Raw genomic sequence first — 242,020 nt, 5'->3', positions numbered from 1 at the left:
GGTGTGTGACATAACATGTTATGGACAGATAGACCTACTTATTATTCTTTAATGGCTCTTACCTCATCTAAACTTTTAGGCCTACTTAGTAGTAAGTGATAGGCCTACTAAAATAGGCCTATTGATAATATAATATACCGTAATCATATATTAGACACAGTTGAACAATATTAATAAGTCCGTCAGGAATTGCCAACCTGATACTGCGAAAGACTAAGCCATTAGAAGGTGTATCAAACCCTACTGAAATTATATGGGCCTCATATTAGACCAGTTTTGATTTAGCAGCCTAAATGGCACAAACTCTTGTAGGGCCATGCTTGCGCGTAGGGTTTACCAGTAGGCCTGTCATACTTACATATGTGACAGTACACAAATGTAACTATGCAGGGTAGCCTAATAGCCTGCACTCAGAATCTGATGCTCGACCGGCAAATCACTTCAACCGGAAACACCTGCGATGCGGAGAAGCAGAACAAACCTACTAAAATGTTATCAATGCAGTTCAATGCTGGTGTATACCACTCCCGGTAGTGTATCACAGGATGATCACAACAGAATGATAACCTACTTCATTTTTTTATTCTATTGAATAGCTTCACCTGAAATGTCAAAAGAAGACAACCGCGTAGCCTATGTTTGCTGTACCCTACTATAGAAGCTTTGGATAACTTAATACAAATGTTTGGCAAGTTATGTAGAGCGTACATGAAATCGAATTAATTAAAAGCGAAACGAAGATGGTGTGAACACTATTCATCGACATAATCTGTGGATACGCTCGTCTCAAATATTAAAAGGCTTGAACGAATTTGAACGTTACCTTACCGTGAGCGTGTCTTTCTTTAAAGGTTGAAGTTACTGCGATAACAAAATAACAGGGACATTTTGCCAGGAGAATCCTAGCAAAATCCGTTCTCCATGTGATCCCCAATTGTTTGATGAAAAATAACTTGATGAAAAATGTTAAACGCTTAACCTTCTTCTTACGCAAAACAAGCAGGTAATGAGTTTCTTTTCCACAGACGTTCACAGCACAAATAGCAATCCAATCCCTGCCAAAGAGGATTGAGCACTTTCTTTCATACCTGTGGTAAGGGGCGGGCCTAGCTAAATACTAGACCAACTCTATTTTTCAAAGGATGGGCCATCATGGAAATATAAGATGTCACACAACAAAGACGGTGTTTGGATTTATACAATAATTCCAACATATTGTCGCGTCGTTCAACTTTTCCCCAAGGATGAAGACAGCGGAGGCTGGAGGTAGATGTTTTGAAGGTGTATTGCCTATTAAATTATAGCCTAGAAGGTTTCTCTACTGTCAAACAACAAACCCCTGAATAAACTCTACAATAAATACATAAGTTTAATAAATACACTTGGCTCCAAGTTCAACACACTCTCAACTCTTCTCAGCTCTGACAAAAATTAAACAGACGTCTTAGAACTCACTACCGTGACCCACCCCTTATCAATGACTGATATATCTAATTCCCTGATCATTCCCTCCCGGACACCTTTCCCCAATCAAAAACCAAAAATCATTACTGCTGACACATTCCAAGATACGTCTGTGAATTGTCGAACTGAAAGACACTTAAGATTTGATATAGGCCTACCCATTTGCGCAGTATTTCACACTTTCACACTGATTGGCGTATTTATGTCAAACCAACTGTGATACAAGCACTAGCCATATGTCACAAGGCCTACTATACATTTCTAAATAATTTCATCCCTTGATTGATAATTTCAACCAGACCCAGTTCGAATGTTTGTGACGATGACGAAATATAATCTTGTGCTTGTATAACTTTATTCAAGGCTGGAAGTTGTAAAGGTATGGAGTAGCTAACATGGTATAGATATAGCCGCAACATTGATCATCTTACGCAGAATAACAGTGGAAATCGCTCGCCATAAGGGAAAAACGCAACGTTAAATCGTCGATAACTTGTTCTTGGCTGTCTTTTGTACCTAGGTTTTGGGATCCGTTTAGTTAGAAAACTTTCAATATTAAAGTTCATTGTTATATGCGTAATTAATCTATTATTATGATATCAAAATAATGGCTGTTGTTGTTGTGTTACTGTATGCTAGGTTATCTAAGAGTATTTAAATAGCTACAACTGAAAATGGCAACCCCCGTCACCCGCGTCGTCAACCCAGATGCCCCTGCAAATCAACAGACTGTGCTGGTGGCGACCAAAGAGGCCCATTACTATCGGGTAAAAAAGGATGGTCTTCCCCAACCCTCCACAGGACATGCTGAACCAGACCCCTGCTCTACTTCAGGATCTCCTTGGAGCAGAGTGTATCCCCGCGCCGTAGCGTCAGATGTGCCTGGGAAAGCTGGTGATGCCATTTGGCCAGTATGAGAATGCACCATTCCACTGTCTTGTGGCAAACGATGTGGGCTGCATGAAGTAGTGAGCATATTATATTTAGTACCATTGTAAGCTAATCATTTTAAATACAATTGTGATGAACATGCTTGAAATAAATTACCTGTATATCTGTTTGCACAAAACTATGACTATTATCAGAGTTTTTTTTTATTCATCTGCAATGTTTCTTTACTCATCATCACAATCACAGTGATAGTAATGATGACAGTACTAAGTTGATGTATATGGTTCTAGCATACTTGACAAGCACAGATCGGAGGTGACAAGCCCACATAGAAAGGTAGTGGGTGAAAAGACTACCTCACAGAATTCCCACAAGCCTCTATTCTCCTTGAGGCCAACATCGACAGGAGTGTCTACGGTCAGAGAAGGTTTGAGGATCACACCTTTCAGGAGATGTGGGAACTCTACTGATGGAGATAATTTCCAAACAATGTTAATGACTTAAGAATATATGAATCAAGTGCCTTGTATTAATATATTCCTTGGATGAATCATGTGCTTTGTGAAAGCAGGAACATGGCTTTTTTGTGTGTGTGTGTAACTTAGATTATTAGGTGCCACTTAGTCAGCATATGTACAAGAGCATATGTGATAAGAGACCAGAGGTGATAAGAAGGGTTGAACTGTGCTTCTTCCGACCTTGCAAAACTTCCATCCTTGCCTCGGACGTCAGAAATCCACCACGTGGTTATCCCTGCTGAACGCTCAACTTCTGTCTATATAAACCTTGTGCAATGTGTTCACTTTCAGCCTTGTGCTGGGAGGGAGCCCGGTTGCAATTGTTGCTATTTGTCTAATAAATATACTTATATGCAGCTCCGGAGTCCTGAGGTAACTAGGGTGAATTTTCACCTATCATCTACAGTCAGTACCCCACCCAAAAGGACAGGCCAGAGCAATCCAGTGATGAGCAGAGGGAGATAATACAAAAGGCACACAGTTCTGTGAGGAGGTGGTTGAACACACCAGTGACTCACATCACAAGCATGCAGATGAAGAGGTTCAGGAAATATAATAATGGCAAGTGAGTTCATATGAAACAGGAGGAGCAGAACAGCATTGTAAATGAAAATTGTTCAAATCTGTGAAATTTGAATCCCTTTGGCTAAATATGTTTATTTGCTTTCTGTAATTCAAAACTGCTATGTTATAAGATCTAGATAGTCAAATTACATTTGTCATCCAACCGCAGACAAGCACCTCCAAGTGTGATCCCTCATTATGGCCATGTGGTGACACTGAACTGTTAGCTGCAAGCCAGTCTGTGGAAGGTGAGGATGCTGTTTTCAAAAGAAATATTCATAATAGATAACTAGTCGGTCAAGCAGTCTAGCAGTCAGTCTCTGACGTCCCAGTCCCAGGGCTCCCGGCCCACAGACAAGAAGCAGGCTGAGTCCCCATCCACAACCCAGGGCCGTGATTATCCCATGGAATCACCTCAGACAGACCCTGTAAGTGAGATTCACATTATATGCAAAGAATGTAAATGAGAACACTGTTTTACATGTTTTTCGTCAACTTCAGTACATTACTTTGTACACAATAACAACCAAATGTTGTTTTGTATGTGTTATATGTGTGTTCCAGGTGGAGCTAGTGGGTTGGGTGCGTCTGTGGGAAAACCCCAATGGCATCCCACCGACATTTCCTGGCTCAAAAAGGACACAGAAAGAGGGCATTTCACCCCTGTTCAAATCTACAAGAAAAACACTGGTCTGTTCAAAAGGCAACAGGCGATGAATCAAATCAAATCAAATCAAATCAAACTTTATTTATACGGCACATTTCATAACCGGAGGTAACACAATGAGCTTCACAGAAGGATACAATGCGCTTCACAGAACGAATGAAATCAGCCCGCATGTGGTTTTACCCACCAGAACCTCCCAGCTATGTCAGGGGTGCTCTGCCAACGCCACAGCTCTTCTTTCTGAGCCGCGTCTTTGTGTGAAACTCTGTCTGAGTGTGGAGGTACTCCCTGAAGTGTCCTCGAGGTGATGAGTATGTGGGTACAGGACGTAATGTCCACCTCTACAAGTCGGGCTACCACCACCGGGTATAACTCACTTCACCTGTGTTAGAGTTATTACATTACAGTTGAATATGTATTACTATGTATGTAAACATGCAAGCAAAAAATGCATAGAAAGTCATATGCTGCTATTGGCCTTTATTTGATTTTGATATGTACTTCAGGTAAGTCACATCTGTGATGTGTCCAACTGGTACACAATGCTCACTGAGGTGCTGTGCTGTGGACCATGTCCAACGGAAGCCAGGAGCGGAGAGGATGGCACAATGGGTCGGTGTCTTGCATGGGAACCCACGAGGCTCATCAAGCTATGTTCTCTGTCATCCTCACCAGCAAATGAGTATACTGAGTTTAACAACAAACTTTTAGAATAGTTGTATACTTGTAACAAATCAAACATGTGAGCCTGTCATTATTCTAATACCTTTTATTGTGATGATCAGATCACCACTGTGCGGCATGAACCTATCAGGCTTACCTGATCTATGGCATTGCATGAACGAACTCAGACAGGAGCTAGGATGCTGTCGGACATCCGCTGTCGGAGCTGTTAGGGGAGACTGTGGAGGAGAATCTCCGGTGACCTGCTGATGTCCCTTCTGACAAGCTGTTTGGGTTTGAGTACTTGTTCAGCCAGAACACGGGTGAATCTGGGACCTACTCACTTCAGGACGTTGTCAACAATGGACCTGGTCCAGAGGAGGAGGTGGTTCGGTCTGGGCAGCCTGATCTAGATGAGGCTGACGAGGCATACCAGGGCAACGAGGAAGCACATGATGATGTGCTGGATGCCGTCCAGACCCCCACTGTTCACCCTCCGGCCTGTGAGTAGCTATATGTCTGCTAGAATGAAATACAGTGCAATGGTTGCTGCAATGTCTTGTATGTCATTCAAATGGCTTTTTTTTTACAGGAAGATGCCTGCAGTACAAACCCTCTTACTGGCTTTCAAAAGCTGGAAAAGTTCTGCTCTGTGCTGGTGGATATTGGTCTGACAGGGGACAAGCTGGGTCTGGCACCTGAGCAGAGGTAACGGGCAGGGACGTGCACAGGAATTTTGAAAAAAAGGGGCAACACGTTCATTTTTGTAACCGCCGCCGCCACGCCCCTTCCCCCTGGACGCATATTCTGCCTATATCACTTGAAACTGTGAAATTGTCAGGATCGATCACTAACCGCCGGAGTATGTGCCCACACCCAGCACAACAGGGACAAAGGTGTTAAAGGTAAGGACCGGCATAATGGCACCGCTCTCCTGGCCTCAACCACGGCTGCCACCGGTGAGAAAAACCTCTACCATGAGATTGCTGCCCCCTTCACATGGCCCATGATGCCTGCCAGTCAGGCAATCCCTGGGTTTATGCCCTGTAAACAGTGCCCCCATCAAAAGGTGTGGACAACAGAATGTACCACAGCTTTGAACACTTCACCTGTGTTGTTGACAGAGGAACGGATGACTGACCTTTAAATATGCTGTGATGAATCTATAAATATGGTATAGTTGCATTGCAGGGACGTGCACAGGAATTTTGAAGGGCCATTGCTCTGCCCTGGAAAAAAGGGGCAACACGTTATTTTTTGTAACCACCGCCGCCACGCCCCCTCCCCCTGGACGCATATTCTGCCTATATCACTTGAAACTCTGAAATTGTCAGGGTCGATTACTAACCGTCACCGCTACGCCCCCTCCCCCCGCGCACATATTCCGCAATTATTTTATTTAGGCCTACATGAAGTTCTGCAGCCGTAATACTATTTAAAAAAAATATATATTTCCTTCGGAGGGGCAACTTCAGTCGAGGAGGGCAAACGAGCAGTTGCCCGAGCAACCTTAGCCCCCTCCTGTGCACGTCCCTGGTACACATTGTAGGTAGTTTTCACTTTCAGTTCACTTTCAGAATATTCTTAATCATATTCAATGATACTTTATTGTCAAGAAATAATTTCCCCTTAGTGTTCCCCATTTCATGCATTCATGTATTCAATGAAGTGGTCAGTGCTACAGTAACAGTGAGTTGTGGAATGTCAATTAATAGCAACAATGGGAGTATATTTGTCTATCAAAAGATAGGCACTAAATGCTAGATTACTTGCAGGTAAGGACATGTGTCTATACAGTACTATGACATCAGATACTTTCGCACATAATACAAATATAAAAGTAACTTTTATCAGCCTTAAATGAGCTTCCCAACACTGATAAGAGACCTCATAAAGATAGAAGTGACACATTCCTGGTGCCTCCACGGTTGAACAAATGTTGCTAGTGCCTTCTGGAGTGTCAAAAAACAAGAGCAAAAGCCCTATTGGCTTTCCTTCACAAGGGAAAAAATGATTGAGTGCCTCCAAGGGAGCCCCATCATGCAATAAAATATGAAGATGTGCACTGTGTACAGCAAGAACATGTGATAATGTGTCTTCTAGTGGAGAAAACCTGACGTGGAGAAAACCCTAGACAATGTGTAGACAATGGCGTAAACTATGATCTAAACTGCGATACGAAGGGTGCCCTTCCATTGGAGAGGGTGAGGGTGGGTGGAGGGGGCCCCCTGATATAGTGGTGGAGGGAGTGACAGGTGCAGGTAATCAGACATTTACGTAATTGGAAAGGTGACTGAGGCATGTGTGCTGAATAAGGAGGGGGCGTGGTAGGAGCAGGGCTCAGCGCTGGCGTGACAAAAGGTTTTTCTCTCCCTCTCTCTCTCTCAGCTCAACTAGACTTCCTTTATTGACATGACCATAAAACTTGGGGATCAAAACACATACATATAGGCAATATATTGTGGAACATTTTGAAAAGTTGAAATGTTGATTAGGGAGCAAAAGAAAGAATCCCTCACTGGCTTCATTATGAAACGACTGCTTCATATGAAAAGATTAGTGATGTGGCAGAGGGGTGTTACCTACAGGACTGGGTGCTGTTAAGAAAATACAAGCCACCTAGGCATCCCACCCCGGAGGACTGGGGTGTCAGATTGTGCTCACTGCATGATTCCATGGGCAAGTATTGAGGTTGGCCCATGAGATGACAATAACAGGAGAAGGTTTTAACGCATTTTTACTGACGGATGTGGTAGAGTTCTGTCGGACATGCCATGCATGTCAATTGGTTGGGAAACCAAACCAACCCATCCCTCAATTCAAATATCTTCCTGTTGTAGAGGAGCCATTTTCACCGGTGTTGGTGGATAGGTCATGGCACACCTCTCTGGTTGTGCATGATGTGGAGGCCGGGGATGCTCCTTCCATTAAGCCGCATCCATATAGGATGCATCCAGCTAGACCGGATCTTGTTCAGAGAAGATTTGAAATATATGATGGAAATCGGAGCAGTGGAACCAGCTCATAGTGAGTGGAGATCTCCCACTGTGTCCAAGATGGTTTGGCACACTTTTGCTGTGATTATCATTAAGTGTCAATGCTTTCACAATCCCCAGGCTGGAAGACTGCATTGATCAGATAGGGTAAGCCCAGCTTGTGTCCAAGTTTGACATGTTGAAAGGTTATTGGCAGGTTCCCTTGACTGATCATGCAAAGGAGGTGTCTGCTGTTGCCACCCCAGAGGGGCTATATCATTGTCTTGTCTTACCCTTTGGGGCAAAGAATGTTTCTGCCAATTTTAAAGGCTTATGGACCAGGTTACAGCTGGTTTGCAGAATGTAATGTAGTCACATACGTTGACAATGTGGTCACGTATAGAGCTTCGTTGATAGAGCACATGGGTTACATTAGACAGCTATTTGATAGACTTGAAAAGGTTAGCCTGGTGGTTAGTCTGCCCAGATGTGAGCTGGGGAAAGGGCAGGTCACATACCTTGGACACCAGGTGGGCTAGGGGCCCCGTGAGGCTGAGGGCTGCTGAGTTTCAGGGCATTGTTGATGTCCCAGTTCCACAGACTTACAGGCAGTTGATGTGAGTGCTTGGGATGTGTGGGTTCTATAGGAAGCTTGTCCCCAACTTCGGGTCAGGTTTCTCTAGATGGAGAGATGTCTACTCTAAAGCTATTATGTCTTGTGAGCCTGTACTCAGTAATCTGGATTTTTAAGTACCTTTTAAACTGTCCGTATTCGCGTGTGATGTAAGAGTAGGGGCAGTACTGCTTTAGGCTGATTGTTCTGGGGTTGACAAACCTGTGGCATACTTCTCTAAGAAGCTGAACAGACATCAGAGAGTTTATTCCACTGGAAACACAGGCACTTTTGCTTGCTCTTCAGCACTTTGAGGCATGTCTATCTGGAGGAGGTGGAGATATGCCTCAACAGCTGATTTTTTACACTGGATAGTAATAACACTGCTAATTCTGCATCTGATAATTACCAACATAGCAATTAATCCAGTAGATGGCTGAAGCACTGTAGTTTGGGGCTAGCTCTAATCATTTGTTCTATCTGTTCTATCTGTTACGGTCCTGGCCTTGATGATGAATAATAGGGACTCGTGACTTTGCCAGACAAACAGGCGAACAGCACCAGACGAACAGCAGCTTTTTTTCAGGTGAACCCAAACGGTCAGGTGCAAATGCGTACAGGTGTGTAATTACAAACGTTTTATTTAATTATAAGAGACTGTTTCACTGTCGCCACAAAAGCGATTGTATGTAGTTTAAGGGTCGAAGCCTAGGATCTGTCTCTCCTCGTGAATCCTGAAGGAGAAGGTTGACACTGAGGTACCAATGAAATACCTGGGGAAGAAAAAGGAATTGCATAATAAATAAAACAAGCATACAACATTAACACGATTACACAACAGAACGAGAAATAGCCCTTGGTTCAGGAGTGGGCCATGTCATCACTGTGTAGGAGGACAGTGAAAAGATTTGGTATGGTGTGGCAATCGGAAGCATGTGAACCTTGGCATGATTTTTTTCTAGTGGAAAGAATGTTCTGTCACGTGAACTAAATCTTCATACCTGTAAAGTGGAAATTTACAACTAGACACTTTAAATTGGAAATCCAAATTAATAGTCACCTTTGTTAATTGTCTTTGTTTGTGTCTTTATCTTTTAAAAGTTTTTCAAATTAATTAGAACAACAAGGAGAAACATACACTTGAACAAAATGTCGCTGCCTTCTTTTTTCTCTGGAGTCTGTCTGTAATCATAAATGAACCCTATTCCATTACCAACTGAAGGTTGCAGTATGTGTGTGTATCTTTCACACACTTGTTGAACATTGCTCATCATCTTTGTATCTGTGATCACCATATACTTCATTCTCAGCCTCTGAGTCAGTTCTAATATAATCTAGCTTCCATCAAGATTGGCAAACCAGATATTCTAAAAGATAACTCCAGTAGGTACGTATATCAAGCCCCAGCATTATTAAGCCTGTGGCCATAGGGTGTGGGCTCTTGAGATGTGTTTGGTCAGAAACTTAGCATAATCTCAAAGTGACTTATCAGAGCTTTGTTTCTGCTGCTAGTAATGTGAGTAGCAGTGAGACTCATATTCAAAAGTAGCGGCATACAGCACAAATGTGTCAAATTGCTCCTCATAGTCTTCTATCTGTCTGTTCAGTGTGTGCACTCACAAACACTCAGGCGTTTGTACACAATCCTGGCTCTGTAAATGGGACACATATACAATTCCAGGCAACCAACACATTGCTTCAGGACCATAGAAGGGAGGAGTGTAATTGAATTGGCTGTGGAGCTAAAATATCAACAACCTTTCTCCAGAATCATGGACAGTACCTTTAACAACTAAAGGTTTACACTGGACAGCAATAACACTGCTAATTCTGCATCTGATAATTACCAACATAATAAATCAATCTTGACCTCAGAATATTAAACCAGGTCAGACCTGAATGTGTCAGACAGTTCATCCAGTAGATGGCTGAGGCACTGTAGTTTGGGGCTAGCTCTAATCATTTGTTCTATCTGTTCTATCTGTTAAGGTCCTGGTCTTGATGCTGAATAATAAGGACTCGTGACTTTGCCAGACAAACAGGTCGAACAGCAGCTTCTTTGAACCCAAACGGTCAGGTACAAATGCGTACACGTGTGTAATTCCAAAAGTTTTATTTAATTATAAGAGACAACAAGACTGTAATATTGCAATGTATTTACAAAAGTAATGAAATTCAAACACTGTTTGGCACTCCTTGTCCACTGTCATAAAATACAGTTAGTATACTATTTTCCAGTGTGTCGGCTGTTCACATTCTGTTTCACTGTCGCCACAAAAGCGATTGTATGTAGTTTTCGGGTCAAAGCCCAGGATCTCTCTCTCCTCGTGGATCCTGAAGGAGAAGGTTGACACTGAGGTACCAATGAAATACCTGGGGAAGAAAAAGGAATTGCATGATAAATAAAACAAGCATACAACATTAACACGATTACACAACAGAACGAGAAATAGCCGTTATTTCAGGAATTGGCCATGTCATCACTGTGTAGGAGGACAGTGAAAAGATTTGGTATGGTGTGGCAATCGGAAGCATGTGAACCTTGGTGGTTAGTCTGCCCAGATGTGAGCTGGGGAAAGGGCAGGTCACATACCTTGGACACCAGGTGGGCTAGGGGCCCCGTGAGGCTGAGGGCTGCTGAGTTTCAGGGCATTGTTGATGTCCCAGTTCCACAGACTTACAGGCAGTTGATGTGAGTGCTTGGGATGTGTGGGTTCTATAGGAAGCTTGTCCCCAACTTCGGGTCAGGTTTCTCTAGATGGAGAGATGTCTACTCTAAAGCTATTATGTCTTGTGAGCCTGTACTCAGTAATCTGGATTTTTAAGTACCTTTTAAACTGTCCGTATACGCGTGTGATGTAAGAGTAGGGGCAGTACTGCTTTAGGCTGATTGTTCTGGGGTTGACAAACCTGTGGCATACTTCTCTAAGAAGCTGAACAGACATCAGAGAGTTTATTCCACTGGAAACACAGGCACTTTTGCTTGCTCTTCAGCACTTTGAGGCATGTCTATCTGGAGGAGGTGGAGATATGCCTCAACAGCTGATTTTTTACACTGGATAGTAATAACACTGCTAATTCTGCATCTGATAATTACCAACATAGCAATTAATCCAGTAGATGGCTGAAGCACTGTAGTTTGGGGCTAGCTCTAATCATTTGTTCTATCTGTTCTATCTGTTACGGTCCTGGCCTTGATGATGAATAATAGGGACTCGTGACTTTGCCAGACAAACAGGCGAACAGCACCAGACGAACAGCAGCTTTTTTTCAGGTGAACCCAAACGGTCAGGTGCAAATGCGTACAGGTGTGTAATTACAAACGTTTTATTTAATTATAAGAGACTGTTTCACTGTCGCCACAAAAGCGATTGTATGTAGTTTAAGGGTCGAAGCCTAGGATCTGTCTCTCCTCGTGAATCCTGAAGGAGAAGGTTGACACTGAGGTACCAATGAAATACCTGGGGAAGAAAAAGGAATTGCATAATAAATAAAACAAGCATACAACATTAACACGATTACACAACAGAACGAGAAATAGCCCTTGGTTCAGGAGTGGGCCATGTCATCACTGTGTAGGAGGACAGTGAAAAGATTTGGTATGGTGTGGCAATCGGAAGCATGTGAACCTTGGCATGATTTTTTTCTAGTGGAAAGAATGTTCTGTCACGTGAACTGAATCTTCATACCTGTAAAGTGGAAATTTACAACTAGACACTTTAAATTGGAAATCCAAATTAATAGTCACCTTTGTTAATTGTCTTTGTTTGTGTCTTTATCTTTTAAAAGTTTTTCAAATTAATTAGAACAACAAGGAGAAACATACACTTGAACAAAATGTCGCTGCCTTCTTTTTTCTCTGGAGTCTGTCTGTAATCATAAATGAACCCTATTCCATTACCAACTGAAGGTTGCAGTATGTGTGTGTATCTTTCACACACTTGTTGAACATTGCTCATCATCTTTGTATCTGTGATCACCATATACTTCATTCTCAGCCTCTGAGTCAGTTCTAATATAATCTAGCTTCCATCAAGATTGGCAAACCAGATATTCTAAAAGATAACTCCAGTAGGTACGTATATCAAGCCCCAGCATTATTAAGCCTGTGGCCATAGGGTGTGGGCTCTTGAGATGTGTTTGGTCAGAAACTTAGCATAATCTCAAAGTGACTTATCAGAGCTTTGTTTCTGCTGCTAGTAATGTGAGTAGCAGTGAGACTCATATTCAAAAGTAGCGGCATACAGCACAAATGTGTCAAATTGCTCCTCATAGTCTTCTATCTGTCTGTTCAGTGTGTGCACTCACAAACACTCAGGCGTTTGTACACAATCCTGGCTCTGTAAATGGGACACATATACAATTCCAGGCAACCAACACATTGCTTCAGGACCATAGAAGGGAGGAGTGTAATTGAATTGGCTGTGGAGCTAAAATATCAACAACCTTTCTCCAGAATCATGGACAGTACCTTTAACAACTAAAGGTTTACACTGGACAGCAATAACACTGCTAATTCTGCATCTGATAATTACCAACATAATAAATCAATCTTAACCTCAGAATATTAAACCAGGTCAGACCTGAATGTGTCAGACAGTTCATCCAGTAGATGGCTGAGGCACTGTAGTTTGGGGCTAGCTCTAATCATTTGTTCTATCTGTTCTATCTGTTAAGGTCCTGGTCTTGATGCTGAATAATAAGGACTCGTGACTTTGCCAGACAAACAGGTCGAACAGCAGCTTCTTTGAACCCAAACGGTCAGGTACAAATGCGTACACGTGTGTAATTACAAAAGTTTTATTTAATTATAAGAGACAACAAGACTGTAATATTGCAATGTATTTACAAAAGTAATGAAATTCAAACACTGTTTGGCACTCCTTGTCCACTGTCATAAAATACAGTTAGTATACTATTTTCCAGTGTGTCGGCTGTTCACATTCTGTTTCACTGTCGCCACAAAAGCGATTGTATGTAGTTTTCGGGTCAAAGCCCAGGATCTCTCTCTCCTCGTGGATCCTGAAGGAGAAGGTTGACACTGAGGTACCAATGAAATACCTGGGGAAGAAAAAGGAATTGCATGATAAATAAAACAAGCATACAACATTAACACGATTACACAACAGAACGAGAAATAGCCGTTATTTCAGGAATTGGCCATGTCATCACTGTGTAGGAGGACAGTGAATAGGTTGGCATGGTGTGGCAATCGGAAGCATGTGAACCTTGGCATGATTTTTTTCTAGTGGAAAGAATGTTCGGTCATGTGAATGAAATCTTTATACCTGTAAAGTGGAAATGTACAACTAGTCCCTTTAGAATGGAGGATGAAGTCTGATGAAAAACACGAGTCACATTCTACACCACATGTGTGAGAACCAAAAGTATACTTGGAGACACACCCTTAATGAATAAAGAAACTATGAAAACAGAAAAACTTCATGACCAAGAAATGTAATAGTTAAAATCAAGAGTGTTTCAGTAGTCCTGTATAATAAGGACTGTAATAGTTAAAATCAAGGGTGTTTCAGTAGTACTGTAAAATAAGGACTGTAATAGTTACAATCAAGGGTGATTCAGTAGTCCTGTATAATAAGGACTGGTAGCCATGGTAGCCAGGACTGTTGCCTCTGCTACTACTTCTGACTGTAACCTTTGCCATACCTCACCCCCCACACCCTCCAGGCAAATGTCGATCATGCATGCAACATTACCTAACATTTCGTTTGACTGGTCTGTAACTGCAGGTAGTATGACTTAACCTGCCCCATACCCAAGATGAATTGTCTAACTCATATGACCTACTACTTCATCTGGACTGGTAGCCAGGATTGTTGCCTCTGCTTCTACTTCTGACTGTAACCTCTGCCATACCTCACCCCCCACACCCTCCAGGCAAATGTCAATCATGCATGCAACATTACCTAACATTTAGTTTGACTGATCTGTCACCTGCCCCATACCCAAGATGAATTGTCTAATTCATATGACCTACTGCTTCTCCTACAAATAATTAAGTTTAATAACAACTCATACAATATAAGTTGTAAATAAACTGAAATCCTGGGAATGTCACAAAACGAGAACAAATACTGGATGTACCACATAGCCGCGTATAATATGACCACTCCATGAAGTGAGAATGGGCAAGAATTAAGATTTAAGTGAAATCAGATATTGTCCGTTCCAAGAAAAGTGTCATCTTGAATGATTATATTTGTGGCAACCGTAGACTAAAACGTTTTTTTTGTAATTCTTATTATGATTAAAATTTTAAGGAACTATAGTTTGTGGATGCGGCGGTTGCATATTGATGTGGGGTGTGTAGCGGTAGCTATAAGTTGCATTCTGTGATTTAGTGCTTCTTCACCAAGTTTTATTTAGATTGGTGAGGTCTAAGTATATATCATCCCCAAACTAATTTTTGAAAAAAGAAAACTTTGACAAACACCATATGACCGCCTGCCTGCGTGCAGCGGCAGTTATAAATACCAACAATAAAAACTTCATTAAGTAAAGATGCTGAACATGGTAAAACATCGCACCTGGCATGGGCACAAATCCACTGGTCAATGATGGCAACCCCACCATCTTTGAGGAGCTCCAGGTCCTCCCAGGTAGGCTCAAAGCGCACCATCTCTGGCAACATCTGCTTCAGCTTGGCCAAATCTGCCAAAACCAAAATGAGGTAAAATAATCCATTATTCAAATAACATCCATACCATAAAAAGAGAAATGCTTTTAAATACGTCCCTAACTAACAAGCTACATATACAGTAGAGTGTATAGTTCCTATTCACATGCATACATATAGCAACAAACAACTTTTATTCAAATTTGGAGAAACAAACTGGATTGACCTCTGAAGGGACCGGCATAGGTCATAAGAATATGCCATAGTCAATAATTCAATGATATTATACCTAGTTATAATTGTTACTTTTATTTGGATTTAACTAGCATGTTTACAGTTCCTGGGTGAATATACTCTTGGGCTGACCTGGGGAGTGAGGTGTGATATTAGACTCACCTTCCCCCCCCAGGTCGAGACAAAGAGCCCTTGCACCCATGGCCCATTTGAATAGACGGTAACACCCCTAAACTCAGCTTTTAAGAGCAAATCCTACAAGGAATAAATCAGATATGCTGAGGTGAAGTCCTGTGAGGGAGGATGGATCTGAAAGTCTCTGTCTCACAAGTGGTCGGCCGCCATTCTTCAAGAATAAACCTGGAGCTTGACTGACTAAAACCTAAGACTGAATCTTCAATATATGGTATAAATTATATTCCATCAATTGGAGGTCCTACCGAGATATTACTTCTTGGAATTTTGCTGAGATTTCAGTTCTGCTGTAAAGATCCTCTTTACCCCGTTTGACACAACACTTTGGTAAGTAAACTTACTTAATCTTGGGAAAATATGTGCCGTAGATCGTAGTAACAGTCTTGAGATTGGAATTCTCAGACGGAATTGAGTCTTTGCACTAGCAAGTTCATCGTGGGCAAGCTAAAGCTTAATTCGAGTGTGTGAGCCTTCAGCTCCATATTCACATCAGAGTGTTGAGTAATTCTCCCTTGGGAGAAACTACACTCTTGAGCCTGCTCTGTTTAGAGAGTAGCAGACATCTGATTCAACACAGTCTGAGCTGTGGGTTGGATCATTTGTGAAAATCTAGTTTCTGCCACGCTCAGATATTGTTCCCAAGAGGATAGAAAGTGTTGTGGTCATAAATGGGTGTTTGAAAAGGGATCTACAGCATTTTTAATATTTGAATTTAGAAATTGTTCTAGGTCAATTTGTAAATTATTTACATTAGATTGTGGAGATTCAGTTCTTGGATTTGACCAGTCATGATTCAAGACATAAGATGCTTTTAAGTCCAGATTTCACAATGCTTTTGATAAAGTCAGATGATAGACTGCTAAAATGTTTGTGTCTGTTCACACAATAGTTACAGTCAGCTCTCACGCATACCACTTAATTCACACTTCAGGTACAGCCGCGCCTGTAACCTTGATGGCCCATTAAGCTGAAGTGAGCCACACCAAAGCCACATAGCAAGACAGACTTTAAGCATTTGTTTTGCCTACACATTGATTTTCTTAACCCATGTTAAAATCATTGTATGAAGTGTTACAATTATGAATAATTGTAAGCATATTTTTAACGGAACAAAGTCTTCATCCTTAGTGTATGGGTTTAAGGTACATGGAAAATAAGATGTTTTTTTTTTTTTTTTTTTTCGGAAACCGTACGTGATCTCACAGCAGCAGACGACTGCTGTTAGATCAAAAGGGGGAGGAGTTGAGCTTCAGAGAGAATTGACCTTAATAAGATGATAACTGCAGAATGTGTTTTTCTCAAAACAGGTTTAGCTGCTGAATTTCTGACTTCATCAAATGATCCAGGAGCAATGAATGAATTAAGGAATGCCTTAAATGGTTTGGCATTCAAGTGCCATTGGAATCTGGATAAAAATGGATTTTATGAGATCATTTTGTAACTAACTAACTAACTGTAACTATGTAAGCAGATTGATTCCTTTCTCTTAGGAATGGACACATCTGTCTCCTGAACAAGCGAATGAATGTGTGTGTGTATGCCTGTAGGCTGGCCAGCCGTCGTATGAATGAATGAATGAACTTACAGGACTGTTTTTAACCTACATGTGACCACTGTCTTTATCTTCAGGTGAAATGGTTTTAATTTCTTTCAAATCCCTACTCTCCTTTTCTTTAGTTGGTTAGTATGCGTCTGTGGTTTTTACTGACATTTGCCTCTTCTTGAACACATGTTCAAACCTGCTTTCACACTCATTAGCATCCAAATGGCTAATCTGGGCGCAGACCTAGCTTTCTGCAGTCTTTCACACCCAATACCAAATGTCTATTGTCTGATGTGTTGAGTATGCTAACAGGCTTCCTGCCTCATGGAGATGTTGTCCAGTATTATCTTTTTCTGAGATCTCGTTGCAGACAGTTTTAGGAATATGGAGAATAGCGATGACAAAAAGGAAGCAGCATCTCGCCAAGGTGTCGAAAGGGGGACAATTCCAAAAAATCAACAGATGAAGGAACAGCAGAATCGTTTGAACTTCAAACAAACGCCATGCAGCATCTGGCCAGGACGTCGAAAGGGGGACAAACTCAGACCACAGCCAACACCCTCAGCCATCAACCCAGATCAACACCTCTGGAATCCACAGGACCACGGCAACACCTGAACCGATGACCACCACTCCCCAAGAAGAGATGACGGGGACACCTCAAAGAAATGGCAATCTCCTGATATGCTAAGAGATGCATAGGTGGAATGACCCCATAAGGAGCAAAGACCACAGGAGGGGAACAACTGAGACAAGCCAAGCGTCACAGACACACACACACACACTAACACAATAAAGTACGTCATGTACACCTCAGTAACCAGAGAGGAAATGTTTTAAGATGTTGTAACAATGTAATGTATCTCCCATAATCCGTTATCTTCTTTTTAATCTTAACATTTTCATTTTTGTTTAGTTCATTTTAGCTAGTTATCATGTGTCCTTAAGTTTTTCTTTGTTGTCATTGTTTTGATTTAATTTCCCTGCTGGTTACAATGTACGTGTACTTATTACTTCTGAGAGAATGCCACATTTATGAGACAGAGACTGAACAAAGCCACTCACTCAAGAAAAGGAAATAGTTAAATGATCTGATGTTTAAGACATACAGTCTTAAAAAGGGGGAATGAAGGGACCGGCATAGGTCATAAGAATATGCCATAGTCAATAATTCAATGATATTATACCTAGTTATAATTGTTACTTTTATTTGGATTTAACTAGCATGTTTACAGTTCCTGGGTGAATATACTCTTGGGCTGACCTGGGGAGTGAGGTGTGATATTAGACTCACCTTCCCCCCCCAGGTCGAGACAAAGAGCCCTTGCACCCATGGCCCATTTGAATAGACGGTAACACCCCTAAACTCAGCTTTTAAGAGCAAATCCTACAAGGAATAAATCAGATATGCTGAGGTGAAGTCCTGTGAGGGAGGATGGATCTGAAAGTCTCTGTCTCACAAGTGGTCGGCCGCCATTCTTCAAGAATAAACCTGGAGCTTGACTGACTAAAACCTAAGACTGAATCTTCAATATATGGTATAAATTATATTCCATCACCTCCAAAATGCAAACAGGAACTAAAACAATAGAATACCTTCTTCATCAGCATCCGTGGCAACAAAGAGCTTCTCTAGCGTGTGCTTCTTCATGAGACTACGGATTCTCTTCACAGCCCCTTTGAGGCTGGGGACATCTTCTCTGTGTCCCCAGATGAAATCTTTCCTTCGGAGATGGACAGCTAGATATGGCCCCCCCGTGGCACTGCCCTGCTTGGCCTGCATAGATTGTATGAAAGGTTTGTAAAAAGAAAAAAACGTGTTAATATTCTTCTTAAACTCTTAACAATGAAAACAACATCATTCTATTTATTGTAAATTATTTATTTAAATATTTCAAGTTATTGTATCTTATATAATTGTATAAAAGACCCTAGGTGCCTGTCACCTTAATACACAAGTTGCATGCTTGTAGGAGATGATGTATGTACCTTGCTAGTTTTTTGTGGAAAACAATAAATGCTCCGGTTCAGTGCCCACCACATCCTAGTCTAGATTAGATATGAACTGTGAACTGATAGAACTGTGATGATTCACATTCCTTCATTTCTCCTGTGTGATCCAGTTTCTGATATTCCAAATATTGAGTCAATGACGGAAAGCAGCTGTTGTTATGTTAACTGTTGTTATGTCTATATCCGTAGGTTTAACCCCACATCCGTATGTGTCCAGCATGATAGCCACAATGCTCATGCTGTAATTCACTAGAGGAAGTATTAAGTTACTAAGTTCAGCTATTGAACAGACTGTATCCTGATATCATCCACATGTTTACGTTGGTACCGTTTACACCACTATGAAGAGATAAAGAGGTACTGTACACTGAAATCTTTTTGAGCTGTAACCTAAATGATATGACTGTACTGTTATGTACTGTGAAACACATCAATGCTCATGTTCACAATATTGACAAAAACACTGTTTAAAAGCATCCAAGGCCAATGCTGACATGGAGACAACTGGTTGGTACATTTCTACATCATGAAATTTATATTTAAAAAAGCTAACGCCCCCTAATCATCCACTCTGATGTTTGGAATGTTAACGCCCCCCTCTCAGTCCCCTTGCTCAGTTTTTAGCATTTTTCAAATGTATGCAATGGGTGGCGTTAGGCTTAGAGCTGGGGGTACAGTTACACTTGCAGCTAATAGGGTCGGCATGTTAGCAGGAAATGTCCACTTTATATGGTTGCCATTATGTAGTTACTTCATCTAACCATAGGGTGTCGCCATTGTTCTTTATGTAACCTGATCACAATACCATATGTAAAGTTTGCTGCTGCTGCTGCTGCTGCTACAACAACAACAACAACAACAACAACAGCTCACAAGCCACCAATACTGAACATGCACAAAATGCACGTCAAACACAGCACAACCATAGGATAACATGAAATCAATAATGATAAAATGGCCACCTTCATAAGTCTCCAGTCCTCACTGTACACAGTATGATCTTTTTCATCTCTAGAGTTCAGGTACTTGGCTCTGAAATCATCTCCAATGATTCGAAGGTGTTTTGCAAACACCATACTTCGTCTTGTCTAGAGGAGAGGGTAAAAAAAGAAGAGCAGGGGCATGGATTAGACAACATTTGGGGGGATTTACAAATCTATTTAGGTGCATTTAAAGGTATTAAGAGGATTTGGAGAAGGTACCAATGGCAAAAATGTCTCAACAGATAAAACTACAGACAACCTGCAAGAATTAATATTAGAAAAGGAAACAGGCTAAGTAGTGATGATCTGAGAAGCTGTAAAAATTGTTGGATAACAATATATAGATAACAAGATAACATCCAGAATGTTAAATCCAGTCTTTTAGAAATATGGATATACTCAGAAGTATGCTTCTAAATTAACTTACATCCCAATAATCTTTTCCAGCATAGTGGTCATGGAGGACTGTTTCTGCTCTGTCCAGCATCACTGATCTGAAGTCAAATGAGAGAATCATTCCAACTTTTAACTCTTTACACACGGAACTGAAAAAAAAAAGATCTTAAAAAAATGCAGATGAAGTGAATGGTCAGTGTGTAAGCGACATAACAACCAATCTATAATGACATGTCAATGTCAGGTAACAACTTACGTTGCTGTAACATTCTTTTGCAGAAATGGGGCCAAGACGGACGCATGGCCCTGTGCAGACAAACAGGTGACGTTTATTCCTCGAGTCTCCTCATAGCCCCAAAACCAACCCCTATGGCACAGACCACAGAAGAAATCTCAAAGGACAAAGAGGCAGTAATTCTTTGAAGATGGAGAGGAAATATAACCATTTAAAATATCCATACCATTAACCTAGCAACATGAATGCTCAATCTCACAAACACTCTTGAATGACTTGGTCTTTCTGATTTCAAGTTTTGTACAGATATGGAAAGCTGACAGTTTAACACAAATGTGTTACAGAGAGAACCCATATTTGATTGGAGCTCTCATCAATATTCTTCCCAACTTCCCAACACACACTCTAGACACTTTCTTGTCTGTGCATTTTGATAGAAAAGTATTGCCATGCCACTATCAAAATGTGTCTGTGCAGTGGGCATGCTACATACATTGTAGTTCCAAGACGCATTTAGACATTCTCGTTGGAATTAGCAGATGATGGTATTGGAGGGTGGGTGTTACCTGTAGTACCCCTGCTTGTCTTTGGAGTACATGAAGCGCTCAATGCAGGGCCGCTCATCCACCTTCTCATCCCATTTCCCATCTGTCCATCCCTCTGCATAGTTCTGCAGTACAAACACCTGGTCTACGAAGGGCCCTCCTGACTCTGGGAATATGGAAAGACGGATCTCATCAATCTGACAAAAGTGTTGACAGAAAGAAACAACGTCACATATAGATTTTCTTGATTACAGGTAATTGTACTTATTTATCTATGCATATATTAACCGTATACAACTGCTACGACTTTCATTAGTTCACCCATCAGGATGCTTGATTTAGAACACTGATAATAAGCACGTTTGGCTTGGTAACTGCCTGTGGTCCTGGGATGCCTATAGTGGAGATCGCATGAGCGATGCCCACTGGCACTGGGATGCCTATAGTGGAGATTGCATGAGCGATGCCCACTGACACCCCCTGTGGATAAGGGGTGATGTGAGCTTAGAGCTACTGCTGAAATGGAGGAAAAATGGTTGGAGGTGAGATGCTTAGCTACGCCGGAGCACATGATGTAGGGAGAGGTAAGGCGGGTTCAAATCTCCTGAAATGTGGGACTGGGTTGAGTGATAGCTGTCAATCATTTGTTTAGGTAATTAGTTTAGAGAATAAAAACGAATAAAATAAAATAATATATAAACTAATGTTTAGTTAACTAGTTAGCTTAAAAAATATAATTAGACTGATGTAGATATTATAATTGTTTTAACCTGAAGATGTTGTGTGGTTGTTAGCTTTATTGCATATACGCAATGTTCCTCGATCCAGGAGAGAGGTTGTTGATATTTGAGCTCAACAGCCAATCAAACACACCCCTCCCTTCTGTGCTCCTGAAGCATCAATGGAGGATGAGCGCCCCTTGTTGGTGATTGGCTGGAACAGTGTATAGCTCATTTACAGAGCCAGGACTGTGCATGAACACCAGAGGTTTTTTGAGAGCACACACTGGACGGACAGACAGCCAGAGGAACTTGAGAACTTTGCTGAATTCAACAAAAAGTGGAATGGATAACAATCAAAGAGTGCACATTGAAGTAGCATCATGGCTTCTGTACTTATGCTTGTAAAGAAATATTAACTTGCTGTTGCAATAGCAGACTTGGTTGTACATAAGAGCAGTAAAAGTCCATAAAAATGGCGAAAACAGAGAGATGTGATCTCCGAGATGTAATTTGTGTATCACTCATATACCCCTAAAATGCCTTACACTGGATGCACACATTTGTCTACATTTGGCAGTGAGATCTGATACGAGGGGCTACTTTCTGAGCTAAAGTCTTGAGAATAAAATCATTTAGTTAAGCCATTACACATTTTTCACTCTCTATTTTCATTTCAGCATGGTCCATCCTGACAAAAAAGCGATTTCATTATTATCTCTGCTCTGTCGTGTTTGTACATGTTAGTGCATTACATTTAGCAGACGCTTTTGTCCAAAGCAACGTACAAGGGAGAGAACAGTCAAGCTACGAGCAATAGAGACCTAGTGTAACAATAAATACTATTTTACATAAGAAATAGAAAAAAAGTGCAGGAATGTAACTGCTGTAAGTGCAAGTGGTACTAGTAGAAGTGCAAGATGCAAATTGAGATTAAACTAATATCTCACCAGCGATGAACTCTTCATATTCTATGACAGGGACGTTGTCCTGAAGGCTGGTTACGCTGAAGAACTCTCCCCAGGGAATGCGCACTTGATGTATGTCAGGACTCTGCCAGTGGTAGAGGCGCCCCCAGGGTGGCAACACCAACACCCAGTCACCTTCTTTCCTGAGTGTTTTCACCAAAGATGCCATACGGATGTATACATCCCGTCGTAGGTTGAAACCCTCAGGGGGATTAACATCATATAGCAAATACCTAACAGTAATGAGAGAAGAGGATTTTGAGCGTAAAAGTACCACTAAAATGCTCCACCCAGGCACAGACTGGTATCACAGTTATGAGCCTCTGACTTTAATTTTCTACCAGATAATACATTACTTGAAATTACAACAATCCTGTACAGAGGATATTATATGTTGCCTACAGAATTGCTATAATATTTGAGTCAATACTAATATCTGAATTGAACGAGAGTTAATTAATTGGTTTTTGGGCTAATGCAGAATCTTGGACATCTTGTTGAAGTGCTACATAACGATAAAGCGATTTAATTTACAACGCTATGGGTGTATGTAATATTAGGCCTAATTTACGTAGGAGATGCTCGGGTAGGAATCTACAATGTACAATTAGCGTCCGAATGTTAAGAACAGCTGTACAGTGCAGCTGTAACTTACCGCAGATCTTTTGCAGTTGTCGATTGGCTAACAGAATTTCCGGCACGAAAAGCAAAATCCTCAGTTTCGGATGCAGCGATTGACACGACTGAAAACGACAATAAGGCGAGCCTAAAAACGTTACAATACACTATGCACAACCATAATAAGGCAAATGTAGGTCCTCCGCCGTCCGCCATTTCTTTCTAAGCCACGTACTTCCGGGAAAAGTAACACATGTTCAGATCAGACAAGCGTTAGTGGTTGCATGGCAACTTCAACAACTTGGTACAGGTCCACCATCCAATGTAATAGGCTTTTCAAAAAATAGAAAGGGTAGGCCTAGTGCATGGGCACGATGCTTAAGTTGATAGTCTTGCACGCGTCTTCAATTAGGCCACTTTCAAATACTGTATCACAAAAGCATATTACCTTGACATTTGACGGCATGGAAACCAACCTGGGCTACGTTAACTGGGGCTTGTTAAACAAAGCCTGGACATATTCTAGGTTTAAATTTTACATCGTGGCAAAAATGTGATAGTCTTATTAACATTTGGTAATGTTCACGAAAGCTTCCAGCGTTCTGCAGTATCGTTTAAAAACGCACGGGGGAGACGTGCGCTCACATGTTTGAGTAAAGCAGTATCATCTTGGAGAGCATCATGGGCGTGCTTAGTGTGTCTCTGTGTGAGAGAAGGTGAGTAACATTGATGGCCATTTAGGAGTGGAATCAGTACTGTAGCCACTCCCTGAGCCGTGGACCCCGCTGTCGCGACCGCTCCACTGCTTCACTGAGTGCCTGGAGAGCTGGGCGGGAGACGCGTCCTGGTTCATTCTAAGTGGAGAAATAGCCTTCAGTTTACGCCGGGGAAGGGATAAAGGAATCAAAACCCTAACTTTTTTTTCGAAGTGACATCTGGATCCTACATTTATTTTCAAGTGTGGATTGAAAGAAGGGGTCCTTTGTGCATACAATTAAGGTAAGTAACTTTATATTTTAAAGTTTGGTGTTGTCAGTCAATAGATGTTAAACATCAGTCTAGCCTGACATTTAAGTTGTAAGTTTGTAAGATCCAGTTTTCTAAAATGTTGCTTTTGTGCAGGCTGAATTGATAACTAACTAGGAGAGTAAAAAGCCCAGTGAAGCCAATTTTCAACATTAGGCAGGTAACACACTGTGCTGGCTGCTTAGAACCAGAATTTTGGAGAAAATAGTTTCGCCTAGTATCAAATAAGGCTATTCAATTGTGGAAATACCTCAGTTAGGTAGGGTACAGTAAATAAACAGGGACTTTATACCGATCTGTGCTACATCTGGATCACATAGCCTAACAGAGAAACTTCTTTGTCTGAGGCAAGCGTTTCTAAACAATTCAGTGGAAACTTTACTAAATCCACGCGGTGACAAGCGTATGGCTTTCTGCAGTAGGCTACATCGATGCCTACAATCAGGCAACACTTAATCTCTGATTATCAATAGCCTACTAGCCTGCACGACCTTTATACACAAGTGTAACAAAGGTAGCCTATCTACTGCAATTCCCTTTATACAACTAAGTTAGTTGGCTACCCTACCGTTGTTTCGAAGAGAACGGACAATCGTGTCCTATCTTGTATGATATTGCTGACCATACGTGTCGTTTTATGAGTGTTGAGCAAGACATAAACTGACAAATCAACAGACGAACAAGCAAGATGCACATGTGCTTTCATTGTGTATAACCATAACGGAATACGTAGGAGGACACACAAGTGGAAATACCCAACCTAAAGTTGGTATAGGCTACTGCTATGTTGTTGCAGTTTTATCAACAGTCAGACTTCAAAGTTACAACAAAAATGTATTAATGTGTAACGTTATGTCTCCGAGTGCCATCCGAGATGCCAGTTAGTCTAACATGCTCTTTAACGGGCTCGGACTGTAGACTTCTGTTTGGAAAGAGCTGTAGCCTGATAAAGATGTAGCAGTCACTGGGACGAGGCAACTCGCCTCACTTTTGCCGTTACCGGGAAAACGCATTGTTAAACTTAAGTACTCATGAAGACAGGAAAGACATTACTAAAATGTTACTGGATAAGAAATATTTAATTCGAAATGTACTACAGATTAGTCTACTTTTCCCAACTTAGGCGCCCGTGTGTCAGTCATGGGAAAAGATACGGGTAGCATTTGAATATTTTTCTCCAGGGAAATATGACCCAATTTGCATCCAACATAGAACTGCGGCTAATGTGGTTTAAATGGAAAGGGCTTGTTTATGTAGAATGCATTTGAATTTCGCCGCACCTCAATAGCCTTGCTCGCTTTTGGAAGCACATTTTGCGTACCCTAGGTCAGGAGCGACTGGCTTGATTGCCGTGTAGCCCATCCTTTCCCAGGAGAGTATGGGTTGTTCAGGCAAGAACATGTCTGCTTTTCCTTGCCACAGGGACTTTGATGCAAGGGAAACTCTACTCAGTAAAGTACACGCACAAGAAACACACAAATTGGGTTAGGCATGCATATTTAATGATTTTCTCTTCCCATATATTTCTCTGCATTTATCTGAATGACAAGGCATGTACTGAATTGCATGGGTGTTATCAAGTGTGCTCAAAGCAAAGCATAGGGGTGATGTTGATTTTTTGGAAACATTGTCTGTCTCAGCTTGCCCAATAGGCTGGGGAAAGTCCACCTGTGCAACCGCCTGAGTGTTTGCATAGTTTCAAAGGTAGCCACTCCACTATAGTGCCACACTGTCATTAAGCCACAGTCTATGGCAGGCATTGAAAGGGTACAATGTTAATACTGAAGTAAAATTAATGTTTTTATTTTTATGAAATATCTGATCTCCAACATCAGCAGATAACAGATTTTTGACTTGAGAAGGAATCTTTTTCTCAATTGCTTTTCACTTACATTTGCACTTTCACACAAAAGTATGGAAGGGGTAGTAGTACAAACATTCAAACATTCAGACATTCAAAGCGACAGTTTTGGTCTCAGTAGTGCAGTAGGAATTGTCTAAATGTATGGCTGATTTAATTTCACAAAATATGCTTGGCGAGACTGCTGTTCACAGTTTTGTTCTGTAGGCTGAGGAGGAAGATGAGTCAGAAGTGATTTTCAGCATTTTAAAATCACAGCCTAGGATGTCAAGAAGTTGCATATGGTATTATCATCAGTCAGCTTATGAACGAGCTCTGCTCACATGCTGAGTGGGGGTGACAAGGTTGGCTCTTTGTGGACTGAACTAGGATCTGTTTGAGGAAAGTATTTTGTTGTTTCTATGACCGTATCAAATATTTTTTGGCATTTCTAAATACGTTAGCTCTTACCCTGAGCAATGAAGAATATGTTTATCCTCTCTTTCACACCTCCATTTCTGGATGTGAAATTAGAAGTAAACATGACCGACATTCTTCTTCCAGTAATAGAACTCCACAAATCTAGTATTAGACGTCTTTGCCTTGCCCGACCTTTCTGAGTATCAAAACATTGTGAAGTCCTATCCCCTCCCATGTTGTGTCAAACTGCACAACAACCATCTCCTCAAATGTATCTTGTGCTGTGGGTATGGAACTGTTAGATGTGTTCGTGATCAAAAGTGTTCCCCATTAGAGAAGCCATTCATTGTGAGGAGGTAGAAGAACACAGGAGCGCATAGGGCATTGTGTTTCTAGTGGAGTGCTCTGCATAGGCAACGTGGGCCAGTGTGGGTTGCATCACGCTCTGGGCACATCCATCAGTGTGCCCACCCAACGCCCACTACAGGCTGCACACGAGGATGGCTCGCTCTGTGCAAAAGCACTTATAAAGCCCACGATGCACGTACATCCAGAAGGTACACACAGATGTAGTCAGTATTCTTTGAAATTTTCTCCTTTTCCAATTTGGACGCTCCATTGCCTATGGCACACTTAATTGGGTAACTCCATAGTTGCTACATCAGGTACATTCTGTGGTAATATCTGGCTGAATTGTTCGTCCAACCAGTTGGGCTTATTTTTGCCACCACAAAATTGCAAGTGTGCACATTTTCTTTCATTATATTTCCCATTTCAACACTGACACAGCTTGTATTCACTCTAGAAGCACAAAGGAACCTTTACATGAAAACATGACACAATAAAAAAATTAAAAAAAAGTCTTCCATGTCATATCTCCCAAGTGGTTACCGTGCACGATCATGTTCACAAGCACAGCCTATCACAGCACACCCACCAACTCTCCCCTTATGCATTCAAAATGCACATCTGCCTCCAGGAATGGTCACTAAGGTCCCAAGACGTCTGGCAAAACAGCCTGGCAATGCTAAGTGAGACGGCCCTCCTGGTGAGCTTGTCACGGAGAGTAGTGCACACCACACATCATTGCTCTCGTCCGACACCGGGAGGGGCCGGGAGTGTGTCTGTGGGGGCTGGGCTGGGCTGGGCTGGGCTGGGCTGGGCTGGGGGGGGGGGGGGGGGGGATTTAGCTCCATAGGGGTGAGTAATGGGTAAGCCCATGGATGGCCAACAGTCACTGTAAACATAGGCCCTGTACCAGGAGGAGCAAGGGGTGTGCAGGGATTAACCCAGTGCCCCCAAAATGTGCTCAAGTGTGGAGTTTTTAGTCTGATATGTCAGGTTGTGTCTTGCATTTTTGTGGCTGTGTACTGTCTCCTGCATTCTTGGGACTGACATATTGTCAAGTACGTTAACAAGAGCAAGCCTTTCAAAGCAAACTGTAAATCTTCTAAATATGTGGAGGTGAACAGCGAATCCCAAACTGATCCATCTTTGTACTGTACCTCCAGGCAGACAGGCAATCCAGGTGAGATCCGTTTATCACAATGATGTTGGACAGATGTCAGGCTACAAATGCAAAAGCTGTCATCCTAACTCTTAAGTGACCATATGATTACACTAGTCTGTGATGTTAAAACTGAGGTGGGCAGACTGCCTGTGCCCTTTTAAATGTCAATGTGTTTGACCTGGTGTACACACAGCCTTTAAGATTGTATCGCTGTGAAGGAATGCAGGAGTTAGTGTCTGACTTTTTGCCATTAGAATTTTTCACATATTATGGGGACAGTTTGGTGAACTTCAGTTCAGTTTTTGCCTGGTATAAACGACAAGGAATGTGTCTGCAGTCAAACAAAGTGAATGCTCTGCTTTTCAATGTTTTGAGATTTGGCAAATACAATACATTTGTATTATGTATATTTATTCCCACAATTTCTAATCACAGATGAAAGGTGCCAAAAGCACGTGAGGTGAGCCCCCTCCAACCCCCGTAGCTTTGCTCCTGTCCCATTGTCTTCCTCACTTACATGACTAGAGCAATGTGAGTTTAGTGGCAAGGGATTTTTCCAAGGTCCAAGGTCCATAAGTCAAGCCAAGCTGAGCTCACACTGTGCTGTGGAAAAGTCCATCTCCCAGGGGTTTACCTTGGCACTCAGACATGCAGTGTCTCAGCGCTTCAGGCTGAGCCAAGCCCCAAGATCCTGAAAAAAAAAAACTGGGCTGTAACTGTCTGAAGCCCCTGTCCTGCTACTCTATCCAGACTCCTCTTAATGCCCACGAGTTGTGGTGTTGTCATTTAGCCATGTGCAGCCAGCTTGGCTCTGCGCATGGGGATTTGCACATAATTACATCCTATAATGGACTTTAATGTCATTATTTTTTCACTGTCATGCACAGCAAAGGCAGAATGTTGCGTGCTTTATAACCCTGCTTTGCACGTGAGGCAGCAGTTATGGGTTACTGTTGTGTATTTGTATTTGTTGCATTTAGACTTTAATACCAAAACATTATCCTGAAGCTAAATCCATTCTCTGGTGTAAGGCAGAAACGGAAATCATTTGGATCAGATTGTTCTGTGAACTCTGACCCCACACCATTACATACAGTGCTATACAGTGTGTTTTATTCCTACACGGCCCTGGAGTAAGAGGCCACTCTTGTGTTTTGGAGTGTGTCCTGCCTTAGAACTCTCTTTTACGAGTGTGATGGAAAATCATACGTGGCACCATTCCAGGAAATCTAAATTATACATTTCTTTAGCTGCCTGTGCACCAAAGTCGAGGGGCAGTGGCAGGCTCTGAAGGTGAAAAAGTTCCATATTGTAATGCTGTCACGTAATGCTGTGTGACGTGACCACGGGGCATGCCCGCTATGTGTTCATCATTAATCTTCTCTGTGCGTGGGGAGAAGTCATTTGTTTTCAAATTTAAAAAAATGGCTCTGTAGTGATAATCAGGGGAATTATTATTTAGGCATACCTGTCTATGTTACTACACTTTAATGTTGTACATTTAATTAATAGAAGAGAACAAGATGTGAACTGTTGCCAATAACATCATGAATGTCAGCTGCTCATAGGCACAACCCATAGGCAAGAGTCATCATATGGTCTGTTCTTATGTGCTGAACTTATAGTGTCAAGTAAGATGAGAAACTCATTCTGTTAGCATGTGATCATCTAGGTCCTCAGTGCAATGATTGAGGTGAGCATGTACCAGATTACAGTAGTTAGATTGATATCAGCATGTATCATTCAGTTTCATTTTTCACCCATGTTGGCACATCCAGTGTTAGATTATTATTTATATGCATGTGGTGATCAATGGTAAATTACCCCAGTGTTGCTGAGGTTGTCTACCCTGGGTTGGAGGTGCCAGTGAAGCCAGTTCCAGCAGCTGAAGGCATAATGTTGGTTGAACTGTTTGGGGGTTGCGCTCCTGCTTTGAGTAACTTAGGGTTAGAGTTAGGGTTGGACACAGCGCTTACACTTGTTTATCCTGAGTAATGCGGAATCATTTCTTTTTCTATGGTCCACTCCCCTTAATCATATGGAGGACTTTATCCAGTTATTTTAACTCTTTCTCCCTGGTGTGTTTGAGACAAGGGTGCTGGAAGATTGGTCACACTTTCTGATGCTGCTGCAGCCTTTGCTGTCATCCAACCAGCTCTTCCTCACACGGATCAGGGCCGCATACTCTGAGTTCTTTGCATAAGCGTGGAGTTGGATACAACGCCAACATGACTTGGTATCCAGCTTTGCTGTTAAAAGGCAAATTAGTATATTAGTATAATTAGTATATTTGCAATCTGCCTGCTAGTTGTAAAACCAACTTGTGAATAGATGTGTATTGGTCCAAACCTGAACATGATTCTGGATTTTTTTTCTCTGATTGTCCTCACTTGGCTGAGTTGAAAGAACCACTGAAACAGAAGCAGATTAGTGAAAAGGAGCTGTCAAAGCCTAGGCCACATTTAGTTGAGGGCTTCATCTTTAAGCAGTGGTTCTCTGGTGCAGGGAATCATGAAATGGAGCTGGACAGTGAAAACTGTGCACTACCTCCAGCCAACTGGATTGATCTGCACATTATGTAGAATCCTCCAGGACAGCTGAGCTGAAGAACCGCTGGGAAAGGGATAGAGAGGAATTTGCCTCTTGACAGCACTCTGAAGGTTGCCATGCACCATAGAAAACAGGCCTTGGAATTGTTTCCTCGACATGGGAGGTGGACTTAGGAGCCAGTGTTTTCCCCTGTCACATTTGGAATTTGTAGAGCGGGGGGGGGGGGCTTATTTGAGGGTTTTTACAGCATGGGAGCACCATGAAATTAAATCCTCCTCACACTGTCTAGTACAGTAGCGCTATAGAGAGGAGCCAGGAGCACGGGTCAGGTTCTTGCTAACATCGCTGAGAGAAGTGGCAAGGCATTAGTTAACATTGCAAAACATCAGTGATGACGGATAAATCTCTTCAAATCATACTCAAGGACATAATGGTAGAAGGATTAGTCCTTCAACAGATTAATAATGAACAAATAATTAATTGTAGACTCATTTGAAAACTGACATGCAGATCTGCAGGTGGTGCACTGTCTTGCATTGGACATCTGAGTTAATTTGTGACATGCCATCTTTAGCAATGTAATCGAAGTACATTAAAGGCAGTGGTTCAGGATTCAGTGTAGAAGGATAGACGATACAAATAGAGCAGACTTCTAAGTTATCGATTACATAACAGCTTTGGTCAAATCACTCTGGGAGAGGTTTCTTCTTCTGTTTGAGTGATATCATGTTGCTGCTTGTTCAGGATTAAGATGAGCCATGTTATCTTTTGTTGGGGGTAATCAGCATTCTGATGTCATGGGCTGGAGGCATCTCAGCACCTTAGTGGTACAGCTGGGTGCTGTCATGGACTGTTGTGTCAGTGACTCTGCTCTGAACCCCATACACCAGGATTCCAACCTCCTCCCCTACTGATCTTGTGGTGTAATCCTTGAATCTCAGCCAAGTTGTGATGGCTTTGTGTGTAAATGCTTGTCTGTTGGGAACTTTGTTGTTTTGCACAGCTTCGGTAGGGGAGCTTTGTCTGAGATGTTTGTCTATTATATAGCCAGTTTGTTTACAAGTTGGCCTGATGTCATTCCACCAGTGGAGAGTACAGCGGTCTGTTCTGGTGGTTTTCTGCTGATGTACTGTAGAAGGGGAGGATAGGGAGGTAGAGGTTGACAATAGGGATTGAACATGTCACATCGGGCTGGCCCCACTGTTTTAACAGTGCACAAGAGCTTTGGGGTTCAGTAAAGCCCTGTATCAGGGCTGTGAATGTGGCCGAGGCCTCCTTTTATCTGTGAGGCTATAGCTCCTGGATTAGTGCCCAACGGAGACGTGCGAAGTGGGGGAAAATGTGCCACCACCAGCAGTGTCTTTGTGTCCTGCCCGCTGTCCTTTAACCATACCCTTTTAGGTCTCAGTCTCTTGCACAAACAAATTCAAATTTAAGTAGAGGGTATCAGATGTCATGGCAAACATCAGCAATTGAATCAAATACAAAAGCTTTATGTATTTTCAGTCGACTGACTGAAGTGGGTAAAGAAAAGTTCACATTGAGGAGTGAACTCGTGGAAGCCAAGGAAGTAAGCCAAGGTCAAGAGCAGGCTTCTTCCATTACGTAATGCCTTAAGGAATTTCTTATGTCCGTGGTGCTCTGAGCAGATTTGACAAGGCCGATCCAAACCGTTCCCTTTGCTCAGAACCAGCACTGAGCAAATACAGCCACCAGAGTTTATTTGAGTTGCCTATGTTTAGAGCTGTACGCTTTTGGTTGATCAGAGTTCTTCTGGGAATGAAACCTCAAGGATGAATGCACTGTTGCTTATGGGTTTCAGTTTGCTGGAATAAAGGTATGGATGTCTAGGAGTAAATGAGTGTCAGGCTAGCCATACCAGAGAACACAAGTAGCTGATCTTGGTATTTTGTTCTTCTCTCTGCAGGGGGGGGATTATGTCCAAGATGGAGGTGAAGACGTCACTTCTCGACAACATGATAGGGGTGGGGGACAGCGTCCTCCTGGAACCCCTCACAGAAGACTCCTTCTTGGAGAACTTGCGGAAGCGCTTCGACCACAATGAGATCTATGTAAGTCACACAGACCTTTTCACAATGCCTCAGTGCCAATGAACTACCTTGTGTATCCAGGCTTCAAGTTTCACTGTTTGCTGTGAACCTGACACCCTTCACTCACCCTTCATGTATTCAGTTTATGTTGGTGTCTCTGTGATTGTTGGAATAGCATCAGAAAGGCCTGAAACAACCACTCCCCATAGTTCACTGAAAGTCTGAAAGATTGATCTAGTCTAAGTTGAGCGTTTCCAGACTAGAACCCCAGTGAAAACTGACCTGTAATATAGTGTTGCAACCAACATAAACCTGTCTTTGAGAAATATGCCCAAGACAGATTATTGAAGATTTTAGATTTGACTTTAAACAGCAAAGTATTCATCCATCATTTGTTTCCTTGTCTGGTCTGTCTCATGCAGTCGTCCACTAGGTCTTGTCCCACTAAATTTAGAACCCCTTTGTCTAGTCATGTTTACAGAACATTCTTGTTCGCAAAAGAGAGTCATCAGTCAGTCAAAAAATAAAAGCATAATTCCCTGACGTTTCATTGTCCCTCGCTGTTTTCTTACGCTCATTCAAGTCCTCTCGCGGGGCTGTGGCATGCGAAGCGGACCGCGCAGAAAACCGTTCAATAAATCAGGTCACCCAGGAATGTGCATGATGTTTCAAATGAGGTGGAAGATCCAGCGTTGCTCTGGAGGATGAGGCAGTGACTCGGCCCGCGACCAGCTCTCCACCCCGCTCTGCCTCCGCCCTTTCCGCAGGGAGAAAATGATCGCCCTCAGTCTGTCCTCAGGCGCTCGTGTGCTCCCAGACTCCACTCTGCTCGGTCGGTCCGTTGCCCAGGCCTCATCTTTGGAGAGCGCACTTTCCTCTGAGCTTAATAAGGCAGACGCCTGGGGATGATGTCATTTGCGGTAGCCTGTGGATCGCCCCCTCCACTTGGCCCTTATAGAATCCAGAACTCACGACTCGTCTGGTTATTTAGTGCAGTACCCGGCTCTGTCTAACTCGTGTCATATATCTTCATTGCCATGACATCATAAGTGGTAGTGGCAGTTTGAAAAAAATGATCATGCAGCAGACAGTTTTTTTTTTTCTTGTTTACAGTTACATTTTGTAACAGCTTAGAGCTATTCAGAAAGTTCTTTCCATTCAGTATGTTACTAAGATAACAGCAATGGCATGGTAGCAGTAAAGATAGTTGCCTCAAAATAGAGTTTGAAATAATTTAGCGTCTTACTCCCATCCATAATTCTGGGCCATACTCCCAGAATTGCAGCATGTTAAAAATAGTTCCAGGGCAATGTAATAATACGTCAGAGTGATGAAGCAGGACTTGTCCTGTCCTTTACTGGAAAGTGTAGACTTGTCCCTTAACATATTGTTAAACCAGAGACCTTGTAAAAACTGATGATATCTCACTCACACAAATAAGAGTTGTAGTTAAATAAGGCTTTAGCCATCCCAACCCATAATTTGTGTTAGGTGTGGAGGAGTTCCCTTGACTTGTCTGGAAAACTATTTAGTTTCTGCAGACCAGCTTGTGTGGTGTGTGTGTGTGATAGCAGCTCATACCTGGGCGGTCCCTAGCAGACAGGTGAAATACAGGCTTGCTCTCTAATTAAAGCATGCTGGGAGGAGCACACCACCATAGTTATCCACAGCTGTGTGCTTTTCCTTCAATCTGCCAGAACCAGCAATTTAATGCTAATCTTTGATCTTATTTTAGCACCAAGATGCTCTGTAGACCTCATGTAGACCTTTTTATACACAGCAGATGACGAATACATTTGGTTGTCAGCTAAATGTCCTCTGACTACTTCTGGACTTCACACAGTAACTTAATAATGGTTCTAGACCATAGGGTATTCACACAGTAACTTAATAATGGTTCTAGACCATAGGGTATTCACATAATTACTTAATAATGGTTCTAGACCACAGAGTATTCACACAGTAACTTAATAATGGTTCTAGACCATAGGGTATTCACACAGTAACTTAATAAGGGTTTTTTTGACTGTAGGGAATTGCATGTATTGTAAACTATGAACTCTCATCTAATCAGTTCACCAAATCCAATGCCAGTGACATGACGGTGAGATTGTTCATATCAACTTTACAAAAGGAAGCCGCTTTAATTAGTGCTCATTCAAAAGATGCGTCACAACTGCACTCATTGGTTGTGATTATACCCTCCAAAACTTCCACAAAGTGACGGTCTTTTGCCCCCTGGCAGATCTGCACTTTGGTTCTGTGTAGTTAATGGGCACATCATAAAAGAGCCCCAGCCTACTGATGAACTGATATCATGTTTACACAAGCCTGCCTCTTTCTCTGTTGTCCAGATGGGATGTGTTCCTCACTTCACTGCTTGTTTCACACAATTGTGACCACTACTATCTGACACGGTCAGGTTTAGGAGGGGGTAATCACTTGGCCATTATGGAGTGTGTGTGTGTGTGTGTGTGTGTGTGTGTGTGTATGTGTATGTGTGTGGTTTTGTTGTTTCCCTCAGGATATGGCCAAACAAGAGGAAATCGCTTTCAACTGCGTAATGCCCTGAGAACATGCAGGGAGCCGGCCGTACAGTTGGCAACCTGTCTCTTTGTTTGTTTTTCGTTCTCTGCATTTAAACAGGTTCCATTATACCTCCCATATACTTTGGACAATGGGCAGTGGGCCAGGCCCTGTTACCATGGAGAAGGCCTGGTCCTCCAGTTGAGAGGTTTATGCAACAGTCAAACACAATGAGAGACGGATGGGGTCAAAGATTGCTTTTGTGAAGCAGCTTGAAATGGTGGCAATGCCTTCTCATATTGCTTTCAAGGCATGGTCATTGTCTCAGATGTAAAAAACCAACAGAGATGGCTTTTGGCACTTCAAGAGAGAAAGCGTGGACTATTATAAAAAAACAGTATAAAAAATGTATCTTTACTCAATAAAGCTTTTCACAGCTCAGGCCCAACACATGCCCAGAGTAGCCTCTAACACTGGAGTCATACTCCCGCATCGGCTCTGAAGCTTTGGAAGCAAAGGTAGTGGTCGCGGTGCACAGGTTGAGTTCTGGCTGACCTCCATGGTCCAAATGCAGGGACAGCCTTCCATAGCTATAGCTTTCCGGTCGGAATTCCTCACATTTTTCCTTTGTTTTTGCGTCTCCTCATGCACTCTGGCCCCCGCATGCCTGAACAATGCCCCCGGAATTCCCAGCTGGAAAGTGCCGACTAAGGCAGGGTTGAGCTCACCTCAGCACGCAGCTGTTGCCCCATGGGTGGGGTGTGGAGGCTGGGGGGGCTGTCGTGTGATTGTTTGTGGAACTTGTGGTGATTCTCTGTGGCTACAGATTGCAAACGGGGGGATTGTCAGATCAATTTATGTCACACCACCATGACCGCATGTTTCAGAGAATGCATTAGAAGCAGGTGCACTTTATATTGTTGCCAGCCGAGTAGGTGTGGAAAGATGTCTATTTATGCACTGTATTCACTGTAAACTTTTCTCATTCCTTTTCTCCCTGTCTCTCTCTCTCTCTCTCTGCAGACCTATATTGGCAGTGTGGTTATCTCCCTGAACCCCTACAAGCACCTCCCCATCTACACAGCAGAGAAGGTGGAGGAGTACCGCAACAGGAATTTCTATGAGCTCAGCCCCCACATGTAAGTCTCAGGCCACTGCCACTGAGAGGGATGGGTGTACAGCTTTGAGTCCTGGAGAACAATGTCTTTGATGCACCAATCATCCTTTAGTAGAAATGTCAGAGCCAATCACAGTCTGCATTACTGGTTACCATCTGCAGAGAATTTGAGGACACAGTTTTATAAACATGACAGGCATGACATCAACAGACAAAATAAAGCATGATTTATTTTTCTTTAACATTGCACAACCCTGCACATGACTTATGTTGACACTAAATGTAACATCTGGACATGTCTAGCTAAGACCACCCAACCCCCAATACACGTCTGTGTCCTGAAAGAAGGCAGAGTTATGAAATGCTGCACTATGTAGATGCCAAAATGGCATCTGATACAAATGCTCAAATGCTGTAGTCATGCTTTTACATCTGTTTACTTACTGTCTGTGCCACGTAAGCCCCTCTACTCTGGCTTGGGCAGTGAAGTAATCACCAGTAATGGGCCCCACGGTCTGAGAGGATCCAACCACAGACCCCCTCCTCCCTCAGAGACCGCATGCAGCACGGGGGGAGGGGCAGGACTTTTGGCCTCTGTCCGTCCCCTGCCACACGGGAGTAAGTGGCCATCTGTCTCCAGACAGCACTGCCAGCCGGCTGGCCAGTCTGCCTGTGTCAAACAAAGGAATCTGCTTTGTTCAATTAGCCAGCACTCGCTGTGGCAATCAAGTGGACACACCAGCATTGTGGGACACCAGTAGCCTGGTCCCGGCCAGTCCTACAGAGACACGAGCAGAGCATTTTGTGAAGCGCCGGGCCAGAATTCCACAGTCTGCTACCTGGCCAAGGCCTCCATGCAGCTCTACAGTCCAGTTCACTCCCCACCCTTTCCATCTGTCCAGGCAGATATATTCAGACAGCGCTTTTCCCCTTTCTTTTGGAACACGTTTGAGGAAGATTTTATTTTTATTTTCTGCTTTCCATTCTTTTTGCCTGGATATTCCCGATCCCACGATATATTCAGTTGGTCTCCTTCAAAGGGGTGTCCCTCAAGCTGTTGCCATCCCCATCTTGTTGTGTTCAGACATTTCTACTTTTTTGGCTAATGTTCATCATCATCCCTCCCCCCCCCCCCCCCTCCCTCACACACACACAAAATGTATGATCTGAAGCCAGTGGGGGCCCTTCCAGGGCAGCTGCTTTGGCCATAATGTCTGAGAAGCTGAACATTCAGCTGCGGATGGAATGATAACCAGGGATCTGGACTTACAGACCCACTGGGACCTCACATTCCTCTGGCCAGGGACAGAGTGCAGTATTTAAGCCAACAGCCAACTAATATAAAGTTATTCCATATTGCAGTCATCACCTCCGTAAACACTCCAAAGGCAACATGTTGGAAAACTGTAAATGCTCAAGGCCGTTAAAATTAAAGGGACACTTTCTCAGCAGGTTTCAGTATGTGCTGTTATTGGCCCGTGTCTTACTCACTGTATCTGAATGAAATATGCTTGGTAGGGATTGGATGGATTTAGACTGAAATTGAAAAATGTGGCATTGAAGCCTGTGCTTCAGTTCATAGTGTGTGCTGTGTACCATTGTGTTTAGAGGAAAGTGTCTTGACTAGTTATGTAAGGAAAATAACTAATCAGTCCTTTTAAAAATAACTTATTACAATCTGAATTATGAACCTGAACAGTAAATCCAATAGGACTGTTCATTTATAGAGGAAGGTGTATGTGTTGTGTAATAATGTCCCAGGTCAATGCATAATGAGGTGTCTGCATTTCAGTGTCATATTCCCATGTTAAATGTATAAACTACATTGTGATGGCAAAGAATGGAAAACCCTGCACTTAATTTAGTTCCAAAGTTAAACAGTGATGCAAACCATGGCTCCCAAACTGAACCATCTATCGAATGAACCATTACATCACCATTGCTCTCTGCGTGTGGTGTAAAACCACTTGTCTCCATGCTCCACTGTTTGTTACAGGGCAGAAACTGAGCAGATTTGAGCTCTATGTAATCATCTTCTCAGAATGGTTCCAAAGATGCCAAGCTGGATCAACAGACAACGATGATCTGTTCAGGCCCACTGCTGAGCTGGCTCAGCAAGTATTAGCGACTCAAGCAAAACGGGAGAGGGAAAGAGAGAGAGAGAGAGAGAGAGAGAGAAAACGAGAGAGAGCTAGACGTCTTCCCTTCAAAATCACTCATCCATGCCCACCCATTCATTCTCATGTGTTCAGCTGACTTTGGTTAACTTTTAGAACATTCTAAGATGAGGGAATAGCACTGAGGCTGGCCTGAATGGAGCCTTGGCCGCCTCTCGGTATCCCGTCTCTCGGTAAGCGAGAACCTCAGAGATTAAGGTCCCTTTTTAATTGGGTCCTCTTTGAGAGTTCATGAAGTGCCTGTCAGTGCTAGCTTTTTTCAGAACTCTTCATGAGTTGATCTTAATCCCCCCCCCCCCCCCCCCCCCCAGTTCGACCATCTGGTTGTGCCTTTGCGTGTGGAGTGGCTCTCATGTAAGATAATACCGCCCAAATGGATCAGCTGTATCTGAGATGTCATAATTTGTAAATGTTTCATCACTTGCATGAAATAGACTGCAGACTGACTCTTTAGGTACTTGTCTTATTACAAGCAGTGATTTGCCTCAACGCCTTCACTGGAAATGGAGAAGTATCGCTATCCTCAGATGCATGTCAATTCAGATTTATGAAACCGTGCGCCCCTTTCCTTTGTACATCCTGAGCAATGAGAAACGGAGCGCACATGCACAAGCACAAGCACAAGCACACACCCTCTCCCCTGCCCCAATTAGTCATTTTAATATGCTAATGAGTATGAATAGACCTCTTGGGTACTCCCGTGTTCAAATTGCCAGTTTGTTTCAAAAGCAAGCATTATATCAACCAAAAGGGACATTTTAGTGAAGTGCTATTATCCAATCTAAAGGCAAGAAACCAATTTTTATTTTGCAGTTGGTCTTGACGTTGTCTTGATGGGCAGTTGAACAATATATCAAAATAACTGCACCCATAAAATAATACAATATCCGATATCAAATGAATTCTGTCCCAAGAAGCCAGCTATCGTGCACCTGGTCACCTTAGGATAAATTAACCATGTGGCCAGCTTGCCACTGTATTAGTCAGTCGCATTTTTGCAACATAGATAGTTTGCACGATGATGGATTGAGAATGTTTTCTATTAAGTCATATTCTTCCTCTGACGATGCCTTTATGTGTACAGTCAATCGCTCCGCTTATATTGCCCATAACAGATCTCGCTTCAACTTGCGCCTCAATGTTCGCCTCCCAAAAGCAGAATGTCATCAGGATCTCTCATAACGATAGTGCAGGCTCACGCCAAATCCAGCGTATGTGTAAGAGAGGGGGGTGAGAGTATCTAAACAGGAAAAGCGGAGGGTTGTTATTATGGCTCGTAGGAGCTGTGAGGGGAAGGAAATGTGCTGTCTTCAGGACTCATCGGGAATTAGGCCGTCCTCCACATGGGCCTGTTTATTTTACCACACCAAACTGTGCTTTCAAAGGTCACCCAGGCAGTAAAACAACCAGATTAAATGAAAGATAAACATTTACTTAGCTTAGTAAGATCTCTGCACATGCAGTTGCGCTGAGCCAAGGGCCTCTTAGCTCTGGTCAAGGCAACTGTGGGCATTTAAATAAATCGTGTTTTTTGTTGTTGTTTTTTTTACACAAATGTGATCTATCTTGGAAGCACTTTAGATGATGCTAAGGACAATCACAGTGCTTGATGTGCACTTAGGTCGTATTTGAATCATCCAACTGAACTAATCCTCCATTGGTCTTGATCAGGCGGCATCATAGATCAGTATGCAACCTTCAGTTCAAACCAGTTGCAGATTTTCAGGCTAGATTATTTGTCATGTTTGGTGAATTTTTTTTTTAATATTGATGTAATTTCTACCTAATTATGATAAACTGCTGAATGTCATTTTTGTGCGTGTTCTATGACGTGCTCTACCTTTCCAGAAGGAATTTGCAATGACTTTGCAGTGCTTGAGCTGCTCTCTAGCCTAGCTGGGATTTCCGTGTAGTCCCCCTGATTGGGCTCACCCTAAGGGGATCTGCATTGAGCAGTAATTAAAGTAACACCAGGAGTCCGCTGACCCTCCCCAGTCCCTGAGCCTCATAAAAGACTTAACACCCTAAAGCCATCAGGAAAATACAGGCCTGGCTTAACAGGGCTGCTGTCTCTGTGCTGCCTGCTGCTCACAAGGGAGAAGCGCTGTGGCAGGGACGGGGGTGAGGTCTCTATGCCATCAGTCCCAGCGGCCCAGGAGCCAGCGGGGAAGCACCACAGTCATAAACAATTTTATTGTATGCTCTGGAGTTCTATCTTTATAGGCATTGAACGTGCAAAGTGTCAAAGTGTGTTTTTCCTTCAGAGTTTTAAAACCGGGGTCAAATCTCAGGTGTCTACACAGCTTAGGCTTGAGCTAACTGGTTGTCTCGGTCTAAACAGCATTGTCTCAATGTCTAAACTCTGAAAAGGCCACACACTGTGCCTCTGGAGGTGAGCTGGCACCTGAGAGTCAGCCATCAGTCTCTAAGGAGGGGGGTTGTCAGGAGCAGAGCCCAGCTCTGAGTCAGACCACCTCAGCAGAATCACACCTTGTTCTAACAAGTCGTCCAATAAGCATGTGGCAGGAGCTTAGGATAGGCAGTGAGAGTCACACAGGTGCCAGGATCACTCATGGGTGGTCTGCTGACCCACACAGTATATCTGCATGCCCCCAGAGAAGACTGGGGATGAAGTGGGTTCAATGGAGTGTTACTCTGATATGAGGAGATGTTATCTTCTGCTGTAACAGTTCATGCAGAAGTTAAAGTAGCCGCATAATTCCTCCAAATATTTGACGTGCGCCGCTCTTGGTTTACTCTGGCTCAGTCTGACCACACTGTAAGTGGTGAGGTGCCTTATTTCAGTTTTTTTGCACTGCCTGAGGTTTAAGATGATAAGCAAGATGAAGTTGGACTTCTTGAACTTCACAGTGTTTTGTCTAATGTTTGCTCCGATTGGCTGTTTGGGGACCTGGTGTCTTGTTTGCCTGGGGCTCCAAAGACGACAGCCTGTTTGGGCTCTTTATTACTGCCATCCCAGTGGCCTGTAATTTCAGGAGCCTCTTGCCAAAGTAAAGTGAATGATGTCGGTGTATAATTAAAAATGGAAGCAGATCTCGGTCGTCATCAACTGGAACCTTTTTTATTTCTGTTCATCTCACACACTTTTTCCCCGGTTTCCTAAGCATCAGAGCGTTTTTCCACTCTCTTCGCTAACTGAACCACAGAAATTCAATCTCAGGCCTGGGTGTCGCACTCATTTTATTTAATGGTCCAGCATAAAAACTCGTTGGAGAATTTCAGTCCGGGCATGTGCACAGAAAGCATAGGTTGTGCCTCACTGGAGCAGTTTCCACTGGCAGGGAAGCGGTGGCATAGACTGGGCAGCTCGGTCTCAGTCTCGGTGAGGTGAGCGGAGCCTGGGGCAGAGCTTTGCTGACTGTGGGATCCAGTGGCATACGTGCAGGATGAGGTCACTATAGCAGCACGGTGTGAATGCGGACGCTCCCCCTGCCTGTGGTGAGGTGCTGATGGGTACAGACAGAAGCACAGGCAATGATGAGGGCTTGGCACGGAGGCTCAGAGTAACACTAGACTGTTAGCGGGCAGCACCCATCTAACACTGGGCCAATGGTCGTCTATCATAAAAGATGGTCTCCACAGAGAACAAAACACTTGGAAGGGCCCAATGTCATTCTTCTGTGCTTACTTGATTTAACCCAGATTAGATTTCCCCTGATTTTAAACTGCTGTAATTGCATGACTTCCCCCCCCCCCCTCCATGGAGTATACATGCATACAGCGTATTTTACTTTACTGTTGCTTTAAATTAAAAGAAAATCTGAAATTGTGGTTACCTTAAGGGTCTGTCTAACGACCAAAAAAAACTACTTGTGGCTTTTAATAAAAATACTTTCAATACACTTGGTGTGTTTAAAGTTGTAAGTAACAGTAAAGCTAAAAATGTAAGCAAATGCTTAAAGCAAACTTCCATCGTTCTCATTTTCAGATTGAATATGACTGATGTTGGTCTTCTGTCTGAGTGAGCAGACAAACACACTTAGTTAATTATCTTCTTCCTTTATGAAATTGACCCAGCCCCACTCCTCCGTCTCTCTACTGTGTTTACTAGGGTCTTATGGGCCTGGCCACACCTGCTACCCAATACACTAGGGCCCAGAGAGAGTATTGTGAAGCACTGCAGCTGGGCCTATAGCTATTAAGTCTAATTATGCCTGATGGCAATTGGATGCAATCAGAGGCCCATAGTGAATGTACTTGTGGATGTCGTCATCATTGCTCCCGACCAGGGTTCAACATTAGCCCCACCCTCTCTTTTTCTTTTTTCTCTCAGTCTTTTTCTTCCTTCATTTTCACTGATTCACTTTTGAATCTATAAAACAAGGGCAGGTGTGGCCCTTGACTCTATTTTAGTTTTTTTCTATATTGGTATCCTTCCTGCTGAGGTCCAGTAGCCTTACAGATGGTGAGGCCTGTCCTTTGTCTGACTGTGTGTGTGTGTGTGTGTGTGTGTGTGTGTGTGTGTGTGTGTGTGTGTGTGTGTGTGTGTGTGTGTGTGTGTGTGTGTGTGTGTGTGTGTGTGTGTGTGTGTGTGTGTGTGTGTGTGTGTGTGTGTGTGTGTGTGTGTGTGTGTGTGTGTGGCAAGCCCAGCCCGGGCTGCACTGGTACAGCGGTGAGGGGGGCTGCTGGTTCTCTGGGGAGGGATCAGGTTGCGCCTGTGTGTAATGAGACTCTGGTTCAGTCTCAGCTCTCCACTCTCTCCAGACTGGTGTAGCTGCAGCCACAGGGGCATTGTTCACAATGGGGAGATACAAAATGGCTGCTCAGGGGTGGGGTGAGATTTTATGTTCTGGTTAGAGCTCAGTATTTCTCCCTGTGAGGAGTGCACTATTGACTGTATATGGAAAATTAGGTGGGGCGTTAGTGGTAAATTCTCATACTAAGCCAAAACGTCATCGCCAGCATCAAATCATGTGTGCTTAGCCTGAGTTTATCCCCCTGCCAAGCCCTCAGATGGAGCATATGTCTGCTGTTTTAGAAGAGTAGAAAATCCATCTCTGGATCAAAGCTTGATCACAGGCTCCAAGCCCCGGTGTCATCGCTCTTATAGTTTCGTCTTTGACTAGTCTATGGCCGGACGGATGCTGTGACCATGGGAACTTGTCTTTCCAGTGGAAATTATACATTTCAAACGCTTGAGAGTTTCTCTGAAAAAGAAAAATCTCCTTAGCTCTGGCCCTATGATGGCCCACTTTTCCCTCTTCACAGAGAGCATCCTAAGCCAAGTGGTTCATCCTTGGGATTTACTAGGGATTCTGCGTTTCGGTCAACTGAGAAATTGCTCGGTCATCATGGATTTAGTGTGTTTAATTTCTTTAGGGAACATTTTCAGTAGATGTAGCTTAAGGGCTCAGACATTCCCAGGTACTCTTTACATTTCAGGGAGGACATCATGGGCATATTTGCAGGTCTTGTACATGTACCAGGATTGCCTTAAGGTGAGAGGACCCTGCTGAGTGAAGTCTTAATCACCATCAATTGCTTTTTCATATTATCTTTTCTGGTTCTTTGTCCTCATGAGTTCCTGGTTATTAGAAGGAAAATTGGATTTGGAGCTTTCAACCTGCGTTATTTTTTTTCGTTATTTTTGGGTCCAAACCTTCCAAACTAAGGACAACGCATCGAAATCGGTCCAGTATTGAGTTAGAACACTGAAACCAGCAACCACAATCAAATGTAATCCCATTGAGCATGTATCCGTGTCTTTTCCGCCACTGACAGTCATAAAGCCCTGTTTTTGACGAGTCACCTGGGCAAGCAATGTTATGTTTGAAAGTCTGTGTTTGGAAGTCATCTATTTGACTTGGTCTCTGAGCGCAAGAACTCGCACGCCTGTGGTCAAGCCAGCAGCCTTTTGTTTTTTTCCCCATTTAAGGCTGTTGGCCAGATGTCTGGATCCATTATCAGTAGCAACAGTAGGCTTCTGTTATCACCGCACCTTTACTTTATTGTCCTGGCACAACTCACACGGAGGCATGACCTTGTGATGATGTCCTATCATGACTACGTAACCATCATTCATGTTTGTTTGCATAATCACTAGTTCAGTTCAAAGGACGCAGAAGTCGTAAGTAATAAGGAAGCTACAACCTGCTATAAGCTCTTGTGATGACATCACTCTAATGTTAACCCTTTGGTTCTAGAAGTTTCCACTGTTCTTGTATTCTCAATGGTCATATTGCATGAAATGTCTGTAATCAGTAACGCATAATGTTCAACTAATCATTTTTAAAACGTAGCCTACATCAGTTTCCCTTTTAGATGGATGATGGTTTATCAGATGGTGACTTGTGTCAATATGGCCCTCTCCTCACATGACTTTAAAGTGCAGATCAGTGCAGTTTTAACTATAACATATCATGCAGGTCAAGCTATACAGAAATATATTTTTTAGAAGTGCACACATCACAGCTAAAGCCATGCTGTTTCGTGTTGTTTGTTTTGATTAGTTATTGTTTTCACTGCCATGGTAGAAGCCTACGAGCCTGTTATTCCACTCTGGTGAAATTCTGATTCTGAAGTCTTCTAGCTTGCGTCACCATCAAACTAATGGGTTGTGTGGGCAGCTTTTAAAAGGCCAGGTAGATCGGGGAGGGTGAAGCGGAGCCTCTGTCGTTGTTGCGTTGGCAAATGTGTGGATATGGATGGTCAGTCGAACACGGCCGCCCACCTGCAGCTGTACGAATCTCATGCAAATCTGATTGTTGCTATTCCTATAGCAACGGCCCATAGTCAGCAGCTGTTGCCTATGCACGCAGGGAAACCTTAGAAGCGGAGAAAAGCCACCCTGATGTATTTTTACGAGTTTCTGGAAGGAGAGCTCAAGGAAAAAGTTTCTCGTCTTGACGGGAAAGTCCCTTTTACAGGTTCTAGAGGTTTTCTTTTTTTTTAACTATAGGCTGATTTGATTCATGTTTGAGTACTGCATGCGTGGCGGCACGACACAGTAACCAGAGAGTTCACCTATTCCATCATGTATTGATGTCAGTGCTCTCTGTCCTTTTGTGAAACAAACGACTTGTTCACCATTAACTCAAGTGTGTGTTTGTCATGCATAACTCACTACACAGCATGTCAGTCATCTACGTACCCTGAAGTGCTCAATGTTGGGAAAAAAAGGGTATTTTTCAAACCCATAACAAAAGTGGCAGATTATGTAAGGTGTCAAGGATTTGCCCCGTTGCATTGTCTGCCAGTGTGTGCACAGCCCACTCTACTGAGTGAAAGGGCAGTTTCGTAATACTTGTGATTCTGATTAGACAGGCCAAGCCACCCAGATGTTTGCCAAACCTTGCACAAATTGATCACTCATAATCTTTATGTATTGTCCAAGGTACTGTCCTCCCATTCAGACCCTTATCACCATTTTTATCTTTTTCCACCACACACACACACACTCATACACACATTCATACACATGTACAGCATATGCTTTTGAACAATGCACCATGGCTCTTTCTATCCAGACAAAATGACTGCTAGGTTTAACTCTGCCAGAATACTACAATGAACATTTAAAACGAGTTTGTTGTGATTTGAAATATACATGGATTAGATGGGATTAGTCTTTTTTTTTTTTATCAGATTATGAGTGAGATTCATATTTTGTAAGTGCTCCCGCGGGCCAGAAGTTAATGTGCGGTAGCTGACGATCGCGCTCTGCACCAGAGACCATTGTTCACTGCCCTTGCATCAAAACCTTGCACCTGAGTATTTCATGTTTCCACAGTCATGCTCCTCCACGGCACGTCTTAAAGCACAACCGTACTATTGAAGGAGAGGCTCACACTGAAGGGGTTTTGCCCAGAGAAATGTAGCCCCCTCACACCAAACACGTCTGGCCACCCCATCTCCCGCCCTCATTTCCTGGAGCAGGGCTTTATAAACAGTCTTTGCCCAGTGCATATGGTGGCTCCCCTGCCTCCGCTGCCAGCTCCAGCCACAATGGCCCTGTCTGTAGTCTGCTCGGGTGCAGTTGCATTGGAACCTGTGTCGTGTGCAAGGGTCAAGCCGAGGCCAGAGACAGGTCAAGTGATCTGCCATTCGGAGGCAAGATGTTTGTCTGTACTTTTATTATTTATTTTTTCTCTGATTATTTCATTTGCATAGTTGTATTCGATTGCTTCTACTTCCCCCTCCTCATTTTTCTCTCTCTCTCTCGCACTCTCTTTCTCCCTCTCTCTTTTTCTCTCCGCGTTTCCTTCGTTTTCTTTCTTTCACCGACATGGGATGTGTGAATTTAGGGCTGCTTTAATTCACTAATTTTACGAACACTGAGTATCTGTTCCAGCTCTACTCCCGTGTTTAAATCTGAGTCCTGATTTCCTGTCAGGAGTAGCTCCAAATGTATGGAGGATGTGCTCACCGCAGGACATCAGGAGAGCAACACACAGGGACCTGTGTTACAGCCGCCGCAGGGGTTATCTGTGTGGTGAAAAAGGTTTTTTGTGGTGGTCAAATGCCATGATGACCGCATGACTGCCAGCAGGCCCTTAAGTGATGGTGGTAACATGTAGTCTTTGTATGTGCTCCACTAAAATGAATTTTCGCCTATCATATTGCTGCTGGAGATTGTAGAATTGATGGTGTCAATAAAAACAATGACAAGCCAGCAGGCTGTGTCCCCCATGCTGAAATGACCAGGGTAGAGCTGAATGGGAAGGGGGCAGGGGGAGAGCAAGGAACGAGGGGGAAAAGAACACACTCCCATACCTCAAAGACCTGGACTTGAACATTCTCATTCACGGTCCCCACCTGTAATGAATCTGGGCCTCCAGCGGTGTCCTGGAAGTGGCTCAGCAGGCCCCCCCCCCCCAGAGTGTCTGATCTGAGGCGGGTGGCCCCGCGCTACTTCTGGCCTCCTGCAGGACGGACTCCACGCGGCCTGGGCAGAAACGCTGAGTCAGAGCTCAGACGGGAGGAAACGGTAAAGGCATCCGTTCCAGAGGGGCTAAAAACAGCCTGAGTCGCTCCTCTGTTCCCATCTTCCTCAGGATGTGTGTGTGTGTGTGTGTGTGTGTGTGTGTGTGTGTGTGTGTGTGTGTGTGTGTGTGTGTGTGTGTGTGTGTGTGTGTGTGTGTGTGTGTGTGTGTGTGTGTGTGTGTGTGTGTGTGTGTGTGTGTGTGTGTGTGTGTGTGTGTGTGTGTGTGTGTGTGTGTGTGTGTGTGTTCTGGTAGACCAGGAGTAACTCTAACACAGATGGCCCCTTGGGCTACTGTGAAACAGTTATTCAATTGTCTTAGAGCCTTGCACACAAGAAAATGATCTGTTTTTTTGTAAGTGCTTAATATAAATTTCGTGATGGGAATTAAGAATCATGCGATTCTCATTTTGTTTATTTTACCCCATATATCAGGTTCTCTCATACTGTCGCGGTTTCAGGGGGGGTATTTCCATCATTCTAAGGGTTCAGCTAAAGAGTTCAGCTAGAATTTCCAATATAATCTTGGGGTAGAATGAATGTTCAGAGTTGATTTTTAATAGTAGCAATGTGGACTGTTTTAAAAGAACGCAATCATTTTATGGGGGAGTTTTCTGTACAATTGACACTTTTGTCAATAATGCTTTGAGAGGATAATCTCTAAAGATAATCTAGATACCTCTGTGAAAAGGTCCACAATCCAGTCTGATAAGAATTAAGATTGTTAACCTCTCACTAGCGTGCGCAATTAGTTTGTCGACACCTTGAAAACCTCAGCTGGAGGATGGGAGCGTCGCCCAAATGGCCATTTGTGAGCTCTCTCCAAATGTACTCAGGAGTGACTGCGCACACAAATCCAATCCGCTGTGTTTAATTGTTGATAACTGCTCTAAGTGCTCTCTGTATGAGCCCTCAGCAGTCTGTCTGTTGCATTTTCAATCTTGTGACTTCTTCCCTGAGGTCTTATGACCGCCTACATCCCCTTGGACATATTTAGATGCAACGAAATGGGATGGCTCATACTTTTTCCATTCCGTGTGACCTGGCGTTTGGGCAAAACCAACCCTGGCTGCTCCGCGGCCACTAGGAGTGGTAAAGCAGACTGCTCTGTCTCTACGCTCCATCGGGTGGACCTGGCAGTCTACACCTGTCTTCGGGGAACTCCTTCCTGTGAGTCAGCCCAGGCACCATTGTGCTCCAGCACAGACGCTGGTCACAATGCCACCTGGGCCTCACGGACAGGAAAGACTCGTTTCCTCTGCGGCTCAATTAGCACGACCTACGGATGTCCTGGAGCTTACCGTACAGCAGGCTGGGTGAGATCAGAATGCTCCCAGAACGGAACATCGGCCTGACGTCCACACAATGGCTCCATTATTTTCTTATGAAACAATTGGACCTCTTTATTGCCTGTGTTTATTTTGCTGCCATTCTGGTTCTGCTCACAAACATCTGATTTCTTCCGACTGCAGAGCTTTGCCTGTCTCGCTGCTTCATAATATGAAAGGCAGTGCCTTCTAAGGCTTCAGGGTGGGTACTCAGTCTGCCACCACACCAGCGTAAAGCTTCAGCACGAAACCACTCAACAGAGGTTATGTGCTTGCACTGAAAGAACTGAAAGAACTTCTCTTGCCCTCAAGTTTGAGTGTAGGCCAGGAGGTCAATTGGCCCTTATTCCGCTGGTTTCCTCGGGTTGACCAGAAGAAGGACGCTGGCTATTTTCTCCTGCTTGCCTGATGCGGTGGCTGGCTGCCCTCACCACTGCCACGAGGATGCTGTAAATTTCAGCCGGTGGGGCCCCACGACTCGTGTGATCATGGTGTCTGAGGCGGGGCCCCTCCCCCACCTCACCACACCCCTCTCTCTCGGTCTGATGTGGAGGCTCTGGGTGCCTTTGATGTCCCCTGGTGGCCCCTTTTTGATTTCAGTTTGCCACACTCCTATCAGCGGCTAGGGGTTGGGTAATTGCATATGGTTTTGGTGTTCTTTTGTGCAAATAGTCAGCTTCTCTCCTCTTGGTGCTGTGGTTATATGAAGCTTTTTGCCTTAGCAGCTGTTCTCACTGTAGGCTAGTTTGAGATTTCCCTCTGTCAGTGTAATCAAAAAGAGGAACTTTACAATGAGTTTGTGGCCTTTGCATCTCGACCTGCGTTTAGTTTTCAGCAAAGTGAAAGCCACAGACAGACAGCACACGCGTGTCGCTGGACTCTTTGTTGCCAGTGGAGTGTCAGTGTTCTCTGTCTTCCTGGGGCCCCTTGCTTTTACCCCACAAAGCCCCGCAGCTCCCCGGTGCGCCAGCTTGCAAGGGCTATTCATATTGTGATTTTTAGCCATTCATATTCATGCGCCCCGCTCACCCCACCCACAGTAATTTAGGGGTGTCCTGGCAGCGCCTGATGCGTCATGTTGGATCAGCAGAGCTAATTTGGCAGATTTCCCTTCAGCAGACCACCCTCTCCCCCTCCTCCCCCCGCCCCCCCTCCTGAGGGCGGGGGTAATTGGGTGATGCTTGTCTTTTGTCAAGCTCATGTCGAGCGGCTCGACTGTTTTCCCTAAAGCCCAGACATCTGTTCCCTGGGCCTTGCACATTTCAGCTGTGATGTAATGTCCCATGCTCTCTGTGTCTGTCTCTTGCTCCGACCACCGCCCTGTTCCCAAAGCCCCTCAGACCGGCTACACCTTGGGTTCAACCCCACCAGTTAAAACTATCTACAGGGCGTGTGTAGCTCCCCACTGCCCCTCAGATAGCCTCCTCAGATATACAGAGCTTTTGGTTCAAATATATTTTTATGTACATTTATATTTACTTACCCATTTGGCATAGTGATTCCTTGACTGATAATTAAACTGCTCATAGAAGTAGTAGAATTGTTACCCAGAGAACAAAGCACAACAATAAACTGTATTCAATCGAACACTGACTTGCTTTGATGGTTGAATTTGGAAGCACTTACATGATAAGTCAGGCATGTTTGTTGCAGATTGTTGCAACATTTGAATGAGTAGTATTATTCCTCAGTCATACTACCCTTTTGGGAGTGATATAGGTCAGGGTGTTCAGTTCCAAACCGGGAAACTCCACTCTAATGAATTCCTCAAATTCCATGATGAACTTAGAACTTGTCCCAAATTTGTCCCAGGTTTCTGCAGGCATGTTTAACAAAGACCAGACATTTAGTTGATTCTTTTTAAACAAAAAATGTCTCACATTTTGCAACATTAGGCTTCAATCTGACTCCTCCAGCAGTCCTCCCTAGCACACACTCAAAGACAGCCACCGTTGCTGTTTGGATCGAGCCATTTATGAATTTGGGGGATTTTAGGAGGGGGTGGGGGGGGATCTACCATGCAACATTTCCTCCACAATCACAGCTATTATTAGTGGTGGTTCTGGAAAATTCCTGAGTAATGAGTGTTGAAATGTACAGACAGAGTGAAAAAAGGGCAACCTAAATGGCAAATTTTGAGTCTCGTGTCGGAGTAGTACTGCAAAGGGAGCTGCGTTGTGTGGGAACGGCTTTTAATCCCTTTGTGATCTTGAACGGGGGCGCACCTTTGGTGTCCTACCTTCTCAAAACAATGCATGATAAATAAAGAAGCTTACTCTCCAACCCATGACATGCAAGGCAGTATGAGCATGGTCCATATCCTTCATGGGGGTCTCTTTATCTGGTGGTCTATAGCAAATCAATTACAATTATAATGTTGTTGAGTTCAGTGGGTCTGCCCTATCACAGGAGCATATGACCCACTTTTCTATTGTGTCACTGTGCTGGAATTTGTGTACAATGAGATTCATCTTAAAATGTTGACACAGAAATCGGTGAACCATGTCCTTGCATTTATGGCAAACTGCATCGGGACAGTAGAGTTCTCATGGGAAATTAATGGCACCTCCTCTGTTTACCTCGGTTAAATGATAGTAGTCAATGCTTGAATGCACACCGGAATGTACTTCTTTTTTTTTTTCTTTTTTTTTTTTTTTTAAATTAACTAGCATAATTCAATAGTCACAACCAGCGCCATTGATGGAGGGTCAGACAAGCTCCTTTTGAATAACCTACAGCTGTTTTATTACTTATCCAGTTAGCTATAATGGTGGCAATCTTGCAGTAAAAATGTTCCGACCAAATTCACGCATGAACCCCTAGCAGCGATAAATGCAGACTCATAATGTTGAAGTGCAGCAGCCAAAGCAGATTGCCCCACAGACGCGACCCACTTTCTGCCTGGTATTACGAATGCTGTTGATTAGTCAACATGTGGCCTCCACTGGCAGTCCCACTCTGCCAGCTACCAACTCCCCCCTCTGCAGATCCATCCAGCCAAAAGCTAGAACCAAAAACACATACACAGTCCCAATGGAAAAATCATGATCAAAAGGATGAGTTTGTTTGGATTGAGACATGTGCATAGACTAATTAACATCTAGTTTATATTTAGAGTGTGCTTTTGATTCTATGATGTTACTAGCTAATGTTTTTCATGTTTTTATGCCATGAAACATTTCACTTTCTTTGATATTTACGTTTGGACATGACTAAAAGCGAACGCCCCATGTCTGTCTGTCCCACAGTTATGCCCTGGCTGACGAGGCTTACCGATCTCTGCGAGACCAGGACAAAGACCAGTGCATCCTCATCACAGGAGAGAGTGGAGCCGGCAAGACAGGTGGGTGAACACGTCCAAGAACAACACCTTCCCCAAGCCACCAGGGTTTAGGGGGCTCTCCAGGACCCCGGCGGCGTCTGTTTATTGTGCTTTACCAGAGGATCTTGTGGATCATCAGTGACGATCAAGTTGCGAACAGGTTTATCCTGACAGGAGGTCCCGCTTGTTCATTTTCTCACAAGATAAAGACTCAGCAAGAATAGTCTGTTTTGGGAGTTATTTTGGGGCCAGTTCTGTTTTGGGAGTTATTTTTGGGTAAGGGTCGGCACCTGAAACAATGTTTTTGTGTACACAAACGTCTGTGCAAACACACGCGTGCACATCTGACCACACAGACACAAAGGAAAGGCAGAGTAAGTGGTTTCTTGCTGTGCCGATGTTCCTGTGTTGTTGTTTCATCCACCGCGGGGGAAGAGCGCGCCGCCAGAAAAATGCACGGATGAGATACATGAACGATGCGTGTTGCCTGCTTAAGATATTCTTTCGGTAGAAGACGTAGACCCCAGGTGATCGTGGCCACCTGGATTTTTACTGAGAAAAAGAGTTTCCTAGTTGGGTTTTTCTGGAAAAATCTCCCCTGATTCTTTCTTCAGTAGTTCACTTCCTTGTTAACCTTTTCCCTCCGCCCCCTCTTCCTCACGAGGCCTCTAAAGTTACAGTTTTAACAAAGCAATTTCAGAGGCATATGAACAGCTCTGTATAGTATTGCACTTTTACCACTTTCCTCTGGTGTAGTATTCCCAGTTTAATCTGTGCACAGTGAGGTATACACAGTGATGTGGACAATAAAGTGAATCTGCCTGATTACTCACCAACACTTTTATTGCACAGATTCAGGTTTATTGTGTAACTAGGGTGACTAGAGCCAAGTAAGTGACTTTAGGCCTTTATTAAGTGCCTTTGGTCTGTTCTCTTTTCTATTTGAAACTGAAACAGTTATTTTGTGGATATTTAAAAGGAAAATGGTAACTCATGCAGATCCCTTATAATTGAGATTTTGCTTCAAATTTATGAACCCTTATCTTCTTTAATCTGTGATGTAACCATTTAGTCTGCACTGTGCTCCTCAGGGGAGATCTCCATTTTAAAAGCCTATACTTATACCTTAGCGGTGGGCTCGTAATAGTTTAAGCATGCTAGCCGAAAATCCCCTCACTGAATATTCAGTAGTAAACAGCTGGTCTGAACTGCCTGCTGCCAATTCTGTTCGAATGAACCCTTCTCCTGAGGTCTGGAAGACCGGAGCTCGTCCTCTGTGCCTGTTCTGTCTCTGTCGGTCAGCCACCCTCAGCCCATCCAACCTGACTATGATGTTTAGCTCAGAGCTGGCTAATCAATGTGTGCCCATGAGTGTGTGGAGAACCAGACCCCAGCAGTAGCCCAGCAGTAGTTCACTCACTGGGGCATAGGAGGTTATGGCTGCCGATGCAGGGCACAATGTTCCGTTTCTAAAGCCTGTCAGGTGTTAGGATCGACTTCAGCCCAATTCAGTTCAGTTATTTTTTTTTTAAGTCCTTTTGTATTTTAGGCCTGCCTTTTCCCTGCCCAGTTGTTCACAAACCTTCAATCCTTCATCAGTTTTTGTTTGTTCGTGGTGTGCCAACCAATGATTTTTATTATACAGGAAGAGAAGCAGGCAGCTGCTGAATTTGAGATCATATTCTTTTTTTTATTTAAAGCCTTGCCTTTGATGGAAGCGTCTGGTGTGTTTTGCAAAACATTAACTGCAGCATTTGACTTAATCGAGTAAACTGGTTCTGAATACTTGCCATGAATGATGCCTTCTGGTGAAATTTGTGGTGCGTCTGACCGCAACTGAGAATCAAAACAAGAGGGCTCACTGAACAGTGTCAGGTGTTGTTTGCTGTTAAAGAATTAAAGACTCTTGTTCCACAGCAATTCTACTGAAGTCCTTTGACCGTGCCCTGTCCGGTATGGAAATGTGTGTGTGTGGCGCTGACCCTCAGAGACACAATGAATGGGTGTTCTACCCAGGGCAGTGGGTTTGTGCCGATGTCATTCTTCGGCTCGTATTAAATGTCACTTCAGTGTGCATTAGCGCTGTGGCTGAGACTGCCCTAGTTTCGCCCTTGGAATGCACCCTTGCCTTTCTCTGCCCGTTTCCGTCTCACATATCTCGCCTTTTCCTCCCCTTTAAAGCTAGCCGTGTCTTTTCTCAGTGTGATTCCTCACTGCATTCGTTTTCAATCAGCATCCACCTTCCCTGATGGTCTTGGTGACGTGAGCTTGTAGTTTTGTACTGCGTTCCACTCACAGCAGCCGGAAGCAGCTGCCACTGGCATCAAGATCACTCCCTCATCTAAACCTAATAAAAACTTTCAGTGTGTAACGGGGTGACCTTAAATGTCCCTCGGTTGAAATCGCCCCGTGCTGATTTTAAACCACTACAACACAACCTCTCGCTGAAGACTGCAGGCCAGCCCAAGCTCCTGGTCCAACTGATTTTGTTGGAAAGAAACCTTGTCGCGGCAGAGCCCGTGCAGTGATTTCGCTGTAGTGTCACAGATGCATAAGCCTTCCCCAGTCCAGACATGGAAAAGTAATTGTAGATCAATCCGGGATTATTGCAGATGGCCTGTTCTTTTGAAAGCTGCTTCTGGGCAACAGTTCACTCCAGTACTCCCCAATGCCTCGAGTGCACACTTAAGTTCCCACAATGAATAATGACAACTCAGTAGAGTAATGGCTACCATCTAATAAAACACATGATGTCAGTGCAGGAGGACGTCTGTAGATTTCCTGTGGGGGTGTCAGGGAGTTTAGGGTGTGGTGGGAAAGACGGGCGCCACCCAAAAAGAGAGACCGATGCTGATGGGAAGGGGAGTTTTTTTTGGGGTGCGTGTGTGTATGGGTACGTGTTTACTCTGGATACATGTTCATGGGTGTGTGTTTAGTCTAGTCTGAAGGAGTGTGACCTTTGACTCTCCCTCCTTCGATGTTCCAGAGGCCAGCAAGCTGGTGATGTCATACGTGGCGGCCGTGTGCGGCAAGGGCCAGGAGGTGAACAAGGTGAAGGAGCAGCTGCTGCAGTCCAACCCAGTGCTGGAGGGTGAGTATGCACTCAAACTCTGTGTGTGTGTGTGTGTGTGTGTGTGTGTGTGTGTGTGTGTGTGTGTGTGTGTGTGTGTGTGTTTTCTCTTCACCTATCATACCTTATGCATGTCTGTACCTGATTACATACTTATGTTAATCACTTTCCAACATTGCGCACACCTCAAACACTTTTTGATGAAATGAAATGACCCTTGCACATGCAGTTATTTCAGTCCACTTTCAACTAGCGCTCCAAGACTTCATGTGCAGATTGAGTTTGCAGAGCTCCACCCTTTGTTTCCCCCCCCCCCTGCATTAAATAGTCCTCTCCTCCTTAATGGGGCTCCCAGCTCACTCCTCCCCACTGGCATGGCAACAGTGGCGTTTTTAATGTGGGGCCTTGGACAGGAAATGCCCATGAGCGATGAGCTAAGGCAGTGCCCAGTACTGCTGCAGAGCCGAGCGGAGCGGAGCGCTACGCCCCACATCTGTAAGAGTTTAGCTGCTGGCAGTAATGACCCGTACGCCAGAGGCACTGCACACACACTTCCTGCTCCCCACTCTTCTCCTGCAGGCACCCGGAGGGCTCATAGGCATTGAGAAGTTCTTCTCCTGCAAGGATATTAATTACCAGTGCTGTTTGACCTGTTACATTGGACAGATAGAGATGGGTATCCTACAGCGCTACACTAGACTGTTACTCAGAGCGGTGATGAGCCCATTTGCATTCATATATTTTTCTCACATAAAACAGGAACAAATAGTACAGGATGTATAGCCTTATAATGCACTGTTGAAAAACATCTAAATTTAGCCCAAGTCATTTGACATCAATAGCATTTGAGTTGATAATCTTAGGCTTCGGTGTGCTCCCACACTTTGCCCCACACATTGAAACATTTACCCCTTTAATGTTTAGACTCTCTGATGTCAATGCATCGGAAAGCTCTCTTTAATCCTGTGCCTTTTGTAGAGTAATTTGTTGAAATCACCAGTGCAATCATCCCCAAAAGCCATTACAGGAAAGGTGTGGCATATTTGGACAGCTTAGATATATTTGGTACTCTTTTCGAATCACCCCCTCAAAAGGGCTTAGATGTTGGCAATCAGGTTAAGCGGTGCATGAGTGTGTTTGACAGCACAGGGATATGACGAGACGCTCCAGACGGTAATTATTTTTCAGCGCAGAGATGTCAGCCAGTATGAAAACCCAGTCTGCCTGACACACATAACCTGACATGCTTTATCCCTTGCAGCCTTTGGGAATGCCAAGACTGTCCGGAATGACAACTCCTCTCGATTTGTGAGTATCTCTCTCTCTCTCTCTCTCTCTCTCTCTTCCTGGCAGTGAGGTTTTATAGCCGGTTTGATCTCCACTCTGGCCTCGGCCTGGCTGTATTTGCTTAAGATTATGTGCATCTGAACCTTTGATCCAAGCGCCAACTCAGACAAAGGCAAATACAAGCTTCAGTTGGACCTACAGCTCACAGTTATACAACGCTGAAAAAAAGGAAGATGGTAGAATGGCAAGGTAGTGTGCAGCCCTGTTAGGCCTCACTCCCCTTTTCAGTGCACTGTCATCTGGTTGTCATCTCCCCATCTCTCCTTTGTCTTTTGTTGTGCGCCTTTGCCTTTATCGAGCCTCTGTTGACCAGCATCTGGACACATTTGGCTGTGCTCGGTTGAGCTTGACACGAAGGCAAAGCAATTACTGTTTCAGTACAGAGGCGGATTCAAATGAAACTCTAGGCAGCGTAACCTCTCTGGCAACTATCTCCAGATGTCTGCCCGGTCGTCCTGCCAAAGGCATCTTGTTTTGTGAGCTGCACTTTCCCCCAAAAAGAGCTTCTGCTCCCGGAGAGAGGCCCTCGCGCTGCACCGCTAGCCTCGGCCCGGGGTGCCACCTGAGCCGTCAGACAGTGCTGCCTTGTGCAGCTGCAGTTGGCAGCGACCGCACAGTGGCACATGTTTGCTCTAGTGTGGATGGAGCCTCAGTACATAGCAGGGGGGGGGGGGGGGGGGGGGACGGCGACGGCCATATTGGAATGCTGCAGAACTGACCTTTGGTTCCTAGACCAGTGTAAACTTCCCCTCTGCCTCCTTTCCCACTCTGTGTAAACATACAGTGCATTATAGGCTATATGCTGAGGTAGCATAGGTTAGGTTAGGTCAGGTCAGCAGCAGTGTCTCTCTTGCGCCTGCTCTTGTAAGACAACAATGCAGGTTTGCAACAAAAGCATTTGAATTTATTTCGGATATCTACCCTCCCAGGCTGTTTTGTGCTGCAAGAGGGGTTCACGGGTGTAGGGGAACACATGTGAAGATATGAAACAAGATGTTTGTGCGCCAGCCTTGTCTGGGTTTTCTCACGCTCAGTGCATTGGTTTCTTTTTTTTTTTCTCTCTCTTTTCACGAGAACACTGAAGGCCATTGGCAGCCTCGTCTGTTTCAGATTCCTCCCTGATGTCATCACGTCGCTACAGGCTTCTTGAATTAGGCCGGAGACGTTATGTACTCAGCCCCAGAGACTAAGCCCACTGCGCACACCCATCATGCACTGGGGCTCCAGATTGCCTCAAGATTGCCATAGTCTGACGATAATCTGCCGTGTGAATATTTTTTTTTGCCATCTGTGCTTTTTGCCATTTTGCCATTTTCAAGGGGGCTTTTGGTAAACTGCAGTCCCTGACTCTGATACAATTGAGTTGTAAACCAGCACCACTAGGCAAGCATAAATGTGTTGATCAGTTGCTTCCTTTAGCAGAAAAAAAGTGTTGTTGAATTTGGCAGCAGTTATGCGTTTTGCAGGCCTGGCTTTTGATGAGCTGTTAGCCATAAATAACACACATATGCACACGCACGCACACGCGCACACACTGTGGAAGAAAATCAAACGGCTCTTGAGACACTAGGCTTACTGTTTCTGTCCTAAACTTAAAACGGGAGATTATAAGAGAACGGTTTGTTTTACCACTGTAGTCAAAGATGAAGAGAGAAAAAAAAAAAGTCATCATTTTTTTTTTCATCATCATCATTTCCTCCACAGTAGTCCATTACTCCATGGCAAATCTATGTGTGATTGGCAGCCAGCGTTATGAATAGGCCTGGGCTCCAAGATGAAATGGGTTTGGAATAGAACCAACCCCCCCACCCCCTCCAGTCCTTTGCTCTCGTGTATGGTTCGTGTTTCAGCCAGATTTGCAGCAGCTTTTGCCTCTGTAGGCTTCCTCCTGCCATTAAAAGCCGCAACCAGAGCCACATCGAGCAACAAAGCGAGCCTTTTGCAGTATTACAGGCCTTTGGTTCAATGTCATCACTGGGGTGGAACAGCCATTAAAGGCTTGGCGTTTGCTCGCTTTATCTTATTTTGACTGCATTAGCAGAAAGTAGCAATGTTAAAATAGGATTTCCCAAAGAAATGAATTGCAGTCTATTAAAAAAAGCCAATGACCTCAGTGTGTGGATTTTGCCTTGACTGTTTTCTGTTTTCTTTGCAGGGGAAATATATGGACATCGAGTTTGACTTCAAAGGGGACCCTATAGGAGGAGTCATCAGTAACTGTGAGTTTTATGAGACTGCTGTATTTGGTTTCATCAATGGGGTCCTGTTGAGTAGCTTTCCCAGCTGAGCCGTTTGGAAGATGACAGGACCTCTGTGGGTCAACCTGCAGCCCTATAGTTGCAGTTATATAGTATCGAGGGCCATCCACACAACAACGGAAAGTTTTGAAAATGACGTTTTGCCTTTGCGTTTTCAAAAGGCTTTGCATCCATACGACAACATTGGGAGAACTTCTACTCGTCCACATGGATTGGCAAGGACTAGTGAAACGCTGTAGTAGCCTATCTATCAGGGTTTCCGCTAGGATTTGTTGTTGCTGACCTGGTGTCCATAGAGAATTAATTTTATCGGCCAAATTCAAAACTTACCGGTGCATGTTGCAATAACAATCTATGTTATAAATGTAAATATAATGTCGCCTACGCTCTCGAACTACTCTAACCACTGACGTTTACCTGAATGTCATCCTGGGGTGGGTAGGCTATTTGTTGGGTGGGCAAATAAATTCAACATGAATAGATAATATCCAATTCCTTTCCTGAGCTAAAATTTACTCAGTGAAGTGAATTTCTTGCCCTACTCAAGGTTGCTTTTATTTAGCGTCATGTTATATCTCATAAATGGATCAAATTGTCTGATCAGCATGATGTGCCTGACAATCAAAAGTAGATGTTCTCTTCATTACTGCTGAGGATTCGGTGAAGACTTTGGAGGACAGACTTCAGACTGAAGCTTAATGAAGAATGAAACGTGATTGGATAAAGATGAGGTCTTACGAAAGGCCAAAATACAATAAAACTTCCATCTTTGCAAAATCACTATTTTCACCGTTGTGTGAATGGCGCCTCAGTCTTATATACTGTTTTGGTATCTTTACCCGGACTACAACCTCTGCATGTTTATACTCCACGTCCCCATGTTTGTGTACATAACATGTTCCAAGTGCCTTGGGTGGGTATTTTCAAAACATGCACCAACAACAAGCAACTGTGGTGTGTTACAGGTCGTGTAGGTCACGTGTAGTTCATTCTACTGTCACAGTCTCTTTAATCCAAGCCTGGCAGCTACTTTGTTGCTTGCTAGCAGCAACTCTGTGGAGTGAGGCCGGTCGATCAGCCCGCTTTCCACCTCACACGTGAGGCCTGCCAGTCCACTAAAGAGCCGCTCTGATCAATATGACTGTTTGTGCTCCCTCTAATAGTGTCCACTGGCGCACTAGTGAGTAGTGAGAATATCAGCTCGTCCCCCCATATCTGTTTTTCTCTCTCCCTCAGCACTCTACCCTTCCCTCAGGTTCTAATGTTGCCTGCATTAACATACCAACTGAAGGTCACAGGATGGGAGAGAAACATGGCATCTGTCAGAGACCTATTGTATGGGTATGCTGTGGAGCTTCGTCAAAGGGGTTGGCTGTACCACGGATAGTAAACTCAGCCGGAGGTTAATTTTGAATACTTAAAGCTCACACAGTTCACCCCATACAATGATGGGCTCTGTCAATGCTCCATCACAATAGGGGCACCATGTCCAACACATTCAAAGCAGAGGCATCCTGTCATGAAGAGGACTAATGTTGCTCTCCCATAGGAGTGCACCAGGCCTCAGGGTTGTTGTCAGGCGTCAGTGGCATTAGAGCCTTCTGTTGTCTCGGCTATGCCTCAGGAAGAATCAGCTGACTTGTTAGAAACGATTCTGGATGATGAATTAGAGACCTTTTTATGTTCTTCTGTGTGTTCATTTATGTCATGGGTTTCAACATGCACCCAACATCCCCAGCACTATAGGGGTCGTGACTCTCTAAGAACATACTTCTTCACTGTTAATGAATGTTGGAGGAAAATGTCACATAGTTGTAAAAGATGGCCTGAGGAATGAACGAAAGACTCATCAGAAGGGTGAGACATGACAGGACATGCGGTTTAGCCGAGGGTGGTTTTGTGGTTTCAGAGGTTAAGTGGTTCGGATTGCATTTGTAAGACCCCTTGGTATAAGAAAACATACCAGGCTTATCTCTGTCAAACCAAACTCAGAAGACCATCTCAGATTCCTCAGACACAAACCTGGAATGTTTACTCTCCTAAAAAGTAATAAACATTCTGCCTTTTTCTGCTGGAAATCTCAATATCCTGGTCGGTCGTCTTCAGCGAAAAACACTACTACATATCACACATAGTTAATGAAAGTCCAAGCTGGGGAGAAGCCGAGGAGTTATGAAACAGCAATAACAGTGCGTGTGTCCTTCAGTGTACAAAGGGTGAAGGGTCAGTGGCAAGTCCCCTCAGGGAGACTTCTGAGCACTGTAGAGCCCAGCGTCATGTTCTATCAGTCACAGGGTGACCACTCCAGTCAAGAAGCTCCCAGAAAGATAGCAGGAGGGGAGGCAGAGAGAGAAGGAGATGAGGGGGAGGCAGAGAGAAAGAGATGGATTGAAGGGAGAGGTAGAGTTTGAGGGAGGGAGGGGAGTAAGAGGGCACTCTCTGTGGTTTGTCTGTAATCCTTGATTACAGCTCAGTTGCAGTGCTCCACAGGAGAGCTTTCCAATAGCCCATGAAGTATTGATGAGATCTTTGCTCTGAGCCATTCAGCCTGGAACTAGAGAGAGTAGTGTGATTGCTCTGATGGGCGGCACAGAAATCGTAGCCACCTACCTGCTAACTATTGAGCTGCTCATTGCCCACATGATGAAAAACCTAATCTGTTTAGCGGGCTCTCCAAGCGCATGTAATAGTTTAGGGTGCACAGTGGAGGATGGTACTTCATTGAACTCTAATTGTATTTCTCTTTTGTATTTTGTATTATACTAAATCATGGAAGTCCCTTCTCCTCCAATTTAAATACAAACTATTAAGTTTCTTTGGAGAAAAGTCCGTCATCCTCATGACTGTTCTTTGGAATGTTCTGGTAGCAATGCCAACCTTATATAGATTTCTATTAAACATTACTACCCATAAAGTTTGCCTGACTTCCTCCAGGTTATTATTGACTGAAGCCTGAGACTGTGTGCTCTCCTTACCGTTTGATCTCTTCATATGGATTGGTGCTGTGAGACTTCCTGTCCCGGCTCAAGCACAATGAACAATGAGAGGAGCCTTGATCATGCCATCTCCATGGTGACAAACATTTAGTTGTAATGTGGAATACATTCCTGTTTTAAGAGGGAAGGAGGAAAGGTGGACTGACCTCTGACACCGTGTCCGTATTATGGAGCAGGACTTGGAAATATGCCATTATTGTCAAAGGAATAGATTATGTTCTGATTACCTATACAAACATGTTGTTTACCACAGGCCTAAGAATACATGTTGAAAGTTATGATTGGAGATCATACTGATGTTTATTAGCTTTGTAACCCTTACTTATTTTTAACTCTCTTTCTAGATCTTCTGGAGAAATCTCGAGTGGTTAAGCAGCCTCGTGGGGAGCGCAACTTTCACGTTTTCTACCAGCTCTTGTCCGGAGCGTCAGAAGACACACTCAGTAAGAACCCATTTCACGCTCTCAAGCAGTCCTCATCGTGCTCTGTCCTCATCTCACCCACTCAGACTGATTTAACTGCTGTAGTTTTTTTGTAGTGTCTTTGTTGGCATGGTTACATTTTGTACGGGTTTTATCTACACTATGTAATTTATTTGTCTTTTATGTTTGTTCTGTCATTCAGACTTCTAGTTCACATGAGCTTTTCTTCCTTGATACTGAAAATAAGCAGTTGAGTGGTATCTGCTCTCTCTCTCTCTGTTGTGTATGACGCAAACTCCCATGTTTGTTTTGGTTGGAGCATGTCTGTTTTATGTAATGCTCAGCAGCACCTTTGTTGATGGAATGTGGGTGTAGTAGAGCTTCTGTGCTGGCTGACTCCATTGACCACTATGGCACCGGTGCCCGATCTTTCATCTCTAACGCTTCAATTGAGCTTCACTGGACTGGAGCCATTGTTTGACACACACACTGTGAAGGAGAACAATGCAGACATCAGGGTGGGAATAGGCACCAGTCTGGGTGACTTGTAACCCGATCGGACAATTCAGTTCAGCGAAAGGCACTTAAACTAAGAGTAGATGTGGTCATGTTCACAGTCTAATCACAAACTCCTTTGGGTCAGTGTTAACTGCATCACCTAGACATGCCTTCCACGATTAGCTGATGCGTTTTATGTGAACCTGTTTTAAAGTGATCCTATTTAAAGTGATCCTGTTTATGTGATCCTATTTAAAGTGATCCTGTTTATGTGATACTGTTTAAAGTTGTGTGTCTTCACCCCACAGAAAAACTGAAGCTGGACAGAGACTTCAGCCAATACAACTATTTGAGTCTGGACTCGGCAACAGTCAATGGACTGGATGATGCAGCGAACTTCAGAACAGTCAGGGTAAGATATGCCTCCTCATAAACTGTGCATGGTTCTATCCAGACCATGGTAGAGCATGTGAAATGACATGAGCTCTTTATTTGCTAAATAATACATTTATGGGGTTTGTTATTTATTTAAAAAGACGGTGGGTTTCTCGATTTTAGTTTTGCTCATTCTCTCTCTCTCTCTCTCTCTCTCTCTCTCTCTCTCTCTCTCTCTCTCTCTCTCTCTCTCTCTCCCTCTATTTCTCTCCCCCTCCCTCCTTCTTTCTGCCTCTCCTGACCTTCCTCCCACTCCGTACTGCTACCTATGAGAGGTTGTTTGCAGGTCTACATGATTGCGTCAGAGCTTTCATTCTCCCACTCTTCATGAATCTATTATCTGGTTGTCTGCCTACAAACACATTAACTGCAGAGACCTGTATCATTACAGTGGGGTTTTCCATTGCTAATGTCTTTGCAACATGTTTTATTTTCCAACTGCTAATTCCATGTAATTTCATGGAGAGCTAAAATATTAAATGTCTCTTATCTACCCGATTGGTCATCGTTTCGTAACTTTTCATAGTCTTTGATATCTAATGAGCCATCCGTGGGCTTCTTCTGTGCTATAAAAATGAGTTAGTGTATCCTTCGCTGAGTCAGCTTTGTGTCTGTGGATGTTGTAACTACTTGTCCTGGCCTCCAGAATCAATCGGCACCCATTGCTTCCCTTTATGTGACATCCAAACATCCACAGTCAGGAATCAGTCAGATAGCTGTATGTATTTCATCTCTTCACATCTCTTCTCTTGAATTTCCCTATGAATGCAGTTAGGGCACTTAGTGTAGTGCAGTGCTGGGAACGATGTGGGTCTGTCAGCTGTATGAAAACATCTAGGCTCCTTAAGAGTCTGTGCTGCTTTATGAGACGTAGTATTTTGTAAGCTGCCATAAGGACCTCCACATCCATCTTCTGTAAAGACATATATTGCAAAGACTCTGTAGATGCAAATTTTGCCTGTCCAACCAATGTGTTCCGATGTGGCCGTATGTTTTGTCCCAGGGTCTACGTCATTAGTTAGTTTTTGGAATTGACTTTCCGTTTCTCATGTAGGCCATCAGGCTGTTTTCTTTTCCCGCACTCCAGCATCTCCAGCTGCTTTGAGTGCCAGAATTGGTGCCCTGCAGTCTCTCCGTCCTGACCTGAGTGCTGATTGCGTTTGTCTGTCTGATCGTGGCTCAGTTTTTGCTGTGTATTTACACTATAACTCCAGTCACCAGAGATGAGGCTCGACTCAGGGGCCCCAGCACTCTTCACCCAGGGACTGCAGTGCTCGCCCTCAGTCGTCACAGCCGCGTTGACTGATTGTATGTTTGTTGTTTTTTTTTCTCCCCCTCCCCACGCTGCCTCCAGAACGCCATGCAAATTGTGGGCTTCATGGAGGACGAGGTGCAGTCTGTGCTGGAGCTGGTGGCCGCCGTGCTGAAGTTGGGCAACATCGAGTTCAAGCCTGAGTCGAGGGTCAACGGCTTCGACGAGAGCAGAGTCAAAGACAAGAATGGTAAAGGCCCAGGCTACATGTGCTGCTAGTAAAGGCCCAGGCTACATGTGCTGCTAGTAAAGGCCCAGGCTACATGTGCTGCTAGTAAAGGCCCAGGCTACATGTGCTGCTAGTAAAGGCCCAGGCTACATGTGCTGCTAGTAAAGGCCCAGGCTACATGTGCTGCTAGTTAAGAGGGGCTCTCACTGCCCCTTTGTTTTCATTGTGTGCGAAAAATCCACAAATGTGTCACCTTTATGAAATGTGAAATAAACATCCCCATGACATTTTACCGGAGACCAGCAACAGTTGGAACAAGTAAACCTTCTAGTCTGAACCACGTAACTTCACGTATGAATGGCTCGTTTCGCCTAGTTGACCTCTACTGCCACCTATTGGTGCAGTGCTTACTCCAGACAGCTCAGACCCAGACAATATAATTGCTGGCTTACTGTAATTGTAGACAGCCTCATTCATCACTGTTGACAAAATGGATCTTGGGAATGAAAAAAAAATAACATGATCACAAATTCACCTAGACCCCAACATTCATAAGGTTAAAATAAGTATGTCAGTATTTCCTAGCAATTTCGCAAAAATGTGGCCAGTGCTAAGAGCAGAGGCTGACGTGCTCTGTAGATATCTTTGCTGTCATTTAAAGTGAGCCAGTCACCAGACTCAAAATCATGGTCTGCATGAACACATAGTACTATAGAATATTATACTCTCACAGCTCGTTAATGATGGCAGCAAATGATTTAGGTCCTGATGGTATGGGAAAAAGCAATATCAGCATTTGGATCAGGATTTTGGCCTTTTTAAAAGGCCATAGTGTTAGTTTCTTCTCTATTTTTGCTTGTTAAATATGTATTGTTTGCAGTGGAGGAAAAAAACTAAGTACATTTACTGAAGTACCGTCTTAAATACTTGTACATTTATTTGACCACTTTGGTAACTAGTTACGTATAAGATGAATAATATAACAAGCTTTTAAAATACAACACATTGGTGAAGATTAAACCAGTCTTGCAAAAAGCAGTGTGAGGTTTGGGTCACATTTTTAAACGTGTGTGTTGTTAACAGCTCCACCAAATAATGATTTTTTTCCCCCCCTCTAAACTGCACATGGTTTCAACTTCAGTAAATGTCCAAATGATTCAATATCTCGCCAAACATCCAAAAACTGAAAACCAGATGTATCTGCTGTCCCTGTATATAAAACTGTATATAAAGTAATTCAAACTAGCTCCACCTCCAGCAGCTACTTTGCTATGTCCTATGCCATGTATTCAATTCTGATGTGTGATTTATATAGTCCTTGTGTAGGCCTAAATACACTGACTAACCACCCAATCAGCACATAATTGCTGGGTGTTTTGCCTACTGTTGAGTGCTATTTAGCACTGTACGTGACCCAACTCCCATGGTGTCCTCCACCCAGATCTGAAGGAGATGTGTGAGCTGCTGGGGATAGAGCAGTCTGTGCTGGAGAGGGCCTTCAGCTACCGCACCGTGGAGGCAAAGATGGAGAAGGTGTCCACCACCCTCAACGTTGCTCAGGTGAGGCACTCCTACTGACATTTGCCTTATGATTTTGTGAGGGGTTTTGAATTCTCTAATTTATCAATCTCCATTGGTACCATTATATAAAATACATATTTATATATAAAATAATAGAATAGAATATTTGGTGTGTTGCCTCCCTGAGCGTCCAGTCCTGTGTTTGTATGGTGACTGTAGAGAAGGCTGTCTGGTTCAGGTACGTGAGTAAAAGGTTTTGGGACAATGTCTCATTCCCCCAAATCGAGTGACCTCTTTTCTGCGTCTCCTCAACATGAAAACATATCAATTATAAATGCTGCACTCTCTCCTGGAATTGAGAAAGTGGGTCAAATTGAGGACGTCTGTGGTGCCAGAAGCTGTGGACCTCAAATGACATCGATGTGGCAGTTGGGAGTCTCCTAGCTCCAAAAACAGATTATGGGTAAAATAAAGGACAAAAAAGAAGGGAAAAAAAGGATGAGTTCAGTTCCACACAGATGCAGTTTTGAAGCGGACTGAAGCACAGATTTGGTTTCACAAGGAGCCATTCTAGGGAGCCACGGCGTCACTCTGGGGCCAGATCGTCCCGTCACAAACATCCGGCCTGATAAAACAAACAAAATGAAGAGGAGGAGAAAGGGAAAATATAAATCATCAACATGTCTGAAGCCTAAAACAGTCCCTCATCTCAGCATGTTTGTAATGCCCATTGCATATCCCTGTACATTTGATTGGGATTGGTGTGCATTTCTCTCTATGTTTTGGTGGTTTGTGCGATGACCCTGGCATGGAGATGCCCTAGCTATAGCTCAAAGTCACCCAGAGTTCAGCCTCTTCTGCTGACTGCTTTGGTCTGCCAAGATGTTGTGATGGATGACAGGCACTCCTCACCACTGGCTCCCTGCCAGAGGATGAGCTTGCTTAGACTGTTGGGATCCTATTTCACTCAGGGTTCCGTCCTTACACACAGCGCAATGAAGGTTTTTTTTTTTTTTTGTAATGGTAGTTTCTACTGAGGGGGAAAAACATGTGGCTACAAGAATTTGTTAGAGGAATGAATGTTCATGGATATCCCTGACCCTGTGGTGAAATGCACTTTCAGCCTTCTAACTGCCTTGACCATTCAACATGGCAGCTTCATGCACAGCAGAGGCTCACAAGCTTTGTTTATTATTATTTATTGACAGGCCTACTATGCCCGAGATGCCCTCGCCAAAAATCTCTACAGCCGACTCTTCAGCTGGCTGGTTAACCGCATCAATGAAAGCATTAAGGTACAACATGTCCGCCCTGACCTCTACACTTTCAGTCTAGTTATGTGGTCCCCATTATAATTCTCTAGATACATTTAGCTCCATTCAATTTCTCTTCTCTTCCAGGCACAAACTAAACATCGCAAGAAAGTAATGGGTGTGCTGGATATCTATGGCTTTGAAATATTTGAGGTAAGGTGCCTTTGCCCTGCCATGAATTGCTTTCAGTTAACCTTTTTCTCTGCTGTGAAACACTCCCCCTCTGTGTGCAGGTGTGCCGTTTAATTACATTACATGAGGAAGCAGGGTTTTTAATCCCTAATCCTGCACCAGTGTTAATGAAATATGAGTGGAAATATAATGGCTTCCCTGTAGCTGGCAAGCTCCCAAGTAGAGTCAAGGGTTGAATGTTTGAATTGTAGTTCCGGACAAAGGATCCGATGGAGAGCGGTCCCATCAGTGCAATCTTGGAATCATAGAGTAGTCTGGACTTGTTTCTGTCCAGAGTCCAAGAGTAACTGGTAGGACCTGTGACTCAGAGTGAGTTTGGAGCTTGGTGATTTGTGTTTTGTAAAGCACAGAGAATCGCCAGAGGCTTGTTCTGTTGTTATGCTCTCCGACTTTTCTCATGCCATAAATTGGCGAGAGAAACACGAAGAGGAGCAGTTGAGACAGAAATGTAGATTTACACCTTAGTCAGTAGAGACTTAAGTCTGGTTTTGACATTTTCAGTGTTTGACTCTCTATTAGTCATATACCCCATCAGCTGCCTTGTATAAAATACTGCTCAAGAAATGCCATCAGTGCTTCATGTGTTTAAGAGTAACTCCTGTGGCTGTCCAAGTTTTCCTCCCTCCTCATCCGGCAGAAACTGTCCCTCTCTTGTAGTGTAATGGAACACAGACAGTATTTGAGGACACCAGGTCCATTATGACTGGCTCCACTGTGTCTCCTCACAGCTGCCTCTGTGACTTGAGGGTTCTAGCAGTCCGGGTCAGCTATTAAAACAGTGTATGAAGCCAGTATTTTACCACTCAAACACCCTAAAACCAGGTTTACCCACACTTTCACACCAAACGCTGTTTGCAGGATGTGCATGTAACACAATAATCATCAACTATTGATTGGATACTACATGGAGTTTAACATGCATTTTTTGCCATGCCTTTTGGTTTCATGGTCTCAGATCTGGCGTGCGTGAGAGGTAAGTGTGGAACGGAAAGTAGAGCAGAATCGACAGACTTTCACCAGTGCAGTGTTGAAGTGCTTTATTTTAGAAATGCTTGTGTGCTCCTGTCTGATGCTCTCCCTCTCTCCTGAATGTTGTTGTTGTTTTGTCATTGTTGTGTCTGTGACACCAGGACGGAGTAAGTACACCTGCCGGGATTGTGATTTGGCAGTGTGCATGTTGCGATTCTAGCCTTTAATCTTAGTCCTAATTCAGCTCCTTAATTTTTTTTTATCTCAACAACTCTGTAAGCCACCAACTGTGCGGCATGCCTGCCTGCCACAATGCTACCCCACTGCTGACCGCCCACTGTAGGGGCAGTGTTGCAGTGCTGGTGTTGGTAACATTGTGGGTTTTAAAGGCAGGCTCCCTGGCCTCGCTGAAATGTTAGCCTGACAAGCAAGACGCTTTTAGGCTGTTGAGGGACAGTGAGCAGCCAGTGAGATCCGCTGACTGGACACAAGGTCGGACCTGCTTTAAGGTTTATGGGTATCCCTCCATCTCCCAATGGTCTCCACACACCACAGCTGTTTATGCCAGGCTGGCGGCTTCTTGGGTTATAGTTCCAGAGGGGAACCGGCAGGACCAAAGCAGACTAGGGAGAGTAAATCAGGCAGACTATATTTCAGCAATGGCTTATGCTGCCCATTGGAAGATTTTTTGTTTTTTTTAAACTGGCGTTTGCAGTGGCTTACTTGTAAAGGACTCTGATGCACTGGGTTTTCTCTATAAAGAAGGGAAGGATGTTAAGTTCAAAAGACTATTAATAATAGAATGTCTGCTTTGTGTTATATTATGCATCCTTCTCCTTCTTTTTAGGGAGGCACGGCATGTGTCTTTGATCCCGCTCTATCAGTAGGCATACAATCCTAACCCCTGTATCTTAAGCCAATGAGTGTTCTAACCTAACCAACTCAGCAAACATTCTGTCCTTATTGCGTGAATATGCGATGACTGTACTTTACTGCAGTTAGTAAAAGGTTAATGATCCCTGTCGCTGCCGGGAACGGAACATATCTACTTCTAACATATAAGTGACTCAACGATACAGGGAGCCTGGAGGGGCTGATTGGGGGGTTTGTGAGGTATAATGTACCATATCTGTGATTTGACAGGATAAGGACAGATAAGGTTTTATAACCAAGCTGTCCGTCATCTAGTAGAGTATGTTCTGTGTTTGTTTAGTGATGGCAGTAAGATTTGTATCCCAGGGAATATGTGTTTTATAGTTAGTGACTGTAACCCACCCCCCTCTCATAGCCACAAGCAGGAAACAATTTAATTATTTTCACAGTTGTCAAAACCCTTTTCTGTTAATGTGAGTGTGACTTTACTGTGCATAATTCACAGACTTGAATGAAAGGCTGTTGTTGCAACAGGACAAAGGAACACAGAGTGTGGATAGAGTGAAACAGTGACTAACCAAAAGAGAGACAGAGAGAGAGGAAAGATGGCTGGGTATGATTCATGTCTCCTCACGGGGGGCCGTGGAGCCAGAGGCAGGAGGCATCGGACAAACCGTTCCAAGTCTGACCCAACCGCGCCGTGCCCGACTAATGGTTTGCAGTGCCATGGCGTGTCTTGCAGTGCAGTGTTCTGATGCATGTCACTGCAGGATCTGAGTCTGAACCACGTTTGCCGTCATTTCGTCTTTCCTGCAGGACAACAGTTTTGAGCAGTTCATCATCAACTATTGCAACGAGAAGCTGCAGCAGATCTTCATCGAGCTGACGCTCCGCGAGGAGCAGGAGGAGTATATCCGTGAGGTGAGAGAACTGCTGCTCCCCCTGCAGGGCAAAACGGCACATTGCATCTGTTGCCTATTCAAATTTGAGTGACACTTGTGATTAGACCCCTCCCTCCCCATCATCATCATCAAACCAGATGGCCCTCACTTAAATGGTCGTCACGGCGGCTTCATTATGAAAAAGGCGTGTTGTGGTGTATTTTATCCATCCTCTCCCTACAGTTGTTTCCTCCTCTTACACACCCCATTCCTCCCACATCTCCCCCCATCCATCTGTTTAGATTGTTTTTCTATCATTCTTTCTCACTCTCTCTCTCACTCGCTCACGCACACACTCACTCACTCTTCCCTCGCTGTGTGATTCTGGGGACGGAAGTGATCCCTCACTCCAGTGAGGGTAAACACACAGTGGTCTCGGGGGGCTCAGGAGCCCTGTTTGCTTTCAGAGCTCTGAGTATGTGCCCTCTTGCTCCCTTGACCCCCCATCAGTGATATTCCACTCCCTGGCCCCCTTCCAGTAGAGTGCATGGGAAAATACCACGGCTCTGGAGACTATGGCTTGCAGAGGGAGGGGGGGGTCTCTGCAGTGCAGATCCCACATCACAGAGCCCACCCACCCCACTCCATCCCACCTTCTCCCTCCCTCCCGCCTGTCCCATAGTTGAATCAGCCGGCAGCATTTCCCAGACTGTTTCATAAGCGCTAGACCCTCCCTCTGATTGGAGCCCCATTTGTAACTCACGCCTCCATCCTTTAATCCAGCATGGCTTTCATCAGGTGATGCCTTAAGTACTGGTGCAGAGTCAGGGAACCTGACAGTGTCATTATACCCAACAAAGTTCAGGAGGCCGTGTGACTCACGCTTCATAATGACTGGGGTGTTGATGAACAAATGTACTAGCTGCCCAACTACATCTGATGTGACTAAATCAGGATTTAAAAAAAAAAGAAAAACAAACAAATCGAAAATGACAGATAATAGGATGAAGATTAATCATTTCAGTCTATATGTTTTGTTCTCCCTCGTCAGTTGTACATTAGGAAGGAATTAGGAATTGTTGCTATCAGGAAAAAGTGAATTTGTTTTACACCTGAAATGATTTGGTTGGACTGGTCTCAGGAGATGACCCACCACATGATGGCTGGAGGAATACTGTAGTCATCTGATCCTGTCTGGTGTGTGTTACAGGGCATCGAGTGGACCAACATTGAATATTTCAACAATGCCATCATATGTGACCTCATCGAGAATGTGAGTGTAATCATCATTTTCTGGAAAGTTAAAAAAAAAAATAGATTTAATGGCTTGCTGTAAATAGGCATTTAATTACAAGCTCAGCTAAGCTTTGATTTGTCTTTTCCCCCCATGAAGTCATATAGCCTTCACTTGTATACAAGTCAATTTAAAACACATACAGTTCCAATTTAGGTTGATGTGTGGAGCTGATTTGCCCAATTCATCTTTTTGTTTTATTTACATCCCTTTTTCTATTTCTCTTCATCCTCTGCCCATCTCCTCTTTTAGAACCAGAATGGGATCTTGGCCATGTTGGATGAGGAGTGCCTGCGGCCGGGCACCGTGACTGATGAAACCTTCCTGGACAAACTCAACACCATCTGTGCTGAGCACCAGCACTTTGAGAGCCGTCAGAGCAAGAACTCCAAGTTCCTGACGGACCACAGCCTGCCACACAACTGCTTCCGCATCCAGCACTACGCTGGCAAGGTGAATGCCTTGTAGCAGTTCATGGAACACGGGCACTCAAAGTGTTTTCCCTCATTTATTATTTTCTCAGTTCACCAGTTCACTATTTTTGACTCCTTTACAGTTCAGAGGATGGATTGTTGCTCTCATGAATGTCTAAATATCACTAATGAATCGCTATTATTACTAAAGCTGAGAAGTTGACAATGCTTTGAAAAGTGTCAATAACGCCTTTTTTAATCTAGGTGCTGTACCGTGTGGAGGGTTTTGTGGACAAGAATAACGATCTGCTCTACCGAGACCTCTCCCAGGCCATGTACAAGGCCAACCACAGCCTGATGAAACAACTCTTTCCCGAGGGCAACCCAGCCAAGATCAACCTGAAGAGACCACCCACTGCAGGCTTCCAGTTCAGAGTCTCCGTGTCAACACTCATGAAAAACCTCCAGACCAAGAATCCCAACTACATTAGGTGAGCTCACAAACTAGATCGAATCCCTTTTGTTATACTGAGAGTGGTAATGAAAACCATTTTCAAATTTAAAGCCACACACAATTGCTGTACACATCTAACGTGTGATTTCATGTACTCTATCCAGGTGCATCAAGCCCAATGACAAGAAGGCGCCTCACATCTTCACAGACACGCTGGTGTGCCACCAGGTGCACTACCTGGGGCTGATGGAGAACGTACGTGTGAGGAGAGCCGGCTACGCTTTCCGCCAACCCTACGAGCCCTGTCTGGAGCGCTACAAGATGCTCTGCAAGCAGACCTGGCCTCACTGGAGGGGTCCTGCCAGGTGAGACTACAAGCAATGCTGCTTATTATTCTCACGTTTCCAGATTTGAAACAAGAACCCCTAGTTTTAGTTTGGTCTGGAGTCCTCCTATGTGGTGTCTGAACTATTGACATGTGTGTGGCATTCAAAAGCAGCATTGTGTGGTTACTAAAACATAACACTTGGCTCGTAAACCAATATGCTTTACTGTCTGCCATTCAAACGCAAAGAACAGACTGGTTTGTGAATGGACAAGTAGCAGCTTGTCTGAAGGACTCCTCACATGGCGTGCAAGGTTACCTCAGTTACTATCAGATAGAACTACTGTTTGCGCTGATATCGAGCAGTCCTATCAGTCAGGGCAGAATCTGCCCATATCAACAAGCCACGTCAGACATGCCCAGCTGAGTCTTGAGTTTCATCTGGATTAGAGCTACTGTGGCCAGCACTGCTTATCTACCTGCAGTCATCTTCATCTCACATCTTACTATGAGGCAATGCTGGCTGTCTTAAGGCTGAACTATTGTGTTTCTCCATTTCTGAATCAGGCAACTGGCACTGATCTGTAATAGACAATAGCATTGTACATGTTGTATCATGTCTTGCTGTTATATCAGATGTCCTTTTTTACATCTCTTTCTATCTCCTTCATCTGGCCTTTCCCTTATCTTGTTTTTGTCTGCGTGTGTTTTGTGTGTCTCATGGCTGAATATGGTCTGACTTACAGGGAGGGAGTGGAGGTGTTGCTGACAGACTTGCAAGTGGCCCAAGAGGAGTACTCTTACGGTCGCTCAAAGATCTTCATCAGGAACCCCAGAACAGTGAGTGGCCGCCCATTTACAATGACAAGACCCCCAGTACATGTACAGTACCAGTCAAAAGCTTGGACACAAGTGTTTTCTTTACTTTTACTATTTTCTACATTGTAGATTAATACTGAAGACATTTAAACTACAAAAGAACACATATGGAATGATGTACTAAACAAAAAAAGTGTTATCTACCATAAATAATATAATAAAAGTAAAGAAAAAAACTTCTCAAAAAATGAGAAGGTGTGTCCAAACTTTTGACTGGTACTGTATGCCCTGTACTTATGCCCCATTTCACTTAGCAGAGCTAATGTCTGAAAAATGATCTTCAGCACAAAAATGCCACAATATTACTGTGTAGCACACATTTGACCAAATGGGCCTGAATAGTTTTCTATGGTTAGAAATATTTGCATGTCTAATGTATACATGATTTTTACAGAGCTTTTTCAAACAGGAAGTTGTGCTCCTCTGAGGGACTCTGATAATTAGCAGCAATGGCCAAAAAAACAAGCTAAACGGCACGACACATGGTTTTACTTATCTGCTTCCCCAGTTGGTGCGTTTACATGGGAAATTGGGCCTGCGCTGAGAAATTCCAGAGCCGGCGAGGAGTGCGTTTAATGGGCCTCTTCTCTGTCCCAGAGCCCAAACAACATCCCTGGCCTGTAAAAGCCCACAGTGTTTCATCCTGTGCGTGCGCATTCCTCCCACTTACTCGAGGTGCCCAGCTGTGCAGTCAGAGCTGTATCAGCGTGGGATCTCACTCTGTCTGCTCAAGTGAAGTCATCGCCCCAGTCTCCAATCCCTGAAAAGCCCACTGTCTGATTTTTTTTTTTTGGAGATGGTGGATTGATAGGGGCAGACACAGCAAGGGGGGTCAACCTCAAGAGTGCCTGTCAGAGTTGCGATCTCTGGATATGTTCTTAAGAAACCAGGCTAGTCATGGAATGAGGGACATGTGGGTTGTTAATGTTGCTTTTAGCTAGCCACTATCATTTGTGTCTCACCTCTCCCTCTCGTGTTGGGCGGAAACCGTTTTTGAGGGAGTTCCCTGTATCACACATTCTCAGCACTTCTATTTGTTCCTGAAGTGCTTCTGTTTCTGTGCTAAATATATTTCCACCCTCGATCCTGTAGCTATTCTTTCTGGAGGAGAAGAGGAGGCAGTGTCTACAGGACCTGGCAACACTCATCCAGAAGATCTACCGGGGCTGGAAGTCCCGCACCCATTTCCTGCTACTGAAGAAGAGTCAGGTGGTGGTGGCTGCCTGGTATCGGCGTTATGCGGTAAGAATTCCCTAAACATTGATGAAGGGCTTAGGCCTGCTCTTCATTTCTTATCGCTTTCTCTGCAGTCGGTCAGAATATCTCACATCTGCCTTTTTGGTTTTGTAGCAACAAAGGAAGTACCAGAAGATTAAGAGCTCCACCGTAGTGATTCAGTCCTTCATCAGAGGATGGAAGGTGAGGTTGATATAATACCGACAGGCCTTAAGGGCTGTAACAGTGTGCTATGATTTTTGGCCATAATTTGGATAAGGATCCTTCAGTGACTTGATAAACTCTTGCGACCACAGGCACGAAAGATCCTGCGTGAGCTGAAATACCAGAAGCGCTGTGAAGAGGCTGTGACTACCATTGCAGCTTACTGGCACGGAACTCAGGTAATGGTCCTTAGCTGTCATTAGACATTGGTCCATGGGGGGAATGAAGGTGTGGTGAGGATAATCATCGGTAAGACAACTGAGGTGCTGTTTCCCACTGACAGGGTGATCCATCCAGGTAGTTTTGTGTTTGGTAGTTTTTCACCGAGCCCACAAGCGAACAAGTTCACCTGCTTTTTTCTATCTTCTGTTGCCACCTACTCACTGCAGCTTTTTCTTCAGCAGCTCTCACTCGTCTTCTCACTACTTTTTTTCCATTTGGATCCTTTTCACTCACCTTTTAATATGCCTTGGCTAACCCCCTCAGGCTCGGACAGAACTGCGGCGTCTTAAGGAGGAGGCCAGGAATAAGCACGCTGTCACTGTCATTTGGGCAGCCTGGTTGGGAACTAAGGTATTTGACCAGCCTGCCACCGTGGTTGCGCCCTTCCAGCAATCCATCCCCCCCAATCCCCCCCCACAGCATCAGACCAGTGAATGAACCGACCCTTTCCTCTGTTGTCCAGTGGTCAACTAACCCATCCCACCCCACCCTGTAGTTGAGTCTGTAACCAAGTTTGTTTCACTGTTTCATAGGTGACATTTTTTTGGGTGTAGTCATCTGGGCGACTACCATACTAACCACCCCTTTGTCCTTCACCATCTAATTTTATACCATTTTGTGTTTGCTTTTGCCTTTGCTTTTGAATTATAATTACATACACTTATGTTTTCTTCTGTAGGAGACATTTCCATGAATAAGTTCAGTTTTTAATCCATTTTAATTGTCCATGAGTCTGAATCATGAATATATACAGCATCCTAAGCCACTAACGCCATTGTGTGCATGTTTCCTGTCATTCATCGTACTTGAAGGAGCAAACCAGTGCTGAGATCAAAAACACAAAATGTGCCATAGCCCAGTTCTGTTCATGTGCATCTAAGTAATAACATTTGGACAAGAAAGTGATTGTATTTACTACATACATTGGAGGTCAAAGCAGATGGTCATGGTCATCAGTCTAAACGCATCCTAGGAAGTCATGGAATGTCCATACTGTTGCCTCTGTACAATACAGAGAGGTTATTAAGTCAATAAAAACAACCCACTCAGTTTCACCAAGATCACAGCAAGCCATTTAGCTTTAGCGGATATTGCAGTCTGGCCAAATCCCCTGCTGTCATAGGCTTTATCCTAATCTTTATCATGTTTTTGAAGATGCCCTTTGGTCCTCCTCTTCAGCAACATTTTATCATGACTGATTTGACTGTTGATAAGCATGAAATACCATTTATGACCAGCTATCTCGACAGCAGAGTCGTCCTGCGTGTTTGTGTTGCATGTGGCAAGAGCAGTCGAGTAAAGCCTCTTATCACGCTGGGGTCATTTCGATTGGAATATTTGGCTTTAGGGGTCAAATCAGATGATATTGGCTTTGACTCCACTTGTGGATGGGAGGGGTTTGCTGGGGTTCTTGGTGCATTATTGATGCCCCCTTGCCAACGAATGGTAATAAGCTCTACAGATCGAGCTACTGGCAAACATTTTTAAACATGAAAAGATTGATGGATTTATGAAAACATCACGCCACAGTAGTGCACAAATACAGACTGGGAAGTGGCACATTTGGTGATTTTTGCTCCAGGTGTTCTTTTCATTTGCCTGATCACTTGTTCTCGTGATTTTCTGATTTTAATTTTTCATTCACTCTTGAATGGATGATTCTTCTAATTGCTCCCTGTTTTCTAATGCTTCTTTACCTCCCACTATCCCAACCCCCATGAACACAATTGAATGAAACAGGCTCGGAGGGAACTGCGACGTTTAAAGCATGCGGCACGGAGTAAGCAGGCCGTGTCCATCATATGGGCTGGCTGGCAAGGGACAAAGGTACACAGGATACTCGTACTCATATTATCTTCCCATCACACCCACCTGGCACCTCAGATCTTTCCATGGGTGTAGAAACCAAAGCATCCCACCCCCCCCCCCCCCTCCTCCAGAACCAACCCTTTGCCATTGCCATCCATCCTCTGTTCTACAGCTGATGCCCAAGCATGCATTACAGAGTCCCTTTGCATGAGAACCAGAACCATACTTAACATATGTAAGTTACCCTTCAGCTAAGAGTCAGTCCATTCAGCTGAGGGTCAGTGAGAACCTGTCTTAGAAAAAGATGAATGAAGTAATGATGAAGTTGACCTCATAGCATTAGACTTCGATGTGGAGCAGAGGCAGAGGCAAAGGTAAGGGTGGGGGTGGTGTGCAAGGATCCCCTCCCATAAGCCTCTTTGCTCCCATAGCACAGAGATTAAAGCTCATCCAGACAGGCGCCAGGGGGAGGCTGGCTCATTCCGAGGCACACAGTTGGCACTTCCTGCCGCTGTGCCACATGGCCCACTTTACAAACCATGCTTCCCATGTAGGGGTCCTGGTCATAGCCATAGCTTCATGTCTCCTCTAGTCCTGGTCAAGGACCATTTTCATTTCCTCAATCCTTCCTCACACTGGACTGGAAAGAAGGAGGTCCATTTCCTGTACCATCTTTAATCCTACCTGCATGATTCACTCTTTAGATCCGTCTCTTGCTGCATCTGAGATGTTCTCCTTTCTTGCTGTGCTGTGTGTCTTTTATAGAGTGCAATGCAGTGTAGTGTGTGTTTATTTATTTATTTGTTTGTTTGTTTGTTTGCATGCACAGTTACTCTCTAGGGTTTGATGTGGATTACAGTGTTTCTGTGTGCAAATGACTGGATCTTCAACTACCAGAGAAGCCCCCTGCCTGAGTTATACTGTGATTTCCTTTTTATCCATGTTTTGACAGTGTGACCTGGTGGTTCATAAATAACAAAGAATGACAAAACTTAATTTGATAATATCAGTAAAAAAAAAAAAAAAAAGGAAAAAAAGTGAATATTCCAGCTTGGAACCTGATGATTTCTGCAAAGGGAACTGCACCCTCAAATAATGCCACCTTTCTCTGCGGACCAGTGCATTCAGTCAGGGGTGCTAACCAGTGTGCCGTATCCATCCGCCATCCTGCAGGGCAGGTCTGCGTGCCGTCTCCCCCTTCCCCCACGATTTTCATCTCACTCACCTGCTCTCCACTCTCTCCTTCTCCCTCGCTCTTTCTCTCTGTCTCTTTTCTTCTCCTCCTCCCTCACAGGCCCGCAGAGAGCTGAAGAGACTGAAGGAGGTGGCCAGGCGTAAGCACGCTGTCGCAGTCATTTGGGCCTACTGGTTGGGACTTAAGGTACTTGCCAACCACCGCTCCCAGCCTCCCGACCCCTAACCCTGCCATAGCACGGCCTGTGGTGTGCAGCGTGCAGTCAGCCTCACTGTGCCACAGCTGGGGACTAAAGCAGCGTGCTGATTGGGAGGGCAAGGCTGAGTGCCATACATTAGTATTTATAACCTATAGACCTTGTTTTTGAAAGGGTTGTGTCATAGCACTGGCCTATCTGTTATGCTCTATAAAGCAGTATCAAATCTGCACATATAATCCAGGGCTTTAGATAAGCTGACTCTGGATAATTGAGCGACAGATGCTTTTCTCCCTGCCCATTCCCAAAGACTGTCATTTTTCAATGGAAAGGTCAAAGACAACGACCCTGACTGACACGGCAATGGCTGTCTGAATGTCTGTCTCCCTCTTATTTCTATCTGTCTGTCTGTCTGCCTGTCTGCCTGCTGTCTTTTCTCTGTCAATCTACCCTGCTTGTCTGTTGGCTCTAGTCTATGACTTTGTTTGCACTTTTTTGTCAATGTAGCTTTTCTAGTGAGATGTTCTTTTGAATGTGTGTGTGTTCACAAGGGCCTTATTCAGGTTTATTGTTGTCAGATTGGTGTTTTTGGGATATGTCTTCAAATATCCCTTTCTTCCCCCATGTCTTTTTCCACCAACATTTTTAATGGCTCCTGAAATGGCAAAGTATCCTGCTTTTTGTCTGAAACCCACAGTACTGTATATATTTCATTTTCATCCGTGTTTTTCACCCATTTTCAATCTTTTCCAGGTTAGGTGTAACTAACTGTCACTAACTGTATGTGTGCTTTTGTAGTGTGTGTGCTTTACCATCATCATCATCAAGTCCCATGCAGTCCAAAGTACAAAGAGCACCAAAGATCGAACACCCTCTCTCTTCTGCTTCCAGGTTCGTCGGGAGTACAGGAAGTTCTTCCGGGCCAACGCTGGCAGAAAGATCTATGACTTCACCATCCAGAGGCTTGTAAGTGGCTCATGACAGTTGTGGTCTCCCATAATCTAAAAAGGGAATTATAAAATAGCTCAATCAAGGCGAGTTTATTTCTATAGCACATTTCATACACAGAGGCAATTCAGTGTGCTTTACATAAATAAGAGCTAAAGCAATGTCCATGGGAAAAATAAAAACAAACACAGCATGAAAAACCATAAAAGATTAAAAAAAAAATGTTAACAAAAATAATGAAAAGGAAGTACAAATTCCATAATGTAGTAATTTAAAGAGAATTTAAATGATCAAAGTACAAATATAAATAAAACTTGCCGTGCCTTAATTGAGTTATTTTATAATTCTCTTTTAGATTATGGGAGACCACAACGGTCAACTGTCAATGATCTGGTCTATACTGTATATACATTATCATGCTGTCAATCTAAAGTGTGTTATAATCAGGCATGGCATAAGGCATCTGCCTTCACCATCAAGTTGACATTGTGAAGTGTAACAAACATTTTTACAATCTCATTTCCATCACAAAAGATTTAGATAATTTCTCATGATTCTCCTAACGCTAAAATCCTACTTTGTTATGTGTCTTTCAGATGCAGAAATACTTCCTGGGGCTTAAGAACACCGTCCCTTCCATGTCCCCCATTGATAAAACATGGTCTAACAGACCCTACCAGTTCCTGGATGGAGCTCACACGGAGCTCAGGAGGATGTTTCACCTGTGGAGAGTCAGTCCCCATTTCATATACACACTTACAGTGGCTTGTGGTACTGAAGTGCTTTGCATTTTCAACTGGTTGTTCATTAATGCCGTTTAACATAATGAACATTTGCATTTGTACTTTCTTCCTTCAGTGCAAAAAATACAGGAGCCAGTTCACAGAGGAGAAGAAAGCCATCTACGAGGAGAAACTCGAGGCCAGTGAGATTTTCAAAGACAAGAAGGCCCTGTACCCAAGCAGGTGAGGACATGTGTCTTAATAATATGTTCATCATTAACAGTTATAAATACCAAACTTCAAAGGCAAATGCTGTATAATCATTACACATCTTATCAGATCACCTTTTAATATCACCTAATATGATAATTTATCTTTGATGTTTCTTCCCCTCTAGCGTGAGTCAGTCTTTCAAAGGTGACTACCTGGAGATCAATAAGAACCCTAAGTACCAGAAACTGAACAGTGTGGTCGAGGAGAAGATTCTTCTGGCTGATTTCGTCAACAAGATTAACAGGGCCAATGGCAAGGTTAGTTATTCAGCGAACGAGAGCTATTTTTGTGAAAATCATGTATCGTTTCTTTACACCATATCTCTTAACAAACAGATAAATACTACCTGCTATGTTCACTACTTAGGGTGCACCTAGGATCTTCTTGCTGACGAAGAACAATTTTGTCCTGGCCGACCAGAAGACAGGCCAGATAAAGGCCTGCGTGCCACTGCCCGATCTCAGCAGTGTGTCTGTCAGCACACAGGTCGATGGCTTCTTCGCCCTCAAACTCAAAGAGGTGAGCTCATGACCTTCAACTGTCCTGCTGCAGTCGAGGTGTAGGAGGGGTGGCACTTAGTAGAAACTGACTGGGTCGATTCAGGGCTGGGCCCAAACCAAGTCCCCTCTCGTAGATGCAGCAGTTAGAGACATGTCGAAATTACTTTTTGGTGGGGTTTTTTTTTGGCGTGTTTCTCCATTTGGCTTGGTAGTAATGCTCTCCTAATTCGACAGGGCACTGCCTCTGCAGCCAAAGGTGATTTTCTGCTCAGCAGCGATCATCTGATTGAGATCATCACCAAACTCCACCGCACAGGAGCACCGGCAGCCAACCGCGATCAGTTAAACATCGACATCTCAGACGAGTGAGTAGCGAGCCCTCATGTTGTCCAGCCATGCATGTCTCTCTGTGTGAGAGCGAGTCTGACCTCAATCCCTCTGTCTTCCAGGTTCCTGGTGCAGTTCAAGCAGGATAAGGTGTGTGTGAAGTTCATCCAGGGCGGCCCAAAGAATGGCAGCAGTGCAGCCTGCAAGCGCAAAAACAACCGTCTCTTAGAAGTTTGTGTGCCATCGCCCTAGAAATGACTCTTCCCAAAGGGGTTCCAACTCTTGGACATTTTACCATCCAACCCTACAAAGCCCCCACCTTGTAATTGTGCAATTCTAATATTTTATTGTGCTTATGTTGTTTTTCTAGTTCAAAGTGATTGGCTCACTGTATTTGTGCTGCAATACCAAGGATAGAGGAGATTGCATGCCATTTGGAAGTACAGTAGGCATGACCCTAAAATAAAATAAGGTCTTTGTTTTACCTGTACTATTTTTAATAGGAGAGTGGGTCTACCAATAAAGAATGTGGTCCTTGCTTTGTCATAGCACAAGAAATTCCTTGTTCAGCAGCAAAGATAATGATTGTGATTATGAGCATCAGATGGCATCAGCAGCAGCTTAAACCAGACGTGATGGGACTGTGTCCAGTCAGGCCAAGCTAAACTCATCCAGCTAAGCTACAACAGGCCACGCAAGCTGTCTGGGTCCCTGCAGGGGTCAGACCTGGCTGGCAAGGCTGTCAGACCAAGTCAATGAGCACTGAAAGAAAGGTTACAAATGGAACAATTGCACTTATTTAAATTTTGGCAAGATATAGACACAAAGAGTGAGAATCTGATGTTTTCTAATTCTCGTTTTGTCTGTTAGTTGGTTGGATGGCTGGTTTGGTGATGCCCACTTAGCATACTGATTCAAGTTTAGCAAAAGGAAGTAGTTCTGTATAGTTTAGAACCACCATTTTTTCTGTTTTTTTTGTAAATAACCTTGTGCCATTTAGCAGTCCCCTCAGCACGGGAATGTCATGTGTCTCACAGCAGTGTGAAATCAGCCTTGATGAGTACAGAGAAGCCAAAGCCCAAACGTTCCCCTCATGCACAGTTGATTACAAACAGTTGACTATAAGATTAGGCAGGCAAGGGGGTTTTGACAGCACACTATGCGTGTGATCTAAATGTTGAGGTTTTTTTTTTGTTTGTTTTTTTCTTCCACAGAAAGTCCCACACACAGTTGCACACTTTTAGTCCAAAATCCCAATGCATACGCAACTTGATTCTGACTTGTTGTTTGTCTGTGGAATGTGCAGATTCTGCCCATATGTAAATCAGACAGGTAGGGAAGAAGACATTTCAAAATGGAAGGAGGAAGTCAAGGGACCCCCTCATACTTCCCATGTTCTCAATAATGGCTTCTCCAGATGCTGCTCAAACGGTAGTTGCAGCAGCCTTCTTCTCTGCCAGTGTGCTTGTTTTTAGAAAGCCCCCTACGGGAAAGGGAACTATTCTTATTGTCGGCACACACAGTCCTCTGTTTGCAAGCCCTCCCTTACTGGTCGGCCCCAGAGAAAAAGAAAAACATGGTAAGGGGGACAACATCCAGGGGTGATTGTTCAACAAGCTATTTTCCCCAACAATGCCGTTTCCCAGATGCTTGTTGAGGGAGGCTGCACCTTCTAGCTAAATCCTTCCCTGCGTCATGCAAGCCAGCTGTAAATATGCAACCCATAGAGCTTGTTTGTGAATGAAGTGTATTGAGGGTTAATTATAGAATCCTAAACTTATCATATTGCTGTGCTGCAAACCCAGTAAATCTATATGTCTTTTTGCCATTGGAATGTGGGCTGTTTTTATTTTTAGCCAGCCCATTGAGGCTAATAATAAATGCAGTGTTTTTCTTGGGGCAGAACCAAACAGATTTAGAGAGCAGACAGCTATACACTCATGCAGAGATTGAAAACATGTTGCTCCTCCTCTTTACAAATCAAGCCTACGCACACAAACACACTCACACAGCATGTTCAGAAAACTAAATAGTGCTTTATTTTGAAGTACATTTAATATGGTGTTGGATGTTTTAGAAGTCTTTTGTACTATTGATTTCAAAGTAAAACAGTGGTGACTGTGCGGAATTTCATATAATTCAGCTCTAATCACATTATTTTGTTCGTATTCTGCTGGTGTTTCACCATTTTAAGAATTTGTATGCTTATTTTTTCCACTGAAAAAATATCTGGTTTTGATCAGAAGGGGTTCATAAACAGTGATTTCTCTCTCTCTCTTCTCAAACGCAACTAAGCAAGTTGAGCTAGTAGGAAGCCATTTCCTTTTGGGATCCTGTACAGTTTTCGAAATCTAATGCAGTATGCTACAGTTAATCTTCTCTCTCTCTCTCTTCTGTGTTAGTAGTTTGAAGTAAAGGAGAGATTAAAAAGAAATGATGTATGCATTCTTGTTTTGTGCCTAATGTAACCTGTACTCAAGGAGAACATGGACATGTTTCAATAGTATAAGTGTAACAAATTTCAATTAATCTTTTTTCTAAATTAAAGGAATAAATACAACTTTTTGTCTATTCTGTGTGTTTTTATTCAGTCTGAAAGTGTGGTGGGTTCATTGGTTTGGCAACTGTTTGAAGATGCAGGTAGACATTACGGACAGCTCTCTAACTGTGAGATCATCTATTTGCCTGGCAACAACTTGTCACCCAGATGGATTCAATCCACAATATGTAACATGGATAGTATGAATGTATGGTATGTTGTCTGATGTTCTGGCAATAGACAGTATTTCCTTCAAGTTTGTGGAATGGGTGCCTCGTTGGTCTTTATCAACACTAATTCAGAGATGGAGGTAGATGGTGAAGGACCAGTGCCTGTGGCAGCCCCGTCCAGATGTTTTCCATCACATCTGGAGAGTTGTCCGGGGTTAAATTCCGCGGCTTGAGGAGGCTGTTGGCGGCAGGCCCCAGGGGAGCAGCCCTTGACAGATTGCGAGCGTCAAGTTAAAAATAGCACCCAATTACAACCCAGCCTGCGCCTAGTTCCCACCATGCAGGCTGGGAAAGCAGGGAGGGACCTAAGCTCCTGTTAAGAGACTGCCTACGGGGGGGAGTGGCGACAGTGAAGCGGGCTCTGCCCTGGCCATTTAAACAGGGTGAGTGAAGGAAAACACCCAGCAGGGAAATGTTTTCACCTTTACTTAAAATAAGTGTGATGATCCCTTGTCAAAGGCAGGGTTGCTACACGTCACACATTGAGCCTGAGATTTACACATTTTGCAGACAAAGATTGTCATCTATTCCACTGAAGCTGATGGTAGTATTCTGGATGAAGCATTCCAGCCCTGAGGATTCTACTCTAAAATCCAAACCAGATATCAGATAGATCAAATCACTGCATTTTATAGATAAAATAATCCATAATCCATCCTAATGATATTACTTAAAGTGTGCTTTGATGACATCTGTAATTATTTCATCAGATCAAATTATTTGTGGTTGTCCATTCATTTATTTTCCGTTATTCTGCATTGCCAATAAGGACTATATGGTTGTATACTGTATAGAAGTACCCCTCATTTCAGGCTGTGCCTGTTAGTTTAGTTTATTATTAAGAGACTGTCGTTCTGAAAAATTTCAGTCAACTGACAATACCCATACTTGGAATTATGATGAAAAGTCCAAGAGGTGCAGTTGCGGCAGTTACAATTGGTCTCCACATTAAGCTATGTCCATTTTTCTACTCTAAATTTAGAGATTCATTTGGCGCCACCTGCAGCTGCATATTATACCGATGTACTTTTTGCGCGTGTATTTGTCCCCATCCAGCGGCGCTTGCATGAAGTCGCTTAGCCTGTGCTTGTCGTGGAGTTGGGCTCCACCAAGTTTTCACGCGTGCGTTTTGGCCAGTGGGATCCTACGAGATGGCAACTCGTTGGGGCATCTGCAGCGCTGGAAAGATCAGTCATGACTTCACGGTGGCACTGAGGACCTTGCCTGCCGGTGAACATCAGGTAGTCTAGTTTAAAACACCTTAGCATCCGCACAGTGACGTTTGTTTCATGGCATTAAGAATTGGGTAAAGGTGATCGTATAGAATGCTGCCTATGTATTGCTTCTCATGCCTGTGTGCAAAGGTCATTGGGTCTTAGGTCTCTTTGGGGAGCAGGCTGTGAAGATAGGTTGGCGGAACTGTTTGAAATGAGTTTTCAAATATTCTATAAGTCTCAGATATTCTTTAACTGAATGAACATGTGACAGTGCTTTGCCTCGGTCAACATTTCCCAAAAGCTGAATGTGAAAAATATTAGTGTTGTAGTCAGTGTTTGATCAAAGACCGTCAAGTGTACAAATGTGTGTAACTAATAACGTGTAAAAATGCTTACACTGCAACTCTTTGTTTCGTAAAGTCTAAACCGTAATGTCTCTGTTATAGGGACTGTCTGATTTTTCATACATTCTACTAGCGACTTTATGGTAGTCCTGCATCATATTTGCATACAGAACGATGGATTTGTGGCCTTCTATCCATCATATTTCATGTGTATACAAAAACGGCAAATGTACTATGTTTGGGTACAATAGCCAGTGTGAAATTAAAATTGCCGTAGTGTTTAAAGCAACAGGTTGATAATCACATTTGATCATATACACTTCAAGGTGGTTGCTGTAGCTGCTCGAGACCTGATCCACGCTCAGGCATTTGCAGCAAAACATGGCATCCCACGAGCCTACGGAAGTTATGAAGAGCTAGCCCAAGATACTGAGATAGGTGAGTGATAGAAGATGAACAAGAAACATACAAAACTAATCTTGGCTCAGACAAATGGACATTTAGGTGAACCCTCTAGGAAGGTTAGCAACACAGTTTACAGTGTTTTAGGTGCATCACAATGCCACATCTGTCATATAGGCTTACTAGACTGCCATATTAATACATACTTGGAGCAGGTTTCTCGGTTATGTTTGGTGTTTTCACTGCAGATGTAGTCTATGTGGGCACTATCCACCCTCATCACCTGGGTGTGGGCAGGATCTTCATGAACGCCCATAAGAATGTGCTGATTGAGAAGCCCCTCGGTATGAATGCAGGAGAGGTGTCAGAGCTTATTTCCACCGCCAAGAAAAACAAAGTCTTCATGATGGAAGTGAGTTACAATAACTGACTTGTGCTCATTTATATAATATAATATATGTATCAATCGATTATTATTGCTTTTACAAGCTTATTGTCTAGATGTTTCGCAAAACAGTTGACATACTTTTAACTGCATGTTTCCTAGTAGACATTTTTTTTTTAATCTTGTTGTGTCTTATATATTTATATCCAATACTAGATCAATACATTGTTATGTCTGTGTATGTTTTTGTAAGCAAAAAAAAGCAGGCTGTAACTGTTTCCCTAATTCATCTATACAGTGCCTGTTTAAACAGCACATTTTTCAGTCTTGGTATTTGGCCTGCAGGAAGCGTTGAAGTTTACAGTTCATACACAGTTCAAAACCATACTGCCTGACAACCTGAACAAACTGTTGTCTGGATCACTGTTGGTCCTATCAGATACCACACTGTTAGGCTGGCACCTATTACTCTCCCTTGAGGTGAAACATATGTTCCCACGTTCTCTTGTTGTTGTTGTTATATACACCACACAGGCCTTTACCAATGTTTTTTATGACGGACTATGATGTTTCATTTCAAGATAAAACTAAAAGTGTCATGGTCAGGGTACACATGGCTTTCGTCATCCCCCTTTAGATGATAGAAGCCATGGTTAAGTTTGACCATTTGTCCAGCTCCTTTCACAGTTCTTGTCTGAGGGGTATAGGAAAATTTAGTGTAGACTATTTTCACATCGTTCTTCAATTATATGAAGCATGTGGAGGGCAAAACCCAATATGCCAGGGTGTTGCTTCTCCCAGCTATAGAACTGTGTACAAACACTGTCTGAAGGGAACCATTTTGGATGAACTTTCTGTCCGTCAGGCCCTGTGGACACGGTTCTTTCCTGTGTCGGTGGAGATCCGGCAGCGTCTGGCCCGGGGGGAGGTGGGGGAGGTGCAGCTAGTGCGAGCTGACCTGGGTGCCCCCCTCACACACATCCCTCGCCTGGCAGAGAGAGAACTGGGTGGAGGGGCCGTTCTGGATTTGGGAGTCTACTGTCTGCAGTTCGTCTTCATGGTGTTCAACGGGGAGAAGCCAGAGTCTGTCTATGCCACTGGATCCTGTCTGGATACAGGTACTGCACACCAAACATAATGTTGATCATGGGATGTTGTAAAGGCAAGCACCGTTAACAGCCCCATATCACTGCTTGGCACTGACCCCTATTACTCAAGGAGTTGCTCTGAAGCTTCCTCTAACATGTTGTGAAATCCATTCACCAAGGTGAAACCTGCCTACCTGTATTTTTCAAATCTATGGAATGATTGTCTTCAGTTTGAGAATGTACACTGCATAGAGATTATCATTTGTAGCTGGCGGTGTCCCTACAGTGTGATTATTTTTCTGAATAAACTTAAATCATTTTTTCTTCCAGGAGTTGATGGAACCTTGGTGATTGTTCTGAAGTTTTCTGGAAAGAGGATGGCTGTGTGTACTTGCTCTATCACCATGATGCTGACCAATGATGCTGTTATAGTCGGCTCTAAGGGTACCATCAAAGTATGATCTCGTCCACATCCTCGTCCTCATCCTCGTCCTCGTCCTACTCTTTGATTGGCCTTTGTTAAGAATTGCTGACAATTTTACATATGCCATGTTGAATTATCCAATTTCGAACACAAAATGCTTTGTCAGAGTATTACATTTTTTGTTAATTTCTGTCGTGTATGTATATTTTATTCTCATACAACCACTTTCAAATGAAATGTAGACTTTAGGCTTAAGAGATTAAGGCTCTCAACCTTTCCTAGGTACCGGACCACATGTGGTGCCCCACTGCACTGGAAGTTAACGGGGTAATAAGCAAGCATCCCCTCCCGGAACCCTCAATGCCTCTTAACTTCATCAACAGCACAGGCCTACGCTACGAGGCCCAAGAAGTACGCCAGTGTCTGCTCCAAGGTGAAGCTTTGTGGAATTTGATTTGGAGAGAAGCAATTATTCGGCTGCAAAAACACTACTTTTTATGTGACGGTACAATATTATTTAGTTGTGTAAAGGGCCCTGGTCATTCAAAAGAAAAGTGTCAATCCTTAATCAAAATACATTTGCATCTTGTGTTAAGCTAATGGACTTTGAGGAGAGTGCAGTGTATAACTGTTGTCTGTATTCCTGCCCTTCAGGCTTTAAAGAGTGCCCTGTGATGTCGTGGTCAGACTCCAGCCTCCTGGCAGAGGTGATGGATGAGGCCAGAAGAGCAGTGACATGACTGACAGGTGGAACGAAGGCCAACGAGCACTAGACACCCTCACCCCATCCACTGTTCAATTAAAATCATTTTTGCTCCATTTTACCTCTGTTCATAGAGCATTGTAGTCTTATTGGTGAAATGTATCATGTTTGATGTTGATGGTAAAATGGTTATTGATCTTAATTGCGTCCCACTGTTATTTCTCAAATACACTGAAAATGTTTAAATTTGAAAGTGACCTGCATCTCATCACAAACCAGTCCCAGCTGCTATGAACTTCCTGAGAAGTTGAGCAATAATACTCAGAATAGTATCCGGGCGCTTCAGGAAGACTCTGCCTATGTTGTATTGGCAAAAGGAGAAAATAGCTCTCAATCTGTTTTTCAAGAACAAGGTAGCACAAACCTTTTAAATCTTTTGTTAAATTATTTTGATTCTTATACGATTTACAGTGGGGAAAATAAGTATTTGAACCCCTGCCGATTTTGCAAGTTTGGCCACTTGCAAAGAAATGTGTGATCTATAATTGTAATAGTAGGTGTATTTTAACAGTGAGAAACAGAATATCAACAAAAAAATCCAGAAAACTGCATTTTATAACATTTATGACTTAATTTGCATTTGATGCAGAAAATAAGTATTTGAACCCCTAGCAAAACATGACTTAGTACTTGGTGGAATAACCCTTGTTGGCAAGCACAGACGTCAGACTTTTCTTGCAGTTGGTCACCAGGTTTACACACATCTCAGGAGGGATTTTGGTCCACTCTTTGCAGATCCTCTCCAAATCCTTAAGGTTGCGTTTTCAATGGGAAGGAATGAGGTTCAAGCCCAATATTCCACATTACATGGCCCCATCCATAGTCCCCTCGATGCAGTGGAGTCGTCCTGTACCCTTGGCAGAGAAACAGCTCCAAAGCATAATGTTTCCTGCTTGACGGTGGGGATGGTGTCATATTCAGCATTCTTACCCCTCTTGGGGCTTGATTTTGGTCTCATCTGACCATATCCTGTCTCCCAATCCTCCTTAGAATCATTCAAGTGTTCATTGGCAAACTTCAGACGGCCCTGTACATGTGCTTCCTTGAGCAGGGGGACCTTGCGAGTTCTGCAGTACTTCAAACCATTACGGCGTAGTGTGTTGCCAATGGTTTTCTTGGTGACTGTGGTCCCAGCTGCCTTGAGATCATTCACAAGATATGTATAGTTCTGGGGTTATTCTGCACCTTTCGGATGATCACCGATACCGCACGAGGGGATATCTTGCATGGAGCCCCAGACCTAGAGCGATGGACAGTTGTTTGGTGTTGCTTCCATTTACGAATAATCGCACCAATAGTTGTCTGCTTCTCACCAAGCTGCTTGCCGATGGTTTTGTAACCCATTCCAGCCTTGTGCAGGTCTACAATCTTATCTCTGACGTTCTTGGTCAACTCTTTGGTCTTGCCCATGGTGGTGAGGTTGAAGGTGTGAAGTATGATTCTTTGGACAGGTTTCTTTTATACGCATCACCAGTTGAGATCAGGTGTACCTTGTTAGGCCTAATGAAGACTAATCTGTGTGCTTCTTGGGCGCATAACTGGTCATTGGGAGCCAGAATTCTTGCTGTTTGCTTGGGGGTTCAAATACTTATTTTCTGCATCAAATACAAATAAAGTCATAAATGTTATAAAATGCAGTTTTCTGGATTTGTTTGTTGATATTCTATTTCTCACTGTTAAAATACACCTACCATTACAATTATAGATCACACATTTATTTGCAAGTGGCCAAACTTGCGAAATCGGCAGGGGTTCAAATACTTATTTTCCCCACTGTATATGCCAAAGCAGCATTTAGCATATATCATACTGCCTAGGGAAAACAGTGGTTTTCCAACCCGCACACATGTTTATGATTTAATGTACCTTGTTCAATGTGCAGATTACCTGAATATCTGACAGCCGATTGTTAAAAATGTCTAACATTATATTTATCCTTGGAGATCGGGTGCATGTTTAATATTTACATATGGCTGTGTTCATTATAGAACCTGCTAACGAATCAGCTTTGCCTTTAATACTAAAGTGAACAATTTGTCCTACTCATCCTACTGCTTCCTTCATGTGTAATCAGATCATCTTCACACATTTATTTATATAGTCAAATCTAGTTTCGGTGTTGTGTAACATTTCCTGGTGATGACGCATCCCCCTCTTCACCTGTGATTCTAATGCCAAACAATGAACAGAGTGCATGAAACGTTTCAGAACATTTCAGAACAAGGTCAAAGAACAAGCTCCATGAAACATTACATTCATCACAATCTGTGTTAATGACACTCCCCACATGTTGTGCAGCTCCTCAGAAGACTCCACTTCTTGTTTCACAGTTCCTATATTATCCTTTAGGCTACCAGCAATGGTGTTCGAGAGGTTCTTCTTTATGAATAAGCATTACCACATTTGCTACATCCTAATGGAAATGAATGCTGCCGTTGATTTTCATTTTAAGGAACATCACAAGTGACCCAGTTTCACCGCAGTAATATTTATAAATGAAACCATCTGATCCATCAGATATAGCATGGTGTATAATGTTAAAAAACAACTATGTTTATTGCATTTTACCAGATGAATAGAAACTACCAATCATAGAAATCAAAGTGCTATAAAACAGCATTTTATTCACTAGGCTGAAATGCCAGATAGCCGAGAAAAGTTGAGATTTTTATTTTATTTTCCAAAAGGGGTAGAGTGACGATCAATGAGTCAATCAGGAAGTCAAATCAGTGCAGAGGTACCATCTTTCAAGATTGACTTGGCATGAGAATGGACAAACAAATAAAAGTGGTGTATTTTTTTGGCGTGAGGTGCATTACAGTCAATTGATTTTTTTTTTCATGCTAGCGTGTCTCACGCCATAATCATGAGAGTTATGATGTACAACCTCAACCTTTCATCATCATCATGACTAAACAGACATGATTACTGCCATCACTATGGCAGTCAGTGTTGATCATTGGCTAAACTTTTCTCAGTTTCTTAAAGGCAACCCTGAGCAAAGGTTTAGGACACTTCCTGTCGCAAACATGACTGCAACACGCTGACAGAAAGGCTGTTTTCACCACACCCATATGAGAAGACTCCCAAAACAATCTCTTGGTATCCTTTTACATGACTTTCATATGGGAGTTCCCCCCTTGTCAGTGTGAAAAAGCATCTAGAATAAATGTGTTCCTTATAACAACTACCTTTTATTCACCTTCAGACAGTTATGTAACACGCATTGTACATTAATGCTGTAGGCAAAACCTGTACCACCTACGCAATCTGGACAAGCAGGAACAACACATTGTTGGGTGTAAAGTAATGTGGGCTGTTTTACGTCAGTATACAAATGCACCATGAATCAAGCTGGAGAGAAGCAGCATGAATCCCTTTTTGCTCCAAGATTTCAGTGATCTAAAGGCTTTGCCATCTAAAAGAGGTTGTGTGTCTGCCACACTAGGAAGGTGCCAAGTGGTCCACAATTCAGACCTCTACCCCTTTTATCTACAGTTCATCTCTTAAATTATTACTTGGAGTTTGACCAAATATATATATATATATGTATAATACTGATATTAATAATTATATCTAAATTAAGTTCTTCTTTCCCTCCGGCAAAATTGTAATGGTTTCAGCTACACGTGTTACACAATATTTTCCCATAACCGTCTTACAAATATAAATAATACCTATTTATCACTGAACACACATAGGAAATATGAAGGTGTTGAGTGCTGTTTATGACATGAGAAAATAAATTATCCAAGTTATTGGGTAATGACATAATACATATGACAGTGTGACTTGGAACAAAAAACAAACTCATGACATTATATCATATTCCTGTCATTGATTACGCAGGGATATACAAGTACATTACAGTTTCTCTCCTTTTTGAACATTATCAAACTCAAATACCCACCAAGCATGTCACCATACAGCATTTCATCCTCAACCTACAACACATCGCAAAGAAATCCATTACAATAGGGCTATTGTTGTGTGACTGCATAATCAAGGTGCCTTTTACAAAAGGGATAGTTAGGCTGTGAATGAGGACTTTATGGCTTGACTTTTCCTTGACCTTGCCCTGCTCAGCATACCCTGCTACTACTACTACTAGACTACCCGAAAGGGAAATTTCACTACTAACTACTACTGTATCACATAAAATAAATAGAACAAAATAGAATTTAACTTTGAGGAATGATTTTGCTGTAAATGTGCACATTAAACGTAAAATGTGCATTACCACTCAGAGGAGGAGTCTCCTCTCCTGGCACAGAGGGGAGTCGTCGATGACTATTGCGTTGGGCAGGCATGACCCCCTGTAACTGTCCTTATTGCAGCAGAGCTGAAGGAACCACCGACTGAAGGTTGGGTAGGGGGTGTGTAGTCTTCGTCAATTTGTTCAGTTTCTAAGAGTTGCTGGCTCTGATGCTGCTACCCTAACAGATGGCTGCAAAGGAAACACTTGCCACAACAGACTGGTATGAGATATGCAACATCTTGCTGCACACATTGAATGACCTAAGCTTCCCCAAAAAGTAGTCTGCTCTGTCCCTCCCTGTAAACAGCCTCGGTATTACATTTCCAGTCCAGTCTATTGCCAAGGTGAACGCCCAGGTATCTGTAGCCCTCCACCACCTCCACTTCTTCTACCAAAATGGAAATAGTGTTTATCTTAGTCCTGGGGGGATTTTAGAAACTGGATTAGTGACAAACCTGGCTAAATTAACTGTAATGTAAGTGGTAAACCTCCTAATAGAAGAGTCCTATGGATTTGTTTTGCTTGGAGAATGAAGCCATTGTGCTCTTCAACTTGGAGGTCTACCAGTTAATACGAGTTAAGTTACCCAGGTTTGTCACTAAACCACATACTTGGAATACCACTTTAGCAAATTATCCATAGAATTCACACGTGTATGCATATATGTAGGCTAAGCGGGGGTTTTTTTTTTGGGGGGGGGGGGGGGGGGGGCAGTGACTAAAAAGATAGAGAAAACCGTTCTCCTAAATTAAAAAAAAGAGTTTCTGACATATATATTTTTTCTGACAATCTATTATCCAGAAAACAAACCATCTGACGTGTTCAAACGTGTTGACGTCAGAAGTGGGACTGTGTCAACTACTAAATGGGGAGTATATTGATGGAATTCCATATAGTTTTGAAGATATTACCAACCACTTGCATATGAAACCCTAACAACGCCATATATTTTTGTTACATATGTCATATAAGTCAAATTACGATTTTGAATCATGAATTTTATTACTTGAGTAGTTTACGCATTTTCTCAAATCCCCCTTCAGAGATGTTATGATCCGGAGTTTAAGAGCCTGGTGGCGCTGCGCACAATTGGGTTGTGTCTGCTATATATTTGGGGGATATTTCAAGGAAGTGAATTTGCTGCAACAGTCTCTCGTGATTCACAACGGTTTTTGATCTGCAATTTCAATTCGGTAAGCATTATGTGTATTCATCTTTGAATATAGTTGACACCGACAGTCAATGAGATACGATTCACACGGTGTGGTGGCACTATAATGATCATTAGTATATCGATAGATAGATAGCTAGCTAACGTAGCAGTTGGACAACGTGCGGTTAGCTTGGTAGCCGCTACCATTTCTGGTCACTAACGTTAACCCTCTTGGCTAAGTTAGCTGAGCAACGCTAGCTTTTAGTAGTGATATAATAGTTAAAAGCAACGTACGGTCGACATCGATTGACAGACAAAGGGTCACCCCCACTTTTTTAACAGTCTGTTTCAAAGGAGATCGTGTATTTGCAACGAAGACGGGTAACCTAACGTTATGGCGGACATCATTGCCACATGTTACGTTAACGTTAGATATTACATCGATGAAGCCAGCGTGCTCGGTACTCCGCTTAATAACGGCTTAAGTAGGTCGAAAGTTAACTCACTTCTTGTAAATTGAAACTGATGCACAGTTAGCTGCTACTACGTTTATAATGCCGTGTCCTTGGTGTACAACCTTTTGTTTCCAACCAGTTGAATTGCCTGTCGCTAGCTAACGGTAGGTCGACAAGCGCAAGTTAGCTTCACTAACGTTGATGTGCAACGTTAACGTGTATTGTACGTGACCCACATGTTAACTCATCCATCGTTTGTGTGACCCAGTGCTAATTTAACATGAACCTTTAATATTATACAGGATCAAAGTATTGCTTCTGCTTAGTTTTGCAGACGTTTAACTTGTCTAATAAGCCAGCCAGTAACGTTCCTGCTTTCACTTCGAACAAAACTATCGTTACACAGTCTTTTGCGTCTGCAGCGAAGTTGTCAGGAAGGATATTCCTTGGTCTCTTTTTAATGTTTGTTACTTGGGTAGGATGGATTGCTTTGTCCTTTCGTTAGTTTGGTTTGGCAAACTTTGCATACCAAACATGGACATGAACTACCGGATGTGTGAGATTCGTTTGACTAACTGACGCAGTTTGCTCTGGAGCCATAATTTAGATTCCTACAAGGCTTGTCCTCACACTTAAATTGATAATGATGTTTGTTATGTCGATGTTGCTACGCCATGGCAATGTCATAGAGGTGGCCAAGTGGCGTCACACTTACATTTTTAACACCGCTAATTATTCAAATAAGCCATATCCTCACATTGGGTCGTGTGTTTGTCCTCAATTTCTTTCTTTTGTCTGACTGCATAGGGCGTCTTTTATGAATAATCAAAAGCAGCAGAAGCCAACGCTTACCGGCCAGCGTTTTAAAACTAGGAAAAGAGGTAAGCGATTTTAAATGAAAATATGTGATTGAGCCTGAACCCATGGCACGTGATCCTACCTAAAGTGTTAATTTCATGTTTCTCAGATGAAAAGGAGAGATTTGACCCTACCCAGTTTCAGGAAAGTATTGTACAAGGCCTAAATCAATCTGGCACTGATTTGGAAGCGGTTGCAAAATTCCTTGATGCCTCTGGTGCCAAACTCGACTACCGTCGTTATGCTGAGACACTCTTTGACATCCTGGTGGCTGGTGGAATGCTTGGTGAGTATTTTATTTACCCTAATATTTTAACAGTTTGTGTTGATTATGCTGAATTATGACAACTGACAATCATCAAATTGGACATCTGTTTCTCCTTTCCAGCCCCAGGAGGAACCTTATCCGATGACATGACCCGCACAGAATTCTGTGTCTTCACTGCACAAGAGGACCTGGAGACCATGCAAGCATATGCCCAGGTGTGTAACTGGGACGCTTGAAACCCTCTGGTGTGAACATTGATTTCAACTTTTGCGAGACCTCCGCCTGACGAAACTTCTCTCATTAGCCTACAATGCCCTGTAACTTGCTCACGTGTTGGAAGTTGCAGTCGCAACATCACTCATGCTGATGTCCCTGAACAGAAGGTTGGATTAAAGGGATTTGGTTAAAACTAGGGAGCTAGCTACCAAAAAGGCATGCAAAAACCTTGTAAAGCCCAACAATAACCCAGTTGCTACTGATAACTTTACTGGCATGTTGTATTTGGTCAATGTTCGAGGGATGGTTTGACAAGAGCCACAGAACTACTCGGTGCATCTCCTGGTTAGTGGAAATGGCTGTGTTTATCTGTCCGTCACATAAATTACCATAGAAATGAACAACTAGTTGCTTATAAAAACATACTGCAGACAGGTGTAAATTACTGAATACTGTTAATTTAACATGGCCAATTAAAGGGTCATTGTAATATTGATATGAAAAATTTGTAAACTAGGAATAATTCAGGGGTCATGACCCTGTTGTAAAATTAAGTGTGGAACCCGTCTAAGGTCCCATTACATGTACGCGGATACATCTGAATTTGAGTTTGTATGCTCTGTTTCCTCTCATGCTCCTCCATTAGATGGTCTATTGCAGTACTAAGAGAGGCTTAACCATGTGATATCATTTCTTGAAGAATCGCGTGCTTCTTCAGTGATGCATGTTTGCAGCATAGATGATATTTTCATAGCGGTCCTCAATGTTTTGTGTTTTCCCAGGTTTTTAACAAGCTGATCCGGCGTTACAAGTACCTGGAGAAAGGGTTCCAAGAGGAGATGAAGAAGGTTGGTGAATTTCATGAGTGAAGATTGCTGTATTTTAGGGTATGAACTAGTCGACTAAAATCGATGGCCAGAATAGTTGCCATGCTGAAGCATTTTAGGAGGAGGCGGCATGTTGGCGCTCTGGATGAAGACTTGCCACATTTAGCTAACTAGCTGTGCTAACAATTATGTTCATGTTAAAAGCCATGTTGCTTCACATTATGAACTGTAACATTTTCTATTTTGAAATACATTTTCTCTTGATTTAATGATTTGTTAATGACATTGAACATGCAGCCTAGCAAATCCTGTTCACATTCCCTGTGTGCCTTAACATTTATAATGCTAAACCAGAGCCTGTCTACTATTTAGAAAATCTCTGATTAAACTTAGCGTCTAAATCACGAAAGCTTTCTACAACTTGTGCATGCCCAATGTTGGTTGCATTTGAATGAATTTGAACAAGTAATGGTTTGTTGAATATCGTAATGCTACCATAGATAGCTTTCGTCAGAGGAACCAGACTTGTGCTCACAAGCAGCTGCCCTCACTGAATTGGTCCTAATCATTCTTTAAAACGCATATTTTTGAATGAAGTACTCACCTTTATTGTGTCTATCGTAAGATGTGCCAATAATGTTGAGCTCTTTTAAAAGCCTTTAGATAAATGAGCAATGAGTTATTCTGAGATTCATAATTCAAATAGTTGATTAATTTCCAATTCAATAGGGTCATTCAAATATCAAAATGGTTGTTAGTTGCATCTCTATTGTGTACTACAGCTCCAGTTTCTTGACACTACTTTTTATTTCTTTTTCAGTTGCTGCTGTTTTTAAAGGGGTTCACAGAGTCTGAGCGCAACAAGCTTGCTATGCTGACTGGTATTCTCTTGGCCAACGGGAACATATCGGGTCTTATTCTAAGCAGCCTCTTCAATGAGAACCTGGTGAAAGAGGGTAAGGTGTAGTTTTCATATGTTTTCATTCAGTGTTGTGCCAGTGCATGGGAGTTCTGCCCCGGCATAGAAACTCATGTCAGAACTTGCATGTTGGAGCATCCTAATGTTCTGGAGTGCAGGACTTGATGTACAGCCAACTGAGCTAGTGTGTTAGCTAACCCATATAGCAGGAGACTGTGACAGTCTGGCATTGGGGTGGATGTGTCAGATTAGACCCGGTTCTGTTCCAGAGGCCACTACCATCTGTCATGGAGTGGTCCTCCCTTTCTCGTCATATGCTGTAATGGCGGACATGCATCTTGGTGGTTTTCTTTTGCTCTGATTTTAATATTGGTGGGACCTTACTTTTTCAGGTGTTTCTGCAACATTTGCTGTGAAACTATTCAAAGCATGGATTAATGAGAGGGACCTAAACTCTGTGGCTGTGGCTCTGAGGAAGGTTGGCATAGACAATCGTCTGATGGTGAGTAGAAAAGATGGCCTTACTGCTAATACATTTCTACTGCTGGCCCCACTAAACTCTGGTAATGGCTGATTTCTCAGCCAGGATCAGGAGAGCCCAGCCTGGTGCAGAGTGTCTCACATGTGCATTTTCTGTCTCAGGAGTTGTTCCCAGCCAACAAGCGGAGCTGTGAGCACTTCTCAAAGTACTTCACGGACGCCGGGTTGAAGGAGCTGGCGGATTTTGCCCGCAACCAGCAGAGCATCGGGGAACGCAAGGAGCTGCAGAAGGAGCTCCAGGAGCAGATGGCGCGTCAAGATCCCGTCAGAGAGGTGAGTGGACCAGCGAGCCCTGGTGCTTGGGGAAATAATGGTTGTCTCCGAGTTTGACTTTGCTACCGGTCTCTGTCGGGGAGGATTTGACTGCAGTCAAGACTGGCCGATTTCTCCTTCCCGTTGTAGTTTACAACAGGCGTGACTCATAGTAGGGTAGTGTTCCTTATTAATGTATCCTGCAAACAGTTAAAATTCCCCTTTTACTTTTCAAACTAACATGATGACCTGATAAATGAACTATAATTTCATCAATCACTGCTGAGATGCATTACAGATCTCGTAATCTCATCACAGCTCCTTTATCTTCAGCCGCCACTGTGGCATACAATAGTGGAGTACTGAAAGGTTTTCAATACCACTGTTGCAGAACTCTCATATGAGATCCGGATTTCTTCATTTTTAGAACTTCACAAATTCTTAAGGAAACGCAGGTCATGGGAGGTTCCCGCCATTGAGGGTGGCGATCTGACATGACGGTGTGTTTTAGCTTTTGCAGCAGATTGAAAGCGACCGTAGAGCCGGTTTAAAAAAATTAAAAAAAACGGCAGCCGCCTTTCTCCTGCGAGGCTTTAATGGCATGGGACACGTTGACGTTCCGCAGCACGGGCTAAAGTCGGACCAAATTTATAACCAACATGCGTTGTTAAATCCAGCTTGCATCACATAATCCAGGAGTGCGCAGCAACTGGACACAACCATTGAGTGAAGGCATTCCAGGGGATACTAGGTGTGGCTTTATGAGTAGGTTGTCACAATTTGTTGGTCAGGAACTAAATCGAAAAATGCCTTGTAACCGGTTATTGGATTGTCTGACTTCACTGATGAAAAAGACAACCTTGTGTCGCTCATTGTTTTGGCAGACTTGAGGGACGCTTTTGGAAGATTTGGATTTTTTTTTTTTTTTTTTTTTTTAAATCTTTAATTTGTACGACGTGTGTTTGGATTTTTATTCATTTCTTTTCCATAGATCATGGCCTATGTTCGTGAGGAAATGAAGAAAGGCAGCATCACTGAGCAGGCGATGATCAGCATCATATGGTCCTGTGTGATGGGCTGTGTGGAGTGGAACAAGAAAGAGGAGCTGGTCACAGAACAAGCCATCAAACACTTGAAGGTGAGAATTAGAGACCGCATAATGCCCTTTTATCTAGAATAGGTTGTGACCTTTTCTCAGGCCCTTACCAAATTCACTAATGTTGATCAAATAGATTCTGCAACACTCAAAATGAGGTACCCAGTTCCTGCTACATGACACCTGGTTATGTCTGTGTCTAAATTTGATTAGGTTAAGTTATGTTCATGACTTGTGTGGATTATAATGCACATGTGTGGGTCACTCCCAACAAATATGGACAGACAATGAAACAATGTAATCTTAAAAGGGTCCCAAAGCTTTCAATCTTGTAATTCGAACATGGCTGTTCTGAGAGCTGGTGTACAAGCTCCAGTGCTATTCCTAGAGATATCTCTAATCTAGTAGATTAAGTCTGGATTCTGATGGTGAATGAAAGAATTAGGGGAATAGTCAGTAAATCCAAGGAAATGCGTGTTAAATTAGGAGGGGGAAAAGTCAGAACACCAACTATGCTTTGTCAGCAAAAATATGAAGTCCAACAAATTAAAATGACACTTTTTCCACATTCTGCAGAAAGAGTCTTCCAAAAAAAAAAAAAAAAACATCCTGATATTCATAACCAGCGAGTAACCTTAGCCCATACTCCAAAAAGAATGCATGTCCCAAACAGCCTTCTGAAAGCTTTGGGAGCCACAGCATACCACAGGAAATGAAACTCACCATCTAGGAGCAGATGCCTTTCACTTATAGTAGAGTGTGTGCGCGCATATTTGAGAAGGAACATTTCTATCTGGTTGAGGCCACCCCCCTCTATTTCTTCTCTTACTTCCCTCATACTACTGTTAGTACTGTTACTACCAAGTTGCAACACTGTTCATCTTCCACTGGGTCAGGCACTTCCTCTTAAGCGTTTCTTGACCTCTTGTATCCACAGCTCTACAGTCCACTGCTGAATGCCTTCACCACCCAGGGCCTGTCTGAGCTGACCCTTCTGTGGAAAATTCAGGAGTACTGCTATGACAATATCCATTTCATGAAGGCCTTCCAGAAGATCGTGGTGCTGCTTTACAAAGGTAGGTTCATTCCCCAGAAGTGTCTGTGAACAGATTTGTGCACTGGTGGTGTTTTTGTATTTATTGCTTTTACTTTTTCACAGCGGATGTTTTAAGTGAGGAGGCCATTCTGAAATGGTACAGCGAGGCTCATGTTGCCAAAGGGAAGAGCGTTTTCCTGGAGCAGATGAAGAAGTTTGTGGAGTGGCTGAAAAATGCAGAGGAAGGTGAGCAATGCACATGTGAAGGTTTTTTTTAAACGGAGGCTATTTTTTTTTTATGTGGGTCATCGGTACTTTTATTTTGGTAATAACAAGGCTGTCTATTTTTCAGAAACCGAGTCTGAAGAGGAGGAAGCCGAAGCAGACTGAACTACAAGCCTTCATACGTTTTAACATCAAGTAGCACCAGAAGCTGTAGAATGTTTTGTTGCATAAGTGCGCGTATTTCTAGTTTTCCTTAGTTTATTATTTTCTTTTTCTTTTTTTTTTATATATATTCTACCTCCTGTACTCTCAAACTGTAATGTCCTAGATGTAATTTAAGGGCTTTGTAACATTGGTCATTATAATTTTTTTTTTCTTTTTTCTAACTAATAAACGTTTATACTTCATACGGCGCAAATCACTTATACATACAGCTTACGATCTTTTTAAATATGGTGACAAATTGACACTTTTTTTTTTCCAAATGTCTTTTTTTATTTTATTGTAAAGTTTCTCTACCATTCAGTTATTTTTGGAGAAATACTAGCTAAATTGTTTGGACATCTTTCCATACCTTATTCAGAAGACAGATGTTTTTTTTTCTATCTCCTGTTGGTGCATTTCATTATGGTTATTGTGGCCAAATTATGCCCAGGTTTGTTTTCTGGTTTGTGTGGCTCATGGTTGAATGCCCTTATGACACAATCACATGAAATCCATCAATGTGCCAGCCTTAAGATTCAATAGTCCCCCACCCCACTCTTGATATCAATTGACTTTAAAAAATAAATAAAAATGAAGACCGTGAAATGTGTTTGTGTAGGGTCTGTGGGTTCTCTGAAGTGGTTTTCTTGTTCAGATGCATCTTCTGGACTATGTAGTCACTGTACTCCACCTCGCATGCTAACACTTCAACACAGAAATAAATTACTCAATAGATGCAACAAGCTTTGCTAATAGCCACAGTGGAATTTAAAACATGCTGTGTCTGCTCCTCGATGATGCCCTGACTTTCTTTGGTACTTGGCTAAAGTTTAAGATTGTATATGCCATTAAGACAACAGTTAATCAAGTATGCAGTACAAAGACTATATGGTGAGGTAGATGTTACTGAACATGGAACAAGCTGTACATCATATTAGCAGAGGTATGAAATTAAGTTTGCGATCATGAACGGTCAGCTAAATGAGTGGTGTTCAGCCCATGAAGTTTAACTCCATGTGACGGTCGAGGTGTAGCCTTCCTGGAAAAAGCTGTAACGCCAACACGAGTGTAAGTCTTACAGATGGGTTAAAAAGCAATGTTTTCCTATATTCAAGAAACATTTAAAAATACTTGAAACCGCAATAATCGAACCTTCAGACTTGCATACTTGTAACTACGGTCAGAAACATCACATGCTATAGTTTGTTAATGGAATCGTCATCTACCATTTAAACTTTTTTAATTTAATTAAATTCCAATGTATCCTCCCTCGGAACTGCAAGCAGTGCTTATGACAGCGTAATAAACAACTTTAATGATCAGTTTCTACAGGGTTCAGACTAATACCCTACTGGGATTGTCCGGATGTACTGTATGGGCTAGTGTCTAGTCTTGCCGTTTTGGTCAGGATGTCAGTATTTTGTTCTCCCAATGGGACACTGCTATCTACTCTAGTAAAGCAGTCTGGTTTGCTATGGAAAGCAACTAAAGAAGCTAAAATAGTTTAAAAGTTTAGTTGTCCAAATAAAAAAAAAAATGTATAAATGAGAACCTGATCAGAAAATATTTTAACAGTTGCCAAGTTATCATGATTGTGAAATTACAACATGAACTAGGACTAGGTAACGCCTTGTTCGTAAAAGTTGCCTTTACTCAATGTGAAATCCTTTACTCCCCTCTAGTGGACAAAGTGTGTCCTTCCCTTTTCGAACCCACCACCAGTGCCTAAATCCTGTTCTCTTAAGTTTTCGTGTGTTGAATGGTAAAAAGTTTATATTTCCACAAGATCTAGCATCTATGCATGTTGAAAGAAACACATCACAACATTTTTTACTATTAAATGATTTTAAACCGACACATTCATACTGTACACACACTATAAAATGTAAAAAGTTAGTGTATTTACAAAACATCCAACATCCTACATTAGATTGATAAAACATTCCTAAACATTACATTCACATTTCCCGTTTCCATTTTTCCCGTTCACTGTTCCTAATCACGTTTCCTTGTTTTCTCTGTCTAAATCTTCCCCTTCCTCTGATTGTTTTAACTTGTGTTGTGGTTGGCTTGCCTCTTCAATAGCTTGCTCTGTCCTGCTTTGCCATGTCATCTTGATGCATCTCCTCACACTTTATTTCCACCTTTTCTCTTCCCTCTTTTTCTGCCTGATAATCATTTCTATTTCCATTCTTCTCTGGGACTACATCCCTTCCATCCTTGTTGTTTTCACATGTGTCACTTTTATTATTTGGTCGTTCCATCTGATGCTTCATTTGATCTTCAAGGGCTTTGCCCTCCACTGATTCCTCTCCATCACTCATTCTTTCCTCTTCGTAATCATCATCATCATCATCATCATGGTTTTCCACTTGTTTCTGCTCGTTCTGTAGTTGACCTGGCACCTCAGTATGATGTTGTTCTCCTTCTGTCCGTCCTTGATGCACCTCAGTGTCCCCTCTTTCTTCTTCCAGAAGTGTCTCCTTGTCACTCTCTCGATTTGGGTTCACCTCATTGTATTTTTTATCCTCCTTTTCCTTATTGTCATCAGGAACACTGTTGTTTTGATCCCCTTTTTCCTTATTGTCATCAGGAACACTGTTGTTTTGATCCTCTTTTTCCTTATTGTCATCAGGAACACTCTTGTTTTGATCCTCTTTTTCCATATTGTCATCAGGAACACTCTTGTTTTGATCCCCTTTTTCCTTATTGTCATCAGGAACACTGTTGTTTTGATCATCCTGCTGTCCATCTTTCTGTGTCCTCTCTTGCTTTCGCTCCACATCCTCTTCCTCTGTTGGGTAAAGTTTTTCAGCCTCCCTAACATCACTCACACTTTCAACAGTTTCATCTTCAGTCACACTGTGTTCCTTTTCATCCATTGCAATGACCTCTTCATTAGATACTGCAGGATGAGCTTCTTCCTGGACCTGGTCTGTATCGGTCTCCCCAGCTTCTCCCTCCTCTTCCAGTTTACTGTCCTCCTTTTTCTGACCTTTACCTTCCTTCTCTCCATCACTGTCACTGATAGTTTTATTATCTTTCCCTTCTTCCAAATTAATGTCAACATGCTGCTCTTCTTTTAATGGTTGGGCCTGCAACTGGGTGTTGTCAGGCTGTCCTATGTCCTCTTCCTTTCCTTGTTCCTCATCCTTATGTTCCAGGTGTTCCTCATCCTTATGTTCCAGGTGTTCCTCATCCTTATGTTCCAGGTGTTCCTCATCCTTATGTTCCAGGTGTTCCTCACTCTGTAGCTGGCCTGATGGTTCCATGTCTCTCTCTCCATCAGACTCAGTTTTCGTCAGCTCACTTGCTTCTTTTTCTTGCTCCTGACTGCTTTCATTTTCTGGTTCAATCTCAGTATTATTCTCTTCATCCTTTTTTTCAGGTTTGCCAGCTTGTTCATGTTCATGCGGGCTGTTTGTGTCATTTTGGTGTTGGTCTTGCTCTGTCTGCTCTTGCTTGAATTCTTCCTCCTTAGCTTGGTCTTGGGTGGCTTGATTGTCAACAGTTTCTGTTTTTCCATCCAGTTCATGATCGTCTTGAGTTTCATTTTCATCGCTGATAACTTCATCAGTTCTTTGATCTTCAGGTAAACAACTATCCTGTTCCTCTACTGCCGCACCTTTAGGTATGCTTTGATCTTCCCCTTGCTTCAGTGGGTTCTGTTTTTCCTGTTTTTTCTCCTCCAATGGCGTATTATATTCTGTCCCTACACTCTCTAACTTCATCTCACTTTCTTCACCATTCACTTCATCTGACACACTGACATCTGGACAGTCTATTTGGTCTTCAGGTAAACAACTACCCTGTTCCTCTAATGAAAAAAGCTCCTCTTTAGGTATGCTGTGATCTTCCCCTTGCTTCAGTGGGTTCGGTTCCTCCTGTTTTTTCTCTTCCACTTGAGTATTACTTTTTGTCCCTTCATTCTCTGACTTATTCTCACTTTCTTCACCATTCATTTCATCAGACACACTGACATCTTGACAATCAATTTGTGGTTCCTTCAAACTGGTATTGCTAGCTTGCTTCAAAAGTTGCTCCTCCAGCTCACTATTTACACCCACTGTCTCTTCATCAGGTTCCTGCCTTTCCTCTCGTCTCAGCTCATCCTGTTGTTGGCCGGCCATCTCACCATCTTGCCCTTCCTCTTCCTCTTCTCTGTGATTTGTGTCAACGTCAACTTCAACACCATCACCCTGCTCATCCTCACCCTTCCTTTCCCTTTCTCCCTCTCTCACATCATGACATGTTCTCTCTGGACCCATCTCTCCATCCTCTACTCCATCATGCTCTCCTGTCCTTCCCTCCTCCAGACCTTCACTAACATGAAGCTCCTGTTCTCCTTCATCCCCTGTCAGATCCTTCTGCACCTCTGGCTCCATCATCTCCTGGGGTTCTGGAATGCTACTGCCTTGTTCATTCTCTCCAAGAGGCTGCTTTTTGGTTGTGATGTCGTCGTCCTCCTCCTCTTCCACCTCCTCCTCTTCCTCCTCAGCAGTCCTTTCTCTTTCATGCACTATACCACTTTCCCCCTCATTTCCTGTTCTCTCTGGCTCAGGGTCCATCGCAGCTTCATCTTGGTCATCCTGTACATTCTTTATTTCATCCTTTGGAGCATCTTCCTTTAGATGCTCCTGAATAGCCTGTTCTACCTCAGGAAGTTCTTCCTTATGTTCACGGTCATTGGCTTCCTCCTCTTCAGTCTGATCCGGAGGAACTCTCTCACCATTCCTTTCTTTATCCACAGAACCCTCTTCCACAACCATCTCGTGGTTCTCTTGATTTTTTAAAAGTGAACCACTATCTTCCTTTTCTTGTTTGCTACTCTCCTCCTCCTGACCATTTTCTGAGGCTGTCTGCTGCTCGTCATTTCCATCTTTCTCCTCTGCTACCCCTCGTTCAGATGTCATATCAGCACCTCTCTCTGTGTCACTCACATTATCTTCTTCTTCACAGCATTCCCTTCGGTCTTTTCCCTCAGTCGTGACAGTGATGTTGTGGGAATGATAAGGTTTCATTTCTTCAGACACACCCTCTGGATTTAAATTAGAACGTCCATCATTCTCAGAATTCCTCCTGCTGCAATTGACAGCATTCAGTTGCATGTCAGGCTCCTCTGCACTAGATGAGGAATGACTAATGACAGCTGATGCAAGGTGTTTACCATGCAACTGTGATCGGACCACCACAGCTTTCTGGTCCAGTGTGACCCTCTCTACAGGCACAGGTTTGGATTCAGCACTTTGATCTTCCTGCTGCAACCCACTGGCTGTAGATCTGTCTGGACTGTTGCGGTCCTTAGCTCCGAAAGAGCCATTTGCCTGTTCATCTCCTGCCCTAGGAGGCCTTAGTTTAGCATGGCTTGGAAGGGTTGCTCGTAATGAGAAAGAAGAACGTTCTTCATTTTCTGCGTCTTCAATAGCGCCACTCTGCCGGTTGAGATGTACAGCTTGAAAGAGCACAATGAATAAATAATAATGAACCCACTCAGGCAAATCCACTTTCTGAATCAAATATCACATCATTTCTGTGTGATTAAGTTATTTTCATCCTCTATGTGTTCACTATTTATTTACATGTGTTTTTGTTGTTGCATTTTCTCTTACCACGATACAGTCCCCTTGATTCCTTCTTTCCTCCTTCATAGGGAAAGACAATTTCATTATTACACTTGTCAGATAAGTCAGAATCATACAGTTCCACTGTAGCAGATGTTTTTATGCAAAGCATCTTACAGTGAAGTACAGATACACATTGTAATCAGTATGTGTGGTCCTTGGGTTATCAAACCCAGGACCTTGATGCTGTCAACACCCTCTCTAGCAATTCGGCTACAGGAACATCCTCTTGTGTATAAACAAATAAATAAAATAAACAAATAATTCTTACAATTGGCTTGAATTGATGCAAGTGATTAGGATGCATGTGTCCCTAATCTAAATATCAAAATGATCACCTGTGTTCTTGTTAGTTGCTTGGCCTGATGACAGCAGGTTTTTGTTTTCTCCTTAAACAGTAAAAACAACAAATATGTGAGTGAGGGAGTGATATAATCATTATAATCACCAATAACTTAATGTCCAACTACCAAATGTCCTCCACAGTCAAACTTCGAAGGATTCGAAACATTTATACTTTATCTGAGTTTTTCCATTTTGAACACGAAAGTCAATTTTAGCCCAAAAGTTAAAAAAAAAATCCATATTTTCAAAAGTTCCAGTTACAGGTTATAGTTGGAATTGGACACACAAGTGTCCAAATGGATGTCACAGAGGCACCTGCACCATGCACCATGCACATGCGATCAACATACATGTTTTATGGAAAAACACTATATAACCTCCTTTGGGAGTGTTAGTAAATATTACACATAGATTCCAAAAATCCGGGCCAAAGTATTCCTGTTGTTTAATTACTTGGTCTGTTTGGTGGTAGTCACTGGTCTGTAGCTCAAATACTTCATATCTCCTCTTTGACAAACATTTAAATTGAGGTTAAACCAGCCCGTGTTTTTGAGTTTTTTTAATTTATGATTCAATAACTCAACTAGTTCAGTATTAGGGGGAATTTAGTCTCACACTAGGTTTAAATCCTGTCTCTCACCTGGGAAGAAAACCAATGTGACCCCATATCTACATACAGTGTCTTGCAACAGTATTCAAACCTGCTTTATTCATTTTTAATGTTAGCAGTGAAGGAATCAGCTGCGTATCATTGTACAAGATTAAACCTGTTTCCTGAAGTGATCATAACTCAGAGAGTCTCAAAATATATGGTATAAAATTAATACTATCAGCAGACAAATAACTTATTTTGCCTAAATTTACACTAGACAAAATTATTTTGCATTGTTGTGCTAGAGCATCACTATTTGCACTAAAATACTGATTGGGGACTTTCCGGTAATGGCTGCCTCGAGCTCCTTTTAGCCAACATTTTAAACTCCGCCTAAACTCGAAAAATAATAATAGAACAGAACTTAATTAAAATAGGAGCGGATAATGAGTACAACTACGAAGCCCAAAACCAAGAGGAACAGGGAAAAGCCAAGGAAAGACGATATTAAAGTCAAGTCTAACTCTAGCACGCTAGCCGAAGATAGCAACCAGGATCCAATCACCTCACTTCAGATTGGCTCGGACGGAATTAGCCAACAGATTTTTACCATGCAGAACGGAGCTGAAGACTTAAAAACGTTCAAAGAAGAAATAACAAGTCATATGAGAAGCGAATTGTCACAGTTCAAGGAAGATATGGACCAGAAACTGGCGATAGTAACTAAAGACTCCCAAGAACAAAACGAAAAGATAGATGCCGTTCTGACACGAACTGAAGAAGTAGAGGCATGGAGCACAGAGGCGAACGATGTTCTACAGCATCGGTTCCCAAACTGGGCAAGTTCACGATAAGGTCAATCAATCTTGACAAGAGCACATGGAAAATGGACAACAGCCGTACACTAAGTGGAGCAGCTAAACGAAAGCTAAGAAAAGAAAAAGAAGCAAGGCAAGCAGATATTGTCAATCAAGTTCCTCGCAAGACTCGAGTTTTGACAAATGAGCAGCTTACATGCAGACTGCCCAATGGCCAAGTGGTTGATAGACAGTGGATAACGTATTCCCCATCCACAGGAAATATTTACTGTTTTGCATGCAAGCTGTTTTCTTCAAAATCTCAAGCATTCGTTACTGGCTACTGCGAATCTGCGAATCTGTGAGCACGAGACAAGTGGAGAACATCTAGAGCCACAGGTGCCACCGTGGATTCCGACCTTATGAAGCAAATCGATGGAGAGAGGCAATATTGGAGAGAGGTGCTTAGGAGAGTGGTCTCTGTCATCAAGTTCCTGGGGGAGAGGGGTCTCGCATTTAGGGGAAATGACGAATTGCTAGGTTCACCACACAATGGCAACTACTTAGGCATCTTGGAATTGTTGTCACAATTTGACCCGTTCTTGGCAGAACATATTAGAAATTTTGGACAGATGGGTAGGGGCAGTGTTTTGTATTTATTTTCAACAATTTGCGAAGAGTTTGTAGAACTTATGGGACAGAAAACCAAACCAGTAATTATAAATGAATTACACAATGCTAAATATTTCTCTGTAATAGTCGACTCGACCCCTGATCTATCCCATGTAGATCAGTTCCCCCTATATTTAGATTTGTTAACAAAACGGCGATGTAGTGGAACGCTTTCTAGGTTCTGAGCCCATCACTAGTCACACTGGGGAAAGTTTAGCAGACTGTGTTGTCTCAATGGTGCACGATCTTGCCCTAGACTTGACAAACTGCCACGGACAATCATATGACAATGCCTCTAATATGTCTGGAAAATACAATGGATTGCAGGCGCATCTAAAGAAGAGGAATCCATTGATTCACTATGTTCCCTGTGCTGCCCATTCTTTAAATCTGGTCGGAGTCAACAGTATTGAAGCCTGTAACAATGTAGTTGGCAAGTATTTTGACTTGTTACAGTCTCTATATACATTCACCTCCGCCTCCACGCATCGCTGGGGCACAGTATTTGGAGATTCAAATGTGCGTATCAATCTCACTCTTAAATCTCTCTCCACTACACGCTGGAGCTGCCGTGCTGACTCAACAAAAGCACTTTGGGAAAATGACCAAAAGATACATGAGAGGCTTAGGACTTTGTCTACAGATGACACAGAAAAAAGGGACACGCGCTCTGAAGGGGCGCTCTGCGCTCTGTGCACAATTGGTGACATTGGAGATGGCGTTCATGGCCAAGTTTTGGGATACTATATTATCAAGATTTCAAGCAACTAGCGCTGTTTTGCAGCGAGGTGATATACGTAGCCCTTGTAACTGCAGTTAGGGCACTCGAATCCTTGCATGATTTTGTGGCTGCACAGAGAGACTTTTTTGACAGTTTTGAGAGGGCCGCTCTGAGTGTACCCGGCGTCCGCCACACTTACAGACATGACAGCCATCGCAGAAGGAGACGCAAGATTTTTGCTGACGAGAGTGGAGAGCAGGATGTTGAGCTTGATGGAAGACGCAAGTTTCAGGTAGAGACCTTCAATGTTGCAATCGACACGCTTACTCAGAGCCTTGGACATCGTCTGGAGGCCTACAGGCACCTGTGCAGTTTGTTCAGTGTGCTTTTCTGTGAAAAGTCTGAGTCCAATGCCTCAGTGATTGAGAAGGCTAAAGTTCTGGCATCTGCATACCCATCTGACCTAGATGACAGTTTAGGCGATGAACTGATTCAGCTCAGTTTATTAAGCCCGAAGATGACACAAGCCCAAAAGGACTGCTCTGAATAACTCTAGATTGTGGCCTGCAATCTATGCTTCTGAATGTTTATGTGGCGCTGCGGTTATTTCTGACTCTGCCCGTCTCTAATTACGAAGGGGAGCGGTCATTCTCCGTCCTGTCCAGGATCAAAAATGAATTGAAGACTAAAATGACACAAAAACGGCTCAAGGCACTTTCCCTCATGGCAATTGAGAGCGAACTGACAAAAACACTGTCAAAAACACTTTGACACGTCCAGGCCCGTGGTTTCTTAATCCGTCCATGACCACAACTAGTACGGGTAGAGCAACCCTAAATGGGTGGACTCACGCTGCTAGGCGGGGGCCCTTTCCCTGCGAAAGGCCTTCTCCCCCAAAACGAAAGAGATGTCAATGTATAATGAGGCAAGTTGACATCTCTTGGAAGTCAACTTTATGTCTTTCAATGGAAAGGATTTTTTTTTGTTTGTTAAATAGTTCTTTGCTGTGTATTGTTAATGTCTGTTCAAATGTTGGCCTAAGGGGAAGTGAAGTTAGAATTTGGATAAATAATAATAATAATGACAATGACATATGAAGAAATGAAGGTTATGTCTTTAAATGTCAATGGTTTAGGAAACCCAGTTAAAATAGCTAAAGTAATGAGTAAAGTGAAAAAAGATAAGATAAAAGATTCCAATGTAGTGCTGGACCATAATCTAGATACAACTAGTAAGAAAAGATGTAAGATGAATATGTCAAGACTGGTAAACAAAACATGGGAGGAAATGGGCTATTTTGATGTATGGAGGGATATTCACCCGCTAGAAAGAGACTACAGTCACTATTCAGCAACACACTCAGTATACTCAAGAAAAGATCATTTTTTTTATGCAAAAAGAAGACAGGCACAAAGTCAAAGAATGTCAAATAGGCGTGAATGATGTGTCAGTTCACAGCGCCATATATTTAACTGTTTACTAAAAAGGCAGAAAGAGAAATGCACTGTGGAGGCTGAATGTAGGTCTTTTAAACAATGAATCAGTAACAGACCAAATCAAAACAGGAATTCATAATTACCTGGAGGAAAATGATAATGGTGAAACAGCTCCAATCTTTTTGTGGGATGCCTTAAAGGCTGTCATGCGTGGCAAACTGATAGCAATTACTAGTGGCCTCAAAAAGGCAAATATTGCACGATATCAGTCTCTTCAAACTGAACTTAAGATGACAGAACATAGACATAAAGAAAGTCCAGAGGATAACACAAAACAACAACTAAAAGAGATACGACACAAAATAAATGTACTGCTGCAGCAAGAAGTTGAAATGAAAACAAGATACCTCAAACAAACGTACTATGAAGTAGGCCCAAAAGCTGAAAAACTGTTGGCACGGAAACTGCGTAAGCAGCAAGTAGAAAGAGCTGTCCATAAAATACAAGACCCAAAATCAAACCGGCTTACATATGACCCAAAGGGAATTGAAAGTGTATTCAGAAATGATTATAAGGAACTCTATACTCAACCATCAGTTATAAACAGAGGAGAGACCAAATCATTTTTTGACTCACTGGATTTACCCTCCATAGGTGATATACAAAATAAACAAATAGCATCAACCATAACTACAAAAGAAATTCAGAAAGCAATTATTGATTAGTCTAGATGCGGAAAAAGCATTTGATATGGTTAATTGGGGTTACCTATACATGACACTGGAAAAATTTGGTCAAGATTCCTTATTAGGTGGAATACAAACACATAACAAAAAACATATAATAAGCCTTTTTGCAGATGTGATGATTTACTTGAAGGATCCAGTGAACTCTTTTGATAGATTAATACTCTTAATTAGACTCTAGAAAAGTTCAGCTGGTACTCTGGGTATAAGTTAAATGTAACAAAGACACAGACCCTCATTTTCAATACCACACCAACACAGAAACTAAAAAAGCACAGACTAAGATGGGAAGCGAAATCACTTAAATATTTGGGAGTAAACATAACCAAAGACCTTTCAGAACAGTAATTCTGAAGAAGTAAACAATATGATAAAAACAGATATAGAGAGGTGGTCTACTTATCCCATGGATCTCACAGACAGGATAAATGCAGTCAAAATGAATATACAACCCAGGTTATTATACCTATTCCAATCACTCCCAGTGGAGGTGCCCCAAGCACAGTTCGCAAAATGGGACAAATTGATATCAAGATTTGTATGGGAAGGAAGACGACCTAGAGTGAGCTTTACCACTCTCCAGTTACCTAAGGATAAAGGAGGTATGGCACTTCTAAATTTGAGGGAATACTTCTATGCAGCACAAATCCATCCACTTCTATGTTGGGGGAATAATACCTCTATAACCCGCTGGGAGGATATAGAGATATGCACTCACAATTACCAGATCCAAACATGCATTGGTGAAAGGCAAACCCCTCTACAGATTGATCCAGTAACATATTTTACGCTAGATACATGGCACTCAGTTGCTAAGCAGTTGAAAATAGGTAGGGAGCTTAGTCTTCTAAAATGGATTGCATTTGGCAGAGAATTTATTCCAGGGAGGATGGATATGACCTATAGAAGATGGGTAAATGTAGGCATAACGGCAATATGTACCATTATCAAGGAAGGTGAAATGCTGAGTTTCCAAGAAATTAAATATATTTGTGGTGTAAGGAACGCAGATTTGTTCAGATATCTACAGATGGGGGACTATTATGAAAAAAAAAAATAAGAAAGAAGGATGGGGAGGTTCATCCTCTGATCAAGATTCTTGTGACGTCATACTAGAGAAATACCTAAGGCAATTTCAATTCTTAACACTCAACATTATATATGAAAGCTAAATGGGAAAAAGAGCTAGATGAGGAAATCTCTACTGAGATTTGGTATGAAATGTGGAAATGTCACCAGACCACCACACAATCTCATAAGTGGAGAGAGTTTGCCTGGAAAAATCAGATCCGTTACTTTATCACCCCCCTAATTACAAGTAAACAGTTGTGAACTCCGCAACCATGCTGGAGACAATGTGGTGATATGTCACCAAATCATACACATATTTTTTGGAGCTGCAAGAAAAATAGAACCTTTTTGGAGAGAGGTACATGAAGTTGTATGCCAGACCCTGGGATATCCAATTCCCTTTACATGTACAGTCTTATACCTAGGACATTTAGAAGAGTGTGTAGCTAGAGATGATCTATATCTGGTGAAAATTCTTCTTACAGCGAGCAGGAAGACAATCACAAAAAATTGGCTGAAAGCAGTTATTTGCTAGGAACTGGGGAAAATGGATACAAAATTAAACATTTGTAGACATGACTGGACAATAAAATATAAACATTATTATAGAATATTAAGAATGATATTATATATTAAAGGACTCATATAAGCATAATATGGCTCCTGTAAAGTCTCCTCCTGTTAAAGGCCAGGTTCACCCTTGTATTTCTTTTTCTTTTTCTTTCTTTTTTTTTATTAATTTGTTTCTGTTAACCTATTTCCCCATGTATGTTTTTAACCATATTCCTGTTACTGTATGTACAATATGTTTGTGTGTCTTACTTCCAATAAAGACAAAGTAAAAAAAAAAAAAAAAAATACTGATTGGGAAAATATGTGTGAGTATCTTTCGTAACTAAGATGTGATGGTGTCTGAGGTGATGACCATCAGGGGGGTAGAATACTTTTGTAAGGCACTGTAATAACCCCCTTTGTCTACATAATGAAAGGTTTGAGGTTCTAGATATGATCATGTTTATGAAGTGTTCATTTAAATCCACAAAAAAGATTTGTAGTAGTACCTCAGGATGAACATAAATAAAAACAATAACAAACAGCAACTTAGCTGTCATCACTTAAGCATTCAAGTACTTAGCACTTAACTTAACTCACATATCCAATTAACTGGCTCTGACTTCCAACCCACAACATGGCATAAATACGACTTTCCAAAGTCGAACCCCAAAACATGTCTTACCATTTTCAACGTCCGCCTGCTTGTGTGCCGGATTCTTTTTGAGGAGTTCTTACAGATGAGAAAAACAGACAGAAAACCTATTATTTCAATACAAATGATGATTGTTCAATACATCATTATATACATTGAGCTTTAGAGACTAGAGGAATGTTGATTTCATGCTTACTTTGCTTTCTTCTGCAGACCAAAAGTGGAATCAGAATCAATAGGCATAAAGCACATATGGCAGACAGGATAACTACAGCAATAATGCCAGGAGAGATACCACCTGTAATACAAATATGAGAATTAGTTTTTGCTCAGGAGTCAATGTCATTGCACAAATAAGTATACATTTGTGGATGAACTTTGAAGATCATCCATAACCTCATATTTTGCATATAGTTAAACTTTTACTGCTTTGATGAACATTAATAGGAGTGAGCTGTGCGGAATAGTATAGAAGGTAAATCCGAGAAGGTCCTGATCAACTTGATCAAATATACATATACACATCAAACTACAACTGTGCAATAAGGGAACAATAAAACAACCATGGTATTCTGATCTATTTGTACACAGAATCACCCTCTGAGGCAAATGTATTAAGACTTCACACCAGCTATTCAAAACCTATTAAAATGTCTGACCTGACTGGCAGTCTCTTAGAGTGAAGGTAGCCTGTTTCTCGCTGATTTCATTCTTCACAATGCAGGTGTAAACGGAGTCCAGGTCCTCCTGTTTGCCAAGCCGCAGCTCTGAGCCTAGATGATCATACACCGTAGGCCCCCTCCACCTGTACCTTACAGGGGTGTCCACCTCTACACCACAGAGGAGCGTTGTCTCTTCTGATTCTGGGTCAGCCTGTTTGCAAGTCACTTTTGGCTGAGGAACACCAGCTACATTTTAAGACACACAAAAAAACACATAAATGATCTGCATGCTGCATAGGATTTTGCTGGAAGTATCATTCTTTTATCTTATCGTTTCTTTTGCACAGTGCACAAGTATTGTAAGTAATCTGCAGTATTGGGTGCGGGATAGGTGTGTCTGAGTCACTGATAAACCGGACTCGTAGGCTGCGAGTGCTCAGCAGAAAGGCAGAAAGGGCGTTTCATTCAGAACATATATGGTTCAATGGTTCTGCTGTATGTGAAACACTGTGACCAAAAACGTGCCATACATACATGCCATATATGTGAATATAAAATGAAATGATGGCAAAACGACACGATTAGAAATGCAGGCATGTCTCAGTCCCAATAAGAAACGTCAGAAAAGGCCTTGATCATTGTCATGCAGTAAGTGTCTTACAATTAGCCACACTGACAAAAATGATCCACATATTAACCTGATAGGCCACGTTTATTCGCACAGTGCTTCACATTCATACAGGTATGCATGGTAGGACCTGAACACAACAGAGGCGTCAAAGGCCAAGGTCCCGAGTTAATGGATTATTAATGGACATTTTGTTCGTGTCTGACACACTAGAAAGACAAGACCTATGTGTAGGCTATAGTGTGTGTTGCAGTTGAGGTGAATTACACACCCGAGTTCTACTTTCAGAAAAGGGGATTTGAGCAGGCTAACCTTATAACAATGCGCGATTAAAAGAAGATAAAGGCGTACTTACCAATTACTTGAAGTTCGTGTTTTGAGTACTGGTTCTTCCCATTCACAATAGCTGTTGACTCATAAACACCGTCGTCTCCGGTAGTTAACCTCTTTACAGTCAATTCTCCAGACTGGAAATCTAAAACAATCCGTTTTTTAAACGGATCAAATATTAAAACTTGTCTCTGGTCGTACTCTACCGCCGTGTTGCCATTATGTGTCCAGGTGACTTTTTCCAACTTTCCCCTTAACTGGGGATTTAGTGTAATAGTACTTCCTCGTTCGCCATTGATAGCGCAAAGGACTTCATCTGAAAAACGAAAAACGAAAAACATTAGTGCATCCAGTTGAAATAAATCACAATCAAGAATACTCCAAAACTACACACCCATAACGTTTCTGTGGTCAATTTTAAACCAAGGCTAATACTTGATTTCAACCATCGATACAACTCTAAATTTCGCGTTTGAATCTTTTATGTTTGAGTAGTTTGGGTTATTCTAAAAGGAGAGTTGGTATAGGCTATTCATAGTCAAGGAAATAGGAGTTTAGTTAAAAAAAAATCGACTTACCCACATAACATTTCATTAATATGAATACCAGCAGATGAAGTAAATGCGTGTTCCTCATCGTTTGGGCATGCTACTGTTCGCTTATAGTTTAGAGATTTACGTCAATTTACCAAGCAGCCTACTAGTTCATATGAAAGAACACAGCGAACGAAGTATGCGCGGAATTATCTGATGAGTCAGGAGATATCCATATACATGTCAAAGAATAGTTGTAATCATACTTCAGGACAAGCACAAAGGTGAATTGGCTGTAGCCCGAGTGGGAGGAGCACGTTTCCACTGCGTAGGCTACCTATAGTGCAAATGGGAGAGCCAGAGAACAGGTGGTACAGTAGAATATCTGTAGCCCACTCAGTGTAGTGAGGTATTTTGGACTGCTTCTATGGCCCCTGAAATGGAAGGATAGAGTTACATATAGAAGCATGCTTTTTTATTGATTATTGTTTTAAGGCTTCTAAGATTTTGTTAGATGGCTAAAATTGGCCACAGCTGCATAGGAGCATAGGATTATTCATATGCCATATTTATTATGTTCAACAAGGTTAAAAACATGCTTGGCTTATTTCCATTATGGTCCATATTATTTCCTATGCCAACACTTACTTAAATCGTCAACAAATGCATAAAACCTCAAACAAAGTATCAACACATACATACAGTATGTCATTCTTGTCATTCTTGTAAATCTTTGGTTATTGCAACCAAGTCTTGGTTGTTGATTTTGAATCCGTAGACCAATGAGGAGCAAAGTACTGCAAACTTGGGAGGGCAGACACACAACAAAATGGAGTTGCTCAGGCCTCTGAGAAGAATATACTGAGTATTCTTTTAGCCATCCTGCTCCCAGCCTCCCTGATGAGTTCACTGAAGTGAGGCCAGAACAGCAGGGGAAATAACAAGAGGGGCCACACAGCTCTCCTCTCCAACTGTAATGTACTGCCCTGGAACTAACATGCTTAGTATATGCCCTTTTCAACAAGGAAAGCATGTTTGTTTTTGGCTCTGATGTTCCTTATGATGTTCAGATCTTAAATATCTGCCGAAAAATACATTTGTAATTGTAGCCAGCTAGAAAGAGTAGTGTAGCCAAATAAAAATGTGTCTGGTGGTAATTCACTGAGTTGCCCTGATAATATGAACTAGTTGCTGTTTGCAATATTGTGGGCAGTGAGGAATGTGGAAATGGTTTTGTGAGTAGGTGAAGAGGAAGCAGGAAGTGAATACGACACTCCTGCTACAGATACCATGATTGCCATTTGTAGTTGTCGCAGGAAAGAGTACTACTTTCCCAATATCTTAAAATACCTTTCCACCAAAATAGCTTATTTGTTATAATAGATGTTGTTGTTCGATCCAATTTTAAGTAATATTCTGCAAATATAACTTTTGGTTTCACAATATTTTGGGTAATAATGATACGTACTGGTCAAACCAGTCATGTGATCAAGTCAACCTGGTGTTAAATTGTAGAGGAAATGCACATATTGACAGAACCATCAGGAGCTACACACGCAGTTCAGTGTTTTCACCAATAAGGAGTATCAGTGCCGCATTAAAAGATTGTAACGACACCCAAATGTCTGGTCAGAAGGCACACATGGAATGTGATTGTTCGTTATTCATTCTACCTTTGTGCTTTTTGTGTTTAACAAGTTTATGTAAATACAAGATTATAATATACTTACAGTTTTTCACAATTGTTAACACACGTTTTTCAAAACAATAACGGCTTTCATAAAACTGCACACACAAAACTGAAAACCTCACACACAAAATGCTAAACCTGACACTCCCTTTGCAAGATGACTCTTTGCCATCAAACCTCTTAACTGTTCACAAAATGGAACTTGTGTTTTCATTTGGTACACACAGCCATATTTTCAAATGACACACACATACCATTCATTGAGTACACACAACTAAGCATTTGCTGCACACTACCAACCATTTACAGCACACTGAAGTGCAAAATTGAAAACACAATCATAGAAATGGAACACACCATAATGAATGACAATGACTCTGGAGAATGAGCCATTTCTCCTTTTGGAAAATGTCTCAGTCTAGGCCTACTTTTTTCATAGTCAAACATTAAACAGCACACAAATATGCAGCAAAAAAAGTTTTATTTCGGTACACACAGAGAACAGTACAGTAGTGTAAACCGTGTGATAGCGTTGTTCTCACAAACCATATTTACAATTTCAGTCTCCTGTTCGGCGGTGAAAGTGTGTGTTCTTCCTCCACGGTGTGGTTCTCTTTCAGTCCTGCAAAATACAAATACTGTGAGCACACTGTATTCTATTGATATGCAGTATTATAGTACACAAGGCAAATAGATTTCGTACCTGTTCTCCATCCTGAAGGTTCTAATGATGGCAGCATTAGAGATGACCATTCTCCTTCTTCTTTATTCTCCTCCTTCTTCTCCTTGTCCTTCTCATCCTCTTCCTCCTCCTTGTCCTCCTCATCTTCCTCCTCCTCTTCCTTCTCTCTGTCCTCCTACTCCTCTACCTCCTACTCCTCCTCCCCCTTGCCCCACCCTTCTTGTCCTCCTCTTCCTCCTCCTCTCACTCTTACCCCTCTCCTTCTCTGGTTGTCGATCGCTTCAAAGTTCTCCATTGTTTACCAAACAAAACAGAGGCTCAAGGCACCTTTATGCTGCAGTCCTCATTGCAAATTGCTCAACAGACCTGAATGTTTAGAGATTTGACTATTTGTGTGTTGTCGGTTGATGCTTTGAGATTATACTTGTTGTGTGTGCAACAATTGAACATTGTGTGTAGTGTTTTGACAACAAGGTGATGTGTAATTGACATCAGAGTGTAAAGAAGGAAAGTCAGAGTGTAATGCAGATAAGGGAGTGTGAAGTAGTGGGGTCAAATTGGGTCAAGCGAATATATGAAGTGAAGGTTGTGCAAATTGTGCCGAATTTTTGTGTGTTAACTGAGAAAAACTGTAACTATACTTTTAATATACAATACTTTTAATATACTTAAGTATCAAATCAAGATGGCGCCACAGAGGGCAACCTCAGCAGACCTCTCTAGTCCTTTCTTCTGTTTTGTTTTCTCTGTGTGTTCTTACTCAAACCCAATTACTATCACTAGAGAAGAACTTTTTAACATCAGGCAGTTCACCCCAGATAGTTTTTCCACCAGTTTTACCAAAGGAAAGGTTTTTGGAGATCTTAATTGGAGGAACAGCAGCTCTCTGTGGGACATGGAGACAGGGGCAGCGTGCCAATGCGCTAGGGAAGCTCTGAGAGTGGGGATTTTGAACTGTGCTTCCATCGATTCACTTGGTGAATCTCCACTCCTTGCCGTACAAAATGGACGGGTTGCTTCTCCTCAATGGGACGAACGAGGACTTTGCAAATCCTGCCGCCCTTTATTTCACTGAAACCTTGCTCAGTGAATCTATCCCCGATAATGGATGACATCTGCCAGGCTTCCATCTACACCAAGCGAGTCGCGTGGAATTTGCTTCTACGATTTACGATCTAAGATTGGTGTACAGATGTCACAGTGCTAATTAACTGCAGCCTGACCTTGGAGACATTGTTCATGAACTTCAAGCCATTTTATTCACCATGGAGTTTTCCTTATTCATCCTGGTTGGTGTTTACATCCCACCCAGGCCAGCGTGAATGATACACTGCAAACCCTGACCGATTAGATGAACAAAAACATACCGACTCACTTTTCATAATACTTGGGGACTTTAACAGACCCCACGAACTACCAAAATATAGACAGCATGTTAAATGTCACAACGTGCTGGACTACTGCTACACAATTCTTAAAGATGCATATCACTCTGTTTCCCAGGCAGCCTTGGGACACTCTGATCACTGCTTGGTTATTCCAACCTACAGGCCGAAACTAAAATCTGCAAAGCCTGTGGTCAAAACAGAGAAGAAAAGGACCAACCAGAAACTCACTGACAAAGGAGATAAGAGTGGCAAAAAGAAGCTACACTGAAAAGCTGAAGAACAGGTCAGTGTGGAGAGGCCTACAAGACATCACACAATACAGGAGACCATCCCCCCTGCTGTGTAGTGCGATCAAAAAGTTCAGAGGCTGCGCCTATAAAAAGCAAAACATTTACCTGATTTAAATTTGGTCGCCATCTCCTCCGAGGTAGTCGCCTTGTGCACCTTGCGCTCCCAGTATTCCTGCCACACTTTGTGTCGCGTTCTTTAAGGGCATCCAACACCATCTGCGGAGCACTTTGGATCTCCTACACTGTGTCAATACGGCAACCCTTCAGTTTGAACTTAAACATCTTGGGGAAGAGGAAGAAGTCGCAGGAAGACAATCTGGTGAGTGGAGGTGGTGGGGAGTTTGTGCGTTTCCCACGGACTGTGATCATACAACACAACTGTGAGTTGTCATGATGGAGCACCCAAAAGCCAGCGTGCCACAGGCCAAGACATTTGCTCCGAATGTTCTCCCTCAGACACCTCAGAATGTAACAGTAGAAGTTGGCATTGACAATCTGATCCTTAGCCTAAAAATGCTTTGTGAATAAGGGCCCTGAACATTAGGTTTCCCTTCCACTGTGTTTGCCATTGTGGTTGAAATTAGTACTTTTTCTTCTTCACTGGTTCAGTCGATCTCTTCCTGCCTGCACCTGCACTCTCTCTGCAGCCTGCACTCTCATCATCATTCGCGTCTGAGTCGGGACCTCTCATTGGCTCTCTTTCCACCAACCTCCTCCTTTCTCTCCTCATTTTGTTTAAAAAAAATGATCCGCTATAGACCACTAGACGCGTGTACATGATAATCCAATTTTCAATGACTCTTTGGTACTTATGAAAGGAGCCGAGTCGCAGGCCTACTTGAGAGCTATCCTTTTTATAATTGAGCCAAAATTTCACTGCCTACAGCCTGCCCCAAATCCACCGCACTCTTCTTTATGTGAAAAGTGAGAATCAGCCAGCCACAAACGACAGACGTTGTTGAGTCGGCAGACTTTTTCTTTGGACTCGGCTGTTCTTAGGTTTATGATGTCCTTTGACTTCAGCTCACTCCATTTCAAGTTATTCTTGCAAATGTGTTTATTTACGTTTATGATACACTGCCACACCTGGAAGATCCATAAACAAAGAATTAACTAAATCTATCGATCTATCGCAGTTTTGAGAAATCTTAGTTGAAAAGTCCGACCCAGTCTGAAGGACATTGAGACAGACATTTTGCTACCTATCTCGATTTTAAACCATAATAAATACTATTATAATACACTACAACACCTGAAAGATCAATACACTTAGAATTAACTAAATCTATCTGCACATTCTAGAGAAATGTTCTTTTAAAACTTTCATAGACAGTGACATTTTGCACCCTCTCTTAAAGGGAAAGCATAATGCATAGGTCTGTCTCCCTATAAATTGAATTACTTAGCCTGTCAAAGACATAATAGTACAACACAAATAACAGTAGGATACTCTTGCCAAGAACCAGTCGTGTGGGGAGGCGAGTCTTTAGTACTCGGCCAATAGATCTGATTCTGATTCTGAAAAAAGAATAGTGAGAGATTAGTGTGGAGAGGGATGGACTCCTCAATACCCTCTTCCACCATAACATTCAGCTGCATGCTTGCTGCTTTCCCACATGTTCCCTTGTTGACTTCTGTCATCCTTCTCAGTATGTCAGCATAAACCCTGCAGATTCAGACCCTTGACCCACTAATACATTTAATTGTTGTGTTGATCAGCTACACAAGCACAAAATGAAAGGAATCATCTCACTTCACACGATACTGCTTCATACCAGCATTCATGCATTGTCGTCTGAGGCAGTGAAGGTGTAACTGAACAGCTACAGTACATCAAATGCAAAGTCCCCAGAAATATAACTGAACATATTATAGAATAGATACAATAGATATAATAGAACATGTGCCAAGGCATGAATTAGACTTATTAGACTTTATTTAGTTTGTCTCAAGATGGAGACAAGGAAGCAAAATAATGGAGGAGAGGGAAAAGTAATGGATCATGGCACAGTCATCGTTTGCTCCCATCTGATCTTGCTCTGAAGGCATGGAATGTCTCTGTAGTTGCCTGACGAGGCTGTTCAGCTAAACTGAGGTTAATGAGGAGAAGTTAGACATCATTAAGTTATCAGGTTTCCTCTATCCTCCAAACTGTCCACCTCTGTGTCCAGATATGAAGCTCACTCTCTGTACCTCCTTTGTCACCTCTGATAGACATCTGGGATGAAGAGGGGCCTGCCTTGGACCGCTTCTTGAGAGTGTAACGTTTAGGGAACTCAGTGTCCATGGATCTACTAAACTAGGTCTCAGTTCACGTGCAGTGCCTGTTTCATAAATCAACACAATGCAATGATTTGCAATCTACCAGTTTTATAAGAGAATCCTAAATTATTCATAGAAATTTCACAAATACACAACATAGCCAGAGTGGGTAGGCACGTAAACTATGTGAATTAAGACTGAGATTTGAAAACCACTTAAAATGAGTTTGTTATTGTTCTTGACTCTACAACCACCTTCAGAGGATAACATTCAGAAAATGAATTTGGCTGTTAGAATGTTTTAAGTAGATAGGTTCATCACTGGTTTAATGTGCTCAAATGCTGTGATATTCACCTCGTCCCCTAGATGGCGGGTTTGAATAAATTGAGTGCATCAACCCAGTTCAGTGAGAACATTAAAAGTAAGACTGTGTTGACTCTTGCCACACACTAAACAATTATAAAAGGATATTATGTCCATAATATACACTACCGTTCAAAAGTTTGGGGTCACTTAGAAATGTCCTTATTTTTCAAAGAAAAGCACTGTTTTTTTTCAATGAAGATAACATTAAATGAATCAGAAATACACTCTATACATTGTTAATGTGGTAAATGACTATTCTAGGTGGAAACGCCTGGTTTTTAATTAAATATCTACATAGGTGTATAGAGGCCCATTTCCAGCAACTATCACTCCAGTGTTGTAATGGTACATTGTGTTTGCTAATCGCCTTAGAAGACTACTGGATGATTAGAAAACCCTTGAAAACCCTTGTGCAATTATGTTAGCACAGCTGAAAACTGTTTTGCTGGTGAGAGAAGCTATAAAACTGGCCTTCCTTTGAGCTAGTTGAGTATCTAGAGCATCACATTTGTGGGTTCGATTATATTCTCAAAATGGCCAGAAAAAGAGAACTTTTATGTGAAACTCGCCAGTCTATTCTTGTTCTTAGAAATGAAGGCTATTCCATGCGAAAAATGGCGAAGAAACTGAAAATGTCCTACAACGGTGTGTACTACTCCCTTCAGAGAACAGCACAAACGGGCTCTAACAGAGTAGAAAGAGAAGTGGGAGGCCCTGGTGCACAACTCAGCAAGAAGACAAGTATATTAGAGTCTCTAGTTTGAGAAATAGACGCCTCACAGGTCCTCAAATGGCAGCTTCTTTAAATGGTACCCGCAAAACGCCAGTGTCAACGTCTTCAGTGAAGAGGCGACTCTGGGATGCTGGCCTGATGAGTGGCAAAGAAAAAGCCATATCTGAGACTGGCCAATAAAAAGAAAAGATTGATATGGGCAAAATAACACAGACAATGGACAGAAGAAGATTGGAAACCTAAACCTAAATTCCTATTAAGGCAACCAGCTAATGTTGAGCACCAACAGAATTGTTTGCTAGCTAGCGTTAGCTAGCTGATTTGACCATAGGGTATGAACATGTTCATTCATCTTGACACTAGGCTAAAGTGTTAGCGAAGTCCCGCTAGCCACAACTAACAGAATATAACAGCATACTGAGTACTAGTATAATCTCAATAATGAACAGGTCGATAGCTAGCTGGTTACACCATATGTTTCCTTTTGACACAACTATACTAGCCAGCGTTAGCGAAATCCTGTTAGCCACGATTAGCTAACTCAACTAAACCATAATGCATGTTGAGTGCTTGCACAACCTAACTTGCAGAGAGCTGGTTAGCTAACATTAATGTACATGATGTGTGCATTGATTCTCTCTCTCAATTGAAAGATTTGTGCAATTGATACATTTAAGTTTGTCTTTCACTTATATTGTTATAATAAAAAATAAATAAGATTATTTTTTTTTCGGCGGGGGGGGGGCGCTCAGAGGGGGTTTCGCCCGGGGCGTAATTCCATGTAGAACCGCCACTGGTGGAGGTAATGTGATGGTCTGGGGCTGCTTTGGTGCTGGTGAAGTGGGAGATTTGTACAAGGTAAAAGGGATTTTAAATAAGGAAGGCTATCACTCCATTTTGCAACACCATGCCATATCATGTGTACAGCGCTTGATTGGAGCCAATTTCCTCCTACAACAGGACAATAACCCAAAGCGCACCTCCAAACTATGCAAAAAATATTTAGGGAAGAAGCAGGCAGCTGGTATGCTGTCTGTAATAGAGTGGCCAGCGCAGTCACCAGATCTCAACCCCATTGAGCTGTTGTGGGAGCAGCTTGACCGTATGGTACGCAAGAAGTGCCCATCAAGCCAATCCAACTTGTGGGAGGTGCTTCAGGAAGCATGGGGTGAAATTTCTACAGATTACCTCAACAAATTAACAGTTAGAATGCCAAAGGTCTGCAATTCTGTAATTGCTGCAAATGGAGCATTCTTTGACGAAAGCAAAGTTTGAAGAACAAAATTAATATTTCAAATAGAAATCATTATTTCTAACCTTGTCAATGTCTTGACTATATTTTCTATTCATTTTGCAACTCATTTGATAAATAAAAGTGTGAGTTTTCATGGAAAACACGAAATGATCTGGGTGACCCCAAACTTTTGAACGGTAGTGTATATAATTTAGTTTTTAACCTGTAGCATTTTGTATCATCTACAGGAGATTTGCTCACATTTCTCTAGGTGGTTAATTGGGGACAGCCAAAGGGAAGCTTCTGGCATGAAGATGGAAGGTCTTAGGTCTTAGTGAGAAGGTCTTAGGTCTTGGTCTTAGACTTACAACCTATATTCACCATACAGAACCTGAGGCACAGTTTGGTTGGCCAGGTTCTAACAACTGAAATCAAATTGGCCAAATTTGTAATTGTGTCACACAATCACAAAATGTGAGAAAATGTATGCATATCCTGTTTTAAAAGGACTGAAACTAATTTTCTGTCACATTCAACTATGCTTTACTAAATGATGTTTAGCCACACACACCAAATTATCCTTCGTTGCAGTTGCCACAGATTACTGTTTAACCTCAATTAGAGTAGTAACAAATCTTCAAAGATGTTTTCCTTGTCCTTAAGTCCTTATGGTCGTAGCAAGTATTCTTCAGTTCTAGTATTTAGGGTTTCATTTACCCATTAGGTTAATCTATATGTATATATCTATCTGTGAATTAAGCACTATAGTCTCTTCAAAATAAACACATTAAAAGAAAAGGATTTAATTTGCAATTTGTGGAAGAAGGGAACAGCTTTATTATGGTGATATGTCTGTGGTCAAATGTATCTTGAATAAACCCATGTATTGTATTGTATTTATTTAAATAAAAATATTATTATTTGATTTGATTCAATTATTTGAATGAAAATGATCATACATTAGAAATGCTCAGTCATTTGTTTACTCTTAACTGATCTTTTTCAACAATGGAACAGACCCATCATGAGTTGCACATGTGATAAAGCCACTGTGCACATACTTGAGTTCCATTGGGATGGCTTTCTCATGGAACCACAATGGTCTAAAGCTGCATGGAAAAGATAACAATTCCCTTATTTTAAGCATGGCAGAATTAAAGTCTGATGACACTTTTTCATATGCTGTTAAAACTGGAACATTGTGATTACAAGTGAGAATGTGATGCCTTCTTGCAAAGGCATACTGCCTTTGTTGTTGAAACACATAATAAATATGATTCTCAGTGGGGTTCTGGGGACATCAGTGAGTCATAATGTTGCCATGCGGAGCAGCCAAAGCTGTTGTTTGGCATGGACCTGTGGCTAATAGTGGGGATTCTGACAGGAAGAGGACTAGTGGTTCTCTTAATCATCCGCAGTGTTTTGTGCTGCCTTTGCAAATGTAAACAGAGGCGAGAGAAAAGTACGTATCTTAAGATGCTTACTGTCACTTCAAGCACTATGCACACATCATACAGGAGGCTCTGGATGGACATTTCAGTGAGAGCTTACTCTGGTTTGTTAGGGCAAAGGGAATGTTTAATCACTGTGTGAGAATTTATACTGGATGAAGCTTTTCCAAATTACCACACCGACTAATTTAAGGCTTGCAGGTCAGGCACACGAGTTGTGCATGTCCACATTATTTGACAGACTGTTTGTAGTGAAGGGGAGAGCATAGTCACCCCACCTGGACTTGAACCCGGCTTTACAGGGTGCCAAACATGCACTCTGACCGCAACGCCAAAGAGCCAGGCTTGTTGGTATGGCAGTCAGAGCACATACTCATGTGTAGTGACGGCACTCCGTCACACTGTTGTTCGCTGCCTAACTGAAATGTTGTCGCTGTGATACTGATTATATTTCTCTGTAGAAGAGTAGCTGAGACTGGCCAACATGACACACCAATCTGACCAGACACTTCTCAGAAAGCTCTGCGGGGACAGAGGGCCCCTCCCTGAAACCCCAAAGCCTTGGGTGAGGCCTGCTCACCTCAACAACAACAACAGGGCCTGATTCCATAAAGGCAGGCTAATACATGCACATGAAATCAACTTTTAATCTATGATTTAATTTACTCTATTCAGTTGTGAGTCAATTGCACCATTCATTTCCTCATTATTTACTAAAGACAGTGATAAGCATTTATCAGATAGAAATATAGATAGGAAACATAAACTGTTAGTTACAGAATAACATAAAAAAAACGTGTTATAATTTTGATGGAAACATTGTTTGGAGACATTGTGACACCTTGTTGTCTCAGATGAACTAAATGTAAGCAAACTAAATTCTCAGTCATTTTTTTTAAGAATACAATCATACATTAGTCTCATAATGAGAAAATAATTTGTTTTATATTACATTTATTTTGTATGATTAAGCAATTGAAGCCCCTTTCTTGTTATTGTATGTGAAGTTATTTTTATCTCCCACCTGCTTCAACCTGTGGCAGTTGCACAACTAAATGGGTTTTTGCTGTTTCCGTTTCAACTGAATCAACTGTGGCCTATGTAACCGGTGTGACTTCTGCGTTGTGTTTTTAATATTTGTGACTCGTGGACAGTTGCTGAGATGTATCTTTATTTCGTATCACTCCTGTGAAATCACACCAACAGACACACAGTTTGGTGAGCTACCGTATCCTAGCTTCACTCTCAATGCTCATTCCCAGCATATGTCAAACAGGCAAAATAAGAACAGACATGTTATATATACATTAAAAAAAGATAAGTAAAAACCGTATCACACCTGTGAAATCACACCAACAGACACACAGTTTGGTGAGCTACCGTATCCTAGCTTCACTCTCAATGCTAGCCCCCACATGTAACAAAAGGGAAAAACATATAAACAATATGTCAGAGGGATATATCATATAAATAGTTCAGATATATAATACATATAATAATAAGTTATAAGAAGATATATAATAACATAGATGCCTATTTTTAAAGGCAATATTTATTAGATTCTTTATCCCCATGAAACTCAACCACCTACCTCATTCCCAGCATATGTCAAACAGGAAAGAGGAAGGGGGGAGAGAGGAACAAAACAGGGGGAGACAGGGGGGCTACCAGAGACCCCCAATACCAGTGTGCTTGTGATATCAAAATAAAAGATTAAAAAGAAACTGAAATACAGGTAACAGATTATCTTGTGCAATTATTTAAACCTGCTTTTCTAACCTGTTACACCTAGGTTTGTGGTTTACACAGCAGCAAGGCATATGAGAGACACCACGTTCACCATGTTATCTGAGAACAATATACCAGCACATGGTTTTCCCCGAGAACCGTTTGCAGCCACTACTTGCATAGTTTATATAATGGCGTAAAACATAGGCATAGTGAAACTTAATTATTAATTTGATTTGCAAAGTTCATAAAACATACCATAAAAAAAGCAAACAAAACAAAACCACCTAACGTCATGATTCATCAGGGTGCATTTGCGTTGTTTATGTATTTCTTATGTTCTCATACATTTTGTGAAAATTGAAAAAGAAAAATGGCACCACCATCAATATCTGTTTAAATTGTGTCTTCATCTGTGCGAGTGAGGCCACGAAAGCATTTTTGCCTGATGAGGTGTTTTCACACTATGGTTAAAAGTTAGCACACTGTGTTTCATGTCTTTTTAAAGCTCAAGAGACTTAAAATTCAAGATAATCATGTTGTAAATGTACATCTATTCCATGCCAGCATAGGATACTTGTTTTAAGAGAGAGTAACAACCAACAAACATGTAACTTCTTCACAATAATGCTATGAATAATTACGTATGCCTACTTACTTTCAATTTGATATGATATGGATGGATTATTGTTGTGCAATAGTAGCTTGTATTTTTTGTTGAAAACTCTTCTACTGTATTAAATTGCAAAATCAGTAACATGATGTACCTTTACAGTAAGCCAGGCTTTAGTGCTCGACTGTGATGAAAATTATGATACAGATTGTGCCTTACATCAGACATCAGAAACATACTTCAACTCCTGTCCTGGCAGGCTCTTTTCATTTGGAACTTAGTCAGTGCACAAATCAACACCTGGAACAGCTGTAATAGGCATGATGGCATGATGCATGGTTATCAGTCAAAGCTAGAGTTGGTTGGCAGTCAGATAACAGGGATTTCACACCAGATGACTTCAATGACAATACAGCTCTTCCATGCAAAAGGTAGGCTTTTCCAGAACATACTAATAAAGATAGCCTGTTAAAAAATAGCCATTTTGAGAGAGGCTATTCATACAAAGGTTAATCCATGTCCATCAAATACAAAAATACTACCACAATATCAAAACATTGAGGTACGTTTACTAACAAAATGTTAAGATTGATTGAAATCAGTATAAAACGACTGACATTTAAAAATGATCTAACACAGTGATCTAGCTAGCATACCTACCTCAGCCAAGCCTACCTCAGAAGAAGAGTGTTTGTCGCAGTGAGTGCACTAGGCCTATGTGACAGCGTCCCCCATAGACATATATACATGTATATATGTCTATGGCGTCCCCTGCTCTCACACTAAATATCAGTTTCTGCCTGATCAGTAGCTATTTGAAAAAGATGCTACATTCCAACAAGTAAAAATATATTCACTGATTTTAGTACAAGTAGGCTATAGTCTACTGAACACACTCAACTGCAATTGTTTGGAGGCAGTATTCTTGAAAAATCTCTCCAACACATTCTACACAAAACACTTATGTATCTCTTTGAGAGATTCAAATTTGAACTATATAGCGTAGCCTGCCACAGAACTTTATATAAAAAATAGCAACGTGTATCTTCATAATAACTTGTCATCCATTTGTGCTACGCGGGTACCCGTAGTATTGCACCTCAACCTCCCGCTGACCAGGAAAAGTTGTTTGTAGCACTAGCACGGTTGCATTACTCTAGCCGAAGGAACACCAGACTAACGTTACTGTCAGGTTAGTTGTTTGTTATCAATATCAAGCACTTATCGTATGATTCTGCGTGTAGAAATGGGCGTCAATGATAAAAGCGAGTTGTGCGTTTATATATGTTTCTGTCCTTAAACCACAGGCTGACGTTAGCCTGACTGGCCAGACTTCATCAGCTAGCATTAATTAGCTAGCCATCTTTTTGCCTTTAGTATGATCATCAAAGTTGTTTTCTCCAGCGGCCATGTACATAAACACATTGTGAAGACGAACTAAGTAATTCCCTCTCATTTCAGTAAGCAACGGTTAGGTAACGTTAAATGAATGGCTGTAGAAACAAGTATGTCTAATGTTATTCCGAAACATGTATGCTAGCTATGATGGCTAGTTAAGTTTAGCTGGCTCTAACTTGGACTTGGAATTGGCCTGTTTAGCTGGCAGGAAAGCTTTGGTCAATGAAGGATGATTTATTAGCCATGCCTCAGGGTACAGCAGTGTGGGTCCTGACAGCATGTATGTGTTGTTCTCGGAATACCAGATAATTGGCTCGTTAGCCGGTTTGCCAGCTAGTCCAGTGCAATACCCTTCAGTAACGTTAGCCTATTATTCACACTTATCGGCAGAAGTGTAAGCTGTGTCAGCTGCTTGCTTCTGACTTCTTTGGGTGTGGCGTCATATGCCAGCTAGAAGGTCTGGGATGGCTAGCTATGTCATCACACACCGAGCAAACATCTTTTTATGCTTGGCTGGCTAATGTTTGAACAATTATGATGGGTGAATTCAGAATGAATTTGCTGTAAATTCTAGACTGCATGGCTTCCGCAATCGTTTCTTGATGCTAGGAAAGGTCCATGATGTGATTTGAGATCAGCAGTGATTACTATCAGAATGTGAAGATATGTGGAGTTTATGGCTTGCTATATCAGACAATATAGATTACAATTAAGAGACGACGAGACCTAGTATCGTAGGCTAGCCAGATCAGGTCAAAATACATAATCTCTACAGATAACATGACCCCTTACACATTGTTGTCACTGAACAATTGTTTTTCTACTTTACATAAAAGTTCTCTCTTTATGTAAGTATCATGAGAGCACTTCTGCCCATTTGTATGTTCTGAAATTATTCTCCTAACCTGACCCATTTTTACTGAAATTGTAAAATAAGAAACAGGCAGTTACTTAATAAAACGTTATTGTTTTCATTAGTATAGATCATTTGACTAAAATGGACCTGTCAAAGTCAGTTTTTATTGGCACAAACGACACACAACAAACACAACAAATTACAAGAAGGGACAAAAAAAGTGTCCGTTCCGGCTGACTTGATACCTTTTTGTTTCATTGTTAGGTGAATGTAGGCAATGTGATTTAACCAAGTACCCAAAAAAAGACTCCAGAAGGAATGATCTGCTCATTAATCCTCAAACACACCCTCAGTTTGACCTGATTTTGACATGAACATAGGCAAAGCTGTTCGTTTATAAAATCACTACATAATGCACCCATAATTAAAATTTCTGATCGCTGGATTAGAATTGGCAGCCACAGCGACAGCAACCAGAAAGAAAATGGGTTCGGAACTGCACAATAATAATTGTGATTGAATAAGGATGGTTTAGGCAGCACTCAGCATCATAATGGCAAACCATGTGAAACCGAGTGATGTGATCTACATAAGAAAATAAATAATTCACACAATAACAGCAAGTGGCTTGGCAGCAGATAGGCTGAGTCAGGGTTAACACCCACCACAGCGGCCTGACATTCAAAAGTAATGAAGGCAGAGGGCTGTTCATAAAGGGCTGTTTTGATAACTCAGTTAAAAAACAAAACAAAATAAAAAAACATATTTTTTATATATATATTTGCCTACTCAGTTATTCACTGATATGGTAGTCTGGACTTTCCCTATTGCTTCTGCAGTCCTTTGTTTTTAGGCCTTCTTCTTCATGGCCGTGACAAATTAAAATATGCTTGTTTGTTTAATGCATTTCTGACCATTCACAAAAGTAAGGTTAATTCTACAATTAACAGGCTGGTCAACAGATCTTCTGGTCTCGCTCATGAAACCTATGACATAACAGATAGGCTATGTCTCTTTGTTGACATTGTTGAGTCAGTTGTGGTGGAACTACCACTAGACCTGTATTCCTAATATGAAAACAACATTTGATTAGTTTAAGTATTCTTTTTATTCTACAGCCTCAGTGTGCTCACCCCCCTCACGTTATTACCCCCCCCCCTTTTCTTTTATAGATACTTGTGTGTTGATCTTTTACAGTCGATCTTTTTGTTACTGACGGTCTCCTTGTTTGTTTAAATGTATTCCTCTATGGTGTGCTCCAACAGTTGAAAGCTCTAAAAGCATTGTGTTAGAAGTGCTCTAAACACAGACTACGCTGAAAAAAGAAAAAATACTTCCCAACTCGCATTCAGGCTGGGGGGGTCGATCCTTAAGTAGTGCAATTAAGACCAATGTCTTGAAGTGGCACCCTTGGGCTGGCTGAAAGGGTCAGGTGCTGTGTGCCAGTGGAGAGCAGATTAATTCTGTATGCGGGCAGACAAAAGTGACTCTTGAAATTATCCACCTAATCTGCTAGAGAGCGCAGCGCAGAGTCAGACACTGAGGCGAGCCAACAAAGGACAGCTGAATGGGGAGTCCTGGCTGGAAAGGGGTGCTCCAGACCAGGTGGTCAGGACTTCTCTGATCGGAGTACCCCACTGCCTCCCCCACCCCACGCCCCCACATGCTTCCTGTCTAAACTGCAGAGTTTCAGTTCCATACAGAGTTGCTAATAGGTCTTTTTTTGTGTTGGTTTTCGAGTGCTGTGAGGTGTTAGCCAGAGCTAAGTTAGAGGCAGTGTACGATGCCAGAGGGACGGCGAAGTTTAGAGAGGTGAAGTTGGAGTGTTCTTTAAGCCGGCGTTTTTTTTGTGTGTTTTCAGCTCAGCGCCATGTCTGACAAGAGTGAGCTGAAGGCCGAGCTGGAGCGGAAGAAGCAGCGGCTGGCCCAGATCAGAGAGGAGAAGAAGAGGAAAGAGGAGGACCGCAAGAAGAAAGAGGTCATCACAAGCTTCATCTCCACACCAACACCTTATCAACACTAACATGGCAGAAACATGGGCACTTTTGTCAGTCAGGCTCTCCACATTCCTTCAGGCTGAGCTCCCTCTCTCTCTCTCTCCCTTCTGGCAGGCCGAGCAGCAGAAGAAGGAAGCAGCTCAACCTCATGATGACTCCGAGCTGGACAGGAAGCGGCGCGAGGCGGATGCTATTCTGCAGAGCATGGGCATCACATCTGAATCGTGCGCCGGTAAGAGCAGCCACACCAGATACTCACGCAAGTGACAGTTTCAAGATCCCATTTTTACAAACAGATATTTACATATTTCCTTAATGTCAGCAAACAGGCTAAAGGCCCCCTGTCAGACAAGAATAAAAGTCATCAAATAAAGTTTATTTTTCTAAGGTGCAGTTTTGCAACCAAACAGAAGGGGGCAGAAGTAGTCTATCTTAGATATGAGCAGTGGCATTGTTTTCATGCTGAAACACAGAACAAGACAACAGATGGGAAGGTAGTGGGCTCTGATGCTCTCCCAATTTTAGTATTTCTTCACAAAATGAGTTACCGCAGTGTTGGGTTACAGTGTTCAAGGCCTCCAGTTTTTGATGAAATTGTACTCAAAGAACTCAAAATACTGCTTTTCACTGTATGAATATGAATACAAATGTTTGCTAATAGGCTGGGTATATTAATGCAAGTGAAAAATGTTCTGAACTGGATAGAATCACTGCTAAAATTCAATTGCTCTGGAGATGCCTCTTTTTTTCTACTGTCAGAATAAACCATAACATTTTTTCCAGGTAATTTTTTCTATGTTTCAATGTATTTAACCCCATATTTCATACATTGTACCATGAAGCAAAATGTAGCTACTTATTATAAGGTGTATATGTGAAATGTGTACCACATTACATTGAGAAATTACCTTTTATTCCTGCTCAATCTCTACTTGGATTGTTGTGCACATAATTGCTGGTGATTTTATTTAGATTGCTTTTCAAGTTTCTTTTTTGTCTTTTTTTCATTCTGCAATTCATTCTTTCTTTCTCTGCCCCCACTGTCCTTCCAGCCCCACGGCTCAATGTGACATGTGTGTTTTGGCATGATGAGGTGACTGTTGCTCTGTGGGCACTGAGAGAGGGATGCTTGTTTGTCTCCATATCTAGTGCCTCCACCCATGTCTCCCACTGCCAAATCCGTGGGCACGCCAAGCGAGGCAGGCAGCCAAGACTCGGGCGACGGCGCCGTGGGACCCAGGTATAATCTCTCCCTCCCTCCCCCGTAATATTTTAATGACAAAATGAAGCTGATTCTCATGAGGAGGCTGAAGGCCTTCATCCTCTGAATGCAAGGCGGCTCTGCAATCATGGGAGTGGGAGGGCCTGGGCTCGGGATTGCATGAAGGTTTTTTTTCTTCTGTTACAAAAGCATTATTTATGTGGCTTTGCCAGTCTGTGGTGCACAGGTTTAAACAAGTCATAAAAAATCATTTTCTCTGAGTTAGTTTAATGAAGACCTCTTAGCTACCATGCTTCACGTAACTGAAGGAAACATTGTGCAGAGAGAAAACTACATTTAAAATGAAGATAGGAGATTTGATCAAGCATTTTGTGATCTCTGATTAAGTAGCTCAAATATTACTTCCAACATTGTTTTGCTGTTAATGGAAAAATTATTATTTACATGTAATCACATTGCCCACCATTTGTGTGGGCAGTGCTGATGACAAACCCACAGCATTTGAATAATTCCATACCTCTTAACAGCAATAGCCGAATACTCCTCTGGATTTGGTGAAAAAAAGTTTATAATGAATATATTAGTAAGACATCATGCTGTGTTTGTGTGTGCATAACTGAGAGTGTGCGTAAGTCTGTGTGTGTATGTGTGTGTGTGTGTATGCATCCGTGCTTGTTTAGCGTGTGTGCCATTTGATTAGGAGAGTCTCTAAATAAATCCCGCAGCAGTAGGGGGTAGGCTGAGCTGCCTGGGGGACTGCTTAACCTCTCATTAGAGTGCCGTGCCTCTGCGGAAACCTCAGCTCGGCCAGAGCCCACAGCAGGCCCCGGCGGGTTGACTCATACCCCCCAGTCACCACTGTGACCATTTCCTACACACATGGAGGTCACGCTGGACCAGCCCCCATCCGTCTCTGGCCCCCATCCGTCTCTGCCTGGTCCTCTTGAGGCTTGGGGAGTGGAGAGGGTGGGGGTGACACGAGGAGGGGGGGGGGGGGGGGGGGACTCATAGTCACCCTGATGGCTTCATTTAAACCAGTTTGACCCTGGCAGGTCCCCACTCCTGCAACCCACTACGTCCAAAGACAGACGGTCACCCGATACCATTCTCTATCAAAATAGCCTTCTTGCCCCAGAGCTTGAAAATTGTTACTTAATATGACCAGCCCATCCATTCGTGTCAAAGATGTCCCTAACAGTGTTTGTAGGCATTTGCTAAAATATGAATAATTCTCACAGATGTGTGAGATGTGTGGTCTTTGTTGATTGTGTGCTGATAGTGAATGTTTACAGTATTGTGCTCTAAGTGTGATAAGGTTTAACCAGTGTCCTCTGTATCTGTGTATCTCTCTCTCTTTCTCTCTGTGTGTGTGTCTGTGTGTGCGTGTGTGTGTGCGCTTGCTCTTTTTCACTAATGCTGCCTTGCCGCTGTGACACTAATCAGGACTCTGCACTGGGACTCTGATCCTTCCACTCTGCTGCTTCACTCTGACTCTGACCTGGGGTACTGCACACTGTCTGTCTGTCCTCTCGCCACCCTCTCTCTTCCTCTCGCCACCCTCTCTCTCTCTCCCTCTCTCTCTCTCTTCCTCTCGCCACCCTCTCTCTCTCTCTCTTCCTCTCGCCACCCTCTCTCTCTCTCGCCACTCTCTCTCTTCCTCTCGCCACCCTCTCTCTCTCTCTCTCTCTCTCTTCCTCTCGCCACCCTCTCTCTCTCTCTCTCCCCTCGCCACCCTCTCTCTTCCTCTCGCCACCCTCTCTCTCTCTCTCTCGCGCCACCCTCTATTTCTCTCTCTCTCTCTCTCTCTCTTCCTCTCGCCACCCTCTCTCTCTTCCTCTCGCCACCCTCTCTCTCTCTCTTCCTCTCGCCACCCTCTCTCTCTCTCTCCCTCTGTCTTCTCCTCAAACATTCTCTCCTCTCTCTCTCTTCCTCTCATCCATTCTACTGTCTCATGTCTACTCTCCTGTCCCCTACTCGTGAATAGCTTGAGATGTCACGTTAGATGTAGTCGTTTATGCCATATAACAGAACTGGTATTGTGCCTTAAAACCTGCAATTTGTCATTTTGTATGCAGTAAAACTTAATTTCTCATTTGATATTTAAAAAAAGTAAAATACATGGGATTCCCTGCCTACTTTAACTACAAACATAACAATGGTTCCTTGTTGTTTAGTATGGGTGAAGGACATGGTTTCCTAAAGGCCATGTTTCCTCTGCCTGAGGCCAGGTGCGTGGTGGTGTGAGCCTCCTGGTTCTTGTCAGTGTATGAAGTGTGTTATGCCCTGCTGTGACCTTAGGCGCGGACCTGTGAAGCTGGGCATGGCCAAGGTCACCCACGTGGACTTCCCACCAAAGGAGATGGTGTCCTACACAAAGGAGACGCAGACGCCTGTGATGACAGAGCAGAAGGAAGGTGAGATTACACATAGATTACTCATAGATTACACATAGATTACACATAGATTACTCATAGTCATGATTCAAGAGGGGGAACTTCAGACCTGGTCATGAGTCTGGAATCTATAGTACAGAATGACATACTCTTAGTGGTGTGAACAGATTTAGTACAATCAACAACTCACAGCAACTCTGTTTACAGACTTGAAAAGGCTTTCTTACGACCGCTATCCCATGAACAACGCTGATATATGATGAATTAGACTGTAGTGTTTTTTTAGCTGGTAATTTATTTAGCGTTCCTGCTACCATAGCTACTGCTTACTCCTTCCACTACTCTACATCTACAAATGCTACTTCTACTCAGAGCTGCCCCCCCCCCCCCCCCCCCCCCCGACTGAGGGGAATTTGGAGCCAATATGAGCCAGTTAACAATGACTCAGGGCATTAGTCCTTTTTTCTTTTCGTCTTTTTTTTCCCTCCCCCTTTCACATTGGTTGCGACCAGCGAGCCTCTATGATCACACGAGTGGAAGCAGGAAGTGGACTCGGATTGGAAATGATCCGGCATCACCGAGCCCCCGAGATGAAAGCCCGGGAAAATTGCAGGGGCCCGGGAAACATAAGAAGGCAAAGCGAGATTAAATTCACAGACGCCGGGCGCACACAGAGGCCTGCACCTCTTAGCCCGCCATTCTCAGACCGGCAGGGTCCTGCAGCCCAATTAGTTTGGAGGATGAGAGGGGAGAGAGAGAGCGCAGCGCGGAGCCAGAGCAGGAGAGGATATGAAAAAGTGTTCTTGATGCATCTGAAGCATGGCGATACAGCCGGAACAGCCATGAGTGGGCTTTCATGTGGTCGTCTTCCATACAGACTCGGGTTGGAATGGTTCGCTTGCTGTGGGATTTGGGGTGTTTATGTGGAGCACATGTAGCATGAGTCGTGATTATGTGCCCTCATTGTCTTAGATCACTTTTAGACCCCCCCCCTCTGATTGGTTCACGGGCTGATAACCACTAGCAGGCTTGCCTTGCTTGTTTAGATGGAGTATTGATTTTGGTGATGTGTTTGTTAGCTTCTCCATTATACCAGCAGGCAGAGTCTCCTGGTTCTTGTTGTTCTTTTAAACATGAGGTCCACTGAGTTACAGGCTGGAATGTGAAGGGAGATCCCTTGTTAGACCTGCTGTGGACACGTTTAGGAACTTTAGGGAGAAGCTCTCATTTTGTGGAGACTGTCCACCCCTGTTTAACAAAAACAGGAGGGAAAGTAGAGAAAAGTGTGTTAAACAAGAGCAGCTTCAGCAGCCTGTTCATCACCAGAACCCCCCCCTCACCCATCCGCTGCTCTCCCGCCACTATGTAATCATTTCATCAACTCGCTCCCTTCCCTGTCTTCTCCACTCGCCTCGCAGCCACATAACAAAACGCATTCAGTGACATTGTGAGCCTTTCACGCCTTCACTCTCCTCGCCACTCGGTGAGTTAGCGACATCGTCCGCCACTCCACCCCACCACCACCACCACCATCACAACCACCTTATCTCACCCCCACCCCCACCCCCGTCTCTCGCCTGCCTGGCATATTTGATATTGGGGTGGACTGTGAGGGGATCTGGCGCGTGCACTGATTGAGCGATTCATCATGTTGTCAAGAGGAAGCTCTGCAGAGCAGGGCCTCTCAAGGTCAGCGGGCGGTGGGGTAGGGGTGGCTGCGGGGGTGCCCGTGGGCCGTCAGTTTCTCCGTCTTGCCCGGGGAGCGAGCTGGCAGAGGCAGAGAGCCGCCCCCGATGCCACGCTTTGGTTGATTATTGGCCTTAATTGGCATGCTGGTGGAGGCAGTGGTTTGCCTTCTCTCATTCATTCCATCAGCGAGAGAAGCAGTGGTCTGTCTCATGAAAACACTGCCTCCCATCTGCCTTAATGCAGGGGGGGGAAGTTGCAAAGGGAATGTGTTTGGTTGATTACGTACAGCCAGTATGATTTTAAAGAAGAGAGAGAGAGAGAGGGAGAAGCTTCAATCCAACCACATCTTCTTAATGGATTTGGGGTTAAATTTATCGTTTATTTACTCCATGTAATGTACCACATATATACTAGCTACGATATGGAGATTTCTGATGCATTTTGTAGGTTCAGACAGCAGGCTTTTGGTATTATGCAATGGCGGTTAGTGGCATGTCACAAGAGGCAGTAATTATGAGGGAAAAGATACAAGGATTGAAAGCCATAGAGAGGCTTGCCTGCATATGCCCTGAAAAGGCTTCAAGAACATTGGAAACCACAAAACGGTTGAGTAAATTTGAAATTTAATTAAATCAGATTGTTTAAATCACGTTCTATTCAAGCAGGGTAAAAAAGACATTACTTTTTTTAATCACTGGATATTTTTAATCACTTGAAGAACTCAACAGCCTCTCGTTTGGAGTGTTTCACTTTTAACACAGGCGCCCCGTATGACCCTGCACTCCAGCACCAGCACCGCTAACGGCACGCATTCTCAAATTAAATCCTTTTGTCTATCTGCTGATTCAACACTGCAGGGAAGGATGCGTTTCCCAGCACAGATTCCTTGCATAAGATATTAGGTACCTGGAGCGGTAAGACGTGCCTTGGAGGTGGCACATTTGCTGAGAATATAACTAAACATTATTGACGAGCCAAGAAAGAGAGGCAAAAAAAGGTTTTCACCAAAGTAGTCACCTTGCTTCATAGTTATGCTGTTGCACTTCTTTCTGCATTATACTTCAAGCATAGGTAAATCTCATGGTAAATACCCTGAAGTGCCCGAAGTAGAGCTTTTATGTAATAGATTAATTAAACTCCCCATACTTAATGTCCATTTTATAAATAAGGAGATGGTCAACATCAAAGGCTTTTTTAATGCCAAAACATTTGCTTTTAAAGATAACAGTGGCCGTTCAAATAGAGCCTCTTAATTAGCGGCAAGTTCCCTGGACAATGGCGTGACCATAAATTCAAACAAACCTTGTAAAGATAACAAAATAACTATATTCCTGTGTAGTTTGGGCTGAAAGGGGGCTTTAGTTAGCCTCTGAATGAGGAAGCGTTTGTTCTGTTGTGCTCGCGGGCGCAGGGAGTGCTCTCCGCACGCTCCTCTTTGTCCACACTTACATTCAAGGAGAACGCAAAAGGCCTCGGAGTTGTCTTGTCCCATCAATACACGAAACGTGGAAGTCCCAAATTCACAAAGGCCGAAACAGTGGAAGCCGAAGGTTTGTTTCATTTGGCCCTGAATAAACTCCCAATAGAAAGAAAGTGGAAGTCAGATTTTGGTGGCCCCATTCGGCGGGGCTATAGCAGGAGGGAATGCACCTGCAGCGGAAAAAGTAAAGGTCATTAGTTTTGTACTCGTACAACACTGGACCCTTGTAGCGCTCGCATTAATACATTGTCCTCTGACAAAGCCCCAGCGATTACCCCCCACCCACCCACCCACCCCCCAGAAAAACAGCAGCACCACCCCACCCCCAAAAAAAGCTTTTATTCCTTAAGTGATACAAAAGCCATAATTGGGCCTGCTTTGAGGGGAGGTGTCAGTGCATGCAGGAGATCGCAGATCTCCCCAAATTCTGTTAAATGTTTCTTTTCCCTCTGTGCGAACCCCCCTCTAAGTTCCCCCTTCCCCCCCAACAGGGTCACCAGGATCACTAGCTTTTCTCCAAATGGCCATTTTTGCTGGCAGGTGCATTATACCCTTTATTTTCAGATTGTCTTCCCTCTCCTAATGCCTGGCAGGTTGATTGCTCCGGCTGCCTTGACAGGGAAAGGGCTGACGAGCCTGGCCAAGCCCGGCTGAAAGACAGTGATTACTGTTTTCCTTTTAAGCCTGATTGAGGCCCTTGAAGGGAAAGATTTTAACCTTCTCCGGGTTTTTTGGTTTCCCCCCTGAGCATGGGCCGCATATTGAGATGGCTTGTGTCATCAACCCGGTTCTGTAAACTCATCAGAACCCCCAGCTTCCTCCTCCTCCTCCTCCCACTGGTCCATAGCACTGGGAGAGAGGGCTGGGGCGTCGCGTGGGAGGATTACTGCTGACATTATCGTTGTGATTGTGGGAAAGGCAATGCCTTCTAGCCTTCATTTCCCTTGCCAGATTTTGTGTTGTCACTTTCGGCGCGACGATCATTTTCCTCCAGCAGTCATTCATCGTCAGTCTTTCACTGTGCATGTTAATCTGCATATTTCACCCTTTCGGTTTCCTGCAGACCTGTATCAGTTTATTTGTTAATGGACTGGAGGAGGGACACGAGGGAAAGGAAACAAGTGATTTGGAAAGAAAGAAAGAAAGAAGGAAGGAAAGAAAGAAGGAAGGAAAGAAAGAAAAAAGGGGGAGAGAAGCCCACAGTGGAGTTGCAGGCTGCAGTGTGTGGCTTTGCCAGCTGGTCAAGGCTGCAAGCTGTATTTTGTTGTGCATCCTCTGAGGTTGAATAGCCATCGTCAAACCCCCCGGCGGGTCTGTAATTGCACAGGCTCGCAGTGCAAGGGGTGGGGACAGAGCGAGGGGGTTGTAGGGGTAGGATGGGGGGGGGGTTGGGGGGGGCTCTGGTGACTTGACTAGGATCAGTCAGGCAGAAACCTCTGTGCCATCCTCATGCCACCTCTGAGCCGCCACAAGACAATCACGGCAGGCGCCATCTGCTAGATACTGTCTTGTCAGCTGGCCCAACCAATGGGAGCGGGCACAGGGCAGCTGCTCCACGCCCTCTCGCCCCAGCACCCCTGCTCCTTTTTTGTTGGGTGGGGTGGGATGGGGTGGGTGGTTTTCGGCGGGGGGGGGCAACCTGTTACTGCGGACGGCAGAGGACGCGGCTACACTAACAAGTGCACTCCCTGTTGAATGGCCGGCCGGTCTCATTAGCGGCGCAAACGAAGACAGGCGACCCCTGCTGTGTCCTCTCTCCCACCGCTCAGGCGAATGACAACCTTTAACGCTCTGCAGACGCAGGTCTTTTCAGCGAGGTGACATTGTGTTGGCAGGCCAAACAAGTGTTCGGCACAGCCACTGAATCATCCCACCTCCATACCCATACAAGCCTCAATGATGGAGCAGGGAGGCCAGGGGGGTGGAGGGGTGGACTGCTTTTATCTGTGCTCAACAAATGGAGAGTGCTGCATCGACTGTCATGTTTGATTGTACGTTTTTTCATTGATTATTTATGTGTTATTTGAAAGAACACATCATGATTGTAAATTGGGTAGAACGGAAGGTCTGTTGCATTACTTTGCGAATGAAGCGAATGTGTTGTGCAATTAGTTTTGCGTCATTTATGTGTTATTAAAACATGTGAGGTATTAAAACGTAAACTTATTTAAAGCTGCAGTTAGCCGTTTTGGACTGAAAGTGACAAACGTACTACTTAAAGCATGCAAAGATTTTGCAAACACCCTAACAAACACACCACTAGAATGCTAACTGGTGTCTTTTGGTGATCTAATTGACAATGCCATGCTCTGAAATTATTCCTTACATATTTGCGGAGTAGTCCATCCTGGACCACAGAAATATCTAGTGGGTACAACAGGTGTGTTTATCTGTCCCTCACATGACCATATACCATTAATTTCAAGATGATTCTAGAATTAGTTGCCTATAAAAACATACCTCAACGAGTAGGTAATGCTGTATACTGTACATACTTACAAATAAATGTGTAAGTATTTGTGTATTTGTGTTGTCTTAGCACTAAGATGCTATTATGCGCCCACTTCAAAAGTAGCCGCTGTATTCTTGTCTTCAAACACGTTTTCATCTTCCTGTGCTACACCTTCTCAGCACTCGTATTCATCCACAAGTTGCAGTGACATGACTATTCTTGTCATCACAATAGACAGGCATTCTTAATCTGCCTCTTGTGTGGAACCCCCTGTATTGTAGTGCTTTGAAACTGAATAGTAAAGTGAAATCTATTGTGGTGCGGTGTTAGGCACCATTGTGCACTTTTGTATCACACTTGTTGGCTAATCAGAGTGTGTTTCTCTTTGCAGAGGAAGAGGAGGAGGAGGAGGAAGAGATGGTTCCATCCGAGCCTGCACAAGAGGTGGAGAAGGAGAAGCCAGCCCAGGGGAATGAGGATGAAGAGGGTGAGTGTCTCTTATCACCTCTCTTTGACACGATCACGCAGCAACTCTGATCGCGACTCACTTGTTAACCACGAGAGCCCGAGTTTGGACAAAGAGCTTTTGTTCAGATAGGAGTTAATTTCCCTTTGTCTAAGTGTACTATGTTTCTGAATATATTCAGACACAATACCAAATAAAACCAGCTGTCAGAGATATAAAAAAAAAGAGAACTTTCCATATCATGTGCTAGCAAGACAGAACATGATGCTGCAGTAGACTTAGTATTTGCAGTGGCCCTCCACCCTTTGCCTCAGCAGACAGGTGTGTGGTCTGTGTGCTGCGGGCGATGAGTTGATGTGTGTGTGACTTGTACCCCACAGCCCCTCCGCACGAGTTGACCGAGGAGGAGAAGCTGCAGATCCTGCACTCTGAGGAGTTCATGACCTTCTTCGACCACAGCACGCGCATCGTGGAGCGTGCCCTCTCCGAGCACATCGACGTCTTCTTCGACTACAGCGGCCGCGACCTAGAGGAGAAAGACGGGTAACTTAAGACATAATCATCCCCCTTCTCTCCCCATGTCTTTCATGAATGGCCCTTCTGAGAGAGACTGTGCCTAATGTCTAATAAATCCAGTCATCTTCAGTTTTATGAACTGTCTGCTAAAGGGTTGTATTCTATTCCTCGCTCCTCATATTTGGACACAGAGACGCGCCTGACTGATTGTGTTGTGTTCTAGAGAGATCCAGGCCGGAGCCAAGCTGGTACTGAACAGGCAGTTTCAAGACGAGCGCTGGTCCAAGCATCGCGTGGTTACCTGTCTGGACTGGTGCCCACAGGTACTCAGTCTGCTTCCTTTTTTCCCCTTGTCTTGATCCTGTATGCAATTCAGGCACAAAGCCTTTAAACGTAGCTCTAAAAAAACTCTACACGATACCAGTGTTTAAAAGATGTTTTGAACTGCGCTTTGAAAAAATGTCCTGTAACCTGCATTTTCCCATGGTGCGGTTACAATACTCCCCCAGGGATGGCGTTTGTCTCACACGGTCTTGTGTCATGATTAAATTGTCACCAGGGTGGAAGCCCTAATGATTTGTTTCTCCTCGTGCCACCTTTAATTCCGACTTCATAGTCCTGAGATGGCTTTTGGCACTGATTGCATGCCAGCTCATTGTTCACCACACTTCTTGCCCCTGAGCGTAATCCATTTCCTTGCGTTAAATTGGGCTCACAGACTGTAAACTTCAGCTTTTACAATATGAGAGGCAGCAGAGGTTAATGGTTTGTTTACGTCTGCTAAACGTTTGGTGACCGATTTGTTCCTCCGCAGCCCCGTCAGAGCTTTTTTTTTTCCTTTTTTCTTTCTCGCTCTCTCTCTCTCTCTCTCCCCCCCCCTTTCTTTCTTTTTTTTTTTTTTGCTGCAAGTGCAGGTTTAAAGCTTGAGTTTCAAAAGGTGTGTGACAACCTGCAGTTCCAACCTTCCACACTGGTGCCCATGCACTGGGCTCACTCACTGAAAGTGCCCTCCTTGAAGTGCTTCCATACACAGGCCTTGCATGCTAACCTTATTTACCAGGGCCTGCTGCCGCTGAGGAAAGTTTCCCTGCAATAAATCTTCTTGAAGCAGGGGCGGGTTACACATTTGGCTTGGCATTCACCAGCACCCGCAGAGGGAAGAGGGATATGTTTTTTCTTTCTTTCTTTCTTTCTTTTCTTTCTTTCTTTCTTTCTTTCTTTCTTTCCCAAGGAGCCATGCCTGGGGGGCGATGTCTACTTCCTCTTTCCATTCATTTGTGCTGATTTGTCTGTCACCAGTATCCTGAGCTGCTGGTTGCCTCATTCAACAACAACGAGGACGCCCCCCACGAGCCAGACGGGGTGGCCCTGGTGTGGAACATGAAGTACAAGAAGCCCACGCCAGAGTACGTCTTCCACTGCCAGGTACTGGAGCTGACGCTCGCACACACACACACACACACACACACACACACACACACACACACACACACACACACACACACACACACAAACTTTGCTTCACGGGTGGTTCTCCTTACTGAGGAGTGTGGCTTGCTGCCAGCAGTCCTTCCAGCTCTGAGATCTCTTTAAACACGGATACACACATGCACACATTAGCACCCACCCCCCCCCACCAAAGTCCCTCGTTTTCCTCTATCAGTAACCCCCCCGCTCCCCCACCTCCTTTCCGCTTCTCTGTGCAGTGATTTCACCGGGCTGGCATGCACGTCCACCACAGCCATCCATAAACATACGCACACATGCTAGCAAGGCGCTGGGGCCGAGCAGGACCCCGACAGCTGAACACACCTCAGGCCAGCATCCATCCTTTGAGGGCCAGGGGGAACAGGAGCACTTATCTGGCATCTCTGTGACCAAGCCCTGTCCAGCAGAGAGCTCGGGGGAGAGAGGGATAGAGAGAGAGGGATAGAGAAAGAGAAAGAGAGAGGGATAGAGAGAGAGAGAGGAAGTCCCAGACAGACTGGCTGGAGACAGAACCAGACAGAGAAAATATGCAAGTTTACATTACCAGCTTCCAAGGAGCTCAACTGCTGGAACATTGCATTAGTAACACCACGGCCAGTAACACAGGTTCATTCCTCTTAGGTAGAGATGATTAGTTGATGTCTGCATGGCTGCTAGGCACAGTGCAGAAAAGCCTGTGATGTCTAGCGGAGGGTATGAGAGAGGGGAGCAGCCCTGGTGTGGAGAGAGACTCCCGGCTGGCCCACTCCTCTGCAGGTTCCCCCATCCCCGCTCTGGGTTGGAGCACATGTGGGGCGGCTGCTTGTTGGGCAGATGGAGCCCGGACCACCCTCCGCAGCTCAGCCTGGCCTGGCCTGGCCTGGCCTAACCCAGTCAGTTCAGCTCTGCAGAGGCGTGAAGTAATTTTTCTCGGCGCCTTTCAAAGCCCGATGGTTGGCGGGTGGGTAGGGGGGCCTGGGGGTGGCGACGCAAGGTTTTCTTCTCCAGCGTGTCAACATTTTGGAAAAATTACACGGCTGAATTCAACCCAACACATGATTAGATGGTGAAGGATTGCTGGGATGTCAAAAAGCTGGTTTGGAGGGCTGACTCCACCAGAGAGGAAAGGACCCCCACACAAACACACACACACACACACACACACACACACACACACACACACACACACACACACACACACACACACACACACACACACACACACTGGAGCGTAATTGGAATTAGTGTGAATAACACTGACATGATCCATGTGTAACGGCTCCGTCCCGGGCGGCTCGAAAGGGGGGTGGGGTGGGGGGGGGGCTCTTGTGGAGGCAGCCGAGCATGAGTCATGGAAAACACAGGATTGTTAAAACCCAAATAAAAATAAGCAGCACGCTGGACGCCGGGATGAAATAACGCGTTCATCTCAGCGGGACGCTCTGTATATTATTCCTCACAGGTCTGAGATCAGCCTGCTTATGGCTGTCGCTGATTGATGCTGACAGAGACTTTCACAGAAACTCAGGAGATGTTATGCTTTCCCAACTGGTTTCTCCTGTAATGCAGCTGATGTGGAGTTTATCAACTAACTTCTGTTTTTTTTTTTTCTCTGTTTCTGTCAGTCGGCTGTCATGTCTGCCACCTTCGCCAAGTTCCATCCCAACCTGGTGGTGGGGGGCACATACTCGGGGCAGATTGTGCTGTGGGACAACCGCAGCAACAAGAGGACGCCCGTGCAGAGAACCCCGCTGTCAGCCGCCGCACACACGGTAGGGCCCAGTACACACACACACACACACACACACACACACACACACACACTCACACACACACTCACACACTCACACTATCTATCTCTCACTTGCTCGCCCGCTCACTCACTCACACTATCCCTCACTCACACACACACACACACACACACGTACACCCACACACTTTGGCAAAGTAAACAAACACCTAGACAGACAAGACTAGTGAACAGAAACAACATTTCCACTGATAAGAAGACCTGATGAATGACGGGGCTCCGTTATCACTCAGGGTTGCGATTAGAGCAGCTGTGATATGCTAATGGCAGAGTCACCCTCACAGCTTTTCATTTAAACGGGTGCTCCTGCTGTGGCAGAATCAAGTGTTACCTCATTACAAACAGCTCAGAGCGGCAAATTAGCGTTGGAACTCATCACTGGCGTAATGGCAGCACACCTAAGTGCACTGGCGACTCACGCACTCACTCACTCTATACGACTACACACGCCGCCCTGCTGAGAATGTTTTGAGGCTCATTTCTGCAAAGGCCTTTTTTTTCTCTTGTGTATACCTGTGACCGATTTGAGACAGGGGCCTGCAGTAAAATGAGGAGCCTAATTCTAGATAAACTGATACGCGAGGAGATGCTTTAGTGCCACAATAAGGACAATCCGTTAATGTGGAATGACTTTGATTTCAAGCAGGATGATGTCGATGAAATTATTTTTATTCGTGAGTTTATAGTATTATAAATTAAATCGTGATTTGTTTATATCTAAAAAATGTTTTTTTTTGCAAAGGGTGATTTTAATTAGCTAGAAAAATACAATCTATGGAGTTGAGAACACAAAATGGCTATTTACTTGCTGTTCTATATATACTTATTTATTATTACTTATATATGTTATTTATTGCAATATTATGACCTGATAATCACAATAATTAAGCATTAGCACATGAAAGGCAGTGAGAATATATCACAGCTATTTGCTTGGGCCGTTGATTTAATAACAATCTTGCCAAGATGGTTTAGCCACGACTAAAAACTTTACTTTCTATTCATGTCCATGATTGCTGAGCTGAAACTCAGGGTGATTGTTCCATTTCAGACACCCTGTTATTAGCCCAGACATTTTATTGTCAATATCTCTAGGATTTAGCAAATTCTTTGACTAAAGCAAGGATGTATTGGTCTGATTTCCATCAAGCCACATTTGATAAAAGCAACCGCTATATGAGTAAACCTAACTGTAAGTGTCCAATTCTCTAATGTGTCTATTTCTGTGTTCCTTTTGTTTTCTCCCCTCCTCTATCCTTTCTTCCTTCTCTTCTCTTCTCTCCAGCACCCAGTGTACTGTGTGAATGTGGTGGGCACCCAGAACGCCCACAATCTGATCAGCATCTCCACCGACGGCAAGATGTGCTCCTGGAGCCTGGACATGCTGTCTCAGCCGCAGGTAACCCCCTGCAGGGTCCCTCTCTCTCCCTCTCTCTCTCTCTCTCTTGTGTCCTCCGGCCCCCAGACACCAGCTCCTGTAGGGCAAGAGCAAACACGCTCACCAGCCTCACACTCACACACCACAGCCCACCACGGCTCAATGCACCAGATGACTGTGCGTGTGTGTGTGAGAGTATTTTTAGCCAGAATGTCATTCAAATTCACTCCCTGACTCCCGCTCTCCTGCCAAAGCACACGAGCAGACAGACACCCCCCCCCGATCCCACCCACCCCCTCTGCTCCCTCCAAACATGTCAAGTGTTAATCATTTAGAAAGTGTCGGCTGAATTTAATCATGCATTAATAATCTGCTGGGATAATTTACTGGCTATGGTTTTATGCAAGTGAACAGAAGTGTGTGCATGTACGTGTGTGTTCAGGTATGAGAACGTGTGTGTGTGTGTGTGAGAACTTGTCAAGAGCTGGCAGTGACTGTTGACGGTCTGGCCCTGACAGGACAGCCTGGAGCTGGTGTATAAGCAGTCCAAGACCGTGGCCGTCACCTCCATGTCCTTCCCTCTTGGAGACGTCAATAACTTTGTGGTGGGGAGCGAGGATGGCTCTGTCTACACAGCCTGCCGTCACGGAAGGTATGACAGTTAGAGACAAACACACACACACACACACAGAGACACACGCACACGCACACGCACACGCACACGCACACGCACACGCACACGCACACGCACACAGACACACACACACAGACACACACAGACACACACAGACACACACAGACACACACAGACACACACAGACACACACAGACACACACAGACACACACAGACACACACAGACACACACAGACACACACAGACACACACGCACACCGTCTGTCCCTCGGTGCCCTCTGAGACGTATGAGGGAAACTAAGGCGGTTTGTTAGCTTTGGCCTAAAGGTGGTGTCGCATAAACACACGCCCCCCCCAGCCCTCTTCCTCGCTTCCCAAAGCTGCATGAATCCAACACTTGATCCCCTGCATGAGGTTTCACTCCAGCCCTCATCGCCAGCCTGTTTTCTCCTTTCACGAGCCGTCACTAATGTTTATCGAAGGGGCGCTGCACGTTAAAAACACTGACACTCGTGGAAATGGAAACGACTCCTGACGTCCGGCCCACCCCCTCTCTCCTGACCGCATCAGGGCGGCCCTCTGCTGAAGTGAGATTATTTGTTTGCGGAGGAGAATATAAATATTAAAGATGTTGTGATGTTTTGGCGTCTCTGCGGCTTGACTGAGCGCCAGCGGGTGAGTCATGATCATCTGAGTGGCGCTGTTGCTGCCACCTTCTCCACCGAGCTCGTTAACGGATGCCGTAATGTTCCGTATCGCTAGGAAAACACACACACACACACACACACACACACACACACACGGGGTGCCCACATGCCCGTTTCAGTGTGCTACGTCTCACTGCTCAGTGGCTAAAGGACGTGTTAATGCCCCGCATCATTCAACACACACACACACACACACACACACACACACACACACACACACACACACACACACACACACACACACACACACACACACACACACACACACACGAGTACACCGTACGCCACAGGGGCTGATGAGGTTCAGCCGTCGGTAATTGAGGAAGACACTTTTTTTTTTTTTAATCTTTCCACTCCATTTGTGGTGGTATGATAGCCTCATCTCCAGCTTAATAAGGCAGAAGCTTCACTCATGCTGGGTATTTGCCTCTCCGGCTAATTAGCAGCGCCACAGTCCACCGGCTGAGGAGGGACGCGTCCGCAGCAGAGTCCTCCATGCTGACTGGGTAGAGAGCCGCCTCTGTCTGCTCTGCTGAAAAAGCCCAGCAGGAAAAACACATTAATGCTTTATTTTACCTGCGGTTGTCCGTTTGGCCTACCTGCAGGACCAGCGTGTTGTGAAATTCACACCTGTTGTGACCCTTCACCCTCCCTGTGTTGCATTTCTGTTTTTGTGTGTGTGTGTGTGTGTGTGTGTGGAGCAGCAAGGCGGGCATCAGCGAAATGTTCGAGGGCCACCACGGACCCATCACAGGCATCCACAGCCACAACTCCGGAGGGCCCGTCGACTTCTCCCACCTCTTCGTCACGTCCTCCTTCGACTGGACCGTCAAACTGTGGAGCACCAAGGTACGGTCCGCACTCTCACTCATCCCAGGAGGCCATGTTCCTCCACCGCAGCTCAGGCTGGTTCCCCCTCAGCAGCAGGCGGATGAGTCGGTTACTCCTGTGAGCTCTGTGTATTCATGGGGAATGAACCCCCCCCCCCTTTACCTGAGCTCTGAAGCCCCATGCTGAGCTGTTGTTACACACTTGACTTGAGTTTGAACATGAAGCTGCTATTTTTACATGCATGCGTGTAACTGACAGGTAGGAAGTATCTTGTCATTTTTTATCTTACCTTGGCAGTTAACCCCATGGTTTTTTATCTTAAGCCATCAAAGCCTTCACAGTGTAGTGTACAAAGATACATTGACTCAGTCCTTTGACAGAATCAGGCCCTTTGAACTTGTATTTGCATATCAAACAGTAATAGCTTTGATTGTTAGGCTTGGAACAGAAATATACAAAGATAATGCAAAGATGAATGCTTGACATCTGTACACGATGCCCCTACTTTTGCAGAACAATAAGCCTTTGTACTCCTTCGAGGACAACTCGGACTATGTGTACGACGTCATGTGGTCCCCCACCCATCCGGCATTGTTTGCCTGCGTTGACGGAGTGGGTCACCTCGACCTGTGGAACCTCAACAACGACACTGAGGTGAACAAGCCACTCACACACATGCATACAGGCTGACTCATTACATCTCATGTGTTCCTTTAGCACACTGTAGCCCAAAGCGACACGCAGCACAGACATACTTATTACTCAGTGGCCTATGTGGGCTCCCTGGGAATGGAACCCTTGGGGTCGTTGGCACCTTGCTCCACCAGTTGAGCCACTGGAACACGTGTGTATGATTTCCTCCACCCGCGGTCACACTCCCACCTTTTTCTGAAAGGTGTTTCTAAATCACACGTTCGCTTACACTCCCTCTCACACAGATCCTCTTCCTCGCAGAATCTCTCTCTGTCTCTCACTTTCTCTCTCTCTCTCTCTCTCTCACCCTCCATCCCACTCCAAGTCTCCCTCTACATGTGGCTCCCTGACTCACACACTGCCCTTTCATCTCTCTGCGTGTCACACACACACACACACACACACACACACACACACACACACACACACACACACACACACACACACACACACACACACACACACACACTCCTCCGTCCCTCCGTCTCTCCCATTCATCCAGGGCTCAGCACACAGTGCTCAGCCTCCATAAGTACAGCTGTGATTATTTCACAGACCCTTGACTTCCATTAGTCTTCTGGCTATGTTCCATCTCTGCACTCCCATTTCAGATTCACAATGTTGTGTGTATGTGCATTTGTATGAGTGTGTGTGTGTGTCTGTGTGTGTTAGGCTCTGACAGAAGTTGTGTTGTTTCAGGTGCCCACGGCCAGCGTGACGGTGGACGGCAGCCCAGCCCTGAACCGGGTGCGGTGGGCCCAGTCTGGCCGCGAGATCGCCGTGGGAGACTCCGACGGACGGGTCCTCGTCTACGATGTCGGAGAGGTACGTCTCATCGAAAACTCAACACATTCTGAACGCATTCTTTATTTTGTTCTGTACCCGATTCCATCAAATTCCGAGGGCCAGCTTTGGCAGGCTTCCCCTCTGTCTGCCGGGGGAGGTTTTTCAAGGGAGCGCTTGAGATGCTAAGAATGCTTTAGCACGTCTGACAATTAGCCCCCTTGTCGGAGCCAGGTCCCCAGGGGACGCTCCCCTCAGGGGGGCTCTCAGCATGCCTGTGTCACTTACACCATTGACAGTTGAGTGGGCTGAGCCAGACAGGGGCCACCACTAGCCCTGGGTGCCGTTGCCTCCCTCCCCTACACACACACACACACACACACATAGAGAGAGAGCCACGCAAGCTACTCAAGAGGTCAAGTCTCTGTGACAGTTACAAAATTACTGTTGATCCCCTGACCTTTCACAAGGGAGCCACTTGCAGGTTTTTAAGTTCCGGGGAGGGAAAGAAAAGAAAAGAAAAGATGCTCGTCTCTGAACAATGTGCGATTATTTCTGCCCCTCTTCCGCCCTCTCTGCAGCAAATCGCTGTTCCGCGCAACGACGAGTGGACCCGCTTTGTGCGCACGCTGGCCGAGATCAATGAGAACCGCGACGACGCGGAGGAGCTGGCCGCCCAGCGCCTGCCTGCCTGATCGCCATGGAAACGTCATTCGTTCGAAAGGGACCAGTTGCAGGTTTCCCGAGCGCCCAGCCCCCATCCCCCCCACTCTGCGCAAAGCTGGTTGCAATTCTGAGAAAATCAAACAGAAAAAAAAGACAGGCATGGTTGCTATACAGCACTAAAACAGAATGGCATTTTCTTTTGGCAGTAGCATAGTACGATTTCTTCAAGTTAAGATACAGATAAGAACTTCTCTATGGGCAAGTAATTTCTCTTCACCAGGGCTATTCACCACAGACAATGACACACGCACACACACACACACACACTGGAATTTAAGTACAACAATGGTCGTACTTACAACAACTCTGTAACCAAAAAGCCTTAAATAGATATTTCTCCCAGAGACCCCACTGGACTTGTGGCTGTATCAACCTTAAATCACTTCTTATTCAGTTCTATCAGTGCTGGGGACTCGCTGGGTTCTCCTGTCTAGTACCCCCAGAAACCTCATAATACAAGGAGGACTGTTCTCTTTAACACCAGTTCTCCAGTAAAAGCATTTATTTATGATGAGCTGTAATGGAGGGATGACATCCAGTGTCTGTATTATGTAAGACAATGTTTTACCACTAGGCTCTTACTCCTTATGGACCCGCAGTCTGTTTGTAAACTGTAAATAGGGGAATAGCTTTTCTTGGACTTCTTTGAATGTCTTTGTAGATCACCTTGAACTCTTTGTTCTGAAGCCATATGCCATTCAAATCTGCTCATGCATTCAATCTTTGATATCAGGGCATCCTACACAATCTCATGCTGTACCAGTGGAAGCTCAGGAAGGCCTTTTAAAAAATCTCTAATGTGTATTCAACTTACCTGAGCGAAACCCACAAAGAATGTTGACAGTGTAATGTATGCTCCACAGAAATCAAATAAAAAAACACAAATCGAAAAAATTAAACCAGTATGATTTAATTTAACAAAATACAGTACAATAATGAAATGCATTTAAATATATTTTGTTTTAATTTCCTATTCTCTGATTTATGATTTCATAAATAAAACATCTGTACAACCATTCACACCACTAAAATATGATTGCAAAGACGCCTCCAACACACAAAGCATGGCCGAGGAAGAACGCTCTGGAGTTTGTCTCTCAACCCCATAATGTCTCTGCACAAAGATGTACAATATGCACAGTAACATTTGTGCAAAGCCACGCACAAAGGGGCGGGTCAGTCCAACAGGGAGCAGGGGAAGAAACCCATAAAGCACTAGTCATGCAAGAGGTTAGGAGGATTAGGAGGGGGTAAAACTGCCTGATTCTTCTGTGTCTGTGTGTGTGTCTGTGTGTGTGTGAGAACAAAGCAGGAGGAGGAGTACTCAGTTTTTTTTTATATATATATTTTGTTTTTCTTTCTTGTGTGGTGGTGTTACTGTACCATTTGGGGATGGGAGAGTTTAGGGGTGGGGTGGGGAGCCAGCCAAGAGGAGCTGGGTCTAGGACCCTCAGCTCATGGAGCATGCAGCCCAGGGGGGGTGGGCGCTCACGAGGCCTGGGTGCCCGCTTGGGCGGGTGGTGGCTTGACCCTGGGCACAGAGACTGGGCTTTTGAATTTGGGCAGGTGCAGGCCGAACTTCTCCTCGACCCCAGCGAAGGTCGCCGCGGCCAAGCGATAGCCACCGACGTGGTCAGGGCTGGTGGGCGGCAGCTGTGAGATGCGGGACTTGGGTGTTGGCTCAGAGCCCGCAGGGCGACTACGGACAAACGAGAAGAGAGGGAGGTGTAAGACACAGGAAAAGAAAACAAACTAAATCAATACTTTATCACCAGACTCCATAGCAACTGGGCACTGATACTTACTGTCCTCCAAAGTCAACGTAGAACCACCTCTGCAGAAGCTCGTAAGTCACCAGGGTGACACCGAACTGGGGCGAGGACCTGAACACGCGGGCTGAGAACCGCAAAAAGGTTTAACGTTAGAAAGTGCGTTCAGTCAACACCCACGACCACACGCAGTGCACAAGCCTGTTTCAAGCGCCCACACGTACCTCCTGCCCCCTTCCATAAGGCCTTGAAGCCCTCCTCCTGCATGATCTTGCGGAAGCAGTCAATGACTCCGGTGTAGGAGGTCTGACCGGCACGGGCGGCCACCTGCAGCCTGGTCTTGATCACATCAGCGGGGGTGACCAGGGAGGCGGCGGGGACACCTGTGGGGGGGGGGGGGGGACAAACGCACACAATGAAGCTGCTCCCATTCAATATGACGGTGGGGAAAAAATCTCCACAGTGTGGTCACATCAGTGACGGGTTTAAAGACGAGGGGACAGAAGATGTATAAACAAAAATGGAATGAAGTGCAAAAGGGAGTTCTCTCCTCACCTGCAATAGCACCAGCGGCCAGCAGCTGCAAAGCCCCCAACCTGCCTTCCTCGTCTGCGAAGCTGGCTTTGGTGTGGGCGTACACGGGGAAGTAGATCGCCGAGAAGGGGATGTCACGCAGAAAGCAGGCCTTGGCTCCCTTTAAATAGACACACACATATGCAAGAAAAATGACTGGCGAGCACTCAGCACAAGGGGGCTGAGTGGTCAAGCGCAGTGCTCCTGCAATGCCAATAAATGCACCCTGCTGTCTGATGGCTGCAAATGGCTTTCAAGAGGCCTGAAATCAACAAAGTTCCGTCGGTTTAAAAAAAAAAAAGAGTAGGCAAGTCCTTTTGAGACACAAATCAAAGAGATGGCGGGGTTAAAACTCAACTGGGTCGGGCGCAGAGGCCTCCCCATCTACTAGAGAAGCACTTTGAGAAGCAAAGGTAGACGGTATTTGCCCCATTCTGTGCCAGGCTGCGTCTCTGGAGCGTCACGTGATTAAGAGACTCCAGGGCTTTGTGCGACTGAGGCGGCACCGTGCGGACAGGCAGGAGGCAGGCAAGCCAGACACAAGGCCCCCCCCCAGCGGCACAGCTGACACAGGGAGCCCCTGAGCCGAGAGCACTACACACGCGCACACACACACGCACACACACACACACACACACAGTCACACACCACACGCACACACACACACACACACACAGTCATACACACCCTTGGCATATTAACACAGACCCCTGGTCTGCAGTGTGCATACACAGAGAGGGGAAATCAGTCTTTTAACAAGCTCCACATTGTCTGCTCCCCATTAAAATATGGAGCATGAACACATTACTCATGACACAAGAAAAGCCACAAGAACTTGGACAGAAACAGTAGCCCAGCAAAATCCTTCCCCCCTAATTTGCTGTTGGTGGTTAGCAGCAGCGCTCTCTGCATGTAAAAGCACTACTTTGGAGAGGCACTGCATAATTGGCACGGTCAGTTAAAAAAAAGAAAAAAAAAACTCCCCATTCCACCTACTGCAGAAAGAGTACATGTCAGCCCACATCTAAAATGAGTTTATATCAGCAGTTCTGCTGCCATGGGCTGTTTTATTATCAGCTCAGAGAATAAAAAAAAGGAAGACGGTTACTTCACTAAGACAGCGGGGGGGCTAGCACACCCCAGTGCTCTGTGCGGTGCTGCTCACCTTGTAGAGGCCGAAGAAGCCGAGGTCTCGCACCACGTTGAGGGCGCTGACCCGCGGGCCCGTGGCAATCTCCCCCGCCACCTGGAGACGGATCTTCACGATCTCCAGCGGGTTGGTGAAGACCACCTGAGAGCCTCCAGCCTTCAGAGAACAGACAGAGGGGGAAATGTGAGTCAAAATCTGTCCATTTCATGTTGTCTAAAACCTGAATAAACATGTTTCATATCTGGAAGTTTTTTTGTGCATGATAGAATGGCTATAGGACATTCCATCAACATTACAATGGATGGTCTTCCCCCAATCAATTTTGATGTGCAAGCAAGTTGTCTTGTCAAATTAACTGTGTAAACCCTAGAGAGAGACACACAAGGCCCCTCTTCACGTCTCAAACCGCCTCAGCCTCGGAGCGGTGCTGCTGTAGAGGAGAAACAAACAGCCATTGAGAGCGAATGGCGGGGTCAGGCTGGGACAGGCCACGGTGTGAGAGGCAGCGGTGACCCTGGCTCGAGCCCTCTTGGCCCTCTTGGCCCTCTTGGCCCTCAACTCTCCCCCTCAGGCACCTCCTGTGGGGGTCGGGCCCAAGTGGCCTTCCCTCAGCCTCGCCCCGCACACTTCCCCAATCTCGCCCTTCCCTCCCGGGGGGAAACCCTGTCCGTAACCTGGCTCAGGGAGAGATGGACAGATGCCCCGGGGGCTTGCCCCTTCCGACTTACACACATTTATCACCCGCCCCTCAATCTAATCAGGACCATCGAGGGCTGCCGGTGACACACACACACACACACACACACACACACACACACACACACACACAGGGCCGGGCCCCTTGCTCTGTAAACATCCGCACCGCATCCTAAAAAAAGCTCCGCCGCATTTAGTCATTTTCAAAGTGGGGTGGGGAGAGATTATGGACAGTGTGTGTGTGTGTGTGTGTGTGGGGGAATGTCCACCACCGCTCTGAACATGAAGTCATTAACCTCAGCACTGCTGCTGCGCTTATCTCCCCTCAGTTATCTGTTCCCATCTCCCAGCCCCGCGCAGCCTCATATATCAGCAGTTCACATGCAGGTCTGCCTAGCCTTCGAAAATCAAAATGATGAATGGGGATAAACGCTAATACGGAGCTCTGGAGATACAGATAGTGCACATGGTGGTTGTGTTTGTTGCTGCTGTGGCCGGTGTAGTAGGGGTCCCAGGCCTCTGCACAGGCCAGCAGCAGAAGACGCCTCAGGTATGCGCGCCGCTGTCAAACTCAATCACACTGAAGCCCGACCAGCTCCATCCAGGGGCCTTCAGGGCTTCTTCCTTCAATTAGAGCCTGACAGGGGTCGCGACCCCGCAGACCCTGCTCGCCATAGTCAACAGACAGCCTCCTCTGTCCGGCCTGCCTGTTTCATTTCACTCGGAGCTATTATAGTGGGAAGGCATTAACGCTCCTTAATCTACCTGATGCTCTCAGCCAGCGTTACTACGATCGGAAATTAGCCCGGGATAAAAATAGTGAGCTCTCAGGTGTCATTTTTCAAAATGGGTCCCAATTAGCAGCTCAGAGACCAAAGAGCACCTTTGTTTCCAGGCCTCCCACTTCTTTTGAGAAAAAAAAAAAAGCCAGTCAATACACCAGCTGGAAATTACCAGTGTTTCAATAATAGGAGTAGAGGGAGTCCAGCATTAATTGAAATTACTACAAAATGTACAACGTAGAACTGTGATTTTGACCCTTTTTAATGCTAGCTGAGTTATTGTTAATTCATTTCTGCCAAGAGAGTTTGCTTAAGCTGAAGGGGATCAAAAAGACCACTGAGCAGGGATTGTTTTGGCTCTTTCTTTCAATAATGTGCACTTTTTTCCCTGGGAAATATTCATTAGAAATGAAAAGGAAAATGGGGTGTAATGTTACAGTAGGAGCACAAATGCTTGCTTCACGTCCCTCACATCAAAATCAATTAGGGACGAACAATGTGAGCGTAGCAGCTGCCAAACTCCTTTCCCTGCTTCCCACTGAGGACCAGAGGCCTGGACGCGTGTTCTGAGCTGTAGCCCCACAGGACACCCCCCACCCCACCCCACCCCACCCCTTGGGTGGAGGCCACTATACTTACACATGCACCAGCCAACACCTCTGCAAAGAGCGGAATGGTATCATCTTTATTGGTGAATTTATCTCTCACGAAGTCATTTACCTGAAATGTGAAAACAATGAAAAAACTGCATGAACACTACATATTCAAAGCCAGTCAAGTCAACAGACGCTAGAACACATGCTAGAAATAAAATCATTTACACAAGGGGTTTTTCTGTTTTTCTGTTACACCAACATCTAAACTGAGAACAATGCAAGTGGAGTGGACGAGTAGACGTTGTTTTGAGATCCTTAAACAGTGATAATGACCCACCGTGAGTTTGATGGCTTTTTCTGGGGCCACACCAATGAGCTGTGGCAAGAGTCCTAGGAAGGGGAGGGGGGAGAGAAAAAAAATCACACGTGGCAGTTGAGATCTTAGACCTAACGGACAGAAACACTCTTGAGGCAGATTACGATGCACTATCAGCGCCAGCGATCGCGAATGTGCGCTTACATCTTAAAAAAGATACTGGGATCAAACCCTAAATATTTACTGCCGACGGCACCGACACATCTGATGCAGCCTGATAATAACACAAGTCACTCAGGGGCGGACAAGGCCGTCAATAACATATAGGAGGGTGTGGGTCGAGTAGTGCAGGGCTTGGTATTGTCTGGGCCGGGCCCCGCTGGGGTGGGGAACAGAGGGAGCAGTGTAGCCCTCGGAGGGGGCGCCTGCTGCTCGAGCGGCGATAAGCGGCGCGCTGTTTCGCCGGCTGTCACTCAGCGAGGCAGATAAACTTCTGAAGGGGCTGGCGAGTGACGGGCTCGCGGTATGCAACCAGGGAACAGCCAAGCGTGTCTGTCTCTCAGTCAGACGCCCCCTCATCAGAGCGCCCAGATGAAGAGAGAGAGAGAGAGAGAGAGAGAGGGGGACATAAACCGGCAGAGGGAGAGAGAGAGACAGAGGAAGAGCAAAGACAAAGGGTTGCAGTAGCAGAGGCAGCAGTAGATGGCAGTCTTGACTTCCTTCACTGTGCAGGTCTGTGTGTGGACTATGGGGGGGGGGCTCTGGAGGAACTGAATTTCCCATAGCTTTTGGCACATTATGGTAACAGCAGATGACTTCTGTGTTAGATGTGTGCTACTACTGCCCTGTTTTCCCTTCGGCTCTGGTTGACATGTGTGGGCTGGGATGTGCACACTGCACAAGTCACACTAACTCATGAAACCAATCACAGTATGCTCCACTTCACCACAAGCACAAGCTGTTCCATATTTTACTCAAATTCAATTCCATTCAATTCAATCTGTTTTTGACCACTTTCGCTGTAAAAAGAAGAACCACGAACTCCACACTGATGACTGGATCTGCTGAGACCGTCGCAGCGTGGCAATGTTTACCTCGGTAGAACCCAGAGAAGCCCTCGTAGCGCAGCACCTTCTTGGCGCAGTCGAAGCTGTTCTTGTACATGAGCTCGCCTACGAAGGAGCCGGTGGAGCGCTGGTTCTGCAGGCGGGTCTTCACCAGGTCGATGGGGTACACCGCAGTTGCCCCGGTAGCTGAAAGAAGGAGAGAGGACAAACGCACATCGGTCTGAGCACAAGCATTCACCGTTAGGCGGCTTTCATTTCAAAGACAAAACACACAGAACATGTTATAGAACCTTTTTAAGATGGCGTATCTATATTTTATATATTTTCCCCTTGCCTAAAAGGGTCTGTGGAGGTTTAGAGAGATAGTGGTGCATGCTGGTGGTAAACAGTGATTACGGCTCAGACACGAGGCTGTGCGTCGCTGCTGGCGGAGGGAGCACTAATGCGCGCCGTGTGTGCCTGAGGCGTCGGGGCGTGTGGCGGGGCCGCCGTAAACGCCGCTCTTAGCCGCCGCGCTAGCTTGTCGTGTCTTGTCTGACATCAAAGGATCTGTAATGACTCCTGCTCTCAAGTATGCTCAGAGCTCTTGTGCTCGGGCCGCGCTCCCTCCGCTAGCTGCCACCGCTCAAAGGGAGCAGAGGTCTCCATGGAGATGCACCTTTCTCACTATCTGGGGGCTTGACAGCTAAAGGTCTGTCTCCAGCCGCTCATTTAGGGCTGAGTAGCTTCCTGCACGGCTCAGAAAGAGCTCTCTCGCTCAACAAAGACAGTGGAGTCCTTTTATTCAAAGGAAGCGCTCTACTTGTTTGTAGCTCTGTATGACCATGGGCATGTATGTATGTGTGTGTGTGTGTGTGTGTGTGTGTGTGTGTAGGGGTATGGATCTGCCCATCTCTCGACTGTTGTGTGTCTTTCCCCCCCCCCCCCCCCTTGTATCACTTCCTTGCGGCACAATTAGAACTACAGATTTCATCGCGGGTTTCCGGGAGATTTGTGTCATTCCGGACCTCGGGGCCGAGAAGACAGCCTGGAGCCGGCGGCGGTGGCGGCAGCACAATGCCGGAGCCTCAGATCAGAGCCGCTGTCCCCCGCAGCACAATGAGCCGCCCCTGGGCCCCGGCGCGCCAGTCTGCCCAGCTCGGGTTACCCCCTCGGCGGGCCGCGGCCCCACTGAGACATGTCACTCACCTCCAGCGACTGCGGCCAGAGAGAACCTGTAAGCAGACTCTGCAGCCTGGAGCCAGACTGGCCGGTGCACATCTCCGTGAGGGTGCTGCAGAGAGAGAAGCCCATAGAGAGAGAGAGAGAAAGAGAGATATCAGAGCTCAAATAAATCAGGAGACAGGAGAAGGGATAGATAACAGCAAAGCAATGTTCAAATGAATGAATGAACTGGCTTCTGTATGAATCTACAGTTAACCAGATACAGTGTGGACAGGCGTACGGTATGGGAATAGGGTTTCACCTGGGTGAAGAGGTTTTGGAATGGACCTGATTTGTTACACTAATCTTGCAGCTCCCACCATTTGTTGACGTGTTTAGCAGTAGGTACCAATAGAGGTTCCTATAAAGTACGCATTATCCGGCCATTATGATAAACATGTGGCTAATAGCTAAAGGTGACAATTTGAACTTTTTCGTCTCTAGAGTTTAGAGGGGCCTGTTTTTCTGAATATCAGGCCAATCTCACGCAGTTTGATCTCGATGTTGAAAGCAGACCCTCCGTTTTGTTTTCTCTGCACTGCAGGCTAACCGACTGGCCTGGGCGAGCATGTTCCCGTGTAGAGATAAGAATCTACATGAATTATTACGCCGCTTGAGAGCGAGTCGGTCCGAGTGCGTTCGGCCTCCTTGGGGGCAGTGAGCAACATCCACAGAACAGGGCCCTTCCTGCACCAACAGCTGCTTTCACTGAAGGCAAAATGCTAACAAGATTGAGGCTGTGATCAAAGGACTTGGGCAATTATGCTGCTTCCACGAGAGCAAGGCCTGAGAATGCCGAAACATTCAGCCGAACCCACCACCACCACCCAACCCCACCCCACACACACACACCCCTCCCAAACAACCCCTCCGCCCGCCTGTCTTTCTCAAAGACCAAAGTTGCATTCCAGACCTCCACACGTCGGTCCCAGGAGGAGTGTGAAAAGCCCCCGGGCCCCAGGAACCACGGCCCGATGCTCGGGAACTGTCTGGAGGTTCACAGGAGAGCGAGAGGGGCAGGTACCCTCTCATCCTCTTCAGCCAGCCAAAGCCCACCTCTCACCGCACCTCTTACACAAAACAGACCTCGCCACGGGCTCTTCACACGAACAAAAAAAAGCTTCTCGTTCTTATTAAAACACCTCAGAACTGTGATTGTGTCTGATGTATGCGACCACATGAAGGTGACAGCCATTTAAAGGCGGAAATTGGGGGGGGTGGGGGGTGGTATTTTCTTATCCTATTCGGATGGCCTCTTATACAGGATACAGGATACAGGATTGCCAGGGAGAGGAAAGGATGTTTCAGAGAGACAAAAAAGGAAGACGCTGCTGATTTAGTTATTAAAGCGCTCGCATAAGTTAACCCTTTTATGGAAAGGAGAAAGATGAACGCATCTGAGTGGGTCTTTGTGTTTGCGTCAGTCACATATCTCATCCCAATCTCCCTCTCCATCCTCCTCAGTTGCCTCATACCTGTCTCTGGACCTCTGCAAGATGGTAGGGCATGGCACCCTCCTCCAACGGTGCTATCCTCTCAATGTCTGCAAAAGTCACCCTCCTGCGGACAAGACAGGGAGCCCCCAAAAAAGACACATTAGACATTTATACCTCCATGACAAGAGAATCAGTCCCTCCTAACCGATTCGTGGTGGAGGGTGATGTAATATTTTCCACAGACATTTTTACTGCCTTATAACTTCCAAGTTACTGCGCCTTTAAAAGGACTTTTTGCACACACAACAGGTAAACAGAGCTGGACGGGCGCCCGCAGCACATGCAGCGACTGACGTGCTCGCTCAGACTGCCAGGGGAAGGCCAGCACATTCCCCCGCGGGCCACAGGCGTTGTTAAGTCAGCCCCATGCATTTGTTTTCCCAGTAAATCAACCCAGTGGAGCCACTGTTGTTAAACTGAATGAGCAATAACGTAGCATTTATAGCCTATAAATGTGGCTGTAATATTTTTTCATCCCATTTATAGATTCGATAGGAAAACTGTTTTGGATAAATGTGTTAAATCCATTGGATGGAGGTGATGGCAATACAATATATTACAGATGAAGGGGAAGAAAAAAAAAAACAGCGCGAAAGCAAGAAAAAAAAAAAGCCAGCGAGTAACCATGCCAAGAAGAGGAGGGGAAGGAAGGGTGTTTGGTTAATGGGGAGGAAGCCGAGAGGTGTGAGGAAATAGGAAAAGCCGATGAGTTGGAGGCTTTACCCAGAATGAGAATGGAGACCGGAGAGCTGGTACAGGATGTCAATCTCCATGGGAGTAATCTGACCAAACTTATTGGCAGCTTGAATAAACTCCCCTGTGTGACAGTGAGGGCCAGAAGAAGCAGAGTTAGGCATGAAGGAGAGAGACAGGGAGGCCTCAGGTGCCACATATTAGTCTTGTGGAGAGGGTGACACTTGGTGACACTCAGAGTACAGACGAGCTTGGGTCAGAGCAGATGAGACTTCTACTGTACTGTCTGAAACACTGACACTCAATCCTACTGCTTTTCATTGTACCCCATCTTAAAATGAAAGTATTCAATAAAGTAGTCAAACCTTAAGAAACTTTTGAATGCAACTGTAGGAGGAATATTATAAATGGTGAGAGATCCCAGGCCATTTTAGCAAAATATCCGGGTTCCTACAGGACTTGCAGATATGCTGAACACACTCAAACATCAAGCACCTTTGGTGACCTCAGTGTTTTTGTTTGTGCCAGACAATGTGCTGTAGATCTTGCGAATGAGCTCCATGTTGTTGAGCAAGGAGGTGAAGGCATTGAAGAAGGAAAAGCTCACCATGTGTGAGGTCCCTCCTCCTGCGACCTACGAGGGGCAATTGTGAGAAAGACATTTCAGGTTATGCTCCATGTGTGTGTGCGTGGGAATGTGTGTGTGTGTGCCTGCATGCGTGAGAGTGTGTGTGTGTCTGTGTATGCGTGAGTGTATATGTATGCAAAAGTGTGTTTCCAAAGAGTCAGGGTCTTACTGAAACAAGATTCTCTTCCACAAACGGAGTAAGCACATGATGGCGGATGGTCGACATTATGTCACTGAAGTCGCAGGCAGAGATGACACCAATCTTCCCCTTGTCCTTCTGTGCAAACGCCTGCCGGGCGTGCTCCAGCTGCAGCTCCTGTGACCAGAGAGAGATAGATAGAGGGAGAGGGAGGGAGAGGGGGAGAGTGGGAGGGAGAGAGAGAGAGAGAGGTGGGGGGGACTGCTGAACATACTGCTGAACATACTGCTGAGGACATGAATAAGGCCTAAGGGCCTGAGCGACTACTTCTTTCATGACAAAGCCCTCCGCAGAGGAGGTGCTGATGTGGAACACGGACCCAAACACATGACATCAGTGTTACGGACGTCCCACATGTCCCGGCTGCAGATGTGCCGATATCTGGCACCGGCTTCTCAAAACCTCCATGAGTTAGGCCTGCCCTGTCAGAGTATCTAATGAGAACCATATCAGGTGAGGTCTGATCCCTGGGCTGGAGGGCAGAGGGGGGAGGAAGCAGGTGTTCCGAGCAGGGGGTGGGGGCAAGGAAGCTGGTGGAGGGGAGAGGGGGGGTGATTCCACAGGACGAGTGTGCAATCAGAGAGGGGGCTGCTGGGGCCTCTACACACCCATCCCCACCGCTGTCAGAGCTGATCAGATACTACCAGTGGACCGCTGTGATCTGCGTAACTCCTCATGCCACGAGAAGCCGGCTGAACCGTCTGCGGTTACGTCTGATCCAGCAGAGGCACAAACCTGACTGTATATTCCACCGGTTTTTAGCCGACACAGGTTACTGGGTCACTGGCTGTCTTTGTGTGTGTTCGGCGGCTTGACTTTGAAGAGATCTGAGCTGTTGCATTTTGTTCGATTATACTGAATAGCTACCACTTAAGTGCTGAGGTCTCAGACCATTGTGTGTAGGGAGTTCATCCACTTCCACAAGGTGGCAGGATAAAATCTCTGAAGGCTTGTCTGATTTAAACTGCTAGGTTTGGACAAATGTTTGAATGCTGATAATGGCATTAGAAATCCTGGGTCTCGCCTATAATATACAGTAAAATAAATTGGCTATAATAAAGTTCAAAACATTCTCATAAACTCACACATAAGACATAAACATCCTATATCCAACAACGTATTTGTCTTCTGACTTTTTGATCCAAACCAGTTCTATTTTAGTTTCTTAGTCAACTCACATGTGCTACTGCAATTCCACTTCATTCCTACCTGCAGGAACTGAGTAAATTCCAGGTAACTGAGGTGCCTCTTTCTGTCATTGCCAAAATGGAGTCGGATGAACTCACAGTTCCAGTTGAAAGGGATGTGATGATGAACCGTGGTCTCGCTGAAGATATCTCTGACATTTTCTGTGACAGAGGACAGGAATAAACACTCATCAACTCCTCAAGAAAACCCAACCCCATAAACAGTACAGAAAATACACAGCTACATCTACACACTCATAGAGTAACAATGCAATCCTCTAGTCTCTAATCTAAATTCTAAGGGGACCACAGTCAGTGCAAAACCAGCTCATGCATAAATAGAAATGCGGTACGGTCTTGGTGGTGACCCCATCACCACATTGTGAAGGTCCCAATGACTCCAAGACCATCTCTAACTAAGCAAGGCATGCAATTTCAGCATCTTTTGGGGCTTTTTGAGCTCAATCAGCTTTGCAAGAGCCGCGTTTCCAGTATCAGGCAAAATGCGGGTGAGCTATGGGGTTTTTCCACTGGTATTTTGGACGTGTCTTTCATTTCCCGTTACAAGTTGAACTGCACCCAACCGAACCGCGCCGCAGCCATTTTGAACCCTCTCCTGAGCAGGGCCAAACCGTGCAGGGTCTGCCTCCAAACGAAGACACCATCTCTTTTGGGACTGGCTCAGTCATCATTCAGCGTCATTCAACTCTAAGGGTTAAGATGTTTCATCTGATAGGTTTGAATAGTAACTATAACCGTGGTAAACTGCCATTTAGGCAACTGTGTTTAGGCAGACATTGAATGATCAAAATAAACGTATTCTCTCATTGTGAAAAGTGGTATGAAATCAATAAAATGACAAATTTCATGGTTGAATTACATTGTTATCTGGAGAGCTGGCAAGCTAGCCCACATAGAAGTAGAAACAGCTAACATTAATGTGAGCAAGGATTTGGGTTTAGAAATAATGGAATATATTTTAATCAAGCATCCTCTGTTATCTTTGACTGAAGAAAGAAGTACTAGCCTGGCAACTAAACTGGTTGGTTTCTTTTTAGACTAATCCAAATGTTTCCTTTGTGAGCTAATGCTTACCTAAATACATGTATGACAACTGGGGTATAAACGTGGAAACTGAATTTACACAGTCATGGAATTTGTGCAATATTTGCAATCTATTTTATTTAACGCAATTTGTTTTTCATTGCTGAAGGGGGGCCTACCATGACAAGTTTGGGAACCACTGGCCTATGCTATTAGCTGTTAAAACCTCGTCTTCAGGATATTGTGATATGGATTGCTAAATTATTACTACATTTATTTGTATTCCAGTATATGACAATTCTAAGCAGTTTGACGAGTCTGTTTAAGACTTAAACTTTAAGTTATGAAGGATACGCTTTATTTGAGCTAAGCGAAGATCAACAACAGCAAACAAACAGTCACTTTGGTTTCCATTATATTCCTTTCCTTAACTTATTCTGCTGTAGGTCGTAGGTGCAGACTTTATCGCAGGATACCTCAACTTGAACTTCCCCCTCGCTTGTGAAATGGGCAGAATGAGTGTCATTTCCACCAAGGCAGCGTTTTATAAGTGGGTTTTTCGGGCAATACTTTGGGGCCATGGGCCAGATAGTAGTGACACAAATGTGTTTTGTTCTCACGGCCGGCTCAACACCCCAGCACATTAGCCCTGGTTGGCTGGAAGATAGCCCTAGCTCACACTGGCCCAGTAGTGGAAGCGCGGCTAATGACTTCTGAGCTTTACCCCCTCAGATTCCCAGCGAGGGTCTGTATGAGACACGTGTCAAGCGCTGAGACCTGCGGCTAAAGCGTCACCTTCAGGTCTGTTGGATTGAGCAGAGTGGCTGAAATGGCACTGAGTGCTGATCCCCCCCATCCAGGAACTATCATCTGAGCCTCAGACCAACCTCAGTCTCTCTCACAAGCCCCGCTTTGAAGAGCCTCCACCTGCCCACGGAAAGTGTGAGCACCCTCTCAGCAGCATTAGACGCCATACCCACACTCAGCAATACTAAAACACCATTCCCACTGCAACGAAATCAGCAACCAGCCAAAGACCAACGTTTGTTTCAGAACATGCTGTGGCATTCACCATTTTCTTCGGCTACAATTAGCTAGGCATGAATGTTAGTGGACTACACATAGTGAGAATTAGTTTCACATGGAAAAATGGGTAATTGCGAACGGTGAGAATTGTTTTCAAATGAAAAATTGGAAATTGCAAAAAATATCTACCAATTAATTCCTAGACAAATCATGCACACACAGCTGGAAGACAGCATAGCTCATCTGTTCTGGGCTCCATATACATACCAAAGGAGATATCCCCTGTGCCAGTCTTGTCAAATAACTGAAACGCAACTATAAAAAGGGCATCCGGGACACACAGAATGGATTCAAAGGCCAGAAACTCCTGAAAAGAGATCAGTCTGTTTGGACGAGAAAGAAAGAGTACTATCTGAAACGACATGTCTTTGTGTAAGGCTCCATTTTATTGCCAAGAACATGGGCGTAAAAACCCTTCCATTACTTTTAACAGTTTTAACAGCTTAACTCAACTGAAACTAGAACCTACAGCAAAGATACAATGGAGAAACTGAGTAATCCTTGAACATTTTCATGAGTTATTAATACACAATTATTGTTCTTTATACTATGGTTGTTAACAGGGATAACTGAATTTACCCCTGATTTTCCACCTCCAAGCAGCAATTATGCCTCATTTTGGTAAATTGACCGACAAGTTTTGCAACAAAACTCCATGAAATCATTCACAACTCCAGCTGTATGGACACAGTCAGATATTTTCAACAGAGACAAACATCCAGAGATAATTTGCTCTAGGGTATCTAGAGGACCGAGCAGCACACAGCGGCCTGAGTAGGCCACCCTGGAGTAGGCTATTCCTGCCTCTTTTCACCAATCCAGCACACACCCTGGCCCCATGACGTACCCATCCTTGGTGGTGTCAGCCACTCCGGCGATCAGCTTCACCGTATCAGGGTTGTGGTTTGGCAGAGTGTGCAGGCCCAAATACTTCTGCACAAAATCACCAGGGGTCATGTACTGCTCCCCATCTGACTCCGTGACACTGGCATGCTGGGGGTGGAAGACAAGAGCAGTCATACAGTATGCATGTAACAGTATGGTTTCACTCAGTATGCATGTAACAGTATGGTTTCACTCAGTATGCATGCAGAAGTGATAATGCTTTATGCGTATACATGAATACTTCAGAGTTCGGTCAGGATTCATCATGTTGACAAGCAAAGGTAGGCTTTTGTCTTGATTATACTCATGTTAAAGAATGGGAGAAATGCTCTGAATACCAATAACTCAACAACTGCATCCTGGATGCTCACATATCCATTATTGTATTGTTATGTCCTTTTATATAGCTTTCTAACAAATCACTGAAAGAAGAACAACATATCTCCCTCCAATGTTAGACAATTTGCATTTCTTCTTCCTAAGTATATTTCTCTTCCATAACTGACATTCTCTACAAACAGGAGAAAATTGTGTGTCAGAAAGGCAAATGCACATTTCATGGTACTCCGGGGTCGAATCAACAGCATTCTGTCTTTTGTGTTAATGCTCCAGTAACTATTACATGAGAACACTACACTTTCTACCGAAAATAATGTCTCCATACAGTCTCTTTACTGTGTTTTTTTATTCCATTTGTGGGAACATCAATAGCATTGATTTTTGTTTCCCTGAAAACATACAAACACAGAATTACTTCTGGATAATGCTATGCTCTTCCCTGAGATTCCACTTTGAAGCAAAAAATGAATGTGTATTCCTAGTTTTGACTGTATCATTTCTGCAAAGCGCAGAGGATCAGATGTATGCGTGACCAACTGTATACTCCATAAACAGAGACAGACTTGCTGAGGGTAGAAAAACAGAAGCAGGTAGAGGACATTTGAAAGACATGGAGTTTATATAAATTATGACATGGATAGCCAGGACTTCTCAAACTTCTCTACTCCACTGGCTGGCCGGACAAACAGTCTCTTAAAGATATGAGTTAATAATAGTGTAGAGTTTAATAGGTTCACCAAAGAGAAACTCTAAAGTTTAACATGGCATACTGTACGCTGCAACTGCACTGGTGCCTGACAGCATAAGCTGGCAGATTTAGCAGAATCATGTTACAGCCTCGAGAGGTGATTGCTACAAACACACACGGCGAAAAAAAAACAAGTGAGGCAGAAAAGCTATTCTGACTACATGTACATAGAGCCCTTCTGGTAAATACCATATATTAACCCATGCATTACAGTCTATGTACACATTTCAATTGATTGATTCTTGTTAAGTTCAGTTTAGCTATAGCATGGGCTAGAACATTTCATCACATAAACAAAGCATGCAGTATGTGTTGTTGCTTGAAACAGGGCTTTATCATCCAGCCTCAGTTATTCAGTGGGCTCTACAGCCATATTGCATTCATAATTCTTTCCATTACAGCTTCTTACAATCACTGTCTGGAGATTAAGAGTCCACTGTCAAGCAGTACCTCTACAGGGCTTGTTTTGAACAGTCTTCAAGATACAAAGCTGCGACACTTCAGGCTGTCACCGCTATAAGGCGGATCATTCCCTATTTCTCTACTCAGGAAGGTGTATCTCATCATTCTCTGCATCACACAACATCTCACTGAGATAATAGAAGACCAAGCAACTGTCAAACTCTAAGGGAAGTCATGCGAGGAGAGATGCCTGGGTAAAGGGTATCCAGAATTAGTTTAAGAATGCATGTGACCTTTTGTGGCGTGCACTGGACACCAGTCTCAGTGTGCACTTGCTTCTAAGGAAAGTGCAAAGGGACACAGTGCTGCTGCACCGTATGCAATGAATCAGTGTCAGGTTACAGGCTTATTTGCTGTAGCTATCAACCACAAAAGTAACATTTCCTACATGTCTTTTGTGTATGAGTGTGTGACCCGTTTTAGACATTCAACACACTTAACCAAGCTAGAAAACACCGGCAGAGCACTCGTGAATCAAAGCATTTCATGCAGGACTATCTTGTGAGACTAGTTCTCAAGAGAGGCACTAGAGAGAGTACGAGCTGTAGGTTACATACTACTACTCACTGCTAAGTTTTCTGCTAGCATTCCTTATGGGACACAGCAATCAGGCAAATAATATTGAAAATGCATCGTAGGACTGCTTACATTTTAATTATCTACAGGGTAGGCACATTGAACTGGGAAATACAGCATTGTTGTCATTGGGTTGTGAAATGTGTAAAACAATAATTGATCGATTACCTTTAAAAATATTTCCTTCAATTCATGAGGGTCGGCTCTTTTAGTGGACTGCACCTGGAAATAAACAGATCAAGTTCAATGTCAATTCCAATTCCTAAAACATAGCCCATTCCATGCTCACATTCGTAAAACAAATTAACGACAAATAGCCTAGCCTATAACTGCATTTTATAATTCGTCCGCGGTGGATAAGTAGTCGCTTAATATCATGACAGCGGGTTACTCTTGCAGAAAATGACTGTAGCCTGTCGGGTTTCTGAATCGATAGGCTACAGAAACAGAACGACACGAGCATCCCTGGTCGAATAGCCTATGCACTTGCAGGTAGTTTACGAAGAGCCTAGGAGATCACGGATTATTTTTTAAGTGAATCGAGTAGTCCACGGTCTGACACTGACAAAATAGACTTTGGTCTCCTTTCCCTCCTCAAGGCCGACCGATAAGCCGGTTGTATGCAAGGATGCTCTGAGGAGCCGGGACAGAGGACGTCATAAATCCAGTTCACTGAAGCCTCACAAAATAACGCCATTCTGTACTACTTCAAACGTGACAAACTGTGTAAATAACGGTTATAGCACTATCAGATAAGCGCAATATTGACAGAGTCACCTTGACCGCCATGCTGGGTGTGACGTCACTTTGACAGTGGCGCAGGCGCTGGGCAATTGAGAACAACTGGTGGGTGCTGCCAACTTCGAGCAACAGTCATAACATTTACACCGTCCAATGCTTGTATTTTTTGGAGATGGGCAGTAAATCTTGTCAGACTTTTGAGCTCTTGTCAAAACTGTTTCAACTGTGATATATGTAAACATATTACTGTTGTAAAAAAGAAAATGTCCCCGTACATTTTATACATTCTGTCAATTTCAGACCATTTCTAACATTTGTTTAGAGTTTTGGCCCTATGAAATCTAATATAAGCAAATACATTATAACCAAAAACAAATAATCAAAGTGCAAGCCATATTGGGAAGAACAGCCTCCCAACAACAGGGGGGAAAAGCTAGACTCATTATTAAGGTCACAGAAGGTCAAGCAATTACTTTTTATTGTTAACAACAAACAACAGATGTCAAACAAGAAAATCTTACAACCATACCAAGAAAATAAGACAATGTATAGTCTAAATGACTGCACTGAAAATAAGAAATGTATTGCTATTTGTGTCTGGTCAGGAAGGCTATCCCTATAGGTCAGAGATCAAACCACATATTCCCTCCATGCCGATGTGCGACCTGCATTTCTCGAGAGGGTGGCCTTGTGTTTGAAAGGGGATAATCTAGTGCTGTCAGAGAAGAGGGGTGAAATTACAGTGACTTAAACATTGCTGTAGGTCACTCTTCCCAGCTTCTAGAGGGTAGAATCATGATGGCAGGGATAATAGCACAGCATTACCACAGTTCAGCGTTCAGCTATGGTACTCTCCATCAGAAAGGTCACTTATCTTCATTGAGCTCTCACTCTACTGTAATCCACAACTTCAAAAAATGGTCCAGTTCAAATGTTTTTATTTATAGCTTCGGTAAATTGGCAACAACACTCTCGTGAAACATTTTTTTGTAATCATACATTAGAAAAAGATTTTTGCTCTGTTATTTGGTGCACATTTTATGTTTTGATAATTCATGGTTTAATCCAAATTCAGCAATCCAGATTTGTCCATGCGATACATTTATCAAATAACTAAAGCACTGTAACAGAAACATCGCCATAAATAACCACATATGAAACATAGTCCTTCCTATTTGGCTATGCCATGACATTTTGAAATGTGTCACTTGAATGGTAATCACATTAGCCTACAAAATAGCAAGATGAGGCTACTGAGCACCCATAGCCACTGTTCATAGAAAAAATAATAATGATGCATGAGGGTTTTAAGACAATTACATTGGGGGTTTTTTTCAGCTGATTTGGGAGTGTAGGCCTATCTGGTCTTTATATTCCCAAGCACTAATTATTTAAACATACATTATTTTCCTCTTAAAAGCGAGTATGTATGATGACTTTTAACATTCAAAGAAACGTCACTGCATTTTACGGTAAAGTTTTTAATAATACATTTTTAAAAATCAGGAAAGACATCGTTAAGTTTACGATTTCTATTGCCGCTGACGTAGACACGACGGAAACACGTGGGTAAACAGGAAGTGTCTTTGCATTTCGCGGGCACCGTGGAACGACGCGCTGTGTTGGTGTTGTGGAAAGAAATGGCGGGTAAGTCTGGGTATTATATCACTGACAGTTATTGGCAATGCCAGTATTGTGTGTGTGTTTGCTCCAACTATTCTAGAAGAGTACGTTACGTTTTATGCTTACAGTAGGTTACTCCCCAGAGTTGTTTAAGCGGGCTGCGTTGTTATTCTTCAAGCTAGCATGATATTGTATGTAGCATAGCCACCACTGTTGCAACTAGCTATTCGCCTTAGTAGCACTTGAATTCGCTGGATTGACCATACATTAGGAACCCTTAACTGAGCTCTGTCAAATTACGCTGTCAGGTTTACCACCTTTTATATGGTCCAGCAAATAATATCTGCTTCGTGAGTGAGATTGCTGATGTTAACATTTGCTATCAGCTAATGTGGCGTTCAGCAGCTGTGTAGTGTTTCGTTATTTAATATTAGCCTTGGCTATATTGCCCTCACATTTAATTTGTCAAGAGAATCCGATGTTAAACACCATTGCGTGCGACTAGAGGTAGGTTAACTTCTTAGCTGTACATAATCGTTTTATTAGTTTGGACTCCATGGACAAGTCGTACTTTCTGACAGCTGTGCTTAAGCAATGTTAGCTGGCAATGTAGCTTACTCGCTAGTTACTGTATTGTCGTAACTGCATGGGTCAGCTCTAGGCTAAACTAGCTAGGTAGCTAACAACACTATTCTGGTTTACGAGTTGAACTGAGTTTGATTTGAACTTGAAGTTTCAGTTCTTTGTTTTTTTAAGGACATGTTAATACCATTCCACAGGTGTGAACGCAATGGAAAAGAAGTTGGCGGAGTACAAGTGTGATACCAACGAGGCAATATGTTTGAAGCTAGGTAACTGGTGATGAATGCCCCCACACAATAATTCAAATGCAACTCTTTGGTCTGTGGATTCGACTAGCTACAATATTAATTTGTTATTTTGTTGTAGAAGTCATATCTGAAGCATGTGATGACATTACTATTCCTCTTCTGATGATTTTAGGTCTGTTAAGTGTTCAATGTTTTGTCATTTAGTTCGGTTTCCAGAGGATGTAGATGACGAAGGCACATCATTCCATCCCGAATACAGCCACCAACTTTATGGAGATGAGTGAGTTCTTGGATAAATATTAGGGTTGCAAAGGGGCGGAACATTTACGGAAACTTTCTGGAAACTTTCCATGGGAAATCAAGTTCAGGAATTTTGACAATTTTGTCATTTTTTTGTTAAAAAGTTAGCCTATAAAAGGGAACTTAAATGTAGTTGAAAACAAGACTAAGCAAGCCTAGCTCAGCTGGACCCTAGATTCAGCTAGTTGGGAACATTGTCGGCCAGAAACGTTAACCTATGACTTTCTGTTATTTTTGAAAGCCTTTGACATTACCTAGCATATTGATTACTTGTTACACTGAAGCCATGGTCATTTTAATACCAAGTTTATTTGTATACAGTAGGCTAACTTTTTACGGCAGTGAGAGTAGGATGTATGTATGTCCACACAAAAGTACACCATCACCTCGATTACTCGAGTGTTGGGGTCCATCAAAAAAAGCGTGAGTTGGCCGACTGCAAATTAAAGGCTGAGCAATAAAAACATCATTCAAAACTCTATTTTAAAGATGTATGGAATGCAGCACACGCTGTAAGGGAGTTTGCAACCCGACATGATCAAATGAAAGTCCGAAGTCCTCTTCGAAATCAATCCATTATCGATTGACAACGCAAACAGGTGACCACAGGAACAAACAAAATTCCCATGGAAAGTTTCAAACTTTGAATATTCCTGAAATTTTGCAACTCTAATAAATATATTGCTGTTCAACAGGCGTTCCTTCAGTGGTTCATGAATCACACTTTTCGTGATTTGTCTGTGTCATCCAAACAAGACAGAGATTTATTAAGCTGGCCTCTAAATATTGGAGGGGTAATGTTTAACATTATTATGCCTTTGGTAAAGATGGCTGCAGGCTCATGGCCTGTGTTAATCCTTAGGATTCTAATGTGTGCTGCCTTTTGTTCTAAACACAATAGTGGAACGTGACTGTTATATAATTGCAAATATAACCAATTGCCTCAAGTAGAATATACAATACAGACGATACAGACCAAGTACTCTTTTTATTTATTTAAATTTTTTCCCCCACAGCGAGGTGGCTTTTGGGTACAAAGGACTTCAGATTCAACTATACTACAGTGCCGGCAGCTTGACAACGCTCTTCAAAGTTAAATACTCCTCAAAGGTCACAGAGAAATTTGAATGTGTTGAGGTAATACGTCTAATCCAAATGCTTTAAATATGGTTTTCCTATGAAGTAGTAGGTTGGGGAATGAGCTGTGTCTGTGAACTGTGTTTTGCCTCATGTAGAACTAACACTAGAGGCACTACTGGTATAGTTAAAAATCCTTTTAGTCATTGCTCCGATCAAGCCCAGTTTCAAAGGTACAGCCATGGCATCCAAAAAACGTAAAAGCTTTGCACTTTTGTATTAAATCCATCCATTGTGGTATCATATCATTATAACTTATATTATAATCTGCACGCTTCTATCACTTTCTTTTCTCACAGTGCGGAGAGATGTAGAAAACACACGAAAGCAGTATATGTGCTGCAGACTGTTTGTATAAATGTGATTGTCCTTAAATAGTTTGTTTAATTACGTGTTTTGTGCTCATTGAAGCCTTCAGTGTCCAGAGTGCTTACCACACAGCACATAGTTACCCGGTGCAAATTCACCTGCAGATCAGTCCTCAAAGTGATGTGTGTATGTGTGAGCAGTCATGTGTGAATATGCATATACATGCAGGTGTGTGTGTGTGTATATGTTGTGTTCATGTTGCCTGGCTGTGGTACAGCTGATGAAATGCGTTTGCTGAAGGGGGGGTTTGGCTGGCCAGAGTTCAATCTGCAGCTGCCTCTGTGAGGGGAGGCTGCAGTCAGAGATCAGCACCACTCAGAGCACCCGGTAAACATGCAGGCAGGACCCAGCCCTGGTGGCCTGGGGTGAACACAGAGGGTTTGCACCCGCCTCCCCCTCCTCTCTACCCTGCTCTCGCCTCCTCCTCCCCCCCCCATACTGAGGGTTCAGATACTCTCATGAAACAGAAGAGGGCATCAGACAGGTGGAGAGAGCGCAACAAAGTAAAGCTGGGGTTTCTCACCGATTTTGTTTTACCATGTTGCTATTTTTATGGTTCCCTGAGTCTTTGAGTTGGAACTTTTGTGTATTAGACATTATTGTCACTGACCATTAGAAATAAAAAAAAAATTATTAACGGTTGCATCCAACATATCACAGTGGTCCAAACAAATATAACAAATTAACTGATGAAAAGTAAATGGCTAGGAGAATGACAGTCAAAATGGCATAATGGTCCAAAACAACGAAACTAGTTAAGACAAGAACGAAATCAAAGCGCTGAATTAGCAGGGCTTAGGCTTTTCCATGAATTTTTAAACAGATCTTTGTTTAAATCAAACAAGCTTTGTGTTCAGCATTTAAAACTGCCATTGTCTGCGCCCCTACTACAGATAATATCCCATTCCAACATGGACACAAAGCCCTCTGAAGGTGCATTGTGAGCTAATATCATCTTGGAATAATGCCCCCCTTTGTGGGAAGATTGTGCAATTTGTACATGGCATATAGGACAGATCTCGAGCAATATGACATGTTTGTCCTTGGCCTTTTATGTACATCCCTTATCCCTCTGCCATGCAGTTGAACAATTACAATGGTGAAGTGGCATTCAGCTGCAGGTGCATCACTTCCAGTTGGATATTAGCTGATGTCTGAAAGGAGGGGAATTAGCGGCGTGTTGCACTAGCCCCTTTTGTGGGGCATTTTGTTCAGGCCTTCTTCATTTCCCTGTTTTGAATGGCGAGCAGCAAGGGTCTGGGCACAAAACTGCTGCCTATCACGCATGTAAATGGTGTGAAAGGGCTGCTTAGCAAGTTAATACAAAGTGTTCTCATGTCAATCCCGCTGGAAATGGATACAATGCAAACATTACAGCTGAACTCACCGCACATTCTGCTGGGTAAAAACATTCAAAGGGTGTGGTGGGGGACGAGGCTCGGGCGGGGGGAGGGTGTCCATTGTCCGCACGTCTCTTTGAATCGCGGGGGCAGATTCATTTGATTGAGTTCACTCCCCAGGATTAGTGGAGAGGAGGCTATTATTGATGCCCGGGGTTTTGTTAAGTTGAGATCAATTCATTAAATTTTATTGCCCAGTGAGAAGTAGAAATGCATTATTGTGGGGGGACTTCATCAAATATTCATGGTTTAAGATAAGTAGTAAATGTATTGAATTAAGTGGTCTTTCAGCAAGGGGAGAAGGGGGAGGGTGGCCTCCGTCTCTCCTCAGCTGACAGTCTTAATTGCCTAATGGCCTTCCTTTCTGCCCCACAAAAATATGTATTCTTTCAGTTTAATTCCACGTGCTCTGTGTCAATCAGGGCCTGAAGTACACCTTAATGACCGAACAATGGTAACATATTCTGTTACGTCTCCTTTGTGATTGCATGTGCGGCCGTGGTTAGTCGTGGTGCAGAAGTTGTGCCGGTCTCTCCCTTCCAGGCGGCCTGATTGCTACATTGATTCTTTGCTCTTTATAAAGATGCTCATGGAACCTTGTGCAGCTTTGAATTTACTGTGTCTGTCTTTTTTTTGGCCCTCTTCTCTTGTTAAACAAGTGCCCATGATTAGCCCTATTGTGTTAATTATCTTTAAGGGTGGTTCTTGGCACCGGGTGCCATGGGATATTCAGCAGAAGGTCTTGGCATAGCCTTAAAGGTTTGTTTAGAATCCTTTATTGCCATCGTTGTGCCTAGGCCATGGGTGCTGATGACCCACTAATACATATTGGTGCTGTCAGAACCCTTCCTTCAAATGATCACCCCAAGTCAAAGTAGTTTTATAGTGTTCTTATTGGAACTGATCTAGCATCTCAAGGGAAGAAACTTTGTAAGAAAAACCTGCTTACGTGAGTCTGTGTTCTTGTGTGTTCCTAGCCGGATGACGTGGAGGGAAAGATCCGTGAAATCATCCCGCAGGGATTCTGCGGTAATACGGACGACTTCATCTCGCTGCTGGAGAAGGAGGCCAACTTTAAGCCATTTGGCAACCTGATCCACACATACAGCATCCACAATGAGGAGGCTGGAGAGGACATCACATATCAGATCCATAAAGTATGAATCACATATCAGATCCATAAAGTATGACTCACCTATCAGATCCATGACGTGTGTCACAAATGTGCTATTCAAATACATCGGAATTGAATAAGGCCTACCAGCCACCTAGTTCAGTGTTAATGTAATAACACAAATGTGTTGGAATGGCTTGTAGCAGTTCTCAACCTTTTCATCTGCTGGGCTGCAATCAGCTAGTAACTAAATCAGTCAAGCCAGACCACATGTTTTTTATAATGTAATAATACAATATAGGTGGTCATTTTATATCATGGAAGCCACATTTGAAAGCGGCTCACTATTTTCATTTGGTTTCCAAAAATTTGGATTCCTTTTGTAATTCTTACCATTTAGACTTTCTTTTTCATTATTGCATTCCCTATCACACTGGAAAGCACAACCACCTGTGCACCATCGCTCATGCCGACATTATTACTTTTCTTTTACTTCTTTGTGGCACATGCAAAAAGTATTCTCAGCCGTATGGATGTAGGATTCGATGGTGTAAGAAACAATGTCTTGTTTTAATGTATGACGGACAGACACAATTATGTCTGTTTTATGATAGACTGCACTCAGTATCTGGACAGTAGGTTGGAGATCCACTGGTTTGCAGAGTAGTACTGGTTGCCTGATGTGTTAAAAAAAAGTCTGAAGTGATATTCACCAGACCCGGCACAGAAGGCTCTTGGCATTGAGTTTTGGTTGCTTCTAAAAGCCTACTGTTGTAGTATATTTCTGTTGGTTATATTGAGGATGGTGTTTCCAGCAACTACATAAGTTAAGTCACAACTCATTTGAAAGGGGCCATCCCATTGTGCTCCCCATTATGTTTCCTGCTAATGTTAATGGACACTGTGTGTCTCCGTGTGTGGCCTTGCCCCTCAGGTGGAACTGGCCAGCTCTGGGTTCCGCGAGTACCACGGGCGGCTGCAGACCTTCCTCATGTGGTTCATCGAGACGGCCAGCTTCATCGACGTGGATGATGACCGCTGGGACTTCTTCCTGGTGTGAGTGTCTCCTCCTGGCCAGTCACCCCCCCACCCCCAATGCCCCCTCCCACTGCCACCCCCCACATTCCCTGGACAGAGCCCAGTGGCTCTCTTTGTGGCGCTAGTGCCCAATTACCAGGTCGCTTTAATTATCCCTCCCCCTCCTCCGCTTAGAGGTGAATTGTTGATCTGCCGAGAGCACCCCCCTTTTGTGCCCGAGCCACTTTTCATTTTTTGCCCCATTTTTGTGGCGGGCCGCGAGCTGAATTGAATACTGTTGTCTTTTGAAACGCTGAATGGAATCTCGAACAGTAAAAAGAGCCTCTGCTAGTGTTTTCTTTTGCTTGGCACCTATTAATCCTGACAATGGACAAATGGACTGAAGTGATTTGGAGAGGCTAGACACCCCCACCCCCTTCCTCCCCTCCTCATCCCCCCCCCCCTCCTCCTACCCTAAGTTGCAGTGCTCCAATTAAGTGCATAATGCATTCAGCCCATAGCAGGTGTACCAATTGGGTCTGCAAGCTTGCAGCATGCTGACACTGGAAACCAGGGGCAGTAGAATGGGAAGGGGGGGTAAAATGGACTCCACATGGGCAGTGTGCCTGTAATTGACCTGCTTTGCTTGTGTGTTTCATCTGCAGATTTGAGAAGTACAATAAGGACGGGGAGACTCTCTTCGCGACTGTTGGCTACATGACAGTTTATAATTACTACGTGTACCCAGACAAAACCCGACCACGTGTAAGGTAATTGCCAGGGAAGCACGTGCCTTTTTTCTTTTGTGCCGTAAAAGGGAGAAAGGCAAGAGTAAATTATACATTTCTGTCTTCCTTGTCCTGAAATGTTCCAAATTACCGTCTTATATGTCCAATAAACCAGGCTCATTTTGTCACGGCAATGATGATAAAGTAATCAACATCTTTTTACAAAAATAATAAAACAAGTAGTATTGTTTTTTTTGTTTTTTTTTTTTTTGCAATGTCTAGGATCCTTTGATAGGCATGCAATTGTAACTTTTCATTAAGTCTGCTCCAGACAAATGAATTGAGTGTGGCCTTTGATGATAATTGAATAGCTTTGCCCCACAGTGTGTCAGCACACAGCCACACACACACTTGGGAGGGATGAAAGCAAACTGGTCATCAGCTTTGCGCTGTGAAAAATATTTCCATCTCTTTCTGCTTGATGTCTATGACTAAGCAGACACTGGGAAATGTGACCTGATGGGCCTCGCTTCTCTTGTCTTCTCCTTTCCTTTGCACCCTGATGTTTAGTGCAGGGCCACTATGAAGCTGTTAGAGTACCCAGCTCAAGAGAAGTGTGTCCCATCAGTGCTGGAGTTAGTGGACCGGTGCTCTGGAGCAGAGGTCAGAAAGGCTGCTCTTTCATGTCTTTGTGTGTGTGTGTGTGTGTGTGTGTGTGTCCTCTCTGAACAGCCAAATGCTGATCCTACCCCCATTCCAAGGAGAGGGCCATGGAGCCCAGCTGCTGGAGACTGTGCACAGGTTTTATTGCAACTCCCCAAAAGTGCAGGACATCACAGGTGGGTGGTGTGTGTGTGTGTGTGTGTGTACGTGTGTGTGTGTGTGTGTGTGTGTGGGTAAAGGGGGAAGTATGCTTCCATGGACGTGGCCACGTTTAGGTCCGTGCGTGATTCAAATAATGTCACTAGGATGGTCCACGCAACATCAAACTTGTGCGCGTTGATTGTGCATGTGCATGCAAGTTTTAAAAGACTGGCTCATAGTCAAGAGAAAACGACCTCTATTTCCGCTTTTTATTCATTTAGCATCTTGCAGTACAGGTGCACAGTGTCATTAGTATGTTGGCTCCCAGGGAATACATCTACTGAGCAACCACTGATAAAAGAGTTTCGTTTCGTTTCGTTTCGTTTCGTTTCATTCATGCTTGAATAGCTGAGTAGATGACCAGCAATGGCATTTTAAGATGGGCAGCCATCACTATTTAGATAGAAGAGTAAACTGTTATGAAGGGCAGAGAAACCTTTGCACTGAGGATGGGGTCACCCGAAACGTTTGCACTTGTACTTTAGGTTTTCTTGTCTGGTGAAGCCAATAAACCACTTTTGGATGAAAAACTCGGTTTTTAAGGTACTTTTTTGAGAGCGAGCTCCGGCCTTGATTTTTGTCTGGGCAGAGAAACCTAAACATGATTTGCTGTAACTTCACATGATGTATAGAGACTATTTCAAATACAGTGATTGAGCTTAAACAGAAGATCGGAAGCTAAAGAGTAGTTTTCCTGTTGTGGATGTCCTGTTCATGATTTGAAAAGCATGATCATTTTTTTATGATTTTAAGAAACACCTCTAACATGATGGTTAAGAAGCAATTGTCAAACTCCAGGTCTCGCTAAGATGTCTGTTCATGTTTTTCTCCCCTCTGGCTGAAACTGGGTGCGGGGTTGGGCTGAAGGTTTCCTGTGGTGGGGGCAGTTGTTGACCGTAGAATTAGGGCCTCCTCGGCCCCGCTGGCCACAGAGCTCTCAGACGTGAGTCAGAGTGGGGGTCGGATGTATGCAAATTGCGAGCTCTTTTCCAGCAGAAATGTGCTTGCCACATGCTGACACAATCACACTCTCAACAATGGGGCAATTATTAATTTTTTTTCCCTCCCTCCGCTCCCTTCTTGCGTCAGGACCCAGCGCAGGCGAAAAAGCCTTCAGCAAGACTGAAGCGCTGAATGGTTTTGCACGTCTTCACTCGTATATCAAAAGAAAGCGTTTCAAAGAAAAACCTTACCTATTTTTTTTTATTCCCTTTGATAACCGTCTCTGTTAAAGATGTGGATGTTCTGCACGGTCTAGGGAGCTCAGCTGTGCTAAATGGTCTGAGTACAGTGAGTGTTTTTCTCTCTCCCCCCCCCTTTAGCGGAGGACCCGTCGGAGAACTACGTGAAGCTGCGAGACTTTGTCCTGGTAAAGCTGTGCCAAGCGCTGCAGTCTTTCTCCGCCGACAAGATCTCCCTGGGCTTCAGCGAGGACATGGCCATCGAGGCGCAGGAGAAGTTAAAGATAAACAAGGTAGTTTACAGCAGGGAACACACACACACACACACACACACACCTAAACAAAGCAAACAAAGCCCTAAAGTTGTTAGGTCTGTAAAAAAAGTAGATTTATTTATTTATTTATTTATTACGGCCTTTTCTCCCTGCCATGTCCCCATCCTCCACTGGGCCATCATACTCCCATGCTTGGGCCTCTCCTGAGGAGCGCTGGCCATTAGAGCAGGAAGCCCACCCCGTGCATTCACCTTTAAGTGGCATCCGCGGGAATTTTCTGCCTCCACACTTAGGGCACTATTTAGCCGTCCCAATTATATCACAGGTCCCCTGGGCCCCTCTTGTTTGTTGGTGATTATCACAGCCTGATGTCCGTAACATGGGAGGATAAAGTGAATGTATTTTGTGTGTGTGTGTGTGTGTGTGTGTGTGTGTGTGTGTGTGTGTGTGGGTGTGTGTGTCTGTCTGTCTTTCTTGTACACCTCAACATGTGCACAGTTAAAAGTGTTGAACTGTGGATCCAGACTGCTGTTACACACACACACACACACACACACGCTCACACACCTTTAGCACTTTATGCTCATAAGCGTTTATGGAGACTGGTTGTAATGTGTGACGGTCTATTTCTTTCTCTTGTCTTTTCTCAATCAGAAACACGCTAGGCGGGTGTACGAGATCTTGCGTTTGCGAGCAACAGACATGAGCAATGAGGAGGTGGCCAGAGCATATCGACTGGAGGTCAAAAAACGGTTATTTGGACCCTACAAGGTATGTAGTGTTTGGTCACAGGAACATTAGTAGCTGAACGCAAACAAGCTGTATTATTAGTGTCATGTCCGTCAAAACCTTGGTACGGAAACATCCACCACTATGTACTGCCTCGAAGATGTTCACAAGGTTTTTGGTTATTGTAGAGTGTTTCTGAAAAGAGCATGTTGGAAACAAATCCTTTTAAACAAACCCTGAGAAAACCCTGATATGTGTATTTTTGACGTACAGAAAGCGCCTATATAAGGTATATAAGCCCATGTAAGGTAATGCCAGATGCGATTTCTATAGTTCAGTTGTGTCAAGGCCCCTGTGTGTGTGGTTTTCCAGATCCGACATCATGCCCCCTGTTTTAAGCTGGCCTCTACATCAGCCGAGCAGCTTCCAAACGTGTACAGCTGCTAAATGCTCTGTGTGGTTTTTATCTCATTAAAAGAAATAAATTATTCATCTTTCCCCTCAAAAGGAGGAAACCTGGTGGAAAGCTGAGGCTCAGTCTATGCTGTACAATGGGTCACACCAGGAGGCAGTGGATGCTACCAAGGGACTTGTTTCCCATTCAAGCCCAGGCCATTATTTAGGATTTGCATCTCATTGCGCTAAGTAATTTACAGAGAGGAATTTGTCTGCCAGCACAGCACAGCGCAGCGCAGCGTAGCGTAGCCCACCCTGTACATGCTGCCAGTGGGGAGAACCTGTGCACAGAGTCCCCAGCCACTCGCCACACTGCTGCCAGTGCACCACTCAACATGGTGTTCCGTTTAGCTTTGGGTGCAGTTGTGCTGGTGGAGTTATTTTCATTTGTTTGTTTGTTTTGTGTTGTGTTTTTATGTTATGCTATTAGATGTCTTGCTGTATGGAGGAAGTTGCAGGTTAAGTTTAGCCTGTATCTATTTGCACAACATAGCATATTTTATCTCTTTTTTTTTTTTTATAAATAGCCCATGTTCCCTCAAACAGTCTTATTATTTTGTTTTAAAGATTTTTTTTACGCAGTCCTGAATTATCTCTGTTTTGTCTGCAGTGCAGCTATTGACCTGATTCGAAAGTCTTCAGTATAAACGGTGCACTCTGCAACATAGTTGTGCTCTTTGAGAAACTTCAATGTTTTAGTTCCAAAAATTCAACATGTGGTCCTTCTCTGACGACTCCTTCAGAGCAACAGATCAGGTCGACACTAACCAGTGGAGAATTGTTGACAGCAGCCTAACCACATTTTGAAAAGCAAGGGGGAAAATCTGGGGTTGAGGGGGATTTTGGGGGGTGGTTGGATGGAGAAGGAATTGCCTGAGAGAGCGGAGCAGAGGATCTGGTGTCCAGATGCAGGTTTTTCTCTGAGGGAGGTTTGGCCAGTAGTTAGATGCTAGAGCTCCCCTTTCTTTGTGAATGTGTTGGCGATTACATGTTTCCGCCTAGCTCTGGGTTTTCTCCCTATTTGGTGTGTGTGTGTGTGTGTGTGTGTGTGTGTGTGTGTGTGTGTGTGTGTGTGTGTGTGTGTGTGTGTGTGTGTGTGTGTGTGTGTGTGTGTGTGTGTGTGTGTGTGTGTGTGTGTGTGTGGCTGTTTTGCATGTACTGCCGTGGGACATACGAGTGAGGAATCTTGGTCTGTAGCCAGAGCCTTTCAGCACTCTTGCCGACTCAATTACAGTGTTCCCCACGTCACCTTTCTTTTTCTTTCTCTCTCCCTTTTTCTCTTTCTCTCTCTCACTTTGTCTTTATCTCTCACACATGCACACTCTCTCTCTCTCACACATGCACTCTCTCTCTCTCTCTCTCTCTCTCTCTCTCTCTCTCTCACACATGCACTCTCTCTCTCTCTCTTTCTCTCTCTCTCTGAGACTGGGACAGCCTAAAGCTGTAATGAAATGCAGGGATGTCTGAATGCTGCAGAAGGAAGGCTTCCATTTGTTGTTTCCCGATGTTAGTAACACGGGTGCATTTATAGATGTTAGTAACGGGTGCATTTATAGATGTTAGTAACGGGTGCATTTATAGATGTTAGTAACGGGTGCATTTATAGATGTTAGTAACGGGTGCATTTATAGATGTTAGTAACGGGTGCATTTATAGATGTTAGTAACGGGTGCATTTATAGATGTTAGTAACGGGTGCATTTATAGATGTTAGTGACACGGGTGCATTTATAGATGTTAGTAACGGGTGCATTTATAGATGTTAGTAACGGGTGCATTTATAGATGTTAGTGACACGGGTGCATTTATAGATGTTAGTAACACGAGTGCATTTATAGGACATATTCTTTGGGTTTCTCCTCTGTGGCCATTGGTGTTTTTTGTTGTACACCCCTGCAGTCCAACATGAATGAATGTTGTGTGTGTGTGTGTGTGTGTGTGTGTGTGTGTGTGTGTGTGTGTGTGCAGAAAAACCAGAGGGAGCTGACCAAAATGAGGAAGTGTCTGCGGCCAGAGGAGCTGGCGTCCCAGGTGAGCCAGATGGACACCCAGCTGCAGCACGAGGAGCTGGAGCGAGGCTACCAGGACGTGCTGGGGGAGTACCGCAGGATCATCGAGCGGCTAGCGCGGGCCTGAGCCTCACACACCCCACCCCACCCCCAGACCTGGAGCACACACACACACACACACACACACACACACACACACACACACACACGGATACGCAACCTTATGTTCTCTACTTATCGATTATGACTGCCGTGTGTGTGTATAGCAGTGGACTTACTCCCTACAGTGGGAGAGGACTTTCCCCATGTCCCCACGTGTCGTCACTTGCTGTGTGACATTTCTGTGATTTGGTACGTCATCTACAGGCCATAGTCACACATCATAGACATCTCAGCCCTCTCAGGATAAATCAAACAAAAGAAACAAACAATGTACTTTTTGTATGTGAGAACCAGAAAGTATTTCTTTTTCAGAGTATATGTGGTAAAGCTCTTTTCCTCTCTTGTGAAGACGAGTAGATTTTGATGCACTTCATATTGAAAATAAAAAAATGTTTTGTACATTGCTCTGTGAAGTATTTTTTTTTTTCACAATACATTTTTAGGGCTATTCTAAAACTCAGTTAAGACAATTTATCTCCTGCATGTGAGCTTACACCAAAGGCCGTGTAAAAGATCTCTGATCCTCCCTGTAACTGCTTTTGAACTCATCCCACCTTCCAGTTCTGCAAAGCTCATGGCAAGACTAATCTTTGACCAGCAGATGCTGCGTAAAGGCCAGTGGGCTGGACCCCAATAACTGCCTCAAAACTTCTCTTGGTATTGGTAGGCATGGGCTGGAAAAACAAGTCTATACCAATGGCAAGAAAATCTGTTCTGTCTGATGAACGATCATTCATTTAGTTTTGTAAGCCATAGTTAGCCAAATCAATTTACATCACAATTTCTTTTTGTGCACCCTCTTGTGGCTAATGTAACTTGTGATTGCGCAGTGTTGAGTGTTTCGCTAATGACCGTTATGCCTATCAATTTAAAACCTCTTTGCCATTGCACAGTCCACTTATACTGATCATTGTGGTGAATAACCATCTCTGCTGGTACTTTTACACATTGTAGTTAAAAAATTAAGGTCTGGGTTAATTTTCATTTTTCCTCCTCTTCAGATGTAGCACATAGAACCCAGAATACTTGACCATGTCTGATATTAATTGAATCCACTTGTGTCCCTCTGGCCTCTTCGCCTTCTTTGGCTTCATGGTGGAACAGCTCTTTAGTAAGTGTGGCATATGAACAGTCATTCCTCCATGGTGGAACAGCTCTTTAGTAAGTGTAACGTATGAACGGTCAATGGAAGGTATCCACTGCTTTTTCTTCATTCCTTATTTTTCTTGAAATTCATTTCATGATAATCTACTGGAACTACCCCCTGTAATGGAAGAGTATTGAGCACTTTTGCTTTTCTGCTCTTTTCCCTTGTAATAGTGTGTGTATTGTGCAGGAGCACAAAAGGTAATGAGAGGTTGGTTTTTTTTAAGAAAAAGTCCAACCGTAGGAGGAAGAACATGGAGTGTTCTTTTGGAGCCAGCCAAAAGGCACAAAGGAGTCCAGGCAGAGGCAGATATTTCTCATCTCATTGGCAGCTGTAGCTATGTTCCAGCACATGTCTGGTGACCGTGGGAGCTGCTCTGCTCATGGGGGAAGAAGTTAGAGGTTGCAATTTATAAACCAAATCAAATTAGCAGGGTTGATTCAAACAGAAGTGTACTGGTGAATGATTCTCTTAACAAGGTGTGAGTGGAGTATTACCACAGAACTATTACTATTACTAACAGAATTTCGAACAATTTGTATGTACTTGGCACAAAGCACTGACGTTTTCCTCCGGCCTAGAGGGACTGAAGCATTTAATCCAATCATTAAGTATTTAAAGGAGGTTCAGGTGCAATCTGGGATTCTAATCTAATACATTGCTCCTGCTCCTCGAGCTGTCCATTTTGAGCACGTGCTAAGAAAAACACTGGTGTTTGTTAACGGTCCAGGTTCTGTAAATAGGAAACAAACGTTGCTCAGACCGGGCCATAAACAATTTTAGCCAATCAACACATTTGGGGCGGGGGGGGGGGTAATTAATTGGCTGTTGAGCTCAAATATCAACAACCTTTCGCTGGAGTCGTGTGATCTACCTTAGAGTTGGAAGACCTGTGCTTACAAATTGGTCCTCAGAGTGCATTTAATTTGTGTGTGTGTGTGTGTTGCTGAATTCTTTGGTTTGTTAACGCTAATAATCTTTTTGGGGGAAAACAGACCACCGTGCATATATATTGGTTGCCCTACATTCAGTACAGTCACGAGAAACTGCTCTGTAATTTCACACTTGGCACAAATTTGTGTCATCAGGCTTGGTCCTGGTAGGAACCTGTTGTTAGCCATGAGTGAAATCCTCCTCGTGGCCGGTTTGTGTATGCTGTGAGGCACAGGTCTGTGGTATTACACGCCAATGGGTGCGGATCTGATCCTCAGTCATGAAGTGTGTTAAAACAGTCTTCAGAAGATGGAAAATAACCGTGTTTAGAGAAGAATCACTCAGACCCTTCTGTAAACTATAATATTGCCCTCCTCTATTGTGGGGTACTCTCTCACTGCAGTCACTCAACCATTCAGACCCTGAGAGAATAGAAATCATACCAGTCCTGTTTTTCTGCTTGTCCTCAGCCATTTACTGGAGACACACCAACAGAACCTTTTGTGTGTGTGTGTGTGTGTGTTTGTGTGTGTGTGTGTGTGTGTGTGTGTGTGTGTGTGTGTTCTTTCTTCCTTAAAGAGGGGACAAATGCCCATCCATCACGTAAAGTTCGGAGCCAAGAAGGAAGGAAGGGAGGTTAAATTACGGGGGTTTCGGCGCTTGGCCTTTCACGGCTTGCCTTCCAGGCTCCTGGCATATTCTTCATCTCTCCATCGCGGGCGCATCTTTTTATAGCTCTTCCAGCGCTTGATTTGATTGTAAATAGCCGTCTTCTCTGCTTATCTGTGCAGGGCCCGCCTGAAACACAGAGGCAGATCGGGGAGAGATTAAAACCAAATTGGGTCTCATCATGGGTGTCTTATAGCCACCGCCGGGTTTTGAAGCTCCGATCCTGGGCTGGGTTCTCCTGTTTCACTCGCTGGCATGGGCATCCTCTGCTACTGTTACCTGATGGCGCCTTTTCATCCCGTGGCTTAGACAGGCAGGGAGCCTGGACCCCGGCCCAGCCGCATGGGAGGAGTTCCACCGGCGTGATACCTGACCCGAGGAATCCCGACGTCTTAGTCTCTGGATTCCCAGGAGAGTTGAAAACCCCCCTCCGCCACCTCCACCCTATTCCATCTCCTCCTCGTCTCCCTCCTCGTCTCCCTCCTCCTCCTCCTCCCCCTCCTCCCCCTCTCCGTTCCTTATCATGTTCCTGGCCCCATTGTTGCCGGCCCTGGTCCCTCGCATACCTTGGGGACACTGGCCCCACTCACCCTCCTTGAAACGGAGCCCTTTTCCCTTTCTCCTCTGAATGAGGCCTCCTTTAGATAATGTTTGACGCGCTGACAAGCTGAACCAAAACACTGTTCAAGAAACTAGGTTTGACATCTTTTAATTGCGCGCGCCAGCGAAAGACTGATTGCTGTTGTTGGACCGGTGGAGATTCTGAAGCTGATATGGCAGTGCACTTAAGCATGGACATGGTGAAAGTGGCAGTGCAGATACCCCCGTCAGGAGATCTCTGGAGACTGCGGCGGTTGTGTAAACTCTGTAAACATCACACTAACTCTCGCCCTTGAGTAACTGTCAACACAGGTGGTTAAGCCCTCTAGTCAGCAAAGGGTTTGGCACCTGTCGGATTCCAAGTAGACCAGAGAGAAATGGGATCAGTTTTTAGTAGTGGAGTTTAATTTGTGTCACACTGATTTATTTAAGATGTAACAATTCTCTTGAAATTGTGTTCTTTGATCCAAAATAAGGCTGGTTAAAAGTAATGATAGGTGTACTAAAGATGTAAGTTAATTAGGTGAAAACAAATGTGGTATTTAATTTGTGGGTTGCACATTTTTTTGGATTATCCTACTTATGAAGAAAATATTTTATATCTGTAGACAAATAACAATCTTAAATAAGGCTTGCAATGGAAGTCCACTGTAATAACAGTTTAAACATGTTGTTTTGAAAGTAGAGTGACATTGCTTTCCAAAGCACTGGTGTGTGCATTGGCTTTGGTTATAGTGATTGACAGTGATTGAACAGTTCCACTGCAAGCTTTGTTATTCTTTGTCACAAGTGATGTATGTAGGTAGTGCTGAAAATGTAAACAAGCCTTTCCTGTATCACAGCTCGATAAAGATCCAGTTTCAGACTCCAAAGACGACTTTGTCTCAGCCCAGCAGCGCAGCGCAGTGAAATATGTACGCTTTTTGTCGTCCTCATCTGCTGTGTTCATTTATAACGTTTTAACGCTCCACTTTTTAAATCGACTTGAACAAATGCTAATGGCCAGACGCTATTAGATTGAGCATGTGTGACCTCTAATGCTTTGAAACTGACTACATTTGGCTTTAATTTACCTTAGGAAGCGCACATCACCATGTGGCCGTATAAACAACTGCGGGAAGTGTGGACTGAAAAATTAGAAATGATATTCAGAGCCTAGGAGGACGTGAAGCGATCCATCAAGACTGACTGGGCCTGAGCGGAGGCATTCATCTTTGAAATGAGCCATGTGGTGGAGGTAGAGAAGCATGGGCAATGTAGTTTTCTAATTAAAACGGCAACATTAGGTCCTAATTTGTGCTGGGCTAACTGGGGTGGGTTGGGGGTGCTGGTTGGAGGGCCTATGGGAAGGGGAGGCTGCGGAGAGTCAGGCCGCGATAGCATCGGCCCAGCGAGACAGGAAGACGCTGGGTAATCTTGTCAGGTGGAAGATCTTTGCTGAGGGGCTGTGCACAGACTACTGTAGGCCCCACACCAAATGGGATAAAGGGATAGTCTACTAGTTAAAGGGGTAGTTTATTGTGTCAGGGTGCTTTGCAACATTTTCGTTTTTTCCTTTAGTAACATGAGATTCAAAGCTTTCATCACTGGTCTGTTAATCTGATTAGGTGCCATTTGCAATAGGCTAGTTCTGAACATTACAGTATATCACAACTGAAATCCTAATCAAGCAGCGGATTTTCTGCTCTGCGTTGCACGTAACTGTAACTGAAGTAGTGTTGTGACATGCCTCGTGTCTGTCGTCCCAAAGTTTGAACAAATTGCTTTTTAAATAGGCTGAGAGAGCCTGATCTCCCGAGACTCTGGTAAATGTGTAAACGTTCATCTGATTGAGTTTGTAAATACGGCCCACTTATAACACAAGATGGCAGTAATATGGCAGTTCTGTCTGTTGACTTCAGATTCTGTTTTTCACATGTCTTGAAGTGCTGATTTTGACTTGGAGCCCGAACCACAAGACGCCATTAAGATATTGGCTTGGGCTGGATGGGGTTGGGGTGGGGGGTGGGGGTGGGGGTGGGGGGGCAAACCAAACTGCAGGCTGACTGAATGTTTTCCATGAAGGGCTGAGTAATATCGAATGTTGGGGGAGACTGGGGGCAGAGCGAGCCAATGAGGACACAGCGCAAAGGCCCACACACACACAAACAAACACACACACACACACACACGAACTCAAACGAACACCTCAGAAAAATCCGAAACACAAGTACACAGTCCTCTCACTAATCCTGAGGCTCGGGGATTCCTTACTCCCGACCTGAAAAATATTGAAAGAGAGATGGCCAATTCCATGTGCCACTCATGACGGGAGAGAAATAGTCGCTCCAGGTTCCCCCCAAAACTACTTTGAAGCTTCCTGAGCTCGTGCTTTGTTTTCAGGGAATATCCAAACTTAGTAAGTAAATAGGAATGCTGCATTTGCCTGTGAGGACACATGCTGAAATTTGCCAGATGCTGTGTGCTAATTAGGGCCAAGTATTCCCCCGGTGCGCAGTGTGTGAGAAACCATAATGCACGGCTGCTCAACCTTGTGGACCTGACGAGTGTGGAAGCCCAGAGTGTTTATATTCCAAACACTCCGATATAACAAACACTTCTTTGTTATTTGCTTTGCAGCCAAGGTTGTTATTTTAAAGCTGAAGTCTGTCCTTTTACCGCTCAGAGACGTGGCTTTCTTTGTCCACACTGCTCCGCGCGGACAGAAGGGGCTGCCTGCTCAGCCTCAGAATGCTTGTGTGGTGGTTATTTTCTATTAACAGAACAGGACTCTTTCTCCCACACAATCTTTTCTATCTCTCTTACATTCTCTCTGTCCCTCTCTCACACACTCTCCTCACCCACACTCTCTCTCTCTCTCTCTCTCTCTCTCTCTCTCTTTCTCTCTTTCTCTCTCTCTCTCTCTCTCTCTCTGTTTTCTGGAGGTCAGATGGTCCAACCCATCCTTGTTCCTATATGTGCCGGCTCTGGCCCTGTGTCTCTCCAAGAGGAGAATGAAAAGGCTTCACATCTAGCGCAGGAGGCCATAAAGGCAGTGCTGCTCTACCACTTTGTGTCTTAGCAGGAAGCCTCCCAACCAGCCATTTTCCCCTCCGCCCCGGCCTGGAGTGGGCAGCCGCATGTGGGCCGGGCTGAGCCGCGGAGCGCCGGTAATTAAGAGTCTGAACCTGCGGACCCCAGGAGGCGAGAGGGGGGAGAGACGCTGCCCCTGCTGCTGGGCTTTTGTGTGCAGATCCGCCGAGATGCAGCCAGCCGGCGGGGGCCTCTCCAACCATGCTTTTAGAGAGCTGGAGTTAGACGAAACCCTCCGATGTCACCGTTCACTCCTACCTACCTTCCTCTCAGATCTTACAGGTTCACGCCATTAGAATGGTCTGAGCATTGAACTCGATGTCTTTTTTCGGCGCTTGTTCAGTTCGTTGCTGGAGCTCCTGTGGAGGTGGACTATGACTTGTTTCTGTTGGCTTCTCTTTAGATCAGGCCTGCAGTGTGCTAGTCTGCTGTGGGGCTCGTGTTCAGTAGGGCTTCGCAGAGTATGATTGATAAGTGATTTGCAGCATATGGACGGACAGAGATGGGCTCAAAAACAGACCCTTCTCAAAATGAAATGAAATGGACAGTTAGTAAAGACACCGTGACTATAAGTACACATAAGAATCTCTTTGAATGACTGAAGGTGGTTTTCTTTCTTCATAATCTGTTACAAAATAAGAAAGGAAACCATATGACAGATAAAGGCAATTAAAACATAAGAAATGATCTCACCTCGGAAAAGTCTCTTTGTAACACCAGCTGCCCTCGCCGCCACCCCAACTCCCAAACTCTGAGCTCCGATGCACTGTTGATATTACCGCCCTCTTAATCATCTGTTTGCTCTCAGTGTGTTCTGGTGTGAAACCCAACGAGAGTGAGATTTGTAATGATTGCATTGATCAGTTCCACATGTTGTCATTGTCAATTACACGACCGTGCACTTGATCTTTATTTATTTTCCTTCCACAGGTGTCCTCGCTGGGAGCGTCTCACACACCACCTCCTTGACCACGCACACCTAACAGTTCAGAGGTGACCCCAGCCGTCAAGCAACTCCGAGGGGCGGGCCTCCTGCGAATGCGCCACAGATCAATCTTAAGCCCTGGGGGTGGGTGGGGGGGGTGGGATGGAGGAAACGGGGCGCAGGGCAGCAGGAAGTGAAAGGGAGACCTCTGAGGGGCTCCGCCACCCACGGACCCCCTTGGATGGCCTCAGCGCGCTGGAGTGGAGTGGAGAGGAGTGGAGTGCGGGGTGGGGCGGGGTGGGGCGGGGTGAGGCGGGTGGGGCAGTGGCCTGGCTCCTGTCCAGGCTCCGGAGCTGTGTGATGGGGAGGGTCACGCCGTGCCTGACCTGAGTCCTGCATGTTGAATGTTGTTATTATTAGAGTGCTGTGCCCCCCGGGCGCTCATCACCCCGGTGCAGGAGGAAGCTCCTGGGATCTGGACTGGCTCTGGAGCTGGGGAACAGCTGTGCAGGTTAGGGGGGCCGTGAGGGCCCCACGCACCCTCCACACCCCCACACCCCCCGTCCCCCCCGTCCCCCCACATCCCCACCCCTCCAGAGGGGAAACCTGCACAAATTCAGACAGGAGGTATGGCTCTGCACCAGCTATTCATGTTCTCCTGCAATCCAGAGGCAACTAGAGTCACCTCACCAGCCCCATCACAGCCGTCACTCTGTGCTACGCAGCCTTGTCCCTGATACACAGAGGACACATGCATGGTTGTGTCTATGTCTGTGCTCTCCTGCAGTACTCACTGTAGAACTTCATATTTATACTGTATACGTGGTCTGTCTGTGCAACATATATATATCTTTTTAAGTATTTTAAATGGTATTTTAAATGATTTCAACTTTTACAAAAAAAAACTATTGAGGAATTATTTATAAATCTAAGATAGGGTGGGCATTTGATGTGGAAACCACCTTGATCACCGTGCAATCTTGATTCTGTCTATTCTTGGCAGGTCTGTAATGGGCGGTTGTGGCTGGGGCTGCTGGTGGGGCTTCTCAACTGTGTAAATAGGCCGGGAAATTGCGCATGGCCTTTGACTGTCCTGGTAATTCCGTGCTTCTCTGAGTATTTTGCTTGGCTGGCGGAGAGGTTAACCCCCACGTGCTGGAGGCTGGGGGCCAGCGGGTCAGGGCTGTCTCCAAGGTCTCCACCTCAAAGCGCCTCTTGTGCCACGGCTTTACTCTCCGGTGCCTGATCCTCCGGAGGGCTGTGGGCCCGGGGCTGAGAGGGTGCGGAGGAGGTTATCACATCCCCACTGCATGCTTCCAGCTCCAGAGGAATGGAGCCATGTACTTTTAACTAACTGGCATGTTACAGCATGGGAAAACTCCTCTCTTCCAGCTTCCCAAAGGTCTGGCCAGAGCGTTGGAGTAGGGGGCCTGTAAGGCCCTCAGTCTAGTGTGCCCCATACACATAGGAGATGCCACTGGTCAGCTGGTTGTTCAAAGAGTTCAGCTACCAGTGGTGTGACTCATTTGTCTTTAACGGAGACCTCCTGCCCTAACTCAGCTGTTGTCCTAATATTCATACATTCATTCCAGAAACAAAATGGAACAATGAGTAAAAGGTCCCTCCAACCTCCCGACCCGCCTCGCTAACCTGAAACATCACGTATCAAACTTGCACACACAGACAAGATAATAACTCATCAAAACTAGATCAGTCATCCAATGTGTGTTAATGAATGTCCATTCAAGGTGTGCATGAGAACAGGTGCAGGATGTCTGTGCATATGAGTTATATATAACAGAAAAGTAAATACATCAACTAAACCAGGAAGTGGCCAGTTACATATGTAAAAGTCTCTCCAATCCTACCTGTTACTATGGCCTCATCTGGACCAATCAGGTCCCTGAGTCACATCTGTTGCCAAACCACAGACCACAAATTCTTCCCGGCACTTAACTGAACCTCATTATGAGAAAATGATGGTATGTGTAGCTTTATGGAGGATGCTATGAATTATTAAGTACATTTACTACTTGAAGGTAGCAATTTTCCAGCTGTGGTAATAAGGTAATGTGTGGGTTTCATCATTATCTTTGGATGACATGTATTTGACCTGGTGAATGCAGGACAATATGCCCTTGTCCGGTATGATAGCACTGATTTCAGAGTCTGACAGGGAAATTCTTTGTAATCCAAAATAGCATATAAGGCACATGAGAGTAGCACAGTCTAAGAAAAATACCGACCACAGCAACTAGAATGAAAATTCTAAAATCCAGTGTTTGCTTGTATTTTTCTTTCAGTCTTTTTTTAGGAATATCCAAGAATTCCTTTTGATTGTGTGCGTCTTCATCTTGTAAGAATTTTCGAGGTCAAACAGACGATGTGAAACAAAGGACTTGGGGAGAAGGTGCAGTCCCGCCTGTCTACAGTGATTGATGATGTTGCTGTGTGAAATGGCCTGTGAAGATGCAGCTTTTTTCTGGAGTCATTGCAGAAATGTTAAAAATGGAGCAATAGAGAGAGAGAGAGGGAGAGAAAGAGAGAGGGAGAGAAAGAGTGAGAGAGAGAGAGGGAGGAAAAGAGGGAGAAAGAGAAAGAGAGAGGTAGAAAGACAAAGAGAGAGAGAGAGAGAGGGAGAGAAAGAGAGAGAGAGAAAGAGAAACAAAGAAACACGCAGTTTCCTCTCTGTATTCCCACATTGTTCTCCCAGGCTCCACTCCCAGGAGCATGAGAGCCACTCTTTAACCCCTGTCCAATGTACACAAAAGAGAGAGAGGACATTTTGGGCCCCCATCTTTTGTGAATGAAAACACAATTTTATTTCATGCTGATTGCCCAAGACAGCCAGAGAAAGCCACGGCGCTATGGTTGGGTGGGTTTAAACAGACACAACACTTTGACTTCACTGAGACTTCACCGGGCCGAACTCGGAGCGTTTGGGAACAGCAACTTGCGCTGACTGGAACCAGTGAGTCAGACTGTTTATGTCCTCGAGCTTTGAACTTGAGGACGCAGACTATACTTGTTTGTGTGCTTGTATGTGTCTGGTGAGTTGTGGATGTTTTGTTTTACTGGTTAGAGCAAGGGTACTTTGGTCTGCTTTGGTTTGGCAAGGTCTGCTACATGAAGAAATTCAAATATTACCGTAAATGTTTTATCTTTTTTGCACATATGTATGTTTTGTACATATTAATTATATTACAGTATGTGCTGCATACACACGTGTGTGTGTGTGGGGGGGGGGGGGGGGGGGGGCAGGCACCCCTTAGAGGAGCAGCCCCGTCCGCTGGTTCAGGCAGCTGTGTAATCAGGCCTGGCCGTCCCCACCCTGGCGGAAGAGGTTCTCCGCTCTCCATCACGACCCTTTGTCAGACGGCCCGAGACGGAGCGGGCCCTGATGAGGCGGTCGCGTGCGAGCCCCACCGAGGGGGCCACACCGGGGCCTGATTTACCGCCGCCACAGGTGCCTGCGCTACTCAGTGCCCGCGGAAAAGATCTACGCGTGTGTTGAGATTGATGCTCTGCTCACACACACACACATACACATGGTCAGGGAAATAGCTTATTCATGGCAATGAGGGATATTATCTATCATGAGAATGTTGCTTTAAAAATAAGTCAGATCTAAAAACCACTTATCTCTTGTTCTCAGTGGAGTGTGTGTGCGTAAGAGAGAGAGTGTGTGTGTCATTGAGTGAATGCACATCACTGAGGACCCTCTCTGCTCTCCCTGCTGTGTGGGGATACGTGCGAGGCAGTGCTCCGGCCTCCCTGCTGCGCGCCGTAAGCTCCATATTTGTACTCATCTTGGCTGAGTGGACGGCTCTCTAGGCCTGTCCTGGGAGAGACACTCCCTGCTGCTGCTTGGTGGCGGCCTGATTGGGCTCTGATGAGGCGCTGAGGGCTGTGTCAGTGCCGGCCAGGCCAGGGCCTGTCCCTCACACACACACACACATGCCTCTTCTTCTTCTGACGGAGGGAGAGAGAGAGAGACCTGCTCTGTGTCCAAGATGTTGAGTGGTGCGGCACAGCAGAGGGGCAGCACTGTTGAACAGGCCGAGGCCCCTGCGGGCTCCACTCCTGGGTCTGATTGGGCCTGTAAGATCACAGACACCCCCCCACACACACACAGCCCCCTCTCACTGACCCCCTGAGGGCTCCTCTCCCCACATCCTCCCCTGCTGATTATCAAGCCTGCCAGCTCCAACCACCACCACCACCACCACCACCGCTGCTGCTGCCTCACGCTCTCCAGCTGCTGTCTGGGAAACAGCCTCCACCGGAGCTGAGTGGGGCCAAGAGGGGCCGGGGCCGGGGCCGGGGCAGGGGCCCACACACAGGGCCAGCACTCTCTCCAGCCCTTAGGGCCTGCAGGCAGAAGACCACAATGAAGCCCCCTCACAGTGCACACTCATGGTGGAGCTCACAGCTGCTGAACAGCATCCAATGGGTTGAAGGTAAACATGCTGGTCTGGGAGCAATGGTTTCAGAATCAGAATCAGAATCAGAATCACGTTTGGTGGTGTTTATTTTGACAGTTGTTTACCATGTTTGGATATGCATTTCTGTTGAAAACTTATAAAGGTTTCAATTCTGTGCATTTAAAGGAACAGTATGCATTCAGGTACAATCCTTGCCTCTGACAAATGGTTGTTAACATTTGTTGTCCTGAAGCAATGTGTTGGCTGGGATAGTGTATGGTTCGGTGAGACACTTTATTTGTTTCCCATTTACAGAGCCAGGACTGTGTATTTTGAGCACGCACACAGGACAGACAGGTATTGTGAGGAGCAGTTTGCTGAATTGGACAAAAAGAGTTTCAGTGAAAGTGGATGTTTCAACCTGCCTCGTGAGCTGCAACATACATTAGAGACAGACATCAGAGTATACAAAAATATGGTTTATTTCTATATAACAAAAATAAGGGCTAAAACAGTGAATGCAAGACACCAGCATGAAACGTATGGTGAGAAAGCAAAGCCCCTTTCTAAGGGGCGAACAGCATGGCTTATTTCCACACCTGCCCAGGTGTGGACAATCGAGCTAATTATCCCATATATCCCCTCTGTTGCACTGCCACTGCAAAACCAGTGGGGGTGTAGAGGGACGTAACAGTGGATTAGAATTAGTCAAATGCAGTAGAATACTGCACCCTTAATACAATGTATTTAATCTGAACACATGGTCCGACTGCACATGGTTGACAGTATGGCCAAAATGTCCATGTGCACATGTAAGAATCCGGGAAGGGAAAATAGAAAAATGGTGCTTACAGTGATGCATTGTATGTTGTGTTGTGTTGTGTTATGTTATGTCGTGTCATGTCATGTCATGTCATGTCATGTTATGTTATGTGAAGTTGTGAAATGAATGTTCTTTGAAAAATGGTACACATTCATTGTACCCTTATATGATTCTCAATTGAAAAGAAAACATTTGAATTTTCATTTGTTCATTTGAATTCCCTTTAGCTCCTTAAGTCCCAAATCTCTAGCCAACTTCCTGGTGTGCGCTCCCTCCCCCTGTCTGGTTTGCGTGGGCTACTGTGGTGGGTGGTGGTGATGACCCCATGGGGGATATCAACAGTCCCCCCTTCAAAAGTCAGCCTACATGCAGTACCTGTCAACAACTGCAAAGCTACACCCTGCCCTCACGCTAACAGGCACAAGTCAACACCCGCAGCCCGGGGGATTCAAATGGCACTAGTATTCTACAGGTAGTTTGGAGGCAACACCCTCCATGCGCATTTTGTGCGGGTTCCAGAACAAAAAAAATAGGATTTTAGAATTATATTGAAACTAAACATGGGAGGCTGAGACTGTCACAAATAGAAACAATTCCATTTGTACCACTGTTATTTACCCCCACCATAGTGTGTAAACTATGTTCTGTCATATTATTCTATCTACATATGGCCTCACTACATGCCAGTTTTCATTAAAAAAAGGGGAAATCACCTCATCACCTCCCATCTGTTTTATTCCTTCCTGGGCAAACACTCAAGCATCCCTGACAGTAAGCATGATGTGTTGTGCTGGAGCCATCATCCGCAGCAGGCCCACTGACTGCAGTGGTGGGAGCACTAATGAGGGCCACAGAGGCAGCCAGTGTCTGCTCTCCCGGGTCGGGGAGGCTCTTCCTGCTGATGCTGTCCAGCGCCGGCCTGCAGCGTCCAGGGGTAAAAAAGCGCCACAGAGCCCCCTCTCTCATCCTCTTCCTTCACCCCCCACCCACACCCCCAACCTCCACAGCCAGCTAAATGAGTGCATTGTGACTGCAGACCTGTTCTCATCTTCGTGTACAATCTCTTTTTCTCCCCCTTCTCTCAGCACGTAATGAGGCCAGACTATGTGACGACAGCCATTGTATCCGAGCGGGTAGACTACATTGGAATTAAGGATGAATATCAGATTCGGGGGGGGGGCAGTTCTGTCAGTCTACTTGCCACCACAAGCTTGTGTGTGTGTGTGTGTGTGTGTGTGTGTGTGTGTGTGTGTGTGTGTGTGTGTGTGTGTGTGTGTGTGTGTGTGTGTGTGTGTGTGTGTGTGTGTGTGAGTGAGATAGAGAGAGAGAGAGAGAGAGCACCTATGATTGTGGGTATGCATGTGTGTGTGCAGGTTGTGCTCATATTGTCTGGCATGTCAGTGTGAGTCTGTGTATAAGTCTATCTGTATGCATGTATGTGTGTTCTTTCATGTGTGTGTGAGAGCAATAGCGACTGTGGACGTTATGACAAATAGAACCATTTTGAGCATAAACAGTAGGGTTCATGAATGCCCACTTAACTGCCATTCTCTTTCTGCGGCCTAACATAATTGTATGAAACTGGTCAACTGCTTATCCAACCAAATCAATAAATCTATATTCTGTCACAGGGTAGTGTTGTGTAGAGGCCTCAGTGAGCTGCATCTGTCTGGATAGTAACTCACTCCCGTGGAATGCTCTGAGATGCATGTATTTATTCATAGGAGCGCCTCAAATTGTTTACATCAAAATCATCTCAGTGCACCGCCGCTATGTATAGAACAAATGGATAAACTCAAATCTGCAGATGTAAATGACCTTCCCTTTAATAAACATCAACGTCAACACAGCCAGGCTGTGGTCCAGTGGATGTTTGTCTTTGCATGCTTTTGACATTTCATATGAAGATATCAGGAGCCAGAGGAATGTCTTATTATTACATGTAATTCTCTTTCCTTTATGTTCATTTTCTCTCTCTCTTTTCTCTCCGTCTCTTTTGCTGGGTTGGCATGACAACTGATGAAACCGACCATCATTGTTCACCAAGAAGCAATCCGACCCAATGCCCATCTCCTCTGCTCCTGCTGTGGCTTCCCAAAATCAATCGCTACCTCCCCAAACAATGTGGTATGTCACAGTACACCTGACAGGCATTCACCCCCCCTCCAGACGCACAATCGGACTCCGGCTGGGAATCCCCCCTCTCTCAATTATAGCTGCACAATTCAGGAATCAAAACCATGAACAGTGATGGTCTGCCAGTGTGGTTATGAGAAGCCTCGGGATTTTTTTTTTTTCTCTGGCTTTTTTTGTTTGGTTTTAAAGAAGGCCGAAACAGGAGATCTCCCGGTGTCCTGAGCGGTGCTGATTTGCAGATATGTATTGCCAGGGCGCTCCATTGATCCCAGATAGAGTTGCCTCCCCAGAAAGGCTGCTGCTCGTTCATAACGCTCATTTGGTGGAGCTGCACTGCCAATGCAAAAGGACACTAATTGCATGCAAGTTTGTGTAATCATTTAACAGCACAGGTTTAAATGGTTTATTATGTTGCCATCATGTAGAAGTCAGTGGCACAGAGCCGTGCACAGAATGTAAAGTGACTGGCTTTTTACTGGAAGATAATGGTTCAATCATGCCAATACTGTTCCCCTCAAATGTGTAGAGCTGCTGTTTGAAATAAGCAGGCTCATGTGTTTCTGTCCTTTTGCAGCGGGTACCATCAACTGCTAACACTGAAACCTTACCGAAATGCCCTTGGTCTTCACACATGTGCAGTGTTGTGCAATGAGAGGGCAATTCACCAAGGTTTCGCTGTTTTAGCACTGAAATGGCCTGAATCCACTGCCAACACGGGCCAGCTATTTACATTTGTGTATCTATGTTGTTCTTTGTTTCATCAGAAAACTGGCCTGTTTTGTGTGGACCGATGTGTGTATTGGACTACTGAGAGAATATAAGTAAGCCCTTCTCATGGGCATGCGATTGGCTAAGAGAGAGGTAATGGTTGCCCTGTTTTTGTGGGATAAAACTCAACAACCTGATCTGAAAATAAAGTCTCACCTCCCCAAGGACAATTAAAGCAAATTTCACTCAAACTGCAGCTAATTTTATGTTGTCTGCTCGTTTTTTCCGCTTGTGTTGTGTTTATCTTTAGTTTGTTTCTCAGAAACTCCCACTTTTTTTAATTGCCGCCAATGTTTTTGTTTTTTACGGCTCTGCATTTTCAGGCGGCCACCGCGAAGGAGCGATGCTATCGATACTGACGCCGGTTTCACTATTTCTCTCCCTCTCATGCCGACTCATACGTACAGCCGCATGTATACACAGCGTGGACTCTGGGGCCGCCTTTGATTCACTTTGATCCATGCTTCTGCATCGCCAGTAGCGCCAGGAAAAACAGTAGATTGAAAATGAGGAATGTGCCGAGGGGTGTGCTGTTTACTTGTGCGTCGGCAGCTGGTTAGTCACTCCCTCTCCTATTTTAACCCCCGTGCTCACCACCCCCCCCCCCCCCCCCCCCCCCAGTCACCCACCCATCCCTCCATCCTGCCTCCACTGCCCCACCCCCACCCACCCCCTTCGCTTTTCAATTCCAGCCAGACCCCGGTCCCCGCCACAAAACTGGGGGGCAGGAATATAGTGTGCCAAGATCAATGCGGGTCTTGAGAGAGATGTCAGCGGCGACCCTGCTATGTGTCAGGCTGTGGAGAAGTTGTAATGGTTATCGATCCGCTGTGCGCTTAATGCAGAGCCTACTCGCCACCGCATGGGCCAGCTGCAGCAAGACAGATATGTATGAGATGAGCTAACACACAGAGGATAGAAGGTTTTTTCTCTTCTCCTCCTCCTCCTCCCTCTCTGTCCCTCTTTCTTCTTCGCCTTTTCCCCTCATCCCTCCTCCCTCGCTGCAGATTGATCTTCCTCTTCCTGCTGATTCTGACTGGGGCTGTCATTATCTTACTCTGTCATTAGGGGCTCCATTGACAGTCTTGGCCTGTCTGTGTCACTCTATTGAGACAGCAACACTTTTCGCTCGCAGTGTTCCCTACATTTATTAAAAGCCCTGACAGCCTCATGGTCCTTTGGACACATTGGGGGCACCTTAACCCTTTCTGGCTGGACTGTGTGTTTTTTTTTTTCTCCACTGTTTTTTTTCTCTCCTCTGGTGAGATGGACAAGCCTCTGAAAGTAGAGTGTTGGCAGTAAATGCATTAGATGGAGAAGCAGGTTTTGCAGTGATTGAAAAACAATGGTTGTTGTAATGGGGAAGTTTGGAGTGCTGCATCCACCTGACACCCTGCTATGTGATGCCCAATCATATCTGGCCCTTACTGGAGAAGGTAAGAGGGTTGGGCCATATCCACTGGGGGTTACAGCATATTTCCTGTGTTGTGACAGTGACAGAGGCTGTTATCTTGTCTCAGGCAAACCCTCAATACCTCGCAGGGGTAAGCTGCTAATGCATAAACCAAGCCCTTGTGTTTCTTTTGATATACCAGACCCACGTGGTGGCTGCATTAACCCTTACCATGTATACCGCATCACAGACACAAAGATGCTTCTCCCTTGATAAAGTCGTGTATATTTTTATCACTGGTGCGTTTGTGATGTGGCAGAAAATGTAGGCAAAACAAATCCCTAATTTTTGTCTCCTTTATTCATCTGGTGTCTTTGCAGTCCCCTGTGTCGCCAGGCAAACCTTCGTGCTATATTTCCAGAGTATCACCATGGAGACGAGACAATGCAGATCGGGCTCTGGAGGGTGCCATGGGTGAGCTCAGCGGGGGGGGGTCCTCTGGGGGAAACAAACGCTGCATAGGTATCAGAGCAGTCCCAGCAGCCTCTGCTCTCACTGCGCCCCCCGTGTTTGTGCCACTGGACTCCTGGTCAGTTGGGGCCAAAGGGGGGGCCCCTCGTCAGCATGGCCGAGCCACACACACACACACACTGCCCAATGGCACAGAAGATATTGGTGGTTTGGGATGAGGCTGATGACATGGTTGGTGACAGAGGCTCATCATTTGAGGCTGATACGAGTATTTGAGGCTGCCAGGCTATAATGCTGCTCGCGTCGCCTGGAAAGATTTATCCCAGATTGCAGCACCCATGGGGTCAGCAGTCCTACATGTGGGAGCAGTTTAAGGGGGTTTGTCTGGGGGGGGGGGGGGGAGAAGAAGAGAAATTGGAGTTTGGTGGAGCAGTCGACATCAACATCCTCCAAATGAACAACACCCAGGTGTAGTCTGGACCCAAATGCATTTGAAGTCACCCCAGGAAATGTGGGATCACAAGCAACTTTAATGTTCTACTTTAAAATGTGCTATATATTTTTGCAATATCCTTTCCTAGGATGGAAAAAATAAATAAACGTAGACTGTATGTTTCGTGTCTTTCATACATAGGGGTGTGTCCATTTTATCCCCCATTTTCACGAGGCTCCTTTTTGAGCTTTTCTGTGTGAAATAACAAAGGGAAAAAGTGTAATGAGACTGTGAATATAGATGTACTGTATGCGGAACAATTACTGAGGCAAAAAGTCTTTTCCTTTTCACAGAGATTGAAATTATAGGCTAGCTCCTGCTTGCCACGAGGAATCTTGGATGTCTTTTCTACTGTGAGGAAATGTTTAATCCGACCCCCACTGGGAACAAAAAAAACTAATGCATATCTCACTGTCTACCCTATCTGCCAGAATAATGGAACAGAAATTTTAAGGCATTTAGTTTTTCAAAAAGCTGATAGACATAGGAACCTTGTATTTGTGAACACCTAGGGTTTTAGGCACTCCAGAGCACTCGCCGTTCTTGTGTTCCATCAAACAAAACATGTTCTGCCGTATAAAGAAAAAAAGCAAAGCACAAAATTATTCTTCCAGCCCTCTATCAAGCTTCTGCTTTCAGGTCCAAGTCTAAAGGGCATGTCATTCTCCTGCCTCTCTCAGAGAGGTAATTATCCTTTTCCTGTCACAGAGCAACAAATGATCTCTAACTACTGGAGTGCATTTGCAGGAGCTGAGATTTGTCAATAGAAAGGAGAAAGAGGTTTAATTTTCAGACAGCTGCATATTTACTTTTATCATGCTATTATTCTCCCCTGGTCATTTGTCAGCATAGGTTGTTCTCATAGGTTGTGTGTGTGTGCATGTATGTGTGGGTGTGCGTGTGTCTACATGTGTGTACGTGTGTGTTTATCCCCAGGCTTTTGTTTGTTACGTTTTGATTGTTTATTTATAAGGCCCAGATTAACATATTTATTTATAGTCTTACACTTTCTTAGTCATTTTTTTCCTGCAACCATTTCACACTCTACATTGTCTGTGTAATTTCCCTTCCAGCATCTCTGTTTTTTCCTTTCAGAAAGAGCTGTGAATGGAAGGAAAATTATCACAATTACTCATATAATTGAGCTGTCTTTGTAGCAAGTGCAGCTTCAGTGGCCCTTTTTCTATCAGCCAAAATGGTTTCATTATAGGGGTTTTTCATATTCCCTGACACAGGGCTGTAGAGAGGGCCTGGCGCGTGGATGAGATGCAGGGGGAACAGTGCGGATCATTAAGGTCACAGTGGGAATAATTATCCCAGCTATGGAAAGAGCATCTAAACCCCTTTTCTCTTCTCCAGCACAAATGCACTGTCCGTGGCTTTTAGTCACAAAGAACTTTGTAATAAATGGAGCTTCCACCTACTACTTATACGAATGGGGGAAAAAGGAGCAGGAGAGAGGGAGACTTGTATCAACATGACAATTTTCCATCATTAAGACTAATGACAGGCACGGACCGTGGGGATCAAGGGGAACACAAAAAAGGGAGCACATTCAGGTGTCGGCTGAGTGCTGACCTCCTTCCTGTCTTTGTTGGGGACTTAACTCTTCACAAAAAAAAGGAAAAAGCCGCCCTGCAAAGGGGGCGCTGCTCACAAGGCCCTGGCTGCAGCTGAACCTGGCGGAGCCTCGGCCACCACAGCAAATTGTTTAATTGGGACATTTGCATGTTTCCCATTTACCAGGCCATTAATTCAACCCCATGCATGCATTTGCTGCCATTTAATCACGCATTGTTTTAATATGGAGCATATTATTGGAACATAAATAGTTTACCCAGACATGTCACGTTAGGCATATATTGTTTTCTCCCCCTCTGCTTTCTCTCGTCGCCCACATCAGTGGCTCACAATCTCTGATCCAGCTGTTTAGAATCAAGGAGGAAGCCGCAGTTTACAGGCACGTGGTTTTGTTCAGGGATGATTTTCATGGATTTTAATTTGCTGCTTTTTTTTAAATTCGCTGCGGATCCAAAATTTTGTTTCAGCGATGTGAGCCATTGGCTTAACCTGGGTTAAAAAAAAACAAAAAACAAAGGGTGACACCTTCGCTGCAGGTTTCTTCATTTTTGTTGATGCATTAAGTAACCACCATATAACGGGACATTTTTTTTTCTCTCTCTCTCTTTGGTGGTGCTGAAGTCTCAAGTAATTGGTCATTTTTATGGCCAATTTCAGGCAGGTGGGAGGCTCGCCTCCTTGCCTTGACCCCTGCTGCTGCTGTAATGAGGGATCGGGGCTCTGGCTGTCAGAGCATCTCCCCCTCCACACCGCTGCTGGCCCAGCTGCCAGCGGCCCAGCCTGGCTCTCACCTGACGCCGAGAGCCCCGCTCGCCGCCACCGCCACCACCTCTGCACAGAGGATCAGGTGAGTGATACCTGTAGATAAGGAGACAAAATAAGTGCCACTCTGTCACCTCTCATTTTAGAGCACCCCACATGCTTGGAAATAAGAGGGACATTTTTTTTTTATTGTGATGATCACACTGCCTAGACCTGCTATTGTATCTTGAGTGAAAGTCTGAATTGGTATTTTTTAAATGCAACCTGCACTGCCACAACCATTGCAGCTTTCACATAAAGCCAGGATGCATCTATACCGTATAAACCAAAATAGCATGTCTATTTGTACACTTTACGTTGTCGGTGCAAACATGTGGCATCAGCTTGTCCAAAAGCTGCTTCATTAACCAGGCATGGATTGATGACATACACATTGCAGCTAAACTAAGCAACTACTAAGCAATACAAGTGAGCAGACATGAGCGGTCTCTGCTAACAGATGAATGAGTCTGAGAGAGAGGTGTACTCTCACCATTTCATCACAGATTGATGATTTCAGAATGGCCCCCAACTTGGGTTTTCTGTCATATGGAGACTGGCTGCTGGGGATATTCCATGTCATTCACTCTCAAGGTGTAAAGACAGTCAGGGGGCTTTGTTAACCTTCCTCAACCCTCAATGCTGTCTTTTTTATCTGGGTTTCGTGTCTTGGTGGCACATCCATACCAGATATGAGGGCATCTTTAGAAGAGGAACGTACACAAAACAACACAACACAACACGTAAACAAAAGAATGAGCAAAAATGTTAAGAAACAAGGTAATCGGCACGTTCAAAGGAAAAGGTCAAATGCTGAAATGGTGAGAACAGCGTTGATGTAACTTGCAAATAAATATGTTTCTACTGTTTAAAGAAAAAATAAAGAAATATATTGCATGCTCAGTTTTTAAGCCTGAATTTAGAGAAGGTAGAGAACTCTAAGATCTAATACTTTGTTATACTGCAAATATTAATTAAAACACATGAATTGCATAAAATTATCATTTTTTGGAATGTTCATTTATCAGTCAAACCAATCACTGCTACAACATTGTTAACCTTATTACATGGTAACCATCACTTTAATCACTGTGAATTATAAGGAACAATATGTATTCAGTCATAATGCATAGATAATATTTCTGAAAATAATAATAATAATAATAAAAATGACTGTGGTTAACGTGATGTAATTTGTCACTATCTATAACCATAAGCTCTACACCAGTGTCTTCTGACTGGCTGCTGTAGTAGTCACTGGGGGACCCTAAGTGGTAGTTTTTCGATGGGCGAGGTGTCACAAGCTGGATCCATGCTGCATTACAGAACCCAGTGTGGCTCTCTGGTCTGACTGGTCCTATAGCGGTGAGAAGAAACACTCCTCCCTGGTCTTTCTAGCCACTTAGGAAGATGATGATGACCAAACAGGTCATTAAATTGGAATAATGAATAGATCAAAAGAATTTTTGTCATATGAAATTTTTCAGGATTTTCACTTCAGGACAAGCAACGTAGCATTTCCAACCTTTGCATTATAAAATCAAAATATCTTTTTATTCACAGAAAAAAACCCTACTTTTTCTTTGTGGCCTCACAGAGGGATGATGGGTAGAAATTTGGGGCATATGCCAGAGTAGATGACTTAATCATCAGCGTGTGCAACATATCAATTACACTTCTGCAGGCTGGATCAGCTCTCCACCCTCTGGTCTCCATAGTAATTATGTGCAGCATCAGTAATATATCAATGTCGTTATTTATAGGCAGGGTAAACATAAATGTGTGGTGTTACTAAATGTGTAATTGCTAGCATCTAACCAGTTGCATATTATCAATTGATTTGATCACTTGTGTAAGCAATCTTCCTTTATTTAATTTACATCAAAATACCACATTACAGTATAATGCAAATCTTCCTGAAAAAGGGTACACAACAGATGTATGAATGTACTGTTTTGCTTTTTAACACACACCCTCTTAAAAGCATCTACTCTATGTTGCCTCCATTTCACTAGATTTGATTAACTGAGAAAGCATTGACCAAATTATATTAGCTGAAAGTGGGTACAAATCCGTCACAGATTTGTTGGTGTTAACTAGTCCAATCTAAACTCCCTGTTGAATTTGGCCGCTTATATGATATAATTTCCATAGACCCAAGAGTGGATACATGTGCCCTGAGTAAGGAGCACCTAAAAGCATTCAGTAATGTACGGTATAATAGCATCGCATTGGACTTTCCAGATGAAATAGCAACCACAGGTTCAAAAGAAACAGACGGCTGTTATTCTCAATGTTATTGATGCTGCTTTAAAATGAATGCCATTTGAGACAAACTATTTGTTTAATCCAAATGCACACTGACACACCAAGCATCCTTTTTTGTCGGCATCCCCTTTTCCAACTTTTGTCCATAAATGATGTAATGTGTTTGCTGCATAAGGTATTGATAAAATAGTGATGACAGAAAAAAAAAGAAAACCAATTGTTTAACAATTGTGACTTTGCCAATAGGAGTAGTATTTTGCTGACAACTGCGTGCTAAAAAGGGCTGTCAGTTAAATTAATGGTGAAGCCCCTTTGACTTCTTTCTAGAAGCATCCGACACAGTGTGCAGAGAATAAACACACGGCATGAAGGTGACATTTGACCCACAGATGCTGTGACCCAAAAAGATGAGGCAAAAGGGAGATTGATGTAACGATTGCTAGGTGATGCTTTGACCAAGCTTTTTTTTTTAAGTAAATGAAAATTCAGATACTGCTGTAAACTGTGCATGTTAAAGTATGTGTCCCAAAGAACAACAGTCAGTGTATCAGCAGAGGACTTGCTTTCACCTGCATCCTAGGTGTTTTATAAGAGCAGTAATAAGGTAAGGTAATTAAGGAGTAATCTGAATAAGTCATTTGCAGGACTGCGTTACCCAGATGGGTTAATGACAGCATGGTAGGAATTCTCTCTTGTCTATGTGTTCTTTTTAATGAACAAACCATCTGAAAAATAATCATCCAATACTTTCCCATCAATCAACTTTTATTACCAATTAAGTTGTGTGCTGTGGTTGGATGGAGGACCCTGTACTTAGTAGCAAGTGCCTTCAATACAAGTAATTAATCATTGACATGAACTTAATACACATTTACTCTGGAATCTCTCTTCTTAGAAGCATTAAAGGCTTAAATATGATGTACCTGCCAAAAAGGTAGATTTATGAAATTGACATCTATCCAAAGTCATCACAGTAACTTTGCGTTTCTGTTGAAATACAATTTGGCATCACGTTTTTTAAACGTTTTCCACCTCTGGCCTGAAATTATACGTGTCCCAACCCCACTCTCTGACACATCACCTCCCATCCTCTTCCCAGCCCTGCGCTGCTCGCTGACCCTGAGAAGTGTAGCAGGTGTTAAAACATACTCAGGCATAGTGCCTCTCCTTCCTAATGAGTCCTCTTCCCTAAAACGTCCTCTCGCTGATGAGTCCTGTACGGGGCTTTATTTTTAGTAGCGCCGGTTTCCGCGACATCATGATTGCATCCAGGGATGTTGAATTTCTGGTCACGGTGCTTAATTGAGACCGGGCATTATATCGGAACTCCATTTGCAGTGCGAATCAGCAATAAAGCCGTGACAAGAACATGTTCTATTCCCAGCACTGATGCATCATGTTCTTCTTCGCACGTTTGTTTTTTTAGGACTCATCCGGCTATTACTCTTATCTTGGCTATGTCAGCTTGATAACATGTTTGGTTTCCGAGCACAACCTTCTAGTTTAACGTCTTAAACCACTGACGGTGTTTGACTGTGACCACGCCGGCTGAATATCTTTCTGAACGGACCTACTGTGGTCTGTGAAAGAATATAGCTGCACTCTATATACAGGCTCATATTTAGATTAAATAGCCTACTATCGCAACTAAACCTAACCCACAAATATTCAATCACGCTATCATCTTAATGTTTTCTTCCTGTTGGAATTATATAAACTTAATAAATTAGATGTTATCATTTGATCAGTTGCCCATTTGTTTCTGAATTGAGGCTTTCCTCTTCAGTTTGCATCTCAGCTGACTAGACTTGGTACACTACAGTTCACATCTACCTCACATCATTTCAGTGTTTCGATGCCACAATTTTGAAACAATAATGACAGTTATCAAAACGCACCATGTTGCATCTTTATTTCCTTCTGAACGGTGATAATTGTTGGTTGTAAAACCATTATTATTTTCGCTAGGCTATTGATAAAGAATCCCTTGAGTTTAATTTCAAAACGAATTGCCCAAAATTGGACAATTTCAAGAACAATTTCCCTTATAAAATGATTTTCAGCATAATTTGTCAAACGTGATCCTTCCACAGTGGACCCGTGTACCATGTTGGTGGCAGTGGCTTTTTCAAATCACTTTCTGAAGTTGCTTGTTCTGCTTTGCGTTCAGTTATGTAATTAGGTTAATAACCGCAGTGGCGGAATTTAACTGCGTTTAATTTGTCATTCATGTGGAGATTTTGCAGCCTGCAGTATAGTAGAGGGTTGCAGACCTGCCTCATCTCTTACAGACGGACAAAACAGGGAGACGAATACAAAATGGAATGTAGAGGGATTCTCCAGGAACCACTTCCTACAGAGCACATAGACTATGGTACAGTATAGTCGTTTATCCTCTGGTGCTTTACCATTGTATGGGCTTTTTGTCAGGCATCGGAAACGTGAGAACTTGTCTTACAAGAGACAACGGTATGACGAGTCTTTGGAAATATTTTTAAAATTATTCAAGCCGTAGGTTATGGAAGCTTATAGTGGTCTGTAAACAATTAAATCACCGAAATAACTAATATTGTTCTCTGCACTATAATAATAACATTTTATTATTAATATCATTATTATTATTGTTGTTATCATTATTACTATTGTTATTATTATTATTATTATTATTATTATTATTTCAAGATCAGAATGATTGTTAGAAAATCGAACTAGACTATCTATTAGACCAACTGGGAAAAATACATATAATATCTATCACCATGTCTGAAAGCAAGAAGCATTCACCCACTTCTGTCTTGTGTGGTGACAAGGATGAGGCCACATATTGCAAATGACTGTACATCTGATGTGTGGGGGATGTAAGCAGACATATTCTATTGCATGGACCTCTACTCGCATTGGATTAGTTTGTGGTATAGTCTACCGCCATCAGAAACAATGCTCTATTACACGCATTGACAGCATGCCTGGGAGTATTGGCCCACTGTACGATTGCACTTTCCCCTTATCTCATCCTGAGCTGCAAATATGAGTTTTAAAATCAACCACCACAGATGTTACTCATTGAGAACAGAGCTGTCACGGTGCCACTTGGAGTCTGAATCTGAATTGCAGTACAGTGACAACATACAGTTCTGCACTTTCGAAGTAAATTAGATATTAAAACAGTTCAAGGTTTGCCCAGAGTATAGGCTGGATATCGGTATGATTGTTTTTGGTTTACTTTTGCACGTGGTTGACAACCATCAGTGGTTTGTTTCACTCTGGCTGAAGTGAAACACTGACCATTATAGTTCAAATCAAAGCACTGAATTACGAAAATGTTGTTAATCTGTTTACTGTTATGTGGTCACTGTCAACATTTGTCCTGCTTTCTTCAAGCAAAAGTAAAACACATAAACATATAAGCACGTTTGAGATTTCTAAGGAAACCATGACAAAAATCTCGCCTATGTAAAAAAAAAAAATGAGTAAAACGTGTAGTAATTTGCCACTGTTTTCACTTAAACCTACCAGTATTCAGCTTTGTTGCGGCTAGACATTTGAGGGTCATCAAATCATTTCAGCACAATGATTTCACCCTGTCAAAACCCTAGAATTCCATCCACTGCTGTTGCAGTGATGGTTCAGAGTGAATCGAATCTGCGTGCCAGTGGAAGTGTTAAAGATATGGCTAATTATGCGTATGAAAATTAAACCACAGTGTTATGCTAATACGACTGGTTTCAGCTGTGGATCATAGCACTTGAGACTAGCATTTAATCAAATGAAGCTGTAAGTAATACATTAGGGGTTGACAATGGATTTCTAGAAACATGGACAAGACTCGTGATTTCCAGTATTTTTCCAGACACTTGTTACATAAAGCCCATTTCAAACATTAGTTTATGATTTTAAAACAATCGAAGTAATGAATAATCAAATCATTTTACTCATAGGGCCAGCCCTTACCGTTGTAAATCTGACAAGCCTGATGGTTATGAAGGTGGTGATGGTGGTGGTGGTGGTGACTATGATGAAGACTATTATGATCAATAAGAGACGTTCAGAAGATGTGAAGAGGAATGCGGAGAACATGAACAGAACATGGTTATCATAAAGGTAGTGATGAAGGGAGTACTAAACTTGCCTGATGATGAAGATGATGGTTGTGGTGGTGATAGTGATGATGATAATTTTATACTTGTAAGTTAAATTTGAAATGATTCAGTGTCGAAAAAAACATATATGACCCAAAGATTTAATTTCCTTACCATGTATTGTGTGCAAAGGATATCATTGCCGTTGTTACGATAATAACAACCCCGATCATTAATAATGTTTTTATAATAATGACAGATAATAGCTAGGTAATTGAGGAGGCGGCAAACATTTATTATTCTTAAATTGTTGGCTATAAATGGTGCTAGCTAATGTCTTGATTGGCTCTATTTGAATGACTTAAAATAATTAATCATTCCATGTTTTAGACATTCTCTGTCTAGAGATATCGCTTCTACCTTTCCACAGCGACCCATCACCAGTATTCCCCTATTGACATTGTAGGTTTCAGGTTTTTTCTTATTTCTTGAGTTCATCAGGTCTTTCGGACCCAACCCCAGCATCGCCAATCGGCATCGTTCTTGGAAAGACTGGGCCAATCAGCGACTGCCTTTGATAAATATTCATGATTCCCTGATTCAAACCTTTGAGCGAGGTTGTGTAGATCCACAGCATAATACCTAGACTTTTCACAGAGAGAAACTACATTTTCTTATGAATGGAAAGTGAAAAAATCAGTTGAGCTTAAATTGGGATCCATCCTTCACTGAGATCGTAGAGGAAAACAAAAAAGCAAGAGACGAGTCACGCCAGAAGAGATGACAATGACTACAATGCCAGAGAGTCTTAATAGCCCAGTCTCAGGAAAGAACGTTTTCATGGAATTTGGGCCACCAAGTCAGCAAATGTCGCCTTCATCCATGTCTCACGGACACTATTCCATGCACTGTTTACATTCTGCTGGCCATAGTCAGCACGAGAGTTCGTACAGTCCGGCCTCATCCTTCCCCAGATCTTTGGGTTATCCATACGTCAACTCAGTCGGCAGCCATTCCTCGAGTCCGTATATCAGTGCCGTGCAGACATACCCAAACAGCACGGCACTAACACAGACGCGGTTAGAAGACGCAGGTAAGAACTGTTAAGCTTTTTCTTGAAATTCCTTGTTTCTAATCATGTTGAAAAGACTTCCGAGGCATTTGTTTCATTCCATTCACTGGGTAAAAGTTGGACTGGAACAGCCCAGATGTGCGGGTATTAGGGTTGGTAATTATTTATTGCGTAATGCTATAAACAATGTATGCAATTAAGGGTAATTATACCTAAACTACAGCCTGTAAAACTTGCACTGGGATGCGCACTGCTTCATAGGACCGTCTAAGGAGCTGTCTTCAGACATTTTACTCTTTTTTTCCCTCTCCACAGCCGCTGAAACAGAGAAAAACACTGTCGTGGAGGGCGGTGAGGTACGATTCAATGGTAAAGGGAAGAAGATCCGCAAACCTCGGACAATATATTCCAGTTTACAACTTCAAGCACTAAACAGAAGATTTCAGCAAACGCAATATTTGGCACTTCCAGAGAGAGCAGAACTGGCCGCATCTTTGGGGCTCACTCAAACACAGGCAAGTTTTTCTTTAACGTCTTAATTTTCGTTATGGATACGCTATGCATTCTTCCTCTTTAAACTCTGTTAGCTTTTGACTTCTACGCCCCGAAATGTTTCCAAGTTTAAATAAGAAAATGTGGAAATATGTCATTTTCATTCTGTCTGTGTAACCGTAGCATGTATGCTAATGCTTGTAATTAACAGCTTACCATAGTTAATGGTCTCAGTAACTGACCAGTTGATGCCAAACATTATCACATTTGCATACTATTCATAAATTACTAATAGATTATGTGCTTGTTAGCCTTAACAGCATGGGCCTAGCGCCCTGTAGGCATATAAAATGTTCATGATAGTCAGTATGAGTTGCCGAACTGTTATATCGGCACTTGTTCATATTTGGAGGGTTCTGTTGATGTCCTTAAAAATGCTAAAGCATTACATAGGGCTGTCATTTAGGCCTACACGATGGCTTAGTTGATGGTTTTAGGATGCATGTTAATGAACACTTTTTTTTTTTAGGTGAAAATTTGGTTTCAAAACAAGCGATCTAAGTTCAAGAAGCTGATGAAGCAAGGCGGCGGAACAATAGACCCTAATGCATTGGCCAATGGCCGCGGACTTTCCACTGGTTCTCCAACGGTGGCTCCGGTTTGGAACTCGTCAGCAACTGTGAAAACGTCTGTGGGCACGCCGGGTTCTTACATACCAAGTTACACTTCATGGTACCCGACAGCGCATCAAGACTCTATGCAGCAGCCACAGTTGATGTGACCTTGATCGACAGTCCCACACATTTTTTTCTCTATGGATGGCTCAGAAGGCCTTGGGTCAGTTACCGAGCTTTGTACCCTGATCCACTGCAGCTAAGCACCGATAGAATCAGGAGCCGACAGAAGTTTTCGGCATTCACTTAAGATCAGCTGCCTACAGAACTTTCCAGAAGGATAGAGACTCACGAGACAGCATCGGCTTCGTCAAAGGGCAAGACCGTTCAGTCCGCTGTATCACACAGGAAATTGCCGTGAAAGTGGGTCATTCAAGCTGCTGCTGTTTTTTTGTGTGACATTTCTATGTGTGTAAAAGTAATTAAATTAAACTGTATTAGCCTAAGTCAGAAATATATTTATGTAGGATTGATTTATTATTATTTTGAATTATTAGCGTATTACTGTTTTGTGCTAATTGCGCCGAGTGTTTAATGGAGAGATGAAAACGTTTCATAGGTTCAAATAAGAGTAGCCTAACCGTGAGCTGTCATCTACAGTGCCTCTGCGTTTCTGAATGGAGTTTCAGGTTATAGGCCACTGGAAAGTTTAGTAGAGCCAACGTGACAAAATCACCCAATCTGAATTCCCTGAGACGAAATTAAGCAACATCCTCGGAATAGTGATTCTACAGATTTTGGGCCCAAGAAATACGCATTGGATCTAAAAAAAAAAAAAGTCCAGTCAGATGTTCTACAAAAAGAAGACTTGAACCACTTTGACGAGTCTTCATCTGTTTGTTTTGTATGTTTATTTAAGATAATTTATTTGATTTTTTTTTTGTCGGCCTGTATGTTTATTTAAGATGAATATGTTTTAAATTATGAACTGACAGCACATGTTTGCATGTAAAGGCAAGCTATAGTGCAAAAGGGACCTAGGCTATGTGGCTGATATTGCGGGGAAACAAAATGGAGATTAAATACAAAAATACCTTTTCTGAGATATTTTTTAAAAAGAAGAGACAACCGCTATGTACAGAAAAAAACATGACCAACTTTGGTTTGTGCTGTAATTAATGCTTTGTGGATTTTTTAAACATGTTCATTCAAATTGTGTCTAGCAGTCTATAGGAAAATAGTTTTATATGGAATCAATTAATTTATTGTTTTGTTTCACTTAAGTCTTGTAAATAACGTGTAAACTTACAGTAAAACTGATTTAAAACAGGCAACATCAAAGCTTGACAATATTTTCACTCAAAAACTCAAATACAATATTTACACTGAAAAACGACGGACAGAAGCTTTTTGTCTGAATATTATTATTATTATGATTGTCATCATAACTATTATCATTATTAGTGCTGTTGTCTTTACCTTTATTTTACAGGGGGCTGAAATAATTAGTTAATAGTTAAGGCTATCACACACAACTAGTTATTTTCAACTGGTTGAAAGAAAATACACATGGCTGCATAGCAGCAGGTTGCTATTGCAAAAGCATTAGTATTTCGATTTAGATGGAGATGGAGTCAGATCCTTTTCATTCATGATGCCATAATGTTTATTACTTTGATTGCTCTAACCATGTATCCTAAAGGCCTGCATTAAATTTACCTTAAAGGTACAGTGTCTAGGATTTAGGGGGATATTAGCAGAAATGGAATATAGTACTCGTAATTATGTTTTTATTAGTGTATACACCTGTGCCTAGGAATGGTTGTGCTCTCGTGTGCTTAGAATGAGCCCTTCATATAGGGAGCGGTGCTCTTCCATGGAGCCAGCCTTGTTGCGCCGCCATGTTTCTACAGTAGCCCAGAAAGGACAACACTGGCTCCAGGGTTTTTCTGCGTTTTTACTTTGAATTGGCAGCTTGAATTTGGTGGCGCGGTTGGGAGAAGAAGAAGAATTTTGACAAATGGAGGATGATACTTATTTAGCACAAGAAAAAGCAAGGGGTCGTGGCTCATAATTGTCAAAGAAGCAAAAACATGAAGCAGCAAAACGAAATCGGGAAAGGCGATGGCGGAAAACAAGGATAAATATTGGGGTGGCCTTTCCCAGATGGAAATTGCTGAGGAGGGACAAATGTTTTCAGTGACACCAAACTTGCCTGTTTTCTGCTGGACAGGTAGGCTTATTTAGCCCAACAATCTAAATACAATTTGTTGTTTGATAGCTTACGCTAGAACATACTGTATTTCCAGTACATGCTATTTCAAAAAAGATGCCAATCAGCTGTTGTATAGCTTTTCCTTAACATGATTTCTACATTTGAACAGTTCAAATTTGTCAGGTTTTAATGTTATTTGATCAGAGCTCACGAATCAAATCTGGCTGGATCAAATAGGCCTACGTTTTGAATCGGCTCATGTTAGGTGCACGCCTGTTGTATAAATAACTAGGCTGGCTATCCCTTCTAGCAGGCTAAACAGCCCTAACCATATAAGTACAAAGAAGGCTATAAACTCATCATCAAATAGGTTAGTTACAGGCTACTATACTATAAGAGCACTACCATACTGAATTTGACCTGTAGTTGGTTCACCCTAAGCCCGCAGCCCTTTCCCCTGGAGGGCATCCCACACGTTGGGAACCACTGATCTCATCACTTCACATATTATGGCTACTTGATGAGGTCAACATCATTTTGGAGGCAGCTACTGGCACCTGACAGACACTGTATATTCTCCTACACGCTTGGAAATAAATGGATATTCAGTTGGTTGCAAGTTGCAACCTCACCGCTAGATGCCACTAAGTCGTACACACTACACCTTTAAGGTCCATATTTTCTTGTAGACGTGTTTATTAGTTTGTATCAGAATTCAATAATCTGCTCTTTTTCCTGTATGCCCGTGCGTGCCTGCTCTATTGCCCTTGAGGAAACCTATTCATTTCAGCCTGAATTGGCGATTAATCTTGTGTTGGTCTCTATAACACTGCAATTCTTCAAACAATACGAGTGCTTGTTTCTTTTCATTTTCGTTTAGTCGCTATAAGCTCCTTTCTGCTTCTCTGTGGTCCCAACAAACCCCGTTTTCATCGCTGAATGGCAGAGAGAGCGCTGGTGTGTGTTAAGTGAATAATTGGACTAGAGGCAGGTGCTGCAAAAGACTGGTTTGTCGAAGAGGGTGGGGGTTAAAATGTAGATAAGTAAAAGTGAGAAGTTCAAAGGGGCTCTTGTTTGGGGTTGATGGTTTAACTGCGCTTTTACAGAAAATTCGGAGACAATACAAACCGGGATAGAGCCGGTCGCAATAACACAAATACATGGCCATCGATTAGGATATGCTTTATTGCAGATATGCTATACTGATACAATTTACTATAATCTAACACTGATTGACAAATCCTATTGCGGCAGTTCCAAATCCTCGCTGATTATAACTTCATACGTATATTACATTTTATACATATAATGTGAGGCCAAATGCAGCTGGGTTGTTGCTGTTCGATATCAGCATCCTCATGAAGTGATCCTTTTCCTGAAATATTCAGGACATATTTGAGTTTTCGTCTGATATCACCATGACCATTCTCAATATAATCATACAACAGAAGCCTGTAAACAGGGAATATATATATATACACTACCACTACTAGCCTACCTACTACTATTACTACTAGGCTACTACCACTGATAATAATAATAATAATAATAATAATAATACTTACAATAATAATAATAATAATAATAATAATAATAAAGACTAGCCCATATTCCATCTGTTATTGGTATGTCTTAAGTAATTATGTTGGCATATTATCAACTCTGTGTGTGGCCTGAAAAGATGTTCATCTTTATAACCAACATGGTCAGAACCGGAAATGTAATGGTGAGTTCTTGAGAAAACCATAGCAATCATTGCGGCTAACTTCAGGCCACAAATTAGCCTCAGACTTCATATAACCTTCATGAACAGAAATTCCATGTGCACACAGGATCCATGTGTGCACGGGAGTAATACTGGTTATACATCCCTTTCAAAGACAAAAACAAGTGCAAGTAACAACCAACAATAATCACCAACAACTTTTAGGCAATATATCAGGCTACTGTTGGCTACTACTACTGCTGCTGTTGCTACTACTATTCCTACTATTACTACTACCAACAACAACAACCACATCAACAACAACAACAATAATAGTTGAGAAGGACAGGTAAAGGGATAGCCACTCTTTAGACAAAATAGTATATACTTTAATTTTACTTGAAATGTGCATTTGATGCACGTTTGGGCTATACGCTAAATTATGGGCTTATTCATTTCCACGTTCTCTCTGACTCATTTAGGCTATGTACATTTTCTTTGGCTAATTGTTATTAATGAATTAATTAATTAGTTACATGAACGCGATAGAGTTAATCACACCACAACTAACCTACAGAATAGGTGGGTGTTATAAATTCTAGCGTCATACTGTTTAAATGTGTCTAAAACAGGACAAGGGAGAGGGAATTAAGAAACTAAAAAATAAAATTCAATTTCTATTTCTCTCTGCAAGACTCCGAAACGCAGCTGCACACCCAAGAGGGTCAGCGTTATTTCGCTGTATTCTCCTCTTGATTACGAGCGGAGCCCATCAAACCCAACATAATTACAGTAATTTCGCCCTTATTTATTCTAATGCAGTTTCCCATCTCTGGGATAATTATGAGCAATTTTTTCGCACGTGGAATCTTTTGTTAACAAAGGAGATAGAGTACTGAAAGAAATTTGCTGCACTATGAAAAAAAGATAAGTGAAATAGGTGAGCAGACATCTCGTCGCTGTTCCCTTATATGTAAGCCTGGCAAATTGCTTGCAGGTGTATATCAAGGGATTGTCAAAAGGAAAAGGGTTCAAAATTAGCAAAAGCACAATGTAAGAGTAATGAAGGCAGAGACGAAATTATACAACAAGAGCTGGCATCTTTTCTACTTAAATCCATAGAATGCCCATTTCAAGATTTAAATACAGAACAGAGTTAACAGAGTTAAATTCAGGTTTTTCCAAATTAATATCTAGGATGTTTTTAAAATCGATTTATATTTTAAGAAATGTATCTTTAAAAAAAATCTAATAAACTATTTGTATTTTATCAGATATTCTGAGTAGGCTACACTGAGATTGAGTATTTTAACAGTTAACATATTATCAAATGCTACGGAAAAGATGCATGTTGTCCTCAAAAATATTGTTCCCTCCATAGGCAACGTGATGTAAGGAATACAACGTGCAAGCAATACATCGGCAATAGCATAATTCAAGTTTGGTGTTCTACCACATTCATGTATCATTGCATACTATAATGTCAAAAATCAAAGCGAATTGACATTTACTACGAAGTACCGTCATCAAAAATACCGCAATCTGAAAAATAAAGCAGTATCTTCCGCCCAAAGCTATTGGTGACATCATCTGCATATCGTTTCTAAAATGGTTTCACTCTTTACCCAAAATTAACACTAATCGGATACAAATATTTCTAAAAGAAAACTATAATAATGTTGTTTCCTTACCTTAATACCAGAAACAATATAGGAGACTTCTGAGGTGGTTCATATATTCCCTCTTTAGAGAGACAAAACACATAAAAATGAATCCAGTAGCATGAGTTGTGAGTCTCAATCCCATAAACTGTTTCCCATGCAGTGCTAAGTGCTATAACAGCACTGTTCAGAATATGACTGAAAATTCCAGCTTTATTTCCCCTCTTTATAGCTGATGGAAAAAATTGCAGATTATTAGCATAAATGTTTACTCCTCATTACGCTGATGACATTGTGCACTCGAGATCTTGGTAATCTTTGGGAAAATTATGAGTAATTTTTAAAAATTTAAAGCAGCAGTTACCATGCAATTCAGGCTAATTCTGCGTAGGCTCCAAACGGATATAATTATCGAGGAGTCAAGATGTTATGCTAAAAACTATGCATTGATATTCCCATTTATTATGTACATACAACTTTGACAATGTTGATGCTTGAAATAGCTGGAAATTGTCTTGCGCAAAAATTACAGTCCATATTAGGACATCTAAAATTGCGAAGAATTATATAGTAATTGCAGGCTTTCAGATCGGAAAGCCAGAATGCTCAAACTAGAGCAATTGTGGATGAAATTACAGATCAGAGTATAAATTAGGGAAGGGGGTATGGCATTTTTCAAGTTGTCTACTGGATTCCGGAAGTGTCTAAACCCACATTATTGCTAGTCTACTCTGAAAGCAGAGGATAAATGCAGCCATGGAAAGACAGTTCAGTTGTGTGCCTTTTAAGCAACATTTTGCAGACAACACCTTTGCACTCTGCTTTTTTTCTGTCATCTTAAGGATTATTTTTTCAAACTCGGTGTATTTGGTCCATACTGAAGCCATTTGTTTCCTTGTTTATTTATTTATTTCTGAAATGTTGAGGGGGCAATGAACTGTCCGTTTTAAGAGACCTTGCACAACCCTTTCCCCAAGATCCTGCCATGCAGTCCCTGGGGAGTTGAAGGACGGTTCCGCCTCACGTTATTACACATTAATGAATACACTAACGTCTATATAGATGAGACAAGGCCATTAAAGCCTGCTCCCGGTGTTGGTATTACTTTTTACTGTTTCTTAGTTCTGCAGGTCTCTCACCATTTTCAAAAGTGTCATGTAATGCCAAAGGATCATTTGGCCTTTTACTGTAAAATCAACTCCAGGCCAAAGCCCCAGGACAGAGTTTTGCATCTTGTAATGTAGCAATATTGGCAGAAAACATACATTAGATGTCTCACTTTTCACAGGTCTTTTATTTGCCAAATGTAAAGAATTGAGAGATAACTCCTGACTTAGGCCTAACAATCCTTACAATTTTGTTATGGTTCATGCAACAGGTGATACACTTACTGCTGTCTGCACTGTCCTATAGCAATGTCTTAATTGTTCCAAGCCAAAGTGGTTGAATAAATAACAACACATTTTATTGCGAAATGAAGAAAGTTGTGGATATTGCCCATGAAACCGTACCTTTTGGGAAGCTAATTTAAATGAAATTCTACATTCTGTGAGATTATTATATTGCCTGTGAGAAATGGATATATGCATTTTTACTAATTGTATTTGTTGAGGAGAAATATGAACAAATAAGAAGATTGTGTTCTAGGCCTATAGGAGCCTCTCAAAAGGCCCTTCTGTTGTGCGGAGGGGGGACTGGAAGTTGTGAGAAATGTTTCCATGTTGTTTGGCTCGAGGCAGATTCAAGCCCGTTTTTTGGCTCGACTGACTTCATAAAACGTCTGGAGAACAGCGCGCTGACTCCAGAGAGTCTGAGGGGCTGGACCCAACCAAACGCCCTCATCTTCTCTTTCGCATGCCAAGGCGTGTTGCTTGCCGTGACTGCTCCTTTTCATACCGCGCCTGGGGCACTGCGTCTCGGCTTTGTTAATCATCTTGTCTGTATCATGTTCCGCTTACCCAGTGCGCACGTTTACAGTGCCCATAAAATATGAGCAAATATCTAGCAAATTGTTGCCAATAGAATAAAGAATCCGCGACAACATCAAAAATAATAACCGCAATAACTTTGACAGTTTTCGTCTAGTATATAGCCATCTGGTAAACCGTGTTGAACTAGTTGCAGAATGTGTAGCCCCTTTTTATAGACCCATTCCAAAAATAAAACTGGTACCTGAGCTTCAAGTACCCTAACAGGCGCATAACTGTAATGTTAATATAATCGTTATTGGAGTCGACCTTGATGGGATTAAATATAGGCTACAATACATGCAAATCTCATAGTGGGTTCCGCATATGACATAGTATTTGGCACCGTTTTTCTTGCAAGAGGAAATATTGGCTGCAGGCTACACAAAAACATTTTTTTATTTAAATAACCTTTGAATCAATGCAGAACTATTTATCGGTCATGAAATAAATACAAATAAAGTAGTTAAAATAGGCCTATCATCTGAGCGTGAAAACATCAGTAGCTTAAACGTTATGGTCCGTTTGTTGCTGTCCCAATATTCAACAAAATAAAAATTACATAATAATGAGAAGGGTATACCAAAGCAACATTCAGTGATGGCATGAAACGTCTAGTCTAACGGATTCCACATCCTTATCTTCTATAGAATACAAAAGAGACGATGATAGAAACACAGCAAAACATTTATGGTGGACAACAAAAATGAGGTCATTTTTCTCAAAAGGCACAATAGTTTTCAAATTTTGTGCTACATATTTGACATTGATACGCGCATCCTGTTGAAAGGTGACAGCAATGTTTGCATGAGGAGCATGCAATATATTCTATATCGCTTTGGATTTTAGTGGTTTGGTGAACAATTATATGTTGTCCCTTATTTGAACCAAAATGAACAAAATAAATAAATACAAAAATAACCGCATGCTGCTTCTTTAGCGTCCGCCAGTTCGCAATTTCTCATCAAAGAAAAAAACAGTGTAGGCTATTATGTGGAAAGACACTGGCACGTAAAATAAACTTGGCCAAACTTGAGCAGTCAGACTCAGCGCATCCACTGGGGCACAGTCGTTGGAAATTGTTATATCGTCATAATTCTCCAGGGGAAAAAAAAGTCATTGTTTAAAATATTGTCCCAGCACTCATTGCTGCATTGTGATGGTGCTGTACTAGTGTGTTGGGCTGCAGATGTGCGGCTGAGTTCGTTGATGAATACCAAGAATAATTTGCCAAAAAGGAAGGCGCAGTTGGGTTCGGAGGACTGCTGCTTTGCGGCAGAGCCGAGTTTACATTGTTCATTCTTTGATTCGGTGGAAAGTCCCATGCCACGGAGACTGGCGGAGAATGGCAAGGAGGAGACTCACTGGAGGCCACATGTTGCTCGTGGGGAATTTCTCCACTTTTCCACAACTTCTTGAACTTCGAACGACGATTCTGAAACCAGATTTTGACCTATAGGAAAAAAACGTATTCAGTATATGATGGTCAACTCCTCGCGAATGAGGTAACCCAAACAAGTTACATCGCGAGCACCAGGGACATTTCTTGTAAAGCCATATATCTCGCAAATATTAAGTAGCTGAAAACATTTGGCACTGCAGAATAGAGTACCCTTACCCATTTGTAACGTTTTCCAAAAACATAAACTAATTTGATAGGAAGCCAAAACAAAATCTAATATAGATTCCCTAAGCGCGAGTAGGCCTTTAATCAACGATGTGCTATAGCTATGGTGTGTACACATTTGCTTTAAAATATAAAGTCACGTACAGCTTTCGAATATAGCCCATTAACAGTAGCCCACATCACATCAGATGACACTTAATCTTACCTGGGTTTGCGTAAGGCCCATTGAGGCTGCCAGTTCAGCTCTTTCGGGCAGCGCCAAATATTGAGTTTTCTGAAATCTCCTCTGAAGGGCAGCGAGCTGGAAGCTTGAATAAATTGTTCTTGGTTTTCGGACCTTCTTTGGTTTACCGTTGACCATTCTAATTTCAGGTTCACTTTCTTCTTTTTCTGTAACAGAAAAGCAAACACACAAGAGGCATTTAATTACAGAAGGGCAACATTTCTTATCAGCCTTCCCAACGACGCACAAAGTATTATAATGTAGTATTCGGTAAAAAATAAATAAAATTTAAAGTATTATTAAATACAAAAAAATCGAAATAGTTATGTTTACCTGCTTCGGTTTGGGCTGGTGATACGCTGGAGCCATATGAGCCATATGTGCCGAAAGAGGAGTTGAAACCTAGGTCGTAGGATTTGTTGTTGTATTGAACGCTGTTTAAACCACTGTTATGGTACTGATAAGAACCGAGTTGGCCGTAAGGAGACCCTGTGCAGTGTCCAGGTTGCTGGTAGTAGCTGCTATCCGTTGCGGTCGACACTGGTAGAGTTGGCGACTCTTGCGATTTGTGCAAGCTGTGGTAGCTGTTGGAGGTAATTTGGTTTGAATGCATATCTGTATTGAGAGTGTCGAAAACTCCAGTCATTTTAACGTAAACTAAGAGGATTCTTATTTTCTGTCTTCAGTCGCTCTCGAAGAAACTAAAATATCGCAGGGTTTAAAAAAATATCACCGATAAAGTTCAATTAACGTCATTCCCATAAGCATAAATGGAAAGCCAGGAGGTGTCTGACAGATGTCTGTGATTGTCTGCCACCAGAGATGCTAGCGGGCGGGCATTTATCCGGTATCACGTGAGAGGCAGAGCTTCAGCATATTTGCAACAGCCAATGAATGGTTGCGGGATACATGGCAGAAACCAGCACTGCTACACTGTAAAAAAAAAATCCGTAAAAAAACGGTAAATTACTGGCAGCTACGGCTGCCAAACAAAAACCGTAAAATTAAAGTAAAACATCCTAATTCAAATAAAGTGTGAAAACACTATATTTACAGATATTTCCATTAAAGGATTTGCAGAGAAAGACTGTTATTTTAAAGATTTTCCCTCAATTAATACAATCAAACACTATTAATAAAGTGACAGCCCTAACAGTTCAGCAGAGAAAAACTGTTATTTTACAGATTCTTCCTAATTTATTACAAGCAAATACCTTTAATTAAGTGAGGGTACTAAAAGTATAGCAGAGAAACACTGTTATTTTACAATGTTTTCCTCGATATTTAAGATTAAAAACCTTTAATAAAGTGGCAGCCCTAACAGTTCAGCAGAGAAAAACTGTTATTTACAGATTTTCCCTCATTTATTACAATGAAACACCTTCAATTAAGTGATGGTACTATACATTTAGCAGAGAAACTATGTAACTTTACAGATTGTTCCGACATTTTTATGATCAAACACATTCAATAAAATGTTGACACATGCTCAAGATTGTAAAATTATGGTTTTATTTTGGAAAACAAAATAGAAACTCTAAAAGTACTGTATAAAATGGAATACAATTATTTCAAACCTTGACCTTGCAGTGTTTGTGTTTAGAGTTATGTTTAAACAAAACAGATACATCTACAAGTTTAAAATTAAGTTAAGTAAAAAAAGCATGGCACAAAAGGTCAATTCATTTGTACCAGAAGTCGACAGTGCAACATAGCAGATAAAGAGCAATCCTCCTCCAAATTGTTAGCAGTCAGCTGGATCCATCCCTGCATGGTGCATCAGGGGGGAAAAGAGAAAAAAGGACATACAGTGTTAATCACTGAAAAGTTTTAAAAAGTCTGATAACATTTTTGCCATTCCTAGCATAAACAAATTGTATTTACACTGAGTCCTAACTGGATACAAGCGTACGACTGTCGCGTAACATCGGACGCTCTCTGTCCACACTGAATCCGTCAAATTCACTTCTGTTACATCATGTAAACTAACCACGTTACTATGACTTCATGTGCTACACAGCTTTCAACGCGAGAAAACACAGAAAACCAGGCAATCGAAGTGCTTGTAGTCACGTCGCTCGCGTCCCTTTGCTTGCGTTGCATCCAGTTAGGACTGGTTTTCTGTGTTTTCTCGTGTTGAAAACTCTGTAACACATGAAGTCATAGTAACGTGGTTAGTTTACATGATGTAACAGAAGTGAATTTGACGGATTCAGTGTGGACAGAGAGCGTCTGATGCGACACGACAGCCGGACGCTTGCATCCAATTACAAAACGGTGTTAGTCTCTACCAAAAAAAATTAAATGCCAATTGGTACATACAATAATTGTCTTGATGAGGTACTACGTGCATTCGTAAATTCTTAAAACCGTAATTCGTTTTGTGAAGGCTTGTATTTTGAGACGCAGGGTTGTACAGAAGGAAAAACTTTTCACAACTGGATGAGGTGAGACATGCCATCCTTACAGAGCTGCGTGGACCAGGGCAACTTTTCGGTTATCGGACCATGTGGCAAGTACTTCAGCAAAAACACAAGCTACGTGTTAAACGACACACAGTGATGAGATTGCTGAGGCAACTAAATCCACAAGAACATGCCGGAGGTTTGTGATGCGTACATATAACTCCATGGGTCCAAACTACATATGGCATGTAGATGGATACGATAAGCTGAAACTCTTTGGCTTGGCCCTCTTAGGATGTATAGACGGGTTTTCAAGAAGGATCATGTGGCTTGTTTGTGGGGCTAGTTGCCCTGGATGGCACGTCTCACCTCATCCAGTTGTGAAAAGTTTTTCCTTCTGTACAACCCTGCTTCTCTCAAACGTGACTTCAAAGTGCGTATTCTCATCCTGATGTTGTGATTGGTTGACAACATGTCAACTATCACGTCGTATGTATGCCCTGCATCAAAATAATTAAGTATCTAATAATTAAAGTATCTTCGGGATACTTTCTACTTAGACAGTCCGTACAACTCTCGGTTGTTGAGTGTGTGCGCAAGTACTTATATTTTCTGAGTGGAAAGTTAATATCTGCGCGTGTGAAATAATATAATTTGCTCGTGGGCATGTTTTATGCGCTCACGACTTTTGACCCAAATCTGACGCCATACTTATACACAACCACAAGCTGTCACAAATTTCTACCTAGATAGCTTGAAAAAGACCACTGAAACGAGTTGGCAATGAACAAAAATAGCTTTGGATACTGTACAGTATAGTTGAATATACTCACTACTCTGCAGCAGGGGACTTTCCATTCCCAAAACGTCTTGAGGGGAGGGAAAAAAACACACAAAACAAAATTAAGAGACATGGGCATGCAAATTATTACTCATCAGCGGATATTATTTATTTAAAAAACAACATGCCAACAAGACACTTGTGCTAAGGTACTTAAGGGATTAATGAAGCTAGCTAACCTGACTATTTGTGTTACAGTGCCTACATACATCTACCCATGTAGCTATGTAACGGACTCTAACCAGCCCGCTACAATAATTATAAATAAAATGTCTCTGTGTGGTCAAAGATACATGCAGCGGAGTCATGGAAGTTATCTGTCATCAGTTTATTACACCTGCTGCAACACAGCAGTAATGGGCAATCACACACACGAGGGTAACACAATGCTGGTATCCCTTTAACAGACTTCCAAGCAAGGGCTAACAAATGAAATGTACGTAGGCTACCATAGGCTAACCACCGTTCCATACATTACAGCCTACTGTCTACAACACTAGTAGTAAAACACGATCGTATAGTGTATTAAATATTAGTGATAAAAATGCAACCATAGACATAAACATAGTACATGACAGATAAGTGACAGTTATAAGTATAAATATTCACAACACACTCAGGCTCAACATACCTGCAACACAGCAGTAATGGGCGATCACACACGAGGGTAACACAATGCTGGTATCTACAACAATGAATTAGCCAGTTAGCACCCACTTAATGGCTAGACAACATTTACAACTCGCACGTATTTAACGCCGCTAATTTGCATATTTAACCCAATGCAAATAGCGGAGGTGATAAACAACAATCTTATATCACAAAAAAAAAACCACATCATGGAAAACTTTGAAAAATACACAATACCAATTAATTTGGTTAACATTGTTACAGCTACACAGCAGTTATTTGTGTGGCAGGGATAACAATGCTACTGTAGCTAAAGCTAGCTTTTTAACTTTTTAAACATATAGCGCAAGACAAATTACAAGTATTTGACGGTGCCTTATTTTTGCAAGAATATATCGCGATTAGCATCTCACTTTAGCACACTAAATATTAGCTTAGATGATGAAACAGCACAAAAATAGAGGGTGCTACCCAGTACAATAGCTATCCAGGCTAACGTGCTATTTACCTTATGCTGGTTGTCCATTACTCATCGTTGGTAAAAGTGGGCAGTTGGCTTTGTAAAGGACATGAGGATAAGAACAAAGTTGTTAGGTTGTACATCATGGAAAACTTTGAAAAATACACAATACTAATTAATTTTGTTAATGGATGATTAAAGAAACCCAGACTTCCAAGCAAGGGAAAGTCTTGAGGTGTGTCACACCAATTATCGCCCCATTAGCAACAACAGTGAACCCAGTAGTGGAACCAACAAAAAAATATATACATATATACAGAGATTTGGGGAAGTCCATAAAAGGCACTAAACTTCATTTTTTACATTGTTACAGCTACACAGCAGTTATTTGTGTGGCAGGGATAACAATGCTACTGTAGCTAAAGCTAGCTTTTTAACTTTTTAAACATATAGCTCTAGACAAATTACAAGTATTTGACGGTGCCTTATTTTTGCAAGAATATATCGCGATTAGCATCTCACTTTAACACACTAAATATTAGCTTATATGATGAAACAGCACAAAAATTGAGGGTGCTACCCAGTACAATAGCTATCCAGGCTAACGTGCTATTTACCTTATGCTGGTTGTCCGTTACTCATCGTTGGTCAAACTGGGCAGTTGGCTTTCGTAAAGGACATGAGGATAAGAACAAAGTTGTTAGGTTGTACTGTAGTACAGTACTGTCGAGTATACTACAGTAGTGTAGCTCTACATAAATAGCAGGGGAAATGTTTTATGACCTGATAAGATCAAAATAAAAATCCATTTACTAAACAGAACCTGCCTGACTCCTCCTCAGTGTCCATATTTAGGTTTTGTCTCCGTTGTCATCCCACGACTCAAATTTGTATTTAGCAGGAACATTTTAAATAATCTAGGCAGGTAGCCTAACACCCATTAGCAGTAGACCAACCAAGTAGTAGTGCGGAGTGCGAACTGTGTATGCTCCGTAACAACAGCACACCACTCAAACGGACCTATTTTCAAATTTGAGCGGCAAAAGGCGCGCAGTTGTCATTGGGCAGTTTCATGGATGACAGTCAGATAAACCAATCATGTTCAAAGCAACGCAGTGAGACAGCCAATATAAATTATTTTAGTAAGAATAAACATGTCACAATGTATGGTTATGTTGTATTCATACAAGGCTTACAAACCCACAGTAGTCATACCACATATATATTTCCACACTTAGTAAATTGTTTTGGCCCACAGAGAGGGGTGTCCCCTGGTCATTCCATTAGGTCTACCAGTTTATCAATCCATCAGTATCAGTCTGTTTTTACCTCAGAACTCCAACACACTGATCCATATGCAGTGTTTCCTCTACATTTAGCCTACTCAGCTGTGATAGATCATTATTAATATTATTGAAAGTTTTAACAGCAGCGTTGTACTAAAAAGAATGCATTGTGTGATTTAATGAAAATGGGTTTGCAAACATGTTTATGCTGAATTTTTGTCTGAATGTAAAATAATATACACATAAAACTAGAGGGATTCACTGTAAATTGACATAGAAACATGCTAAATTGTTAGTATGTACATAAACCTTAATATAATGAGCTACATATTTAATTACAGCTAATCAGCGTAATTTTATTTACATTTGCATGTATTTTAGAAAAGCGGAAAAATTATGTATAAATAATACATTTATTTTCTGTAAAAAAAATAGAAATCAATGTAATTTGTCATTATTGGCATTATCCTTAAAATAGCAGTCGTGTTTTTAATTTATAGTTAATCTCCGTAATTATACGTAGTTTTGTATACAATTTCACAAAACAGAAAACCACTGTAAAAATTTAGAGTTATTTACTGTAAAATTAGGGTTTTTTTTTACAGTGTAGGATATCCCTTGACGCTGTGTGCTAAGTAGCCTATTCATCTCTTTTTAGAGGTGTATTCGTCTTTACAGGCTACTAACTACAACAAGCTTCAATGCGTTTCATGCCAAGCCTCGGGCAACACAGTGCAGGCTGTTTATTAGGCTACCATCGATGTGTCGTATATGTTATAAAAAGGCATGCCTAAAGGTCTACTAAATAATAGTTTCGGTAAAAATATTCTTCCTCAGTAGCTTACTAAGAATCATGGAAATCATTCAGCGTTGCTTTGTTGCGACACCTGTCGGTTGGGCAGCAGATGAGCTGTGGTCATAGGGGTAGCCATCATGGATAGGCTATTTCCATTATTAGGATTCCTCCGTCAGGAGGAACCCTATTGTTATTGTGGGTATTATTATTCTTGTACCATGGGAGTCAATGGCAGCCCCTAGAACAGTATGGTAACTTTTTCTGAAATTTGGCACACTCATTAAGGACAGTCCCTTCTTCACTCACACCAAGTTTCATGTCTCCCACTAGACCACACTAGCGCCACCAACGGGTCAAAGTTGGACTTTTGTTAACACTGCAACTTTTGAACCGTTTGACCGATTTTCAAAAATGAGGTACCATTGGATTCCTTGGATCAAGACGAATTCAACGTTCAATGGCGACAATTTTCGGTTGTATAGATTTTCTGTTATTCCCGGTTTTATCAAAAAACCTTTGAAAGCTTACTCCTCCTACAATTTTGGTCAAATCTTCTTCAAAATCACTAGAGAGGATCTTGAGACCAAGCCTCACAAAACTTAATCAACAAAATTTTGATCCTCACAACCGTTTGTCCGGTACAGCCACGCAAATTCAAATTCAGTGGTACAGGGGTAGAGAAGTTGTTCAGTAATCAGAAGGTTGTAAGTTCAATTCCCTGTCGTAGCTTCCTTTAGCGAGACACTTCTTTCTTTTCTTCTTTCCCTTCTTCACTCTTCTTTCCTTCTTTTACTCTTCTTTCCAAAATTGTGAAGAATATACATTTTCCCCTGGTTTCGCAATCTTTGGAGGAATCCGCATCGCTGCTTGCAGCTATATTTTTCGTTTATTTTTTTATTTGCTTTAGCGAGGGAACATAAAACCATTGCCAGGGAATACAAAAGTATCGCGACGGAACGCAAGAATATCTCCGGGGGGAAATAATCACCTCCATGACCCTTAAGGGGATCCATATATAGCAGATAATAAACAAGAAGCAAAACACGCAGTATAATTTAGTCTTGGAAGTCTACACACTACAACTACAGAGACACTCTCATCAGAATCAGAAATCAGAATCAGAATCAGAAAGGTTTTTACTGCCAAGTAGGTTTACACCTACCAGGAATTGTCTGTGGTACATTGGTGCAAACAATAAACATACACAATAAAAAATACACATATTAAGTTATTTTTTTAAAGTTACATTACACCAAAAGTAGGCAATATTTTACCAGTTTCGAAACTTTTGACTATTTTAATGAAAAAGAGTCATTATGTAGTACCTTGTACTACGGATTGTGAAATTCTTGGATGGTAGCCAGTTACACAAGAAATAAAAGAAAAATGTACACAGTCAAAGAAAATATGCTCTGTTGATTCAGTGTTGTTTGTACGAAACTCCCAATTATTATCACCTATATTAAACCCTAACAACCCCAAATAACTCTTTTGAAGGATAGATGCCATTTTGAAGTGAACTTCCTTTGCTTTAGGTATGAGTGGGAATGAGATGTACTTGATTCTCAGGTTTGCATGGGTGAAAATTAAAGATTTTTAAAGACCTATGTGTACGTCACAAAAATTGGCTAAATGTGTTCATAGACAGACATCCTTTTGTATCTGTATTTGTTTTAGTATGTGAGGATGACAGCACATGCATGCACAGATTTCATTAATGGTAGAGCTTGAAACTCGTGAAATAATAATGGCTGTTCTGCACTGTGCAGTTTGATTGTAACACGCCTGTCCTTGGAAATTGGCCAGTTGTGTAGCACACAGACGAAGAGCCCAGTCTAGTGCCAGTTGTGTAGCCCACAGACGAAGACCCCAGTCAGGTGCCTCCTCACTCCTTGGAGACCCAGATCAGGTCCATCTACTGGATTCTATTTTGTAAAATACTTAAACCGATCATCAGTTGTACCTCTCATAAATACATCCATAATTGAGTAGCACAGATAGTTCTTCAGCTCTCCACAAATGTGCAAAACTACTTTTTGTACTACAGGGTAGATTACCACGAGGTGGCAGTGTTGGACCACATTAACAATCACATTTTCTTTGATGTTGCACACATGAGGTAAATAGCAGAATAAGTTAAAACAGCCGAATTCTTATAAGTTAATTTAATTAAAATAATTCACAATCAATTTGATTTCATTTAGATGATATTTGTCATGATTATTACCATTATTGTCATTCTGACATTTACGTCAAAAAGAGTACCTATATGGCCTACAGGGGTCAGCAGGTCTTCAGATTTTAGGCATGACCTCTATGTTCACAGCTTTGTTGGATTTTCTAACCCTGCTCAGCAGAGAGTGTGTAAGTAATCGTAATCACACAAGTCCGCACGTGTAAAGATTAATTAGAGTGCATCGTTGATCAGTATGAGCCACCATTTCACAGATGATCAGACAATCCCCAATACTATAGGAATGAACTTCATAAACATAATAACAAGAAAAGCTTCAGTCTATCTTAAGGAGCTACAGAAAGATGGTGTTAGGTGAAAATTCACCCTAGTTACCTCAGGACTCCGGAGCTGCATATAAGTATATTTATTAGACAGACAACAATTGCAATTGGGCTCACTCACAAAACAAGTATGAAAGTGACTGCGCCCAGGGGACTAGAACATTCGTTAGGGAAATATCTCTGAGAATAACATGTGATATATTGAAGCCACAATATGGTTTCCGACAGTGCCATGGTACCCTTAAAACAGTTTTACAGAGAAATAATAAAAATAGTGCAAGTTAAAATTAACAAAAGTTAGTCTCAACCCCCCAAAAAAACTATACTAGCGTGCACACACAACACACAAACAATATACTCACAAACAGCTCGGAGTCCAACCCCTATAGTCTAATTCAATTCCTTCACTCTCGGCTCTCCTCGCTGGCAGGTCCTGGCCTCCTTCCAATTCAAGTTGGAGGTCTTTAGAAAAACGGAGTCTCATAGAAATATTTTCCCTAGCTATGTTTCTGTGCCCAGAGGCCACCCTTCCTTCTATACCCTTCCTTCAGAGGCCTTCTCGTCTTCTTCCACCGAACGCGCTTCAGGGCTTCGGGAGAGACACTAGCTCTCTTTTACAGGCTTAAGGAAGGTGACTGCGCCCAGGGTACTAGAAATTTCTTTAGGGAAATATCTGTGACTCCTCCGTATTGTCCAGGTCCTGATGATTAGCCCAGCGTGGAGAGTCGATGAGGTTGTTGGAATCCCGGACACGAGCCCCCAAATATGATAGGTGAAAATTCACCCTAGTTACCTCAGGACTCCGGAGCTGCATATAAGTATATTTATTAGACAGACAACAATTGCAATTGGGCTCACTCAAAAACAAGTATGAAAGTGAAGCAATGATAAACACATCGCACAAGGTTTATATAGACAGAAGTTGAGCGTTCAGCGAGATAACCACGTGGTGGATTTCTGATATCCGAGGCAAGGATGGAAGTTTTGCAAGGTCGGAAGAAGCACAGTTCGAACCTTCTTATCACTTCTGGTCTAAACATGCTCTTGTACATGTGCAGACTAAGTGGCACCTAATATTCTAAGTTACACACACGCAGAAACACAGAAAAGCCATATTCCTGCTTACATAAGTACATGATTCATATAAGGTAATTAATAATAAAAGGCACTTGATTATTATATTCTTAAGTCATTAACAGTGTTTGGAAATTATCTCCATCAGATGGTCTATCAGTTTTTAATGAAAAAAAAAAACTACTTGCATAACCACTTGTTTTAGTTGAAAACACCAAAGTTTAAATATCAAAGTAAATAACTGTGGAGATATGCTAAATGAATGCTAAATAAATATGTATGCATGTATGCAAAATGTATGATCTGCCCCATTTACCTAACATATACCATCTCTTCAACCTTCTTTGATACCCACCAATTTTGTTGGTCTAAGACCAGAGGCATTTGTCCCTGACTAAATAAGGCTTAGTGGCCTGTCTCGTATTCACTGCCTACCTCTGTCCATTGTCTCCAGGCCCTCTTGGGCTTCTTTCCCAGGCGGAGGCAGTGGAGGCAGCATGTCACAGCTCATTAAGGGTCACCATGGCCTGCACAAAGTCTGAGGGGGAGAGTGCACCTACCAGCTTACGTGCAGAAGTTAAGGTAGAGACAATACAAAGGTTTGAACTCAACCTAGCTATGTATTTATTTATTTAATTATGCCTTTAGTATCATTGACTAAACATTTGAAAACATTGAGTAACTCAGTAATGAAATTATAAAAAAGCAAAAACACGTCTCTCACACATATTCAATCAGGCCTGCATGTATGCAGCCCCTTGGATCCTCAGCGGGTTGCATTTCCCGTGTTATTGGCACGCTCAATAAAGAACACAGTATGCTCTTACCCTCACTCTTTATTCACATGACCTTCCAACAAGGGGCTGTGTCAGTCAAGGTCACCTTCCCACCACATCATCCAGATCTCAATTTTTCTTGTGGTCTGATGATGATAGACTTCAAGGACGTAAATCAGACAGCACACATTTTGTCATCATAGAATTCATTGCAGCGGAAACAGCATTACAGAACCATCCTACATTGTTCAAAACATAAGGCACTAATGAGTGGGAGTTAATGTAAATGTTAATGTAAATGTAAACACTCAAAAGAGGCTACTCTATTCCATTGTTGATGAGTGACTCTTCTGGGCTCCTCTTGTTTAGGGGAAGCTCTGAGGGACAGATGGCACAGTGGGTGGCTCTGCTCTGCTTAGTGTGCAGTCATATGAGAGTGACAACAGGAGATGTGGAGCAGGTGTCGCTCCGCTGTCAGACCTTAGTGGAGCAGCAGACGTCACCAGATCATTCTCCAAATGCTGGACACTGTTCTCATGGGTTTGTCCATGCAGTTGACTATGAAGAGGGTTACAAAGAGGGCTTCTGAAACAGGACAACATTGTGTGTGAGTGGATGTCAAAATATTTAACATTCAATGGACAAAAGATACTAATATTAATAAATTATAGACTTGCAGAAGAGATAATAGATACAAATACAATTATCAAGCCGTTACTAAAATGGAGCTATTAATTTCCTTTCAGTATGGTGTGATATGCGTTAAAATAATTCAAAAGACAACTATGATTGCTTTACAGGAGCATACAATAAACATTTCTTCTTATTTGTTTCAGAAATTTGTTATCATTCTGAAATACTGATGATTTTCTGTATGCATTGTACAGTCTAGTTGAGCAGTGATAGGGTTGATTAATTAATGCGATGCACACGTTAAAAAGTGTAGAAATAAACAAATGAAACATTTAGTTAATGTGCCACACAACAGGGTTTTTAAAATAATAATTTATTTAGTTTTTATGCCCCTTTAGCTTTTTTAAAGTATTTTATTTTTCTATGTTCTGTAATGCACTTGACCTTCTATGTTCTTGTATCTGCTCATTTGTAAAAACACTTTGAATTGCTAATGTGTGTGAATTGTGCTATATAAAGAAACTTGCCTTGCCTTCCTCACACCATATGTCAAACAAAGCCATCACACAAACCCCACAACATTTTACACAATATGTACTGTATTTGAATTGGTTTTTATATGTATGTTATTGCGGTCTGATTATTTACAAATGATTAATGACAACAGTATTTACTGTTCTAAAAGATATATTCAAAGGCTGGCTACCTGGGTATGATTGAACTGTGGATTGCATGGATCACAGTGTAGCCCATTGTTATCAAAGTATATATAAAAATATAAATGTCCTATTTCCTATTGTCTAAGAAATGAGTCTTAGAAATGAGTTTATCTACAAAGTGAGAATGGCATTCAGCCTTTTGTCCACAAAATGAAAAGCTCAACAGTCAATTCAGTGCACAATGTGAATCATCCGTTGTGTGCAGGAAAAAATGAGCTATCATCAATACTCCATACTCTTTAAGCATTCTCCTACAGAAAGTGGTGATAGTGCTTTCTCTATTTTGTGCCAGAGGTAGCATTAAATGGGTGAGTGGGGACAAACCAAGCACAGCACTCCCTGTGCATCCTGTAGTCACACAGCTGCTACCTTTGTGCCTCTTTTTAATCATGTGTACCTTTGCACATCTTTTTAATCATGTGTAGATATGACTGATTACTGTCAAGATGCCAGTGTTGTGACTGAGGATGGGGAGGAAGGTTGGCCTCATTTGTTGTCCCAAGTCACACTGAATACACACACACACACACACACACACACACACACACACACAAACACACTCTCTCTCTCTCTCTCTCTCACTCACTCACTCACTTACTCACTCACACACACACACACACACACATACACTCACACACAATAACAATCAACCACTTAGTAAATAAATGACAGAGTTTAAACCTCTTTTTTGCCCGTTGATACCTTTTAGTTGACATATCAGCATCAATACACTCACCAGACTCTCTTCCTTTTGTGTCACCCACATCCTCCGCCCAAGGATCCTCATGGTGGACACAGATAAAAAAGGTCCTCATACAAAGACAAATAGTATACAGTATACAGTACAGTGGAATCAATGTCTGCCCGCATGTCTTAGTCATGTAAGCATGTAAGAATATGTGACCTTTATTTAACAAAGAATGCTTAAATAAAACACACTGCACAATGTGCCACTTCTTTCAGCAGGAAGAAAACAAATCAAGTTGATTATCATCATCAGTGTTTGGTGTGATGACTAAAAAATGAATACCCACGGTATGTTTCCCAATTCTGAATCCTAGTAGCTGAATGCTCTGTGGCTTGTTCACTATGTACACCATATAGTAGTAATGTTTAACAATTATATCTATTGAAGAAACTATGGTTATTCCACTAGCATCGTAGAAATATTTTATCCACTACAGTTACATGTGACCCTTGAGACTGTGAGATATGTTGGGGAGAGACAGAGTGCATGGAACGTGTCTAATTGGCCTGGATCAAGTGAGAGTTCCTTGAGGTGTGGGAAATGTAGGCCCTGAATGCACTGGAGGCACAGGGGGAGATCTCTGCCTTGGGACCCTAATGGAACAGCAGGGGAGGACATTAAATCATTGTAACAGTGTGCAACAAATCTCTCCCAGCTGTTTGCACTATAGATTCGGAGCACATTCAAGTGCTTGCAGCTACTGGTGCTGTATGTGAGTTGTATACTGTTCCACTGGGCATTCAGGAGAATGCTGAAAATGACCAACTGCCAAATGCCCACATCAGGACAATTACCAGGAAATGCGCACCAGTCCTTCTCCATGCCTCTGGCAGAAAAATGGCTTTGTCTAAATTATCCTCAGTGAATGTCACTTCAGAATATACTGCAGAGAAGGCACATGGAAACATGGGAGTGATTCCCTATTAATATGTAATTTCACTCCAGTATTCATGGTTCCTAATCTCTTTTGATGCTCGTTATTGAGATTAGAAGGATGTGATCATGTTACATTCATTGTGCAACAAATTAATTTGTATCTTTGTCATATTTAATCAGTGTTATCAGCCTATCAGATGTCCACTGAAGCCATACCTGTGAAGAATTGTTATAGTGGTTTGGTCAGTGGATTAATACATGTAGTTGAGCAGTGCAGTAGTTGAAGTTATCAATTAGACCAACACAATTTGATTAATTTGCTTATTTCTATGCCATTTTTTTTAATGACAATCTTATTTGAAACTCCAGAGACTTCTCGGTTAAGCTCTCTAAAAAAACTTCTAATGTATTTCATTAAACACTATAAATGAACATCCTCTCAGCATTGTCTGAATAATAGTGAGGAGTGATGTTCCATTTGTGCTGTAATGCTTTACTACCAGCCCTCTGCACATTTCAAAATGGTGCCATGTTTGGTGTAGCAGAGAAGTTCTCACTCTCTCCATGTGAAATTTCACACATGTGATACTTATAAAAAAAAGTCTAGTAAGTAACATTCCCTCCAAGAATCCATGACACTAGAGCACCAAATATTTCTTGCAGTAGCTAGTTTCTCAAAGTAAATAAATATACTCTCATCCCTGTCCTGTATTTGGCATTTGGTATGTAGTGTTGCATCAGACTCTCATGCTGCCAGTGCAGTTGAAAATAATGGTTCTGATGAAAGCACACATCTCTAAACCCTGGCTGCAACTGGAACATCAGAACATCAGTGGAACTTTCCATTCTGTGAGGAGAAAGGGAAAGTGGAGGCTGTGACTCCTATTGTGGCACTAATCAAGTGTGAGGAACCCTGCAGTCTTGCCTAGAAGCCCCCGCTGCCCCAAACACTCCTCCAAGAAACATAGATGTAGTGGAGTGGAAGAGGCCCTGTAAACCTGAGCAATGCATGGGATCTCTCTGTCAGGCCCTCCTTGTTCTCTGTCTCTGCCTCCGACCATAAAACTTACGGTGAGAGCAAACTTGTCTCCGATCCGTGAAAACCGTAAAACCCATTGGGCATATGTGTGGCTTCTAAATAGATGGGAATACCCTTTGTCACTTGCCTTGGTTGCTCAGAGAATCCCTCTGTTAATGTCTTGCTGGGAGGGCTGCTGTGAGCGTGGGCCATCGGTCGCCTTGGCAACGTGTTCCACACCACAAAGCCTTTAGCTAAATTCCACCAGGTTAGCCAAACAAGTTGACCCTAAACAAAGTGTAGCAAATTAGCAAGTACATAATTAGTTAATGTTTGCTTGCCCATCCCTTCCAAGATCCAAGAGAAAGTGCGTTTCTCTTTTGTTTGTGCTGTCTCTCCATCACTTTCACTAGTTCTCTCACCCTTACTTCTGTGTCTTCCCTTGATGTTTGATAGCTGACTCCTCTGATTACATTTTAGTCCAGCTTCATTTAGACTGTTATCACTCTGCTAGATCACTGCAAGATCATTCTGGGGGTACTTATAGCTGAGTCTTATCTATTCTGTCATATTACTGCAAAAGGGGTAACCGCAAAATGATCTGGAGTGCTGTAGGCTGTGATAATAACAGATCTTCCTCTCACATTCTCTGTGCTCCACACTAGCCATGGCAGAGGGCCAGGGAAGCACAGATAAGCTATTTGGCCCAGATACAGTAGTGCCATTATGGGACTGTAGCCATTCTATTCCCTACATCATCAAAAACCTTTCAAAAGCCATTTTCATAGTTTATGAACATGCAGGATGTTGGTAGTAATAGGAGAGCTCTCTGTATAGGGAATTCTCAACATATGAGTCTGTACGGCTCCAAAGGTTTTGTCTAGTAAATCTAAAACCAAAAAACACTGGTTAGGAATTGGATACAAACTCAGTTAGGGAAAGGGAAGGGTTTGGGGAATGGAGAGACCCCTGGGATTATGAACCCGGATTAGCGTAAAGGAATGAAATGGGATACGATCCCTGGTCCATTTAGGCACCAAAACATCTTGCACCAACAGGCTTCTTCAAGTAATGCAGGTTAATTCACATGTCCCCAAGTAGTCTGTGAGTGCCTCAGCCATAACCACTGGCTTCCTTTTTCAGCAGCCTCAAACAACTCAATTAAAGCACCTTTGAGCGACCGTCCTCGAAAACCAAAATCCATCAGGAGCGCTGTGGTTTAGCTACAAAGCCTCGAACACCTATCTCCATTAGTCTTGTGTGCGCTTGCCAACCTTGTTCCCTCATTTCCACCACCAGTTTTGCATACTTTAGCTTCTTCCTTTCAAAGGCTTCCTCAATCACATCTTCAAAAGAAGATCATTAACTTATTAAAGCAAACAATGCGCTCACGCTCAGAGTACAACACAAAGGTGTAGGTTTGTTTTCAGCTTTGGTAGGGACACTGTAACTTTTTATTATATGATTATTATATGGTTATTATATGGTTTTATTATATGGTTAAATATTAACATTTGTGTACTAACTTGTGGAACTGATATAAACATAATAAGAATAATAAAACCTTAGTTTAAATACAAAACAGTATTAACATCACTTCTTTTTGTTGTCCTTTGTTTGGGCATCCCAATTGATAGCACCTTTTTACTACCTACAAGTATAACATTTATTCTCAAAATAGCCTGAGTGAATGATAACATTCATGGGTAACATTGAACAGAGCCATAGATCTGCTTTCACGTGCTGAGAACGTGAGCCTTTTCAACCAATGAAATGACAGCATCTTGTCTCGCAGGCTTGAGGGCGCATTGGAAAATGAATGAGTTTGCAAATATATTGTGCAAAATATTTTTTCTAACAGGCAAGTCCCTATGGACCATATGCAAACCTACACCCTTGGTACAACACCATGTCTGGTCTTCGTAGCGGCCACAACAACACATTCTGGAACTTGAAGTTGCCTTCCGACATCAACTAGCAATCTCCAATTCCAATTACTGTTTGTACATGCCTGGTGTCCACTCTTCTGCCTCTCTTACACAAAACAATATTTACTGTCCCTGCCATGAAACAGCAAAGAATTAACCTCAACTCGTTTATTCTCAGACAATCACACAAATGATTTTAAAACCAGATGATGTCTCCACATGTAGCTACCCTGGGTCAATACATTTCAACACCCATACACACCTTCCATCTTTACCCACCCACTGACTGAGGTTCTGTGTGTTAGGAAGACATCATATATGGCTCCAACAATGAATTTAATGTAGTTAGCATCCCAAAAGTCTCTCTTCTTAACGTTATGCTAGTTAATTCATTGCCCTTGTCTTGCTTGGGTAGCCTCTGCTGCTCGTCTAGTATCCTCTTCTTGCTTGTGAAAAAAGCCGGTTACCATCTCTCTCCTCTCTGGCAATGTACCCTTACCCTATGCTTTCCAACTGTCACCTTACCCAAATTGTGCTCTTCCACTCTGCATAGAACTTGTCACCCTGCAGAAAGGAACTTGTCATGTTTCAATAAAAGATCAATTCTGGTGGCTTGTCATGACCAAGTAAGAATGGGCGAAACAGTGAGAATGGGCGAATTGTTATGATAGACTGTTTCTGAATGATAACACGCGGACTTAATAGCCCCGCAAAACACCTTCTTTTTGGTCACACACACTCCAGCAGACTTCCAAAGAGGAAACAGAGGAGGGAATCCCCCAGCATGCCTTGCATCAGGAGGCTGCAGGAGCTGGCTGAGAAAGAATGCAGAGGGCTCTATGAGGTCCGTCACCCTCATTGTTTGTTCAGAAGCAGCACCCCCTCCCCAGAGTCATAAACGGGGGCAGGGCTTTTGAGAGGCAAGAGCAGGGCAGATTTACAGCAGGGCTCATGGGCACAATGGAGGACGCACTGTCATAACACTGCCTCAACAGGAGCCAGTAGGATCCAACACCACTCACCACTCTCACAGCCACTGACACACACAAAAAAATAATAGCACAAAACCGTTGCAGGCAACTAGGGGCTCAGACATTTCTTTGTGCTTTTAACTACTAGCTGATCAGGTCTCTGCACCCATATGAGGCAATGGGGTTGTAAGAGCCATTATACAGTGTAAGCAGTGACACAGCATATCAAGGGCAAGGAGATCAAGCATGTGGTGCCAGTTAGCACATGCACATATGCACAATATTATCCTAAAAGAGTAACCTTTGAACATTTTGAACTCTCCACCCGTCACTTTCAGTGGTGCCAAAAGCTAGCTGTGTGTCCTCTTATGTAATGCTCAACACCTCAATATAAACTATACAAAGCCCTTTCCTATTGATTCTCATGTTGGTCTCACCGTATGTCTGTTTGGTGGGTGAGCCCCTCTAAACCACACCTGGCTGTTCAGGTGCACAATAGACACAGGAGGACAATGTGGGCAAAATCACCAGACAACTTGACACCTGAGAGGTCTCAGACACAGGAGAAACACAATCCAGTGTGAAATCAGTGAACCTAAACGAGACCACATATATCGTACCCAACTACACCCGAAAAAACTATTCCAATTCACATTGTTAGCATTTCATTTCCTGTTCCTCTCATTTCTCCTCCTTTTGTATTTGGTCACAACCACAGTTTCTTCAGGTTGTATACTGCAACCTAACATCTGACAGGTATTGGACAAGGTAGACAGATGGAGTGGTCGTGGTCTTCAGGTCTCTTCCCTCTTCCCTAGAGTGTAGAAGAACCCTTTGGTCCATCTGTCAGTGAATTGCTGCAAACAGCATTGCTTTACATTGAGTGACAGGGGTGGGCTAGGCATGTCTATATGTGCTCTGCCTACTAAATTCCACTAACACATGTCTTGAGTCTATCTTGTAACCTGAAGAAATAGTTGGCAAATCAATTTCTCTTAGGTTTCACAAGTCCAAGACAGAAGGTAATCACTCCAAATTTGACAGGAGCTTGTGTTACATCTTTTATGATGCTAGAAAATAGCAGCATAAGGTAGCCATCCAAATGGCTGTAAATCTGGGTAATAAAAGCAAAAATGCCGACAATGGGATCACAGGATAAAACTTCAGGTAAACACAGGATCGTTTTCAGGAGGCTACTCGATAGCCAAGATTCATGTTGATGGGGCTGTAACTGGGCCTCTACAATGGAATGCCAA

The 242,020-nt window shown here is 43.3% G+C and overlaps 10 protein-coding genes and 2 long non-coding RNA genes across 23 annotated transcripts; 6 read left to right on the top strand and 6 right to left on the bottom strand.

The window, feature by feature from the left end:
* Positions 1–13,141: 13,141 nt before the first annotated feature.
* pofut2 (protein O-fucosyltransferase 2) lies at positions 13,142–23,707 on the bottom strand. Its single transcript, XM_012836317.3, has 9 exons — positions 23,479–23,707; positions 22,806–23,056; positions 21,158–21,302; positions 20,613–20,723; positions 20,388–20,454; positions 19,940–20,065; positions 18,561–18,741; positions 14,904–15,027; positions 13,142–13,416 (listed from the first exon to the last, which is right to left on the bottom strand). Exons 1-9 carry the CDS (start codon positions 23,655–23,657, stop codon positions 13,263–13,265), a joined length of 1,338 nt encoding a protein of 445 aa, XP_012691771.1. The 5' UTR covers positions 23,658–23,707; the 3' UTR covers positions 13,142–13,262.
* Positions 23,708–24,099: 392 nt separating this feature from the next.
* Positions 24,100–84,062, top strand: myo1b (myosin IB). Of its 8 annotated transcripts, XM_031559482.2 has the most exons (33): positions 24,100–24,440; positions 32,715–32,859; positions 36,388–36,503; positions 52,176–52,270; positions 55,236–55,340; positions 56,581–56,627; positions 58,822–58,885; positions 62,265–62,363; positions 63,149–63,252; positions 64,630–64,777; positions 66,198–66,316; positions 67,486–67,572; positions 67,678–67,743; positions 68,913–68,918; positions 70,441–70,545; positions 71,716–71,778; positions 72,052–72,252; positions 72,477–72,703; positions 72,831–73,031; positions 73,738–73,831; positions 74,963–75,112; positions 75,221–75,289; positions 75,403–75,489; positions 75,797–75,883; positions 77,273–77,359; positions 78,636–78,722; positions 79,624–79,698; positions 80,277–80,411; positions 80,539–80,645; positions 80,800–80,932; positions 81,042–81,194; positions 81,410–81,540; positions 81,625–84,062. In XM_031559482.2, exons 2-33 carry the CDS (start codon positions 32,725–32,727, stop codon positions 81,752–81,754), a joined length of 3,513 nt encoding a protein of 1,170 aa, XP_031415342.1. In that variant the 5' UTR covers positions 24,100–24,440; positions 32,715–32,724; the 3' UTR covers positions 81,755–84,062. The 8 variants fall into 8 exon arrangements, with proteins under 8 accessions (XP_031415342.1, XP_012691920.1, XP_031415349.1 ...); XM_012836466.3 differs by lacking the exon at positions 77,273–77,359; XM_031559489.2 differs by lacking the exon at positions 68,913–68,918 and having other exon boundaries at positions 24,101–24,440.
* Positions 84,063–85,303: 1,241 nt separating this feature from the next.
* On the top strand, positions 85,304–89,036 carry LOC105908024 (trans-1,2-dihydrobenzene-1,2-diol dehydrogenase-like). The gene is made up of 7 exons (XM_031579337.2): positions 85,304–85,512; positions 86,159–86,270; positions 86,483–86,646; positions 87,485–87,737; positions 88,038–88,162; positions 88,414–88,564; positions 88,786–89,036. Exons 1-7 carry the CDS (start codon positions 85,423–85,425, stop codon positions 88,869–88,871), a joined length of 981 nt encoding a protein of 326 aa, XP_031435197.1. The 5' UTR covers positions 85,304–85,422; the 3' UTR covers positions 88,872–89,036.
* Positions 89,037–94,231: 5,195 nt separating this feature from the next.
* LOC105908018 (basic leucine zipper and W2 domain-containing protein 1-A-like) lies at positions 94,232–101,807 on the top strand. Its single transcript, XM_012836454.3, has 12 exons — positions 94,232–94,345; positions 95,568–95,641; positions 95,728–95,904; positions 96,007–96,101; positions 96,885–96,950; positions 97,750–97,885; positions 98,241–98,350; positions 98,491–98,661; positions 99,632–99,778; positions 100,674–100,812; positions 100,896–101,018; positions 101,125–101,807. Exons 2-12 carry the CDS (start codon positions 95,578–95,580, stop codon positions 101,160–101,162), a joined length of 1,266 nt encoding a protein of 421 aa, XP_012691908.1. The 5' UTR covers positions 94,232–94,345; positions 95,568–95,577; the 3' UTR covers positions 101,163–101,807.
* On the bottom strand, positions 101,381–116,860 carry cd58 (CD58 molecule). Of its 2 annotated transcripts, none has more exons than XM_031559464.2 (8): positions 116,608–116,860; positions 116,055–116,174; positions 115,069–115,317; positions 114,606–114,707; positions 114,440–114,487; positions 107,161–107,211; positions 106,811–106,843; positions 101,381–106,653 (listed from the first exon to the last, which is right to left on the bottom strand). In XM_031559464.2, the coding sequence occupies exons 1-8, from the start codon at positions 116,663–116,665 to the stop codon at positions 103,280–103,282; spliced, it is 4,035 nt and encodes a 1,344-aa protein (XP_031415324.1). In that variant the 5' UTR covers positions 116,666–116,860; the 3' UTR covers positions 101,381–103,279. The 2 variants fall into 2 exon arrangements, with proteins under 2 accessions (XP_031415324.1, XP_031415319.1); XM_031559459.2 differs by having other exon boundaries at positions 116,055–116,345; positions 116,608–116,858.
* Positions 116,861–127,817: 10,957 nt separating this feature from the next.
* LOC116223267 lies at positions 127,818–128,264 on the bottom strand. Its single transcript, XR_004165004.1, has 3 exons — positions 128,250–128,264; positions 127,998–128,062; positions 127,818–127,844 (listed from the first exon to the last, which is right to left on the bottom strand). It is a non-coding gene; the product is annotated as an uncharacterized LOC116223267 (long non-coding RNA).
* A 1,782-nt stretch (positions 128,265–130,046) lies between these two features.
* Positions 130,047–153,392, top strand: dync1i2a (dynein, cytoplasmic 1, intermediate chain 2a). Its single transcript, XM_012836417.3, has 16 exons — positions 130,047–130,191; positions 133,115–133,231; positions 133,365–133,482; positions 134,400–134,490; positions 136,771–136,886; positions 142,878–142,973; positions 143,333–143,495; positions 143,692–143,791; positions 144,768–144,893; positions 146,561–146,707; positions 148,031–148,144; positions 148,642–148,775; positions 150,170–150,314; positions 150,810–150,950; positions 151,689–151,814; positions 152,354–153,392. Exons 2-16 carry the CDS (start codon positions 133,124–133,126, stop codon positions 152,465–152,467), a joined length of 1,839 nt encoding a protein of 612 aa, XP_012691871.1. The 5' UTR covers positions 130,047–130,191; positions 133,115–133,123; the 3' UTR covers positions 152,468–153,392.
* On the bottom strand, positions 153,389–170,824 carry LOC105907994 (calcium-binding mitochondrial carrier protein Aralar1). Its single transcript, XM_012836416.3, has 18 exons — positions 170,771–170,824; positions 170,162–170,215; positions 167,831–167,976; positions 167,191–167,306; positions 164,876–165,015; positions 163,637–163,783; positions 163,335–163,473; positions 162,870–162,963; positions 162,126–162,210; positions 160,636–160,720; positions 159,475–159,633; positions 158,402–158,454; positions 158,108–158,188; positions 156,006–156,146; positions 154,823–154,961; positions 154,492–154,650; positions 154,304–154,394; positions 153,389–154,197 (listed from the first exon to the last, which is right to left on the bottom strand). The coding sequence occupies exons 1-18, from the start codon at positions 170,780–170,782 to the stop codon at positions 153,987–153,989; spliced, it is 2,052 nt and encodes a 683-aa protein (XP_012691870.1). The 5' UTR covers positions 170,783–170,824; the 3' UTR covers positions 153,389–153,986.
* Positions 170,825–172,272: 1,448 nt separating this feature from the next.
* On the top strand, positions 172,273–185,331 carry hat1 (histone acetyltransferase 1). Of its 2 annotated transcripts, none has more exons than XM_012836418.3 (11): positions 172,273–172,381; positions 173,137–173,208; positions 173,392–173,467; positions 174,504–174,624; positions 177,371–177,550; positions 178,442–178,563; positions 179,190–179,294; positions 179,985–180,091; positions 181,439–181,590; positions 182,227–182,343; positions 184,725–185,331. In XM_012836418.3, the coding sequence occupies exons 1-11, from the start codon at positions 172,375–172,377 to the stop codon at positions 184,890–184,892; spliced, it is 1,227 nt and encodes a 408-aa protein (XP_012691872.1). In that variant the 5' UTR covers positions 172,273–172,374; the 3' UTR covers positions 184,893–185,331. The 2 variants fall into 2 exon arrangements, with proteins under 2 accessions (XP_012691872.1, XP_031415291.1); XM_031559431.2 differs by lacking the exon at positions 172,273–172,381 and adding an exon at positions 172,435–172,864.
* Positions 185,332–212,253: 26,922 nt separating this feature from the next.
* dlx1a (distal-less homeobox 1a) lies at positions 212,254–215,013 on the top strand. The gene is made up of 3 exons (XM_012836390.3): positions 212,254–212,603; positions 212,898–213,097; positions 213,604–215,013. Exons 1-3 carry the CDS (start codon positions 212,291–212,293, stop codon positions 213,853–213,855), a joined length of 765 nt encoding a protein of 254 aa, XP_012691844.1. The 5' UTR covers positions 212,254–212,290; the 3' UTR covers positions 213,856–215,013.
* A 6,627-nt stretch (positions 215,014–221,640) lies between these two features.
* Positions 221,641–223,889, bottom strand: dlx2a (distal-less homeobox 2a). The gene is made up of 3 exons (XM_012836387.3): positions 223,420–223,889; positions 223,069–223,253; positions 221,641–222,689 (listed from the first exon to the last, which is right to left on the bottom strand). Exons 1-3 carry the CDS (start codon positions 223,730–223,732, stop codon positions 222,360–222,362), a joined length of 828 nt encoding a protein of 275 aa, XP_012691841.1. The 5' UTR covers positions 223,733–223,889; the 3' UTR covers positions 221,641–222,359.
* An 839-nt stretch (positions 223,890–224,728) lies between these two features.
* On the bottom strand, positions 224,729–228,901 carry LOC116223258. 3 transcript variants are annotated; one of them, XR_004165000.2, is made up of 6 exons: positions 228,236–228,901; positions 228,040–228,087; positions 227,471–227,518; positions 226,964–227,017; positions 226,325–226,360; positions 224,729–224,853 (listed from the first exon to the last, which is right to left on the bottom strand). It is a non-coding gene; the product is annotated as an uncharacterized LOC116223258 (long non-coding RNA). The 3 variants fall into 3 exon arrangements; XR_004164998.2 differs by having other exon boundaries at positions 224,730–224,853; positions 228,246–228,901; XR_004164995.2 differs by having other exon boundaries at positions 224,731–224,853; positions 228,040–228,901.
* Between the last annotated feature and the right edge of the window lie 13,119 nt (positions 228,902–242,020).

Source organism: Clupea harengus, chromosome 2 (assembly GCF_900700415.2).
Source record: "Clupea harengus chromosome 2, Ch_v2.0.2, whole genome shotgun sequence".
In the NCBI taxonomy this organism is placed as follows: domain Eukaryota; kingdom Metazoa; phylum Chordata; class Actinopteri; order Clupeiformes; family Clupeidae; genus Clupea; species Clupea harengus.
This window is presented reverse-complemented; position numbering and strand designations above follow the sequence as displayed.

What these genes read in the sequence shown, in the direction of transcription:
- pofut2 (XM_012836317.3), bottom strand. Translation starts at nt 23,657, where the DNA reads ATGGCGGACGGCGGAGGACCTACATTTGCCTTATTATGGTTGTGCATA. An exon ending in GACAAGCAGGGGTACTACAG is followed by an intron (nt 20,724 to 21,157) that starts GTAACACCCACC and finishes TCTGTGCCATAG; the next exon opens with GGGTTGGTTTTGGGGCTATG. An exon ending in AGGACTGGAGACTTATGAAG is followed by an intron (nt 18,742 to 19,939) that starts GTGGCCATTTTA and finishes CAATCTATGCAG; the next exon opens with GCCAAGCAGGGCAGTGCCAC.
- myo1b (XM_031559482.2), top strand. Translation starts at nt 32,725, where the DNA reads ATGTCCAAGATGGAGGTGAAGACGTCACTTCTCGACAACATGATAGGG. An exon ending in TATGAGCTCAGCCCCCACAT is followed by an intron (nt 36,504 to 52,175) that starts GTAAGTCTCAGG and finishes TCTGTCCCACAG; the next exon opens with TTATGCCCTGGCTGACGAGG. An exon ending in AGGAGGAGTCATCAGTAACT is followed by an intron (nt 58,886 to 62,264) that starts GTGAGTTTTATG and finishes CTCTCTTTCTAG; the next exon opens with ATCTTCTGGAGAAATCTCGA.
- LOC105908024 (XM_031579337.2), top strand. Translation starts at nt 85,423, where the DNA reads ATGGCAACTCGTTGGGGCATCTGCAGCGCTGGAAAGATCAGTCATGAC. An exon ending in TGCCTGCCGGTGAACATCAG is followed by an intron (nt 85,513 to 86,158) that starts GTAGTCTAGTTT and finishes ATACACTTCAAG; the next exon opens with GTGGTTGCTGTAGCTGCTCG. An exon ending in ACGCCAGTGTCTGCTCCAAG is followed by an intron (nt 88,565 to 88,785) that starts GTGAAGCTTTGT and finishes CCTGCCCTTCAG; the next exon opens with GCTTTAAAGAGTGCCCTGTG.
- LOC105908018 (XM_012836454.3), top strand. Translation starts at nt 95,578, where the DNA reads ATGAATAATCAAAAGCAGCAGAAGCCAACGCTTACCGGCCAGCGTTTT. An exon ending in TTTTAAAACTAGGAAAAGAG is followed by an intron (nt 95,642 to 95,727) that starts GTAAGCGATTTT and finishes CATGTTTCTCAG; the next exon opens with ATGAAAAGGAGAGATTTGAC. An exon ending in TGAGAACCTGGTGAAAGAGG is followed by an intron (nt 97,886 to 98,240) that starts GTAAGGTGTAGT and finishes TTACTTTTTCAG; the next exon opens with GTGTTTCTGCAACATTTGCT.
- cd58 (XM_031559459.2), bottom strand. Translation starts at nt 116,665, where the DNA reads ATGAGGAACACGCATTTACTTCATCTGCTGGTATTCATATTAATGAAA. An exon ending in ACACGAACTTCAAGTAATTG is followed by an intron (nt 115,318 to 116,054) that starts GTAAGTACGCCT and finishes CTTAAAATGTAG; the next exon opens with CTGGTGTTCCTCAGCCAAAA. An exon ending in AGCAACTAACAAGAACACAG is followed by an intron (nt 106,844 to 107,160) that starts GTGATCATTTTG and finishes TTCCCTATGAAG; the next exon opens with GAGGAAAGAAGGAATCAAGG.
- dync1i2a (XM_012836417.3), top strand. Translation starts at nt 133,124, where the DNA reads ATGTCTGACAAGAGTGAGCTGAAGGCCGAGCTGGAGCGGAAGAAGCAG. An exon ending in AGGACCGCAAGAAGAAAGAG is followed by an intron (nt 133,232 to 133,364) that starts GTCATCACAAGC and finishes CCCTTCTGGCAG; the next exon opens with GCCGAGCAGCAGAAGAAGGA. An exon ending in TCAAACTGTGGAGCACCAAG is followed by an intron (nt 150,315 to 150,809) that starts GTACGGTCCGCA and finishes CTACTTTTGCAG; the next exon opens with AACAATAAGCCTTTGTACTC.
- LOC105907994 (XM_012836416.3), bottom strand. An exon ending in GGTCTCCATTCTCATTCTGG is followed by an intron (nt 162,211 to 162,869) that starts GTAAAGCCTCCA and finishes TCTTGTCCGCAG; the next exon opens with GAGGGTGACTTTTGCAGACA. An exon ending in GGCCGCTGGTGCTATTGCAG is followed by an intron (nt 154,651 to 154,822) that starts GTGAGGAGAGAA and finishes CCCCCCCCACAG; the next exon opens with GTGTCCCCGCCGCCTCCCTG.
- hat1 (XM_012836418.3), top strand. An exon ending in CACCAACTTTATGGAGATGA is followed by an intron (nt 173,468 to 174,503) that starts GTGAGTTCTTGG and finishes TTTCCCCCACAG; the next exon opens with CGAGGTGGCTTTTGGGTACA. An exon ending in AAAAGTGCAGGACATCACAG is followed by an intron (nt 180,092 to 181,438) that starts GTGGGTGGTGTG and finishes CCCCCCCTTTAG; the next exon opens with CGGAGGACCCGTCGGAGAAC.
- dlx1a (XM_012836390.3), top strand. Translation starts at nt 212,291, where the DNA reads ATGACAATGACTACAATGCCAGAGAGTCTTAATAGCCCAGTCTCAGGA. An exon ending in GACGCGGTTAGAAGACGCAG is followed by an intron (nt 212,604 to 212,897) that starts GTAAGAACTGTT and finishes CCCTCTCCACAG; the next exon opens with CCGCTGAAACAGAGAAAAAC. An exon ending in TGGGGCTCACTCAAACACAG is followed by an intron (nt 213,098 to 213,603) that starts GCAAGTTTTTCT and finishes TTTTTTTTTTAG; the next exon opens with GTGAAAATTTGGTTTCAAAA.
- dlx2a (XM_012836387.3), bottom strand. Translation starts at nt 223,732, where the DNA reads ATGACTGGAGTTTTCGACACTCTCAATACAGATATGCATTCAAACCAA. An exon ending in ACCAGCCCAAACCGAAGCAG is followed by an intron (nt 223,254 to 223,419) that starts GTAAACATAACT and finishes TTTCTGTTACAG; the next exon opens with AAAAAGAAGAAAGTGAACCT. An exon ending in TGGGCCTTACGCAAACCCAG is followed by an intron (nt 222,690 to 223,068) that starts GTAAGATTAAGT and finishes TTTTTCCTATAG; the next exon opens with GTCAAAATCTGGTTTCAGAA.